The following is a 267,842-nucleotide window of genomic DNA, read 5'->3' on the forward strand; positions in this document are numbered from 1 at the left end:
CCTTTATACATGTCTACAGAACTGCTGTGACAATAAATGGCAGATTAATCGTGGGGTATTATCGTTCAGGCAACAGGTCCCACTACTGTGAGATGAAACCAGACTTGAAATCTGAAACGACTCCCTAGTTTCCAGTTACGGCCCTGGGGTCTGAACATACTTGAACCCATTTAATTGCCCATCTAAAATGTTAAACAGATACAAAATTACAACTACTGTACAAAGTTGAAATGAGTTTACACATTTTTATTGAGCAACATGTCCAATATACATTGCATTAACATAAAATGGAAAAAATAAAAATAAAACTAAGAATTGGGGTTAGGATGGGTTACCTGGACACACCATTTTCAGGGCATATTGCTTAATGACATTTCAAGCGCACCGAGTCTGTGCAAATACAGTGAACACCGGTCAGAGGAGGTCATGGTATGTTAGAAAACTTAGTAAAAGGTTATGTTAACAGCAGTTATATGACCCTTCATGAAGTCTACGGAAACATACTAACTGTACACATCACATCCACTCATAATGTACTTACAATAGTATATGCTACAATTTTATATGGGACTAGCCCACAGCAAACCTTATTGCATGTGCCATGAATTGGTTAGCAATTTATATACCATCGTCATACAGTATATGATGATGGTATTGTATGTACATTAAAGATGATTAAAATGGTAGTATATACGTTATGGCTTACAGTCAGCTACACCATCAATGAAAGCAGACTTTAAAGTTCTTGGTAGCCTGCTCTCACTCAAACCAATTTCAAGCAATGATTGTGCATATTTTACAATAAAACCTACCTGCAGCACTATTCTGTCCATTTCCACTAAATAATACTGTACTAACTACCTTTGAATTTAGGTGCAACTTTGAAGAATTACAACCTGATAAAAGGAGAAAAGGGAAGCAAGAAAGGCTTTTTTTTAAGATGAGATGGTTAATGTCAAAGAATACAGCAGTAATCTTAGGCTTGGTGCATTAAGATGTTCAGTAGGACTTTAGGAAGCTGCTGATCTAAGTGTGGTCTACAATCTATAGCTATGAGTGAATGTGAATTATACATATCATTAACTAACACTGATTGAAAGCCAAAATGTACCATCACAAAGAAAGGAAGAGAGTCTAACCTAAATCTATGCTGGAGCCCATACATTTCCCCCATGTGACAAAATAAATCAAAAACCACAATCCTCTTCAAACTTCTTGTCCTACTTGTTGAGGTAAGCTCAGATGCCAGTTAACCACAGAATAATTACAGTTTAGGCAAAGGTTTCCTATACACTACTTTTTGGTTGCCCATGGTTTAGGATTAACATTGTGAAAAGACATTAGACAAGACATGATAATTAATAGACATCTTGATTATCAAACAAGGGCTAGGTCTTAAAGGGAAGGGTCAGTTATTTTAGAAGCCTGTCCTACAGATTACTTCTCATGTTATTTCTGATAAGGTGGCACCAGCAGTGTGTATACTTTGTTAGCCATGCCAGCACAAACAAATTAAGTTGAAAATCACAACCCAATATAAATGCAAGTCATGCCATGCAAGTGAACTACTTGGAGGGACACTTGATATTAGCAAAATAATAAGGTACTTCTATGCATTTTTTGCAATCACATTAATTACAAATGATAACAGGAGACTGTGGTGCCTATTTTCTAGAAAAAGACTAAGATGAGCCAATGTGCCAATTTGGAACGTTGCAATGGTTTAACAGGACAGGCTTCTAAACATCCTGGGCTTTTGCCTTTAAAACCACAAGCATACCAAAAATATTCATGGAGTGCAAAACCTCCACGAGGAAGTCAAGCCAACAAAAAGGCAGCAGTGATTAAGTGACAGTGTTGAAAATAGGGCTTAAGTTAATTATGGTGGTAGTTTTGATGAAAAGAGATTTAGTGAGGACTTTATGCTAACTGTCTTTTACACTTTCGAGCACAATTTTGTCCACTAAATTGCATAAGAAACCTGGTATAAAGTAGAAACTGTTCAGCAGCAGATAAAAAAGCAAGTTAATTTACAGTAGTGACATATCTTACATCATTATATTTTCAAAATAAATAAAATTAAATATACACTTCCAGGTAGGAAATGGGCAAATTTCGCTGGTAGGGATCACAAAATGGCTCATCTTGCAAAAAACATTAACCTTTCACAATGGTTGGAGCCAACCAATTCCTTTGACTGGCAAAAGAAGGGGTGCAAAAGCCTTTTGCAGAAATCTTCCCTCTGAAGGCATTTCCTTTAACTGAAAAAAGGGGGTACAGGACATTCATAATCATTTTTTTGGCCAAGCAAGAAGTCAATATCAGTTTCATTGATCTTTAATTCATGAAAACACATTTACTTACCCTGGAACTTAGCTATTGAGAATCACTCCTAATCAAATGCCATCTCTTGACTTTTTCTTACACAGCGGGCCACCTTCCTCTTGAATTCACCATTAGGGTCCTCCCTCCACTCTTTCTGTATGAGCAATGTGAGATTCTTTTAACAATATATATTCTAAACCCTACTTCAGCTGCATCACAATATATTCTAAAACCTATTCCAGCTGTATAGACGATTCCATCATCTGCTGCAAGGCTAGTTTAAATGATTATTACCAATATGTTTGTTCTAATCTAGAATATTCAGTGGTTCTCACTCAGGCATTGACACTAAGGCTTGCCCACCTGCCCCCGGCAGGTAAATAAAACCTTCGGGCAGGTGAAGTTTGCTTTCAGGTTGCCTGACCGGGCAAGTGCTCATTTAAGAGAGGACGCAACCGTCTATAAAGACAAAAACAGATATCTGTCTAAACACCTGAACATGGCCAGCACGCTCTTCTTCTGGTCTGCGGAATGTCAAAAAAGAGCACTGTTTTTACTGTTGCTACACTTAAAAATGAAAAAGAAGTGTGAAACCATAGACATATTCAATCATAGCTATGTAGGTATTTGGATTTGTAAGTATTGAGGTACAGTATGAACTCTTTATCGCACAGCCAGAGAAAGTAAAAGAAATAAGTGTTAAATTGAGCGGTAATTAAAAGCTCATCTATAATTTTATAATGGACGATTTACTTTTCGGGGAAGTGGGCCTGACCTTTGGGCAAGTAGAACATGACCTGTACTTGCCCGACCGGCAAGTGCCTCTGAGACCTTAAAGGCCCATTCCCACTGGGCCAGATAACAGATATCTGGAGAAATATCTCCAGATATCTTTTATCTGGCCCAGTGGGAATGGGCCTTTAGTGTGTCAACCCCTGGTTCTTATTGTATAAACATTTTAGGTTTTGAGGTTAGATGTTATGAGCCTTTCTATTTTTTGTCAGTTTCTTTCTTTTTTACTTTGTACAGTTCCTGCACAATACATGTATACGTTTTTAAATTCAATATAAACAATAAAAAATATGAATTCACAGGTACAGTGGATAGTAAAAAAAAAAAAAAGAAAAAACTCACCGCAGCGTCCACATTAGCTGGTGAATCACTGTTGGGATCAGCCAGCATAGAGATGACACTAATCATGATTGTCTCTACAGTGTGGATAGGAAGCCAACGCTCTTCAGGTTTCTCATAGCCAAATTTGTCTTCTCCAGGCTCATGCAGAATCGAGATACACACGTCCCCATTCTTTGCAACTGTGAATACAGATAAAATGTATTTAATATTTCTCATTTCTCTTTTCTTTTTTACTTACTGACTAGTTAAGAATCCAAACAGCTTTATTTTTTATTGGAGGAGTTTCATAGCAAGAAAAGGTATTGGTGTGCAATGTGCATATCGTCACTGTCGGGCAGAAACCTTGTATCTCCAAGTTTCAAGTTTGTACAATTTTTCACCAAGTAAAGCCCTGCTTCATCATACAAGGCTGTTACACAAAAGCAGTGAAAACAGCCGAGCATCCGTGCTTGTAGATCTGCTATTTTCACTAGTTAAGTTCATTTTTAAAACGATAAATACAAAACAAACGGTCTTGGACATACAAGGTTTCCACCCAACAACAACGATATGCTGTATCTGTGCCTATCAAGGCATATTTGATGTACGTATTGGGATATATTACGCAAGATCAAATTCTGATCCTTTCTACATCAGTTATAATCAGGTAGGTCTCATAAACCACCATCACGCACAACTTGAGCCAGTGAGGCAGAAATGTGTTTAGCTGTGTCTAAAATGTCTCCAGTTGTGGCGTGGATGGTCAAATTCAACCTGGACCTCTTAAGATCTGTTTAGTGTGACGCCAATCTCACTATAACACAAAGCAACAAAACAAACAAGATTTGTAGCAAGCATTAGAAACATATAGAAATATAAAGAAAATGTAGTGATGAAAAACAAAAGCAATCCAAACGCCAGTTGTAATGTCTGTGATGCAAGTGATTCCATAAATGTCAAGGTGAAGCATCTAACAAGTTATCAATACATTTAGAAGTGATGCCGGACAGCATGTTAGACGTTTTGTAAGTGTTTACCATTTGGATGCCAGAGTTCCGTGATGAACTTCATCTTGGGAGGTCGTAGAGGATAATCATAAGGAAAAGTGAGGTATGCTTTGAAAAACCCACCTTCACTGCGATAGGGAAAACAATTAAAAAGATGACAAAATGGTGAGAAACTGTCATATGTATGTGTGAGTTTGTATATATATATATATATGAGACATGCAACCCGAACATATCAGTCTCAATGCTCTTCTGTAAATATTTTCTGACTTACAATAGGGTGTCTTGTGGTCCTATGATGACAACTTCCCATTTGTAAATGTCTTCATCATCTATCAGACCCGCGGAAAAGCCCTCTACTGGGTTTTTGTTGAGCTCTGAAACAAAGACACTTGCATCAACTCTTAAACATAATCTACTACCCCAGCTTTACCTGACAATGTGCTTAGGAGTCTGTAGAGATCTTTCAGTTGGAGCTACATTAATATAGTAGCCTAAATCATCTATCTCATCACTGTGCTTCAGCTGTGGTTACCATATGAGCCCTACCCTGGCATCCTCATTCAGGCACAAACATGCAGTGAAAATAGCCAATCTAAAAGGTCAATGTGCTGCGTTGCCAACTTATAGATCAGCTATTTTCAGGGAAGTGATTTGGTGTACAGGGGGGAAAAAAGCAGTGGACCTTCAATAGAGCACTAAGTACATGGGGGCTATGTGGTTAAAACAGGTAAAAATATGGAAAGAGGCAAATGAATAACAAACGTTAGTTTTGAACTCAAACACTACACAATGCCTACTAAGTAAAAGGGCCATAGTTAGCTGGAAATGCTTTTTTGTCATGGGTTTGTGTCCTGGTCAAAACTGTATGAGACTTGAATAAAAGGTTTGCAAATATTTCATGAAAAAAAGTAAGCATAGTTTCTGATAATGTTGCAAAAACCTCTCTAAAGCTTATTATTCTAGAAAACCACAAACATGATTTTTTAAATTAAACAGTTTGATATCTGCATAATTAGGTTTATGTATTGCAATATGTATTTTTAATGCACAGACAAATCAAAGCTGCCCACATATTATAGACCTTATTGAGCTCTGTTTACCAGTTTACTAAAGGACATGGACCTCCAAAATATGTATTTTTCATTATCATTATAATAATTATTATTATTATGTGGTATTTGACAGAAAACTAGACATGCAGAGAAACAACACTTCATATTGTTAACATCAATCACATCCTAGCATCAGAACAATGGAGTTCCATCTCTGTATGGACTCAAACCCATTACAATGCGGGTTCCTCGAGTGAAATCCACTGTGCTAGAGCTGCTTTCAGGAGGGCTTCAACGTGCAGGTGGACCATTTTGTTATTTGGCACCAGTTACACAGTTGGACAATAAAATGTTTAGCTTGAAAGCAAACATTAAGCCACCGCAGTCCAAGTCTCCAACAATAACAGATGGGACTCTGCACTGATTATTCCTTTGTTCCTTTGCTAACTAATGTCGAATCTGCTAAACCCCGGTTATTGAGGTTAACTTGGCATTACTGTTTAATGTTAACCCAACAAGCCTGTTTAATTCTGGCCAAAACAATATGCATGTATGAAAAATGTTACGAAAACAACCTACAGGAGGGGGGGTTTGCGGTGGTAAGACAATAAACAGCTAGCGTTAAGTCCACTGGGGTAAAGCTCTGCGTTGCTACGAGCTAGCATGGTAGCCACTGGCTGGGTGCGCTGGTCAATTTATTCATCTGTTCACCAGTTTATATTACCTGCCAATTGTTTTCGGAGAAGTAATGCTGATTGTTCAGTCATGGTACGTGGACTTTAACAAAAAAAAAAAAAAGTAAACGTTCTGTCGCCAAATACTGCCCAGAAAATGAAGATGGAATGGAAGTGACGTCCTCCTTTGCTAACGTTCAGCTAGCTGGCTCTGCTCTGACTTGGCTTGCTGTTGTTTCCCTCTGTTTTGACACAAGCTTCAGCTGCTGGCCACTGAGAGTGCGCATGCGCGGCTTTGCACGTTGCTGATCCGGTTTGGTGGTCTATTGCTGATCCGGTTTGGTGGTCTACAGCCATAGAGTATATATAAAAGTCTACAGCGGATACGGAAACAGTGTGTGCATAGTGTGTGTGTGTGTGTGTGTGTGTGTGTGTGTGTGTGTGTGTGTGTGTGTGTGTGTGTGTGTGTGTGTGTGTGTGTGTGTGTGTGTGTGCGTGCGTGCGCGCGCGCGCGCGCGGGCAGGTTACCGGATACAGCAACATTTTACTCTCTGATTTTACTGGAACATCAAAGCTGTAAATTCAATTCAAAGGAGCTTTATTGGCATGAGAAAACATATGTTTACATTGCCAATGCAAGTGTTACAAATAAAATAAAAACAGTTGAAAATGGGGAACATAATAGCCTACTAATATCTTTAACTCACCGAGTTATGTGCCGTTAATGGACAGAATAGTAGACAGACTTTTGGCACCTCCGCGTGGTCCAAGTGAACACTGCAGAGCTCTCCCGACCTCCGTTCAGCCAATCACAAGGCGCGCATTCTCAAATTATTCACCCCCTTTTACTACGGACTCCATTATCGCCAACGGTTGAATGCGGGATTGTGGTCGCTGTCACTTTAAAAAATACGCCATATTTGTTCCACCAGTGAGAAGAAGCTACTACCCAGCGATAGCCGTTTGAAGAAACCACAAACAAACCTGTACCTGCAAACAACAGTGATCCTAAGTAGCACCTTTATTCACAGCATCCACTATGAACGTGATAGATCATGTACGAGACATGGCCGCGGCGGGACTGCACTCCAACGTCCGGATCATGAGCAGTTTGTTGCTGACCATGAGCAACAACAACCCGTAAGTATAAACAACAGCGATGTGGGATCCGTTTATTTGCTGGAATCTAAACTCTCTATGCCACGGATGCTGCTGCTTGCCCATCATGTACAGTGGTTTCAAACCTTTTCATGTCAAGACACGTATTAGCCCACCACACGGACCCCCATTTTATTTAAAAGATATGCCAGGGACCCCCCATAAGAGAAGATTTTTACGGTTATCCTCCTCAACCATTTTAATTTCAAGGATCCACATTAGTTTGACATGCAATGGCTTCGGACCCCATTTAAAAGTATTTATATCTCTGAGACCCCTTATATTGTAAAATCAATGTTTATTTAACTCTTGAGAGTGTACAAATACAAATGTACGTTCTCTGAGCTAGCCGCAAATTGCAACTCTAGATCTTTATTGATAATTGGATGAATCTAGGGTTGCAATACCTCCCATAGGCAGCCAATGCATCAAAACGTTGTTTTGCTATCTGATTGTATTAAACGACGTCAAACTCATCAATATTGCGGCTCTATGGAAAGCTTGCATAATCCTCTTTCTATCTGCAAAGTGTTTGTTTCAGAAAAATCCACCGTAGACATGTTATGAGCCAGTTTCTATCAAGAAATTTGGTTAAGGTGATCATTTTTTCTAAGTCCTGGAGTTTGGAAGCGCTTGTGGAAAATCGCTCAACGGTCCTGTGACCACCTGGTTCCAAATGTCACATAATGCAGGAGGCAGCGGGACGTTTCGTTATAGAAGACGAGCGCTTCCGAAGTTCAACACTTAGAATATAAACCATGTCTCCTCGGATTTCTTGACAGAAAATAAATCATAACATGTTTACGGTGGATTTTTCTGAAACAAACACTTTGCAGATAGAAAGAGGATTATGCAAGCTTTCCATAGAGCCGCAATATTGGTGGGTTTGACGTCGTTTAATACAATCATATAGCAAAACAACGTGTTGATGCATTGGATCCCTATGGGAGGTATTGCAACCCTAGATTCATCCAAATATAAATAAATCTAGTGTTGCAATTTGCGGCTAACCCATAGCCATAAGAGTCCATTTGCATGGTTCCTATTATTAACTGTCATTTAGCTGGGGATCCCCTGTAACTTCCTCAAGGACCCCTGGGGTCCTCGGACCCCACTTTGAGAACCAATGACGTAAACAATGTTTAACATTGTGTTTATCACATTTCTGATTTTAGACATAGATACTGATAAAGCACCTGCCAGGCTGCCACTGCAGAGCCATTATTGGTGGAAAACATTTTATTTTTGCTGCTTTGTCGTCATTAATACTGGAGCTATCAAACGTGAGTTGCAGCCCCTATTTTCTGCACCTGGAAAAGATTTAACACATTGGATGAGTAAGCTAAATGTTATTTACACATTACACAACGTTTCCTTTCTCCAAGCAGAGTGTGTTTTTCACTTGCTGGTATTTGATTTGTTTTCCCTTCCAAAAATGTTCATTTGAAAGCAATAGAACTGAGTGATGTTACTGTTAGCCCCCGTGATCAGCCCACTTTGATCAGCTGATTTGAAACGACACAGTTTATTCATACCTGGGCTGGGGGGAAATCCAGGTGTCTAAGCGGCAAGATCAGGGGTCTTCAACTAGGGATGGTCCGATCAGGTTTTTTGGAACCGATCACCGATCACAAAAGTTTGATCACCCGATACCGATCAATCACCGATCCGATCAAGTTATTATTTATATATTATTTATATTTTCTAAATGTTAATGTTTTGACTTTAATTCATTCATTCACTCATGAATTCATTTATATATTTGCCTTATAGTTATTTACCAGCATTACTATGTATTTATTATCATAGTAGTAACTAATTATTCCTTCAGCACTGTGGAAATCAATACCCCAAAATGGCCTCAAGTGGGCATACTGAACGGCCTGTTGATCGGATGCACCGATCGGATCGGATCGGTGAATTTACCTTTTGATCTAAACCACCGATTATCGCCGATCACGCTTTGATCGGCCCGATCCGATCCATTGCCGATTGATCGGTAACATCTCTATCTTCAACGTTTTCAGGCCAAGGACCCCTTAGTTAAGAGAGGGAGATGTAGCAGGGTCCTAGCCTCACAACAGCCAGACTCTCCCAGGGGAGAAAGGAAGCACATTGGTGATGACGTAGCTATGGCCTGCGAGGCTAGCAGGGACCCTCACAACCTGTTCATAGATTCCATATCCATCAGTGTATTTTGGATTCATGTCAATTTGTGTTTTCAGATATTTAACCACTTGAACCGGCAATACTTAATAAACTTCACCTTTTACTCTGTACTTGGTCTGCCCTTTTTCCCCTCTACACCAAACCTCTTTGCCGAAAATAGCTGATCTACTGAGCTTGTAGATCTGCTATTTTTGGCTACAGTTATCAGGATATGGACACTAGGGTTCAAGTGGTTAACATAAAAAGGATTGGAAGATTTAGTAGTAACTCTGAGGACCCCCTAGGTGTCCCGGAACTGGCTAGAAAGATAATAATAATAATAATAATAATGGATTGCATTTTTATAGCGCTTTTCTAAGCAAGTTGCGAACTCAAAGCGCTTACAATGTTCCATTCATTCATACATTGGGAGGTGAAGCGGTGAACAGTCAACGCCAGCGTCCTCACTTCCCACATTCACACACCAATGGTGGCAACTGACAAGCTAACACCATTGGAGGCAACGCGGGGTTCAGTGTCTTGCCCAAGGACACTTCGACATGTAGACAGGAGTAGCCGGGATGTGAACCGCCGACCCACAGACCATTGGCCACCCGCTCTACTTCCTGAGCCACAGCCGCCCCTAAAGATCATTCATCAACTAGGCGTCTGCACTTCTTATTTACGCAATGCTTGATTCCAGTCTGACTTCTAATATCCTTCTCCTTTTTTTTTGTAGAGAACTATTCTCTCCTTCACAGAAGTACCAGCTGTTAGTTTACCATGCTGATGCCATCTTCCATGATAAGGAGTACCGCAACGCTGCCTGTAAGTACAGCATGGCACTGCAGCAGAAGAAGGTTATCAGCAAAACCTCTAAAGTTCGGACATCAACCGGTGGCGGTGCTTCCAACATGCAGACACAGGTATTTCGTTTTTTTCTTTGCGTTCCATATGTAACATTTGAAAATAATCAGTGTTGGGGCTTGGTGATATTAAACACATGAATAATACTGGGAAAATTTGCCTTTGAGAATTCAACTACAGGCCTGATTTGTGGTCTGGCCTTGCCTGGTTAATAAACCAGACCGAACACAACACCACCCCCTGGCGGTAGTGGTGTTGTAGTACGGTCTGGCACCGATCCATTGAGATTCTATTTCCTCAACCAGCTTCAAGGGTTGGCCAATCAGGGTTGTATACTTGGGGCACGTGGTTTGTGTAGGCTTGGGGCATGTGGTTTAGCCCGCCCCCCGGAAATGAAAGCTCTTCCTGAAATCCCAGACTCTCTTCCCAAAACGAAGTGTGTGATAGAGGCTGGCGACGCCAGGCAAAGTCTGGCCAGGTTTATTCCGTTCCACTAAAGCCAAGCCAGGCTGACAAGGAGCGACTTTGTCAATCCAGATTGAATGTGTGTTCACGTCTTCCCCAGTAGACCATGCGGTTCTATTAGGGATGTGCGCGTGTATTCGGTTATCCGTGTACACGGTTTGTAAACCACTATTTGTTTTGAAAATACAATTCGATTATTCTATTAAATATATTTTTAATTATTGAGATATTAACTTTATTAAACATTTAAACTCTGCGCCCATATTACTGTCTTGTCTTAATAAAATTTTACTTTTTAACAAGCAAATTAAGCAATCCCTTGGTTGATTTGCGGAGCATGACTGTCTGTGTCACAGTCTGACTGACTGTTGCGCGCTGCAGTGGTCGCACTGACCTGCAGTGAGTGTGCATGGCTGCACGCAGCCACACACCAGGCAGGCTGTCCGCTGGCAAGTAAATTAATGGCAATTAAGCGACGTGTATCTTAAAGATACTGGATGTGAATCACTCGCCTGCACGCTGCATCTGTGATCCGGTCCATGAATTAATCCATATTTTGAGGTGAGAACAAGCCAAGGAGAATGCTTAATCATACATTGGCTGAGTATGGAATACCATTATGTAGCTAAACTTTGAAGAGAACAGAGCTGTTGCTCAGTTACTATAGCGACTCCAGTCAGACAGACATCAGCTGTTGTAGCGACCAAGCTGAGACTGATGCGCTAATTATTGATCTGACCCAGATTCACGCAATGACGTAATTGATCAATTTGAGCAAGATTTCAATATTATATAACATTTTAAAAGGCTTTTATATACTCTTGATACTTTTTTCAAACGAGGTTTGCCCTAATAGATCGAAGTGCTCAGTTTTGGCTATTTTCTGTGTGAAATTACAATAAAAAAAAAATAACAATTAATTTTCGACTAGTCGAGTATTCGTTTACAAAATTGTCGTGTACACGTCAGTGAAATTAGTCGCTAGGAACATCCCTAGGTTCTATATAATGTTTTAACTTCACAGATAGATTTCCATGGTAGCTAATGTGAAATTGCTTTCCTGAAACAGTCATGGCAAACATATCCAGGTTAACCGTCTGAGTTAATCTAGCGAGATAACTCAGCTTTCATGAAACCAAATCATGGCTGATCCTTATTTAATTAAGACAGGATATCTGGTAAATCCCGGCTTAATCCCCAATCTAGGTTTCGTGAAACAGGCCCCAGATAACTACGGTGTCATCAGCCTGACTTCATGTATCATTGCAAAGCTGTACAACTGCATGATATGTAACAGGATATACACACTTTTTAGAGTCTGATTAATCACTTGTTGTCATATTGTTTTTAAATCTCTGATAGTAATGCCATATCCCTGAAAAATGAATTAATGATTGAATCAGTGTCACTTGAGAGTTGTGACTTGTGAGAGGTGTTAAAGGGCAGTGTTGCGACGCAAGGCTTGAAACCGTAACTTATAATTTGGAGACATGATGTTTTAAAGCAACCATATATCGTTTCAACATTTTCAGAGCTTGCCTTCAGAGATTGAGGTGAAATATAAAATTGCAGAATGCTACACCATCCTGAAGCTGGATAAAGATGCCGTCGCTGTGCTCGACGGGATTCCATCCAGACAGAGAACACCTAAGGTAGGTTGAATTCAGTATTCTGCCAGTCCAACTGGCAGGTAATAATCCATCATTTGGAGGTTTTAAGGGGGTTCCACATGGTATGCAGTTGCCGTCGGGGCTGCCGCTAGGATCAGCAGTGCCCGCACCGCGGTGAGACACAAACACACCCGCTCAGTGAGTAAATGCTGCGCGGTATTTCACAAAGATGAACACAATCCATCTCTCACCGCCCGCCTACGCATGCACAAACGAGCACGCTCGCGGGGATTTCACGGGACCGTGCCCGCTCTCCTCGCCGCCCCAAAACTTCGCTGCGCGGCCAAAAAGGCCGCCCGCCTCTCATTGAAAATGAATTACTAGCGTGTGGAATCCCCTTTATTCTGTTTTAAATGATTTGCCTGGTGAATTGTAAACGTAGCCGTTAATTTCTGGTATTGGCCAGTTTGTTAGAGGTTGAAAAATCCTGCATAATCCAGAATAAACCTAGTGCTATTTCTCACAAATATCGGTTATGTTAGTTCTAAACGCAAATTTAAATGTACTGATTTCTTTTTTGTGTTTCTTTTCACTCTTACGTCAGATCAACATGATGCTTGCCAACCTGTACAGAAAGGCTGGCCAAGAGCGTTCTGCTGTCACCAGCTATAAAGAGGTCCTGAGACAGTGCCCCCTTGCCCTGGATGCCATCATTGGTATTACTCTTATATAAATAAATGCTTGGACATGTCTGCACTTGTCAACACCGCAGCCCTGGCGGGGATACTTTAGGCCTAGAATTATTGAATGCTTTAGCTATTGAAAAATAGCAGATATACAAGCTCACAGCGCGGCACCGAGTGCCGCACTGCGAGCTTGTAGATCTGCTATTTTTGAAAAAGTCGTGAAAATGTGTGCAAATCTTTGAACGTATGTATTTTCAAAGCGAATGTTTGTAACTCAAATTCTGCTTCTGGGTGGTCCCTGGAACTAAATATTTTGAGATGGGGGTCGGTGGCCAAATAAATATAATTTTGGGGGTCCTTCACATGAAAAGGTTTGAGAACCACTGACATAGTAGTCTCTCAAGAACAGACTAACTGAGCTCCAGTTAAGTGAAAAGGACCTTTTCTTTGACGATGGCTAGCCAGATTGCTGACATAGAAACACAGGGTTTTTCAAAAAAAACATAGAAGGATTCAAAAGACACTTATAGAATCGGGTCAAAATTCTAATTTTCACGATTTTTCAAAAATAGCAGATCTACAAGCTCGCAGCGCGGCACTCGGTGCCGCGCTGTGAGCTTGTATATCTGCTGTTTTTCATTAGTTAAAGCATAAAATAATGATACACAATAATGTGTACCCGTTCTGAATGGGTTTAAATGTGTTAAATGTTTTACGCTCCCCTCCACTCTACCCCGCAGGTCTCTTGTCTCTGTCTGTGAAGGGAGCCGAAGTGGCCTCCATGACCATGGATGTAATCCAGAGCATCCCCAACCTGGACTGGCTCTCTGTGTGGATCAAAGCGTATGCATTCATACACGCTGGGGACAACAACAGAGCCATCAATACTATTTGGTGAGCAGTTTAGTAATAACCATAGTGACCGATTGATTATAAAACAGTCGCGTCATATGGTTACTTGTTTGAGCACACTTTTAACGAACAATTGTTCCATCATTTCTTAAAGTGATCCCTGACTAATACGACAAATATGCCTTAATACATTATAATTGTCCTCTATAATTACAATGTAAAATTAAAAACACCTTAAATATTTTATTTCTTCTAGAAATAGCTAATCTTTCACTCAATAGGGGAAATGCCTGTCGCAAGTTGATGATGTCATAAATGTAATTTGTGATCTATCCCTATGGAATTTATGGAATGCATGTGCAAATAAAAACAAACGTAATACTTCCTATGGTTAATATGAGCATCAAATCAATATTTCAAATGTGTTTGTGGTTTATTTTGCACATGCCTGCCATAAATTAGACCACACAAACATTTATGACATCATCAACTTGCGACAGGCATTTCCCCTATTGACTGAAAGATTAGCTATTTCTAGAAGAAATAAAATATTTGAGATGTTTTTAATTGTACATTGTAGTTATAGAGGACAATTATAATGTATTAAGGCATATTTGTCGTATTAGCCAGGGATCCCTTTAAAGGGACTACGCCATGAATTTCTAATTTTTCGAAATGTTCTTGTTTTTTGGTCTTCCCAGTGTCTCTTCCAGCCCTAAATATATATATATATATATATATATATATATATATATATATATATATATGAGGTAAAGTGGTGCAAAAATTGGAATGATACAGAGAAGATTAGCATGGTGCCATGGTATCTTCTCTGTATCGTTCCAATTTTAGCCAAAAGACAGCGCCCTGTTGCCAACAAAGGGCATTTTGGTATTGCATCTGAAATGGCTTGGAATTAGAGACAGACAGACAACATGAAATTTCAATATCTGAGTGGCTGTTTAGGCTAAAACCTGTATAAAACCGTATTATGGACCAATATTTATATAAAATATATATTTTTTAAAAGCATGGTGTGGCCCCTTTTAAGATTTGTGTGGGCACGTGCATGCGTGTCTGTCTGTTAACCCATTTAGAACGGGTACACATTATTGTGTATCATTATTTTATGCTTTAACTATTGAAAAATAGCAGATATACAGTAGATCTGCTATTTTCTTTTTTTATCGTGAAAATTAGAATTTTGACCCGATTCTATAAGTGTCTTTTGAATCCTTCTAAGATTTTTTGAAAAACCCATGTTTCTATGTCAGCAATCTGGCTAGCCTTCGTCAAAGAAAAGATCCTTTTCACTTAAATGGAGCTCAGTTAGTCTGTTCTTGAGAGACTACTACGTCAGTGGTTCTCAAACTCTTTCATGTGAAGGACCCCCAAAATGATATTTATTTCGCCACGGACCCACATCTCAAAATATCTAGTTCCAGGGACCCCCCCCAGAAGCAAAATTTGAGTTACAAACGTTCGCTTTGAAAACACATATTATTCAAAGATTTGCACACATTTTCACGACTTTTTCAAAAATAGCAGATCTACAAGCTCGCAGCGCGGCACTCGGTGCCGCGCTGTGAGCTTGTATATCTGCTATTTTTCACTGGTTAAAGCATTCAATAATTCTAGGCCCTAACGTCTCCTGTCCTCACACAGTTCTCTGGAAAAGAAGTCTCTGTTGCGTGACAACGTCGACCTGCTGGTGAGCCTGGCAGACGTCTACTTCCGGGCAGGTGACACCAAGAACTCCATCCTAAGGTTTGAGCAAGCCCAGATGTTGGACCCATATCTAATTAAAGGTACAGTGCAGCCAAGGAGTACTGTTTGCCTCACTGTCTTTAGCTCCATTCCAGCTAGGGGTGGGCGATATGGTGATAACTATCGTTGAGACGATACAATGTCTCCGCGATATGCCTTTTCAGAGGTATCGTACATATTGTGATACAATTGAGGGAGCCTTGTAAGAAATCTTGTTTAATCGTTAATACAGAGATTCATTGCAGAATTCATTTAAACCTGCATTTTGGTCTAAATCAGTTGTTCTCAAACTTTAAAATGTCAAGGTCTCTACTTAACTCTGACAGTATATAAATGAAACCAAATGTTGTCAGAGTTACATACTTGTAAAGCTCAATTTAGACCTCCCAAAAGGAACCCAGAGTTCAGAGTAGTTTTGTCAAGTAACTTAAAAAATAACCATAAAAACCAATGTGAAAAAGAATCGTGATAAAATCGTGTATCGTGATACAGCTTGGGAAAATATCGTGATATTTTATTTTTCCATATCGCCCACCCCTAATTCCAGCAGTGGAGAGCCAGGTTTCATGGCAGATCTTATAGTTGGTGTTTGCCATGTCATTTGCTGCCAGGTATGGATGTGTATGGCTACCTGATGGCCAGGGAAGGACACCTGGAGGATGTGGAGGTCTTGGGAGGAAGACTGTTTAACATCTCAGACCAGCATGCCGAGCCTTGGGTCATTTCTGGGTGAGTTGGCAGATCTAAAATGTATCGGGATTTAAAAGTTTTGTGACTAAAAGCAGTGATGTGATTTCCTTTTTTTTTTAAGGAAAAAGTAAAACCTTGTTTATCCCAAAGTCAAGACTGTATAAATATTCCAGTTACAGACCTCATCTTTAAACCAGACATTATAGTATCTTGGAGTGATTTACGCTGTTGTTATTGTATCAACCTTTCCTTAGTCTTTCAAAGAATCATAGCTGTATGTTCTTCTAAAGGTTCCCATGGTCATGAAATTCCTGGAAATATTTTGAAATTAGAAAAATATTTTTCCAGTACTGGAAAAGTTTTGGAATTGATCACGGGTCCTGGAAGGTCCTGGAAAAAATAGCTATGCATTGTCTTTGGTTATTGATTTTGTTAATCCCTCTGAAATGACAAATTCAACATTGGCCAAATTGTCAAATATTAGAGTCAGAAATCTACACGCGTTGCGAGGCGTTGTGAGCATGCAGATCTGCTATTTTCACAATAAAACCGTGTTGTACAAATTAAATTCCTCTACTCTTAGTGCTCGTCAGGCAGGGTTCAAATATGATTATTTCGGGGGTTGAGAACCACTGGCATACACTACCTGTCTTTGGGCATTGCGCATAGGAGTAAACGACTCGTTATTGAGCTGAATTATTGTTATATAGTCCTGGAAATCGGGTTAAATATTCTGGAAAAGTTTTGGAAATGAATTGGTAAAGATGTGTGGGAACCCTGCTTCTATATATTTCTGAAAACAATGCTGCATATTATATTATATTTACACTGTACTGGTCATGACATAATTCACTAGGCGAGACTTTATATTAAATGTCTTTTCATGTCTTTTGTTCAGTTGTCATAGCTTTTATAGCAAGCGTTACTCTCGTGCGCTCTACCTGGGCGCCAAGGCCATCCAGCTGAACAGTAACAGTGTTCAGGCCCTCCTCCTGAAGGGGGCAGCGCTGAGAAACATGGGCCGTGTACAGGAGGCCATCATCCATTTCAGAGAAGCTATGCGCCTGGCACCATGCCGCCTGGACTGCTATGAAGGCAAGTAATGCTATTACACTTTAAGTAATTGTTTCCTATCAATTTGTACATTTGATAGTAGTAGCATTTAGAAGCCAAGCACTACTTCAACCCTATTAGCTGTATTGGATACATACAGTGGTGTGATATGGATTTTAGAAGTGGTGCCCCTCTAAATTCATGACGTCACGTGCGCGCACACGTGCGTGTGTGCACGCATTCCTGCTGCGCTGTGCTAGTCGAAATACTGTATTCAACATCACAACATTTTTTATGTAGCCTAATTATATTTCTTATTTATTTACATTGGTTTTTTTTTTAAGATTTGTTTTTTTGGCTTTTTTATGCCTTTATTTGATAGGACAGTAGGCTGACAGGAAATGGGGAGAGAGATGGGGAATGACATGTGGCAAAGGTCGTCCGGATCGGGAATCGAACCGGCGACACCAGCAGGCATCATAGCCTAGTATGTGGTATGCGCCTTGACCACCAGGCCAGCGGGCGCCCCTTATTTACATTGTTAATTAGTTTCAATTAATGTATTTTCCTATAAGTTTTATATAAAATACCTTTACATACATAGTCTTTACTTTACTTACCCACACACACAGTAAAGCCTGCTAACTCCTTTCGGAACTCTCCCTCCGCTATGCATGCAGCTCTGACAAAAGGACCCATTTCAGGGAGAGGTTCCGAAAGGAGCTAAATGTCGTGAACGTGCTGCTGGCCAAGTGTAAATGAGGACGTAGGTGACAACTGCCTACCCGAGTATTGTTATGCAAAGCAGCTAGCCAGGTAGGGGACTGAAGTGTTCGTGCCATAGAGTTATGGTTCGTGCTGACCGCGGCATCACACAACTTGACGACGCGCGTGTGTGCGTGAATGTGGGGCGTGCGTGCGTGCGTGCAGCTTGAGAAGTCTGGGCTTGCCGAGACCATGGCATCTCACCCCTGGATAAATATCAGAAACTCTTTTAACAATAATGGCCTCTACCCCACCTAGGTTTAATTGATTGTTACCTGGCATCCAACGGAATTCGAGAGGCAATGGGGATGGCCAACAACATCTACAAGACTTTGGGAGCCAACGCACAGACCCTGACCATCCTAGCCACAGTGTGCCTAGAAGATCCAGTGACCCAAGAGAAAGCCAAACCCCTGTTGGACAAAGCACTTGCCCAGAGGCCCGACTATACCAAAGCTGTGGTGAAAAAGGCAGAACTGCTAAGTACGTAGGACTGTTTCAGTTCAGTATTTATTACGACCAGGTTTCAGTCAACTGCTGTAACTTTCTTTTTATAGAATAATACACATTTATTTTGATTAACATTTTTTTATTAGTGGGTCATTTTTAGTTTTTATTCATTTACAGCATACATGGGCAACTGGCGGCCCGGGGGCCACATGCGGCCCCCACCTTCACTTATTGTGGCCCGCAGGTTAATATCGGAGTACTGATATATTATTGATTGATTTCAGCTGTTACAATTCCAAACTTGGAAAAATGACCTGCTTTAATTACTTCATTCTATATTAGTAGCTAATGTATTTGTATTTAAGTTCATAAAGTTAAAGGAGCTATAGTCAACTTTTTCTTGAAAAACGGATGCTAAAATAAAAATAATGTTTCGAAAATATTTTATAAAAAAATAAGCTTCATTCAAAAATTACCACAAAAAGTGTAAAATAATGATAAAATAATCATTTTGGCCATTGTCAGACCGACACTTTGTTTACATTCTAGTCTATAGACTAGGATGTAAACAAAGTGTCGGCCCTACAATGAAACAATTGACTATAGCTCCTTTAACATAAGAACACATAAATGCATTTGAAATTTAAAAACAGAAGAGCTTGTAGATCAGCTATTTTTGCTGTGTATATGCATTGTGGCCCTCAGTCTGGAGTGAGTGTGAAAATGTAGTGGCCCTCTCCATCATCAAAGTTGCCCACCCCTGATTTATAGTAACTAGCCCTTACCCGTTCAAAGATATGAGCTCCGAAATGATGTGCAGTGTGTGGGTTATGGGATGTGCACTGTGCACACAGTATATGAGGGATGGAAAGTAACTTTAACTGGTGCTTGCATGCTAATATGTAGGAGCATCAATGTAAGAAATACCCGTTCCATTTAACGGCTACAGAGATACTGTGTACCGATCTGCATGTTTTTTGGACAACATCTGTAACAGGGCCAGAACCCCCCCCCCCCCCCGCCCGCCCGCCCGCCCGCCCGCCCGCCTGCACACACACATGATGTGCAGTGTGTGGGTTATGGGATGTGCACTGTGCACACAGTATATGAGGGATGGAAAGTAACTTTAACTGGTGCTTGCATGCTAATATGTAGGAGCATCAATGTAAGAAATACCCGTTCCATTTAACGGCTACAGAGATACTGTGTACCGATCTGCATGATTTTTGGACAACATCTGTAACAGGGCCAGAACCCCCCCCCCCCCCCCCCCCTGCCCGCCCGCCCGCATGCACACCCCCCCCCCCCCCCCCCACCCCCCCGTGTGTGTGTGTGTGTGGGTTTGTGTGTGATTGTGCATGGCCTGAACAACAGCGCCCCTCCCTTAACATGTGTGGTCACAAAAGGTACTGTAGGCTAAATAGATATAGATACACCATAAAAATGCTAATATACAGCATACGATTTGTGAAAGTGACAAACGGGCTTCACAGTTATGTCAGGTGTGTTCATATGCTGATGGTGATGCGATTTCAGATCAATTGCTCCAGCCACCGAGGAGAAACGCTGAGACAGACAGACACTCACTCACTCACTCACTCACTCACTCACTCAGACATTCGCAAAATTATAGTATAGATGTATTGCCATGCTAAAAGAATGTATTAATGCTTAATGTGTTCTTTGGAAGGTCGGGAACAGAAACACGAAGAAGGGATCGCTCTCCTCCGGAATGCATTGGCCAATCAGAGTGATTGTGTCCTGCACAGAATGCTGGGCGACTTCCTCGTGGCAGTTAATGATTACCAAGAGGCCATGGACCAGTACAGCATAGCACTGAGGTAACAACATGCTGTGCGGTTATATCTTTTTAACATCAGTCTGATCCTCGCCCACGTTTAACCCATTTAGACCGGGAACACAAATCTGTGTCATGTTAGATTTGAACCACTTTAACCATTATTTTATGCTTTAGCTATTGAAAAATAGCGAATATGCAAGCTTGCGAGCTTGTAGATCTGTAGAACATTTGTGCAAGTCTTAAGGCCCATTCCCACTGGGCCACATAACAGATAAAAAAAATCTCTTTCTCCAGATATCTTTCCATTCAAAGTGGATGGTAGATACAGATACAAAAAAAATATCTGCCACAGATAAAAGAAATATCTGTGGCAGATATTGTTTGTCACGGACCATCAAAATTACATGCATTTGGCCGTGGACCCCTGTCTCAAAATATGTTGTTCCAGGGATCCCCCAGAAGCAAATATTTGAGTTACAAATGTTGGCTTTTTTCAAAAATAGCAGATCTACAAGCTCGCAGCGCAACACTCGGTGCCGCGCTGTGAGCTTGTATATCTGCTATTTTTCAATTGTTTGAAAAATAAATACAGGGTTCCCACGGTCATGAAATTCCTGGAAATATTTTGAAATTAGACAAATATTAAAACCTGATTATTTCGGGGCTCACGGCCTGAAAAGGTTGAGAACCACTGGCATACACTACCTGTCTTTGGGCATTGCGCATAGGAGTAAGCGACCTGTTATTGAGCTGAATTATTGTTATATAGTCCTGGAAATTGGGTTAAATATTCTGGAAAGGTTTTGGAAATGAATTGGTAAAAATGTGTGGGAACCCTGAATAAATAATTCTAGGCCTAAATTACACGAATCTTCGTGTTTTGTCTCTGTTAAAAAGCCTGGATCCCAACGACCAGAAGTCTTTGGAAGGCATGCAGAAGATGGAGAAGGAGGAGAGCCCCACGGACGCCACCGTAGAGCTGGACGGAGACGACATGGAGGGCAGTGGCGAGGACGGGGACCTGGAGGGCAGTGACAGCGAAGCGGCGCAGTGGGCAGACCAGGAACAGTGGTTTGGTATGCAGTGACCCTGGCTTACTGGAGAGATGCCTCTGAAGAGATGCTGGGTCACTCGCAGGCACCACACAGTCTTTACTCTCACAACACTGTGTTCTTCTCGGGGCATCCTCTTTCCAGGGCAGTGCGAGATATATGTTATGTTATTATACGAGATGTAAATCGATCACTAAGGAAGTGAGGGCATCCATGAAACATTTAAGGGCATTGTCACACATACTGTATGCAGGGATTGACACTAAGGCTTGCCCACCTGCACCCGGCAGGTAAATAAAACCTTCGGGCAGGTGAAGTTTGCTTTCACGTTGCCCGACCTGGCAAGTGCTTGTTTGAGAGGGGACGCAACCGTCTATAAACACAACACCAGATATCTGTCTAAACACCTGAACATGACCAGCGCGCTCTGTCTTCTGGTCTGTGGAATGTAAAATAAGAGCACTGTTTACCTATAATGTGCTGTTTTTACTGTTGCTATACTTAAAAATATAAAATAACAATTGTGAAACAGACATTCATGTAGAAACATATACTTATTTGGTATTTGGATTGGGTGGTATTGAGCTATGACATTTTTTATCGCACAGCCCCAGAAAGTAAAGAAAAGAAAGAAAGTGTTAAATTGAGCTGTAATAAATCTCTTACCTATCCTTTTATAATGGACAATTTACTTTTCGGGCAAGTGGGTATGACCTTTGGGCAAGTAGAACAAAACATGTACTTCTACTTGCCCGACGGGCAAGTGCCTCTGAGACCTTAGTGTCAACCCCTGCTGTATGCATCGTAGCCAACGCAAGCCGAGGCTTCAGACGCGTCAATTTCTCATGTTGTCTTGCAGGTTGTGGGCAGTGCCGGCGTGAGTGCGTAGTTTGTAGTGAGTGTGTAGTTTGTTTGACTAACATTGGAGGTTGGCTCGCTGAAAGAAAACTACATGCAAAATGCATGTCAACCACAGCACTTTTTTTCCTTTGATGCCCATTCAATATTCATCAATGATGGATGACCTCCAAGCTTCACATGCTTCAACACCACGGCATGCTCCACCCCATAGGGGCTTTTAAGCCGTGACATCATTTTGTAGGCAGAGGAGAATCTGCCCCCAGAGCATTTTCTGTCCCTCGCTATTTCAAAAAACAACGACTAAAAAATAACGACTAAAGTATAATTCTAACACTTTCCTTTCAACAACAAAGAGAAGAAAAATGTGTAAATAGTAAAAATAGTAAAAAGATTCACGGAAACTGGGGGCAGAAATTCTCCTCTGCCTACAAAATGATGTCATACTTAACAGCCCCTATAGAAGTGAATGAGGAAGCCAACGTTCTGATGCGTGTTTTAAGCATGTGTGTGACCATGCCCAGTTTGTTATTGGATGATCACATTGACACGTCCTGGTCTACAACAGGACCTTAGTGATTCTTTGGAGAAAGCATCTTAAAATCCTCTTTTTCCCTTCTTTTTTTTTAGCTCTGTTCGAGAAAAGATATATTTAAAGTAATGGAATTAAGCCTGTGACATTGCCATAACCTTGCTTCTTGTCTTGTTGGCTAGAAGGTAGAGATCTGTGAAATAAGTATGTATGATATCTCTGCTGCTCTTCTTAAGTGTTCCTTTTAGCACTGTTGCATTTGAGTTTTTTTTATATATCACGTCTCATTAAGATTGAGTTATATTTGTTTGCTTTTGTGTATCAGACGGTGGGGGAGTCCTTTGACTTGCATCTTTGAATTTTGAAATCTTTTAACTCTTAAGACAAATGTTAATAGCATTTTGTACATAATGTATAATAAATGGTTAAATACTGTCCCCTTATCACATGTTTTTGAGTGAAGATCATTCACGTGTCATATTTGAAAACACAAAGTGTTATGTATTATCTATCCACTTGAATCCTAGCATCCCTATTCTTGGGGTAGTAGTACATTGTGCTTGTACACATTAAGCTTGTTTTCGGGAAAGAGGTTTGAGGAACAGAACTGTTAACTCTTTCGGAAATCAAGCTAGTTACATTTTATGCACAGAGGAAATATACAAGTTCATTCATGTATAACTGTTTTATTTACCTGAAACCACAATTCATGTGATGCATTGTACAATTGCCGTCTGAAATTACAGTACAACAGTTTGGCGCAAACGCCACAGAAAGGACTGCTTTTCTTTTTTCATGGTATAATGTACACATCACATCGCTGCCATTCCTCGACACTGCAAAACCTGCCTTAAACATGTTGCACATCCAGTGCAAAAGCAGTAAGAGTCTGTTTGGTTATGTTACATAATCCCATAAAAGTATTTCCTTAGGAAAAATGACAGGTGTCTGAACTTGTTTTTTATATCTGTACCATTTCATTAATATATCTACTCCATTTAACAATACTATACATTGTTATTACACAAATCTGGTAAAGTAGATGGCTGACTGAAGAGGACATGCACCATGGAATATTGTATAATTGCTGCACATGAACTCGAACACCTTGGTCTACAAAGTATGTCTTGAGAACTGTCCTCTTTAGGATGAATTATACTCGAAAGGCTCTTCATGCAGGAGGGTGGAAGGATTGAGGACATCAGGATAGGCGAATCGAACGTTACAATTTATGGCCATCAGTCCAAAAAATAAATACTGAGAATTGACGGGACATGTCCTGGTTTGTATTTCTTTCTTGACATGCAGGTCTCAGAAGATGTGATGTTGTTCAAAACACACATGCACAACACTAAAACAAATCCGTACAGATCCTGCAAGGAATTGAGAGATGGGGGGGGGCTTACTTGGCCTTAGCTGCAAAGAAAGGCAAAAGAAAGACAAGGAATAAGAAAATCAGTGTACAGAGATGGGACAGGTTATAGGCCTAGAAATTATTGAATGCTTTAACCAGTGAAAAATAGCAGATATACAAGCTCACAGCGCGGCACCGAGAGCGGCGCTGCAAGCTTGTAGATCTGCTATTTTTGAAAAAGTCGTGAAAATGTGTGCAAATCTTTGAATATATGTATTTTCAAAGCGAACGTTTGTAACTCAAATTTTGCTTCTGGGTGGTCCCTGGAACTAAATATTTTGAGATGGGGGTCCGTGGCCAAATAAATATCATTTTGGGGGTCCTTCACATGAAAAGGTTTGAGAACCACTGACATAGTAGTCTCTCAAGAACAAACTAACTTAGCTCCAGTTATGTTATTAAAAGGACCTTTTCTTTGACGATGGCTGGCCAGGTTGCTGCCATAGAAACATAGGTTAGAATTGTGTCAAAATTCTAATTTTTCAAAAATAGCAGATCTACAAGCTCGCGGCACTCGGTGCCGCGCTGTGAGCTTGTATATCTGCTATTTTTCAATAGTTAAAGCATAAAATACTGATACACAATAATGTGTACCCGTTCTAAATGGGTTAAAAGAGCATCTCAAAAGGCTATACTGAGCATCAAATAATTTAAGATACATATTGCTTTTGATTCATATGAAGCAACGGTTTAAGGCCATGCCGCATGCAAGCAGAAAACGTTTACTTTTTTTAGCAACAAAATAAAGGATGTTCAAATAATGTTATGTGGTTGTTTGTGCGTCTCTGCCAGTTACCAATGCTTGCTGCCAACATGGCCCCCTCTACACTACAATCATACAACTACCTGGAACTACTCTGCCAGGTTGCAAATCACCACATATTCTACACACTGTTTAACTGGCACTTGGTGACATTGAAGACGAAAAGCAAAACCAAATATTTTCCTCTTATGTTACAGTTACTGGTCTTTAAATCAGTGACAACACAGCTGATATAAACGCTCATACTTGTATAAAAAGAATGTTGAAAGTAGGGTTGGGTATCGTCTGCGATACTTTTAATGGTATCGATTCACCGACGTCGATACTATCGAGTATCGGTTCACGTAAAAACGAACGATACCTTGTTTCGATACTTTTGAATGCACCCCTTGCCTGTCGCATCTGTAACAGTTGGGCTACTGAAAGTTTAATGACTGCTTTAGTAGGCTACACTCGTTACTGTGAAAATAGCCGAGAATAGCCTATAATGTTTATTATTAATGATCCAACGTCTATAAAATAGCCCATAGAAGAATTGGTATCGAAAAAGGTATTGTATCGATTACCAGGTATCGAAAAAAGGTATCGTATCGATTAAAAGGTAAACGATAACCATCCCTAGTTGAAAGACCAAGCCAAGATATCCTATTGCTCTCATTATAAGGCTATGAGATCGGATTTTTTGATTAGCAGGAGCAATGACGGGCTGCAAAGCTTGGTGTGTGCAACCATGTAAAGATGAGAAAGCACACTGATGGGCATGCAAGGTGGAGGGTACTCACTCCGTTGGCAAACAGGTGGGAGGCATTGGAAGAAAAAAAACAAGTTTTAAGACTCACTGGCCTGGTATTATTATGAGCGGACATGCAAGGGGATGTCTACCTACCTAAGTCTAAACATTGATCTTATTTCATTTAAAAAGACACACTTGAGTAAACTAAATGTATGGAGGATTTTTGAAAAACAAACCAAAAGAAATCTATACATACAGATCGTCACTGTCGGGCAGAAACCTCGTATCTCCAAGTTTCAAATTTGTATTTTTTTTTTTTTTCGCAAAGTAAAGCCCTGCTTCATCATACAAGGCCGTCGCACAAAAGTAGTGAAAACAGCTGATCTACAAGCACACAGTGTGCATGTAGATCGTCTGTTTTCACTATTTTCAATCATTTTAAAAGTGAAAAATACAAAACAAACGGTTTTGGACATACAAGGTTTCCACCCGACAACGACGAGATACTACTTTGTGTGCTATATACAGATATACAAGACTCTTCCACCAACCAATCTTTTTAGCCTTTCAGAGTAGTACGGTCAGCATTTTGTGGCACGGAAACTATCCCGTCAGGTGGTACATACCGAACGGGGAGTCCCGAGTCACGTCACTGTCCATTGTGTGCTCAGCTGATAAGATTATCAGCTTCTTGGTGCTTTGTTTTTTCTTTAAACATATTCAAGTACAGTATGTGCACATTATATATAAATTATAAAGATACTTTCTAATTAAGACTTAAGATAAAGATAAATTGAGACTAATATCCTAGAAAAAGTGAACCTGTGAGGAAATGAGACAGAATGTGTTCTGTTCAAGTAAACAAGTTTTAACAAAGGACTTGTCTATGTTAACACAAACAAGAAAAAGTTGATTTGAATTAAACGAATGTAACATGTACATCTTTGCCCACTCATCCCTCAAAGAACAAGAAACATGACAAACATTTAACATAAAATTCTCTTTTTTTTTAAATAACAATTTGAAGGCATATGAGGGTTTTAGAGGCCGTGTGTCTACTGTAAAAGCAAATCTGTGCATACCTCAACACTCAATATGACAGTCTTTTATGATAGGTTTGCTACCTCACAACACTCAACATGACAGGATTTATGGTAGGTTTGCCGAGACAAAATGGGTAGATATGGTCATATCAACAGAGGTAGCCGTGCTCTGCCAAAAGCCTAATTTTATACTTTGTCGTACAACAGTGTCGATCTCCGAAAATAATTGATTTAAATAAATGGATTAGGCTTTAAATGCAGAAAGTAATGAATAAAGACTGAGATAAATGGAGTTCTAGAAAAAAGAGGTGCAGAGAGTGGTGCTCATGATAGGGCAAAAATATATCCACGTCTCTCTGGATTTTAATCTGAGATTAAATTTATACTATAGGCTATTATTATTATTATTATTATTGATATGGTCTGCACTAACAAAATTCACGTGCCCCCCACAGCTGCACGGTCAAAATTCTTGTCCCCACGCCCCTTCCCAAAAATTACAAAAATGTTAATGTCTTCATAAAATAGTTTCTCTGTACAGATCAATAGATGGTTCCTACGTACGTTGGCCTCTACGCCCGTTCAAAATGGGGTGGATTCAAAACAGAGAAAGCTCAAATATGAAACTAAGACATACGACAGACCACAAAAGCCATTATAATATGCCCTATGTACACAAAAATAAAAACAAGAATAAAAAAAAAAGAAACAAATGGAATGGAATGGTGAAAATGTCCTCGATATAAAATAACCACGTCGATCACGTCTGCCTGTTTTGTTGACACGGGTGCGAGGAGGAGGTGTGTGAAGATTCCCACAATAGGCTGGCGGTACATTGCTTGTGTCTTGGAGTTAATGGAACTGGGTTTAGACATGTTGGCGCGTGTTTCGGGTGTAACGTGTTAATATCCACTCCATACCGGGTGCACAGGGAGGAGGGTGGTGGTGGTTGGTAGTAGTAGTAGTAGTAGTAATATAATAATAGTAGTACTGGGAGGTCAGTCAGTTCAGTCAGGACCAGAACAGGGCAGTGGCGTTAGTGTCCGTGCTGTAGATCCACACCAGCAGGGGCAGTGTGACGGCCACGAAGGACCAGGAGATGCCCTCCGTGCATGCAGACAGGGAGCAGCCGTGGCCCTTGCCGGCCGCCGCTGGCCTGTCCAGGCTTTTACCGGCTTCCAGGTAGTTGCGGGCGGCGAACTTGAGCACCTCGTCCAGCAGGATGACGGGCAGGGAGATCTTCAGCACCATCACCCACTGGATGGTGTCCAGGGGCGTGATCTGGAAGATGACCTGGAGGGAGGGAGGGGGGCGCCAAAACGACAATATGCAATTTAATAGGATGTACAGGACAGAAAACGAGGCTAGCACATGCTGGTTGCTAACATTGATGATGAATATAATCAGAGAATGCATTTTATTTATATTGTAATTCAGGGGTCTTCGACGTTTTCAGGCCAAGGACCCCTTAGTTGAGAGAGAGATGAAGCAGGGACCCCCACAACCTTTTCATAGATTCCATATAGTTTCATTGTTTGACAGCACAGCACAATCAGTCATTTTATTTTGGATTCATGTCAATGTGTGTTATCAGATATTTAACCACTTGAACATAACATTACATAACTTGACATTTCATTCTGTATTTAGTCTGCTCTTTTCCCCCTCTACACCGAACGTCTTTGCCGAAAATTGCTGATCTACAAGCTCACAACGCCTCGCAGCGTGAGGCGTTGTAAGCGTGTCGATCGGCTATTTTTGGCTAAAGTTCTCAGAATATGGACACTAGGGTTCAAGTGGTTAATATAAAAAAGGATAAAAAAAGGTTTCTATCACACAAAGATTTGGAGGACCCCCTGTAGTAACTCTGAGGACCCCCTAGGGGTCCCGGACTCCCTGTTGAAGACCCTTGTTGTAATTTATTTGATATTTGATCAAATTTGTTCCCCTTCCCCCCTTTTTCCCCCTCTCTCTTTTTTCTTCTCCTTTTGTCTTTTTTCTTTCCAATTGGCACTTGGTGCACAACTGTAGTCACACAGTCTTCCAGAAGGTGGCACCCTAACCCTACACACATCAACACACATCTTCATGTGCGTTCAAATCTGCTGCTGAGCCAATCAAATGAAGCTATGGAAAAATGAACAGGAAATACGTATGCCACCTTCCGGAAACCAGTTATGACAATACCCTCCATGTTATAGTCCCTTTCAATCATAGACTTTCAACCACTACAGTTGATCTGGGAAGGGTGTGTAGACAGACAACCACATCAACTGTCTCTGAAGCACATGGGCTTGCCACTGGCCTTGCTATTTCCAGGGTTCCCACACATCTTTACCAATTAATTTCCAAAGCTTTTCCAGAATATTTAACCCGATTTCCAGGACTATATAACCAGTAAGACTCCCTAATCGGGAGATAAGCGACCGTTGGTCGCTTATCTCCTGTCACACTGCTGACATCAGTATGACATCACACCGTACACAAATGACCCTTATATAAGACCGGCATTATCTACCGACAGATTAGTAACAAGATGTCAAAATCATTGAAGGTTTACCCTACTAACCAACTGTTTACCATAGCAACCATGTTTTTTACCTTAGCAACCAACTGTTTACCCTAGCAACCAACTTTTTACCACAGCAACCATGTTTTTTTTACCCTAGCAACCAACTGTTTACCCTAGCAACCAATTGTTTACCATAGCAACCATGTTTTCTTACCCTAGCAACCAACTGTTTACCCTAGCAACCAACTGTTTACCATAGCAACCATGTTTTTTACAGGGCCTGGGATTGATGACATCAGAAATCTCCATATATGGGCATGAAAGGGATTTTGTTTCTGGAAATATGTCTGTGGGGTGCCACATTTGGAATAAAACACTTACATCACACATCTGGATATCCATACAGCCCATCTAGTTTGCCTGTGTCCATTTATGCCCATATATCTGATGACATTGGGACAATGATCTCCATATATGGGCATAAAACTTATGTTAATTAGTAAAGCCTGGGGATCTCCATATATGGGCATGAGGGGTACCTTTTAGGGTACCTAAAAGTGAAAATCTTACATCAAAGGCCATAACTACCTACCTACCACCATACTGCATTCCTCATTAAACTACCTACCAGTAAGATGCCTAAGGGAGAAAAGCAAAGGGCGAGGTTGCACCATTTCTTGGTCTTCTGGCCAGTGATGTATATCGGACCATTTAACCATATATGGAGACATCTGGTACCCAAAGATATTCACAGATATGGGCTTAATATTGATGACATAAGGGATCTCCATATATGGGCGTAAAAGGGATTTGGTTCCCCTGGCATCACAGGGATCTCCATATATGGGCATAAAATGGATTTGGTTACCCTGGCAACACGGGGATCTCCATATCTCCATATATGGGCATAAAAGGGATTTGGTTCCCCTGGCATCACAGGGATCTCCATATATGGGCATAAAAGGGATTTGGTTCCCCTGACATTACAGTGATGTCAGTGGCTGGTTCTACAGAGGGGATCTCCATTTATGGGCATAAAAGGGAATGTATGTATGATGATGTCAGATATCATAGACGTCATAGGACTTTCACATAACGAATAACTGAGTAAGCATGTAAACCCGTAAAATCTATATTTGGGCATGGCTGATTTATGACCTCATCATGATGACACGAGCAAACACAGCTGAATTGTATAAATGATCAGTGCAGAAACCAACAGAAGTATTTGACCAAGACTCTTCGATTTAAACATCAACAAAGGTGTGACGTTTGTTGATGGTCACGTGTGACGTGTGACGGACGGACGGACGGACGGACGGACGGACGGCCGGTGGAGGTTTTCATTGCGACCGTCAGGGAGCAGTTTACTATGAAAACCTCCACCGGCCGTCCGTCCGTCCGTCCGTCGGTCGGTCGGTCGGTCGGTCACACGTCACACGTCACACCTTTGCCCTGCTCATATCTCCGCAATCACACTGCTAGCTTCGCTGCTGGTGATGTCACTAGCTATGATGTCACTGTGACTGTGCACCATGCCCAAATTTGGAGATCATGTGTGGCAAAATATCAACAAACGAGTGAAAGGCCTTTATCAAGTAACCATAGCAACTAAAAATCAACAAATTGTGCAAAGTGAAATATCTTTATCTGGTAACCATAGAAACCAAAATAATCAACAAATATGAGTATTTGTCCCCTTGTAGTATGTCACTAATTTGAAATATGTGGGAATGGCTGACACAGAACTCCTGCGCTGTGACATAGAAGTGACAGACAGATGATATCTCTCCATATATGGGCATAAAAGGGCATGGCTGATGATATCTCCATATATGGGCAATTGGGCATAAAAGTCGCAATGAGTAGTATCATATATGTCTCTATATATGGAGTTATATGTTGTTTGTGTCCAAATATGGGACTTGTGAGGTCAGACTTAGTGAGATTCGTCGGTTATCTCCATATATGGAGGGATGTGTTGGTTATCTCCATATCTGGAGATTCAACCTTCAACGATTTTGACATCTTGTTACTAATCTGTCGGTAGATAATGCCGGTCTTATATAAGGGTCATTTGTGTACGGTGTGATGTCATACTGCCAGCATGACTCACACCATCCTTCCTAGACGATTTTGACATATTGTTTGTGGAGATAAGCGACCAACGGTCGCTTATCTCCCGATTAGGGAGTCTTACTGGTAGTAAACTGCTCCCTGACGGTCGCAACAATAATTCAGCTCAATAACGAGTCGCTTACTCCTATATGCAATGCCTAAAGACAGGTAGTGTATGCCAGTGGTTCTCAACCTTTTCAGGCCGTGACCCCGAAATAAATCATGTTTGAACTGGGGACCCGGCACCCTGACGAGTACTAAGAGTTGAGGAATTTTGTATAACACGGTTTTATTGTGAAAATAGCAGATCTACATGCTCACAACGCCTCGCAATTGTGAGCATGTAGATCTGCTATTTTCACAATTTCTGCCTCTAATATTTGACAATTTGGCCAATGTTTAATTTGTCATTTCAGATTATTAACAAAATCAAAAACCAAAGACAATGCATAGCTATTTTATCCAGGACCTTCCAGGACCCTTGATCAATTCCAAACCTTTTCCAGTACTGGAAAAATATTTTTCTAATTTCAAAATATTTCCAGGTATTTCATGACCGTGGGAACCCTGTATTTCTTTCTACCGTAACCTGACAGTGAGAGGTTTCACTGGGAGGGCGTTAAAAAAAAGCATGTTTGGAGAACACGCTATCCCTCCCTCTATCACTATTGAATATACGCCCTGACCAGCCTGTAGGACTTGCTGGCCCTGGCTGGCTTCCCACCTGTGAACATGGCCAATTATGTTTGTTGGGGTGCCTAGCCAAGCTATGTTTGGTGGCTTTTTTTAAAAATATATCAAGCATTGACTTTACCCCATGAATGTTATTATTATATATTTTTTTTGTGTTTTCTCCTTTTGATAATGGTGTTACAAAGTATGTATTTACATATGTGTATTATCAATATTGTCAAAGTACCATAACTTACAATCCGAGGCTTAAGCAACATAACTTGGATCATTTGGTGGACATTTACAGTAAGTGCCACAGTGTGACTGTCTGAGTATTGCGACATGGATTGTCACAGCAGGAAACAAGTCTCAACAACACTTGCATTTACAGGCAACACCCATCAATTTGAACACATTTCTGTGTTTTGAGTGAAATAAGCCATTTGGCCGCTAGAGAGCAACAACGAGCCTGGTCAAGACTTTTCTTTTCAGTTGAATATTATTAGAGAAAGATATCTGCAACAAAGCAGAAAGCCATCAAAACTCCAAGTTAGATAAAGTCTTTTTGGTGCACAGCTTAAAATAGCAAGAGAAAGAGGAAGTCGCCAACACTCAAGGAATCTCCTTTTCACATGATTTTATTTTCGTCAGTTGACGCTAGGGCATTCACAAATAGTGATTTTTTAGTATTCGAATTATTCAACCTCAAAGTATTCGAATAGTCGAATAATCGACAGTACTGGCCAAACTGTCAAATATTAAATAAGCAAGAGGCGAACATTGTGAAAATAGCCGATCTACATGCTCACAACATGTAGATCTGCGTTGCGAGGCGTTGTGAGCATGTAGATCTGCTATTTTCACAATATTTATCTGCAGAACCGAGTCACATTAAATGTAATACCTACAATTCCAAGTGCTTGTCAGGGTGGGGGTCCCCAGTTCATATATGTTTATTTTGGGGGTCACGGCCTACAAAGGTTTGAGAACCCCTGGTATAGAGCTGAGCATTAACAAATGCATCCACCAGGGGCATTGACAACTCATTCTTATGACTTCCTATCTAGCCAAGCTTTATAAACTAAATATTTTTTTAAAGAGAAAACAACAAAAATAAGCGAATATTCGACTTCGGTGAACAACGTCGAATAGTGACTTTGATATTCGAATATTCTAATATTTGGTGAATGCCCTAGTTGATGCTGACGAAGACCAACAGGGTCGAAACGCGTACGTTGCTCCTGTCCAGTTGAGGTCAATAAAATCACGTGAAAAGGAGATTCCTTGAGTGCTGGCGACTTCCTCTTTGTCTTCAGTTGGAATATTACCTGCTGAAACCACTAAAGCTGCTATTCTTATTTAGGCCTAGAATTATTGAATGCTTTAACCAGTGAAAAATAGCAGATCTACAAGCTCACAGCGTGGCACTGCGAGCTTGTAGATCTGCTATTTTTGAAAAAGTCGTGAAAATGTGTGCAAATCTTTGAATATATGTATTTTCAAAGCGAACGTTTGTAACTCAAATTTTGCTTCTGGGGGGGTCCCTGGAACTGGATATTTTGAGATGGGGGTCCGTGGCCAAATAAATATCATTTTGGGGGTCCTTCACATGAAAAAGTTTGAGAACCACTGACATAGTAGTCTCTCAAGAACAGACTAACTGAGCTCCAGTTAAGTGAAAAGGACCTTTTCTTTGACGACGGCTGGCCAGATTGCCGACATTAGAAACATAGGTTTTTCAAAAAACCTTAAGAAGGATTCAAAAGACACTTTTTTCGAATTTTCACGATTTTTCAAAAACAGCAGATCTACAAGCTCGCAGCGCGGCACTCGGTGCCGCGCTGTGAGCTTGTATATCTGCTGTTTTTCAATAGTTAAAGCACAAAATAATGATACACAATAATGTGTACCCGTTCTGAATGGGTTATTAACAACAAAACCAATATTTCCCTTTTTGCGCGTATGTGTGTGACTTACAGGCAGAGGCTCCACATAGAGGATGAGGAAGTGGAGAGACATGGAGAGACAGATGGCTCCCAGCAGCCAGACGTTGTCCCAGGGTGGCATGCGCAGTAGGGACTGGTTCTCTGACAGACTGTGGGTGACAAGAGAGGGACCGTGGACACCACATGCAGCATTTTAATTAGTCTGATGCTCAGTTTCTCTGTTATCCATCAAATTATATGATCAACAACGGCGGGTATTCAGTAAGTAATGTTGAGCTACCACAAATAAACTAGTTAAAACAGCCGATCGACAAGCACACAACGCCTCGCATCGCGAGGCGTTGTGTGCTGGTAGATCGACTGTTTTCACTAGTTTAGTACATTTTATAGATGATAAATAAAAAACGAATGGTTTTGGACATACAAGGTTTCCGCCCGACAACGACGATATGCTATAAATATAAGGTGCTGGGAGTGAAAATTATAACGTAGGGGTGCCTCGGATTAAAAAAATATTTATGGGGTGCCCTGAGACAAAAAAATGTTTGGGAACCCCTGCTGTAGGGAACTTGCCTGTTGAGAGCATTGCACATCTCGATGGTGACGAGCACAGACAGGGCCATGGTCATGGGGTACGGCGACTCAAACACAGTGCAGTCCAGGCCCTCAAACTCTGGGTTGTCTGCAGAACACTGGAGGAAGTGGCTCTAAAGAAGGACGGAGAAACAGTTCAAAGCTTGAATTAGTTTAAAGGCACAACATCTCTCTTATGACATGTGCAAGGAATCAGAACTTCAGCTGAACCAATCCCAGCAAGCACGGTCAGGACCTTGGCCAATCAGTGACGTCTCGATTGTGGCCAGATCACAGCCCATATGGGGATGATCTTGACGTCATTTACCAGGACGTCATATGGACTTTTTTGCTTGACAGGATTTATGTTGGTTGAAATCAGGTGATATTCTAGGCCAGATACATATCATAACTAGTTAGATATGTCCCAGAATATAACCTTATATGCTCATATTTCAACTAACATTACAAACAATAACAATAATCCTGTCAAACAAAAAGTCCATAGGGTTGTTCTGGCCCCAATCGAGACGTCACGGATTGGTCCAGGTCCTGACCGTGCTTGCTGGGATAGTTTTGCTGAACCTAAATGTTTAAAGAAAGACTGATTCAAATTCTCCACACAAGGTGCTCCTGGCACTTCCTGACAGGGGAGTCAGTTGAGGGTGAACAGAGCAAAGAGAGCAGCCAAGGTTGAGCTGTCGTCAGCGGGCAGACTCACCAGCTGGTAGAAGGTGACCTTTGGGCCGTCCTCCGACACCGTGAACCACCAGGCCGCCGCTCCCACGGTGGCAGCACCCACATAGCCTTGAGCACAGAGAGGGACGGGTGATTAAAATACAACATTTGGTTAATTTTTAAAGAGAAGACAGTGTCTTATTAACTGTTTCTGTTCTACGTTACACTGATAAGAACTAGATGCGTGCGCAGGTCGGTAACAAAATTAGCCAATGAAACCAGCTCCCCAAAACAACAGGTTTGGGGATTGGACGGAATTGATTACATGATACAGTCACCTGTGCATTTAGTCTCAATGTTTGTAAACAAGAAACCCGTCTATAGCAGTGCTTCTAAAACTGTGGGCCCAAATTATTTTGGTGGGGTCCCCAGATGATTAGCTTAATGTGCAACACCGTTTTCTCATTCTACAGTCAACACACCAACATAAAGTTTCAGTTGAGGGTATATGCACATTTCTAAACATTGCCCAAATTGGAAGGTACAGGGTTCCCACACATTTTTACCAATTAATTTCCAAAACTTTTCCAAAACATTTCCAGAATATTTAACCCAATTTCCTGGACTATAGAACAATAATTCAGCTCAATAACAGGTCGCTTACTCCTATGTGCAATGCCCAAAGACAGGTAGTGTATGCCAGTGGTTCTCAACCTTTTCAGGCCGTGACCCCAGAAATAATCATGTTTTAACTGGGGACCCAGGCACCCTGACGAGCACTAAGAGTTGAGGCATTACATTTTGTACAACACGGTTCTATTGTTGCGAGGCGTTGGGAGCATGTAGATCGGCTATTTTCACAATTTCTGCCTCTAATATTTGACAATTTGGCCCATGTTTAATTTGTCATTTCAGAGGTATTAACAAAATCAATAACCAAAGACAATGCATAGCTATTTTTTACAGGACATTCCAGGACCCTTGATAAATTCCAAAACTTTTCCAGTACTGGAAAAATATTTTTCTAATTTCAAAATATTTCCAGGAATTTCATGACCGTGGGAACCCTGAAGGTATCTAAATAATTACCGGTAATTATATATAAAGCATAAAAAAGTGTTAATAACTTGTTATTGTTATGTGAAGTATTTGGGGCTTTTTGTATTATTATTAGCCTTATTCACGGCCCGCCCACTCAGCAAATTTCTCAGCATCCCCCGGGTGCTGACATCAATTTAGAAGGGGAAACTATAACAGAAATAGCTGGACTTAAAGCCAACAAATCATTATTTCGAACGGTAAAGTAAATTATAATGCTTTGTGCCTTTTGCTATCTTGTGTTCTTGATCATGCTAGCCGTATTTTATACTTTACTATTCGGAAATTGCATTAAATTTGCGATTTCTGTGTCAACTCTATAGGCTATAGTAGGATTTCCCCCTTCAAAATGTGACTTCAGCACCCGGGGGATGCTGAGTGGGCGGGCCGTGAATAAGGCTAATTGGTCCACAGAATGGGAAATACGGGAGGAATACATTGTTCTTGATTTTCTTTGTAACTCACCCCCAATAGCCAAGTATCTGAAGAAGAGCCAGCCAGAGATGAGAGGCTCCTTGGCGTTGCGTGGAGGCTTGTCCATGATGTCCAGGTCAGGAGGATTGAAGCCCAGGGCGGTGGCAGGGAGGCCATCGGTCACCAGGTTGACCCACAGCAGCTGAACTGGGATCAGAGCCTCAGGGAACCCCAGGGCAGCGGTCAGGAAGATACTACAAAGAGAGAGACGCTGGTTTGTTATTGTTCTAAACCAGGGGTTTTCAAAGTGGGTGACGACGGGGCACCCTGGGGTGCCGCGACAGCAGTCCAGGGGTGCCGCGAGATAATTTGATAATATTTGGAATTTATTTAGACACTTGAAAAAGTTATTTTCAGTCAGTTCTAACCAAAATGGCTATTATCTCAACGTTTTCCTCGCAACATAATCACTAAAATATCGTCACTGCCGGGCAGAAACCTTGTATCTCCAAGTTTCAAATGTGTGCGTCTTTTGGTAAAGCAAAGCCCTGCTTCATCATACAAGACTGTCGCACAAAACTAGTGAAAACAGCAGATCTACAAGCACACAACGCCTCGCATCACGAGGCGTTGTGTGCTTGTAGATCTGCTGTTTTCACTAGTTTAGTACATTTTATAGATGATGTATACAAAACGAACGGTTTTGGACATACAAGGTTTCCACCCGAAAACGACGATATGCTATAAATATAAGGTGCTGGGAGTGAAAATTATTATGGGGTGCCTCGGATTAAAAGAAATATTTATGGGGTGCCCTGAGACAAAAAAGTTTGGGAACCCCTGTTCTATAACTACATTGGCTTAGAATGGAGTGGAGCGAGTGGGAATAGTAATACTTTTGGATACAAATGTATTTGTTTAGATAGAAATGGATCCAAACTGGTCTGTGTTATTCAAAATAAGACAGATTCTTAGTGACAGAGCCATACCTATTCTGTGCATTTATTCTAACAGAGAAAATGTTTCATGAGTTGTTATTACGCTTGTATGTCTGCGGATGTTTACAGATCTGCTATATTGTCTAGAGAATTACAAACACAAAGCCAAGAACTGAAAGAGACCCATCAATTAATGTATGTATTTTTGTGTGTGTGTTTTTTTTTAATTACATTTCCAAACTAAAACGAAACCACAAGACTCATCAACATCTCTCCAAATAGACCTTTCTGCTCGTACATACAGCCTATGCCATGATGACTGTATGTGACATACAGTATGTGTGACAGGCAACTCATATTGTTTCTAGGGATGCGACGATATGAACATTTCATATCACGGTTATTGTGACAAAATAAATCGCCATTTACGATATTATCACGATAATCAAAATCCATTATCCTGGGGCGGAACATTTGCCAAGAAATAGCCGATCTACAAGCTTGTGAGCTTGTAGATCTGCTATTGTTTTGGCAAAGACATTTGATAGAGTGAAAAAAGGCTGTATCAAGTACGTATATTATAAGTACCTTTTACCAATTATAGAGGATTTAAGTGGTACCGGATATGCAGCTCGGCAAATAAAAGGTGAATCGATCCCAGTGCATGACGGAGGACGATATCACAATAAATTAAATCTCCACAATACGATTATCGTGAGTGTTTTTTTTTATCGCGATAAACGATAATATCGCGTATCGTCCCATCCCTAATTCACCCTTTGTCAAGTCCCGCCCATTGTCATGCCCCTCTCCACACCTATTGGTTGCTGTGTCTTGGTGGGACATTCAGTGGGACATTCCATCCACTGCCATGTTAATTCAGTTGCTTCATATTGTTATTCTGTGGGCTCAATTCAAATTTCAAACTTTGTTTCAGTCAATTGGAGCTGCTCAGTGGCAGCATAGTGAATCAGCATGTTTTTAAATGTTTTTATTTCTCCAAAAATTATGTTTTAGCTAATTCAACATAAAAAAGGCGGAACCAGGGCGGGACAAGGCAGATAGAGCCTGCTGGTTGGTCAGTCAGGGACCAACCAGGAGGCTAACAAAGGGTGAATTGTTTGCCTCTGTCGACTCACCAGACGACCTCTCCCACGTTGGACGAGATGAGGTATCTAATGAACTGCTTCATGTTGTTGTAGATGGCTCGGCCTTCCTCCACGGCGGCCACGATGGACGAGAAGTTGTCGTCGGCGAGGACCATCTCCGAGGCCGACTTGGCCACGGCGGTGCCGGAGCCCATGGCGATGCCGATCTCTGCCTTCTTCAGGGCGGGGGCGTCGTTCACACCGTCGCCCGTCTGTGATGAAATAAGAGATAGGGCATTAACGAAATGCTCAGTCGACTTCATTACACAAGTCGACTCCCACCAGAGAAAGTCGAAAGTCGAAGTAAAAAAAATAAAAATAAAAACTTTCTATTGTAAAAATAGCAGATCTACATGCTCACAATTTCACAATTTCTGCCTCTATATTTGACAATTTGGCCAATGTTTCCCAGTATGCCCTGATGATGACCAGTTTCTGGTCGAAACATGTCGGCTTTTTAGAATAATGAAATAAAGGTTGTTCCTCCCTTTTTAACTTCTGAGTGCCTGGATCACTTTTTCTTTTTGATGAGTTGATCCCGTCGATCCAAGAGCACCATATTGACTTGTTTTTACTATTCGTATTCTCCGAAGAACACCTGGTTTTCTCTTTCTCTCCTTGGACAATGTTTAATTTGTCATTTTAGAGGTGTTAAAAAGTTCTTCAATTGGCACTTTAGAAATGTGCAGATACCCTCTATACACTTAAACTTTATGTTGGTTTGTTTACAGATGAGTGAGAAAACAATGTTTCACATTAAGTTAATAATCATCTGGGGACCCCCCAAAATAATTTGGGGGGTCGTGTGTGATGTGATGATAAAGTCGACTTCAACTCAACTTTTTACTGAGTCGAGTCGACTTGCAAAATTCACAAGTCGTTAATGCCCTAATAAGAGACGATAACAGTTTATTTCCTTTCCGTGTTTGTCATTTTAGCTTTAAGCGTTGTAAAGCAAATGCAAAGCTGATCACTTTACTGCAATGTTCAAATGTTGTGTGAAAAATCCCTAAGACTGATTAAAGCAGTCAACAGCAAATTACCTCAACATACTCCACAAAGATAACTTAAGTATCATACATTTACCAATACACAGGATCACATAACTATCCATTATAACAGTGGTTCTCAACCTGTGGGTCGGGACCCCCAGGGGGGTCCCCACTTTATTTTGGGGGGTCCCCAGATGGTTAACTTAATGTGCAATGTTGTTTTCTTACTCAACAGTAAACAAAGCAACATAAAGTCTAAGTGTACAGAGGGTATCTGCACATTTCTAAAGTGACGATTTAAGGACTTTTTAATACCTCTAAAATGACTAATTAAACATTGGCCAAATAGTCAAATATTAGAGGCAAAAATTGTGAAAGGCGCTTTGAGCATGTAGATCTGCTATTTTCACAATAGAACCGTGTTATACAAAAATCAAATGTAATGCCTCAACTCTTAGTGCTCGTCAGGGTGGGGAGGTCCCCAGTTCAAATATGATTATTTTGGGGGTCGCGGCCTGAAGAGGTTGAGAACCACTGCCATGGGCGTCACAAGGGGTAGGAAAGTGGGACTGAGTTACCTTGAGTTACAAGGTGGAGGGGCCCTAATAACTTTATCTATTGAAAATTAGCAGATATACAAGCTCACAGCGCACAGTGCCGCGCTGCGAGCTTGAAGATCTGCTATTTTTGAAAAGTTGTGAAAATGTGTGAAAATCTTTGAATATATTATGTATTTTTTAAGCGAACATGTCTAACTCAATGCTTCTGGGGGTCCCTGGAACTAAATATTTTGAGATCGGGGTCCGTGGCCAAATACATATCATCTTGGGGGTCCTTGACAATGACATAGGTTTTTATATATCTGCTAATTTCCAATAGTTAACATTCATGGGGGGCCCGCAGTGAATCCTTGTACCCAGGGCCCAGAATGTGGTGTGACGCCCCTGACAACTGCCATTATGCAACCATCCACAGTTACACACAACACAATTTACCATAGCCGTGATCTCATCCAAGCGCTGCAGGATCTCGATAATCTTGGACTTGTGGGAGGGCTCGACGCGGGCGAAGCAGCGGCCGTTGATGACGGCCTCACGCTGGGCACTGGGCGACAGGTCGTCAAACTCCCGGCCGGTGAAGGCCATACGGTCGGCGTCGTCGTCCTCGTTGAGGATGCCGATGCGGCGGCAGATGGCCACGGCTGTGCCCTTGTTGTCCCCCGTGATCATGATGACGCGGATGCCGGCCTGATGACACAGCTTAATGGAGGCGGCCACCTCCTGCCTCGGGGGATCCAGCATGCCCACGCAGCCCACGAAGGTCAGGTCCGACTGCACGGATGGAAGAATGTAAGAAATGCTTTAATCACAGTGCGACCAAAATTCACACAAGCCACCGAACGTTTGATGGAAAATATTCCGGCTGTTACTGGTACTGAGTGGCCCCTTATGCCATGACAGTCTGGTATATGAACATCTAGTTTGCAAGTACTTTTTTCTTTTGCCCGTCGGCGAATAAAATAGTCCAGCTAATTATATTCCCGACTGTTACTGGTAGAGTAGCTTCTTGTGCCAGACAGTCTGGTATGAACATCTAGTTTGCAAGTACTTTTTTTTAACGTGCAAAATAGTCAAAGTGGCTGCTAAACTTTGGGATTTGGTTAAAAGAACAAGGGCGATGTGCACATCCTTCTAAAACCTTAGAAGGATTCAAAAGACACTTATAGAATCGGGTCAAAATTCTAATTTTCAAAAATAGCACGAGTGCCGCGCTGTGAGCTTGTATATCTGCTATTTTTCAGTAGTTAAAGCATAAAATAATGATACACCATAATGTGTACCCGTTCTCTTTCTTCAGATAATGAATGGTTATATAATGAAATGAAAGTTCACCTCGTATCCAGCGAACTTGGTGGTGTCGGTCAGCACCATGTCCTCCATCTGAGGGGGATTGTCCCGCGTGGCCAGAGCCAGGCAGCGCAGCGTGTCGCGCCCCGTCCCGTACTCCCGGATCACAGACAGGATCTTGTCCTTGATGCCCGCCGTGAGTGGCACTTTGGTGTTGCCTATTCTGACGTGAGTGCACCTGTCGATGACGCCCTCTGGTGCGCCCTGTACGGTAGAAGAGAGAGAGAGGTGTAAAATTAGACCCCAGTAATGATTCTACAGATTATACAATGAACAAGCAAACGAGTAAATATAAAATACACACAAACTTGTATTTAACCCAAAACCATTTTCTTAGATATTAACTCTTTTACTGCTTCGGACGTTCCCGTTCGCCCTAATTTTGAACCAAGCGCGCTGCCAATATGGCTCGTTCTTTTTACCTTGTCTGATGACTGTAAGCTGATGAGGGGTCGCGCCGCCGTGTACAGTAAAAACAACTCCTGTAACGCTGCTCTCAAAAATCCACCACACGTTAGCAATAATGGAGTCCCAAATCACTTCCTGGCTGTTTTCTGTGGATCTGATCTAGAAAATGCATTTCTATGCTCTGAATGGATGGCAAGCAAAGCGGCCCAGTTCACATTAATTCTTTGCATAAGGCTGCCCTCTGCCGCCAGTTTGGCTAAAGTACACATATGTGCGCCCATTGTATAAAGAATTAGTTTGAAAATAATCAATAGATAATTTTCTATAACATCACAAAGGTAAGCTGCTTTTTGCTGGCACCAGCCCCAATAAATAAATAATAAATCTGGCAGTAGAACTGTTAACAGATATACAGCTGCTTTGTGCATAGGTGATTTGCTGCTATTCTTGGAGATAAAGCTGTAGTTTTTCCTGTGCCACGGTTGAGAAAACTCAATTCACAGGAAGGTTTGCTCTACTCATATTTACTTTTTGGTCTCTTCTGGACTGCTTCAAGGTTCCTTGGGTGCAGGATCAGGTAAGTAGACGTAGAAAGGTATAAACCGCACTCACTTCAAGTTCTTAGGAGTCTTTTTTATTAAAGATGCAGCAGCAGGCAGACAGACACGTTTGGGCTCTAGGCCACCTTCAGTAACGCTGATGATGGCCTAGAGCCGAAACGCGTCTGTCTGCCTGTTGAGCTGCTGCTGCTGCATCTTTAATAAAAAAAGACTCCTAAGAACTTAAAGTGAGTGCGGTTTATACCTTTCTACGGTTGAAAAAACAACATTTGATGCAAAATTGTTTATTTGCCATCACTCTACCTTTTTCCCCGGGGTATTAGATAGGCAGTTTTAATTAGTGTGGTGGCCTACAGCAGTGGTTCTCAACCTGTGGGTCGGGACCCCCAGAGGGGTCCCCAAATTATTTTGGGGGGTCCCCAGATGATTAACTTAATGTGCAACATTGTTTATTCTCTCAACAGTAAACAAACCAACATAAAGTTTAAGTGTATAGAGGGTATCTGCACATTTCTAAAGTGACCATTCAAGGACCTTTTAATTCCTCTAAAATGACAAATTAAACATTGGCCAAATTGTCAAATATGGCAGAAATTTTGAAAATAGCCGATCTACATGCTCACAACGCCTCTTAACGCGAGGCGTTGTGAGCATGTAGATCTGCTATTTTCACAATAGAACCGTGTTATACAAAATGTAATGCCGCAACTCTTAGTGCTCGTCAGGGTGGGAGGGGTCCCCAGTTAAAATATGATTATTTTGGGGGTCGCAGCCTGAAAAGGTTGAGAACCACTGGCCTACAGGACAGGTAAACACATATTTTAAATTATTATTAGTGCGGTTTCACCATTCTTACAGGGTTCAGGAGCTGACAGGCTTTCACACTTGAATTTCCTGCTTCTGCAGTACATCTACACTTTCGCCTCATCTCTCTCTCTTGTCACACATGATAATTTATAACATTCTTGTGTGTGGAACGAGAGGGCAATCAAGGCAGAGCAGCAGTAACAGCATCATACATCAGCAGGGTTGCTGATCCTGCTTCAGCGAGAGATGAATCCGTCTGGTGCATCTCTGCGAAGCGGGAGCCAAAAAAAAAAAAAAAAAACGTTGTGCCCGGCTTGGGGAGCTCACAGACAGGTAACAGAAGTACAGAGGCAGTGGCCGTTCGTCTTTGGTAAAGGATTTATACATTTTAGGCAGTAAATGTGCTATGTAGAATTGTAGATGCTCAGTCTTTATGAATTTTCCACCTTCAGCAGCTGATTAAAAAAGCTGATATTAAAATGTGCAACTCCCTCCCCCCAGTTGTTCCTTGGCTGTTGAGTGGTGTGTCAACTATTCCACACTCTCCTCACCTCACACCACTTTCCTCGATGGCTGACCTCTCCTACGTTGTTGCCTTGTTGGATATTCTGGAATGATCATTTACTAAAAGCTCACAATGCACCGCAACGCAACACGTTGTGAGATTTCTGAAATGTTTGTAAAGCTACCAAAAATGTCCACCTATAATGACCGCATGCCCCAAATAGGGACGCCTGGTTGAAAGGGATCGATAATAATTGCAAATACCGATGTAGTCAAAAAAGGCTGATCTCTCTTGACAAACATCTGACCCATAGAGTAGCGTGACTTGCTGGGGTGCAATAGACAGACCTTGACAAACATCTTCCCCATGGAGGAGCGTGACTTGTTGGGGGTGCAGTAGACAGACATGGACTTCCGGTCTCTGGAAAACTCCAGGGTGAACTCCTTCTTCATCAGCTGCTTGATGACCTGGTTAAACCCACATGGATGGTTTAGTAGTAATTCATGACATCACGCATGCATCTAAGAGGCCTTCCTACTTCCTTTACAATGTGATGACGATAAGCAAGCTTTAGTAGTAGTATTACTTGTGGCTCCGCCCCATAACTTGTTATTTCATTGTCCAAATAAAGGCCCTTTTGTATGCTCTCGAGAGTTAAATCAACGCTCTGGATTTTACTGTGTGGGGACTCTCGGATCACACGTAATCTAAAACACCCTCTGAACCTGCTGAGGAAGGTCCACAGGGCTCAGAGGTGAGACGGTACGGTAGGTAGCTGTCACTCACAGAGTTGCAGGCGTTGGCCCTGTCGATCTTGGAGAGGTTCTGCGTGTCTGTGTCGAAGGAGTTCATCTTCTCCACCAGGCAGGTCAGAGCCGTCTCAGTGGCCTCGCCAACCTTCTCATACACACCCTTGGCCTGCGTGCAAGGAGATAACATGGACGATATTAGTTTGCGCCAATTCACCAATAATGCATAGTTAACTGTTCATTTGACAGTGAGATTGTATTTGCACATCATCTATCATGAAGGAGGACAGACCTCATTGAAGTCCAATGAGGAGTCGTTGCAGAGGGCACAGATAGTGGCCATCTCAACCAGACCGTCGTACTGGGAGGACTTCACTGGTTTGCCATCATGGTATCTGAGGGCAAGTAAAGTAAGTAAAGAATGTGAGTACTTTTTCCATCACTGATTCTAACATGGGTATAAAAGCTACACAGTACAATACTAACTCATTTAACTCTTGGAGTGTAAAATGGATCCAAAAGGATCCATTTTCTAACAATAATGTTTTCAAAATAATAATTCTGTTCTCAGAATCTTCAGAATGAGATGAACACAGAGGAGTTTACTGTCACTCACACTTCTCCCTCCGGGGCGTAGGTGGAGCCAGTGATGGTAAACTCAGACAGAGAACAGCCATCTCCTTCAGTCTGGTTGAGGATGAACATCTGAAGGGGGGAGAAGGAAAAGGAGAAAGGAAAATAAACATCACGTCGAGCTACATCAGAGGTTCTCAGAGTAGGGTCGGGGGAAACCCAAGGCCAGGACCTTGAGGGGGGGTTCCAGGGGGGAACCCAGCAAAATGAGTTAAGTGAAAAGAAGCTTTTCTTTGACGATGGCTGGCCAGATGGCAGACATAGAAACATAGGGTTTTTCAAAAAACCTTAGAAGGATTCAAAAGACACTTATAGAATCGGGTCAAAATTCAAATTGTCAGGTTTAAAAAAAAATAGCAGATCTACAAGCTCGCAGCGCGGCACTCGGTGCTGCGCTGTGAGCTTGTATATCTGCTATTTTTCAATAGTTAAAGCATAAAATAATAATTGTACCCCGTTCTGAATGGGTTAATATAACATCAACATCCGTTTAACCACCTTAACCCTAGATATACATCAGCGATTTGAAAGTAGCCGATCTACACACGACTCGACGCGTTGTGAGCTTGTGGATCTGCTATACTTTTTTTATTTGGAATGAATGTGCCATATTTGGAACATTTTCGAAACATTTTAAAGGGGAAGACCACCCATTTTCAATATTGAAATATGTCATTAATATACCTTAGAGGAGTACAACCTGATGACATCACACATTGTACTTTACAATACAAACCCCAAAATCAATCCTCCAGTTCTAGGCAACACAAAAGAGGGGGAACTTTTTTTTATTTCCACACAACTCCTCTAAGGTATATTAATGACATAGTTCAATATTGAAAATGGGTGGTCTTCCCCTTTAACAGCTAAAAGTCTTGTACGGGGGTCCGTGGCAAAAACTTTTATCAAAAAGGGGTCTGCGGCTAAATACATATTAATTTGGGGGTCCTTGACATGAAAACGTTTGAGAATCCTTGAGCTAGCAAACAGAGAAGATCACCAGTTTACAAAAAGAAAACTGTCTACGCTTCAACACCTCAATCATCAGGCAGCGTCTGCATGTATCAGGTTCACTGTAGTCGGCAGCTTTGTTTCTGCACTGACACAGCAGATGGCACCAGACACCACATACATTCCCCACGGACCCCAGCAGTGGGAGCTGTTAAAGACCTGGAGCAGCCTGCAGTGTCTGCGCGCGCGTGTGTGGTGTGCGTACGTTAGGGCATTCACGAATACTGATTTTTAGTATTCGAATTATTAGACCTCAAATTATTCGAATGGTCGAATATTCGACAGGACTGGCCAAACTGTCAAATATTAAGTAAGCAAGAGGCGGACATTGTGAAAATAGCCGATCTACATGCTCACCACGCGTTTCGCGGCGTTGTGTTGTGAGCATGTAGATCTGCTATTTTCACAATATGTATCTGTGGAACTGAGTCACATTAAATGTAATACCTACAATTCCAAGTGCTTGTCAGGGTGGGGGTCCCCCGTTCAAAGTTTAGTTTGGGGGTCACGGCCTAAAAAGGTTTGACAACCCCTGGTATAGAGCATTAAAAAATCAGACCCGTGTGAACTGAGCGGTGGTCGTGGAGGCTGCGCAACAGCAAAACAAATATATGGGTAATAATAATAATAATAATAAAAAAAAAATATATATATGTGTAAAAATAATAAAAAATAATAAAAGAAATATGGGGGGGGGGGAGGGGGGGGGGGGGGTGCTTGCTTGCGTGCGAGAGAGAGAGAGCGATCCATCCATCCATCCATGCATGTCACTCAGGCCGCCACTGCTATTGCAGTTGATGCTCAGGGCAGACTAGACTCAACAGCACCTCTCTGGTCACACAGGGTACTCAGGCTACATACACCAGAGGCTACATACAGACAGACACACAGACAGACAGACACACACGGATACACACACGGCCACGCTATGGAGACGGTGTGACCACCGCTCAAAAATTCATCCACCAGGGGCACAGAAAACTCATTCTTATGACTTCCTATCTAGCCACGCTGTATAAACTATATATTTTCTAAAGAAAGAAAAAAAAAAGAAGAAAAAAAGAGAATATTCGACTTCAGTGAACAACGTCGAATAGTTACTTTGATATTGGAATATTTGGTGAATGCCCTGAATGGTGAATTGTTCATATTCTCCTTCGTAACAACTAGTCCGAAACTCCAACCCCAGTGAAGGACTGACATACACAGTGTCATAACAACTGGTCTACGAGGACATGTGACAGAGCAACGACAGGAGCGATGACAATCAGTCAAGCTCTCTTCCAGCCAGAGGCCACACTTCAAAAGACCACTGCTTGTGCTGTCTGTTGGACTGGGGGGAAAATGGACATTCCATCAGGCTTATTTTTGGCTCAGCTTTTTCCATCATTACATACTTACAGTATGTAATGAGATCATATATATATATATATATATATATATATATATATATATAGTCGTTGTCGGGTGGAAACCTTGTATGTCCAAAACCGTTTGTTTTGTATTCATCATTTTTTTTGAGCGGTGGTCACAACGCTCCTATACGTGGCCGTGTGTGTGGGTCTCCGTCCGTCCGTCCGTGTCTGTCTGTATGTAGCCTAAACTTCGGCGCGTAACTAGTGCCGCACCATTTACGCCACTCGCGCAATATATACATCAAAATGTGCGGCTCGGCCGGGAATGGTGTGCTATTACCTTTCGTTCCGATCCGCCTTACCATGCCGACGTAATCGGCAAAAAACAACGCTTAATTGTCCCCATTGACTTATAATGGGACAATGCAAGAAATCACTTTCAAGTATTTTTCTCTCGTAAACCATAGGAGCTACAGTTTCAAACCTCGGAGAGGAGATTCATAATGATTTTAAGAATGAATCCAAAAATAATTACATCACTCGGCCTCATGGTGGCGCTATAACGGCCCACTTTGCGTTTTGCCCCGTAACTCTTGAACCGTAGATCGGAAAATTAAAAATCTTTTTTCCCTGGATTCCTTGGGTCAAGACGCATCTCCCCATATAGGCCACGCCCATTTGCGCCAGGATAGATTTTCCGCCATCTTGAATTTTCTCCAAAACACACTTTTTGCTCCTTTTCCTACATATTTTCTTCAAATGTCACAAAAATCGGTACACATGATCTATGAGGTGGGTAAACCACCGCTCAGTTCACACGGGTGTGATTTTTTTAATTATTTAAACTAGTGAAAACAGCCAATCTACAAGCACACAACGCCTCACGGCGCGAGGCGTTGTGTGCTTGTAGATCGGCTGTTTTCACTACTTTTGTGCGATGGCCTTGAGTGATGAAGCAGTGCTTTACTTCGCGAAAAAACGTACAAATTTGAAACTTGCGAGATACGAGGTTTCTGCCCGACAGTGACGATAATATATAGATTTGTTTAACATAAGATGTTTGCGATACAATTTGGTCCACAGTCCTCCTAAAGTACCACAAGTGCTCTGTATACTGTACATGGTAACTACAATGGGAACCGTTGTGGAAATCAAAGCCTTAATGACAGTACCGTTAGCGTAATACCACAGGAACACAGTGTTCCAACGTTGGCGGTGCAAGTGCTCGTCAACGAGATAACAGAGCAGTTAATGGCCGTGCTGAATGACGGGTGACTCAGCGCGTGTGTCACCGCACTCCAACAGGTAATCACTCTGCCATCCGTCAACTATTCTATGACCATTTAGGGATGCGCTGTCTGGACTGGACAACAGTGCAAGACCAATTAGAAAGCTGTCTCCTTGTTAAACCCATTTAGAACGGGATTATTGTGTATCATTATTTTATGCTTTAACTATTGAAAAATAGCAGATATACAAGCTCACAGCGCGGCACCGAGTGCCGCGCTGCGAGCTTGTAGATCTGCTATTTTTGAAAAATCGTGAAAATTAGAATTTTGACCCGATTCTATAAGCGTCTTTTGAATCCTTCTAAGGTTTTTTGAAACTTGTAGCCATCGTCAAAGAAAAGGTCCTTTTCACTTAAATGGAGCTCAGTTAGTCTGTTCTTGAGAGACTACTATGTCAGTGGTTCTCAAATCTTTTCATGTGAAGGACCCCCAAAATTATATTTATTTAAAACATTTGACAAGACAAAGGCTGAATCTGAAACACACTATGAGTACCTGAGACGAATAACAGTATAAGTCCATATTTGATTTTCTTTTTAATATATATATTTTTGGATTTACCAGACTGCATGTAAACCACAAACTAGTAATTTTTAATCTGTTAAATTGTTAATGCAATCCCCCCTCATTTTGTTTAATTGTCGGTTTTAATGTTATCTGCTCCCTTTGATTGCTGAATATTGCTTGTACGGACTTAGACTGTTGTTCCACAAACTGCTGGAGATATACTGTTTTTCCACTTTCCACAAGTATTATGTCTTATAATTCCTAATATATATGTTAAGTAAAAAGAATCTAACTCAACAAAATGAGGTACATTAAAACTTTAAGAAATTAAAAACTTCTAGTTTGTGGTTTACAGTCTGGTAAATAAAATAAAATGTCTTTATCCAAAATGTTAAAATACGGACTTAGACTGTTATTCGTCTCAGGTACTCAATATCAACAACTTTCCAACATCCCATCGCGCATTGCGCAGAAGGCGAGCGGCATTTCCGGCCGCCGCAGCCGAGTGTGATCTACAAGCTTACAACGGTTGCGTCTGCGACGCGACGTGAGCTTGTATGTCTGCTGTTAACCGGAAGTTTCCCGCAGATAATGCTACAGTAAAGTCTTGCGGAAACAGGTGGATACAATAAACAAGACAAGGAGACTTCAAAACAGCTTCCCAGTCCAGTCTTAAGCAATTGAAAGAAAGTAGTTACTAGCTGTGCAGTTCAAGAGTTAAGCATATAAAGAATCTCAATGCAGTGTTGCCCGGCGAAGTCCAATAATACACCAGGGATGGGACGATATGAAAATTTCATATCACGATTATTGTGACCAAAGAAATCGCGATTTACGATATTATCGCGATAATCAAAATATCCCCAACATCCATTATCCTGGGGCGGAACATTTGCCCAATCTACAAGCAGATCTACAAGCTCACAACGCGTCGCAACGCGGCGCGTTGTGAGCTTGTAGATCGGCTATTTTTTGGCGAAGAGATTTGGTAGAGAGTGAAAAAAAAAGACTGTATCAAGTACGTATATTATAAGTACGTTTTACAAGTGGTACCGTATATGTAGCTCGGCAAATCAAAGGTGACGATATCACGATAAATGAAATCTCCACGATGCGATTATCGTGAGTGTTTTTTATCACGATGAACGATAATATCGCTCATCGTCCCATCCCTATAATACACAGAACATCTGGATATAGCATTGTCCCGGCACTGACAAACAGTAAACTTGGATTGACATGGATGTGACCATGACTAATGGTATGGTCAGTACAAAACTGCTTCATTAAACATTGTTGGTGTAAGGCAGTGTTGTTTCACTGGAAGTCTGAGAACTGCTGAGGGTCACTTTGAATGACAAAATGCATGTAACACGTCTTAAGTCCCATTCCCACTGGGCACGATAAAGATAAAGATACAAAAAAATATCGTTCTCAATTGAAGTGGATGGCAGCATCCACACCACAACGATAAAGACAACGATAGCCGTAAACGATATCGCTTGGATCACTTTCCGCGCCATCACGTCATGACGTCAGATAATTATCGTCATCGCACCCAGTTGGAATGGGCCTTTACATGAGTCTCGTTTGAGTTACAATTATATACAATGTTTTAATAATTAATAGTATTTATATGAGCTAATACACATTAGGGATGGAACGATATGAAAATTTCACATCACGATTATTGTGTTCAAAGAAATCGCGATTTACGATTTTATCGCGATAATAAAAATCCATTGTCCTGGTGCGGAACATTTGCGACGCGTTGTGAGCTTGTAGATCGGCTATTTTTTGGCAAAGACATTTGATAGAGAGTGACAAAAAGACTATCAAGTACGCATAATATAAGTACCTTTTACAAATTATAGATGGTTTAAGTGGCACCGGATATGCAGCTCGGCAAATAAAAGGTGAATTGATCCCAGTGCATGATGAAGGATGATATCACAATAAATTAAATCTCCACGATACGATTATCAAGAGCAGTGATAAACGATAATATCGCGTATCGTTCCATCCATAATATGGTACATGTTAATTAGTCTCAAATCATCAACTCTCTAACGGCAATTCATTGATTAATATTCCCTTACCTTTTCATATACAGCACAATTAATTGTGTCTAAAAATCTATTCTTCTCCACCCAGGGCCAGAGGGTGGTTGGGCAGATATTAGGGTTTGTTTTTTTGTATTGTATTTTTTTTTTGTGTGTTTTTTTTTATCTACGTATGTCCTGTATTTTAAAATGTAAAATCGCAACAAAACATCATTTTAAAAATGTGTCCTAAACAGATGGCGTAACTGTTTAAACATCCCAACCCTAAAAAGGATCCGAGCAGATTGCTTTTTCCCCTCTAAAATCGGGGGAGGAGGGGAAAATCAATACAATGCAGCAACGGCAATTCAACGTGTATAAATGCTGTAATGTCCCATTAATGTAGGGCTACTATAGCGGCAACGGGGTGTCACATATATACAGAGGGAGGGGGGAAACTACAGGCTGTCTGCTTTGCAGCACGGTGGTGACGCAAGGTCAGTTATGCAACAGCAGCACACTGCAAGTCATCCCAACGGCTGAACGTAGACTTCTGCAGCTCTGGCAGCGCCGCTGTCTCCTTGTTAAACCCGTTCGGAACGGGGTACGCATTATTGTGTATCATTATTTTATGCTTTAACTATTGAAAAATAGCAGATATACAATATCACAGCACTTCTAAGGTTTTTTTGAAAAACCTATGTTTCTGAGTCAGCAATCTGGCTGGCCATCGTCAAAGAAAAGGTGCTTTTCGCTTAAATGGAGCTCAGTTAGTCTGTTCTTGAGAGACTGCTATGTCAGTGGTTCTCAAACCTTTTCATGTGAAGGACCCCCAAAATGATATTTATTTGGCCACGGAACCCCCATCTCAAAATATTTAGTTCCAGGGACCACCCAGAAGCAAAATTTGAGTTACAAACGTTCGCTTTAAGAAATACATTATGTTCAAAGATTTGCACACATTTGCATACACTTTTCAAAAATAGCAGATGTACAAGCTCGCAGCGCGGCACTATATCTGCTATTTTTTAATAGTTAAAGCGTCCAATAATTTTAGGCCTAAGGGTTAAAGAGTTGCCTTTATTCTTCTCCAAACAGTGACATTCTGCTCGCTGTTTACATTTCACATGCTGTATGTGCCATTTGAGCAGATGCACTCACCAAGAGCAGGTGGGGGGAGGGGAGGGGGGGGGGGATCAAGTAAAAGGGCAGTTCTAACAGGAAACGGCAGTGTTGATGGAAAATACGTTGGCCTGTTGAGAGCAACCAAACCGTTAACTTTAACGGATTAAAATGTAAGGTGGCTTAGAAGTACAGGTCATAGGTTTTAACTCCCACAACACCAGATGCATCCATCAACACACCACTATTGCCAGCGGAAATGTCCTCGAACGGACACTGAAAACTCCCCAATTCCCCAAACTGTAAATTAGGGATGGGACGATACGCGATATTATTGTTTATCGTGATAAAATAAACACTCACGTTAATCGTATCGCGGAGATTTCATTTATCGTGAAATCGTCCTCCGTCATGCACTGGGATCAGTTCACCTTTTATTTGCCAAGCTGCATATCCGGTACCTCTTAAACCCTCTATAATTGGTAAAAGGTACTTAAAATATGTCTTTTTTTTTCACTCTATCAAATGTCTTTGCCAAAAAATAGCCGATCTATACAAGCTCACAACGCGTCGCGACGCGAGCTTGTAGATCTGCTATTTTTGGGGCAAATGTTCCGCCCCAAGATAATAGATTTTGAGTATCGCGATACTATCGTAAATCGCGATTAAATCACAATAATCGTGATATGAAATTTTTCATATCGTCCCACCCCTATTGTAAATGTCTCTCCAAACACTGTACTCGTAAACGCCAGATGGGCACTTAAACGAGGACGATAGAGAGCAGAGACCTAAACCAATCAAAAACATGTTGTACAGCGTGCGAGTCTCTCACCCTGCACACGGACATCTGGTTGGTGGTGAGGGTTCCCGTCTTGTCAGAGCAGATGACGGAGGTGCAGCCCAGGGTTTCGACCGAGGGCAAGCTGCGGACGATGGCGTTCTTCTTGGCCATCCGCCGGGTTCCGAGGGCCAGGCAGGTAGTGATGACGGCCGGGAGACCTGCGAGGGGGGTAACGTTTCAGTATAAATGTTCACACAAACACTGTATCACTATCAAGCCATTTTACCTTTGTGTTCACCCATAGCCTGGTTTTCCAAAGGCATGCAAGCAGTCACATGACTGCTTGCAACTGATAAGTTGAATAAATCCTTGAATCCAGCATAAGTGTATTTTGTGACAGTGTCCAAGGTAGGCCATTCACAAATAGTAATATTTAGTATTCGAATTATTCAACCTCAAAGTATTCGAATAGTCGAATATTCGACAGGACTGGCCAAACTGTTAAATATTAAGTAAGCAAGAGGCGAACATTGTGAAAATAGCCGATCTACATGCTCACAACGCCTTGCGTTGCGAGGCGTTGTGAGCATGTAGATCTGCTATTTTCACAACATTTATCTGCGGAACCTGAGTCACATTAAATGTAATACCTACAATTCCAAGTGCTTGTCAGGATGGGGGTCCCCAGTTAAAATTTTCTTTATTTTGGGGGTCACAGCCTAAAAAAGTCTGAGAACCCCTGGTATAGAGCATTAACAAATTCATCCACCAGGGGCATTGACAACTCATTCTTATGACTTCCTATCTAGCCAAGCTTTATAAACTATATATTTTTTAAAGAGAAAACAATAAAAAAATAAAAATAAGCGAATATAAGCAAATATATTATTTGGTGAATGCCCTACTATCAAGCCATTTTACCTTAGTGTTCACCCATAGCCTGGTTTTCCAAAGGCATGCAAGCAGTCACATGATGACTGATAAGTAGAATAAATCCTTGAATCCAGCATAAGTGTATTTTGTGACAGTGTCCAAGGACACATCTTTGAAGGTAGAAGCCAAATTCCAATTCTCACATTTCTGCCTCCTCCGGCCTCCAGCATGACCCGAAAATAGTTTGCATCCCAAATCAGAATTTGCTTCTCAATGGTCCAAATGGACCCTTACAGGTCTGTATTTGAATACTCTCAGGGTCATGGGGGTACTCAAAATGTAAATGTTTAAAGGACAACTTTGTTTTTTTTACAACAAGGGTTCATATTTTAGATTTTAATTAGAGAAAAGAAAAGATGAGTGTTTTCATGTACTGCTTTCTATCATTCTAGGCAGTTTAGTGATTTTGATTTCAGTGGGTGGGGGCATGCGTACAAGTGACTAAATATATATTTTTAGACACACTAAGTCGTGATTTCTTTTCTACTATTTACAGTAACACTTCTAAGTCACATCTGCCCATGGAGGTTTGCAGTGCATCTTGGGAATGGGCTTATTGTGTCTAAAAAAGACGAATGTACGCATGCCCCACCCACTGAAATCAAAATAATTAAAATCGCTAAAATGATAGAAAGCAGCAAATGAAAACATTTTAACACTCATCTTTTCTTTTTACAATCTAAAATATGAACCTTGTTGTTAAAAACCAAAGTTGTCCTTTAAGAAACAAAAGGTTTACCCTCAGGGATGGCGGCCACGGCCAGTGCCACGGCGATCTTGAAGTAGTAGACGGCGCCGCGGATCCAGGAGCCCCCGTGGACGGGGTCGTTGAAGTGTCCGATGTTGATGATCCACACGGCGATGCAGATCAGGGAGATGACCTTGGACAGCTGCTCTCCGAACTCGTCCAGCTTCTGCTGCAGCGGCGTCTTCTCCTGCTCGGTGGCCGCCATCTCGTCGCGGATCTTGCCGATCTCGGTGTTGATGCCGGTGGCCACGGCCACACCCACGGCCTTCCCCGCCGCTATGTTGGTCCCCTGGAGACGACGCGTGACAGGTCAGTTCAACTCAGGAAATGATTCGAGTCTCTCAAATGAAATGTTCCTGTTTTTCAACAATTTTATTGTGATGGCTTGTATTGTTTAATCCCTTTAACCTATTAAGGCCGGGAACGCATTATTACGCATTATTTTATACTTTAACTATTGAAAAATAGCAGATGTACAAGCTCGCAGCGTGGCACTCAGGCGTTAAATAACAATACAAATGTGTTTTCCATAAAAAGGAAAGAAACTGAAGGACGATCAGAGGACGTGTGCCAAAATGCCAGGACTGCTTACCGAGAAGAGCATGTTCTTTTTGTCCTGGTTGACAGCACGGGGGTCAGGCACAGGGTCAGTGTGTTTGATCACAGACACAGACTCGCCTACGAAGATAACAGAAAGCAGGAGGTTAAGGCCAGTTCAATTAATCAACACAGGACAATAGACGTAAGTTGTCAAAAACTCAGGATACAGTGTCAAAACAGTTCCACTTGAGCAATCAGTTTAGCAGCAGCAAGTGCTATTAAAATGATTCTACTATATGGGGCGCCCGCTGGCCTACTGGTCCAGGCGCATACCACGTAGGTCAAAGATCATACATGCCCCTTTCACATGCTCCCGATGTCCTGAATTCTTAAATAATGTGTAAATAAATGTAAATGTGTTTTTAGTACCAGTAAGACTCCCTAAATTGGGAGATAAGCGACTGTCAGGTCGCATACACAATCTTTAGAAGGCAATGGTAGCCAATCAGGAGGGAATATGGGAAATGGGACAGATCCATGTTGATGACATGACTTTAGACTAGAGATACTGTGTACCGCTTTGTGTGATTTTAGGGCAAAATCTGTAGGAGCAGTGTCTAAAAATTTGTGTTTCAAAAATCTGCCAGATGGTGGCGCTAGATGGGACAGATAGATGCATTTTGATGACATGACTGTAGAGATACTGTGTACCGATTTGCGTGATTTTAGGGAAAATCTGTAGGAGCAGTATCCAAACATATGTCTTGTAATGGTGGCGCTAGAAGAGGGCCATGTGAGAAATGAGGGGTGGAGGTTGTGGTTTGGCAGCCAAGGGGTGTGTGCGTGCAAAGTTTGGCATGGATCGGGACAACGGTGGCGGAGATATGAGTAGGGGAAAAGTGTGACGCGACGTGATGTGATGTGACGTGACTGACAGCCGGTGGAGGTTTTGATAGTAACTGCGACCTGACATTTTATAACAGCCATTCTTCTTGGTTACAGTAATAGAATTTAGCTCTCAGATTATAACTCATTTAGGGCCTAGAATTATTGAATGCTTTAACCAGTGAAAAATAGCAGATATACAAGCTCACAGCGCGGCACCGAGTGCCGCGCTGCGAGCTTGTAGATCTGCTATTTTTGGAAAAAGTTGTGAAAATGTGTGCAAATCTTTGAATATATGCATTTTCAAAGCGAACGTTTGTAACTCAAATTTTGCTTCTGGGTGGTCCCTGGAACTAAATATTTTGAGATGGGGGTCCGTGGCCAAATACATATCAGTTTGGGGGTCCTTCACATGAAAAGGTTTGAGAACCACTGACATACAGTAGTGGTCTCTCAAAAACAGACTAACTGAGCTCCAGTTGAAGTGAAAAGGACCTTTTCTTTGACAATGGTTATAGCCAGATTTCTGACATAGAAACATAGGTTTCTCAAAACATCTTAGAAGGATTCAAAAGACACTTATCGGGTCAAAATTCAAATTTTCACGATTTTTCTAAAATAGCAGATCTACAAGCACTCGGTGCCGCGCTGCGAGCTTGTATATCTGCTATTTTTCAATAGTTAAAGCATAGAATAATCATACACAATAATGTGTACGAGGGGGAAGGGTGGCCTGGTATGGGAATGTTGAGCAACCTTCATCCAAGAATGTGTAGAACATGTGACGGGATAGAGGGATAGAGGGACACGGATGAGAGCAAAGCCCATTGTACAACAAACACATTAGCAGCTATAGATAGACAACATTTTCTATCAGTCACGCACCAGAGTTTACAATTACGGTTATCAGATGCACAAGTGGGAAATCGTTGCTGTCTGCTGGAAAACTCATGTCCAAAACCAAAAATAGCAACAGCTCAAAAAACAAGCTTTTAGGTCGTCTGCTTTGGAAAGAATTTGTGTGACACCGTAGTATGACGAAGAAGTAGGGCGATTAAATTACGGGAAGAAGAAAAAACATAAAAAGTTTAAACATGGAGATACGTTTTTTTCTGCCTGACAGCAATGAAATGGTAACTAGGGCTCCACAATTAAAAGCTAAAGTGAAAATGCTTATATTGCTGAATGTGCGTAACGCGGTCTATCTAAAATGTCTATATAAGGCAAGGAATCCTGCCAGCTGTGATGGGTCTCGCAATCAACAGACATCTTACCGGTCAGAATGGATTGGTCTACCCTCAGGGTTGTGGACTTGATGGAGCAGATACGAATATCAGCAGGAACCTTGTCTCCAACTAGAGGGGGAAAATAGCCACAATTAGAGATAGAATGCAGCTACTAGAACAAGTAGGAAATGAATGAAAACACAACTACATCAACGTGCGCGCGCGCGCGCGCGCACGCACGCACGCACGCACGCACGCACGCACGCACGCACGCACGCACGCACGCACGCACGCACGCACGCACGCACGCACGCACGCACACACACACACACACACACACACACACACACACACACACACACACACACACACACACACACACACACACACACACACACACACACACACACACACACACACACACACACACACACACACACACACACACACACACACACACACACACACACACACACACACACACACACACACCTCTGTCTTCACACACACACCTCTGTCTTCCTATTGGCAATAGAAAATAAATAATGGTATGGCATTGGCATAATGACAAATGTAAAATGGCGTTTGAAGCTTTTAAAGTCAATGCCAACACAACAGTTAAAGCCTACAGACAGAAGAGTTGCAGGCCAAGATGAAGCTTGCAACCACAACAGAATTCTCCAAGCTGTGGTTTAAAAAATATTATAAAACTGGACAGTCCGCATCCAGACGATCATTTCCATGGCAACAGCTCTTGTCATGTCATGACAACATACTTCTTTGATGCTCAAACTCCAGCATCTAACGGCACAACAATCTTTGCTTCTATATCTATTTAGCTATATGTAATATATCTTATTTGTCGAGTGGAAACGTGTCCAAAACTAGTGAAAACAGCCGATCTACAAGCGCACAACGCCTCGCACTTCGAGGCGTTGTGTGCTTGTAGATCTGCTGTTTTCACTAGTTTCGTGCGACGGCCTTGTATGATGAAGCAAGGCTTTGCTTTGCGAAAAAAAATGTACAAATTTGAAACTTGGAGATACAAGGTTTCTGCCCGACAACGACGATTATATTCTGCTTTCATATCATATTGGAAACAGTTTATCAAACCAGACAACTATTCCAGAATCTTTAAATTCAGATAGAGTCTGTAACTACGGCCCCTGAAATCGGCGCAAAGGAAGTTGTCATCGTTTGGAATGAGAACGTAACAGTTGCAAGAGCGACAGATGAACAGATAAATCATAACAATGACAGTGAGAGTTGTTCACGATGACAAATGTATAATTGCGTTGTAGATCAGCTATTTCTGCTTTTTTTTATGTATGAACATTTTTCAACATGGTAATAATTGTGACAGGTCTACTTGTGACTCTACAAGTCAAATCTCAATCGATTTTTTTTAAATGGTTTCGTCTTGTTTCAAATCTTGTGTCTGAGCTAGGCTTTAGACCAGGGTTCCCCAATTAGTTTTCCCCAAGGGCTGAATTATGTCTAGGGTACCAAGCCGAGGGCCACAACATTGCAGGGGGCGACGGTGGCATTCCCGCTACTCCAGAGACAGTTCAGATATCGTTGTTGTCGGGTGAAAATCTTATATGTCCAAAAAACGTTTTGCATTCATCAAATGATTTAAACTAGTGAAAACAGCCGATCTACAAGCACACAACGCCTCGCACCGCAAGGCGTTGTGTGCTTGTAGATCTGCTGCTTTCACTACTTTTGTGCGACGGCCTTGTATGATTTGCGAAAGAACGTACACATTTGGAGATACGAGATTTCCACCCGACAACGACGATATACTAGTTTCGTTGCTGCTCTTATACCACCATTATTACTGGGGTTGGTGGGGGCCAGACAGTAGCCCCCCGCGGGCCGCAAATGGCCCGTGGGCCGCCTATTGGGGAACCCTGCTTTAGACGTTCAGGGAGGAAATGACCACTGTACCAGAGAGAGCCAAACAAATGCGTTACCAACGTTATCAGGTGACATTTGCCTAGCTATGCTATGGAGTCAGCTGTTGTCAGACGACATCTGTCATTCACACCATCATAAAAGTCAATATTTGCAGATGAATCATCATGCTAAACTGACGTTTGGCTTTCCAAATATGGCCAGCTTCTAAACACCACGTGGTCCTGTGCAGCTCGAAGGTTAGAGTACGACAATAGCAGCATTAGTGACAACACAATGATGATTGTATATGTATGCAATATGCAGTCTTCGCCCCAGACAAATATATCGTCGTTGTCGGGTGAAAACCTTGTATGTCCAAAACCGTTCGTTTTGCATTTATTATTTAAAAATGATTCAAACTAGTGAAAACAGCCGGTCTACAAGCACACAACGCCTCACACCGCGAGGCGTTGTGTGCTTGTAGATCTGCTGTTTTCACTACTTTTGTGTGACAGCCTTGTATGATGAAGCAGGGCTTTACTTTGCGAAAGAACGTATACATTTGAAACTTGGAGATACGAGGTTTCCACCCGACAACGACGATATGCAGTCTTAGTATTGACCAAGAAGAATGCATGAAGTATATTAGTATGCAACTAGAAGCAGTGCTCTTCCGAGCACATGTCTCCGCCTTTCACGGCAATCGGACGCTGCATGCATGATTTTGTTCCAAAAATGTGTTTTGCAAAAGTCGACCTGCTGGTGGCACTATAACAGGCTGATGTGAAAAGGGTTGCATATTATGTTTCATGACCTAGTGGGAATGTATGCGCAAAGTTTCGCGTAAAGCGCAAGCTGCGTTCATGATTTGAGGCATTTTGTTCAAAACGGACCAATCCTGCCAACTTAGGAAGCCAATGTTAGCCAATCACGATGCAATATGATGTATCGGCCTATCGGGCAGATCCGTCTTGATCACATGACTATAGAGATACTGTGTACTGATAAAAAAAAATGTTTTATCATAATGACCTAAAGGCGGTAGAAATGTTCGCTTCAAGTGTCTTGGGTCGTTCAATTCAAAACAACTTTATCCCATTCAGAACGGGTACACATTATTGTGTACCATTATTTTATGCTTTAACTATTGAAAAATAGCAGATCACAAGCTCACAGCGCTGCGAGCTTGCAGATCTGCTATTTTTGAAAAATCGTGAAAATTAGAATTTTTACCCGATTCTATAAGTGTCTTTTGAATCCTTAGAAGGTTTTTTGAAAAAAACAATGTTTCTATGTCAGCAATCTGGCCAGACATCGTCAAAGAAAAGGTCCTTTTCACTTCACTGGAGCTCAGTTAGTCTGTTCTTGAGAGACTACTATGTCAGTGGTTCTCAAACCTTTTCATGTGAAGGACCCCCAAAATGATATGCATTTGGCCACGGACCCGCATCTCAAAATATTTCGTTCCAGGGACCACCCAGAAGCAAAATTTGAGTTACAAACGTTCGCTTTGAAAATACATAATTATATCCAAAGATTTGCAAAAAAAAAATCACAACTTTTTCAAAAATAGCAGATCTACAAGCTCGCAGCGCGGCACTCGGTGCCGCGCTGTGAGCTTGTATATCTGCTATTTTTCACTGGTTAAAGCATTCAATAATTCTAGGCCTATTTTGAAATCTATCTCCATAATAGTTATTATCAGCTGCCTTTGGAGAATTACCAACTCGTGTCCTCTTCTGCCAAGCCAAGACCGGGTCCAATTTCCCTTCACTCTTTGTTTTGTTTTCTCGAGGTAAAACATGCCGCGGCATGCGGCAGCAGATGTTGTACAGTAGGTCATAGTTTCTTTGCACAATGAGAAATGTCTGACACGGTGGATAATAATAACTGTTTGACCTTTTTCCCCATCACACCGTGTGACATCTAATGAACAAGACAGCCAATAATCGTGCAGTGTGCAAACACCCTAAAGGGTTCCACATCCCCACAGGGACAAACCGTACTAAAAATGTCTACACTCATGGTGCTGTTTGATACTATGTTAGCTAAATGCCAGAGCTTGGTTTACTATGTTTGCTTTAAGCCTGACAGTCAAAAGGAAACGCGGTGTAACCTTATGTAACGTTTGGCTCACAAATCGGTTTGGATACCAGTTTCCAACAAACGGCAGTAGCTATGTCGATGGGGCCCCTACTACAGTCTCTAAGGGAAACGTTTTAAAGGGACGCGGCATTCTCTGAATTCAATAGGCAGTCAATCAGTATCCGAGTAGGGCTGAAAATGCACAGCGGCCTTTCAGGACTGGTAGTAGTTTTTCACTCCCCTTGCTATAGGCAGAGGGAGCGGAGGAAGGCCAGAGAAAGAAGAGGAAGTAGAGGGATTGGAAGCCATAAAAAGGCCAGTCTCAAAGGAAAAAGCCAATTTGAGCACATACTGAATTGCGGTGACCCAAATCCGGCTTCGTAATACTACATAAAGGCAATGGAAACTAGGGAACTGGCTCAGGTCGTCGTGGCACAGTTCCCCTGTGCGTAGCTGACGTATAGACCTACTTTGTTAAAGATGCAAATTGTCTCGAATGGGTATTTTGAGGCTCCCCCCGACCCCCCCCCCCCCCCCCCTCAAGAGTTCACCAGGACCTCTCTCAAGCCTAGTTTATATTTTGTCACGTAACCGCGTACCTACTGCCTCAGTGAAAACAACTTAATTATGCTTTAATTTGTTTGACGACCACGTATACATTTGCCCTTACACAGACAACAAAGCTTGAAGAGGAGTGTTAGAAAATGTATTATTTTAGAGCCAAATAACATGAAGATAATGAATATAGAGTGAGAGAGAACTACTGAAAATAAGTAAATAGATAGAAGTCAGGATTCCCTTTGCAGGGAATGTATGCCCTTCAGAGTAGGGATGGGACAATATGAAATTGTCATATCACGATTATTGTGACAAAAGAAATCGCGATTTACGATATTATCGCGATAATCAAAAGCCGTTATCCTGGGTCGGAACATTTGCCAAAAAATAGCAGATCTACAAGCTCACAAGCTTGTAGATCGGCTATTTTTTGAAGACATTTGTTAGAGGGTGGAAAAAAGACTGTATCAAGTACGTATATTATAAGTATCTGTTACCAATTACAGAGGGTTTAAGTTGTACCGGATATGCAGCTCGGCAAATAAAAGGTGAATTGATCCCAGTGCATGACGATATCGCGATAAATGAAATCTCCACGATACGATTATCGTGAGTGTTTTTATCACGATAAACGATAACATCGCTTATCGTCCCATCCCTACTTCAGAGAAGGGAGTGGAGATAGAATAGCTATGAGACCAACAATGCACACAGCCAAAAATGGTAAAGGTATTTCAATATGTTCCCCCAATGCGCTGATCAGGCTTAAATGTGGACACATGATAGCAGCTGTCTGCCCGTCGTCGTCCCCATAGCGCAGGAAGAGGTAGGGAATAAAGGCCAGCCTCTGTCAGTCAGTCACAGGATAAAGACCCCACAACGCCCCACCCCATTTCAACAGGACAATCACTCAACTCCCTTGGAACTCACACTTCTACGGCCGCGTCAACTTGCTAACCCTCAATTAGCGGCCTGGGGTCTCTCTAAGCTTGCACATAATTCTGACTTAAGGTGTGCAAGTCTCTCTAGCCTTGGCACAGTGGGTGATAACGGCTTGTTGTGACTGTGAGAGACGACCCCAATGTGCAGTTGGCTGCGTGTCAAGCTCATATTGGATGTACTGACGGCCGGTAGCCAGGAATACCAGTCTGTCAATGAGCATTTTCCAATCGTGAGAGATGGTGACACTTTTTCGGAGAAACACCAACAAGTGTCAAGTTCTGCTGCATCTTCCAGCGAAATGCAGAACAATGGGTGTAATAAGAAAGTGTTTCTCAACCATTGTGACTGGGGACCTTTGATGTGGCCCTGAGAAGGGTCAAGTGTGCCCCTTGAAACTGCTTGAAAGCCAGTATTGTATTTATCATTTTAAAAATGATTTAAACTAGTGAAAACAGCCGATCTGCAAGCACACAACGCCTCGCGGTGCGAGGCGTTGTGTGCTTGTAGATCTGCTGTTTTCACTACTGTTGTGCGACAGCCTTGTATGATGAAGCAGGGCTTTACTTTGCGAAGAAACGTACACATTTGAAACTTGGAGATACAAGGTTTCTTCCCGACAGTGACGATATTTACAGTACACCCCTGTATTATGTTTGTGTGCCCATGGATTCTTGGGACATGAAAAGTGTGCCATGCAGAAAAAAGGTTGAGAAACACTGCATGACTGATGATGGGGGAATGCTGTTTTGGTGTAGTACAGGTACACTTTCAATTTCTTTGATTCAAAATATATCCTAAAATAAAAACTACTATTAATGTGCAAAGAATTGAGCATTTGTCGTCTTATAATTTGTATATATTTTTTACTTACAGACTTCAGTCAATCCAAAAAGAATCCACTTTTTGGATTGACTGAATATCTTCTAAATAAATTGTAGTCATTCCTCCTGGGAGTTGGAAACGGTTCAGCGTTGGCTGGAGACCGTGACCAAAACATGATATGTTTCCCAGAGAAGCACCAAACCTAACAGCCACATCCTACATGATTGCATAACACTTCCTGCAGCAAGCGAGACATTAAGAGTGAGAAAAACATTGACAACTTTGTAAGAAAAAAGAAAGGGGAAGACCAAAACTAAACAGTATGATAATGATATTGAACCAACCAACTAAGACACATGGGATAAGTCGGTTTTAACAATGGCACAACAATGGTTGATATGACTCTAGAAAACATCAGTGTTGGGATACTTTTTTGCACAAAGCTAAAGCGAGAGCCTCATATATACTTGATTTATTTGCACTGACTTTGGTCACTTTTTTCTGGCCCTGCACTATTGGGTTGTGTTGGTTGTACTGTGTACTATAATTGCTGTGTTGATATGGCGGTGTGATACTTGTGTTGCATTGACTAGAATTGACTGTTATGTGCACTTTTTTGTTTGGCACTGTCAGTTAAGTTTGCTTTGAGTTTAGCTTTTTTGTGTGTGTGTGTGACGTGTCACTTATGTGCGTTGAATGTTTCGTGGTCACTTTATGTATATATTCTTTTTTTGTGCTTGCTCTTGGACTGTACACTACAGTACTATTTTTCTTTTTCTTACTTCTTTGTAACTTGTAACCTTAAACTGCTGTGCTGCCTCTGGGCAACTGAATTTCCCCCGTAGGATAATAAAGGTATCTATCTATCTATCTATCTATGTGTCTCAGACACTCTGGCGCAGTCATAAGCCTGTGTTAGACTGCAGACATGCTGTAATTGAAGTGTGTGTATATCATCTGTCCCTTAATGTCAACATCCTACTTGGTAGGAGTCCAACAGGGTCCTCAGGCATGACCACCTTCTCACCCCTGTGCCTGTGCACGTCACAGCCTTCACGCTTAAGAACAGAGTAGTGGGAAACCCCCACCATCCAATCACCAATGCAATTGCCATGGACGTTGGAACTAGGGCTGTCACGATTACGACATTTTACGTGACGATTAACTGTCACTCAAATAACTGCGGTTAACGATTTAATTGTGTTTTTGTCGTTGACAATTACATTTCTGTTTGGCTTTTAGGCTTTGAGGTTGCACATGGCAGATATGACACATAACCTAAAATATACAAAGACATTACTCACATATTTGACAACTTTATACTTAGTGGAAATAGCAGATCTACAAGCTCACGACGCGTCGCATCTACCTTTTTAAAGTGTTTGAAACCATATTAACATTTCTCAACATGGAAACGATTATGCAAAATAATTGCGATTACCTCAAATAATTGCGATTAGACGATTATGTAATAATTGTGACAGCCCTAGTTGGAACAGATACCTTGCCTGTTATTTAAAAAATCCCACTCTTGTTCTAAAACTGTTGTCTGGCAAAAGGATTTTGTTGCATGTGAACAAAGAAGTTTTCCCTGTCCTACTTAAGAGAGTCGAGACACGTGCCATGCGCAGTGCAAAAGCAAAGGGGCTCAAAACGGGAGCGAGACAACACATGAGATATGACTCCCAAAGGTGCACTTGAAAAAACGCCGAGTTGAGGCTGCAGTGCAAACCGCAAGGGCTGGCAACTTTGATTGGCAGATGCCACTGCAGATGTATTAGGGACGGCATGCGGCTCCGTTGGCTGGGCTGGTCAGAAGGCCACATGTGCTGAGGCTGGCTGAAAGAGAAACGCTGAGCCTGTGTTCATGATTATAGAGCATCGCAGTGAGGTGTCGGAAGTAAACATTCCATTCATTTTCAACATAGGGTTTTTCATTATCAGCCACAAAGTCGTAGCAATTCAATGTACACTTACCAGTAGGCTGGTGGTTGTAAAATGGTTCTATATGCTCCTGTAGAACCCCCGAGTATGTACCGGTATGCAATCACTCTAGTTTTAGTAGGTGGCTTTGTCCGAGGCTTAAAAACGTTTAAATAAATACTTTATGAAATGTCTATGGAAGAAATGAATGGGGAAAACGCTTCGACACCAGAGTGGGGATGGGGTGGGGCTTCAACTGCGATGCTCTATTAGCCACATTTACAACTGGTGGCTGGGTTCATTTTCCTACCCTGCCGACTCTACCATGTTAACGATTTAAATACGGTGGGACATATTACACACAGCGTTCATACTAGGGCTACAACAGTTAATCGAACTTATCGATAATTTAATAAAATAATCTATTAATATTTGATTCGGGGCATGTCATTGTATGAAAACAGACAATCTACAAGCTCACAAGGCGTGCACATCGTGAGGAGTTTTAGAGGATTGTAGATCGGACATTTCCTGTGATCAAATCTTTAAACAGGGCTCAAATGGTTAATCATTTTTGTTGCCCTTCTTGCAGCCCTCGTTCATGCTTTTACAAATCATCGCCTTTGACCGTGGCTGAGCCAACCTCTGACCTTGGTTATGTCAATAGTATCTTGGACGGGCTTTTCACTTTGACTGCATCTGTTTTGCATCTCAAACAGCACTCTGGGCTTCTGGAACAAGCTTCTGTTGCCATAGTAACAAAACTTGTCCCAGGCCCGCACTGGAAACACACACAGCTCTTCTTGTCAAAAACACTGGGAGCTCGGTGGAGTTAAGTAACAGCTGAAGTGAAAAAGCAAGACTGGACATAAGATTGTCAAGAATCGTGTAATTTAGACTCTTTGTCGTCTAGATTTCTATCTACAATAGCAACATTTTTCAAGAGGTTTGAATACATGCCACATGAAATGCGTAGCATGGCTAACCTTACATACAGGATGTATACATACTAGGGATGGGACGATAAGCGATGTTATCGTTTATCGTGATAAAAAAACACTCTAATGTATCTAATGTATCGTGATATCGTCCTCCGTCATGCACTGACATCAATTCACCTAATTTGACGCGTTGTGAGCTTGTAGATCTGCTATTTTCAGCACACAACCAAGTGTAAAATCAGTCATTACGATGCCATCAAGGCCTGCCAAAATACATTGCAGTTGACTAAATCAACTGTACAGATTTAGTCACCTAAAATCTTATATTTAGTATATTCGACTTTAGTATATTCGACTAGAATTAGACTAAAACTAAAACGTTTCAGGTGACTAAATCATGTCTAAAACTAAATTACATTGTATTCAAAAGACTATGACTAAAACTAAATCAAAACTTGCTGTCAAAAACAACACTGCAGCAGTGTAGTAACACGCAACGCATGCACAGTGTCTGTCTCTGCTCTTACTCCCCCATCAATCATGATGATGTATGAAGTGAGAAGGTGAGAGGGCCGAGAGGCCTGTCTGGGGGAACAGGCTTCCACACCAGTGGCGTCAGTTCAGCAAAAGCTAGGGTATGGCAAAGATGGGAGTCCTCATGGAAAAGAGGCATTACATTTTGTATAACACGGTTCTATTGTGAAAATAGCAGATCTACATGCTCACAACGCCTCGCGCTGCGAGGCGTTGTGAGCATGTAGATCGGCTATTTTCACAATGTCTGAAAGAAAAAACACTAGTTTTGTCAGTTTTTTACACAGGTTTCTACGGTTTCTTGGGCTGGATATGGCAGCCTGGAATGGTTGTTCAAGTGCAGCTAAACTTAGCATGTTAGTAAACGTGCCACATGAATTGCACCTGTGCAGCTGACCTACAGAACCTGGGAATATACCATTTTGTCAAGATGGGGAGAATACAAGTGTGGAGAATATAATTATAATATCTTGTTAAAGTGACCATTTGGTAACATTTAGCATTTGTAGTTATTTTACTGTAATTTAACAACATAATAACCAGCACAGATACACAAAGAGACATTCATGGATATATATTTAAAAGTAACTTTTATGTTCCCCCCTGGACCCAGGGTATGGCAGCTGCATACCCCTGCCATACCCAATTGACGCCCCTGTTACACACTGGCCTAGAATCAGGGCTGAGGCGTGAGGACAGCTCCCAAAATGTACTTATGGTTCTGTCACTCTCTTGTGTCTTTAACGTCGCCACTTTCTCGTCAGTGACCCCTCATTAAAGCCTGCTCAGGGTCAAACCACCAGCATATCTGACCTGTCGCATTCCCATCCATAATACCACTGACAGTCAGAATGGCACAGATTCCCAGTACTCAACGCGATACCCAACTCAAGGCTGGCTAACATGACTACCGTGGAGAGTTGGTACACGGGAGGATTGCCAAGGATCTGTGTGAAACGGACAGTTGCTTGACCCTAGTAATAGAAGCTAGGGACTTTTATGCAAAGCAATAGTGATTAGGGCTGTCACGATTATGACATTTTACATGGCGATTAATTGTCACTCAAATAATTGCGATTATTGATTTAATTGTGTTTTTGTTGCTGACAATTACATTTCTGTTTGGCTTGTAGGCTTTGAAGTTGCACATGGTAGATACGACACATAACCTAAATATACAAAGAAATTACAAGTAGTGCCTTAGAGACCTTAGTGTCAACCCCTGCACATATCTGTAATAACTACCACTTTTTTGCTGACCGAGTACAAGTACGAGTACTTCATTTTGAGTACTCGCCGATACCGAGTACCGATACGAGTACAATTAATAATACAAAATGTCTTTAAATTACGTTTTGTTTTTTTTATCAGATGTTCCTCACTTTCTGGCTGTATAACACATTAAATTGCATTGCTTTCCCAGAACATGGCACAACTGCCACACATTTCACTTTTTTTTTCAGGTTTAGCCCATGGAAATTCCTGTACTGTGCATGATCTTCTAGATCTGCTATGCTCAAACATTTTGTATTTTTACTTTTGATACTTTAAGAGAGAGAGAGAAAGGCGAAGTGGCGGAACACACAGGGTACTCGGGCGCTTTGTGAGCAGTATCAGACGAGTACCGATACCGCAAAATAGGCCGGTATCGGGGCGAGTACCGATACCACAAGTACCGATACTGCATCCCTAGTCATAACCTCCCAGGGGGTTCGTTTATTTTTGGAACACAGTTCTTATATTATGAGTCACAATCTAGAATTCCCCTATGGGAAATCAAATACAAAGAAATAACGCCGTGCCCCAGGGTAATGGGAGTGACGTCAGGACCTCAGTCAGTGCACTATCCCCGACGTGAATCAGTGAAAGTAGACCGGCGCCCGACTCTGGGCCATACCAGTGTGTGGAACAATGCAAGTTGGGAATACACACAGAGCAGACACACCCCACCTGTTGTGCAATACTCCTGTTATCTGATGTTGCCATTGTCAGCTCCACGTGCATCGCCTTTTACTCCGCAACCACAGCTAGGGCTGTCACAATTCTTACATAATCGTCTAATCGCAATTATTTGACATAATCGCGATTATATTTCATAATCGTCATAATCGTTTCCATGTTGAAAAATTTTCATATGTTTTTTTCAAGTTAAAAAATTGTGGAAATAGCAGATCTACAAGCTCACAACGCGTCGCATCGCGACGCGTTGTGAGCTTGTAGATCGGCTATTTCCACTATCAATGTTCTTTTTTAAGTATAAAGTTGTCAAATATGTCAGTAATTTCTTTGTATATTTAGGTTATGTGTCATATCTGCCATGTGCAACTTCAAAGCCTAAAAGCCAAACAGAAATGTAATTGTCAACGACACAATTAAATCGTTAATTAATCGCAATTATTTGAGAGAAAATTAATCGTCTTGTAAAATGTCATGATCATGACAGCCCTAACCACAGCTCTCCAACTTCCTGTTCCATTGCGCACGCTGCCACTTGTATTGGCGACGCGGCACAAGTGAAGCTCGGCCAATCAGTATAGCCGAAGGGTTGGGTTGGCCAATCGGGGACTTATATTGGCTAAGCGGCACAAACCCGATGTGAAGCTTAACCAATTCATGAAGCAGATGGGTCGGCTTGGCCAATCAGGAAGGCCGATGATGCACACACAGAGAGATTCAGTGTGTCCTTCATACAGAGGACACACTGCTGTTCACAGTGCTGTTACATCAATGCCGTGACTTCAGTTTCTCCTCTTGCGTTGCCACTATAGGACAAACCCGTTTTGGAACGTTTCTCTGGCAACCGGCGGAGGATACCAACCATACACCTGACCAGACTCCCATCAAAAAGACCCCCCCCCCCCCCCCCCCCCCTCAGTGACAACACACACTTGCCAGACCACACAGAAATGCCACATGCCATCCAGGGTGTCTGGAATCCCAGCCTGTAAAGGGTAGGGACGCTGGGTAGGGTCTACTCTGTGCATTGGGCTTGGGGGTTGGGGAGGGGGCTTGACACAGGACTACTGCACAAAGCACTTCCCTATAAGGTCTCCAAATAATAGAGGAGGGAGAGATCCTCCCCCCCCCCTATACTGTACCCCTCCCCACACAGGCCCCTCTCTCAGGAGACTCCAGCACCTAACATGCAGCGTGGAACAAAAGATATGTTGAGCTAAATGGCTTACTTTTTAAATGAGAATTACTACAATTGGCTGATTAGCCGGTAGGCCTATTTGTGATACATTTAATCTACCAACCAACAACCACAGGGTTGGCAATATTGGCTGGTGGCCTATCCTGATTACAAGCACTGCAGGCCTCACCCTAAATGTTCATTGTAAAAAGGGCTATGGTCGTTTTAAAAACATAATTAAACCCGGTTTATAACAACAAACTGAATGTCAGTACGTTTTTTTGTTTGGAGAAGGCCCAGGGCCCCGTTAGGGTTTACTGCAACAACAGCAAAAGAAGCATTTGTCTGAGCCAAAGTATTGTGGAAGAGCACGCTGGAGCAGCTCCTTTATCAACGCTATAAAAGACATCAGACAAATGGACAGGGCTGCATGTTGGCTCGGCTAGAAACAGGCCTGATGATGATAGCACAAAGTAGCCCAGAATCCCTATGCTCGGCTGCCTTTTAAGTACGACGGCTTGGTCCAGACAGAATGGAATATAAACATCACCCAGAACCAGCTACAGCAGGTGCACTGCAAGGTTAAAGTGGCGCTGAGAAGTCTGATTTACCGTAGGATTTAACCAAAGTTTTGTTGCCCCATTTCAAAAATAGCTGCTCACAATGTGTCACATAGAGGCTTTGTGAGCTTGTAGATTTATTTCCGCATTTCTTTTTTCTTTTTTGAAAGATAATATTATTGACATGCCCAAAATAGGGCTGCCAGGTGGTTTTTGTTCAAATAAATACTCCACACACCTGTCTGTGTACAAGAGAGCTGATGTTGAGCAGACGGAAGAGGGAAGCAGGCTCAGAGCTAGGGATGGGATTTACGATATTATCGCGACAATCAAAATATCCCCAAGATCCATTATCCTGGGACGGGACATTTCCCCAAAAAGCAGCAGATCTACAAGCTCACAACAAATGTAACCAAATGGACCCTTACAGGTCCATTTGGTTTCATTTGTATAGTGTCAGAGTTAAGTGGAGACCTTGACATTTTAAAGTTTGAGAACTGATGATTTTGACCAAAATTTAATTCTGCAATGAATCTCTGTATTAATGATTAAACAGGATGGATTTTTTACAAGGCTCCCTCAATTGTATCACGATATATACGATACCTCTGAAAAGGCATATCGCGGAGGCATTGTATCGTCTCAGTGATAATTATCACCATATCGCCCACCCCTAGTCCCATCCCTACTCAGACTGACTGCCAGGACCCATGGAGACTAGACTACTTGGGTATTCTCCTCACAGCTAAGCCAGTCAGAGAGGGCTTGTTGTTTCGTGCCCTCTGCCGCCGCACAGTGTGCACGGAGTCAGCTGGCATCTGCCTGCGTCATCAAGGTGGTGGGGGGGGGGGGGGGGGGATCAAACCGGAGCTTTCGGGAAAATATTATTCTTCAAAGAGGTCCCAAATATGAGGGAGCTTTGGAGGATTTGGCGAGTAAGCCGAGGTGATGGGTTTCATCCTCGCTGCAGGAGTAACACATCCTGCTTTGCCGTGTGCTGGCTGCGCGTTTTAAGGCTCAAGCTGCTGACGGGGGAGACCTTTAGTCCTTCACACTGACGGTAAAGTGAACCGTACTTATGTAATAACAGCTGAGTGATGTCAAAGAATTGTCATTTTGTAGGTTTATGTGCCTCTTATTTTATTGTGCATTGTGATTTGATCACAAAGAAAAGCCTTAGAAACTAAGCATCTTTCCCAACTAAACCGATTCAGCCCATCTAATTGTGAAAACCCCGTTCAGAACACAAATGGAACGAGTCTCCTTTTACACTCAGGGGTCTGGGGCAATGTTAGATCTGCCCTTCCTTGTCAAGGTGACATTGGGAGTCCTGCTGAACGCTCTCTCCCACGTCATCCGCTGCAACAATGTTCCCCTGAGCACGAGAGAGAGAGAGAGAGAGAGAGAGAGAGAGAGAGAGAGAGAGAGAGAGAGGGGGCCCCACCACCAGACACCTGTCATCTTCTTCACCACTGGCACTGTCTGCTATAAATAAAGCATTCCATAATCTAAACAGACTACGATTGCTAAAAATAAAAAGACACCACTGTGCACTGAAAAACACTGCATCACCTCTGTGGCTTAGGGTTAAACCGCGTGGTGATAACGACCGGCGGCCTCAAGGACTCCGGCATTCCGCGGCACATCCTATCCCCCGTCCATCTGTCTCTGCGGGCGTACTCGTGCGTGCTGATGACGTGGGGGGAAAATGGTCATCCAATCACGATCAAAGCCAGGGGCATTTCAGCTCCCGAGATACACCGACTGCATCACAGGCCTTATCAGACAGGCACCGTGGGATGCATCACACACAGGAAATCAAAGCATCAGCGTTTCAGCGGCTGATATTCCTGAGATAACGCCGGCTGCATGGTATATCAAGAGTGACTCACTGCACCGGCAGAGAGACCTGGCTGACGATTCGGAGGCTGCGTCTTAGGACGTGTCAGTGTGTGGCACGGGTATAGGAGCAGCTACTGTTAACTTCGAGAGAACATCGCCATGGATGTGCGTGCGGAGTACAACAGCTGGGAGGCGTAGTGGTAGACGGGCACGCTCGTGCACAAAAAGGAACGTGGCAATGAATTCCCCGGCCCATGAAAATGTATGATACCAGGTCATAAGTAGGGATGGGAGTGGGACGATATGAAAATGTCATATCACGATTATTGTGACAAAAGAAATCGCGATTTACGATATTATCACGATAATCAAAATCCATTATCCTGGGGCTGGAACATTTGCCAAAAAAATAGCAGATCTACAAGCTTGTAAATCATCTATTTTTTGGCAAAGACATTTGTGAAAAAAAGTACCACGTACCTTTTACCAGTTATAGAGGGTTTGTGTGGAACCGGATATGCAGCTCGGCAAATAAAAGGTGAATTGATCCCAGTGCATGACGGAGGACGATATCACGATCTATTAAATCTCTACGATACGATTATCGCAAGTGTTTTTTATCGCGATAAACAATAATATCGCTTACCATCCCATCCCTAGTCATAAGCACTTAATCCTACATCAAATACAGAAAACAATCCAATCTACAGGCTCAGAATGTGTTGCATCACGTATGTGCTGTTAGCTCTGTCATTTTTTGGATGGTTTCTTTTGACAATCTGTCCAATAAGGGACACCAGAGCAGACCAGTACTGATGATGACATCAATACTGCAGGCCCCAGGTCCCATGAATCATCATTACTTCTCACTGCTTCGTGACAGGCCTGTGCACACACTCCACACACACACACAGGGGCCTCAATAACACCTGTGCCCGGCTCTTTGAGGCAATGTGTTAAATAGGAACATCACACAAAGCACCGCTATTGTAGGGTGAGTCACCTCTGCAGTAGCCTCGGAAACCCAGGCTTCTTTTGGCGATCGGAAGAAAAAGAAGCCTGGGCGATCGCGTTATGATCACCGTTGGAGGAAGTGTAGAATTTCCCTAACCAATCAGAGTGCAGAGAGCGTCGCACCGAATGTGTTGACGTCATGACGCAGCAGGGTTCTCTGCGCTGAGCAGAGGAGCAGAGGGGGGTAGGGGGAGGAGAACACATGCCATTGGCCAGAGACTCGCGGAGAGACTCGCCGCGCCCGCCCATCTGCCTACACAAACTGGTCCGCGTTAGGTTAGAGTGTCTCTGCAGTGGTACTAAGAGGGGCTTTCAGATAAATGTAACCCATTGCCATACCTGGATTCCCTATCAAAGAACAACACTTTGAAGAGCTTACAATTATAACCACAAGAATGCGGTATGAGGACAAATCATGTCTCATCATGAAAACCAACGATTTCTGATTGCAGCTCCTATAGAGCAGTCCCAAAAACCCAATGATATTATAACATCTAAACTTTCATTTGAGAATACGTAGGCTGCAACATGATCATTTGCGTTGTAACATCTTACAGTGTAATAACAGAAAAATACATCGTTTCCAGAAGGCCAAAGTTGCAAGTTCAAATTCTGGAGTGCAAGAGTCAGCACCATAGCACTTGAAGGAAAGTACATCACATCCACTGCTGTCACTTATCTGTAATGCATCATCATTTACAGATAAGCTCTAGGTAAAGTAATAGAAGACGACGAATGGAAAGGTAGAGATTTTTCTTCTAGAATAAGCTTTATAAAACAAAGACAAATCAGTGTTAAGTGCATTGTGGCGGAAAGGAGTCACAACTTACCGGCAACCTCCACGATGTCTCCAGGCACGATGTCCTTGGCCTTGATCCTCTGGACAGTCTTCCTGTCTTGCCGATACACCTTACCCATCTCGGGCTCATATTCCTTCAGGGCCTCGATGGCGTCCTCTGCATTGCGCTCCTGATTAGGAAACGGAAATCGATGTCAATGCCAACAGAGTCGCTTCGAGAAACTGATCCATGTTAGCGCAAAAGATCAAGTGGTTAGCGGAGGATTCCCCTATGAAAATACATCTCTTCATCTCGACTATGGAGCAGAGAACTAGGAATGGGACGATATGGAAATGTCATATCACGATTGTTGTAACCAAAGAAATCGTGATTTACGATATTATCGCGATAATCAAAATATCCCCAACATCCATTATCCTGGGGCGGAACATTTGCCAAAAAAATAGCAGATCTACAAGCTCACAATGCGTTGCGGCGCGTTGTGAGCTTGTAGATTGGCTATTATTTGGTAAAGAGATTTGGTAGAGTGAGAAAAAAAAATGTATCAAGTACGTATATAGCGGTATGTAGCTTTTACCAATTATAGAGGATTTAAGTGGTACCGGATATGTAGCTCGGCAAATAAAAGGTGAAATGATTCCAGTGCATGACGGAGGACGATATCATAAATTAAATCTCCACGATACGATAATTGCGAGTGTTTTTTTTTTATCACGATAAACGATTATCGAATATCGTCCCATACCTAGTTAGTGCGAAAGATCAAGTGGTGGATCAAGGATTCCCCTATGAAAATACATCTCTCCAATCTCAACTTATGAAGCAGAGAACTCTACATCACATGTGGGGGTGATACATGGGCAAAGACACACACCTGTGTTTAGAAACATAATACACTAGTGTGCAGTCAAGCAGTTGGGATGAGAGCTCTTAGGATGAAAGTCTATTGCCGGGCTGCAGGCCAGATTGATCACTCCCAAGAGCCGATCATAAGGGATAATCTACAGTGAGGCATTCATTGGAAAAATAAACCCTGACGGGGCGAAACAGTCCTGCCACCCCACTTATTACATGGCTACTTAATGAATTAAATCTATAATTTAACATGACTAGACCGGCGCCCTTCGGCTACTCTGGGGCTGGGCCATGCAAGTCCAGAATGATTACAGTTGGGAACACACACAGTCCTGTTATCTCATGCAGGGACGTGCTGGGCCCATGATTCAGCCCGGGAAAAAGAGTTGCAGAGGCCCTCATTGCTCGCTATGGAGAGAGATCTCTCTCTCCATAGCGCTGCTGCTACTCAAACATTTGCCATTTCAGATCATGACAAGTGACAAGCCAGTGGGCCAATGACATGAGTTATATTTTGTCGTTGTCGGGTGGAAACCTTGTACGTTCTACAAGCACAGAACGTCGGGTGGAAACCACCGATCTACAAGCACACAACGCCTCGCACCGCGAGGCGTTGTGTGCTTGTAGATCTGCTGTTTTCACTACTTTTGTGCGACGGCCTTGCATGATGAAGCAGGGCTTTGCTTTGCGAAAAAAAATTATAAATTTGAAACTTGGAGATACGAGGTTTCTGCCCGACAGTGACGATTTACTTTGTTGGCCACCCAGCCCCCAAAATGGAACGAAGGCCGACATTTTTATTTTTTACTACTCCTTCTTCAATAGACATAACATGGGGCATACAAGCCATTATTATAGCCAATATGGTTGAGGTCTCGCTCCAGTGAGCAGCAGCAGCCAATGCGGCATTGATACAGTAAATATCTATTGTAGATAGGAGTGGGCGATATGGAAAAATATAATATCACAATATTTTCCCAAGCTGTATCACGATACACGATTTTATCATGATTCTTTTTTCAGGTTGGTTTTTATGGATATTTTTCAAGTTACTTAACAAAAACTAGACTCTCTGGGTTCCTTTTGGGAGGTCTAAATTGAACTTTACAAGTATGTAACTCTGACAGTATACAAATGAAACCAAATGGACCCTCACGGGTCCATATGGTTTCATTTGGATACTGTCAGAGTTAAGTGGAGACCTTGACATTTTACATTATGAGAACTACTGATTTAGACCAAAATGCAGGTTTAAATTGAATTCTGCAATGAATCTCTGTATTAACGATTAAACAGGATTTTTTTTACAAGGCTCCCTCAATTGTATCACGATATGTACGATACCTCTGAAAAGGCATATCGTGGAGACATTGTATCGTCTCAGCGATAATCATCACCATATCGCCCACCCCTAACTGTAGATCCGTGGTTGCAATTAAATCTCCATCAGGAGAGGGAGACAAAGGATATAAAACGTACGGCTTGCAGCTTTGCGGTGAACTACATCCCTTTAATAAGGGAATTTAGTGCCATAAATGTCATGTTGTCAATGACCCACACTCTGGATGGACCCATTTTCATGTCTTGTATTCCCCACTGTATTCCCCATCACAGAGTCAGCCTGTAGTACTGATGTACTTGGTACCGTAGAGAGTTTCGGGACAATTATCATTTTTAACCACTTGAGCCTTAGTGTCCCTATTCTGGGGCGAACATCTGGTGAAAAAAAGCAGATCTACAAGCTCACAACGCGTCACGTTGTGTCACCGGATAAAATTAGTACAACTTTTTAGTTTTACTGGCATCAAAGGACCCTAGGGGCACTATTTTCAGTTGAAGTTCCGGCTATATCCACTATTTGGAGGTTTATCATTGGGCAAGGGGGTGTTCCCGTGCAAAAGTTGCTATTTTGGGGACACCTGCCTCATCCCTAAAACACCTGCGCTACCCCTAAAGCCCCTTTTCCACTGGCCCAACACCACACCACACCGCCCACTTGTGCCAGGTTTTCCACTACAAGGACCTGGGTAGAGTGGGTACTAAACGTGGTATTAAAAAGGATCCAATCTAGAGTAGGTCTGAGCTAGGCCAAACAGGGCCAAACACTTCATAATGACTGATCACTCACTGACTTTTCATTTAGACCACCAGGATATAGTTGTAATACATGATAATAGATTCTATTGTGTTATAACCACTATTATAATCTATTATAGTGTATTATAATTATCATAGTAATCCATCAATACTTTATAGTGTATTATAATCACAGTTATAATCCATTATAGTGTATTATAATTTAGGATAGTTGTAATACAAATTTATATTGCATTATAATCACAGTTAAAAGGGTCAATTTGTTTCTTACCGATAGGGGTACTTTTGTGTCATAGAAAATGTAGATATTTTTATGTGGTGCAGTGTGGTGTGGTGTGGTGTGGTGTGGTGTGGTGTGGTGCTAAAGCTGCAGTCAAAAAGGGGCTTAACAATATGCATGTGTGGTGGTTTGGGCATTACCAAATTAAAACCAATCACTGTGCCAGATGCCATGGGAAGAGAGAAGACACTCTCTCTTCAGCTGACTATAGGAGAATTTGAATCACAGAGATTTCGTGGATAATTGTAGGTCAGAAGGAGACGCCTCGCAACGCGAGGCATTGTGAGCATGTAGATCGGCTATTTTCACAATGTTCGCCTCTTGCTTACTTAATATTTGACAGTTTGGCCAGTCCTGTTGAATATTCGACTATTCGAATACTTTGAGGTAGAATAATTTGAATACTAAAAATCACTATTCGTGAATACCCTAGTCCATTGCAGGCACTAGATCTTAAATCAATGCAAATAATATTTCACCAAGAGTCTCACCTGCCATACACCAACAATAGCATTGGCTATGAGGATGAGTAGGATTACGAAAGGCTCCACAAAGGCTGTGATAGTTTCTTCTCCTTCCTCGAACCAGGCCAAGACCTGAAATCAATCAAAAGAAAAGTGATGAATATATGCGTTCCCTCACAGCATATTAAGCAGCCCAGACATCGTTTGGGGACATCATTCACAAGCACACAAATGAAATACATGGAAAAACGCAAACACACACATCTGACAAAACACTGTACAAACATCTGCCGTATACCCCACACCCACCCGCATCATTATAAAAATGTGTTGGACAGATTCAGATCATTAGATGCAGTCAGAGGCATAATATCAGAGAGAGATGGTCTGGTTTTATATGCGGGGGTGTCATCCCACACATTTGTCACATAAACTTTACTTGTATTTAGAACTTTGCTCCACTGCGACAGTAACCTTTTTGTGAGGGCAGGCACAATATTTAGTGTATAATCGGGGCTAGGTGCTTATTGTAATTTTAAGTACCAAGTTCAATAATTAATAGGTCCCATTGGGGATGCACGGGAAAAACTCAATTTGCTGGACTTCTGGCATCGATGCTAACCACTTAAGAAAAGAATAATTAACAAATTATCCATAATAAAGCACTAATCAATTTTAAAAGAAAATACATAATTAGTCTGATTAGACTGCAGTGACTGCACAGACTTTGGAGTGGATGTGAATGCAGGTTTCCTAATAAGAGTGATAGAACGTCAGCATTCAACAAGCCTCAGTAAGACACATAAATAATGTCCCATAATGTAATGGCAGCAATTAAACAATCAAACAACACAGCCACAAACTATGTCAACCTAATGCCAAACAACCTTTAAAAGGCTTAACTCAAATACTTGTGTCAATGAACAACAGAAGCATAAGCTTATTTATTTACCCCGCTTTAACTGGACGCTGGCATCCCCGTTTTGGGCTTGTTGTTCTCAAATCTTTCAAAAATAGCAGATATTACAAGCTCGCAACACCACGCTTTGCAATGCTTGTAGATCAGCTATTTTCATTTTCATTTTCGAACATAGGCCTTAAAGGAGTAGTTCACCCCCAAAATGACTTTTTTCTATTGATTACTCACGCCATGGAGACTTGAGTTCAATAATATTTTTTTGTATTTGTCGCATTCCTAAGACAAAAATGTGATAATAGAAAACTTAGCCCCATTGATTCCGGATGGGGACCCAACTGCATTATCAATAGGGGTACATTTATTGTAATCAAAGTCTTAGGAATGCGACACAAATCATTTTTTTTATTGAACTCAAGTCTCCATGGCATGAGCAATCAGTAGAAAAAAAAGTCATTTTGGGGGTGAACTACTCCTTTAAGTGGTTAAGTGGCTGGCCAATCAAAAGTATTCCCTGCCATGCTTCTCCCCTAAAATGTGCTCCTTGCCTCTCTGACATTCATTTGAATAATGTTCTCTCATCCGTGTTGTTCCACGGTGACTGCATTCTCTCAGTGTGGTGGGCAGAGTCATGACCACTGTGAGAACGCATCAAAGTGTCAAAACAGTTTAGATGATGGCCGATGGCCTAGTCGACGCCGATGTGGGTTGTGTGTGCACAGTGCACACTGCGCTGGTCTGCTTGGTGCCAGGGGCGTCACAAGGGGGGGGGGGGGGGGGGGCAGTGGGAGTTACTAGGGTGGAGTGGCCTTAATTATGTTATACTTTAGCTATTGAAAAATAGCAGATATACAAGCTCACAGCGAGCTTGTAAATTTGCTATTTTTGAAAAGTCTGAAAATGTGAGCAAATCTTTGAAAATATGTATTTTTTAAGCGAACATCTGTAACTCAAATTTTGCTTCTGGGGGGGTCCCTGGAACTAAATATTTTGAGATGCGGGTCCATGGCCAAATACCTATCATTTTGGGGGTCCTTGACATTAACAAGTTTGAACACCACTGACAAAAAAAAACCTTAGAAGGATTTGAAATATTCAACGTTTTTTTAAAATAGCAGATCTACAAGCTCGCAGCGCTGCACTGTGAGCTTGTATATCTGCTATTTTTCAATAGTTAAAAAGGCACAAAACCCTTGTACCCAGGGCCCAGAATTTGGTGCGACACCCATGCTTGGTGCCCTCCCACCGAGAATACGCTGAGTCCAAATTTGGTGTGTGTGGAGGGGTGCTCTGTTCCTCCTGCCAGACGGCAGCTAGCGACACCTCTCTATCACCTGACCGGGCCACTACACACAACATACCAGCTCTCCAAGCCAACCGCACACAACCACATACAGTACATATCATCGCTGTCGCGGTGGAAACCTTATATGTCCAAAACCATTTGTATTGTATTTGTTTAAATCATTTTAAAATGAGTGCTTGTAGATCGGCTGTTTTCAATACTTTTGTGCGACGGCCTTGTGTGATGAAGCAGTGCTTTGGTTTGCGAAAAAATGTACAAACTTGAAACTTGGAGTTACGAGGTTTCTGCCCGACAGTGATGATATCTATCAGAGACTGGACAGACACAGTTATCCCAAGCATTGTCCAGTGTCTCTCACCACTTAAACCCTATACACTTTGTCAAATGACGAATAGTGGAAACAGACGATTTACAAGTTCACGACGCATTCCGTTGTTATTTCTTTTTTACATATTGACATTATGAAGTTGTAGTAAATGAGTGTCTAACCATAAGCAAATTTGTCAATCAGAAATGCTAACAAATAGGGAGGGACCCATAATCCCAATCAGAAATGTTTACAAATAGGCCTAAAGGCCCATTCCCACTGGGCCAGATAACAGATAAAAAAAATCTCTTTCTCCAGATATTTTTCCATTCAAGTGGATGGTAGATAGATACAGATAAAAAAAAATCTGTCACAGATATTTGTTTTATCTATGACAGATATTTTTTGTAACTGTATCTACCATCCACTTGAATGGAAAAATATCTGGAGAAAGAGATTTTTTTTATCTGTTATCTGGCCCAGTGGGGATGGGCCTTTAGGAGTAATAATCACACATTTTTCTCACTCAAACCACTCAGATAATGAAAATGGACAGGCGGAGGCAGCCAAGACCCGACTCAAAATAAAACCACCGTCCATCAAACGATTGGATCTATGGCAGGCACCACATAAGAAATTGACTATTACACCTATAACATGATGCAGCTTCAGAATGGGCTTCTTCTACAAGCTACTGATGATTTTATTTCATTGTTGGTTTCACCGTCTAACCTTTTCCCACGCCTTGGGGGGGGGGGGGGGGGGGGGGGGGGGTGAGAAAAGTGTGGCGGGTCAGTCATTACACAGCGGCGGTACAAGACAACTCAAATACCGTGGCACATGGTGATAGCAACTCAATACAGCCAACTGCTGCTGTCACCATTCCACGGACGAGTCGCCAGCCTTCTCAGCTGTTTGGCGGCTCCTAAGCTGTGAGTGTAACAGCAGCCGAGCTGGACAAACTGAAGACGTTCACACTTTCACCGCTATGTGCTATGCAACGCATAAACTCTCCCCTGGCAGTCATCACCTTATGCTCCATAATAATCACCCCCCCAAAAAACATCCAACGCCTTTCATTTTTCGGTGGTGGTGAGGTAAGTTTGAGGTTGTGATGATGGCAGCTTAACATCCCTATTTTGGGCATGTCAGCCTCATTATTAGGGCTGTCACAATTATTACATAATCGTCTAATCGTGATTATCTGACATAATCGCGATTATTTTTCATAATCGTCATAATTGTTTCCATGTTGAAAAATGTTCCATGTTTTAAAAAAATTACAAAAATAGTGGAAACAGCAGATCTACAAGCTCACAATGCATCGCATCACGACGGGCTGTGAGCTTGTAGATCGGCTATTTCCACTATCAATGTTCTTTTTTAAGCATAAAGTTGCCAAATATGTCATTTCTTTGTATATTTAGGATGTGTCATATCTGCCATGTGCAACTTCAAAGCCTAAAAGCCAAACAGAAATGTAATTGTCAACGACAAAAACATCGCAATTATTTGAGTGACAATTAACCGTCATGTAAAATGTCATAATCGTGACAGCCCTACTCATTATACCTTACATTTTCAGACATTTCCAATAAATAGCCTGAATAGCTCATTTTACAAGCAAGGGAGTACGGAAGACATGGACTTGAATTTAGGGCATAAAAGCATTGGCTTATATGCTGATCATCAAATGATCAAAGTCCAGAATGAAATGACATCATCAGTCAATACAATGATCAATGAATAAATGCAATGGAGGGTGAGTGACCACTCCTGCAAACCTATCAAGGAAAAGACTACACAACAAATCTGTTGATAATGTAAGCCATTTACCATGAGAGGGAGTGGGTTGTTGGCTGATTTACCACTGTTTCAGGGTTGAAACAGTGAAACAGTGGTAAATCAGCCAACAACCCACAACCCTCGAATGGTAAATTGCTTTTCTACCACTTCTACCATATAAATGAAAGAAAACACAGTTGTAACTTGCGATCTTGGAAATGTTAACTGCAACACAACAGGGGACGGGGTCCATGAGCCAACTCAAGGTCGTTGACTGATTTACCACTGTTTTAAGCCAATCAGAACCCAGTATCTGAACATGTGACCACAAAAAGTGGTAGAAATACTTACGAATGATATGCATGCAGCCAGCAGAAGAATTCGAACAAGTAGGTCTTCAAACTGCTCAACGACAAGTGACCATAATGATTTCCCTGTGGAAAAAGGAAAGTCAATTAATACAATATATATACAGTGAAGTAGTATTACTGTATTATACCGTAACGTGAAATAAATAGTAAGAAAAGAAAGAAAGTTTACCTTCTTCAGCAGGTAACTCTGTGTGGGGTCAAATCCAAGGACCATATAGGGAGGAAAAGATAAACAGGAAGGGGACAACATTCAGTGGTCTGTAATTACTTTACATAGGTAGGAATCAGGCACGTGCACACATAGACATCAAAGGGGGCTTGAGCCCCTGCCCCTTTATCTGTCTGTAAAAAGTGCTCCTTCCAGACAGTTTTTACAATGGTGAAAGAAACACAAATGCCCTCTTTCCATTCCATACCTGAAGGCAGCATTCAAGAGAATTGCCTTGTCCAAACTCTCCTTAACTTGAATGTTGATAAAATTGCCCTCTGTGTAGAAATCCATGCTGTTACGCCACATCTCCAGTATTGACTTGATTATGCTTAGTTCAGTGTGGTATCGAGCACTGAAAATAGCAGACCTCCAAGCTCACAATGCATAGCAGCGTGGCGCGCTGTGAGCTTGGAGGTCTGCTATTTTCGATGTTTTCTCCAAAGGGCCCTTTTAGAAACGTCAGCCCCTGCCTCTCTAACATTCTCTGCACGTCCCTGGCAGGAATAAACTCAGAAGGAACCCAGATAAATCTGGGAACCAGATTGCCTAAAAAACAAAAGGTAAAACCTTTGTTTTTGCCACCACCTCCTTGTTTTGTGTGGAAACAGGAATTCCCATTTCTTAATCCGTTTCCGCCCAGGTGATTCCTACCAATAAACACTGCTGTACATGTTTAGGGCAGCGGTGCTGACTGGAGGGATGTGTGATGATGGTCTGCTTCTGTACTGTTTGTTTAGCTGACTGAGGAACTATATAGCTCTGAGAAAAGCACAGCTGAACGTCACTTGAGGTCAGTAAGGCATTTTAGCTTTGCCCAGGGCACAGGTCTAGACAGTTCTCTCAGTACACATGGCAGGTTCTGAAGAACTGAAGAACAAACACCTGCATACGCACACACACACTCTCTCGCTCTCTCTCTCCTTTCTTTGCCTTTCATGTTACTCCGTGATGATGCCGTTCCGCTTAGTGACTCATTTCAGGTCGCTTGAGCAGAATACTAATAAGCTCAAGAGTGTGATAGAGGTTTGTGCTGCATTTATAACAAATTATTTACATATGAATAGCTGAAAACTGATGTACTTAGTAGACATCCTCAGAGTTAATGTATACATGTGAGACCCAGAGTGTACAAATAGAAAGTTAGAGACAAATAAACACCGTATTTTACTTATATACTAGCTTGGATGAGGGATACCTCAAAGTGACAACTGAACATTGTCAAATCTCAAATGACATACAAATAAACACCAGTCATTCAATGATGTATAGTTCTTTAGTTCTCAAAGTGAGTTCTCTTGAGGGAGTTCCAGGGGGTCCCCAGCTAAATGAACCAAATGGACCCTTATGGGTCTGTAACTCAGAGAGTACAAATTGTCAATTTGTACACTCTCAGAGTTAAAATTTATGTTGATTTTACAATATAAATCGGGGTCCCAGAGATAGAAATGTCATTAAATGGTGGTCCGTAGCCCAATGCACGTCAAACGTGTCCTTGAATTAAATTTGTATTCCAGGGATCCCTGGCTGGCATATCTTTTCAAATGGGGGTCCGCAGGCTAACAAGTAAGTGTAAACGTGGGGGTCCTTGACTTGAATAAGTTTGAGAACCACTGATGTAGTTAACTCAAAGAGGATAATAATCTGTCAAAGACATTTTCTTTCAAAAAGAAAAAAAAAGAGAAAGGAAATCCACGAGGTCATCTGTGATGACGTCAGCAGCCAGATACCGGCTCGGTGATGATGGTGACATTTAGCCCAGTAGTTACAATGACTAAGGACATGTTGGATTGGAAACGTCTTGTTGAAAGCTAACAATAATAACACACATAAAACAAGACAGTTTTGTCGTTATTACAACATACCGTTTAGGCCCCATTTCTCCCTCTGCCGTTTCACCTGGTCCAGGGCAAGTCCCGTGCTCTCATTGACGCAGAAATGAGTGTAAACTTCTTCCACACTCTTTGTGTGAGCGTTCTCCATGGCTGGACGTCCCTTGCTGTTCTCTGACTCCTACTCACACAGCGTGAATGAACGAACAGTCAGTCCTCCCGGTTGGCGGTTGGCACCGTTTCTCCCTCAAATCCAAACCCTTCAAAAAGAACAAACAGTTGGGGCCAACTAACTGATGGATCTCATCTATTATATCCTTCACATTCGGATAGCTAAAGAGCGTAGAGACCGGTATTCAGTGGAACGTGACCCCTTCCTTTCCTTCCCCCCTTTAATATTTTCTGTTCTCCAGGCAATGTGATCCCAAGAAGTAACAATATTTGTGGGCTGATCAAAATACCTCGGCGAAGATACCGTGGCGGAGTGTCCTCTTTATCTTCCGAAAATGGTGGAAAAAGAGTGTGCAGTCTGTCCTGATGAGGACGGCATTCACCCAGTCCTAAAGCCTCTCCGTGCCTGTGTGTGTCTCCCCGCCGATCGGCCGCCGTGTGGTAAGGTTGAGCCTCGCCGTGGTGGTGCAGCTCTCTCTGCTCTACTGTGCCTGGTGGTGGTAGAGCCGAGCGACGTGCTCGATATTCTGCATTTATCAAAGGGGGCAAGGTCTGCCGTCCCATGGCCCGGACGGACGCGGCTTCGCTGCAATTGGTCAGCCGGCTGGTTGTCCGGGTAACCACTGACGCAACGCGCGATCCTCGCGACCGTCGCCCAGAGGGTTCCTTCCAGATCCATCTGCTGATCACCACTGCTCGGTTTCCGTAATGAGTTATATAATAGTAATACATATAGAATTGATAGGAATAATTGTGTGGTTTATATACGTAGATCCACATTAAGCCCAAGCCTTTATGTATGTTTTTTGAAAATAAAAACAGTTTAATAGCCTACTATTATAGGCCTATTACTCTTTACTGAGTGGGCTACTCAAAGTCACATAGCATGATAGCAGGCTATAGGCTACATTAAAAATAATATGTAAAATGATTTGTCTATCTATTTGTGTTCGTTGTTTAATGTTTCTTTCTTGAAGATCCCCCCTGGCTTTGGTGTTGTGTGGTGAGTGGTGACCTCCCCGATGCAGCACTGTATGGGGGGGTCACGGGGGGTCCGCCCAGATCACAGACGGGCCTATTGTCAATCAATGGCCTGTCATGTTAATTTCTTCCTTTGTTTATATGTGTTTTTATTGTCAATAAAAAGATCCATTTCTTTCTTCTTCTTCTTCTTAATGTTGACCGGTTGCATGACAACCAGCTAGCCAATCACACAGTGACTGTCCCTCCGGGCTATGTGATCTTTACTGTACCATTATGAAAGTGCCTCATTTACTTCTCCTGCTCCTTGCGCTGCATGTGGAGTAATGCCATTGGATGGAAGACGCCCGAGGCGTTCAAAATCACACAGGAGCCAAAAAACCAGGAAGTATAGTCTCACTGAGCTTCAAAATCAATACACAAATAATCAATAAACCAAATGAAGAATATGAGATCAGTTTTGTATTTCTCTCAGTTAATCTTTACAGTATGATTTTTTCCCTCCGTGCTTTTCCAACGATTTTCCCACGACTCACATCAACATCACATGTCATATAAAACAATGTAAATGCGAGAAACGTATTGGGCATTTCCTGATAGCCCATTATCTTTTACGTCTGTTGTTTTTCTGCCTGTATCTTTGACCTCACACACGCCCATCCATCCATCGCTGTAGCTCGGGACTTTACATGGGGGGAGGGGGTCCAGCATGCATTGAGTACAGGACTCTATGAATCGAGTACAAAAGGACCCCAATGTTAACGAGCCATTGTGCTTTCTTGGGTTAATTTAAATCCTATTATGTAGACCTTGTATCTGAACTGTAGGCTATTGTCCTGTGTTTTTTTCCCTATGCGAACTGCTAATAAAGTAGTATTCAATCAATCAATCAAGCATCTGCTGCTGAATGGAGGTCCAGCATCTGCTGCTGAACGGGAGAGGCCTACACATTTCTGTGTGAAATTCAGCCCAGGACCCCTGCAGGCTGTAAATAAATACATTCTTCTTCCACGGCTGAAGATACATTTTCCTCCGTACATTAGCACTGGCTGACAATCAGCTTGAATTTTCATTTCGTTTCACAATGCATTTTTAATGGGCGTGGCTGGAGATTCGGGGACTTGTCAATACTTATTTGCTTGAGGGCATTACTTATTGGGAGTGGGACTGGGAGATACAGGTTTAATATGACTGAGTCCCGACCTACAGCGATGGATGGAAGGTCGCAGATGGGGCTCAGGTGAGGGGAGTCAGGGGACAGATGATGGGGCTGGATTGTATAGGCCAATCAGTCTATATACATGTCAGATGTCAGAATCGATAAAAACGATCAATATTTTGTCTCTTAACTGAGACATGGGGTCCCTGCTGTGCAAGGAAGAAACTGGTGCAGAAGGGACTGCAGACACACCCCTGGGCTTATTATCCATAGCCTATAGCTTATTAACCAAATAGCCTAAGAGAATACGACTCAAATGTTGACATGCACCCCATGATATCCTGGATAACATAAATACATATTTGCTTATTCCAACGGGATAATGCTACTGCCTTTGCATCCATCAATTAACTTAACTGCTCAACTGTACACATACACAGACACTTAAAATGGTGTGAAGTGAGTCAGCAAAGTGTGGTAACTTGAATGTGTTGTTTGAAACTGTATCTCAAGACAGCCACCACTGCCCCCATCCCCCAACATGTCATCTTGAGAGGAATTGACATTGTCATCTGTTGACACATGAGGTCACATGCAGCACAAAGTGAAAACTGTGCTGTCATTAGATCACCACCATTCTGACCAGGTCCACATCACCATGCTGCCTTCTAGAATCTAAACTTGATACATCTGGTATAAGGACCACTAACAGTGGCTGTCAGCAACATATTAGGTTACGGAATGGGAGAGAGGGAGGGCCCTCACCTTTTTCTCAGTCTCCTCTTCTCCCCCTCTCTCTTCTTCAGCCCTCATTTGTATATGAAAGCAATTCGTCATTTGCTTTTAACTGAAGTGGAGTTCACAGGCATCCTTTTTTAAGGCCATTTTAATTTGGTAGTGAGTTTACAATCTATAGCTACAACTGTATTTACATTTTCTAGAAGATTACCATCTGAATCTATAATTTATCATGTCTCCTCTGAGTCTATCTGCAATTGTTAAAGTGTTCCAAAGGCCACGCAGCCTTTTCCACCACCAATTATACAAAACATGCAACTATCTCTATACATTGTTCTAAAATAGATTACAGAGAGAGGCACTTTAACTCATTCAACTCAAGTAACATTCTCCCCCTTCTCCCCCTCACTCTTTTAAAGGTTGCATTGTTTGAAGAGAGCTTTGTTGTCCATTGGAGTGATATTCACAAGCAACAATTTGACTTACTTGTATACTTTACACATACTTGTGTGCTTACATTTTATTCAATATTTTTAAATTATACGTTTGACTTCTAGCAGTGCTTTTTGTGTGACTATTACTGTAATTACATGTAATAGTATCACATGTACTTCTATACTTGAGTATGGAGTATACTCTGTCCACTGACACCTCTGATCACTATAGAGTCAGTGACTACACTTGTTCACAACACACTATTAAGCTTTGTAATGATTTGGGGGAATAGTACAGTTGTACACATATTTAAGGGGCCCTCAAGGATGGTGTACTGGACTGTGGCTAGTGTTGACCAATTGTGGTGGGCCGGTCTGGGCCGAAAATACGAGGGATGAATTTGTGTTCCAGTCCAGTCATGGGGAAGGGAAGGGAGTACTGAGAAGAGAAGGCAGTCCTATTACAGCTATGAGCACATTTGAAGGGAACACCATTAAGCCTGTATAACTGTTCTTTGAGCAAAATGTGTTCCTTCAAGTTTCTCATTCAATTCAACATTAACAAGGTCTTCAGATATAATGTGCATTTTACATTAGATTGAAGGGAGTGTTTTGGGAACATTTAAAAGAATAGAAAGTAAGTAAAAAAGGCAAAGACTTACTGTAATACAGAACCTCTAATACATAAGTGTCATGTACAGACTCTGGTGTACCTTTATTGTGAAGTGATGTCTTAGTGTTTCCTGTTGTACCTTGTTCCTGTTGCCTGTTTTGTCACACCTCACTGTGATTAGTTATGTTCTCCACCTGTGTATTGTTAGTCTTTCAGCCAATCATGTCTAGTCAGTGTCTATTTAAACCTCCCTGTGTTCAGTGTTCCCTTGTCGGGTTATAAACTATGTTGCTGTGTGTTCCTACCTCTGTAAGTCTGTTTATTAGTTGATGTCTTTCCCCTACTTGTCATTAGTTTAGTGTTTCCCAGTATAGTTTAGTGTCCCTGTCTACTTCATTGTGTTTGCCGTATTATTAATAAATCACTATTGATCAACTTCATCTGCCTGCCTGCTGTGTTCTGCTACTGGGTCCTCCACTTCTGTCTCACACCGTGACAATAAGTATCAGTTTTAATTGGCATTTAGTGGCACATGGCATTAATCTGACATAAGACAACAATACCTATTCATTAAGACATGTTATGTGATTTATTTGAAATGCACAGAAAAATAAAAATGAATAAAGGTAATCACCTAACCTTCTGTATCGAAATATGTACAAATATGTAATTACTTATAAAGACAGGGGCCAATCGGCCCGTGTACTTTATCATTTTTACTGAACTCTAGCATAGAAATATATCTGTGTCATAGACTATAGTAATAGGATAGAAAATACAGGTAAGTAAAATAGACAATTGACTTGAAAACTGCACTGCCAGGTCTGAAACAACGGAGGTCTCATGGAATTCCAAAATTGGCACGCTACCCTGCCCAAGGTCATGGTTGTCGTTTCTAAAAATAGCAGAGTGCGGCCCCGTCCCAAGTGCAACACTTTGTATACCGTTATCGTCAGACACTTTGATTGAAGGCGTATTCTTAAAGATGTGTCAAAATGGAGGCCGCTGGACATGTTTGAAGTCAGTGGGCTAGAGAAAGACAAACCTCTTATCCCATGACACCTCCTGGGACATGTGTCCTTTCAGCTCTGGATTCACGAGCCACCTCAAACGGTGTCATCACCGGAAGAGTGCTTCTCGTGAGAGATAAGGAATCCAGAACAGCATCACATACGTTGGAAATTCTGAGAACTTCTGAGAACTACCCACATTGCACTAGCTGTAGTTGTAGTAAGCTACTCTTTCTGTCTGTGTATTAACAGAGGGTGTTTTCTGTCTGTGCCATAACCTTGTACCAGAGGTAGAAATCTTTCATACAAAGATACCTGAAGTGGGAGACAAAGATTGGGTTGTATTGTATGAAGTCCCCATGTGATGGCTGTAATTTAATAGAAAACGAACTCAATAATAATTATTAAGAAGACGATCCTGTAATAATTTCACTAAAAAAACACATCTCACAAAAAAGATTGTGACATATTTGCCGGCAGAATATTTTAATCTTCATCTGCTACATGTTGGGACCACACACAGCTCTCCCTACGTTACGTTGCATTGCAAAGACGTACTGTATCTCACGCCTTTATCAACTATGACTTACGACAGTCCAACAATAGAGTACATCTACATACAGTACATACTTTGCACATGACTACTGTACCTCAAGCCTCAGTGAAAGTGTAGACTAAAACAGTGGCGTCAGTTCAGCAAAAGCTAGGGTATGGCAAAGATGGGAGTCCTCATGGAAAAGAGGCATTACATTTTGTATAACACGGTTCTATTGTGAAAATAGCAGATCTACATGCTCACAACGCCTCACGCTGCGAGGCGTTGGGAGCATGTAGATCGGCTATTTTCACAATGTCTGATTTAAAAAAATATATTTTTCAGTTTTTTACACAGGTTTCGACGGTTTCTTGGGCTGGATATGACAGCCTGGAATGGTTGTTCAAGTGCAGCTAAACTTAGCATGTTAGTAAACGTGCCACAATTAACAATAATGCATTGCACCTGTGCAGTTGATCTGCAGAACCTGGGAATATAACATTTTGTCAAGCTGGGAAGAATACAAGTCTGGAGAATATAATCATAATACCTTGTTAAAGTGACCATTTTGTTAAATGTTGCATTTGTAGTTATTTAACTGTAATTTAACAACATAATAACCAGCGCAGATAGACTTATAGATTTATATTTAAAGGTAACTTTTATTTTCCCCCCACCCAGGGTATGGCAGCTGCATACCCCTGCCATACCCAATTGACGCCCCTGGACTAAACCATTTCTGTTGAGCAACATTTTTTTTTTTTTTTTCAATTGAAAATATGTGACACGTCACATGACACATTCTCACTGAGCATAAAATAGGCGTCACAGTACCAGCCTATCCTCTCCTCCCTCCTGGATGACCTGGCCAATAGAGGCCTGGCTCTGGGCTCTGATAAAGCACTGCCGCTTGCACTCCATCAGCTGCTCGAGGTCACGCCACATCTTCATCTGCTTTATGTTGGGACCGTGGCTCTCCCTCACAGCCTTCTGTTTCTCACGTAACTTCTGCAGTCCAGTAAGATGGATAGAGACAGATATAGAGAGAAAGAGAGAGATCATCAGTAATGAATTATACTAGTAAGACGCCACAGGGCGACATTCGACCTTCCCTTGTCGTGCCAATTCTTGACCATCTGGCCAGTGTATATTGGACCAGTTACCCGTATATGAAGATTCCTGCATGAGTCAACAATGTGATGTCAGAACATGCCCCCATATGGGCATTACCAAATATGGGCATTACCAAATATGGGCATTCCCAGATATGCCCTTGATATTGATGACATCGGGACAGGGATCTCCATATATGGGCCTAAAACGGCCCTTGCAAAGGACGTAACTAATTTGCAAGTGTGATCTGGGAATGCCCATATATGGGCATGTTCTGACATCACATTGTCGACTATATATGGGCATAAAATATATGGGCATAAAAGGGACAACAAGCCAGAGCGTGATGTCAGAGCGGCAAACCCATTCTGTTAAGAGTGGTTCCCCTGAACAGTGCCATCAGAGCATGATGTCAGAGCGATAAACCCATAGAACCATACACAAACCCATAGAACCATAGACTGTAAAAATGTGTACTGACTGACAGACACAGACGGAGACAAGCTGCGACATTTCTCATGGTATACTGCGACCTTCAGTCGCAATGAACATGGGCCAAATTGTCGTCGGAAAATTTTGTTTAGTTTAAAGTTTGCACCCTCTCTAAAATCTATCAAAAAATGTTCAGTATATAAACAAAGATTTCTTTTCATAAGTGTAACATGACAAGTCTTCCACATTCGTATGCATTTGCCTTTTACAAGCCTTCCCATCAGCCCCTTTGCCATCGCCTGTCTGCAATCAGACCATGTTCTTGACAGAATAAGGAAGAAATAACTTCCAAGTACTGCGCCTGTCTATGCAGTTGATCCATAGCAGATGCCAGAGCAGTGCCAGAGAGTAGACAGTAGACACATCCAACTGTACTCACCTTGCCAAGTGACTCCTGCTCTGCAATGTTCTTCATGTACACTTCCCTGTAAAAATAACCGGATAAGCATACTTCAAGTGTAGTCAAAGTGAACTTATCTGAATTACTACGAGTTTGAATCAATGATAGACGATCCATGATTAACTCTGGACTTTCCACTGTGTAATGATTAGATTGCCTGATGTGTAACTGCCTCTATTGCCTGACAGTGGTCTGCATGTTTTCATCAATTCCTTACTGTCGACACGATTTCTATAATCTCTTATTTACAGACAACCGAGCCTGATTTAAACTTGGTTGCGTTGTGCACCGAAAACAGCCAATCTACAAGCTCACAAGTGTCGTAGTGTGACGTGGCGTGAGCTTGAAAATTTGCTATTTTCGTTGAGCGACACCCACGTGCAACTAACTCAGGCATTACTTCTGTTTGCCTTCGCAGAGCAGATAAGTGAGAATGTGTTAGGCTGGACTCACACATATGCGTGAAACATCGTCTGAGAATGGCCACTGGGGGCGCCGTACTAATGCATTGTCAATGCAAGGTTGTTTGGTTTTTTGTCGTTGCCGTGTCTCAAGCTAGCTAGGCTAGCTTGAGACACGGCAACGACAAAACACCAAACAACCTTCCATTGACAATGCATTGGACAATGCAATTTTGCTTCTGGGGGGGTCCCTGGAACAAAATATTTTGAGATGGTGTTACCGTGGCCAAATACATATCATTTTGGGGGTCCTTCACATGAAAAGGTTTGAGCACCACTGACATAGAAACGGGTTTTTCAAAAAAACCTTCAAAGACTTGCAGAGAATTTTCACGATTTTTCAAAAATAGCAGATCTACAAGCTCACAGTGCGGCACCGAGTGCCACACCGTGAGCTTGTATATCTGCTATTTCTCAATAGTAAAAGCACAAAATGTGAGTGAATCCTTGTACCCAGGGCCCAGAATTTGTTGTGACACCCCTGGGCTAATCAACTCCAAAGCAGCTGGCAGGCTGGGCTCGGTGTGCTCACCTGATGGCCTTCTTCCTCTCTTGCGGATCAGAGGACACGTATGCCTTGGTCTCTTCTACGGCCCTCTGCATTTGCATTTCAATGATCTGTTGAGGACAGAGATGGGGGGGCTCAGGTTTAAAGTCAGAGTACAGGTGCTTGGGGGAAGGGAGTGAAATTAACACCAGTCACCGGTCGGCCCAATGCTGGTATATTGCGATTACGACATACATTATCTAGTACAGTGTTTCTCAACCACTGTGCCTGGGGACCTTTGGTGTGCCCCTGAGAAGGGTCAAGTGTGCCCCTTGAAACTGCTTGAAAGCCAGTATTGTATTTATCATTTTAAAAATGATTTAAACTAGTGAAAACAGCCAATCTACAAGCACACAATCTGCTGTTTTCACTACTGTTGTGCGACAGCCTTGTATGATGAAGCAGGGCTTTACTTAGCGAAGAAACCTACAAATTTGAAACTTGGAGATACAAGGTTTCTTCCCGACAGTGACGATATTTACACCCCCGTATTATGGGGAAAATCCCAGTTGGGCGGTGTCCCAGTTGGGCGAACAGACTGTAATTATTGTCCACGACATTGCAAGCGGCGCGAAGGCCAGCGGACCTTGGTCCTGCTCTTCGTGCCCGAGCGCCGCAGGCGCGAGTGCCCGCGGTGAATGCAATCGGTATATTTATGCGCACGATAAACGCATGAATGGTCTGTTCGCCCAACTTGGACACCGCCCAACTGGGACTAGCCTGTATTATGTTGGTGTGCCCATGGATTCTTGGGACATGAAAAGTGTGCCCATGCAGAAAAAAGGTTGAGAAACACTGGTCTAGTACTATGACCTGATGAATATGGACGGTTCTCGAGATATGCGCTGGACACAATTAGGCAGAGATTCTGTGCAATTATAGATATATATATATATATACACACAATACAATTAAACAAATTCTGTGTAACAGGATTACATTTACAGTATACTATGCGGTATACTCCTGTAGCTTTCTCTTTGTAATCAAGAATTTCAAACTTGGCCCTACCACTCCCACTTCTCTGTGAGAGAGAGAGAGGAGGGGGGGTTGCTTGCATATTATTTTGTTATGTAAACACAGGACAAAGACATACAGTAGTAGCTATGGCTATATTCATCAGCTTCAATTTTATAGAGTTCCAGTTCCAATTTTATCTGCTGTGTTTTGGTCTCATAACTGCTCTCTCCTGGTTGGATAAAATTGTTATCCTGACCTGATTAATTTTTTTCTGTTTACTGAAGAGCTTTAGAAATGGGGAGGAACTCTGCTACTACTATGCCTGGAATATAGAGTTATTCAACATTAATTTTAACAAAATATATATCACTTACAGGCCTTCAATAAGAATCTACTATCGATGCTCTATCTCGGTAGAGATAGAGCATAACGACTGTGGTGAAAAGTTTTGTTTCCTGTCCTAGTTTGGTGAAGTTTGGTATTTGCTGTTATTACACGGCTTGGTTTAATGCTTGCTGAATTCAGCGGTGTGTTATTTCTGGATAATGACCGACAGGCTCAATAACAGACCACTGTCCAATCAAAGACTCAGAGCACCTGGCTGCCCTGCTTGAATTTTATGTTGTATCAATCATGACAAGTGAGAAATAGACGATGCAGTAACCGAATATTGACTCTATTTGATCAACACTTCCTTGTTTTCCGAGGAGACTCGGCTTCGCCTCATCCTGTCGGGGGTTATTTTTCAACAATGACCAGCACGCTGTCAATCATCCCTCGCTTAAAGCTTGTTACCTGCTTCATGCAATTGATGTGGTGATATCGGTTTTCCTCCTGAGCGTTCTCATCTCTCAAGGTTTTGACCTCCTACAAAGCAGAAGGTGGTGACAACACATTGGAAATGAATGTCTCTGGGGACACAGAGCTAATTTGTAAAAAAAAAAAAAAAAAAAAAGAAATGCATCTGAATACCCCAAATATATAATTAGAATATAAGGGATAAATGAGTGCACACAGTACTTTATCTAGGGTGACTGTTGTATATTCCCACCTGTTCCAATTTGGATCTGTTGCTCTCCAAACCAGCAGCAATGCTATCATACTGGGCTTTCTTCTCCTCATATTCCTGTGTTAGCTCCTGTTTGACACATTCAATACAACAGGGAGGGATACATGTCATATACAAAGCATAGGGATAAATCATTGCAGTATACTCATTTTGGTTTGACGGTAGCTGTTTTTGACTGTTGCAAAAGTCTTCCAACCCTTTTAAATTATAAGAAAGATAAATTGCCTTGCCAGGCCTTGATGTTCAAAGTTCGGGGTCCAAAACCGAATTAATATTAAATGTGTAAAATCCATGATATTTACATTGGAGTCAATGAGGCATCTGTAAAACTGTCAGAGGTGGCGGGGGAGGGGGGCTTAGCGAAAGGTCTATTACTCTGGTCAAGCTTCTAATACAACAGGTAAAGGTCAAAAAGACAATGGATTAATTCCACATACAGATGAATGGAAATCCCTGAATTCAAGTGAATAGTAAGTGTGCAGTAGATGCCCATTTGTCCATTACAATGGCCAGTGAGTTCAAAGGAAGAAGGTGCGTTCAAGTTGTGCAACGCATGTGCGCACGCACGCACGGCGCTCACACACACACACACACACGCACGCACGCACGCACTCTCTCTCTCTCTCTCTCTCTCTCTCTCTTTCACGGGACTTTCCAGTGGCAAAACTAAATGACACAGACATGGGGAATTGAAATGCTGAGAATCAGAGGATTTCTATCACATGACACTCACCTGACACTGCTGTCGCAAAGGCCTCAGCTCCTTGATAATCGGGGCAACAGCTGACTTCTTTTCCACTATCATAGAGTTCAATTTCTTCACCTGTAAGAGATCAACAGCTCTGATCTGATCTGATCAACTGATCCGATGTGAAAGCCCCCAGAACATCAAACTGTACATGGCTATATTAACAGTGGATAGCGCTGCTCAGTGTCATCTACAGCAGGGGTCTTCAACAGGGGGTCCGGGACCCCTAGGGGGTCCTCAGAGTTACTACAGGGGGTCCTCCAAATCTGTGTGATAGAATCTTGTTTTTTTCTTAACCACTTTTTATATTAACCACTTGAACCCTAGTGTCCATATTCTGAGAACTTTAGCCAAAAATAGCAGATCTACAAGCTCACAACGCCTCGCGCTGCGAGGCGTTGTGAGCTTGTAGATCGGCTATTTTTGGCAACGAGACTTTGGAGGGGGAAAAGAGCAGACTAAGTACAGCGTGAAAGGTCAAGTTTATTAAGTATTGAAGGTTCAAGTGGTTCAATATCTGAAAACCCACATTAACACGAATCCAAAAAACACCGATGATCGTGCTGTCAAACAATGAAACGATATGGAATCTATGAACAGGTTGTGGGGGTCCCTGCTTCATCTTTCTCTTAACTAAGGGGTCCTTGGCCTGAAAACGTTGAAGATCCCTGTTCTACAGATTTATGTTGGTGTTAAGGAAATAGCATCTCCAGTAGTTTGGATCATTGGCAGGTTGCAAGGAGACTGAAAGTCTGCTTTTTAGGCTGGAGCCAGTAATGTTTTTGAATCTATCATCAAGAGTAGTATGCCCTGTTTCCAAGTGTGCACTGCAAGCTGCCAGAAACATAGAACACTCTGTGACTCTAACCTTTGAAATGTCCCGGAACTTGATCTACTACAACGGAAGTGTTTTTGTGTCCCAACACAATGGCACAACGAACAAATAATAGAAATAATAATATGGTTAGCTACATTATCCTGTCACAAAACAGCTATTTCACTATGAACGATGCCATGGAAACATTCAAGTATCTAAAGGGCCATTTATAGTTACGTATGGTTGATTTTGTGTACGTTTTTGGGTGAGACAGTACGTACGGTAGTTATTTTTTTTTTTTTAATTTTTATCCCACGATTTTTGTAACCCATTTTTTTCACCCGGTGCCAATTGCCTAAGCTGTGATCCTGGGCTCTACTCTCCCTCTGCCAACCTGGGGAGGGCCCCGAACTGAGCTCATGCTTCCTTCAATGCATGAGGAGTGAGCAGGCCGCTTCTTATCACCTGACAGGGGGAGCTTCCCCGGTTGGACGTAGCGCGTGGAAGGAACACGTTATTCCAACCAGTTCCATTCCCCTCCATCAGGCGCCCCGGCTGGCCAGGGGGAGGCTTTTATAGAGACCAGGATTACTGCATGTTTTTGTGAGGGTATCTACCCTAGGAGACACGGGGAGAACATGCAAACTCCACACAGAAAGGCCCTTTTGCCAACCCCACCTAGGGTGTGGGCACTGATGACGCGGAGGAGGGAACACGCCCCCAGCACCCACAGTGTCCCCCGGCGGGAATCGAACCCAGGACCTTCTAGCTGTGAGGCGACAGCACTACTGACTGTGCCAAGGCCATCGCGTGTTTGTCGAGGTCGCGGCGACAGAAAATGATACGCTCCGCCAATCATAGTAAACCACACACACCGGACATTAAGATCGAGTCCAGACGGAGCCTTTATACCATAACGTAACCATAACACATTAACATGAACGTGACATGAAGTAATACTGCCCTGTCCCTGTGATTCTTATATGCAAACTGCTATTAAAGTATTCAATCAAAAGAACGAGAGATGTATCTGGGTGACTTACAGTGCGTGCGCCACGGTGCGTGCATGAACGTTTCTTTCTGACAACCACCTAAATATTGTCCGGTTACCGTGTTAGCAGACGCAATTTATATCCGACATCAATTGATTAGACGTTTTCCTGGCCGGGACCCAAACTAGTGAAAACAGCAGATCTACAAGCTCACAACGCGTCTCGACTTGCTGTGAGCTGCTTGTAGATTGGCTATTTTCACTAGGCCTAGCCTACTTCTTATTATTCTTTTTATATGTAATTTCTATGTGTTTGCTTGTTTGAAAAACATATGAATAGGCACATAATCATATAGGCTAGGCCTATAGGATATGCGGTAACCATATAGCCTAAGCTTAGTCTTGAAATAAAAGATATTTTGACAGACAACACTATAGCCTGCATGTAGGCCTACTGACCACTGTTATTGCAATCGGGGTTATATTTCTTGCAAAAGTTTATAAAGACAATGTCCATGGCGCGCCAGAGCGCCACAGCCACACTACACAGGCGTGATGTTTAATTGATAGCATAAATAGAAAGGGACTAAAGGAGATAGGTCCCGTCCTATACTAACACATGTCATACAAGAAAATAAATAGAAAGTTCACAGAATAAATACAAATTTGACTAAGAGTAGCCTAATTGTTTGAGAAATGACCATATAGGGTCTGGGAATTGAAGCAGCTCGGGCGATCAACATTAAACTCCAACCCACCTTTACTCTAGTGTCTTGGTAGGCTGTCAGCCTATATTTTTCTTACTGTTACATTTCATAATGAAATGTTTGGCTATTTATAGGATATGGTTAAACCATGCGTGATCATTTGCATTTGTTGCGTTGCCTAATAAAAACATTATTTCTGTTAAAAGCCGTTGTCATTGATTGTTCTTTAGATTCAGGAAACATCTATGAAGTGTCTTACTAGCTCAGAAATAAATCAAATAGTCTATGAAGTGTTTTGTAGCCTTATTCTATAGGTATTATTAACCGCAATCTACTTGCGTTCTGGAGTCACCGAAATGTCGGGTTGATGCGCTGCCGTCTCCAAATCTCTCCATGACCATGTGTCCAAAATAACAGATGTATAAGCTGTCGACACGCCATGACGCAATGCGTTGATATCTTGTAACTCTGTTTTTTTGTGTGTGGCGCGCCGCGCATTACGCATCACCGTCTATTCAATCATGCCTTGGTCAAGTAAGTTGGTCATTATGAAGCGATTTAAACAAAACAAAAAAAATCTCCTCATTCCTTTGAAAGCAGAGATGACCAATGACTGTATTGTGTCCCTATTAAATCTGTATAGGCTATATTGAAACGTTGGCATTTGAAAATAGCCATCTACCAGCTCTCCATGCAGTGTTGCGCTCCAAATGGAAATTCCCCGACATTGATTCTCAAAGCTCTGAGCTTTGCTTGCCTTTATATAAAACCATAATTGATATGATATAAATTATAACTATCCTCTACAATTACTTGTTATAGAAAACGTTTGTAATCAGGTCTTTATTTGCTGTGCAATGAATTAATCAAACTGAAAGAGTGAATGAATCAATCAATGGCAATGCTTCGCTAATCATTTCTTTGAATAGAATTGACACAAGGAGGAACTGACACTATCACTCTGCTAATTACAGTATATAGGTATTCGAGGTAGGCTATTATTATTAACTGAATGAGTGGTTGGTTCTATTTATTTGTAATGAAATTGAAGGCAAAAACAAGCATTAATTAATGAATTAATCATTTAATCGTGCACCAGCCCAAATCGCGCAATAAAGGAAACCCGGCATGTGGAGTTATTAATCTATAAATAAAGTGTTTGTGCTTCTTCTCAAACAGACTACACAAATAAAATAACTGGAGCATTTATAAGCAGCAGGAATCATTAATTCCAGGGGTGATGTTTCAACCAGACAGTGTTTCAGATGCAATACGCGACATGCAGCAGCAGCAGCAGCAGTCCATAATCAAAGCGATCGGCTGTAAGCCTGTAACATTAATGATCAGTCAATCAAATTGAATATTAAAATGATTCCCACGCAGTCTGTGTAGTTTGGCAGGTCCGGTGCATCACATACTGTAGCAGGCCATGACAACAAATGAGAATTGGCTTGTAAATAACATTTCCTCGTTGCAATGAACAGCCAAATGATTTCTAAATAGGGTCACGTTAAAAACCACAGTAACTAGACCATAGAATGACAAAAGAACAAGCTGACAAAGGGTAAAAATCTATCAAAATCAAACGTTATCTTGTATTTATTCCTTGGCTGGCTTCTGCGTCCAGGAACGCGGAAGAATGGCTGTCTGAGTGAGTGTCAGTTGATTCTGGAGGTGGGGGGAGCTTGACCGCGGGGAATCCTGCGTGGGGACGATTTCATTGGTCGGGATGGAGAGAAGCCAGGATTGCGCTGCAGCGATTGGCCGTTTTGGCAGAGGCGCGAGAGATTTGACTGGTCCGTTTTCTAGCGTAGCGCCGGGAAACGGGGACCGCGATTGGTCCGCCAACCTCGACAGAGAAGTCACAGCAGGCGCCACCGTGCCCCCTTCGTACGTACGGTAGTTATGTCGACATACATAGTTGCTCTATGCGTTATGTACGTGCCGACCCACTCTCCGCTCCAATTCTGCTCCCGTTGGAGCCGCGCGCCACACGGTAAAAACCGAAGCATAGCCAGGCGACCGACGTGATGTTCTGCAGCTGCTGTCTGTCGCAACATTATCGCGGTAAATGCAACTCTGCGAGGGTACAGATTTAACCACCCAGACTGAGTAATAATAACAACACAGTTCACTGCACCCATCTCGCTTTTGGATGAGAGGCGGTGTGAGTGTGTGCGCGCGCGTTTGTGTGTATGTATTCTCATGCCAATGCACAGCCGTTCCTGTGAGGAATGACGTCTTCTTGGTTGCAATGACGTTCCTTTTTTTTTACCGTTTCTTGCTAAAATTATATTTCTTGTTGGGACACATATAGTTTGTTTCAGAACCGCTGTAATTGTCCTCACTACTGCCACGGTTGACAAAAGTTAGTTCAAGCGTACGTACGTTTTTATCGGTTTTGATCCGTCAGGTTGAGTGTTGTCCGTAAGGTTACGGAGACAAACAATTACGTCCGGACCTACGGAGCAACCGGATTAAATGACTCTCCCCCTCCGTTTCTTGTGTATTGCTGCGGTCCTTATGTATTACTATGCATGGTACTTTAGTCTCATACTTTAGTTTCATACATACCGGTAAGCTTGGTATTTTGGGTGATGTGAAATCTATCTTCCATTGTTTAGCCGTGCCAGATTTAACTGGATAATTTTGTTTAGATGAGTTTGTATTCCAAAATAGATGGTTAATGTAGAGTTCTTATAAAGCAATCACTGACACCATGTACGTGTGTACATCTGAGTTGAGCACTTGGTCAGATATTCACTGCTATGAGTGGCTGACAAAGATGAGTATGACCTGATCTAGCATGGGGCTTAACAGTTGAAACTGTCCCTTGAACACCTCATCTGTTGCTTAAAGGAAATATCCACTCTAAAACAAAAGGCTATAACTATGATCTTGGGCCGTATGTAAATATTATATACCTCATTCAAACACTTTTCCAACCTAGCAAGAGACGCTTTCTGTGACGCTTTATAGAATACTGTATGTATGGATGTATTGTACTGTATAGATCCATGCATACAGTATTGTATGTATGAGTATGTATGAATGGGTGTTTGAGCTTCCACAACTGAATAATTTCATGGAAGTGTTGAATGATAGAATCATAGACATTGTAAAGTTTTATATAGAAGGCTTCTTTTCAAAGTCTTTCAATTCAAGTAAGATAAACACAGGTTATCATGGATATTTTCAATGACTACTGTAATACGCAGGTTTTGTTTTTTTAGAGTGGATGTGAATATCAAACTCCTTGGTAGTATAGTCCAGTGTTTTTCAACCACTGTGCCTGGGGACCTTTGGTGTACCCCTGAGAAGGGTCAAGTGTGCCCCTTGAAACTGCTTGAAAGCCAGTATTGTATTTATCATTTTAAAAATGATTTAAACTAGTGAAAACAGACGATCTACAAGCAGTAGATCAGCTGTTGTGCGACAGCCTTGTATGATGAAGCAGGGCTTTACTTTGCGAAGAAACATACACATTTGAAACTTGGAGATACAAGGTTTTCTTCCCGACAGTGACGATATTTACACCCCCGTATTATGTTGGTGTGCCCATGGATTCTTGGGACATACATGAAAAGTTGTGCCCATGCAGAAAAAAGATTAAGAAACACTGGTATAGTCACCATCTCTGACATGTCGTCCAGTGTGCGGCCCTTGATCTCGTCCAGCTCGCTCTTGGTGGCTGACACCCTCTCAAGTCCCTCCTGAGTGTCACTGTACCCTGAAATCCCCTTCTGAGCCTCCAAGGATTGCTACACGCACACGCACGCACGCACGCGCGCACACACGCACACACACACACACACACACACACACACACACACACACACACACACACACACACACACACACACACACACACACACACACACACACACACACACAACAAGAGGGCCCACATGTTGATTTTGTCGACTAAAACTATGACGAAAAATGTTTGTCGATGGCGCTTTTTTCACTGGTGAAAACGAAATAAAAACTAAATAAAAACTAAGCTGTGATGACTAAAACTAAGACTAAATATATTGACAATTTCGTCAACAAAATAAAAACTAGACTAAAACATTAGGGAGGGACTAGTGGAGAAGAGTCATTTCATGTTTGGTTGCTCTCAGGTGTTGCGTGATGAAAATAGCCGATCTACAAGCTCACAAAGTGTCGCACTGCGACGCGTTGTGAGCTTGTAGATCTGCTATTTTGAGCACGCAACCAAGTGTAAAATCAGTCATTACGACGCCATGAAGGCCTGCCAAAATACATTTTAGTTGACTAAATCAACAGTAGATTTAGTCGACTAAAAACGTAATAATATTTAGTCGACTAAAATTAGACTAAAACTAAAACTTTTCAGGTGAATAAATTATGACTAAAACTAAATGACACTTTATTCAAAAGACTATGACTAAAACTAAATCAAAATTCGCTCTCAAAACAACATTGGCCCACATGTAAAACAACTGCAGTCGAAAGATAACACAAATTTTCAGCATGAAGAGGAGATCATGTTCTGCCTGGCGTTTCACGTAATCCATCATCCATCCTCCTCATTGATAAGCATAAACATGAAGTGTCAGTCAGTGGGTGTGTGATCCTAATGATAATGATGCATAATTAATCCATTTAGGCCTAGAATTATTGAATGCTTTAACCAGTGAAAAATAGCAGATATACAAGCTCACAGCACAGCACCGTGTGCCGCGCTGCGAGCTTGTAGATCTGCTATTTTTGAAAAAGTCATGAAAATGTGTGCAAATCTTTGAATATATGTATTTTTTTTTGTAACTCAAATTTTGCTTCTGGGTGGTCCCCGGAACTAAATATTTTGAGATGGGGGTCCATGGCCAAATACATATCATTTTGGGGGTCCCTCACATGAAAAGGTTTGAGAACCACTGACATAGTAGTCTCTCAAGAACAGACTAACTGAGCTCCATTTAAGTGAAAAGGACCTTTTCTTTGACGATGGCTGGCCAGATTGCTGACATAGAAACATAGGGTTTTTCCCAAAACCTTAGAATGATAAAAAAAAAAAAAAAAAATATGGGGACCTTTTATGTCTTTGTTACCATCATTGCACCCTTGTAACTAAATGGGATAATGTATTATACTGTTAACTATACAAACGTAGGGGGGAACCTATACTGTACCTGGGGTGTGTTTGGGTGGGTGGGTTATTTGTTTTGTTTTATTGTACAGGTACTTGTTGTTCCTGTCTTGTCTTTGTTATGTTGTAAATTTGAAAAACTTGTGACATTTGTCTAAATAAAACTAGACCAGGTCACCTGGTTGTGCCAGACCCGCAATGAAAACTAGTATGGCACTGAACTAACACATGAACACACAGGATTTTATAGTCTCAGCAACAAAGCGTAGTGAGCTTGTAGATCGGCTGTTTTCACTAGTATGGCACTGAACTAACACATGAACACACAGGATGTGTGTGTGTGTGCGTGTGCGTGTGCGTGTGCGTGTGCGTGTGCGTGCGTGCGTGCGTGCGTGCGTGTGTGTGTGTGTGCACGCATCTGCCCCTCCCTTCCCTTGTTCGGCTGATTGCCTTGAGTGCCGTCACCTGTGTGCACACTGAGGAAAAGAGGGACCGACCGACCGACAGACAGACAGACCGACCGACCGACAAAGCCTTTTGTAGGCCGACCCTCTGGGTCTGGCAAATATCTTTACAAAAAAAAAAGAATGATTCAAAAAAGACACTTATAGCAGATCTACAAGCTCGCAACACGGCTCTCGGTGCCGCGCTGTGAGCTTGTATATCAGCTATTTTTCAATAGTTAAAGCATTCAGTAATCCTCTGCCTAAATGGGTTAATTACCACAGGGCAACGTTGGCATATTCTTCTAGTAATTACTGTAGAACACACTGTCAGCTGATGACATGTCAACAAACAAGGTAATTATAAAGTTACACAGATTCTTTTGAGGTGTTATAGACAGATTGTTTGACCCAAAAATATGAACAATTTACAATTTAGGCATTTGGCAGTTGCTCTTAATCCAGAGCGACTTGCAATAAGCACATGAACTGTGGTATCTCAACGTGGATCGTGTTCCATTTGATAATAAAGCCAGACTGATATATTGGTTTGTCCGATATCTCAGCCATTGTTTGGCAACTATGCAGCCAATGTGTCCTGGTTTTTAAAAAGGTTCAGAAATAGCAGATCTAGGTTCAGTTTATGGGTGTATTTTATAATGACCTGTTTGCCTATTCATTGTATATTTAAAGTCAAATGTCCTTAATCTTTAGTTTTCATACATTGAAGTTTAATATACAAAGTTTCCTTTAACTAAATCTGTGTTTAATTTATATGTAAGATTATAAGTTAAATGTTCGTTATCAATCTAAAGGTTTTGACAATATGTCGGTCAAACAATGGTAATCGGGGCCGGTTCAGACACAAAACTCGGGCATGGGTCGGGCTCTATTTGATATCGAATGAAAATAAAAGCCTGGGTACAGGGGCTACCCAGGATGGAACGGCTCAGGTTAATACCTGGGAGTATAGACGATTTTGTATCTGATTGAGATACATGTAATTACATAGCCAACCAACTTAGAGTGTCCGCCCTGAAACTGGGAGGTTTGGTTTTGAACCTCGGTCGGGTCATACCAAAGACTCAGAAAAATGTGACCCACAGTGCCTCCCTGCTTGGCACTCAGCATCAAGGGTTGGATTGGGGTAAGTCATGTCCAGGGGGTATACTTGTACATCAGGCTGCCTCACGCTACAGAAACAGGACATAGGCTCCTGCCCCAAAGCGAACTGTAGATTAGGGTGGAAAAGCTGTGACATTTGGGAGAACAAGCATACAGCGTTTTTATTACGTCGCGTGTACAGCCCGCCCTCCCGTACTGTGTGCCGGGGGCTATTAGGGGGAGGGGACGGGGGGGTATAACAGTTTAAGGAAATTAACGAATCGTTCACGATTCATGCTTGTGATTCGGTTCTTATGAACGAATCACTCAGTCATGAACGACACATACTCTACTGTGAGAGATTACTTCTAGGGTTCGCTGTCACTTCAGTCTGATAAACCACCAGCTATAGGATAATACGACCAGGGAGGACGAACTCACTGTGGGGGGGAAAAAAAAGAGTCTCCTATGGTGGGATGCAGACGGTGGAGCAGATGCAGCCATCAAAAATAGCAGCGGGCTCAGCCTGGCCTGCGCCAGACAGGCTATCAGCAAGTCAGGGAGCCGGGAACAGCAGAGAGGTGTGAAGTCGTTTCCAGGAAGCTCTGTACCACTTCACCGCTAAACGCTGTTCGTATGAATGGAGGCAGGGACGTGCTGGCCATCCGGAAAAGCGGCACAACTCCCGAACGGCCGGTCCAGGCCGGCCATTAAATGTCGGCCTTCGTTCCGTTTTGGGGGCTGAGCGGCCAACAAAGTAAATTGTCACTGTCAGGCCAGGTCAGAAACCTCGTATCTCCAAGTTTCAAATTTGTAAATGTTTTCGCAAAGCAAAGCCCTGCTTCATCATACAAGGCTGTTGCACAAAAGTAGTGAAAACAGCTCATCTACAAGCACACAACGCTTGTGTGCTTGTAGATCGGCTGTTTTCACTAGTTTAAATCATTTTTAAAATGGTTTTGGATATACAAGCTTTCCACCCGACAATGACGAAATATAACTCATGTAATTGGCCCACTGGCTTGTCACTTTGTCACACATCTTTGAGTAGCAGCAGCGCTATAGAGAGAGATCTCTCTCTATAGCGCGCAATGAGGGCCTCTACAACTCTTTTTCCCGGGCTGAATCAGGGGCCCAGCACGTCCCTGAATGGAGGGCCAGATGTAATGAATGCACACATGCACAGAAGGACTGTACAGGGGCAATGGGAACGCTTCGAAAAGGTTGAGAATGTCCATTGTCTGGGTATGGATGGACAGTCGGTTGCCTGTAGTTCACGGAAGCTGGCTTAGGGTGCTGGCTGACGTCCTTGGACCAGCTGGGAAAACGCAGGTGACATTCGTGAATGACGAACATGCTTCCCCACCCCTGCCCGACCACTGCTATTAAAGTGTCGTTGAGGAAGGCGCTCAGACCTTCATCTGTGGCCAACAGACTGTCAGAGTGCATGGGATGTAACCGTGCAACCACTACCCAGGCTGTTGCTGTGAATAAGAATGTACTTTTAATAAAGACTGTCTGGTTGGGGGGCGCTCCAGTAGCTAACAGGTCAAAATCCAACCTGTGTTGCGCCTCTGATGGCCTACTGGTCCAAGCGCATGAGGTTTTGTGTAGCCTGCAGCGGGTCAATGGTTCGATTCCCGAGCCCGTCCCGGATTTGCTGTGCGTCACTCCCCATCTCTCCCCCCATTTCCTGTCGACCTACTTACTGTCTGTCAATAAAGGCATAAAAGCCCCCAAAAATATCTTTAAAAAAAAAAAAAAATCGAACCCATGTCATCCCTTCGAGCTCTCTCCCAGCTTGTCTTTCTCTACTATACCATTGTCACTATCAAAAAAGATAGAAAGCAGAATGCACACACACTCACACTAATCTAAAAAAGAAAAATGTGTCTGGCTGAAACATTTTGAAGGTGTTGTGGAATGAATTACCAGTTGCTGTTGGATGGCGTCATGCTTCTGCTTCAGAATCTCTTCTGTCCGTTGGAGAACGCCATATTCCGCCTTTAGCTCAGCCATCTCCTGTCGCTTCTTCTTGTGCACCGTTCCCTTGCTGCGCAATTTCCCCACCAAGCGCTTAAACTGTGGAAGAACAGATAGGTTGAATGTACTGTAACTTTGACCAGAATTAGTTTTTCCTCAACTTTGACCTTGCCAAGTGGCCTAAATAAATAAAAGATCACCCTAGCCTAGGGTGACCAGACGTCCCGGTTTGGCCGGGACTGTCCCGTTTTCAAGCTGCATGTCCCGGTGTCCCGAGAAATATCTCTAAAACACTAATATGTCCCGGTTTTCAACATTCACTACAAAATTGTCCCGGTTTTCAGCAGAAAAAAAACAGCTGTTTTCAGTGGTTGCCTAGACATTTTTCATGTTCTTTTCATGAAAACATGCTCACCTAACCAATCAGAAAACTACATTGCGTGTTTGAATTCAACTTGAGGTTGTTTGTCAATCACTCACTGTCTTATGCAACCCTGCGGTGTATATGTGCGGCGCGTGCACGAAAGTTAGACAATGGGCACGCACGTGCGCGGCGACGTGTGCATTGCTTTGAGGGTCACGGTTTTAGGCAACAGTGGTTCGCGTCCCGGTTTGAGCGGCTGAAAATATGGTCACCCTACCCTAGCCTAAACTCACCTGTCAAGTTTGATCCAGATCATAATACACCTCTCAGACAGACACAGACAATTAAGTGGTTGTGACGTGGTTGGGAAGTACAAGGAATGTTTGCTGACACTGTATCATGCACCGCTGAAATACAAAAAAAGTTGAGCCCAGGGGGTGATGGATCAGAAAACAGGCGCACTGCTTGAAGCAGAGGAGTCCACTGCGGTTCGAAACGGTCACCAGACCCTCTCAGGCAATCCGCCAGTAACATAGTGCAAACATCTTCCTCTGGCAGACTCGCCCATGTCTGTCCCACTGGACACAGCATTCACTCACTCCACACCCTGACTCTTCTCTGCAGGGCACAAGGCTCCTCCGAAAACCAAGAGCGGCTATAAATGTAACGTTACATGCTCACAGGAGAACAGCCCCAGAAATCATATCCCATAGGGCATGAACTGCGTGCGTGCGTGTGTGTGTGTGTGTGTGTGTGTATTTTGGGACATCAAGGGCAGACAAGGTTGAAAGGGGAATTAGCGTGTCAGAATAATTCTGCATAGCAGGGGGCACGGTGGCACAGTGGTTAGCGCTTCGCCACACAGCTAGAAGGTCCTGGGTTCGATTCCCGCCGGGGGACGCTGTGGGCGTGTTCCTCCCTCCGTGTCATCAGCGCCCACACCCTAGGTGGGGTTGGCGATAGGGCCTTTCTGTGTGGAGTTTGCATGTTCTCCCCGTGTCTCCTAGGGTTGATACCCTCACAAAAACATGCAGTAGTCCTGGTTTCTATACTTCCTCCCCCTAGCCAGCCAGGTGCTCCCCAATTCCCCTGGCGCGGCAGGGGGAGAGCGGAAACCAGGACTACAGGTTAGGTAGTTGGCACTGGGTGAGAAAAATGGGTTGCAAAAACTGTGGGATAAAAATGTTAGAAAAAGAAATCTGCATAGCTTTCTCTTGAGGCCTACTGTATGTCTTCAATGGCTACTACAGTAGCTACTGGCTACTACCAGTGGATCAGACACACACACACACACACACTCAGATACATCTATGAATCAGTCAGCAATGAGGCCATACAGCAGCAGCAGTTTTCAAAAAGCTGCAGTGAATGTAAATGGTCTTTCCAGATACTGTTGGAAGGTGTACCCATTATTTAGACTGGATGTGGGGGTTCCTCAATGAAGATCGATTACTTTATTAACAAGTTAGTTAACGGTAAATGTAATACAGTCAAACGTCATGCCAAAAGGATGACACAGATAGACCCAGGGGGCTTGTTTCCATTGTGGTCTGTTGTACTCAGTTCATCAGTAATGGTGGTGGGCGTGATAGTACAGCAGTCAATGTACACTATAGTATTTAACCAGTCGACCAACGATGGGCAAGATCGTGTCATCCCTTACGCATTTAGGCCTAGAATTATTGAATGCTTTAACCAGTGAAAAATAGCAGATATACCGAGTGCCGCTCTGCGGGCTTGTAGATCTGCTATTTTTGAAAAAGTCATGAAAATGTGTGCAAATCTTTGAACATATGTATTTTTAAAGCGAACAGTTGTAACTCAAATTTTGCTTCTGGGTGGTCCCTGGAACTAAATGTTTTGAGATGGGGGTCCGTGGCCAAATACATATCATTTTGGGGGTCCTTCACATGAAAAGGTTTGAGAACCACTGACATAGTAGTCTCTCAACAACAGACTAACTGAGCTCCATTTAAGTGAAAAGGACCTTTTCTTTGACGATGGCTGGCCAGATTGCTGACATAGAAACATAGGGTTTTTCAAAAAACCTTAGAAGGATTCAAAAGACACTTATAGAATCGGGTCAAAATTCAAATTTTCACGATTTTTCAAAAATAGCAGATCTACAAGCTCGCAGCGCAGCACTCGGTGCCGCGCTGTGAGCTTGTAGATCTGCTATTTCTCAATAGTTAAAGCATAAAATAATGCTACACAGTAATGTGTACCCATTCTAAATGGGTTAAAGAGGCCCCACAGTTGGTGGCTGACACGTGATGACATACAACCAGCAGAATGGAAAATACCTCTGATAAGGTGATCGTCTCCACCGTGGCCAAAAGCCCAAAACCAGAACAGAGGAGACAGATAAGTGGCTTGTGAGACAGCCCTCTCCATTTACTACATTAATCTACAGACTCATCTGTCTGCCTTTTGTCAGCAACCAGGCCCCTCTTAAGATTATTTTGTAAAATAATTTCCGATTCAGTTTAAAAAGCGCAGCATAATTGGGGAATAACTGGTGGTTCAGCTAATTAAAGCTAATTAAAGTATTAGAAATGTGTGAGTAGGGCTGTCACAATTATTACATAATCGTCTAATGGCAATTATTTGACATAATCACAATTATTTGACATGATCGCAATTATTTTGTGATAATCGTCATAATCGTGTACATGTTGAAAGACTATGCTCTCTTCCTCATTTCTTGTTTCTATCTGGTCATCACCCACTCTGTCTTTCTACACCCTGTATGTAAAGAAGAACATCCATTACTAAAAAAAAATAGTACATAGTACAGTAGCTGATGGCAACCTTCCAACCTCCTCCCACACACTCACTCTCTCTGACACGCACACGCACACACACGCGCACGCACACGCACACGCACACACACACACACACACACACACACACACACACACACGAGGAGGGAGAGAAAGTCGTTGCTATTTCAGACATCGTGCTACGACTGCCATGCTTCAGTGGCCAGTTTAAGCTCTCACCACGTGCATCTCGGTGCACTGTGAAGCACCTGGTCATAAAACTCCTCAGCCAGCCATCCATCAGCGACCCTGGCTATAATAGACCTGTTTATAGTCTATATAATGGGAAACGTGAAGAGTGGACAACTCTATCCTTAATCTTACTGTGCGTGCATAGGTTCAAGTGTGCACTGACACAAAGCAGCGATGGCACCCTGTAAAGTGCAAAGAAGCCCACTTAAAACGTACGTGTCGTAGTGTACCTGATGATGCTCCCCAAAAAGAAAGATATCATATCACCATATCCGTTTGTGTTCTACAAATAGGTTAGACATTGGCCATCTAAGATATCACTTTCAACCCGGCGTCCCTATTTGGGCGTGTAATCATAGGCAAAGATTTTTAACATAAAGTATATTGTCACTGTCGTGCAGAAACCTTGTATCTCCCAAGTTTCAAATTTGTAATTTTTTTCGCAAAGTAAAGCACTGCTTCATCATACAAGGCCATCGCACAAAAGTAGTGAAAACAGCTGATCTACAAGCACACAAGGCCTCGCGGTGCGAGGCGTTGTGTGCTTGTAGATCAGCTGTTTTCACTAGTTTAAATCACTAGTTGTGTGCTTGTAGATCGGCTGTTGTCACTAGTTTAAATCATTTAAAAAATGATAAATACAAAACAAACGGTTTTGGACATACACGGTTTCCACCCGACAACGACGATATACTATTATTATTGTTGATCTTAATCGTATTATTTATTTATCCAAATTATTTAAGAACGACTTCCCAGAATAAAAAATAAAAAAACGAAAAAAAGACAAATAGCGTTGTAGCAATGTAAGGAATTTACCATTATACACTAAAAGTATCACCATTTTCTTTCATTTTGTGTAATCACTCCTTCGGTGAGAACAAAGTGTCCCCCACAAATAGTGGACGTCTCATATTGGAATGCAGTTCTTCATGCGCAGAAGAGGAATTTACACAGCTGTCTGTTCAGGACGTTTTGCTAAACCGAATCCGAAGATTGATTACACTTAAAAGGTTGGGTATAAAAAGCCAACATTTCAAACAGCTTGTCCGGCTCGGTTCCTTGTTCTGGGTATTCTCTGCTGTGTTTCTTTTTATAGCCGTTGCATGGGAATGGGAGGGAGAGCAGGGAAAAGGGATAAGTTCCATTAGACAGTGTGCCCCTCTGTGTTTACACAGGAGCAGAAATAGCCCTCTCTCGTTCACCGTGAGTTCACAAATCCACTGGTGTTCACTAAAGTCCAGCTAACACAAGGGATGGGACGATAATGAACATTTCATATCACGATTATTGTAACAAAATAAATCGCGATTTATGATGATGATCCAAATCCATTATCCTGGGGCGGTAACCTGACTGAGCCAGATGGTGGCAGTAGTGCGTAGGCTACCGCCCTACTTTACCATCTGAGATCTCTCGGTGGGAGTTGATAACGCTCGTAAAGTCCCGGGCCGGACCAATCAGCGGCAGCTACGGGCGGGCTCTGAGCGGCTCTGAGCCAATAGAGTCTGATTGCAGACCACGTGGATGCAGACAGGCCAATATGAGTGGATGGAGTTGGCACTCCCAGACTGTGATAGAGAGACGGCCACATCCTGCTAAAGAATTTGAAAAAATGCCCCGCCCCTTACATCGGGTCTGCCTGAGCGATCCCAGATTTGCAGCCAGGCATACGCACTGCTACCATCATCGGGCATAGTCAGGCTACTGGGGCGGAACATCTGCCAAAAATCAAACCTCGGTTCGAAGTGGAGCGGTGAATCTGTGTGTGTGTGTGTGTGTGTGTGTGTGTGTGTGTGTGTGTGTGTGTGTGTGTGTGTGTGTGTGTGTGTGTGTGTGTGTTGTGCCTGCACAACAGCGCCCCTCCTTTAACTTGTGTGGCCACTCAAGGTATTGCCAGGCTACAGACATACCCAGCCAGCCAGCCAGCCAGCCAGCCAGCCACATAGCCAGCCAGCCACAGACATACCTGTCTATTGGGAGCGCTTTCACCGCTCCAAAAATAGCCGATCTACAAGCTCACAACGCGTCGGCAAAGACATTTTATGGAGAGTAAAAAAAAGACTGTTTCAAGTATGTATATTATAATTACCTTTTACCAATAATAGAGGATTTAAGTGGTACGGGATATGCAGCTCGGCAAATAAAAGGTGAATTGATCCCAGTGCATGACGGAGGACGATATCAGGATAAATTAAATCTCCACGATTATCGTCCCATCCCTAGCTAGCACATCTCGTGACGAAAAGAACAGACTTTCAGTTATAAGAATCTTTCTGTTTTGGTTCTGTGTGATAAAGCATGATTACACAGTGTTCACAGGGTGCCAATAATAGCACGATGTAGCACTCCAGTCCATACCCCGCAAAACACCTCCTCACCTTCCGACAAATAAGAGTTGGCTGATAATTAGCGGATATATTTAGGTTGCGTCAGACAGACAGACGCAGCAGTGAGTGGTGAGGAGGAACACTTCCAGCTTGAGTACCTCGTCACCGCGGATGATCTCGTCTCCATCCTGACCTCGTGCCTGGCTGCTCCGCTGGGTCAACTCTCTCTCTCCTGCTGCCAGTTCCTCCCTCGCCTCCTGCAGTTCCTCTGCCTTCGCCTCCTTCTTACGAATAATGATGGAGGCCTGAAGGAGTCCAATTACAGACAGCATACAAACCAGTGTTGATTTTGTTGACTAAAACTATGACGACAAATGTTTGTCGACTACATTTATTTCACTGACAAAAACTAAATAAAAACTAAGTTGAGATGACTAAAACTAATGCCTCATTCACACTACAGATATATAGTTGAACGTTTAGCTTGGTAATTCAATGTAATCTCAATGGAAACCAGCTTTAAAGATGCAGGGGATCCTCAGAACAAAGCTTTGAAAGCTTTAAAGCTGGTTTCCATTGAGATTACATTGAATTACCAAGCTAAACGTTCAACTATATATCTGTAGTGTGAATGAGGCATAAGACTAAATATATTGACAATTTCGTCAACAAAATAAAAACTAGACTAAAACGTTAGGGAGGGACTAGTGGAGAAGAGAGTCATTTTATGTTTGGTTGCTCTCAGGTTTTGCGTGCTGAAAATAGCAGATCTACAAGTTCACAACACGTTGCAGCGCGTTGTGAGCTTGTAGATCGGCTATTTTCAGCGCGCAACCAAGTGTAAAAATTACAATGCCATCAAGGCCCGCCAAAATACATTTGAGTTGACTAAATCAACTGTAGATTTAGTCGACTAAAATCGTATGATATTTAGTCGGTTAAAATTAGACTAAAACTAAAACTTTTCAGGTGACTAAATTATGACGAATTGAAATTGAAAACAAAATGACATTTTATTCAAAAGACTATGACTAAAACTAAATCAAAATTTGCTGTCAAAAACAACACTGATACAAACATGGATTAGAGAGTGTGACACGATCATATTCGTAGCTCACAAAATAGGAGAACGAGGGAGAATGTAAATAAGCAACTCATAAGGACTTGGAACGGACATGAAACATGAAAGCGTCATTGCAACATAAACAAAAACAACGTCCTGGTGGGAGCTTGACAAAAATATGAAACATGAGAGAGACATCAGTTACATCCGCCAGGCCCTGTTAGCAGGCTGCCTTCCTATAGCAGAGAAACACACTACAAGAAAAAAAGGCCACACAGTGAAATATTTGACCATAAATAAACCTGTTGACGGAACAATAAACCAGCTCTCAGCAGTGGCGTCACGCTACATCCATCATCTAAACAGAACACCCGAACTGCCTGGTCTTCACATCGGGAGCCAAGATATACAACAGGGTTGAAACGAGTATGAGGGACCGTTAAAGAATCATAGGGAATCAATAAAAGAAGGGAAATAAAGACATCACCTGCTGTCTGAAGAGGGTCAGCTTGTCATCCATGGGGTCATTTCTCATCATCCTCTTTTCAATTAGCTGGTTTATCTGAGTGTTGACTTCTTTGATCTGAGGGAGATATTGCATGAAGAAGACTCAGGGAAAATAATGACACAGGAATGTTGACTGTAAGATAGGGCATTCACCAACTATTCGAATATTTGAATATCAAAGTCACTATTCGACGTTGTTCACCAAAGTCGAATATTCGTTTCTTTTTATTTTTTTATTGTTTTCTCTTTAAAAAATGTATAGTTTATAAAGCTTGGCTAGATAGGAAGTCATAAGAATGAGTTGTCAATGCCCCTGGTGGATGAATTTGTTAATGCTCTATACCAGGGATTCTCAAACCTTTTTAGGCTGTGACCCCCAAAATAAACATATTTGAACTGGGGACCCCCATCCTGACAAGCACTTGGAATTGTAGGTATTACATTTAATGTGACCCGTAGGGGGTCCTCAGAGTTACTACAGGGGGTGCTCCAAGTCTTTGTGTGATAGAAACTTTTTTGCTCCTTTTTTATATTAACCACTTGAACCCTAGTGTCCTTATTCTGAGAACTTTAGCCAAAAATAGCAGATCTACAAGCTCACAATTGTGAGCTTGTAGATCGTCTATTTTTGGCAAAGAGCTTTGGCGTAGAGGGGGAAAAGAGCCGACTAACTAATTACAGAGTGAAAGGTCAAGTTTATTAAGTATGGACAGTTCAAGTGGTTAAATATCTGAAAACACAAATTGACAAGAATCCAAAATACACTGATGATTGTGCTGTCAAACAATGAAACTACTGTATATCATGGAATCTATGGAATCTATGGAAAGGTTGTGTGGGGGTCCCTGCTTCATCTCTCTCTCTCAAATAAGGGGTCTTTGGCCTGAAAACGTTGAAGATCCCTGCTGTAAGACACAACGTCTTCCTTCTGGCTGTCTTCCCCAGCCACCATTTCAAAAGCAAAAAAGCTTAGCTCTGATCCATAAATAGACTTCAACAACAAGGTTTACGCAGAACATTTTGTGTATGTGTGTAGGGCTGTCACGATTATGACATTTTATATGACGGTAAATTGTCACTCAAATAATTGCGATGAACGATTTAATTGTGTTTTTGTCGTTGACAATTTTGCACATGGCAGATATGACACATAACCTAAATACACAAAGAAATTACTGACATATTTGACAACTTTATACTTAAAAAAGAACATTGATAGTGGAAATAGCCGATCTACAAGCTCACACCGCGTTGCGATGCGACACGTTGTGAGCTTGTAGATCTGCTATTTCCACTACTTTTTGAAAGTGTTTGTAACTATATTAACATTTCTCAAATTCTCGATTATGACGATTATGCAAAAAATAATTGCGATTACCTCAAATAATTGAACACAGTACACAGTTTGTGTATCATTATTTTATGCTTTAACTATTGAAAAATAGCAGATATACAAGTGCCGCGCTGTGAGCTTGTAGATCTGCTATTTTTGAAAAATCGTGAAAATTTGAATTCAACCATCGGTATATCCTTGGTTCACCTTGTCGTCCAGTTCGTGGAGCTCAGCTTGCCCCATGGCAGGCTCAGACAGTACTTTCTGCAGGTACTGCACTGTGCGTCTCTTGCTCTCCAGCTCCTTGGGGACTTTGTCCGAAACCATATAGGAGTTGATCTTCATCTCCTCTTCTAGCCTCTTCATTAAGCCTAAAAAAGGGAGACAGGGGCGTTGAAATGAACATGGCCTTTTGATTGGGTTAAACAAAGTCTTATGGGCTTAGAAAACACAATGAGTGGAGCTCACGCACCTGCTCCGGCTGCTCAGTCAAATAAAACAAAAGATCAAGAGTGTATCACTCCAAGTCAGTGGTATTATACAATACACAGCATTGAATTAGCATTGGGATGACTACCAAATAAGCAGAATCTTTATTTGGATGTTAGTGGGCAAAGTGTTTTCTTTCTTTTTTTTAACCTGACAACCCTATTTTGGGCATGTCATCGTAGGCACAAAACATTTCAAATAAACACATTTCAAAAATAGCTGACCTAAAATGTGTCGCTGTGAGACCTAAAACGCGCCTCACAACGTGTCGCATTGTGAACTGCGATAAACTATCTCGCTTGTGAAAGCATCATCTCAGCCTGTTTTTGCAACGGTAATTTTGGAACTTGTAAATGTGTAAATCTCTGCTGTGGACTGAAGAGCACCGCCGTCAGAGGAGACCAAGAACAGAAGACTCCACATCAGATAAGCCTCATTAGAGCACTTCAAAAGATCAGTATAATTACAGGGCCTTAATAGATGTGGATCCAATTAACTGAGAGACGCCCTGATATTCCCTATGAACACTCTTGTGCGGTGTCTCCCGAACAGTGGGTCGGGAGCCGTTTTTTTTGCTCGCTGAGACGCGGACAAACGGCTACAATTCGAAAACTTGTAATAAACTAAGCCCATGGAGCATCGCAGCGGAAGTGGATTCCTGGGGTCACTTAAAGCTATACTGTGTAAGATTCTCAACTAGTGGTCAGTAGCCCTATAGCAAACCGCGGTCGCGTTCGCGTCTACAACGTCTGCCTCCACAACGCCGAGAGCTATCTTTGGAGGGGTCCCTGGTTCCTGTGCGTTCAGGCATTCCGGAGAAACGGACTACTTCACCCTGCCTGGTAGGCGAGATTACCTTTTGAGTAAAGAGACACACGGGCGACTACAAATATGGCGACCCCACTTCAAGATGCGCTGTGATTGGCCGGTAGTGTACCATGTGTGCATGATCGGCGATGTGATTGGGCAACGTATACACAACGTATACAGATGATGCAGATTACGTCAATTTTGCGCGAAATCCGGTCCACGGCCAGGATCATAGAAAACATATAAAGAGAAGGCTTCAGAAGCTGAAAATAACGGAGTGGGTGTTCTAAAACTTTAGCGATTTAACAGTTAGGACAATTTTAAGATTTGTTTTATAAAAAAAGTTACATGGTACAACTTTAATATTCCCCATTCATTTTCGCCATAGACTTTTACAAAAATATTTATAACAATTATGTTAAGCCTCGAACCAAGCCATCCAGGATGGAGGTGAATCATGACCATATAACCTTTTTTTCTATGAAAAGAACATTTTGAAAATCGCTAAATAAAGGGTAGTTATTAAATGTAGTATATCAAATAATGTAATATTAAAATATGTTTTCACATAGGATCAAAGGTTATATGGTCATGATTCACCTCCATCCTGGATGGCTTGGTTCGAGGCTTAACATAATTGTTATAAATATATTTGTAAAAGTCTATGGCGAAAATGAATGGGGAATATTAAGTGACCCCAGGAATCCACTTCCGCTGCGATGCTCTATACCCACCTCCCCTTTTTCCTTTGTAAATATCCCCTATTTCACTTCTTTACCATTGTTTCTTTTTCCCTTAGTTTTATTTTGTATTACTGCTCTTTATTTTCTCCCCTTTTGTCACTGACAATTCCCTATGCAAGGTACTGCGTTCTATCCGTCTGTCTTTCAATGTTATATGAGATACATAAAGTGGTTCCTGTGTAAATAAGCCGAAAAGCTTACTAGGATATCCTTTTAGTTGACTGTGATCCAGTGATTTTACTGTCATGGAACAGAACGTTTTCCTATGCAAACGTCTAATAAATTCTTCAATCAATCAATCAATCAATCAAACAAACACATTTTTATGGGTTGCAAGTAAATATACCTCTTTTGGTTTCCTACATTTAAAAAATATCTTTCAAAAGATGTTATTAAAGTCAAAGAAATCCCATTAAAAATATATATAAAGAACTATAAAAAAAAAAAAGTAGTGAAAATATACAATCAAGCTATTTTCACATGCTGGTGTCCCGGAGGAAGACATCAAATGTATCTTTTTTTGGGTCTCGAGCTACAAAAGGTTTGGGAACCACTGCTCTTTGTGTATCCTTGTGAACCTCTATATCCAGCTGTGGCCTATGATGGGAGAGACGGTGGGAAGCTCACTCTCTGGCTTGGCATCTGCTGCTGCCTGTCGCAGGTCCTTCAACTGCTGCTGAGATCTCTGCAGTCTCTGCTCTGCCTGGAACAGCTGATCACATGCAGACGAGAGACTCATTATTAGCATAGATTATGTTTTTACATGAACCACTTGAACCCTAGCATCCCTATTCTGAGTGGCACGTTAGCCAAAAATAGCAGATCTACAAGCTTGTAGATCAGCTATTTCTGGCAAAGAGGTTTGGTGTAGAGGGAAAAGAAGAGCAGTAGAAGTAGAAGTATTGACAGTTCAAGTGGTTAAATGTCTAAAAATACACATTAATCCAACATACACTGACGACAGTGCCTTCAAACAAGTCTACGCTGGCTAAGAAATCTATGATTTTTTTTATTTGCAACACAATTGTATACAATATATATAGGCTCTAGTGGGGGTCCCTGCTTCATCTCTCTCTCAGCTAAGGGGTCCTTGGCCTGAAAACGTTGAAGACCCCTGAGGTATGTATGTATGTATGTATGTATGTATGTATGTACAGTATGTATGTATGCATGCATGCGTATGTATGTATGTATGTATGTATGTATGTATGCATGCATGCATGCATGTATGCATGCATGCATGTATGTATGTATGTATGTATGCAAGTAAGTATGTAAGTATGTATGTATGTATGTATGTAGACATGCATGTTATTATCAGTCTTATAATATACAAAATGCGGAGAGACAAAAGCATAAAACCATCAAAGCCATTTACTTGATTCTTCTGTTCCTGTTTCTGCTGTGACAGAGACTCTTCCCTCTCCTTCTCCACACGCAGTTGTCCAGCCATCTCCAGCATCCGTTGGTGATTGGACACCGACTCCACCTAGTGGACATACAAGGTTACTGCCTACTGCTTAGGCTCTGCCTGCATCAAAGCATCCACATAAATAACCTAGTGTCTTTGACAGTCTCGAGTTTCACCCGTTCTGGCTGGGCCTAAAAGTTAATACCCACTTATTCTGCACACCATTACTCACTACAGTACTCCTGTAGATGCCTGAGCCTGACGGCTGTAATTATTATGTTATGAAGCCATTAGGATATGCCAGGGATCGTAATCATCAACTCTTTAGGTAGTTATTTGTTTTCCTCTGTATTCTGTTTGTATTGCTGTGTTTTGTTTTTTGTATACAGGGAATACGGTTGGAAATACGCTTTTAGCCAGCATGTTGACATGAGATTATGAACAGCTGATTCATTCCCCTTTCATGTATGGAATGATAATTAACATTGTCTCCTCTAAAGAAATAAAGTAATATTCTTCTTACCCTCTTCTTTAGCCTCTCCACACGTTTGTTTAGCTGGTCCTTCTCCTCCTCCATCGCACTTATGTCCTAAGAGGCAAAGTGGACATTTTAGGGACAGTTTTTGCGGTCATATATTACCACATAATATGGCACATAATATGGGTAATCTAATATGTGTACTTAGACAAAACTTGGAAATCAACAGTGACCAAAATAATTGGTCACTGGTGGCAATTTAAAATAATCAGGTTCCTTGACGTCATTTGTACCGAACACAGGTTCTGTCACATGACTTTAACAGGTATAGAGGGTATGCGCATGCATAAAGTGAATGGCAAATCGAGTGGCAAAGTGAGTGGCAAAGTGAGTTTAACGTTGTTTAATGCAATCAGATAGGACTTTTCTTTTTGGATGTATGGGCTGTCAAGGCCAGAAAGTAGTTTTTTTGCCACTCAGACGGCGTTCCCGCATAACTTCCGGGTTTAATGATGATGTCACGCGCATACCCTCTATTACATTTAAATGATGAGCATATTGATAATGTCTTAAAAGGGGGAACATGTTTTACCCTTCTAATCTCTGCTGTGGAGAAGCCGGAGGTCCTCAGTTGCTCACACTCCTTGTGGTAAGTCTTAAATCCGTCCACCAGCTCTGCATACTAGAAATGAACAGTATTAAACAGAACGGGTACACTATATTGTGTATCATTATTTTATGCTTTAACTATTGAAAAATAGCAGATATACAAGCTCACAGCGCGGCACCGAGTGCCGCGCTGCGAGCTTGTAGATCTGCTATTTTTGAAAAATCGTGAAAATTAGAATTTTGACCCGATTCTATAAGTGTCTTTTGAATCCTTCTAAGGTTTTTTTTAAAAAACCTAATCATTCTATGCCAGCAAACTGGCTGGCCATTGTCAAAGAAAAGGTCCTTTTCACTTAACTGGAGCTCAGTTAGTCTGTTCTTGAGAGACTTCTATGACAGAGACTACTATGTCAGTGGTTCTCAAACCTTTTCATGTGAAGGACCCCCAAAATGATACATATTTGGCCACGGACCCCCATCTCAAAATATTTAGTTCCAGGGACCACCCAGAAGCAAAATTTGAGTTGCAAACGTTCGTTTTGAAAATACATATATACAAAGATTTGCACACATTTTCACAACTTTTTGAAAAATAGCAGATCTACAAGCTCGCAGTGCGGCACTTGGTGCCGCGCTGTGAGCTTGTATATCTGCTATGTTTCAATAGCTAAAGCATTCAATAATTCTAGGCCTAAATGGGTTAAAGTATTTGATCACTGAGGATGAAAGTGCTATTCAAGACTGAGGCAAAGCCATGATGGTGGTGGCTGACGAACCTGGTGATAAGTGTCACTGATTACATCATCCTGCAAGAAGTCTGCAGGCACCTCCAGCTTCATGAGAAAGCGGGCCAGATAAGCCCTCTTCTTCAGCTCTGTGACCCTCTGAAGCAACCAGTGTAAGATATGGTGGATGACAGGTTTATTCCCGGTCACCAGGCCCTGTCTGAAACTGCTCCTGTATGACGTGAGAAGAGAGAATGACAAGGAAATAAGGAGCAATTTACTGTATATTTGACCAAGAGTTTTTAGGGAATGTTTGAGGTCGCAACTAGGGTTGCAAACTACTAGAAATTCAAATGAGGGAAGCCCTGAAAAATATGAAATCTCACTGTATATATGTACATGTTTTCTATATTTTATATTAACCACTTGACCACCATGACAAAAATAGCCATTCTACAAGCTCACCGCGAGACACGCTGTGAGCTTGTAGATCGGCTATTTTTGGCCAAGAGATGTGGAGTTGATCTTGAAGAAAGCGGTCCAAGTCCAGTTTACTAATTCTAGGGTTCACGTGGTTAACAACATTTATTATAACATATGTAAATGAGACGTTTGAACTTGTAATAATTGTGTCATTGATTGATTCCCCAAAACAACAAACAAAACAATCCCATGTCAGTTCAATACGGGACACGTCTTTTAGTTTCCAAATAAGGGACGATTCTGTATTTCAAGGGATGGTTCTCAATCCTAGTCGATACAATCATTAAAAAGGTTATAATTACGCATCAGACAGACTCCCAGGAGGCTTGTATTTCAGCATTCCCAGCAAGGTAACCATTCTCTTGGCGGTCTGCTCAGGCATTTCTTCACGGATGTCAACAGCTTGCTGGAAAGAGACATGGGTTTTACAGTAGTACTCTCCTTATTTACAGTAAGACATGATGACACGCCTGAATCATACAAGGTGACATAAACAGCTACCGTGAATGTCAGTGGTGGAAAAAGTATTCACATTTTTTGGAAAGTATCAATACTGCAATGTAGAAATACTCTGTTAATATTGACTTAAATAAAAGTAGGCTACAAAGTAATTATTTATATTATATCAAAATGTCCTTAAAGTACCAAAAGTAGAAAGTGCTCATATGCAGAATGTCCCATTTCACAAGTTTTCAAATGTATAAAAATCTTTTGAAAATAGCATCGCATCAAAATCTACGAAGTTAACAAGTAACTGAAGTTTTTCAAATAACTGTAGTGGAGTAAATATTTGCACCACGACGTGTAGTAGGACACGATGACATGCCTGAATCATACATGGTGACATAAACAGCCACAGTGAATGTTACGGTAACAGGTCAGGTGGGCACCAAAACCAACAGGGCACTAGAGACATGTGGGCACCTGGACAACTGGGCACTAGGGACATGTAAAAAATAAATGGTGCATTTATATAGCGCTTTTATCCAAGGCGCTTTACATAGATTGTGCATTACATTCACCCACACATTCATACACCGATGGTGGAGGAAACCATGCAAGGCACCAACCTGCTCATCGGGAGCAATTAGGAGTTCAGAGTCATTGCTCAAGGACCCTTCGACATTCACTCAGGCGGAGCCCGGATTCGAACTGGGAACCCTTCGGGCTCTAATAACGACTTCTCCACCCCTGAGCTATGCCGCCCCAGAGTATGTGGGACAACTGGGCACTAGGGACATGTGGGCACCTGAACAACTGGGCACCAGAGACATATGGGCCCACATGTCCCTAGTGCCCAGTTGTCAATGTTACCTGTAGACTGTCATTGTCTCACCTTTGGGTCTATTTCAGCCAGGACATCATTCAGCACCTGCAGCAGTTGAATGGGTTCCAGAGAATCAAATGTGATGAGGTTGAAACTTTTCTTGAAGGGCTCTTTGTTAAGCTGTTCAACGACGAATTTCAGTTGTTCGCTCATCTTGAGAACGTTGAAAAGTGCTTAATATGCTTCATTAACCAGCTAACGTGTTCGTTGATGTGTTTTATTTTATTGTTTTACCTTTAGCTAACTGCTAACTAGCACGTATTTCGTCTATAAGCAGTCCTGTGGAGGTAGAAAGGGTGGACCCACTTGAAATGTACACAACCTGGCTAAAGTATTGGCTAAAATCCACGCAGAAATCAACAAATACAAAACATTGTTGTTTTGTTCGCTGTTGTGAAAAGCGTCTTGGAAACGGAGTTAAGCGTCGCGAGGCTGGCTGGTTGCTAACAGGAAGTAGATTCGAGGTAATCCATCGAGCGAGTTATTTTCGCATGTCAAAAACACAGTGGCGTCAGTTCGGCAAAAGCTAAGGTATGGCAACATGACTGGTGTCTTGACAAGACACCAGTCATGTTGCCATCCCTTAGCAACAGGCACGATGAAAAGTCAATTTTATTATTTCCCCCTGTAGCCAAGTAACTTGCCATACCCAATTGACGCCTCAAAAACAAAAGAGCAGAGCCTCCTTTGAAGAGACGCTGGAACAGATCTACGACTACAAGGCCAGTGTAAAAAATATCTAATGCAAATTAAAAACTGTCCAGGGTGTTCCCAACAGCCTGAGTAGACAATGAAATGACCAAAAGTTTTTTTGAAAGTGGAATATCCCTTTAACCCTTAAGTTCTGTTCAGATTCACTACACCTTCGTTCTGTTCGGGTCATTTTGACCCGGTGGATATTTGGTTTAAAAAAAACAACACTAATATAAATTTTAACTTAACAAATCATCATGATACATTGACTTTGACTCAATACCAAACAATTCATATGATATATTTGGTAAATGTTTGCATTTCTGCTTTGCTATATCACATTAAACATTGAAAGAGCTAGGCGTTTTTACTGATTTAGCTGAAATCCATGTAAAAAAAACTACTTCATTTAATACTGGGCAATATTGCTCATGCTTATAGGAAGGGGGGGAGGGTTCGGAATGGGGCTTCGGAAGGGGGGTGTTAGAAGTGGGGGTGACTGTGTGTCTGTGTTTTGGCATAATACTGTGTATTTCTGTGCCTCCGGGTCAAAATGACCCGAACAGCACTTAAGGTTCAAAAAATATGAGGGGGGTGTAGCATGGGTGTAGTGCAAAACATTTTTTTTACATGTTCATCTCAGAAGAATCTTTAAGGCCAGTGAGTTTCAGGTGGAAACATTTTTAACTTCTACCTTTTTTTTCCCAAATGAAAATGTAAAACGGGTCAAAATGACCCGAACAGCACTTAAGGGTTAAGTAATACTCAAGTAAATCTAGGACTCCAGACTTTTACTTGTAACAGAGTATTTCTACATTGCTGAGTATTGATACATTTATTTAAGTAAAACATCTTAGTACCTTTTCCACCACAGAACAAGGCACCACACACATTGCAACGTGTTCTGTTTGTACTTTTGACAAGCGACACCGTCTTACTACGCAGTGTTCCGTTCACGCGCATCGTTTTGCGCCAAAGCTGCGCAGGCTAAAAAAAAAACAACAACAAAGAAGCTACAACAAGATTGATGGTCACTATAGTATTCTCCGATCAAACGTATCGAGAAGTAATCGCATGCGCTTGGATCCCTTTCTGAGGTTATTAGATCTGCAGATTCTGCACACACACACACACACACACACACACACACACACACACACACACACACACACACACACATCACTAGATGGCGACAACTCCATACCATACGCGTTGCAACAAAAGTGTAACAAAGTAGTAACAACAAAAGTATAGCACACTTCGAACGTAACCAACAAAACCAGTTTGGTGGGTTTATCATGCTAGACGGCTTGAAATCTACAATAACAATGAACTATATAGACCTATAAAGTATCGAGGTTTGGCCAGGATAAATATTGTTTATGGTTTTGGTAATAGAATAGCATTTTGTAATCAAGAAGAACATGTTTGTGCTCTATTATTAATGTTTTGGAAATAACTGTGCTGTGCTGACTCAAATGATCGACAAACTCTAACCAGTCCTCCCAAACACAACAGTCAGGATTCACACTACACCTGCCACTGAATCACAGTCTCTTGTCTGTGTTCACATTGTGGGCACTGGGCTTCGTCCCTTTAAATTCACCTCTTTATTGTTAATAGGACAAGTATGTTATATATGAGTCCTGTCACAAGCAATAAAAACAATGTAGGTACTAGTTGTGTGAAATAGCTCATACAGGATACAACAACAGCTCATTATTGTTGATACATTTGCAGGATAGAAACACTCAATCACGTCCACAGCAGTCCCTCCCCCTTCAGCACCACCAACTATACTCGGTACACCACCACCACCAGACCAGAGGAAAGTATTCAGTGTTGTCTGTTGTGCGAGTCCGTCCCTACAGCAAGACGCACAGGGATCTGCCGTGGCTCCCGAGAGACTATACAACTTTATTCATCGATGTGGCAATTCTGGCAAATAGACTACGGACTGACTGCAGTAGAAAAGGTTTACGTTTCATTTCGACGCTGACGAAAGTGGAATGGATTTCTGAGAGGAGGATTTATGATCGTGACTCGTGAGTAGAGATTGCAAACCAGCCAAAAGGGAACGACATTCCCAACAGAGAGTATATAGGCTACTATACTTCCTATTTTCGATTTGTTATTCTCTATTTATTGTCGCTCTTTTTTTATACTTTTTTAAATTTTTATTGTAGAAATAATGAAGTCCAAAAGTTATGGAGAATTATGTTCAAGTCATGCTTTAGAAATTGACACGCTTCTGCTGGGTTAGTTGATTAGTTAGACACTGTACTGTATGTCACAACAACAACCATGGTTGAACCAGTGGGATTTGTGGAGGCGTGGAAAGCCCAGTTTCCTGAATCTGACCCCCCTTGCATGGAGCTGAACTCACTTGGGGACATCGAGCAGGAACTGGACAAATGCAAGACCTCCATCCGGCACTTGGAGAAGGAAGTGAACCAGGAGCGCTTTCGGATGATCTACCTGCAGACCCTGCTGGCCAAGGAGAGGAAGAGCTACGACGGACAGCGATGGGGGTTCAAGAACAGGGGCGTGCTGCTGCCCGAGATGAACGAAGGAGGGGACAGATCCCACGCCAAGGAGGTGTCAGTGGAGGAGGAGCAGCAGCCAGGCACGGCTGAGATCGAGGGGTGCAAACGCCATCCGGAGAGGGAGATGCTGCAAGGTGTCTCTCCCGCCAAACAGCGAGGAGGCGGATCCTCCTCGCCCATCCGCCAGGAGCCACCTGACTCACCTGACATCCCGACGGGCACGGGCTCGGTGGCCGTGCTGAGATCCAACTTTGAGCGCATCAAGAGGGCCAACTCTCACACGGCCGGGGACGGGAGAGGTCTGTCACTCGTGAGCGGCTCCTCGGACAGACCCTTCTACGTGAACATGGAGTACCACTACGAGAGGGGGCTCGTGAAGGTCAACGACCGGGACGTCTCGGACAAGATCAGCACGCTGGGCTGCCAGGCCATGCAGATGGAGCGCAAGAGGTCCCTGCACTCGCTTCATGGGGACCTGTCCACCGCCACCACGGGGGACATCAGCAAGACCGGCGTCCACAGAGGCCGGTCCACCGAAGGCGGCGGCTGCGGCTACAGCAGGTCCTACGACGAGATAGACGTCAACCCGCATTTCCTCAAAGACAATGGGGCGTGGGGAAGCGTGGGGAAGTCTCATGAGCACCACCAGACCACAGACTGTCAACCCTACACCAGTGTGTACGTCGGGGGACTGATGGCTGACGGGGACGCCAGGGTCATCCAGATCAAGGACCACGCCTTGGAGGAGGACTCTCACCTGACGTGGCCCAGGCGGTCCTACTCGCCCGGCAGCTTCGACGACGTGGGAGGCGGCTACACGCCCGACTGCAGCTCCAACGAGAACCTGACGTCCAGCGAAGAGGACTTCTCCTCGGGTCCGTCCAGCCACGTGTCCCCCAGCCCCACCGCCTACCACCACATGTACAGGGAGAAGAGCCGCTCGCCATCTCAGCATTCGCAGCAGTCCTTCGACAGCAGCAGCCCGCCCACGCCGCTGTCTCAGAAACGCCTGAAGCAGCAGGTGGTGGTGTCCGAGGCCTCCATCATCGGAGTCCGCAAGACGGGCCAGATCTGGCCGGGTGATGGGGACTCCACCACCTCCAGCCGGACCTCCCATGACAACAGTGTCCAAGGAGATATGGGTAGGTCTACAATACACACACACAGTCTATATGAAACATAGTGTAGCTCTCTAAACCAGTGGTTCTAAAAGTGGGGTCCAGGCAGGGCCCCTGAGGGTGTACGAAATGGACACTTAAGCCTCTATCAGAGTCCAGGTGAAGAGCTATCCACCGCAAATCTTAGGTGGAAAGCTTTCCACCTCAAGTCAGAAAATAAGTGAAGGCCATCATAGTCCGTCAAGGTGGCGTCCTATTCACTGTGACTGACTGGTCTAGATCGACCAATCAGTGAACGGGGTGAAGAGTCTTATCTGTCTGATAGTAAAAACAGAGAGATGTGTCGGGACTCGCGGTGGAAAGCTCTTCACCGCGAGGAATGACGCAACGTTGTAGTTTTATGACTCAAAAAGACTACACCGCGGTGGATAGCTCGACTCTGATAGGGGCTTCACAGGTCTCTAACTCAAAAATGGACCCTTTACACTCTCAGAGCTATGGGGGTCCTTGAAATAAAGAATCGCACCTGTGGGAAGTGCTTCACATGGTATCAAAAACAACACGTGCATATCTCCTTGTATGGGCCGTTCTGTCCGTGACATCAGCTGTGTCGGTCTCTGTGTACTTTCTATGACGTCAGTCTCGCGTGACGTCAGTCTCGTGTGACGTTAGTGTCGTGTGACGTCAGTCTCGTGCTCATACAGACAAATACACAAAGCCAGACGTAGGAGCGGTTTGCTCCGCTAAAACGTTTGAGAACCACTGCTCAAACGTCTTTAATTTGTAGGAATCAAGTCATCAATAATGTTCTGATAAGCAGAAATATGAACAGGGTACATTAAACCACACGAAGGGCCGAGGGCCCACTCTAATCATCCACTAAAAGATGCATGCAACGTGCCTTCCCCTCTGACCATGATCCAGACTAAAGGCAGTGATGTGTTAAATGTACCTGCAATCTCTTTAATGAAATTGCTTTTAATGGAATCCCTGTATTTTAGAATCTCACTTAAATCTAGTTTTTTTGGAGGTAGGAGGTAGGATTATGAAGCTTTTCTTTTTTTGAATGCACCAGAAACATCACAGCAACCTAGCTGGTTTTCTAGCTCTTTGAAGGGTACACGATTTGTTTACCCTTTGTAGACCGGCCTGTGCTCTCCTTTTCACTCCTTTCCCCATTGCCCATTGAGTGGTGCAGTAGTAGCTCTTTGTGGAGAATGGCTCTGACTGAGACAGTGGGTTCCCTCCGGGCTTCTGCAGTCACTCTGCCCTGGCTGGCTGTCCACCCAGAGTGTTTTCGTGTCAGCACACATCAGCGTTGTTGTCCTTGGCGCAAGAGTAATTAACTTAAAGGGGTTTGTGTAGCGTGATCAATTTAGGGAGGGCTCTTTGTCAGAGGGGGGTTAGGGCAGAAACGAATCTGTGACAACTCACTGGAAAGAGAATGAAGGGCCCAAATTGTGTCACGTGACCTCCCCATCAAAAATTGTTCAGGCATTTGTGTTTCCTGTTGTTAATGTGCGAACACAATAGAGGAATCACTCATCCACAATGCATATTGACACAGTAACAATGTAACAATGTTAAGTGGGATAAGGAGTACTAACTTATTGCTGCCAAGGGCATCGAGAAAGGCAGGCACGAGGGTTCCTCTTCTGCGAAACCATTTATCAAAGCAAATGATACACAAGGACCCGTGCTATTACTGTTTTTACAAAGCAGCCGAGAACATACATTGGGTGTTTTGTTTCTGTCATATAATTTTCGGCGGACATTGTGTGAGACAAGAGTGTTTAAATAGAAAACAGACTGTACCCTACCCTGCCCGAAAAGTGTTAGCTACTGCTGTGGTTCTCAACCTTTTCAGGCCGCGACCCCCAAAATAATCATATTTTAACTGGGGACCCCCCCACCCTGACGAGCACTAAGAGATGAGGCATTACATTTTGTCTAACACGGTTCTATTGAGAAAATAGCCGATCTACATGCTCGTTGCGAGGCGTTGTGAGATCGGCTATTTTCACAATTATTGCCTCTAATATTTGGCCAATGTTTAATTTGCCATTTTAGAGGTATTAAAAAGTCCTTAAATTGTCACTTTAGAAATGTGTAGATAGCCTCTATGGACTTAAACTTTACGTTGGTTTGTTTACTGTTCAGTGAGAAAACAACATTGCACATTAAGTTAATCATCTGGGGACCTCCCCAAAATAATTTGGGGGCCCCGACCCACAGGTTGAGAACCACTGAGCTACTGTGCTGTGGAAAAGATTAAGGGAACAATCAAAATGGGCTGCTGTTATATGATAAGGTGATAGGAGAGCATGGTGTTGTTTTGACAAAAAGCCTATAATAACCTTGCAGATAGTCAATAATACAACCAGCATGTGTATGCTTTTCCACTGACCGAAATTCTAAAAGAAGAGAAAATAAATCTCTAAGAGCATAGATATTCTATGTCTATAGGCAAAGATCAAAGGTACACATCATCATCACTACTGGTAGAACGGGTCAGGGAAGTACTGTTTATATAGATTCTGCTGGTTGCTTTTGAATGTTACTCGTTTAAATCTCATGGCACTGCTGAGCCTTGAGTGTCACGTTTGTCCAAATTGGGCATGCTGTTGCTTAGGTAATGGGACTGCCACCACCTCGTGTGAACCATGCTTTGAGGATTACCATAAATCTGGATTTGATGTCATAATAACGTTACTTTGCACGTTGCTGGATCACAGCTTTGGCAAGGAGGGGTTTTGAAGTACAAAGAATTGCAATAAAGTGCTCTCTGTTGTGGTTACTGACTTCTAGGGAGCAGTGGGAAAGTTTTAGCTGCTATGTTTATCATAAAACATTACAGCACTCACTGAAATCTATCAAATGTCCCCAGTAAAGTCAGCTTAACATCGTAGTAGCTCTGTACTCTAGTTATATAAGCTTTCTGTGACTTTTACTTCATACAGAATTCATTCTGTAATATAGTCTGTGGTTACAACTAAATCAGGCTTTACATACACGGACCCCTGCACTCCATGTGTATGTTTATGTTTTGTTACATGTTGTTGCTGTTACATAATCGTCTAATCGCAATTATTTGACATAAATAATCGCTATTATTTTTCATAATCGTGATGTTGAAAAATTTTCATATGTGCGACGTGTTGTGAGCTTGTAGAGCGTCTATTTCCACTATCAATGTTCTTTTCTAAGTATAAAGTTGTCAAATATGTCAGTAATGTCTTTGTATATTTAGGAATATGTGTCATATCTACCATGTGCAACTTCAAAGCCTAAAAAAGCCAAACAGAAATGTAATTGTCAACGACAAAAACACAATTAAATCGTCAATCGCGATTATTTGAGAGAAAATGAATCGTCATGTAAAATGTCATAATCGTGACAGCCCTAGTTTTACACGTGTTCGTGGAACATCTCGGTCCAAGTAAGACAGCAGAGAAATGACACAGACAGTGCTCACTGCTGTTCACCCAGTGCTGCCAGGTGCGTGGTATGGTGGCATGCTGCCAGGTTGTGTGGTATGGTGGCACGGTCTGCCTGCGCCCAGGCAGTACAGACTCAGCATTAGCGAGAACCACTGACCTGCATAAACAAAGCTCCTGCTGTGCTGTCACCAACCCACTTTGCAGACTACTCCCCTCTAATCGTTGTGAAATGGCCAAGTCTAAAAATTGACACATCTCAAGGGTATTTCTCTTTTTCCTCTTATGAATAGGAGAATCAGTGCCATCTCTTGGTTTTCTAGTTATCTAGGCCAGTTGTCAAGCCTGACTGTGAATAGTGCTGCTGATTAGCTGTGGTTGGTCTCTAAGGAGGCCAACTCTGTGATGGCTCTATATTGCCATAATTAATTATTGTCATGACATTGACATGCCTGTGTGGCCGGCGTTTAAATTTGCCCGTGATTGAGACGAGTAGCTATAAGGCAAGTGTCTTGAGTGAGCGTTAGGCCGTTTTGTGGTTGATCTGATTTATACTTCATTGTATGATGTAAAGGTTAAGTTTTACAGTGAGTAGTTGATAAGTGCACTGGATACTTGATTGGATGATGAAAAGTCTTCCATTAGTTTTTCCTCTGCAAAAATGTGAACCCTTTTGGGTGCATTCAACCCATTCAGAACGGGTACACATTATTGTGTATCATTATGTTATGCTTTAACTATTGAAAAATAGCAGATGTACAAGCTCACAGCACGGCACCGAGTGCCACGCTGCGAGCTTGTAGATCTGCTATTTTTGAAAAATCGTGAAAAATTTGAATTTTGACCCGATTCTATAAGTGTCTTTTGAATCCTTCTAAGGTTTAAAAAAAATATATATATATATTTTTCTATGTCAGCAATCTGGCCAGCCATCGTCAAAGAGAAGGACCTTTTCGCTTAACTGGAGCTCGGTTAGTCTGTTCTTGAGAGACTACTATGACAGTGGTTCTCAAACCTTTTCATGTGAAGGACCCCCAAAATGATATGTATTTGGCCACGGAGCCCCATCTCAAAATATCTAGTTCCAGGGACCACCCAGAAGCAAAATTTGAGTTTTAAACGTTCACTTTAAAAATACACATATTCAAAGATTTGCACAGATTTTCAAGACTTTTTCAAAAATAGCAGATCTACGAGCTCGCTCTGCGAGCTTGTAGAGCTGCTATTTTTCAATTGCTAAAGCATTCAATAATTCTAGGCCTAAATGAATCTATGGAATCTATGGGCAGCCTGGCATACTTTGTGTAGGTACTGGTAGGCAAGGCACAAGGCAGGTCTGTCTGGGATGGCTTTGACCCATGGCCTTGACGCTAATGGAAGGTGTCTGTTTGAAAAAAGGTGATGAAGACTGTCTGAACGTCTGGCCTCCAGGCTCAGGTGATGATGTGCTGCCTCAGCAGGAGCCAGAGAAGGTACTTGGCCCCACACTCCTGGTTAATTGCAGACTCATGAATATTTTAGGCCCCCTAAAGGAAGTCCAGACAGACCTGTGATTGTACCTGGATATCAACATCTGAGGTTTGGGTGGTAAAGGAAATGAAAGAATTCAGCCTCTCCCTTTCCTAGAATAAATGTATGCCCCTAGCCTAGGCCTACATGAGGAAGTACTGCCCAAGGGTGACTGCACTCCACACACGCACTGTGTGTGTGTGTGTGTGTGTGTGTGTGTGTGTGTGTGTGTGTGTGTGTGTGTGTGTGTGTGTGTGTGTGTGTGTGCTTGTGCGTGTGCGTGTGTGTGTGTGTGTGTGAGAGAGAGAGCGAGCAGGGGAAGTGGGACTGAGTTACTAGGGCCCAAGGTGGAGGGGCCCTAGTATGTTATACTTTAGCTTTTGAAAAGTCATGAAAATGTGTGCAAATTTTGGAATATATGTATTTTTTAAGGGAACATCTGTAACTACATTTTTGTTTCTGGGGGGTCCCTGGAACTAAATGTTTTGAGATGGGGGTCCATGGCCAAATAGATATCATTTTTGAGAAGACTTGAAAGGACTTGAAATATTCAAAGACTTTTTTTTCACGATTTTTTAAAAATAGCTTACAAGCTTGTATATCTGCTATTTTTCAATAGTTAAAGCACAAAATGTGACTTAATCCTTGTACACCCAGGGCCCAGAATTTGGTGTGACACCCCTGCGAGAGAGAGAGAGACAGAGAGACACCTGTCTCCCTATCGGTACGGTATAACAGGGAAAGTGGAGGGCTCAGACAGAGGCCATTGGCACACCAGTCCAGTCATCAGCAGCTGCTGAAGGAGCACATGGGATGAATAGCCTAGTTGTTCTTTCATAATCAGACACTCAGTCAACAATGCCAGCCGTCACAATACAGCTGATATTTGAGGAATTCAAATTATGATCCTTCTCTATAGGCATCTCTTAGGCTAGGCCTAGACTTTCTTAAAGGGGGCCTGTCACCTAAAAGGTTACTGTCACTTTAAGAATCATCTTAAAAAAACAAGTTAATATTTTTATGATGTCATTGTGGGAAAGCGCAATTATAAGCCAATCAATTAATTGTCTGTATAGCCTGACTGTATGACTACTTACTGTTCTGGTAAGGGGCAGATTACACTGTGACTGTGAGCTTCATACTGTTTCAGACCGTTTTCAGAGAAGCTCATGTCACAGTGTAATCTGCCCCTCAACCCCTTTAGGTGACAGTACCCCTTTAAAGGTATGGCTTAAAGGGACATTTTGTTTTCAAAAAAACTTTTGGTAATTTTATCGCTAATCAGGCTTTTATGAACACCCCGGTCAGTTTTTAATTTGCTTGATTCAATATTTAGATATTTGATGTAAATGTTACCAGGCCCTCCTGGCCCAGGGCCTCTCCCCACACACACAACTTTGTAACTTCAAACTTAATTTTAACCATGACAGATTCATTAAAAACACCCATTATCTTTTTTCTGGTGACTCATATTACCCTCCTAATACGTGAGCAGCTTTGTTTTTTCGATAACTTTTTTCATTTATTTGTAAAATAATGTTTTGTATTTAATTTTTTCCATTTTCCCAAATAATTATTTTTAAAAAATGGGTGTTTTTAATGAATAAAACATGGTTAAAATGAAGTTTGAAGTAACAATGGGTGTGTGTGGGGAGAAAAGCCCATAAGGTGTTTCCCTGTTGAAAGTGGAATATCCCTTTAATAGGGGCCTTTATTTAAAATGTTTATGAGGCTTGCTGTCCTTGTCCTCCTCCTCCTCCTCAATAACCCCACCTCCACCCCCACACACAAACCCCCCCATGCACCCACCCCGCTCAATAATCTTCCCTCGTGTTCAGCCTCACCCCCTTGGTCCCTGTAGTGTTTAACTCCCCTCCCATAGTTCCTCTCAAAGGGCTCTCTGTGCTGCTGGCTGGCTGGCCAAGTGTTTATGGAATGTCTCAGCTGCTCTCAGGGTGTGGGGAGGGAAACGGCCCTTTAATGAAATGTAAAGCACTGTATGAGTTCACCTCTCTTAACAACAGCCTGACCCCGCGGAGCTCGCTGTGTCACCAGGCAGCGCAGTTAGCTTTAAGGCAAATGCCTTGAATGCAGGGACGTGCTGGCCTTTGGGAAAAGCGGGACAACTCCCGAACGGCCGGTTCATTCCCAGCCGGTCCAGGCCGGCCATTAGGAAAAAAATGTAAAATAAAATGTCGGCCTTTGTTCCATTTTGGGGGCTGGGCGGCCAACAAAGTAAATCGGGCAGAAACCTTGTATCTCCATGTTTCAAATTTGTACATTTTTTCGCAAAGCAAAGCCCTGCTTCATCATACATTACAAGGCCGTCGCACAAACACTTACACTAGTGAAAACAGCAGATCTACAAGCACACAACGCCTCGCGGTGCGAGGTGTTGTGTGCTTGTAGATCGGCTGTTTTCACTAGTGTAAATCATTTTTAAAATGATAAAAACAAACGGTTTTGGACATACAAGGTTTCCACCCGACAACGACGAAATATACCTCTTGTAATTGGCCCACTGGCTTGTCCCTTGTCATGATCTGAAATGGCAAATCTTTGAGTAGCAGCAGCGCTATAGAGAGAGATCTCTCTCTATAGCGCGCAATGAGGGCCTCTTCAACTCTTTTTCCCGGGTTGAATCAGGGGCCCAGCACGTCCCTGCCTTGAATGTTCTCCACAGCACAATGACTCCCTGATCAGTATGACCCAGAGGGTAATTGAACATCTGTATCAATTAAGGATAGAGTTTAAATCAGCTCATACAGTTAGGGGTGGGACGATATGAACATTTCATATCGCGATTATTGTGACAAAAGAAATCGCGATTTACGATAGTACCGCGATAATCAAAATCCGTTATCGTTGGGGCGGAACATTTGCCAAAAAATAGCAGATCTACAAGCTCACAACGTGTCGCATCGCGACGCGTTGTGAGCTTGTAGATCGGCTATTTTTTGGCAAAGACATTTGATAGAGAGTGAAAAAAGAAGTACATCGCGACGTGTTGTGAGCTTGTAGATCGGCTATTTTTTGGAAAAGACACTTGATAGAGAGTGGAAAAAAAGACTGTATCAAGTACGTATTTAGTACCTTTTACCAATTATAGAGGGTTTAAGTGGTACCGGATATGCAGCTCGGCAAATAAAAGGTGAATTGATCCCAGTGCATGACAGAGGACGATATCACGATAAATGAAATCTCCACATACAATTATCGGGAGTGTTTTTTTTTTATCACGATAAACGATAATATCGCGTATCGTCCCATCTCTACATACAGTACTGCTGTATATTTGATGTCTTTTAACTGGGGCGTAAGAAGGTTGACCGACCTCTGTGACCAAATGTCTTTCCAGTCGCTGATTTAATAGTTAAAAATTAAAATGAAGTTGTTTTGAACCTACAGTGTGTTGCTGGGCAGATAATGGCTCAGCCAATCAAGAGACTAGAGCACACCAGGTGAAACTGGTGAAACGTGCACTAATATTTAATGCTGGCCCAAAATGTGAATGAATTATTTAACATTCGTGGAGTTTCCTCGTACTTGTCTTGTTGCTGTGTATGCATATTAACTACAGTATGATCATCATTCATCTGCTGTAGTCAAACACAAACAGCCTTTGTTTGTTTTTCACTGAGCTACTTAATAAAGATTATGGTTTAATGCCATGCATGCATGTCTAAAATGTAGACATTAGAATGTCTAGACTTGTTCACTGGTCAAGTCGGACGCAGGTGTCGAGATGTGAATTATTCATTGGATTTGAAGGGACAGGACAGTGTTGATTTCGTCAACTAAAACTATGTTTGTCGACTGCGTCTTTTTTTTCCAGTGACGAAAACTAAATAAAAACTAAGCTGTGATGACTAAGACTAAATATATTGGCAATTTCGTCAACAAAATAAAAACTAGACCAAAATGTTAGGGAGGGACTAGACTGCTGAAGAGAGTCATTTTATGTTTGGTTGCTCTCAGTCAGGTGTTGCGAGCTTGTAGATCGGCTATTTTCAGCACACAATCAAGTGTCAAATCAGTAAATTACGATGCCATCAAGGCCTGCCAAAATACATTTTAGTTGACTAAATCTTAGTTGACTAAAATTAGACTAAAAGGAATACTTTTCAGGTGACTAAATTGCTGCATTGCTGTCTTCACTCTTCACTGCCTCTGTCTTCTTCACTGTCTCTGTGTAGGACATGCACGCACATGGACACACGTCTGGGTCTTGTTTTCAGTAGGATCACAGACTGGAGTGATTATTTGGGCTTTCGTTCTCTTTTATGAAGGGCATTACAAGCACTACTCTGACCAAACCCTGAGCTATTTAGGCCCTACTGATTAGTAGGTGTGCCCGGGCCGGGGCGGCCCAGATCAGACCTACAACGGCTCAGTGGCTGGCACTAATTTTAGGCTAGTTCCACGGCAGATCAGAGCCGAGTGCCGGTGGGCCTCGTTTGCCTCTAACAGGCCTCTGTGGTTTCTTAAGTGCCTCCCACTCTTGCAGACACTTCAGACGGGTCGGGATGTGCTGATGTTTGGTTGGCTAATGCCCCGTGACTGTTTGCCAAAACATACAGTCAAGTACACTCTTTAGGACGGGTCGAGCCCTGATAATAGATTGTACATTTCCAAGCCTGGTTCTTCTCAACCTGATGGCCGAAGCTTATGTCAAGAGATGAAAAAATAAACAACCAACGTAGTGGTGACAATGAGGGAGGGCTGCTGTGCTGATAGCTCGGCCCGGCCTGTGATGGATGGGATGGAATCCCCTTCGGTAGTGGTGGGATTCAAAGTGTACTCTTTGTAGGCAAAGGACCCAAATGTCACCATGAAGTCAATGTGAAGTGGACCACAGATAGATCTGTATTATTTTTCCATTCGCCCCCCCTTATGAAGTGTGGAAAACGGTGAGGGCTAGCTTCGCCAGCCAGGGTCACCATCAAGTCTGGTGTCTGAAATTCTGTTCTACCCAGGGGTGTCGCACCAAATTCTGGGCCCTGGGTACAAGGATTCACTGCGGGCCCCCCATGAATGTTCTTCATAGGGGGAGCGGGTTTAACCCATTTAGACTGGGAACGCATTATTTTGGGCTTTAACTATTGAAAAATAGCAGATATGCAGCGTGGCACCGAGAGTGCCACGCTGCAAGCTTGTATTATAACATTTGTGCAAGTCTTTGATTATTTCAAATCCTTCTAAGGTTTTTTGAAAAACCTATGTTTCTATGTCAGTGGTGCTCAAACCTTTTCATGTGAAGGACCCCCAAAATGATACGTATTTGGCCACGGCCCCCATCTCAAAATATTTTGTTTCAGGGACCCCCCCCCAGAAGCAAAATTTGACTCACAAATGTCTGCAAAAATAGCAGATCTACAAGCTCGCAGCACGGCACTCGGTGCCGCGCTGTTAGCTTGTATATCTGCTATTTTTCAATAGCTAAAGTATAAAATAATTAAGGCCCCTCCACCTTGGGCCCTAGTAGTCTCGCGAGGCCAGACTGTTGCCTCCACGATTTGGGAAATGCTCCCGGAAATAGAAACGATGAGTGCGAGATAAAGCGGATGTGACGCAACCGCTCCCTTGGTGCAGTAACAATAACAAGTCCTACTGGAAGCGTTATGTCTCCTTTCAATATTTCTGGGGGCGTCATTTCATCTTTCTCTGGTGTTATTGGTGTTACCTCCATGATGTTTTGAAACGTTTTCTTAAACTATACACTCATAACAAGAATAGGCTGCTCGAATTACTTTGTCTGAGCTATTGTGTTTCTGTTATGTTTCCAATGGGACTACAGTTCAGTGCAGCAGCGGCTACTTCCGATACTCGCCGTTCGGGAGCTGCCGTTCCAGACTCTATATAGCATTCGGAGATTGTGGAATAGTCTAGCTACGCGAGACTAGGGCCCTAGTAACTCAGTCCCACTATCCCCCCCCCCCTTGTGACGCCCCTGGTTCTACCCTCTGCATGGGCTCTTCCCTTTGACCTCGGGTCTCCCCGGTGACCATGCAGTCATGGAAGAGAATCCATTTGCCGGACCGGAGCCATAAAATGTGGTACCAAACCTTTTAACAACATCACACGTTGAAATCCTCTGCTGCTTTTTTTGGAAGGTGCAACTTCTCACCAGATCCATAATATGCCATTAGAGAGGCGTCAGAGGGAGCATCATCGTTCATTTTGCCTCAGTATTGACAGGGGGGGCAAATTACTGATGATGAAAATCCCAATTTTACCCCCTTTCTGTGCTGGATCAATAACATATTTGCCATTGTGCCCTTTATTGTCTTAGCACTTTGTGATCTGAATTATTTCTGTCGGCTAAAAGCAATTGATGCTCCATTTTTAGTACATTTAATCAGGTGTCCAGATGGGCCGAGCGGGATACACACAGGCCGACACAGCGATTGTTGTCCGGGCCAGCAGTGAGTAGTACATCCTTCCCTTTTACTGAAATGTCCTCTAGCAAACACTGCAAAGTGAAAGAAGTTGTGTGCGCCGCCGTGCACGTGTGCATCATGTGAAGATGGCCGTGTCATTAGAATACTATTGACACAGTCAAGCGTACTGTCCTGACTCTGAATAAATAGTTGTCCATAAAAGGTTCAATATAACTTCTATCGTGATCTTTGTGTTCTGCATAACGTCTGCGTCTTGGAAGCGCCACATCGAGTTGCTTGTGTGGAATCTTTCACTTGCTGGCAAACCATCAGTGATGGAAAAAGTACTCATATTTATTACTTAACTCTTTTTGCGCCGATCCCGAACTAGTTCGGCTTTATTTCGGCCTTTTGATCGTCCGGGGTGCGGATCCCGATCTAGTTCGGCTTTTTATATAAAATTATTTAAACACCCAGAGGCCTTACCGAAGCACCGGGCTAAACTTTCGAGCTGGCCGCCGGCTGCGATTTGTTTACATCGGCCCGCGAGAGCGTCGCGCCGCAGATATTTGCCGTCCACTCCAATGCTCCAAAGCTCACAACGCATCGCGATGCGATGCGTTGTGAGCTTGTAGATCGGCTATTTTCAAATAGCCAAGGAATAAAATAGGGCTCAAAGTCGTTTATGTATGTTTTGTATTATTAGAATTTATATCTGCAAAGTAACTAGTAGTAACTAAAGTTTTCGAATAATTGTAGTGGAGTAAAAGTACAATATTTGGTTCCGAGATGTAGGAGAGGAGTAGAAGTAAAAGTATTGGAAATTGGAAACATTAAATATACTTAAAAATGTTAATACATTAGTTAAGTAAATGTACCTAGTTACTTTACACCACTGCAAACTATGTTGGATGCACATCTGCCCATGTCTGTTTACTACAGCAGTGTTTCTCAATCTTTTTTGGCTTGAGTACCCCCTTTCCCTGATTTTTGAATCCAAGTACCCCCTTTACCCGACAACAACATTTTCCATACAAAAACAACATTTTCCATACAAAACAGCAATTAAAACCATAACTAGTGGTATATAATGCTATGATAATCCCCCTTTTCAAGAGTATAACATCCCAAAAAATGGGGAGTGAGAGTTTCAAACAGTCCCTCCTGAAGAGTATTATTTTCAACACTGTGGCCATGACATTTCAATCCAGCTTGTATGTCTAACTTACATTCAAACATCATTCAAACACATCCCAGTTGCCTGATATCATGTGTTTGGGGTTAATAACTGTCAGGCTCACATTAAGGTTCCCCAAGGCCAGGGTCATCATTAAACATAACAGTAAATGTTTTTTAATTCAATAATTCAATTGTTGTTAATTATTTAACTATGTAAAATATTATCATGATTTATACTTATATTTTTACCCCCTGCAGTAACTCCGCGTACCCCTAGGGGTACACGTACCCCCATTTGAGAAACACTGTACTACATACAGCATTCATCTATATCAGTGAGGATTACAGGAGTAGCTTTCTGAATAGTATGTCTTTGTTTTCTCCTGATGAAAGACTCAATGGGCCAGTAGTTCTCAACTCTGAGAACCACTCTTGAGTCTACTCCGTTTTCTTTTCCACTCATCACTTAATTACATTACATTCAGGGGTGTCGCACCAAATTCTGGGCCACGGGTACAAGGATTCCCTGCGATATTTTGTACTTTAACTATTGAAAAATAGCAGATATACAAGTGCCCGCTGCGAGCTTGTAGATCTGCTGTTTTTGAAAAATTGTGAAAATCTTTGAATGTTTTTTTTTGAAAATCCTATGGTTCTATGTCAGTGGTGCTGGTGCGCAAACCTTTTCATGTGAAGGACCCCCAAAATTATATGTATTTGGCCACAGACCCCCATCTCAAAATATTTAGTTCCAGGGACACAACTCTGAGGACTTTACCGTGAGCCTCCCTTAAAACTGTCCCTGACTGAAATGCTAGAATGAAACCCAGCAGGACTATGTTTCCTCAGGGCTGCGCGGCTGAGCCACCAGGCTTTGGGTTCCTATATGAAAACTGTTCTTATGGCCTTCTAAACCTATAGTCTGTTAACCCATTTAGAACGGGTACACATTATTGTGTATCATTATTTTATGCTTTAACTATTGAAAAATAGCAGATCTACAAGCTCACAGCGCGGCACCAAGTGCCGCGCTGCGAGCTTGTAGATCTGCTATTTTAGACCCGATTTTGACCCGATTCTATAAGTGTTTTTTGAATCCTTCTAAGATCTTTTGAAAAACCTATGTTTCTATGTCAGCAATCTGGCCAGCCATCGTCAAAGAAAAGGTCCTTTTCACTTAACTGCAGCTCAGTTAGTCTGTTCTTGAGAGACTACTATGTCAGTGGTTCTCATACTTTTTCATGTGAAGGACCCCCAAACTGATATATATTTGGCCACGGACCCCCATCTCAAAATATCTAGTCCCAGGGACCACCCAGAAGCAAAATTTGAGTTACAAACGTTCGCTTTGAAAATACACACGCTCAAAGATTTGCACGACATTTTCACGACTTTTTTCAAAAATAGCAGATCTACAAGCTCAAGCTATTTTATCACTGGTTAAAGCATTCAATAATTCTAGGCCTTTAATATGTGCCACAGGAAGAGAGTTTTCTTGATGATTCATTATTGTCCTGACATGGGCTCGAGTGCTTAGTTAGAACCAGTTGTTTGGCCAAGTCCTTACACATCCTTGGATTCTATTCTTAGGTGGCTTTTGTGTGCTCGGCATGCGTGGGAAAGCAAAGGAGCTCCACTTAGAGCTTCAAAATAGTGCATCAGAGAATATGACCTCTACGGAACCTCATTTGAATTCAGCAGTCTGAGACGCACAAGCAAATAGTCCATCTAACTAAAGTATCGTTAGGCTGAGCATTTTGCCAGATACTGTAGGCCTTTTGATAAAGGTTTTTGCTAATTTTGTATCGGTTGTATTTGTACATAAACAAGGTATTAATACAAGGCAATAAGACATGGCTCAGTTATCATTCGTCGTTGTCGGGTGGAGACCTTGTATGTCCAAAACCGTTAGTTTTGTATTTATCATTTTTAGAATGATCTAGACTAGTGAAAATAGGCGATCTACAATGCGAGGCGTTGTGTGCTTGTAGATCGGCTATTTTCACTAGTGTTCTGCAACAGTCTTGTATGATGAAGCAGGGCTTAGCTTTATGAAAAGAGCATACAAATTTGAAACTTGGAGATACGAGGTTTCCACCCGACAGAGACGCCGCATTATTTACTGAAAGCATTTTAAATCAAATGTTTTAGCAATTTTGACATGCCAATAATAATATCTGTGAGGGGAAAAACAGAGAATTAAGTTCAGAGATAGCCAAGTGAAATCAAATCTCCCACTGATCCATAGCTCACAGCTGCTATAGCCTAAGCTATGTTATGTAATATCATTAGAATGTATTTGTTACAGCTTTATTGCACAATTGAAACCGTTTAAAGCCGTAGCTTGGGCAATGGGCAGGGAACTGAAAGTATAATACAGGAACAGTGAATGGCCACCATCCACCCATCCATCCATTTCATACATTTATAACTTTTGAAATAAACTTCACAGTTTCGCAATAGAGCATCGCAGCGGAAGTGGTTTCCGGACTCCACTAAAAATCTCCCATTCATTTCCCCCATAGACTTTTACAAAAATATTTATAACAATTATGTTAAGCCTAGAACCAAGCCATCCAGGATGGCAGTGAATCACGACCATAAAACTGTTGATCCTATATAAAAACATATTTAAACATGCAATTGTTTGATATACTACAATTAATAAATACCCTCTGTTTAACGATTTTCAAAGAAACAAAGGTTTCATGTTCATGATTCACTGACATTCCTGGATGGCTTGGTTCTAGGCTTAACATAATTGTTGTAAATATTTTCATGAAAGTCTATGAGGAAATGAACAGGAGATTCTTTAGTAGTGGAACCAGTAAACCACGCCCACTGCGATCCTCTATCTAACATATAATTCACCAAATGTCTGAGTGAGTGTCTGAGTGAGTGTCTGAAACAGCGTTTCTCCTCAGTGGCTGGAGCAATTGATCTGAAATCGCATCACCAATAGCATATGAACACACCTGACATAACTGTGAAGCCCGTTTGTCACTTTCACAAATCGTTTAATTGATATTAATTTATTAGTGAATTAATTTTTCCCATTGACTTATAATGGGAATCGCAAAAACTCACATTCAATATTTTTTTTCTCGCAAACCATAGGGGCTACAGTTACAAAACTCTGACAGGAGATTTATAATGATATCAAGGATTAAATAAAAAATAACTTTGTCAGTTGGCCTCATGGTGGCGCTATAACAGTCCACTTTACGTTTCGGCCTGTAACTCTTGAACCGTAGGTCGGAAAATTAAAATTCTTTTTTCCCTGGATTCCTTGGGTCAATACGCATCTCCCCATATAGGCCCCGCCCATTTGCGTCAGGATAGATTTTCCGCCATTTTGAATTATCTCCAAAACACACTTTTTGCTCCTTTTCCTACATATTTTCTTCAAATGTCACGAAAATGGGTACACATGATCTCTGAACCCATGCAATGAACATAGTCAAGGGATATTTTGATAGTCCATACCGTTCGTTCGTAACGGGCTTCCAAAGTTAGCGGGAGGGGCCCGTTTTGCAAACAATAGCCATAAATCACAAACAAAACGTCGAGTCAACACTGAATTTCTGCCACAGGTTGCGGGTGGCTTACTCAACGAATCCCCAGAAGCATTTCCAATTCCACCCGTAGAGGGCGTCACAAACGCGCAAAACGTAACCGTTTCGTTCCAAAACGCGTTTTTCAGGCGGACCGACCCTCTCAAAAAGAAACACAGACTACTCTGCGGATGGTCTCACGGTCCAAACCGCTGCACACACACACACACACACACACACATAGCCATTAAACGAAACGGGTATTTCTTACATTGATGCTCCTACATATTATCATGCAAGTACCAGTTAAAGTTACTTTCCATCCCTCATATACCGTGTGCACAGTGCACATCCCATAACCCACACACTGCACATCATTTCGGAGCTCATATCTTTGAACGGGTAAGGACTAGTTACTATAAAGTGTCGATCAAGGAAATGTTGTTGTCTCTTTAGCTCTGCAGAGTTATATTATTTTTAATCCAGTGTCTTCCTCGCAACATAATCACTAAAATATCGTCACTGTCGGGCAGAAACCTTGTATCTCCAAGTTTCAAATGTGTACATCTTTTGGTCAAGCAAAGCCCTGCTTCATCATACAAGACTGTCGCACAAAACTAGTGAAAACAGCAGATCTACAAGCACACAACGCCTCGCACCGCGAGGCGTTGTGTGCTTGTAGATCGGCTGTTTTCACTAGTTTAGTACATTTTATAGATGATAAATACAATGATGCATTATTTTTAATCCAGTGTTTGCCAGCTGTGACAATTCTTCCAGTTCAAAATGATCTGCTTTTGACCAGTGTTGTAAAGTAACTAAGTATATTTACTTAAGTACTATACTTAAGTACAATTTTGAGGTATTTGTACTTTACTTGAGTATTTCCAATACTTTTACTTCTACTCCACTACATCTCGGATTGAAATATTGTACTTTTACTCCACTACATTTATTTGAAAGCTTTAGTTACTACTTACTTTTCAGATAAGTTATAATAATATATTTTAAAACATACATTAACCACTTTAGCCATGTTTTATACCTAGACTGTTTGAAAATAGCCGATCTACAAGCTCTGCTATTTTCAAACATTTTGTACTTTTACTTTTGTTGTACATTTTGATGCCAACATTTTCATACTTTTACTCAAGTACATTTTGAATTCCGGACTTTTACTTGTAACTGAGTACTTCTACATTGCAGTATTGATACTTTTACTGAAGTAAAGAATGTGAGTACTTTTTCCACCACTGCTTTTGACTACAGGGCTGCTAAGCGTCTCCATGGCGACAGCTAGCCAAGGTTTGACTTGCAATGTGAGTTTATAAAAGTCACACAAACCATGTTTGCGTTGGTTGCGCAAACATAGCTTGTAAACATTGAGGTAAGAACAGGCCTGTTTTTATGAGTTGTGTTGGCTTATGTAAATTGTCAAAGGCTCTTGTGCCATTCAAGTCTAACTTAAGAACATTTCTGAATGTGAGTGGATTTTATATTTCCTTTTGACCATATACTTCCTACGGGATGTGTTTTTGTTTGGCATTTCTGAGGTAATTATTGGATCGGTGCCAAGCTTTCGGTCAGATGACCTTCATCAGAGCAAAGGCTGTAGGCTCTGTTACAGTAAGCGACTTGCTTTGATCCAAGTGTGCAGAAAGTCCTTCTCTTTATATACTTTTCAGTTTCCTAGCACCGTGGCCCATTCTACAGTCTTGAGTGTGGGGACTGTCTTTAAAAAAAATGTAAGTAAAGGTAGAATTATTCAAATTAGAATCAGATTATCATACCAGTAACTGCATATCAATTGTGTATGAATGTTTGCGTGTGGTTCGGTTGGGGGGATGGGTGCGTGCGTGCGTGCGTGCGTGCGTGTGTGTGTTAGAAGTGGGAGAGGGTGTTATGGAGAGGGAGGTGTTTGCGAAGGGATGACCTTGTGCTGAACGCCTGTTTCCGCTCTGAAGCTGATGAATTGCCGAGCGTTCCGGACAGACCTGCCCGGACACTTCCTCACCAACATTTGGTGGACTTTAGCACCGCACCGCACAGCTAACTGAGACTCTATTGTGCTCAGGGGTCTTCAACAGGGGGTCCGGGACCTCTAGGGGGTCCTCAGAGTTACTACAGGGGGCGGGGGCCGCCAAATCCTTGTGTGATAGGATTACTTTAGAAAATAAAGAAAATAGCAGATCTACAAGCTCTCAACGCCTCGCACTGCGAGGCGTTGAGAGCTTGTAGATCGGCTATTTTCAGCGAAGAGGTTTGGCGTAGAGGTCAATAAGAGCCGACCAAGTACAGAGCGAAAGGTCAAGGTTTCTACATATCGACGATTGAAGTGGCTAAATGTCTGAAGGGAAAAAAAACATTAACACAAATCCAACAGACTGATGACATAGCTGTCAAACAAGTCGATGAAAATCTCCATAACGCTTTTATGCAATATGTAGAGGGGGGTCCCTGGCCCTGCTTCATCTCTCTCTGTTAAGGGGTCCTTGGCCTGAAAACGTTGAAGACCCCTGTGCTAAACACTTACTTCTCACAGTCGAGCATGCTCTCTGCATGTACGTCAAGAAGGCAGATGAGGGTTTGTGTGAAACTATTTTCAAATCCAATGCATTTATGACCAAATACAGTTTTGGATCATCCCTGCTCATTCCTGTATGGAGCATGTACAGCAAGGTTCTTCAACAGGGGGTCCGGGACCTCTAGGGGGTCCTCAGAGTTATTACAGGGGGTCCTCCAAATCTTTGAGTAATAGAAAGTTGTTTTTCCCACTTGAACCCTAGTGTCCATATTCTGATAACTTTAGCCAAAAATAGCAGATCTACAAGCTCACAACCCCTCGCACTGCGAGGCATTGTGAGCTTATATATCGGCTATTTTCGGATAATAAGGGAAAAAGAGCAGACAAAGTACAGAGTGAAAGGTCATGTTTATTAAGTATTGATGGTTCAAGTGGTTAAATATCTGAAAACACAAATTAACATGAATCCAAAATACACTGACGATTGTGCTGTCTAACAATGAAACTATACGGAATCTATGAACAGGTTGTGGGGGTCCCTGCTTCATCTCTCTCTCAACTAAGCGGTCCTTGTCCTGAAAACGTTGAAGACCCCTGATGTACAGTATATTGAAGTGGTGTTTTTGTCCCCCTTTTGTGATGGAATGAGAGGGTTTGTGTGTCCACTGAAACGAGGGGGGTGGGGGTCTCGTTTTTCAGTCTGTATGAGAGGATGTGTTATTCATCCAATTCCATGGCTGATGTACAATCTCACAGGAACACAGAGCTGCCTTTCACATGGACTTCCCCTGTGCAGCAGTTATAGGTCTGTCTTGGACTGCCGTAGTCTCTTCCTCTGGTAGTCACAGCTCTTGTGTGCTTTCTCTCTCCCTCTCTTTCTCTATTTGTTTCTCTCCAGTGCTCTTCTTAGGGCTGTCACGATTATGACATTTTACATGGCGATTAATTGTCACTCAAATAATTGCGATTAATGATTTAATTGTGTGAAAAGTGATGACTCATCACTAAACCATACTAAACCATAGTTTTGTGGGGTCCATTTTTAGCCCAAGGAATGTTTTTCGTGCAAAACAAATGCTTGCTTGGATTCAGAATCATGAAAAAACCCTAGATAGACCCCTCACATGCTACTTAAAGAAAACATTTTGGGGGGTCTTTTTTCCCTGTATGGTAAGTGAATTAAAGCCACCAGATCCCATGGGAAAAGTGCTTGGATCTGTCCATTTTTTAATTCAGCACACAAAAATACCCATACAAGTCTATAACTCTGACAGTTCTCTAACGGGTTCATTTGGTTCCATTTGTACACTGTCAGAGTTAAGGGGAGAACATGAAATTTGAAAGTTTGAGAAACACTGGTCTAGGATTCTCTAACATCGGGATTGGTATCGGATCCAAGGATCTGGCATCGGTCGGGTTCTACTTGTTTTCTCTCTTCACAGGGACCCGTTTCTATCTCCCCTGGCTTCTGGAATCCTCTCCTTCCTGTTTTTCCATGCACCGGTGGTGGAGGAGACGTTTTGTAGTCTCTTCTTAACGTGCCAATCCCCGCAGTAGACAAATAGCCCAGCCTTCTTTTTTTATTGCTGGCTGTTTGAGATTGCTACATGTGTGTATGTGTCACTGACAGGGGTGTCGCACCAAATTCTGGGCCCTGGGTGCAAGGATTCACTGTGGGCCCCCCCTATGAATGTTCTTCATAGGGGGAGGGGGTTTAACCCATTTAGACTGGGAACGTATTATTATGCATTATTTTGTGCTTTCACTATTGAAAAATAGCAGATTTGGTGCCGCGCTGCGAGCTTGTCGATCTGCTATTTTTGAAAAATCATGAAGATCTGTGCAAGTCTTTGCATATTTGAGGTAATTGCTTGCTTAAAAACACATATATTCAAAGATTTGCACACATTTTCACGACTTTTCAAAAATAGCAGATCCACAAGCTCGCAGCGCGGCACTCGGTGCCGCTCTGTGAGCTTGTATATCTGCTATTTTTCAATAGCTAAAGTATAAAGCCTCTATCAGAGTCCAAGGTGAAGAGCTATTCACCGCAAATTTTAGTTGTAAAGCTATCCACCTAAAGTGAGAAAATAAGTCAAGGCCATCAGTCAGTCACGGTGAAGTCCTATCACTGTGACTGACTGGTCTAGATCGACCAATCAGTGAACGGGGTGATGGGTCGATCTGTGTGATAGAAAAAACAGAGAGATGTGTCGGGGTTCGCGGTGGATAGCTCTTCACCGCGAGTAATGACGCAATGTTGTAATTTTATGACTTAAAAATACTACACCGCGGTGGATAGCTTATCACCGCGGTGCCTACTATGATAGGGGCTTAAGACAATTAAGGCCCCTCCATCTTGGGCCCTAGTTACTCAGTCCCACTTTTCCCCCCCTTGTGACGCCCCTGCTCACTTGGCTCCCACGCTCTGAACAGTGACTGTCAAGATAATGACGATGCTCAGAGCCATGTTGATATGCATCTATGTGAAAGATAAAGACAACAACAAGACAGGTTTGAACATGGACATTAGACCTCTCCCCCCTTGTCTACGTTGAAATTCCACAAATACTGTACTGATGATGCCTGCTTTCTGATCTCTACATTACATTACACCTTACATTCAGACATTTTACTGATGCACTGACGCTGAGCCAATTTGCGAGGTTGCCAACATTACAAGGAACTAGTAACTACTAATAGTTTGCAACTATCAATTATCTTCCTAGCGATTATTCAATTGGTTACTTTTTTGACCAAATTATTTATGTGTGTGTGTGTGTGTGTGTGTGTGTGTGTGTGTGTGTGTGTGTGTGTGTGTGTGTGTGTGTGTGTGTGTGTGTGTGTGTGTGTGTGTGTGTGTGTGTGTGTGTGTGTGTGTGTGTGTGTGTGTGTGTGTGCACAGCTTGTAGATTGTCTATTTTTGGCAAAGAGGTGTAGAGGTGAAAAAGAGCAGACAGAGTGAAAGGTCAAGTTTATTGACGGTTCAAGTTCTATCTCTCAACTAAGGGGTCGTTGGCCTGAAAACGTTGAAGACCCTTGCTGTATATAACCCTAACCCTGTCTACTGAGGGAATGTAAAATAGTCAGGCGGTAGCGCACAACACAGTGCTAATTACTCAGGCTTGTCCACTGCAACTCTGTCCCTCTGTGGCTGGCATGGTCTTAGTCCATTTAGACTGGTTGAGGCTTTAGGAATGCCAAAGTAGATAAACAGACACATGGCACTGAGCAATGCTCTGCTGCTGACTAGGGATGGGATGATAAGTGATATTATTGTTTATCATGATAAAAAACACTCACGATAATCATATCGTGGAGATTTAATTTATCGTGATATCGTCCTCCGTCATGCACTGGGATCAATTCACTTTGTATTTGCCGAGCTGCATATCCAGTACCACTTAAACACTCTGTAATTGGTTATAAGGTGAGAGGGAGGGAGGTGTGAAAAAGTAATTCTTTTCACTCTCTATCAAATAGCTGATCTACAAGCTCACAACGCGTCGTGTTGCGAGGCATTGTGAGCTCATATCTCCGCAACCGTTGCCCCGATCCATGCCAAATTTTGCACACACACTCCTTGCCTGCCAAACGACGCGTTGTGAGCTTGTAGATCGCCTATTTTCAAATGGTATAACATAGGGCTAAAGTGGATTCATGTATGTTTTATAATATAATCATTTATATCTGCAAAGTAACTAGTAACTAAAGTTTTCAAATAATTGTAATGGAGTAAAAGTACACAATTTGGACCCGAGATGTAGTGGAGTAGTAGTAAAAGTATTGGAAATCGGAAACACTCAAGTAAAGTACAAATACCTCAAAATTGTACTTAAGTACAGTACTTAAGTAAATGTACTTTGTTACTTTGCAACACTGCCCCCCAGTGAAGTCATTCCATTTACTATGTGAACTCACCTCGCCGTCTGTCTGACTCCGTATGACCTTTGCTCTTTTGTGGGACTGCTTCCCCCCTCAGAGCCATCCTACGGCGGGACGCCCCCTTCCTATGGCTACGACCTGGACCCGTCCGAGGAGCATCACCACCCCAGGCACCACCATGACCCCCTGGCCTTCGGCTCCTCCCCCAGCTCCTCGCCGCGCCTCCGCTCCAAGAGCCGCAGCAGTCGAGACACGCAGTCCTCAGGCTCCCTGGAGTCCACGCTGTCGGTAATGTTACTGGGTCAAATGCCTGATGCTACTGTGTCTGACGTGTCACTGTGTCTGTGTGCAGTTCACAGCCAGGGGGATAGTTGTGCATAGGGGTGCGTGATAATGGTGATAATTATCGTTGAGACGATACAATGTGTCCACGATATGCCTTTTCAGAGGTATCGTATATATTGTGATACAATTGAGGGAGCCTTGTAAATACAGAGATTCATTGCAGAATTCAATTTAAACCTGCATTTTGGTCAAAATTATCAGTTTTCAAACTTTAAAATGTCAAGGTCTCCACTTAACTCTGACAGTATACAAATGAAACCAAATGGACCCGGCACTGGAGGCCTATAAACTCTGTTTTTCAGAGTAAAGAGAACAACTAGTGATACTCTCTCCCCCTGTCCGTTTCCCCTCATTCTCTTCCTCACTGAGGTCCTTCCTTCCCCCAGCTGTTCAAAGCCTGGCTGTGCTGTGCAGCTTCCAGGAGAGAGGCCTATATACAGGGGTGTCACACCAAATTCTGGGCCCCTGGGTACAAGGATTCACTGCGGGGGCCCCATGAATGTTCTTCATAGGGGGAGGGGGTTTAACCCATTTAGACTGGGAACGCGTTATTTTTTGCTTTAACTCTTGAAAAGTAACTCAGCTTGTAGATCTGCAATTTTAGAAAAATCGTGAAAATGTGTGCAAGTCTTTGAATATTTCAAATGTTTCTATGTCAGTGGTGCTCAAACTTTTTCACGTGAAGGACCCCCACAATGATGTATTTGGCCACGGACCCCCATCTCAAAATATTTAGTTCCAGGGACCCCTCAGAAGCAAAATTTGAGTTACAAATGTTCGCTTAAATTATTCGCATATATTCAAAGATGTGCACACATTTTCACGACTATTTTTCAATAGCTAAAGTATAAAATAATTAAGGTCCCTCCACCTTGGGCCCTAGTAACACAGTCCCACTTCCACCCCCCCAACCCCCCCCCCCCCTTGTGACGCCCCTGAAGCCAGCAGACCCTGGCTGTGCTGAGCACCTTCGAGCAGGGAAGGCCTGTAGCTATGCGTGTTGCTAGTGCTGCTGAAAAAGAGCACGCTTGCTCAGCAAACATTCTCTATGTCAACAAAAGTTTCAAAGAAACCTGACTCTCACCCCTCTCTACCCATTCTATTCTATTCTGTTGTCATCATCTGATAATGTTCTTTGTGATCTTCAAAGGCTAAACCATGTGGGTGGAGAGCTTACCATCTACACACTGTAGCTCGTTTACCATGCAAGCAAGGCACTACAACGTCAGCACTTACAGTATGCTTAATTTATACTATGCATTATGAGCTGGTAGAGCTGGTATACTTGGCAGTGGTGGAAAAAGTACTCAAATGTTTTACTTAAGTAAAAGTATCAATACTGCAATGTAGAAATACTCTGTTACGAGTAAAAGTATGGAAATCAAAATGTACTTGAGTAAAAGTACGAAAGTATTGGCATCAAAATATACTTAAAGTACCAAAAGAACAAAATGTTTGAAAATAGCACAAGCTCGCGACGCGTTGTGTGTAGCTTTTAGATCGGCTATCTTCAAACAACCTAGGTATAAAACATGGCTGAAGTGGTTAATGTGTGTTTTAAAATATTATAACTTATATCCGAAAAGTAACTAGTAACTAAAGTTTTCAAATAAATGTAGTGGAGTAAAAGTACAATATTTCAATCCAAGAAGAAGTAAAAGTATCGGAAATTCTAAACACTCAGGTACAAATACCTCAAACTTAAGTACTTAAGTAAATGTAACATTCTCGGGCACACAACACGGTTGTACGATGAAGCCTATAAATCAGGCGTTTGGCTTTGCTTGGCTCTACTCAGTACAGTAGAGTCTACTGTAGGGACGTGCTGGCCATTGGGAAAAAAGTAAAAATAAAATGTCGGCCTTCGTTCCATTTTGGGGGCTGGGCGGCCAACAAAGTAAATCGTCACTGTTGGGCAGAAACCTCGTATATCTCCAAGTTTCAAATTTGTAAATTTGTTCGCAAAGCAAAGCCCTGCTTCATCATACAAGGCCGTCGCACAAAAGTAGTGAAAACAGCCGATCTACAAGCACACAACGCCTCGCTCTTAAAATCATTTTTAAAATGGTTTTGGACATCCAAGGTTTCCACCCGACAATGACGAAATATAACTCATGTAATTGGTCCACTGGCTTGTCACTTGTCATGATCTGAAATGGCAAATCTTTGAGTAGCAGCAGCGCTATAGAGAGAGATCTCTCTCTATAGCGCGCAATGAGGGCCTCTACAACTCTTTTTCCCGGGCTGAATCAGGGGCCCAGCACGTCCCTGGATAAAGCCTATAAATCAGGCTTTGGCTTTGCTTGGCTCTACTCAGTACAATACAGTAGAGTCTACTGTATGCCTCAGGGGATGTTTTACTGACATGCCATAATATGTCAGGATGAATGAGCCCTCTGAATAGTAGGTCCCCATACTGGCCACTGTGGCCAAGAATACTCTTCCCTCCCTTAAGCAACGATGACCTTTGGACCTCTAAGACTCCCATGGACTTTAATCAAATCTGTTGTGTTCTAGAGTAGGCCCAAGAGAGTGGCATTCTTTACAGCCAAGTGGTTCGCAGCAGGGGATCCCATTTGAACCCTGCTGTGGGCGGATCAGAGCAGATCAAACGTGTTTACAATTACAATCCCTGAGATGAGCCTGGCGCAAGTCTGTCTTTTAGTTGGAATGTCCCTTTCTCACATACATTCTCCGTCCTTCTCTGTCTCTTTCTTTCATGGCACTTCATCTTTAAAGGCCCTTCTGACGATATCTACTGCATAGTATTGTGTTCTATCCGTCTGTCATTCAATGTTATATGAGATAGATAAAGGTTTCCTGTGTAAATACGGCACGCCAAAAAGCTTACTAGGATCTTCTTTTAGTTGACCTCATACCAGTGAACTGTACGGTCATGAAACTGTACCTTTTCCTATGCAAACTTCCAATGAAGTCTTCAATCAATCAATCAATCATACCCTCAGGTGGAGCTGGATCAGGAGAAAGGGCTAGAGATGAGGAAGTGGGTCCTGTCTGGAATCCTGGCCAGTGAGGAGCTCTACCTCAGCCAACTGGAGGCCCTGCTGATTGTGAGTGTTTGATAACACAAAGTGCATGTGCGTGCATGCGTGCGTGCCATACACAATACTATCAGTGCTTCTTCTTCCCCACCGGTAGTGCTAATGCACAAGTAATGACAGTATCTTCTCTAAGCGTTAACTGAGAAAGTTAACGTCATTTTACAGCATTTATACAGCACAGTTGATCTGTGTTATGATTTATTAGTGTTATTTAATGTTAATGGCCCATTCCAAATCTATGCTGATGTGTGCTTCTTCCTGATTTCTGCTTTACACACACACGCACACACACACACACACACACACACACACACACACACACACACACACACACACACACACACACACACACACACACACACACACACACACACACACACACACCGCACACACACATACTGCCCTGAAAACTCACCTTTCAGGAGGCCAGAGGCGGAGGTAGTTATCACTTCTCCCATAGACAGGCAAGAAATGAGCAACCCCACTATACCTTAGCCCACCCCCTTGTTTCCCCTATCCTGTACATATAGTGTTTTTATAACTGAAATGATGATTATTATCATTATTTTTTGCTTGCTATTTGTTATGTCCATGAATTGAATACCAAGGACTTCTGATGTAAACAAGACCGTAAAATAAAAGGACTTATTAGGGATGCAATAATTTTTTTTATTGTATTGACTATACTTATACTCCATTTTTGTCTAATAAAATATTCAATCAATTAAAAACACACACACTAGGACATTCACGAATAGTGATTTTTAGTATTCGAATTATTCTACCTCAAAGTATTCGAATAGTCGAATATTCGACTGGACTGGCCAAACTGACAAATATTAAGTAAGCAAGAGGCGAACATTGTGAAAATAGCCGATCTACATGCTCACAACGCCTCGCAACGCGAGGCGTTGTGAGCATGTAGATCTGCTATTTTCACAATATTCTTTTGCGGAACCGAGTCACATTAAATGTACCGTAATACCTACAATTCCAACTGCTTGTCAGGGTCCCCAGTTCAAATATGTTTATTTTGGGGGTCACAGCCTAAAAAGGTTTGAGAACCCCTGGTATAGAGCATTAACAAATTCATCCACCAGGGGTATTGACAACTCATTCTTATGACTTCCTATCTAGCCAAGCTTTTAAACTATAAAAAAAATAAAAATAAGCGAATTTTCGACTTCGGTGAACGTCGAATAGTGACTTTGATATTCAAATATTCGAATATTTACACACACACTTGCTGTTTCCTCTCATCACATCATCTCTCGTTTCTCCCTTGTGCACTTTACACATTTTGATTTCTCAGCCAATGAAGCCTCTGAGGGCAGCAGCTACGACCTCTCAGCCCACGCTGACCGTCCCGCAGATAGAGACCATCTTCTTCAAGGTCCCCGAGCTCCACGAGATCCATAAGGACTTCTACGACGCGCTGCTGCCCAGAGTGCAGGACTGGAGCCATCAGCAATGTGTGGGCGATCTCTTCCAGAAGTTGGTAAGCGCCGGGCTAACACTATAGCTTCCCCGTTCTGCGGGCGAACATTCAGCACAAATAGGAGATTTACATGCTCACAACGTGTTGAAAAGTGACACGTTGTGAGCTTGTAGATCTCCTATTTTATTTTGGTTGTAGAGGGAAATACTAGCTGTAGAATAGGACCCCGGGGGAAACCCAGTCAAGTACCGGTATTTGAGATTTAAGTGGTTCAAATTGTTCACATTCGCGTATTCTTCTTGAAACACTGACAAAGTATACATAAAAGGGTCAATGACCGTAATTCAAGCTTTAATACTCTCCAAACTTTAACCAAAAGAAACTATGATATTTGTCACTTCTATCACTTTCAAAGTCAGTTAATTATAGCTTGTTTTTCATGGATCAGTTCATTTGTACATCCAAGTGCTTTCATATTCTTTGTGATCGAGGAAAGTTTAGTCAAGTTATTCCCTTCTGATAATTATAGCTAAAATATTATTCCTGGTCATTTTCAATAATTGTTATATATTTTATATATTTTTTTTTCCTTTATTTTCTTTGATTATTACATTATCCTTGGAATGTTTCTCCTTTAATGACAGGCCCAAAGGGCGCCAGGTTGAAAGTTGTTAAATACCCAGAGCTCTTGCGTGTCTCCTCGTTGATTTGTTATTATCTTACTCACATTTTGAACAGCATCAAATATGACTTATTCGGGCACCTACAGAAATGGATGTTCACAGATTTCACACGTTTCACATGTACTTTTTGTGCACTCAGGTTCACTAAGCTTGCCTGGACCTTGCCGGGTGTCAAATAACTGCTCATTTTTGATCCAGCTAACTGACATTAATAAAGTCAATCACACACGCAGAAACACACTTAAAGGAGTAGTTCACCCCCAAAATGACTTTTTTTCTATTGATTACTCATACCATGGAGAGTAGAGTTCAATAATATGTTTGGTTTTTTGTCACATTCCTAAGACAAAAATTTGATTCGAGTAAATTTACCCCCATTGATTCCGGATGGTGACCCGTTTCGAAACGGGTCACCATCCGGAACGAATAGGGGTAAATTTATTGTTATCAGGAATGTCTTAGGAATGCGACAAAAAACTAAAAATAGTATTGAACTCTAGTCTCCATGGCGTGACTAATCAATAGAAACATTTTGGGGGTGAACTACTCTTTTAATTAGCTCCCTGATAATGCTGTCCTTTGATCGTTAACAGCGGCGCAGGGTTTGAGGCTAGGCAGGGAGAGTCAGTGTGTGCTATTAATGTACACATGTGAGTAGAGTAGACAGCCTGGAGTCATGTCCTGCACAGATAAAAGCCCTGTTTTACCACATGACAGGGAATAAACGAGAACAAAAACACTATAGGAGACTGCTGACTGTAAGTAAGAGCTGCTGCTGCACTGTTGGACAGTAAAAAGATGAAACGCACGTAAACATGAATCAGAAGAACCCCTCCCCCCCCAGTGGCGTCAGTTCAGAAAAAGATAAGGTATGGCAACATGACTGGTGTCTTGCACGCGCGCAAGACACCAGTCATGTTGCCAATACCTTAGCAACAGGCATGATACATTTATTTTAAGAAGTACATTCTATTTTTTCCCCCGTTTCTACGGTTTCTTGGGCTGGATATGGCAGCCTGGAACGGTTGTTCAAGTGCAGCTAAACTTGGCATGTTAGTAAACGTGCCACAATTAACAATAATGCATTGCACCTGTGCAGCTGACCTGCGGAACCTGGGAATATACCATTTTGTCAAGATGGGGAGAATAAAAGTGTGGAGAATATAATTATAATGCCTCGTTAAAGTGACCGTTAAATTTTGCATTTGTAGTTATTTTACTGTAATTTAACAACATAATAACCAGCACAGATCAGACAAAGAGACATTCATTGGATTTATATTTAAAAGTAACTTTTATTTCCCCCCCTGGACCCACAGTATGGCAGCTGCATTCCCCTGCCATACCCAATTGACGCCCCTGCCCCCCCCCCCCCCACACACACACACACACACACACACACGTATGGGGCACGTTGCAGCCCCATAATCCATCACTGTGTTGTTGCCTCGTGCCAAGTCATGCTTGATACATGGCATAAATACAATAGCTTAATGTATCCACAGGGCAGCGGGCTGCATGGTGTCTTAATAAATCAGTGGCTCTCAAAGTGGGGTTCCAGGGACCCCCAGGGGTCCTTGGGGGAGGAGGTTTCCCCAGCAAAATTAGCAACAGGAACAGTTTAAAACAACACTTAAGCCTATTTTATTTTGGGGTTTTTGGCTATTCAAAAAATAGACAATCCCATAGCGTTGCAATCAATCAGGTAGCCAGTTGTTCGGATTTAAAATGAAGCAAACACAGAACTAAAAGTTCCTATGCTTGGCCGCTATTTGCACTGTTTTGGTACCAAAAGCAACATGTTCAACATAGGATTCCATTCATTTCCCCTGAACTTTTACATTTGATTTTCTTACCTTAATAAACATTGTCATAAATACTTTATGGTTCCTGTTGCTAGTTTAAAGCCTTGTTTCAATCACCATGATATGCGTTTTGTGAAAATATGGTCCAATTTATGTTATAATCGATGTTAAAGCAGGGTATGCTGTAGGAGGGGCTTGTGATCATAGGCTTGTGATGGTTCTTCTTCGTGTGCTTTATTTTCGGCAAGCTCAAGACAATGTCCCATGTATCCCTGCGGTTGCACGTGACCGTTGGCAGCCAATATTATTCCTGGTACCCACATTAAAACAATGATGGCGACACCCATACAAGGGCAAGAAAAGCGTAATTTTCGCACCATAGAAACCAATGGGTTCCCACCGTCCATATTTCTTACAGTCTATGGGACACAGCCTTAGCTTGGAGATCGGCTAATTTTGAAACATGTCGAAGAATGTTGACCATTGTTGGAAAATCTTCTCTTATTGGGGTCCCTGGCACAAAATCCTTTCGGATGAGCGTCTGTGGCCAAACACATATCATTTAGGGTTAGGGTGACCAGATGTTCCCCTTTGCGAGGGACAGTCCCACATTTCCATGACTTTTCAGGCGTCCCCCAAATTAAGACTCTGTCCCACATTGCGACTGGCAGGTGTTGATATATTTGCGCTGATTGTTGGCTTGATGTGAGCACACAGCAAGCTAGACTGGATCACACTGGACAACTGGAATACATTATAGGGCAGAGTATTCCATTGTAATGTAAAGCTCTCTCTTTTCTCTGCAAGATATGTTTTAAACCTGTTAATAAAATAACAAATTAATAGGCAGTATTAGGCATTTATTAGCAACTTAAGTAATAATTTGCTATTAACCTCCTGCCTGCCCGTCCCACAAGTGGTACTTCTGTCCCTCAAATGAACAGTTTGGATCTGGTCACCCTATTTAGGGTCAACCTTGACGTGAAAACGTTTGAGACCCACTGTAATAAATCAATGTGCTTTTATTATTATGAAGTGACATGTTATTCTTAGTTTTTTTTTTTTTACTTTCTCTTACCCTTCCAGGCCAGCCAGCTGGGAGTGTACCGGGCCTTCGTGGATAACTATAAGGTTGCCGTGGAGACCGTCGACAAATGCTGCCAGGCTAACGCACAGTTTGCGGAGATATCTGAGGTATGTAATCAGGGCAGAGCCAGCGGGGGCCTTATGAGTGTGTTTTGATGCTACACAGCTGCCCCCATCACAGAGGTGGTGACAGGGCTGCTATTTGCCCTCCTCATTGTTACTTGCATGTCTTGAGCTGATTAATTAACCCATTTAGGACCTAGAATTATTGAATGCTTTAGCTATTGAAAAATAGCAGATATACAAGCTCACAGCGCGGCACCGAGTGCCGCGCTGCGAGCTTGTACATCTGCTATTTTTTTAAAAGTCGTGAAAATGTGTGCAAATCTTTGAATATATGTGTTTTTAAAGCGAATGTTGTAACTAAAATTTTGCTTCTGGGGGGGGGGGGGGGGGGGGGTCCCTGGAACTAAATATTTTGAGACGGGGGTCCGTGGCCAAATACATATCATTTTGGGGCGTCCTTGACATGAAAAGGTTTGAGCACCACTGACATAGAAATGTAGGTTTTTCAAAATAAAAAGCAAGAAGGATTTACAAGACACTTATAAGAAGGATTTACAAGGCACTTATAGAATCAGGTTAAAATATTCAAAGACGTGCACTGCACACATTTTCACGATCTTTCAAAAATAGCAGATATACAAGCTCACAGCGCGGCACTCGGTGCCGTGCTGCAAGCTTGTATATCTGCTATTTTTCAATAGTGAAAGCATAAGTGTGTTAAAGTGTTCAGGCCTAAATATCTTAAGTTAGTTGCAGTGGCGTTCTTATAATGTTTCTTGCGTGGTAATGGTCGTGATTTTAATTAGGCTTGTGTTGTTTGTTTGCATCCCCGTTTTGTGGACGCCCTGCTGCGACTCGTGCACGGCAGAATCTCAAAGTCAAGAGCACCAAGGACAGCAAGGACCATTCCGCAAAAAGTTCACTGGAAAGTAAGTACTGTAGCCTCTCGTATAGTCGGGGGATATCTTAAAAAGTCCTGGAATAAATTCCTTACCAAAACATTTCTTCACCAATGTGTTTGTAAAGGTGTCTAGTAACACATCCCACAAAGACTGAAATTCTGTTTCCCTAGGAAAATCATTGACAGCTGTTGAAAGTTGTGGTCCCATTAAATTAACTATACAGGATAAAACAACATTAAAGTAGTATGTGAGGGGTCAAACTAGAGGTCTCTCATGATTCTGAATCCATTGCAAGCATTTGTTGTGCGCGAAAAACATTCCTTGGGGTGAAGGCTGCTCCCACAAAACTGTGAAAGCGATGACTCATCACTAAACCATAGTGTTGTGAGGCCTTTTTTTAGGCCAAGGAATGTTTTTTTGTGCAAAATAAATGCTTGCAATGGATTCAGAATCATGAAAAATCCTAGTTTGATCCCTCACATGCTACTTAAAGCATATTTATTTTGGTGTGTTTTATCCTGTATAGTTAATTTAACGGGACCCCAACATTCAGCAGCTGTCAAGGATTCTCCTAGGGAAACTGAATTTCAGTCTTTGTGAGATGTGTTACAAGACACCTTTACAAACACATTGGTGAAGAACTTTTTTGGTAAGGAATTTATTCCAGGATATTACACTATTTCTGAAGATATCCCCTGATTCAATGGAAATCTTGTGTTTTTAATTAATATTCCATGCAATGTTTGGCCCCGCCAAAACCGAAACCAACTTAATTAACTAACTACAATGTTTCCGTCTGGACAGCTCTTCTGTATAAACCCGTGGACAGAGTGACACGTAGCACCCTCGTTCTGCACGTAAGTAAAGACCAGCACACGCCCAACATGGTCTGCATGTGATTACAGCAGTGGTTCTCAAACTTGGGGTCGGGAACCCAAGTGGGGTGGGTCCACAAATTATTTTGGGAGGTCCCAACTCATTAACTTAATGTGCAACATTGTTTTCTCACTCGACAGTAAACAAACCAACATAACGTTTTAAGTGTATAGAGGATTTATGCACATTTCTAAAGTGACAATTGATGGACATTGTAATACCTCTAAAATGCCAAATTAAACATTGGCCTAACTGTCAAATATTAGAGGCAGAAATTGTGAAAATAGCCGATCTACATGCTCACAACGCCTCGCAACGCGAGGCGTTGTGAGCATGTAGATCGGCTATTTTCACAATAGAACCATGTTATACAAAATGTAATGCCTCAACTCTTAGTGCTCGTCAGGGTGGGGGGGTCCCCAGTTAAAATATGATTATTTTGGGGGTCACAGCCTGAAAAGGTTGAGAAGAGAACCACTGGATTACAGCATAGTTATGAGATCCTCAAACAATTGTAAAAAGATCCATGAGAGTAAATCACTGTAGCACTCAAATAATATAATATACAACTCAACATCACTTTCTTCTGCCTTTTCTCCCCCCTTTTCTTTGCACAGGACCTGTTGAAGCACACTCCTCCCAGCCACCCAGACTACACCCTGTTACAAGACGCCTTCCGCATCTCCCAGAACTTCTTGTCCAGTATCAATGAGGAGATCACTCCGCGCAGGCAATCCATGACCGTTAAGAAGGGAGAGGTCGGTACACTACCTGCATACCATGGCTATTGGTTCATTTATGCTTTGTAAGGATAACTGTTGAGTTTTGTTTTATTTAAAGAAGGGGTGCCATGATATTTAAAAATTAAAACATGATGATCAGGCATAATGATTATACCAGGAGGAAGAATCTTTCCAAAAAAGTTAAATTATGTTTTTATGTGGCCACGCCCACCAGTTCATTAGGTATGCCTGGTCACAGATATAAAGAGCTAGATGCCTCGTTCGCCTCAGAGTGTATATAAGAGAGTTACGTCACGCTTTGAACTCGCCGCAGACCGGAAGTGGCGTCGCATGGAGCCTGTTCTCATTCTTATCGAGGCTCTGCTGCTCTCCTGCCCGTCCGCCCCCACTATAGCCGAGGTATTTTCAATCACTGGTAAGTAGACGAAATCACGTCTTTTTCACCCTTTTAACGCATTCACGGGCCTCTCGTGAATGTGTGAATGCGTGAATGCGTTAAAAGGGTGAAAAAGACGTGATTTCGTCTACTTACCAGCAGAGATGGGGACTCGAGTTAAAGACTCGTCACTCGAGTCGAATCGAGTGACACTTTTGGCGACTCGTCACTCGACTCGGACTCGCCCCTCAAAAACTCGTGACTTGACTCGACTCGTGCTCATAAGACTCGTTAAGTTCATGAGTCTTATGAGCGGTGCTTAAAATAAAGATTGTTCACGACGTTAACAATCTTTATTTTAAGCACTATAATGCATGACAAGCACGACAAATATTGCCTTTCCTTCTCCTTTCTTCTTTCTTTCTTCTCTGTTGCGCGGCTGCGCGCCGCTGTGCTGCTGAGTGTTGCGCACGGAGACAGCGGCGACCGCGTTGTTTTTCCCAACGTACTTAAGCGCAACGGTGGGGGCCAGCCCAGGAGCGCTTCGCTGTGTTCACTTGGACCGCCCGCAGCTCAGGGCCGTTGGGAAAACCGCAGTCTGTCTCGCAAAGCGTGGCAGACACAGCCGTCTGCATGGACCTTTCATCCTAAGATTTAAATATTAAAACGGCGAAATAAAACATATATGTTTAGCTCATCATCAGCTATTTTACTTCAGCTAACCTGGCATTTGTTCAATAATTGTATAAAATGATAGGATTATCTGTGAGAACCTGCTTATCTAACGTCGGGTTTCTCTCCAGAGCGCAGCCTCCTCTCGTAATAATATTAATAATGTTCCACTACCACCAGCTGCAGCTATATAGGTCTAATAGCTGAGCTCATTAACCCCTCGTAAGTTAACTTATTGTTTAAAGCAGTAACGTGAGGTTACCATGCCCAGTAGCCCTACTGTTACACTGCTAGAGGATTATTAAATTGTTTTTTGTATCTGTTGCGCTCGCACGTATAGGCTATAGTGCGTCTTTCCATGATATCTAGACGCCGACGCGCCATGACAAGGTGGATTAATAGCTTGCAACTCTGATTTTTTGGGAGCCTTATAGGCTAAACAATATAAGCCATAGTTGATTTTGAGAGGTTTATAGGCTGAACAATAAACCTACAGTAGCCTAGGCCTAGGCTGTTAGTTCAGTAGCAGCAGTAGGCAGGACAGCTGCTGCATGCAGCCTTTCAGAATAAGATTTAAATATTAAAACGGCGAAATAAAACACATATGTTTAGCTCATCATCAGCTATTCTACTTCAGTTAACGTGGCATTTGTTTAATAATTTGATAAGATAATAGGATTTTCCGTGAGACAGTGCTTTTCTAGCGTCGGGTTTTCACTTTTTTCTCCGGTGGGCTCTTCTCTTCATGATGTCAATTCCACCAGCTGCATCTACTAATTAACCCCACGTAATTATTGTTCAAAGCATTAACGTGAAGTTATGCCAAATATGCCCGTAATGTTACAGTTGTGCTGTCAGGATTCTTCACAGCACTGCAGTAACTTAAAAAAAGAAAAATAGCTTTTAAAAAAGCAGGAGGGGAGTGGAAATGAAAGGGAAAAAAAACTTTATGCTAAAGAAGTAAAAGAAAAGCTTTATTTTGGAATAAAGATTATGTTGAACCACGTTTATTTTTTTAAATTTATATCTTAACTAAAACTGCTATTGAAAATGATGCTGTATCAATGACTAAGTAATGTATCAATCCTGACATACTGTCTGTTTATATTAATACAGTAAAGGAGTGATCATGAATACAATCATGCACTTGCCAGTACAATTTAATTAATATAGTATATTAATTATACGCCGGCAACAAACGTTTACGACAGTGATGTAAAATGTATTCCCAGGTCCAATCCCCACTGAGAGTACACGTCGCTATGGTAACCAGTAGCGATACGTTTTACGGCAGTAACTGCAGTAAAGTGTTATGTTGCTTACTGTCCAGCTCTGGCGGCTTCTTCAAATAGAAAAATTGTGATTGCTTCGCAATTCCTATTAAAAACAACATTTGAGTACTTGTCTAGCTCAAGCTGTCTTAGGAAAATGTCAGTACAGATAGCTACAAAGGTCTACAAAAAGGATTTAAGTGTCAAGCAAGCAACTGAAGTGTGGCTGGTTTTGGGATTATTTTATTCATTGGATGATGATCGGACGGCCGGGGACCCTGCTACTATTGGACATAACTGCGTTGCTTCCAAGGAACTTTCACCGAGGAAGGAGAGGCAGGAGGTCTACTTCAGAGCTGTTTTCTGGGGGAAATGGATCCATTATTATTAATCGTGGAACATTTAACAGCCTCCGTAGCGTGATTGTGAGTACATACATGCATGTGTCTTTCCTAATTTAGCCTGCCATGGCTTCTGGCTGCTGCTGTAGCTGTATCTGTGAGTACCGGGTGATCATGATGCGCCATCTAACTTTTTCAGCTGGAGGCTAGATCATTATAAAAAATAATAAAAAAAGATATATATGTATATAAAGACTCGTAACTCGACTCGGACTCGCCACTTAAAGACTTGAGACTCGACTCGACTCGTCCCCCACGTCCCCCAGAGACTCGACACTCGACTCGGACTCCTCCCCCAAAGACTCTTGACTCGACTCGACTCGTGATCATGAGACTCGTGGGCATCTCTGCTTACCAGTGATTGAAAATACCTCGGCTATAGTGGGGGCGGACGGGCTGAAGAGCAGCAGAGGCTAGCTAGGAATGAGAACAGGCTCCATGCGTGCGCAAGTGCGCATGCGTAAGCTTCCCACCATAGAGTAAATAGGCTTTCCACGCTTACTATGGGAGTCGACGTAAGTGACGTAACTCTCTTATATACACTCTGGTTCGCCTCTGCAGTTAATTGGAGCGATGTGCAAAAGTTCTAGTCCGGACTTCCTGGAAAAACTAAGGGAACGCTGTCAGTCAAAGTGACTATTGGCCAATCACAGCATGTCTTTTCCGGGACTTATCCAAGGACCACAATTCAATTCAGAGCCAGTTCCGATGTTGCGCTGCTCAGCTGTTCTCACAGGCTGCATACGTAAAGACCAGCCCCCACCTGCCTCTGATTGGCTTACCGACTTATGTACGCGTGACGCACACGGAAGCAATGAACACGGACGCGATGAAGATTCCCTTAGTTGCTCAATGCATACGCCCCTAGCCGAAGGAGGCGTCTACCTTTCTATGTCTATGTGCCTGGTTGTCAGGTGGGGAGTGACCCAGCTGAGGTTAGCCACACCCACAGTGTTTGGTGTATGGTAAAAGGGGAGGGGATTATTTTATGATGGCATTAAATCAGTGTTTTTCCATCAGGCCCTTTGACTTAGAGGCTTTCTGCTTTCAGGAAGAAACCAAAAATGCACAGGGAAGGCAAATTTGCACATTATAACCACATAGATACATAGAAAACAGAAAACGTACAAAACGATGGCACCACCTCTTTAATTATTAGGTATGTATAGTAGTATACATTAGGTTTATGGCACCACATCTCTCCTGTCATAGCTCTTAGGTCACCTCACCTCACCCGTTTAATGTGTCCAATATAAACATTAGGTTGTACCTTGTACTTGTACTCAACGTTTGATAAGACAGAGTCTCAGTGTAGCTTATAGCTTTAGTTTGGACACGCAACCCTGCTTCAAGTGGTGGTACAGCTTGTACCCTCCTTGGATCACTGATTTCCTCTGCCAAGGACAAATCCTGTAATTTGACAAGATGGCAACAGTGGCCCAAACAGTCCTGGCCTGGTACTGCCAATGCCATACTGGGTGCCCGGGCCGATCCTGCAGTGCTTTTATACTTTTCATCAAGCTTGCTTTTGTGTGTACTGTTGAGTCTCGGGGGAAAAAGAGTGCTTCATTATGCCGACTGCGTTTGGTAGAATTGCAGAGTTTAATTCCAAAATGAGATATGAACGGTTCAAGTTGGAGACAGTAATGTACCGTATATTACAGAATGGTTGATAGCTCAAAATTAAAACAAATTATAGTAGGTAACTACAGTCCATGCACCGTGCACGTAGATTTAAAAGGATTTCAAAGTGCCCTGTGTGTCAAAGTGACGCACACTTTTTTTGCTGAATGAATCCTCTCTTGTATTTTCCAGAGACAGTGAAAAATCAACTTGAGGCAATCATTATTGCCTTCAAAATGATTGTATAGCATTTTGAGTTGGAGCTCTTCAGTAAATGGGCAACTGGCGGCCCGGGGGCCACATGCGGCCCCCACCTTCACTTAATGCGGCCCGCAGCCAAGATGGCGCGGACCGCTTCCGCAGCCGTCAAGTCGGCTCCACTAAAGCTATGTTATCTGTTTTTAATCTGGGCGATAACAGTGGACATCTTTACAAAAACAGCGCTGGGAATAATCATATACAGTTCCCAGGCACTCATTGAGATTAGATCATCAACTCACCTAATACAGAGTCCATCTGATGTTTGGCTTCGCTCGTTCCCGGCTGAGATCGTGAGGACAGCTGATCCACAAACACAGAGGAGAACATCTAGAGGCAAACGCGGGGGAGTGAAGCACTCCCTGAGGGCTCGCGTACACAAGCCTCCCCTGCCTAGTATCCTGCTTGCCAATGTCCAGTCCCTAAACGAAGAGAAGGTGGATGATCTTCGCTTACGTTTCGCAGATGAACGAGACATAAGGAACTGTAACATCCTTCTTCTGAGTGAGACTTGGTTAAATCCATCCATAGAAGACCACGCTATAAAACCGATGGAGAATCTCTCTGTTTTCCGGTCCGACAGAACTTTTGAGGAGTCCAATAAGAAGACCCAAGGCGGGGTGGCCATCATGGTGAACGAGGGCTGGTGTGATAGCCGGAACATCACCGTTCTGCAGCGCTTCTGCTCCCCCGAGGTGGAATTCCTCGCAATAAAATGTAGACCTCACTTTCTGGTCCGCGAGTTTACATCTTTACACCCTCGCAGTGCTATACGAGGCACTGAACAGCTATCAAGCGAGAGATCCGACAGCTGCTTTAGTGGTGGCTGGGGATTTTAACAAAGCGAACTTAAAGAAAGTTATGCCTAACCTGTATCAACACATTGACTGTGCTACCAGAGGAACGAGGACGCTGGATCACTGTTATACTCCGTTTAAAGGCGGATACAGGGCCCAGTCTCTCGCTTCTGTGGGGAATAGTGACCATGCTGCTATTTTCCTCTGGCCATCGTATGTAAAAAAACTCAGAAGGGAACCCCCGGTGACGAGAGAGGTACGACGGTGGACCGACCAATCAGAGGACAGCATGCGACGAGCACTACACGACTCACTGTGGGGTGCGTTCAAGAACTACACTGCTGATATTAACACCGACATCAATGTGCTTACTGAGCATGTGATTGATGTAATCTGTACAGCCACAGAACTGCATGTACCCAAAGTGACAGTTAAGATTTATTCAAACCAAAAACCCTGGATAAATAAAAACACCCGCAATGCCCTAAAACAACGTACGGCTGCATACAAGTTAGGACTGGAGACTGGCAATATGGATGAATACAAGGCAGCATCATATAACGTTAGGAAAGCAGTGAAGGAGGCAAAGAGGGAGTATGGGGAGAAGGTGGAGTCCAAATTCCAACAAGGTGACCTCAGAAGTGTGTGGCAGGGACTGAAAACTATGACTGACTACAAAGCCCCACCCCCCTCCTCGGGTGGTGCAAACAGAGAGTTGGTGGATAACCTTAACACTTTTTTTGCACGCTTTGACACCGGGCATGGCCAGGTGGCCAGCACACCTGGGATGGAGAGGGGCGGAGCTGGAGCGAGCGGAGGAGTTGGACTACCTGTTCTCTCTGAACATGATGTCAGGAGGACATTTAAGGAGGTGAACACCAGGAAGGCTGCAGGACCAGATGAGATTGTAGGGCGGGTTCTCAAGGCCTGCGCGGACCAACTGGCACCGGCGTTCACAGTTATATTCAATCTGTCCCTTGCTCAGGGTATTATCCCCACATGTTTTAAGAGATCCACCATCATCCCCATACCCAAAAAACCAAGACCAGCCGGTCATAACGACTATCGCCCAGTTGCACTCACCTCTGTGGTGATGAAATGTTTTGAGAAGCTGGTCAAGGCCCACATCTGCTCCTCACTACCCAACACCCTGGACCCTCTACAATTTGCGTACCGGCCCAACAGATCCACTGAGGATGCTATTGCTCATTTATTACACACTGTCCTTTCCCACCTGGAGAATAGCAAGGGGAAAGTGTTGAACTATGCAAGACTGTTGTTCATTGACTACAGTTCAGCATTTAATACGATCCTCCCCCACACCCTCGTCACTAAGCTCAGGAGCCTGGGGATGGGAGATGCCCTCTGCAGGTGGATCCTGGACTTCTTGACGGGAAGACCTCAGGTGGTGAAGGTGGGCCGGCACACTTCATTTTCCCTCACCCTCAACACAGGGGCCCCCCAGGGCTGCGTCCTGTCACCGTTACTGTACTCCTTGTACACGCACGACTGTGTAGCCACCGCAGACTCCAACACCATCATCAAGTTTGCCGACGACACCGTTGTGATAGGCCTGGTCCACAACAACGACGAGACGGCCTATCTGGACGAGGTGAGGCGTGTGACACAGAGGTGTCAGAGAGACAATCTCCACCTTAACGTCGGTAAGACCAAGGAGCTGCTGGTGGACTTCGGGAGGAAGCAGGTGCGGAACTACACCCCTCTTATCATCGACGGGACCCCCGTGGAGAGGGTGAAGTCATTTAAATACCTCGGTGTCCAGATTGACGAGGATCTGACATGGTCCACCCACCTGGACACTGTGGTGAAGAAAGCTCAACAAAGACTATACCATCTGAGGCGGCTGAAGAGATTCCGATCCTCTCAAAGCATCCTGAAGAGCTTTTACACATCCACCATTGAAAGTTTACTGACTGGGAACATCACCGCCTGGTACGGTAACACCACCGTACAGGACCGCAGCGCGCTGCGGAGAGTAGTGCGTTCAGCTGAGCGCACTATAGGGGCGGAGCTCTGTGGCCTCGATACCATCTATACAAGGCGGTGCAAGTCTAGAACAGTGAAAATACTACGAGACCCCAGTCACCCCAACCACGGACTATTCTATCTCATCAGCTCAGGGAGGGGGGGGAAGAGGTACCAGTCACTTATGGCAAAAACAGAGAGACTCAAGAGGAGTTTCTTTCCTCAAGCCATAAGATACCTAAATGGCACTGACTAAAGACACTTTGCTTTTGTTTGTTTGTTTTCTAAGGCACTTTTGAACACTTTATTTGTTTTGTGCAATAACCCCGACATTATTACTGTTTTCTATGTCTGTCTTGTTTTGTTTTTGTGGCATATGCTTTGAGGAGTCGTCTATGACATTTCACTATTGTAAAATATGTGACAAATAAACTCTGAACTGAACTGAACAGGTTAATACCAGAATATTGATTGATTTCAGCTGTTACAATTTCAAACATGACCTGCTTTAATTCCGGCAGTCTATATTAGTAGCTTAGTGACTATCCGGTTGTAGTATTAAAATGTATTTCTTTATGTCCAATGTATTTGTATTTAAGTTCATAAATTTAACATGAGTATATAACTAAATGTGTTTGAAATTAAATCAAATTGTTACATTTCAGGATTCCAATTAACTCATTGACTGCCAAGGCCCGAGTTTCCCGAGTTATTACAGTAGTCCCAGGCTGCCACAGCCCGAGTTTCCCGAGTTGGAAGCCATTTTGAAAAAAAATAAAAATAAAATAATATTTTTTTTAATAAAAAAAAATCTAAAAATGCCTCAAATGTATTAGGCATGATCGCAATTGCGAAATTGTATGTTTAGCCCCATAACAAACACATCTTTCAAAATGTCAAAAATGGCTGTTTTGTCTGACTTTGAAGGCTTGTATCTCATGAATGCCTGAACGGATTTCCAAGCGGATTTTTTTGTTTGAAAGCTGTTAAAAAGTACTACACATATGGTGCATGATCTAGGCATGGGCGTGCACGATCCGTGCACTAAAAATTGATCCGTGCACTAGAAATTTAGGAAGGTGGCAGTGTTTGTTTTGTCTGACTTTGAAGGCTTCTATCTCATGAATGCCTGAACGGATTTCCAAGCGGATTTCTTTGTTTGAAAGCTGTTAAAAACTACACATATGGTGCATATATGGTGCATGGGCGTGCACGATCCGTGCACTAAAAATTGATCCGTGCACTAGAAATTTAGGGACGTGGCATCCTGGTACTTGGCGGCCATCTTGAAAAGGGCATTCAATGAGTTAAAAAAATAACAACAAATAATTCAGGATTCCATTCAAAAGAAGATAAAAAAAATAAAAATAGACGATCTACAAGCTCAAAACACATCGCAGCGCGATGCGTTTTGAGCTTGTAGATCTGCTATTTTTGCTTCTTTTGTATGAGATACTAGAATAACAAAGTAGGATGTAGCAATATGCAATGTGGCCCTCTGACTGGAGTGAAGGTGGAAATATAGTGGCCCTCCCCATCATCAAAGTTGCCCACCCCTGAGTTAGGCCTCGAACAGAGTCGGGTCCGCGGTGGAAGGCTATCCACCGCGGTGTAGTGCGGTGTAGTCTTTTTGAGCGTTAACGTTGTAGTTTTATGACTCACAAAGACTACACCGCACTACACCGCGGTGGATAGCCTTCCACCGCTGACCCGACTCTGTTCGAGGCTTTAGACTCTTTCTTTTCGTTGTTCATTCTAACTCAGACAGCAATTGCGGGGTTAATTCTGCACCAGTAGCTTTTCATCAGATACTGACTGGTGACGCTGACAGCCTGGAGCACAGAGGGTGTCTGGGAGACCGTAATAAAAGTGGCGTGTGTGTGTGTGTGTGTGTGTGTGTGTGTGTGTGTGTGTGTGTGAGTCAAGTTGTTGCTGAGTCATCGCAGTCTGTCTGCTTTATTCCTGGAGGAAGTGAAGCGCGGAGGAAGCTCGAGACAAACTAGTTAATTTAGGCCTAGAATTATTGAACGCTTTAACCAGTGAAAAATAACAGATATACAAGCTCACAGCGCGGCACCGAGTGCCGCGCTGCGATCTTGTAGATCTGCTATTTTTGGAAAAAAGTCGTGAAAATGTGCGCAAATCTTTGAATATGTGTATTTTCAAAGCGAACGTTACGTTTGTAACTAGAAATGTTGCTTCTGGGTGGTCCCTGGAACTAAATATTTTGAGATGGGGGGTCCGTGGACAAATACATATCATTTTGGGGGTCCTTGACATGAAAAGGTTTGAGAACCACTGACATAGTAGTCTCTCAAGAACAGACTAACTGAGCTCCAGTTAAGTGAAAAGGACCTTTTCTTTGACGACGGCTAGCCAGATTGCTGATACAGAAACATAGGTTTTTCAAAAAACCTTAGAAGGATTCAAAAGACACTTATAGAATCGGGTCAAAATTCTAATTTTCACGATTTTTCAAAAATAGCAGATCTATCTGCTATTTATCAAGTTAAAGCATAAAATAATGATACACAATACAGTGTACCCGTTCTAAATGGATTAAAACACAGGAGTTAAGGATCTCAGAAAGCGTCGCAGGCCAGGAAAAGCCCACCGCCTACCTCTCCGCGCACTCCCATCCTCCTGTCCCAGAGTCTCGACTCCATTTCCCAGAATTGACCCGAAACACCCCTTATCATGTTAAACCCACCCTTCCATGTGAGACTGTGTTGCACTGAGTTCCACACTTACTCACCTTTCCTGACCCCAGAACTGTGACTCAAGACAAGAGGGTCCAATTGGGAATTTATATTTGAGCCACTTGAACTTCCTCTCTTGTTTCTGGAAAGCGGCCCAGCCGACCACAACGCTTTATTTTTTCAAGTAAATTAAAGACGGATTCTTTGGAACTTCCTATTGTATTGTCTACAGCCTATTGTCTTGCTGCTCCATTGAAACCCAGCAAAGGTTGACACATGGCAATTAGCTCCAAGTTTGTTGTCGCAATGTTTAGTCGTTATGCTAAACTGGCGCTCGTTCGTTGTGGTCATTTGTACTGCGGTTGCCTGTAATTATTGTGCTGATTTAAAATGCATGTTTTATCACTCGTCGTGTTTCATCACCGCACATGGAAATAACGAAAACAAATGGCAGCGGTGACGGAAGAAAACATGAATTTCCGACCGTTCTTCCTGCACATTTTTCCATGTTTTTGTTGAACTTGGGGCTCAAACGGGGCGGTCAGGCCTAATGTGGGCAGTGTCAGTGTAAACAGCCTCGTCGACAGAGGTCAAACATCAGTGTAAACAGGACCACCGCTCTACACAGTGCCACAGGAAGACCAGATGTCATCACATCCCGGCTCTATCATGAGGAGAGGGACGGATTGACTAAGACAAGAGGAAACTCTGAAATTAGGTTCTGTTACCCAAAAAAACACTTGCTGATGCTGGAAGCGCAGCTAGTCATTTACCGTCCAGACCGGCTAAATTTACTGTTACAGAGATAGCATCTGGGGAAGTTTGACTCAGAGCGATAAATCTCTGCTTGTGTGCAATACCTGCCTGGGGGACAAGCAAGCCCCTCAAGTCCAGGAAATGTTGTTATTATTATTATGTCATAAGCACAGTGGCTATTCAGTTTCGGTCACAGTGGAATTGATTTGTAGTTACAAGTACTGGTTTTGTTTACATTTATGAATGAGTCACATACTGTAAGTCCCTTTCAAATACCCTGCTCCAATGACCAGATCTCCATTCATCTTAGGTTATTTATAGCGACATGACATCATCACATCTTGGCTACTTTGGTGGAATTGTACGTTGATCGACCTTTTCTATTTAGTATTGCGAGAATTTGCGACACATTGATACTATTCTACACCAGTACCGGTCTGATCTTTTGAGCTTATAGCTTAATAGTATTTGTTTTATTTGTTTCAAACATAATAATTTTAAAGTGGTGGTATTTTTGCGTGTGTTCTTTTATCTTCCTCGTGTTTTGTATCCCTTGATTGTACATTTGCGCTTTTTAATAGTAAATCCATTAACTTATATACTGTATCTGTAAGCTATTACTCTGTGAGGTAGTGGTTCTCAAAGTGGATTCCAGGGACTCTGTGGGTTCCTTTAGGAGGGTCTAAATTGACCCCTGCAAGTCTGTATCTCTGACAGTGTGCACTGTCAGAGTTAAAGGACAACTTTAGTTTTTACAACAAGAGTTCATATTTTAGATTGTAATTAAATAATATAAAAGATGACTGTTAAAATGATTTAATTTACTTCTTTCTATTGTTTTAGAGATTCTTATTTCAGTGGTTAGGGGCATGCTTACAAGATTCAGATTCAGATTCCTTTATTTACCATTGTTGTGTATCACACATAGGAATTTGCTTTGGCAACATACAAGTGTGCATTCAATACTTTTTTCACAAATAACATGAAACCAACAAACACAAAACTACAGCTCATTTACAATATTGAAATTGAGGTTGCAGAGTTGACATCAAAAGAATTTGTAATAGCAAACACCCCTAATTAAAGGTTGACACTTAACCTATTACATTTTACAAAAACATAAGTATAAAAGCTTTATAAAAACACTTGTACATATGCAAAATACCCCCTGTTGAAGACCCCTGCTCTAGGCCAAACAGACCAACTAAACCAGTGGTTCTCAACCCCCAGGGGGGGTCCCCACATAAACACAAGTGGCTAAATATGTCATTTTACACAGAATAAGCCCATTCCCAAGATACAATGCAACCTTTCATGGTTGGATGTGACTTGAAGTGTTACTGTAAATAGCAATAAAGAAACTGCTGTCTTATTGTGTCTAAAAATACATATTAGCCACTTGTACGCATGCCCCCATGCGTACGCATGCCCCACATTTTAGCATGCTAAACGCGATAAAACAATAGAACAAAGTAAATGAAAACATTTTAACGCTCCCTTTTTCTTTTCTCTAATTACAATCTAAAATATGAACCCTTGTAAAAAACCAAAGTTGTCCTTTAAGGGGGAGAAATTTCAAAGTTTGAGAAACACTGACGTAAATCACTCTGAATCACCTCTGTGTATAAAATGTGCTGTACAAATATAGCTGACCCATTAGCACACTTTGGCTGTCGTCATGGTGGTGAATCAGTGTTTCCTGCTGTCATCATGCAGCACCGTCAGTTGCTGCGGGATCGCTTCATGGTGGAGCTGGTGGAGGGCTCCAGGAAGCTCCGTCACGTCTTCCTGTTCACTGACCTGCTGCTCTGCACCAAGCTGAAGAAACAGGCTGCCGGGTGAGTCCTTATCCACACACAGGGACGGCTGAGCCTGTATTTATCATTTTAAAAATGATTTAAACTAGTGAAAACAGCCAATCTACAAGCACACAACGCTTCGCGGTGCGAGGCGTTGTGTGCTTGTAGATCGGCTGTTTTCACTACTGTTGTGCGATAGTCTTGTATGATGAAGCAGGGCTTTACTTTGCGAAGAAACGTACAAATTTGAAACTTGGAGATACAAGGTTTCTTCCTGACAGTGACGATATTTACATATTTATTTATTTATATATTTTGTATCTGCACATTTTGTTTTATACAAAATGTAATGCCTCAACTCGTCAGTTCAAATATGATTATTTTGCGAAAAAGGTTGAGAACCACTGAACTAAACCACTATTTACTTGTCTTTTCTAGTTAGTTGGTGCTTTTTCTTTACGTTTTGATGTTTATTGATCACATAAAAAGGCCTGCATGCTTATAGCTAGCATTGTCCTAGTACTACATTTCCGTTAGCAGAATATATTTCAGATCATTTTTCACATCGAATCTAAGTCAGAGTGGTTTTCCTCTTCATAAATGAAAACAAAACAAAACAAAACCAACTGGGAAATCACAAAGCCAAAGTCCACCTTCTGTTTGCCTACAGTACACTGTCTGTCTACATGTGGCCAGCTGTGTTTTGTGCTACCCCATGCTGGCGGACAAACAGTGGACAAACAGACAAAACAGACAAAAGATCAATAAAAGTCACAAAGTGACTGATGTACCTTGTTTGGATGTCCGGTGGCTTCCAAACGTGGTGGGCTGGAACACACTGGTGTGCCATGATGAGACAAGTCCAGGCGTGCCTTGGGATTATTTGTCAACCACACATTATTATTGCAGTACCACTGTGAGCTTGTAGATCAGCAGAGTTTCCTATGTGTGTATGTGTGTGTGCGTGCGCGTGTGTGTGAGTGTATGAAATAGGGCTTCAATTTGACATTAGTAAATAGAGATAAACATTTACAGAGTGATCAGAATGATAACACATGTTACAGTGGCTATTTTGCATGGATATACAGGTATGCCTTGGGATGACACCTGCCTTCTCTTTTGAAAACCACTGAAAGAGTCTATAAAGGGTGACATCCTGTCCTTGTGTGAACAGGAAAGGACAGCAGTATGACTGTAAGTGGTACATCCCCCTGTCAGACCTGACGTTCCATACCATCGAGGACTCTGAGAGCTCGCCGATACCTCTGGTCCAGGACGAGGAGATAGAAGCCTTGAAGATCAAGATCTCCCAGATCAAGAATGAGATCCAGAGAGAGAAGGTGAGGACCATGGAGTGTAGAATGACTATAGGTTTGGTCTAGGACAGTGGTTCTCAAACTTTGAAATGTGAAGGTCTCCCCTTAACTTTGACAGTGTACAAATGGAACCAAATGGACCCGTTAGGGTCCATTTGGTTCCATTTGTACACTGTCAAAGTTACAGACTTGCAAGGGTCAATTTAGACTCCCATAAAGGAACCTATGAGAGTCCCTGAAATCCTCTTTGAGAATCACTGGTCTAGGATATTCTAAAGGCACGTGTTTATGTTGTAATGTTTGAAGAATGATAAAACTCCTTGAACAAAAAGGATGCTCTAATGCCAAAGGTATGCTTTGTGTGTCACTTGACAAAAACACATTTCAGTTGCGACATTATGTCAAATCAGCATTGACGCGTGACATGTCTGAAGCATAAATTAGGCTTAAATGTTTGAACAACAAAGCAATAGAGGGTATGCAACGTGACATCATCATCATACCCGGAAATTGTGCGGGAACGCCTACTGACTTCTGGCCTTGACAGCCCATACATCCAAACAGAGCGGCATAGCTCAGGGGTAGAGATACCGTCATTAGAGCACGAAGGTTCCCGAAGGGTTCCCAGTTCGAATCCGGGAGTTAATGTCTAAGAGTCCTTGAGCAAGACTCTGAACCCCTAGTTTCTCCCGGTGAGCAGGTTGGTGCCTTGCATGGTTTCCTCCGCCATCGGTGTATGAATGTGTTGTGTGAATGGGTGAATGTAATGTACAATCTATGTAAAGCCCCTTGGATAAAAGCGCTATATAAAAGCACCATTTAACAGAAAAGTCTGATTGAATTAAACAACATTAAACTCACTTTGCCACTCGATTTGCCATTCACTTTATGCATGTGCATACCCACGCTTCTATAGTGTTTATTAATGTAAGAAAATCAAATGTAAAAGTTTTGGGGAAATGAATGGAATCCTATGTTGCTTTTGGTACCAGAACAGCACAACTAGCGGCAAATCCTAAGAACTTTCAGATCCGTGTTTGCTTCATTTAAAATCCGCGTAACATTCATTTATTGTTTATCTTTGTCATGCCGGTGTATCTGCAGAGAACCACCAAAGGGGCCAAGTTGATCGAGCGCCTGAGGAAGAAGTTGTCTGAACAGGAATGTCTGTTACTACTAATGTCCCCCAACATGGCCTTCAGAGTGGCCAACCGGAACGGCAAGGTGAGCATCTAGGAGTCTAGGACACTGTGGCCCACTAAAGCCTGGTTTATGCTGTCGCAATACAGTGTCCCAATGCCCAAAATAGCAGATCTACAAGCGGGTAGATCTGTTATTTTCGGTGTGTAACACTGTCATACGATGTGGTATACCGTATACCAGTGGTTCTCAACCTGTGGGTCGGCGCCCCCAGGGGGGGGGGGTCCCCAGATGATCAGTTTAATGTGCAACATTGTTTTCTCATTCAACAGTAAACAAACCATGAGGGTATCTGCACATTTCTAAAGTGACAATTTAAGGACTTTTTAACATTGGCCAAATTGTCAAATATTAGAGGCAGAAATTGTGAAAATAGCCGATCTACACCAATCTTTCACAATAGAACCGTGTTATACAAAATGTAATGCCTCAATTCTTAGTGCTCCTCAGGGTGGCTGGGTCCCCAGTTAAATTAAAATTGTTTTGGGGGTCGCAGCCTGAAAAGGTTGAGAACCACTGGTACGACCCAGTGTCAGATGTATTTTCATCAAGCCAAAGTTTGCCTATAGTCTCCAGGGATGGGGTTCACACAAAGAGGTAAGACAACTTGTGCAGCTTCCTGGACATTGTGATAAGATAACACCACGGTGTCGGAAAGTAGGCGCAGAGAGAGAGATGCTTCTTCCTCTTTAGCCGGCCTTCGCTCTTTAACCTCCCAGTGACCTGCAAGTCTCTACTAAAGTAGTTGCACACATACTGTTGTTTTCAATTACAATTCATTGTGGTGTCTGCTTCCCCCTGCAGGTAGAGAGGTGTTACTTATAATACTACACTGGGATACTTACTCTACTGCAGTGTTTCTCAAACTTAGAAATTTCAAGCTCTCCCCTTAACTCTGGGGAACCAAATGAACCCTGACGGGTTCATTTGGTTCCATTTGTACACTGTCAGAGTTACAGACTTGTAAGGGTCCATTTAGACCCCGATAAAGGAACCCACAGAGTCCCTTGAACCCACTTTGGGGCCTTTTCCACCAAAAGAACCTAGGTTCCAGAACCAGTGCCGGGTCAACTTTCTTGGAACCTTCGTTTGTTCTTGCGAACCGGCTTGCGTTTCCACCAGATTAAACCAGAGCCATTGTCCCCCAGTTAAGATGGTGGTTCACTGGAAAAAACCAAAGATTTTGTGGTTCCGGTTCTGAACCAACTTTTACGGTTCAGAACCAACTCCAGTTCTCGGTGGAAAAGCACACCTCTGGTTCATCCCATAGGTGGGAGAAAGAACCAGAACCGGTTCTTTGCCGGTGGAAAAGGCCCCTTTGAGAACGACTGCTCTGCTGACTACATGGCAATAAAACTTTTTTCCCCTTTTTTTAATTTCTTTAAGAGTTTCACGTTCCTGATCTCCTCTGACTATGAGCGTGCCGAGTGGAGGGAGATCATTCGAGAGCAGCAAAAGAAGTGTGAGTTTTCTCAACAACATGTTGCCAATAATATTAGGAAAAAAACGTTGGTAGTTTCAACGGACATCCATTAACTTTGCCACTGTCCTACAGGCTTCAAAAGCTTCTCACTGACCTCCCTGGAGCTGCAGATGCTCACTAACTCATGTGTCAAGCTTCAAACGGTCCACACTATTCCAATGACCATGAGCAAGGAAGGTAAGACAGCTAGAATATTCTACTCGGAAAAGACAGGCTTTACGTAAACATATTGATCTGAGAAATGGAGTGATGAAAATATAGTGCACATGTAACGCAATGGCTTACACCAGGGGTCTTCAATGTTTTCAGGCCAAGGACCCCTTATTCGAGAGAGAGATTAAGCAGGGACCGCCACAACCCATGTAGTTTCATATTTTGACAGCACAATCATGAGTGTATTTTGGATGCTTGTTAATTTGTGTTTTCAGATATATAACTACTTGAACTGCCAATACTTTAAAAAAAAACTTGACCTTTCACTCTGTACTTAGTCCGCTCTTTTCCCCCTCTACACCAGAGCTCTTTGCCAAAAATAGAGAACTTTAGCTGCGAGGCGTTGTGAGCTTGTAGATCGGCTATTTTGGCTAAAGTTCTCAGAATATGAAAGGTTTCTTTTTTTTTTTTTTTACTTTGTTTATTTGATTTTCAAATGAAGCATTTAAGGCAATGAAGTGGTACAATAATAAGAGTAGCAGCTTCTTTTTGTACAAACATCAAATATACAACAGTGGTATATAGTCTAGTAATTCTAGGAAAGAAATCCACTCAGGTTGGAAAAAATTGTGTTATTTAGTTTCTCAACTGATTCTGACAGGAAATTAGGTCTACTAGCCAGGATAAAAAATCTACCATAATCTGCTCACTGCAAATACCCACAATGGCCAAATCAAGTTGGGCTCCCATCGACTTTCTATACAGGAGGAAAATACCCAGAAATAAATCTGCTTTAAGTAGGATGTGAGGGGTCTAACTAGGGGTTTGTCATGATGCTGAATCCATTGCAAGCATTTGTTTTGCACAAAAAACATTCCTTGGGCTAAAAATGGCCCCAGAAAATGATGGTTTAGTGATGAAAAGTGATGAGTCATCACTTTTCATAGGTTTTGTGGGCGTTTTCTGGGACCAATGAATGTTTTTTGTGCAAAACAAATGCTTGCAATGGATTCAGCATCATGACAAACCCCTAGTTAGACCCCTCACATCCTACTTAAAGCAGATTTTTTTCTGGGTATTTTCCTCCTGTATAGAAAGTCGATGGGAACCCAACTTGATTTGGCCACTGTGGGTATTTGCAGTGAGCAGATTATGGTAGATTTTGTATCCTGGCTAGTAGACCTAATTTCCTGTCAGAATCAGTTGAGAAACTAAATAACACAATTTTTTCCAAACTCAGCTTTATTTTTACTGGACTATATAAGGATTGCAATGTTTCACCCAAAACAACAGTAAAAAAATATATACATAAGATTAAGAAAATATGTTGTTACAGACAAGCGAGTACAAACAGGCAAGACAACAACCAAAAAACAAAAACAAAAATTAACATCAGTCGAACAACATATATCCACATCTATGAAATCCATATAATCCGCATAGCAGGACAACACACCCGACACAGCAAACCCATTGAATATGAAAGGTTTCTATCACACAAAGATTTGGAGGACCCCCTGTAGTAACTCTGAAGACCCCCTAGGGGTCCCGGACTCCCTGTTGAAGACCCCTGGCTTACGCTGTTATGTGTTTCCAAATAAAGATGTTTGGGAAGCTTAGCAGGGATGTAAATACCCTAGTTTTCCTGTATTTCTAGTGGCGTGTACACTAGCTGCTTTGTTTTTTGTGTTCCTGTCTGATCACCATCTCTATATAACATAACCTCTTAAACCCTCAGATGATGAGTCTTCTGGTCTCTACGGCTTTCTGAACGTCATCGTTCACTCTGCGTCGGGCCTCAAACAGAGCTTAAGTAAGTGGCTTGTTTTCATTTTTTTTTTACCAGTTGTCATTGCGTTTCATGTTTTAGACCGTATTGACGTCACCAAAGATTCTTGAAGTTGGCTGGATGAGAGGGGTTGGCGGGGTGGTTAGGGGGGGCAGAGTTTCACAGTTGCCTCAGATCCGCCCCCAGCCCCCCCCTCCCGCGTCAGTCCAATCCCATCTAACCGTACTGTACCCTGTGGCCCGGCTGTCATCTAGGAGGGCAGCTGCAAGGGAACAAGAGGGATTAAGCAGTGACGTTGAACCAACCATGTCCAATTTGTCTTTTTGGTGGTTCTCACATCAGTGCCAGCTTATGATCCACTTAACTGTACATGTTACCACAAAAAGAAAATGAGTGTGAATAAGCGGCCCACTCTTGCATCAAAACAAAAATAAATCTGGGTGAGATATAGATAGAGTAGGGAGGATACAGGACATAGTGAGTGAGGATGCTAGACCGGCAGTGTGCGGGGGGTGCGTGTGGTTCGAGAGTAGGGATGGGACGATATGAAAATGTAATATCACGATTATTGTGACCAAAGAAATCACGATTTAAGATATTATCGCGATAATCAAAATACATTATCCTGGGGCAGAACATGTGCCAAACGATAGCCGATCTACAAGCTCACAACGTGACACGTTGTGAGCTTGTAGATCGGCGATTTTTTGAGTGAAAAAAAAAGACTGTATCAAGTACGTATATTATAAGTACCTTTTACCAATTATAGAGGGTTTAAGTGGTACCGGATATACAGCTCGGCAAATAAAAGCTGAATTGATCCCAGTGCATGACGGAGGAAGATATCACAATAAATGTAATCTCCATGATACGTTTATCCTGAGTGTTTTTTATCATGATAAACTATAATATCGCTTATCGTCCCATCCCTATTCGAGAGCACAGTTTTGAAGCATCCTTTCCCAGAGACCATTAGTATGGGGTTACAGCGTTATTGATATGGATTCAGCTGTATTAATTCTAACTACTCGTGACCATTCGTGTTCCCATTAGACCTGTACTGCACTCTGGAGTTGGATTCCTTTGGTTACTTTGTGAACAAGGCGAAGACACGGGTTTACAGAGACTCAACAGAACCCAACTGGAACGAGGTGAGAGTGTAAAACTGGGACGGAATGACCCTCTCTAAACATCTATAACTAGTGGAATTATTTCTCAGTCAGTGGCTGACAGGATTTTTTTCCCCAGAGCAGCTCTGAGGTTTGTATGTTGGTGCGACTGTATTCAGAGGGACATACATGCTTTTTTTTTTTACTTTGTTTATTTGATTTTTGATTGAAGCATTAGAATGAGTAGCAGCTTCTTTTGTACAAACATCAAATATACAGTAATGATAAACGGATTGCATTATCACCCAAAACAACAACAAAAAGTAGGATAAAGAAAAAATTAAAGATTATAACAAATAAGTGAATGAGGGACATTCATGCTTCACAAGCCTTTTGCCTGGATGTTTGGGCATATCATCCCACAACCTTAATCAGAATCGCCCCAAAAAGTTTGTGTGTGTTTCCATCTGTAACTCCACGTTCAGCAGTTGTTCAATTGTCTAAAAAACATAATACAAAAATCAATAACGCATGTACCTTGCCCAACATCAACTTTATCACCTTCAAATGTGTCTCTACTTCTCATAATCCCCAAATGTTTAAAATATTTTCCCAAATTTTGGCCTGTAGGCGGCTTTGTCCTGTGATGCGATTTACATCACAAATGGGCGTCAACAAGCAGCGCACTCCCAGCTTCACACCACGGGGGGAAGGCTAGTTATAGGAAAAGATGTATTCTTCCCAACATGCCTTTTACCATATCTTTCTCCGTACAGGAGTTTGAGATCGAGTTGGAGGGCTCTCAGACTTTGAGGCTGCTGTGTTACGAGAAGTGCTACAGCAAAACCAAGCAGAGCAAAGACGATGGAGAGAACACAGATCGGATCATGGCCAAGGGGCAGATAAAGGTATCATTTACAGACACCACAAGTAAATGGCTTTACTAACATTCTAAGGCAGGGGTCTTCAACGTTTTCAGGCCAAGGACCCCTTAGTTGAGAGAGAGATGAAGCAGGGACCCCCACAACCTTTTCATAGATTCCATATAAAATTTGTTTAATCGTTTGACAGCATAATCATCAGTGTATTTTGGATTCATGTCAATTTGTGTTTTCAGATATTTACCCATTTGAACCGTCAATACATAATTAACTTGACCTTTCATTTTGTACTTAGTGTGCTCTTTTTTCCCCTCTACACCAAACCTCTTCTGCAAGGCGTTGTGAGCATGTAGATGTAAGCAATTTACCCCGAGTGAGAGGACATTATGCTCTGATAATGTCCTGTGTGAGGGGGTGATCGGACGAGGCGAAGCCGAGTCCGATAACACCCTCACACAGGACATTATCAGAGCATAATGTCCGACCCCGAGTGGTAAATAGCTTTTCTACCACTTTTTTCCGTATACATGAAAGAAAACACATAGTTGTAACTTGCAAGGATATTAAGTTACAATCATTATTGCCTATAAAACTTCCGCGACGACAGCAAATAGTTCCACAAACAACATCTTCTACTCACCACCAGATGACGCCAACTCCATGCAGAGAAAGATGTCTAGCATACAGCTAAGCTAACGTCAGTTAGAAGGACCGTTCCGGCCGTAAATAGAGGCTGTTCGCTTCCAGAAAGGCATAGGTTCAGAGAAAAGGGGCTTTAAAGTTGGCGGATTGCATTGGATCCAAATAAATCGGCGACGTCGTACGCACGTTAGTAAACATAGGACCGCTACGACCGTCATATGTTGGTTGGGGCCGTCAGTATCTCCCCCGTCAGTATCTCGCCGTCAGTATCTCCCCTGGTCAAAGACTGCACAAATTGTTTCAAAAAGCAAATCGTTTAACACCTGCTTGCTTTCCCTTTTGTGCCATGTTCTCCTTTGTTTAGGCTTTGTTGATAGTTGTCGTTATAATGGGTGAAAGTGTCTTTCTTTGCCTTCCATAAGTATCCATGTTTGTTTATATTCAAATCTATAACCTCATGACACTTTGGCCTGACTCATGTCTATTGGTATTGGTCATGCTTACGTAACAGATGGTGGCCTTGTAGCACATGCTATTAAATTAGTAGCATAATGTTCTGTCACCACTGCATACCGTCGTTGTCGGGCAGAAACCTCGTATCTCCAAGTTTCAAATGTGTACGTTTTTTTCGCGAAGTAAAGCCCTGCTTCATCAGACAAGGCCGTCCGCACAAAAGTAGTGAAAACAGCAGATCTACAAGCACACAACGCCTTGCGGTGCGAGGCGTTGTGTGCTTGTAGATCGGCTGTTTTCACTAGTTTAGTTAATTTTTTTGAAATGATGAAAACGAACGGTTTTGGACATACAAGGTTTCCACCCGACAACGACGATATGGTAAAGTGGACAAGAACTGCAGCAGTGAAAGCTGGCACAGGTCAGACGTGTTCTGTAGGAAGTGGAAAGAGCTATTCCCACTGGGCATGGTAACTAAAGATAACTAACTATAACTATATCGTTCACCATTGTATTTCTTTATAGTCTGTGTGAACACTGCCATCCACTTGACGATTTTCAAAACTATACTTTTATAGTTGTATACTTGTAGTTATAGTTAAAGTTATAGTTATTGTGCTCAGTGTCAATGGCCCTTGACCGTGGACTCTGGAGGAAGAATGTGGCTGTGTAATGGACATATTATGGCTTTAAATATGGACCGATGGAGATGCAGATAGAACAGTAGAAGAACCAAATAAAAGGCAAACTTATGGCATGCACACCGGCGCTATCTTAAAGTTCTCTAACACCAAATAATAAATGGCTCTGAGGATCCTGGGTACTAGGTCACCTGCGATGCTGAACCAGTCGTCAAAGGGATCAGCTGTGTAAGCGTGAGTGAGTGAGCGAGTCGGTAATGAGGGTAGGAGGGGATTCTCTTAATCCAACAATCCATCTGGGAGGTAGAACTACACCGAACCAGCATGGTCGGTAGTAGGCTGATACTGCTTTGTTCTTTTTACTGTATTGTTATTCTGAGTGGGCCAGGACTTGGAAGGGATCATGGAAATATATTATGAAGAGCCTCACCCTTCTTAGATGCAAGCAGGATAAATGGCTGCCTTATGCTTGGGAATGGGGAGGGACTCTTTTTAGATGGAGATTTCTTTTGTTCTGAAGATTGATACTGTACATGGCTGGCGTGCAGTGGTGGTTTCTTACAACGACTTAAGTGAAACTGGAGGTTTGACAGGCAAGAGTTGAGAGTTTTAAATACTCACTGAGACTTGTCCAAGTGAGTTGAGTTTGGAACAGACGAGCGACAGCAGTGAACTAGTGGAGGAGAGGGGGGACATGGCTCCCAGGAAATCCCCAAGAATAGGCACTCGACTCTGGGACAAGGTCTGCAACACTCTGCTTAGGCCGAAGGTAAATAATGGGATGCCAGGATTACTTTGGTTGTTAGTGAAAAAAAGATGTGATCTGTTATTAGAAGGGCTTGGTATGAAGTCAGAAAGTTAAGATTATATTCTCATTCTCTCTCTGATTCACACAGCACGTTTAAAACGGCATTTAATCAAAACTATTTGAATTTTGTTTATTCTGAGACTAATAGCCTGTACTGGAGTCATGTTTGTTAAGAACACTGTTGCAGTATTATGTAAGAATATTGACTACTAAAGTAAACAGAGGATTATCAGATATGAGATGATGTCTGTTGGTTTCTTGGACAAGACAACATCTGCCATGTTGGATAAGCAGATCTCTTATCCAACCATTCAGGACATTGTGTTTCCACAATGCCTTTACGGATCACAGTAAATAAAACTCTGTATTAGTCAGGTGATTAGGATAGGTCTCTAGCATTGATTCACACAAGGGGGCTTAAGTGAAGGGGATGAAGTCATAACGCAGGTTGTTGGTATGATTAATTCTCAACCAGTTTGAATGTTTGGAGGTGGAGATATAAAGCTGATCAGAGGTGATGAACCAATTAATAAATCTCTGTGATTCATGAAAGACAGGCCTCTAAGTCCAAACAGGACAATATTGAATGTACTCTGCTTTGAATATTAATATGAAAATGCTAGTCTGCAAATGTAACTGAAACTAGAAAGAATGCATTTGGAAATTACAAGTGTGGTTGCTGACAGTTGCTTACGTGACTACATTCTGTAGTAAGCTAACTGTCAAGTGAAGCTCGACCAATTGATTCCCTATTGATTCCCACTCCCATTGATTCCCTATTGACTCCCTATCCCGGACAGAAGCCTGTCTGTCTGTTCATTTCTAATGGCAGCGGAAAAGTTACCCTAGAAATAAATAAAGTTTCCCCAGGACTATAATGTGTTGCCTTTCTGGGCAACCACAATAATTAATTCTCAAATATTCGACTTCGTTTTGGAGAATCGACTTCTCAAATTGATTGAATTGAGTCTGTTTTTAAACTGTTTCTTTAATATTTTCCAGTTGGATCCTCAGACCCTGGAGAACAAAGACTGGCAAAGGACAGTTATCAACATGAACGGGGTAAGTATTATTTACAGTATTTACATATTATATGGTACATGCCTATATTTGCTAGATCCGATTTGTTCTACGCACTGTGCTACTCTTTTAAGTTGTAGCGACATAGTTCATTGCACAAATAAAATATATCCCATCTGCAATAATAGATGGTGCCTTGTGTGTGTGTGTGTGTGTGTGTGTGTGTGTGTGTGTGTGTGTGTGTGTCACAGTTGTATCACATATATAAATCAGCCATAAGACAGAGTTTGTAACCTGACTGTCACTAAATGGATATCCAATCTTAGCCTGCTGTTTACTAACGCTTCTTTTCTGCATTTCAGGTTGAGGTGAAGCTGTCTATGAAGTTCACCAGCAGAGAGTTTAGTCTGAAGAGAATGCCATCGCGGAAACAATCCGGTGTGTTTGGAGTGAAAATCAGCGTGGTGACAAAGTGAGTTGACATCTTGACCTTTGTACGAGCTGCTTGTCGGTGTGTAATGAGCTAACAGTAAGGAAGCATGTGCTTGAAAGAACTGGACACTGCCTACCTTCGCTGCAAAGCTGAGAGGGGAAACTACAGTACTTTGGGAAAGCAAAGGAGACTTCACGTTTCCTTTTTTGATCCCTGTGGGGAAGTTTGTCCTCATTGAACCCATTCTAAGGCTGTGTGTGTGCGCACCAGGGACGTGCTGGCCATTGGAAAAAGCGGGACAACTCCCGAACGGCCGGTTCATTCCCGGCCGGTCCAGGCCGACCATTAGGAAAAAAATATAAATAAAATGTCGGCCTTCGTTCCATTTTGGGGGCTGGGCGGCCAACAAAGTAAATCGTCACTTTCGGGCAGAAACCTCGTATCTCCAAGTTTCACATTTTTTAATTTTTTCGCAAAGCAAAGCCCTGCTTAATCATACAAGGCTGTCGCACAAAAGTAGTGAAAACAGCAGATCTACTGCAGATCGGCTGTTTTCACTAGTTTAAATCATTTTTAAAATGATTTTGGACATAAAAGGTTTCCACCCGACAATGACGAAATATAACTCATGTAATTGGCCCACTGTCTTGTCACTTGTCATGATCTGAAATGGCAAATCTTTGAGTAGCAGCAGCGCTATAGAGAGAGATCTCTCTCTATAGCACGCAATGAGGGCCTCTACAACTCTTTTTCCCGGGCTGAATCAGGGGCTTAGTATGTCCCGGGTGCGCACCAAAGCATTTGTGTCCCAGCTGCAAACACAAGGCTCCAGCTCTGAGACCAGCCTTGGGCGACGACAGTACAGCATGTCGCTAAAAATGCAACCTTTATTGGTAGAAACTGGAGCAAACGCATGTGAACATGGGTAGAAATGGCTAACTCCACTCCAGTAAGGCCCCAGTCAGGTTCAAACCAGGTCCTTCTTGCTGTGAGGCAACAGTGCTGAGCACTGATCCACCATGCCACCCTGAATGCACCGGAAATAGCTTTTGAAAACAGCTTCCCTTTGTTCATTTTGTTTATTTATTTGGTTGTCATGCTGAACTGTAAAATGTTGTTAGCCCCCATATCAGCATGGAGTTAAAGGAGCTATAGTCAACTTTTTCTTGAAAAACGGATGCTAAAATAAAAATTATGTTTCGAAAATATTTTATTAAAAAATAAGCTTCATATATGTGTTTCTATTCAAAAATGACCACAAAAAGCGTAAAATAATGATAAAATAATAATTTTGGCCATTGTCAGACCGGCACTTTGTTTACATTCTACCTAAGATACTGTTCCATTGACATTGCACAAAAGCTGATACTATGCCTTGTGCTATTTCAGGCAAGTTTCTACACAGGTTTCAGAATCAGAAACCTATCTTGTGTTTTAGAGCAAGGGAGGGTTGTTGTTCTTTGTCATTGGAGTTATGACATGCTCACCTCCCTTCATTTTAGACCTACATTTTGTTGAATTCTATCCAGATTTGTAATGCCTAACTTCATTCCCAATAGATTACATATCTTGTAATAAAGCAATACGCCACTAGAGGTCCCAGTTTACCTATTAGTATTAACCTACTACTCTATTCATGTGTGTCTTTTACAGGAGAGAGCGCTCCAAAGTGCCCCTAATTGTTAAACAGTGTGTGGAAGAGATAGAGAGGAGAGGAATGGAGGAGGTGGGAATCTACAGAGTGTCTGGAGTGGCCACGGATATCCAGGCACTGAAGGCTGCATTTGATTCAAGTGTGTTCATCTCAGATGCTTTACTTTATATAAAGTGATTCATGTTTGTGCGAACTACAGTAGTGCAGTAGTTTGTGCAAACTACTGCACTACTTTCTTCATGGAGTAGTACAATAAACCTAGGTTGATGTCACTATATTATTTGCAAATATTTATGTTTTGTTTTGACCCACCTGGAGTGCCAGCTGGATGGGGTTTACAATATTAAGAGAATTCATATAGTGTCAAGTACTGTAACGTTTTAGGTCAGAGAAAAGTAAAGAAAGTTTGCATGGTGAACACTATGAAACAAATAATTGTTGATTTTTTTTCATCATTCCCTCCTCATTCCTGTCAATAGACAATAAGGATGTGTCTGTCATGATGCGAGACATGGACGTGAATGCCATTGCTGGAACATTGAAGCTGTATTTCCGCGAGCTGCCAGAGCCCCTATTCACTGATGACATGTACCCCAACTTTGCTGGAGGCATAGGTCAGTTGCTCTTTTCACACCCATACTTTGTCGTATGATGAATAGCCCAAATAGCTGATCTACAGCTCACTATGCACCACACAATGTGACTTGTTGGGAGCTTCGAATATGTTTTTAAATGTGGAAAATGTGTAGATTTCTTTGAACATTTTCACTGAGAAAATGTTCCACAATGATGGATGCCAGGTTGAAAGTAAATAAAAATAATTTGACATTCAACATTGATAAAAGATATATTAAACAACGCTACATGACATAAAAGTCATAACAGTAGCCCATTTTAGACACATCCCCTAACCTGCAGTATGTGTGCCATGCTCTACCCAGTGAGCTGTGCCAATCAATATTCATACAGTCTGCATAATGGTTTTACAGTTGATTTTCCTTTTTTGTCCCAGCTCTTTCAGACAGTGTGGCCAAGGAGAGCTGTATGCTCCACCTATTACTGTCTCTCCCAGAGCCTAATCTGGTGACTTTCCTCTTCCTGCTCGATCACCTAAAGAGGTAAAATACAACACTTCATATCGTGGACCTCCAAAGTGATGTTATTTGACCACAAATGTCCTTGGCACAAAGACATGTTTTCGAGTAAAAAAAGAAAAAAAAAGAATTAAAAAAATAGCAGATCTACAAGCACACAATGCATCGCAATTGTGAGCTTATAGATAGGCTAGTTTTTTTTAATATCCAACGTATAAAACAGGGTTAAAGTGGTTCATCTGATTGTGATGATACTGTATACAGGGTTCCTAAACTTTTCCAAAACTTTTCCAGAATATTTAACCCAATTTCCAGGACTATATAACAATAATTCAGCTCAATAACAGGTCGCTTATTCCTATGCGCAATGCCCAAAGACAGGTAGTGTATGCCAGTGGTTCTCAACCTTTTCAGGCCGTGACCCCCGAAATAACCATTTTTAACTGGGGACCCGGCACCCTGACAAGCACTAAGAGTTGAGGAATTTTGTATAACACGGTTCTATTGTAAAAATAGCAGATCTACATGCTCACAACGCCTCGCGCTGCGAGGCGTTGTGAGCATGTAGATCGGCTATTTTCACAATTTCTGCCTCTATATATTTGACAATTTGGGCCATGTTTCATTAATTTCAGAGGTATTAACAAAATCAATAACCAAAGACAATGCATAGATATTGTTTCCAGGACCTTCCAGGACCCTTGATAATTTTAGTGATTTTAACTATTTTGATTTGCATGCAAGTGGCTAAATATGCATTTTAGACACAATAAGCCCATTCCCAAGATGCACCGCAATCTTTCATGGGCAGATGTGACTTATGGGGGCTGGTGTAAGAAATTGCGGGCTTATTGTGTCTAAAAATACATATTTAGCCACTTGTACGCATGCCCCCACCCAATAGAACAAACAATAGAAAGCAGCAAATTAAAACATTTTAACACACCTTTTCTTTTCTCTAATTACAATCAAAAATATGAACCATTGTTGTAAAAAAACTAAAGTTGTCCTTTAATAGTTTTCTCCTCTGCCTCTTTCTTGTCAATAGTTTTCAAATCAAGTGTCTTTTGTTGAGAATTTTTAAATGCTCCTGACTCCCCATCCCTATCTTGAAAGAATTCCAGCAATTTGTTAGTCGAGGGTTGAGCATATATATTACCTTTTGCTCAGGAGTTTGTACAAATATTTGAAATTTAATTTGTCAATACCATTTTTTTGTTTATTATTTTGTTAAACAAAACAACACATTTTTATTTATTTATTTATTTCTGCAAAACAAATTATTTGATGGCCTTGTTCCCCTGGTATTTGTGCCCTCAAACAATTGACAAGAAAGGCCAAGTGGCCTTGCCCCTAAAATGATGAAATTCCAGGTTTTCAAGGGAAATAAGCTTGTCTGCAATCAAGCAGAACATGCTGTGTGCCTCTCACGGTGCATTGGCTGCAAAGACTGCCTGAATGTAATTAGGAAGATCAATGCTAGATGGGACTTAGAGAAGATCCACATTACAAGAAGAATTGGGACGATTGCTACCAGTACTAGCTAAATAAAAAGTTCTCCCCAATATTTTCCACTAAGATTATTGTGATTACTGCGATTATTCATTAACTGTTAAATTAAAACGTGAATTTCCTTTGTGCTTTATAGGATTTCTGAAAATGAGATTGTCAACAAGATGTCATTCCACAACCTGGCCACAGTCTTTGGTCCTACTTTGCTCCGTCCCTCAGAAAAAGATAGCAAGATCTCAACCAATTCCACACAGCCAATCTCTATGAATGACAGCTGGTCCTTGGAAGTTATGTCTCAGGTAAGGTGTTTTTGTTCTTTTCTGTCTTTGTATTAAAAATCTCTTCATTCATTTTGGCTTGATTGTATGATGTATATAATGTTAAACTAAAAGACAAACAAACATAGGAAGTCTTAGCTAATTTAAAATGACGTATGTATCCTGTGCATCCGTTGAGCTTTTTTCCTTTATCTCCGCAGGTACAAGTCCTACTGTATTTCCTTCAACTTGAGAGCATTCCAACACCTGACAGCAAACGTCAGAGCCTTCTCTTCTCTACTGAAGTATAGCACGAACATGGAATTGTTAAGAAAGGGTGAACTTCCAGTTCAGAACCAGAATCCATGCTGCTGATTGAATGCTGAAGGCTACTGAGCAGCCGTCATTGTTTGGATTACTGGAGATGCCTCTCAGTTCAGCCACCAGGTGGAGCCAGCCACACAGTGTTAACTGGAAAACAGCTACACCACAACCATAGTGTTGTTGATGTGCATTGGTGTATTCTATTGTTTACCTATCTGCTGTCTCGCAAAACACCAACATATGTACAGTCAATACACATCATTCCTTGTTTTGTTTTATGTATGTAATTTACAACTTTAATTGGAACAATTTATTTTAATAATCTCCCCATTCCAAGCTGTTATTGAGCTCCTTGCTTTGTATTCATGGCTGAATGGATGGGCAGGTGAATGGAAGGGTAGATATTTCTCTGTATATGTTCATTTCCACCCAGAAACGTTTGACGTTTGTTAAAAAAAAATGTACCTGTGCCAATGTTTCCCTGCTGATAACCAATAGGAACATTTTTATTATGTTTACAACACTCTTAATTTTGTACAAAGCTTAATGTATGAGACATGAGACACACACAACATGCAGGCATGTTGACCTGACATTTTTACGTTTTTCTTTCTCCGTTATACAATTTGTATATTGCCCTACTCAGCTCAAAGGCCCTTTATGTTGGTGTGCAACCAAACAGGACGTGCACGTGGCACATGATTGCATTTTGGGAGGGGGTATTTCTGAAGTAAAGATCAAATAATTCCAGGAATTAGCAACCATGAATCCCAGAGAGGCTTTGTCCAGACAGATCTAATCTTTTACACACATGGAATGTAAATCTGTGCGGCGTATTGCTTTGTAGTCGTCCTCTGCATCCTTATGTCACTTTTTTATTTCAGTCAATGTTGTCCTTGGTTTATTTGGACAACAAATATGTTGCATTGCTTACTCCATTTCTTTGGCTTATAGGGTTTTAGTTTACCATGATAGGGTAAATCCAGTCCGCTGTCACATAAACGAATGCTTATTTCACGTTACAAAATGTTCTCTGTTAGCATTGTTTTAGCACAGACTTCCAAAGCATTTGCAAAGTGTCCTGGGATGTTAAGAGTTAACTGTTCATAGGCCTACACTGCTTGTATTTCATTGCCTACTGTTGCTATGAAAATGCTCAAAGCAAATTGAAGATATGTGCTTGCTTAGAGCAGAAAAACAAAACAAAAACCGTCCCAACAAATATTCAGCTACTTTATAGCACTCCCATAGCCCCAAATGCTTGTGATTCATGTAAATTTAAGCAACAATTCCCTGTGATTCCGTAATACAAGAATAGCACTACCAAATGATGTATGATTTATGTAAATAAAAATGTTGATTACATGAATCTTGTGCTGCTTCCTGTCAGTTGTTAAATAAACATGTGGGAATTCTAACCAACTCTTGGGTAATGTTTATCAAACAGTCTCTGTTCTATTGCAGTTTACAAACCAAAATAACCCCAAATCAGAAAATAATTGTTCATTTTATCCACAAGTCATGAGAAGTTGAAATATGTTCTTTGGAGTTGCCCAAAGGTGCAAGCTTGCTGGTCTTTTATACATAAAAGATAATTGGTTCCCAGATTTCTGTCCTATATAGGTTATTCATTCTGGGTGACCCAGCCTATTTACAGATTTATCTAGTTTTATTACACTTGGTGCACTCATGCTTCATTGGTAGGAGACAATTAATACTGTCAATCTGATCAAAGCTCCATCCAGTGGTATCTAATTAGCAGAATTGGGACTTTAAGTAATCCTATTTAATAAAGTTGTCATAACCTAAAATGAAATACGTACTTTCTAGTACGTACTTTCTAGTATGATATAGGAACCTAAAGATGAAAACACAATGAATCAGGGTATCTGCACATTTCCCCAAGTACAAATTCAATACTTCAAGGCTTTTGAATACCTCTAAAAAGACAAATTCAATACTATTACCGCAGCAAAAGAATCAACAAATGTAAGGCCACATTCACAAGTCAGAGACAAAGCAGTGTTTGTCAGTAGCAAAGTAGTGTCAGTAAAAGCTACCACATACACTAGGAATTCATTCATTCATTCAAACCTTTATTTATTCTCGAAAAAACGTTGAGGTTGCCCTCATTTTCAGTGTTATCGAGATACATCAATATTCATAAAAAAAACAGTATGTACAATCAATATTCACAATACAAGTTTAAAAACAGTTGCAGACACTTGTGGGTAGGTCTACTATCAAAAATTTAAAATGACCGTAAGTTATTATGGGAGAACATATCTTGAAATTAAGTTGCAACTCATTCCAAGTGGTTGGAGCATTAAAGCAAAAGGCTGTTTTCCCTAATTCAGTGTTTCTTTTGGTGACCTTTAGTGTGAGCCAGTCACTAGAACGTGTCCTATATGTCACAGGATTCCAATCCAGCAGTGATTTAAGATACAATGGTAAAGTCCCATCAATTACCTTAAAAATAAACAGGTACCAATGTTTGTTTCGCCTGTCGGCCAAAGAAGGCCAACCCACTCGATCATACAGGATGCAGTGATGAGTCCTATAATGTTCACCAGATATAAAACGCAGTGCAGAGTGATAAACTGTATCAAGGGGCTTGAGGACAGAAGGAGCAGCTTTTCCATAGATGACATCTCCATAGTCCAACACAGAAGGAAAAACTGCTTCAATGACCCTTTTCCTATATAATAATAATCAAATGCACATGCAAACCTGGCCAACCAATATTCTTATTCCGGTCTCTTCATCAATTATGTAGGCAAATTATTGACCTTCATTGTAACTTTGACCTTTCAAATCATCTCTCCCAATTCACTTATTATAGTGAAAGGTTATGCTTAAAGGATAACCAAACAAGCCCCAGGGGCTTTGATCCTTTACCTGTAGCTACTATACAGTAAGACCAGCACTTGAGTAAATGTACTTAGTAACTTCACACAACTGGGAGACGGGAGATCAAATGTAGGGTCATGCTTCTCAGTGCCACTATGTAAGCAGTACTTATGCTAATAATAATAATATATCATAGTCTAATGAACAATCAAATTTAGAACCGAGTAGCTAAGCATTACATGAAAAGGAAACTTTATATGCCTATACAAAATGACATTGACCCATGGACTGTCAGATTATAGAACCTTCAAAAGATCCAACCTGCCCTTTGAACCAAAAAAGAAAATAAATGTAAGACTGAACCGTCTTAATTCTCAGTGTTAAAAGTAAAAAAGGAGAATAGAAGTACCCAAGTTGTCCATGTGTGCAGTGGGAGCAATGGTGAGTTCTAAGGAAACAGAGGCGGGTTAAGCAGTGGGTTCTCCAGTCACGATGAGCAGTCCTCTTTCTTCACAGTGTCCACTTTAAACATAAGAGACACACAGAAAAGTGATGTTAGATGAATGAATGCAGGACAACATGTCTCTCACAGAAAAGGCAAAAACCATCTGAACCCATTTAGTCTTCTTTTACATCAATCACTTCATAAAAGAATAAGGGTGCCCGCTGGCCTACTGGTCCGAGATGACAGATGACAGAGGCCTGGATAAGCCTCCTGCCTTCTCTGGCCGACTATTCTGCTGCCAGAGAAAAACAAACATCTATTGTCTTACTGCAAACTAAATAAAATCAGCTAAAATGCACTCTGATGTTCAATCCACAGAAACAAAAATATGAAGAAATCCATCATCTGAAAAGAAAGAATCACCTCTTTCTTCCTGCCCAGCTTAGCGATGGCCAGTGATGTGTCCCTCCTGACACATCACTGGTCCTGGCTATATTCAGCAGGTGGAGGGAACAAACAAACAACATCACATAAGGTGGTGGAGTGTTAGTGTTCAGCTTCCTCACAAAGCAAAATGCATTATTTACAGCACAATAATGAATGAGTTATTGCTAATAAATCTACTTTGTGATTGATTGCACACCCACTCCTGTATGGTGCATTGAGAGAAAAGTGTTGACTGGGATAATCTTACTCGTTGCTGCTGTATTGACGCAAACAAAGTCAGAAACATGTATATCAGACAGTGTTTCTCCAATTTTTTTAATTTCAAGGTCTCCCCTTAACTCTGATAGTGTACAAAAGGAACAAAATGGACCTGTTTGGTCCATTTGGTTTTAGACCCCCCGAAAAGGAACCCACAGAGTCCCTAGAATCCACTTTGATAATAAAGGTATCCGTCTATCTACTTTGAGAACCACTGATGTATACAACTGCATCCTTTCACTTCCAACATGTCACAGTAGTAAACAAACATAGTTTTCTTTATAGCGATTGAGATGGTTCTTATCAAGAGAAAACTGAAGTGAAAAAAGAAAAAGAAAAAAAAGTTTGTATAAAGAAATCTGCTTTAATAGGCCTGCTGTTCCATTCCAAGACAGACAGAATCACCAGAGTTCATAACATACTCCAACGCCTACTAATCTTTAGGATCATTTTACACTTGACTGCCCCTTTCTTCTCTGCAACCCAGTCAGTTAAATCTACAGTGCTAAAAGCCACTCTCACCTGGTCTGCAGTGCGGTTGTAGGCTACAGCTTTTGCTGGGTGGAGGTCAGCTCAGTGAGACGTTTTCTTTTTGTCTCCTCCAGTTGGTCTCCTCTAGCCTGTGGTGTGAACAGAAAACCAGGACATTTACTCATTTTAGTTACCAATGAAAGTCTGAGCCTGATCTACAATTTAGACTGTAAGGTAGTGCAGACAATGAAGTGGTTTTCAAAGTGTTCTCCGGGGACCCCCAGGAATCCTTGAAAGGGCTCCCCAGCTACATTAGTTCATATTAGCATCACAAACAGTTTAAATAGCTTTAACCCTAAATACATTGGCTGTTTGAAAATAACCGATCTGCCGTTTTGAGAAAAGTTTTTTTTTTTTATATAAATACCGTAAATGTATGGGGGTCCTTGGCAGAAATCTTTTCAGATGAGGGTTCGCAGCCAAATGCATACCAATTTGGAGGTCCTTGAAATGAAAAATACAACGTGCTGTTCCACTAAGCTTATACATTGTTATGCATAATTGTAAACATTTATAACCAGTTATTTTATTTGCATTATAGACCTTTAAGTAAAGTGTTACCTCAGTTTCCTTCACAGCAGAGCTCTGGTGGTCTGCACACCATCAACAATACTAAGGGAATATTGGTATAATGAGTCATATAACAGTTTATATAATAGTCCTTACATACCAGGCTCCATCTCTAATGGATTCTTTTGGAGGGGATACAACCTTGCACAAAAGTTGTTGTGGCTGGCATCTCCTTGGACGTCTGCTGGAGTGCTTTGGTTTCTTGTGGTGATTTCTGTAACATGTTAGTTTTATCAATGGATTGCTCTTGGTCTGATCCCTAATACCCTTTGAGCTGTCCGGCATGATGGTAGCACCTGCCAGAAGCTTGGGTCATTGGGTCATTAGCTCCCCCGCCACTACACGGCGGCAATCCATCGGAGGAGTCCCAATTTAGTCGTTGTCAATTCCCAACTGTCCCCAAGTGTCCTTTCAGTCCTTGTTGCTGCACTAACACCTCCACAGCTGGGGATGTATAAACTACTGTGTGCATCCTCCCATATACACTTGCCAGTAGCTTCTGCAGTGCAGCAAAAAGAACGGTCACTTGATCCAGCCAGCTTTCCACCCCAATTTTAAGTTGCTCTGGGTTAAGAGCGTCTGCTAAATACTCAATTGTAAATTGTCTAAACACGGCCAATTGTGTTTAGATTGATGGAGCGCCAGGCCAAGCTGGAGGCATCGCAGTTACTGCTGCGGTGGTGGGAAGAGTGCTTTTATCTCTACCACACCCAGGTGCTCCATAGACAGGCTCAGGTGCAAGACGCTACCAAGAGCCTGGCCCCGCAAGACGCCAAGGCCAGTCACCATCACAGGGTTGAAGGGCGGCTCGAGCGAGCCCGCCAGGCCAACAGAGTGGTGATGACACATACTGCACGCAGGACAGACTCCCCAAAGGGAGAGGATGAAGCCACGTCAGTAGAAACCTGTGAAAATACATTAGATAGACAGACACTTTTTTTGGTTAGTTTTAGTTTTGTGTTTTTTTTTTTTTTTTTTTATAGGTTTTTTCATTTTTTTTGGTACAACAACTATACATATATTTCTAATACAAACCATTATTACTTGGTTAAAAAGTTAAAAATCTAAACCCTATAAAGTGGTGAAATTCAGTGCTATAAAAATGATAATGAGATCTTAAACAATTATTTCTAATACCAAGTAGGCCTAGTCAGCCAACAGGAACAAAAGTCAACAACCACCCTTTAACTTAACCTTAAACAACCTATCAACATCAACATTATAAACAATGCTATCATCAAAATGCACTGAGGCGTCCTCTACACGTTCAAACTTTCAAACTCCCCTCTTGAGAATAATAAAATAATAACTAGAAGACATTTTAAGTGTGTGCGTCATTTAACATTAGCATCAGCATTTTTAAATGTAACATTAGCATTTAACGACACACAAGCAACATCACAAACTGATGACGCCTCCCCTTCAAGTGGTGCATCCTAAAATGACTACAACAACTTGATGTTAAAACTCTAAACCATATAAAGTAACAGACAAAAAGTAAACATGCTTACCTCAGAGTCGTTCCCTTTCTGGAAGCGCGTCCACACGGACCAGGAGTTATCAGGAGAGAGGCTCGACTGACCAACATCAACTGGGGGGACGTCAACCTCCACTCCGGGAACCTCCAGCATTGGTCCCCAACAGACAGACAGATTTTTGTTGAATTTTTTCCCCTTAACTTCACAAAAAATGTTTGTAATATGACCATTACTACTTCATGTAAAACAAAACTATATAAGGTAACGGAAAACAGTAAATGTTCTTACCTCAGCTCAGGTTACACAAATAGCCTAGTGTTTTCTTGCAGCCACAGTACAGCCCATCTATGCCAACAGTCGTTCCCTTTCTGGAAGCAAGTCCACACGCACCAGGAGCGATCAGGAGGGAGGCTCGACTGACCAACTTCAACTGGGGGGGACATCCACCTCCAGTCCAGGGAAACTCCAGCACAGTCCACAACAAACAGACAGATTTTTGTTGATTTTTTCCCCTTATCTTCACAAAAACTATTTCTAATATATGACAATTACTACTTCATGTTAAACTTTAAACCATATAAAGGTAACATAAAAAAGTAAATGTTCTTACCTCAGCTCAGGTTACACAAATAGCCTGTGTTAGTCGTTCCCCTTCCTGGAAGCGCGTCCACACGCAACAGTAGCGATCAGGAGATAGGCTCGACTGACCAACTTTGACTGGGGGGACCTCCACCTCCAGTCCGGGGAACCTCCTGTGTGGTACACGACTGACAAGACAGACAGATGCATTTATGTATGTGGTTTCTTACCCGTTCGCCACACACCGACCTCTGACCCTACATGGACATCAAGGAGGAAACTCCAGCAAGCCTCAACTCCACTAACCCGGTCTCAGCAGCTCCCGCTATCCAGACTCGGCTCCTCGCTGAGTCCTACACTCTTCAAATACTTTGTATTTAAGCTCTGCCTTCACCCACATCCTGAGGGATCTTTCCCACAAACTTTCTGCATATTAAGAAATAGGATCTCCCTGGCGAGCCCAGAGCTGTCACCGGCTGGGTCTGCGTACGCAGCTGGTCAGCCATTTCCACAGCATCGGACCTGGACGGCTGGACTGCAGCGAGGCCTGAGGCTGCATGTGAAGAGGCTCCTTCAGGGGTGTCATTCTCTCCTGGATGTTCTTAACCCACTCCTGTTTGGCCTTCAAGCTGGATGCCTTAAGTACAGTATGGTTGTGAGAGGCGGGGGTCCTTCCTGCCCACAGAGCAAACTTACAGGGGTCCCCTCGAATGTGCTCTGTCACCCCCAACTCTGATGTCAGTACTTTATTCACATACCTGTACTTAGTTCTGCCAGCTGAGTCCCTGACCTCCTTGCTGAAGACCAGCGAGTTCTCGAACAGGAACACGTGGTGGTTGCGAACCTTCCGGATTAGAGTCTTGGGGTTCCACACCTGGAAACTGCCATGAAAAATCAAGTCCCCCTGGACATCCATGTTGTCATCAAAACCGTCCAACATGGCGATGTTCATGGCATCATTCGCCTTCTTAGGCACACTCAGCATCAACTCAAGAGCATCCGCAAGCTCTCCTCCCTCTCCATCCTCACAGCAAGACAGTAAGTCCTTGAGCAGTAGCTGGTACTTGGTGATTCTCTGCACAGGCTTGAGGAGGTAGGAGTCGATGGAACTAGCGAAGCCCAGGCCATGTTTCTGCCGGATGTCATCAAAGAAGGTTCCAGCGTGTTCCACTATGAGTTGACTGGAGTCAACTTTGTTCTTACAGTAGTTCACATACATGTGGAACCCATCAGCCCAGGTAGCAAAGCAGTGTCCCACATCCTCTGGTAGCTCACAGTTGGTCAACTCACTCAGGAAAATATCGCTATGAAAGTCATATATCTCCTGGATGTTACCAAAGATGATGTGTTGCTTGTTGCGGATGCCTGCAGGTACCTCCTCAAGCCCACTGACCGTCTCCCACCGGTACGTCTCCAGACAGTCATGCAGATCTCTCACGTAGGCCTTCTCTGACTGCAACAACTCGGCGATGATGAACTTCATCTTCCGGGCTGCCTTCCCCTTCTTCTCGTTGACCTCCATGTTGCGGTCGCGCAGCTCGACTTTCTGGTCGTCTGTCAGAAGAGGCTGGCAGGCGGCGACTGCGTCCTGTGGCTGGGTGTTCTTCATTGTCAAGTACTTATTCAAAGTGCTGTGAAAGTAGTTGTTAGGCTCTTGGTAGCGTTGGTCTTCACAGATCAGCGCAGTGTTGTTGACGCTGCTCTTGCTCTCCACCGTCACCAAGCGACAGTGATTTCAACAACAACGGCTTCCCGTATTTCAGTCAAACGTCGTTATCCACCACAACAAAATGTAAACCACGTCAACAAAATGGAAACCACAAATGCAAACAACCACGACAGTGTACTGAAACCGAAATACGGTTGAAAATGACCCACAACTGTTGCAAACAAGCCTCAAACACACGTGTGTGTGTGTGTGTGTGTGTGTGTGTGTGTGTGTGTGTGTCAAGAAGAGCAAACGTACTTACCTCAGTTCAGTTGGTCAAGCTGAAGACTAGGGATCCAAAAAGAAGTGTTATCAAATGTTTAAAAATATCAAATTAAAAGTTGAAATGACCGGTGAAACAACAGCAACAGATGGACGACAGGCGTCGATGTAAACAAGCAGTCAGCACTCAGCAGTGGTTCGTTAGTAACGTCTCTGGTGAAGCCGCTAAAAATGCACGTCTGTTCTCAATGAAGTTCAGAAGAGCACTAAACGTTCTAACGTTATCATCCGAAGAACACCTGTTTGAAACAGGAAGGATGCTCGAGCGCTGTCCCTATTGGTCCGCTGCCGAGCGCAGCGGACCAATAGGAACGCTGCGCGACGCTGAGGCATTTTCATTTGTAAACAACTCATCCTCGCGAGAAAGCCTGGTATCGCGAGGTTATACCCAAACGTGCAAGAGCGTACTTATTATTATTGTTATTATTTGTTCACAAAATGTCCTCGTAGATCTATACTATTTTCCAAAAACGTAACAATTATATTGTTGTAGGATTTGCGCCAATCATTTGCTTCGTCCAGAGTAGTGACCACCGGTCAACAGTAGAGGGCGCCAGAAGCTTGAATGGTGAATGCTTTGTAGTAATAAGGTATTTTTCCCCCTCCATCACAACAGGTAGGTCGCGAATAACTTTTGGCGGATAAGTTTGATAATATATTGGAATGGTCCTAGAATACATTGGGCTTTTAGTCAGAAATGCATAAAAATGCATTATGTTGAGATGGTTATGTTTTATTAGGGTTAAGAGTAGCTCTGGTCCATCGCTTTCACCTCCCGCATTGCTCCCGGTGAAGCTCTGACAGACCCGTCGGGAAACGCATGGACTCGAGATTGTCGGCCCCGCCGAGCGCTCAATACTAGTGAAAATAAACAAAACCGTTTCACTACTCACCAAACCAAAGGTCGTTTTGCGCTGTTGAAAGTCTATTCTCCGCGGTGGTGAACCCCTCAGCACCCCACCTACTCTGTAAAATACATTATTTTTGGCATGAAATAAAGTGCATCCAACTCGACCGCCGCTTATTTCCGGGTTGTGAACCATTGTATCTGCGGTGGCCGCTAGGTGGCCTGAGGTGTGTGCGTTTTATTTCATGACAAAAATAATGTATTTTACAGAGTAGGTGGGGTGCTGAGGGGTTCACCACCGCGGAGAATAGACTTTCAACAACGCAAAACGACCTTTGGTTTGGTGAGTAGTGAAACGGTTTTGTTTATTTTCACTAGTATTGAGCGCTCGGCGGGGCCGACAATCTCGAGTCCATGCGTTTCCCGACGGGTCTGTCAGAGCTTCACCGGGAGCAATGCGGGAGGTGAAAGCGATGGACCAGAGCTAGGTTAAGAGAGGATTTGTTTAAGCCAGGTCTTGTTGTGTACTATGGGAAAAGAGCACCTTATGTCCACAGAACAGTCAGTCAGCCTCTGTGACTGGACTCGCAATGGACATAAGGTTGCCTACTGGAAAATAACCATGAATGTAAGCAATCTAACATGACTTTCTGAAGAAACTTTCAGTGAATTAATTGAGTTTTGAAGTCGTTTTTGATGATGCCATGCACATATTACACACATCACCACCATCAAGCCGGGAAGTGTGTAGGACTGCATGGTTTTTATGCACGTTTATTTATCACTGTGCGAGGAAGTTGAATTTATTGTTGTTTGTTCACCTCTCTCTCTCATTTGCAGTGCTGCTGAGTATTTTAGATGATAATACAAGACATCTGTTTTATCAAACAAGATCAACAGCAGTAAGCTGGTCTTCAAAAGGAGGTAGGCTATATGTACTGTATAGTGTAGCCTATAGAAACCCTTTTACTGTTTTCCTTGGAGTAGCCTAATTCTAATTTAAGGATTTCTCCTACACATTTGGAAGCAGGACAAGCAGAACAAAAAATGACATCACATTTCAAATGGCTATATATAGTGGATTCACAACACAGCTAGCATCTATGCAGCCATCATTCACATTCTTATGTAGAGGCGACACAGGCTGATCTGATGCTGACCTCTCTCTTTTGTACACACATACCCTCTCTAATTCTTGCTCTCAGGCAGAAACCTTGTATTCAACGTGCTATGTTTTCATAAATGAATGCCCTACTTCAGTGGTTTTCAATCTGTTTTGGCTGGAGTAATCTGAAGCCATGTACCCCCTTCCCCTGACTACTGCAAAATTGACATCAAAAGTCCAGTTCCGATGCCAATATGTTCAAAATAAAACAGCATAAGGGCAAATAAATGGCAAATAAATACTGCTTTCTATTCAATAACTGTTACTACTAGTAAAGGTATTGATGTTATTTGGTTAGTACAGATGAGCAGGTTCACACAAACGCTGTCAATGTTTTATCATTAACCATAATAGTAAAGTACTAATTCCCATTTTCTAGTTTTTCTGACGTACCCCCTGCGGGGGTCCAACCTATGTTCCCCAGGTTCTATGTTCCCCACCTAACAGCATTAGTTTAGTGAGGTTAGGGTTAGGGGTAGGGTTAGGTGGTAAGAAAGTGGGGAACATAGAACCTGGGGAACATAGGTACGGTCCCGCCCTGCGTACCCCTAGGGGTACACGTACCCCCATTTGAGAAACACTGCCCTACTTCATACAAGTGTTGCACAAAAGTAGTGAAAACAGCCGATCTACAAACTCACAATACGGCGCATTGTGAGCTTGTAGATAGGCTACTTTCTCTCTATTTTATATATATTTTTAAAGGTAATCAACAGACTGATTGCTCACTGCATTGTTCCCTGCCTCCCCCCACAGCCTTCCAGGGATGCACAGCGGCTGATGACAAGACTGCAGCAGTGGAGGGTTTTCTGCACTACCTGTATGGTGCCATGGTCTGTGATGCCATCCGGCAGTATACTAGCAAGGACCAGTTGCAAGATGTCCAGATGCCTATCGAACGCAGCATTATGAACCACATCTTCAAACTGGCCTTTTACCCCAACCAGGATGGGGATATTCTCAGAGGTAAGTCTAGACCAGCAGTGCCATGCTGATTCAGTCTGTCTCAATTAACAGTGATTCAGTTCCCTCTGCAACTCTTCCTGGCAGAAATGTGTAAAGGTAGCCACTTAAACCCACTAGACCAGGGGTAGGCAACCTTAGGCACAACAATGGCACAGGGGAGGGTGATCACTGGCACACTGGCAGAAGTGTGAGAGAGAGGGTTTTTATTTTAAAATCACATGTTTTTTTTTATGTGGTCAATTAAATTAAGTCACATAATTTGCACAAATTACATCCTGCACATAATTCTACATTCACTAAAACCCTGAACTCTCGAGATAGATGGGTTATTGCTTGAGTCTATAATGATCATTATAACAATTTCCTGACACTCAAAATTTGTCTGAATTTTTGATGGCGTGTCATTAAACATGTTGACATGGCACACTGACTATCTAGAAAATACAAACATGGCAAGAGACCTTGTATTCAACGTGCTATGTTTTCATAAATGAATGCCCTACTTCAGTGGTTTTCAATCTGTTTTGGCTGGAGTAATCTGAAGCCATGTACCCCCTTCCCCTGACTACTGCAAAATTGACATCAAAAGTCCAGTTCCGATGCCAATATGTTCAAAATAAAACAGCATAAGGGCAAATAAATGGCAAATAAATACTGCTTTCTATTCAATAACTGTTACTACTAGTAAAGGTATTGATGTTATTTGGTTAGTACAGATGAGCAGGTTCACACAAACGCTGTCAATGTTTTATCATTAACCATAATAGTAAAGTACTAATTCCCATTTTCTAGTTTTTCTGACGTACCCCCTGCGGGGGTCCAACCTATGTTCCCCAGGTTCTATGTTCCCCACCTAACAGCATTAGTTTAGTGAGGTTAGGGTTAGGGGTAGGGTTAGGTGGTAAGAAAGTGGGGAACATAGAACCTGGGGAACATAGGTACGGTCCCGCCCTGCGTACCCCTAGGGGTACACATACCCCCATTTGAGAAACACTGCCCTACTTCATACAAGTGTTGCACAAAAGTAGTGAAAACAGCCGATCTACAAACTCACAATACGGCGCATTGTGAGCTTGTAGATAGGCTACTTTCTCTGTATTTTATATATATTTTTAAAGGTAATCAACAGACTGATTGCTCACTGCATTGTTCCCTGTCTCCCCCCACAGCCTTCCAGGGATGCACAGCGGCTGATGACAAGACTGCAGCAGTGGAGGGTTTTCTGCACTACCTGTATGGTGCCATGGTCTGTGATGCCATCCGGCAGTATACTAGCAAGGACCAGTTGCAAGATGTCCAGATGCCTATCGAACGCAGCATTATGAACCACATCTTCAAACTGGCCTTTTACCCCAACCAGGATGGGGATATTCTCAGAGGTAAGTCTAGACCAGCAGTGCCATGCTGATTCAGTCTGTCTCAATTAACAGTGATTCAGTTCCCTCTGCAACTCTTCCTGGCAGAAATGTGTAAAGGTAGCCACTTAAACCCACTAGACCAGGAGTAGGCAACCTTAGGCACAACAATGGCACAGGGGAGGGTGATCACTGGCACACTGGCAGAAGTGTGAGAGAGAGGGTTTTTATTTTAAAATCACATGTTTTTTTTTATGTGGTCAATTAAATTAAGTCACATAATTTGCACAAATTACATCCTGCACATAATTCTACATTCACTAAAACCCTGAACTCTCGAGATAGATGGGTTATTGCTTGAGTCTATAATGATCATTATAACAATTTCCTGACACTCAAAATTTGTCTGAATTTTTGATGGCGTGTCATTAAACATGTTGACATGGCACACTGACTATCTAGAAAATACAAACATGGCACTTCATTTCAAAAAAGTGACCCCTGACCCCTGCTCTAGACTTCCCTACATGGGCCGCTTCCTTCCATCTACACCAACTTTCTTTGCCTAAAATAGCACATATAAGTTCTCAACTTGTTGCATTGCAGCTCACTGTGAGCTTGTCGATCTGCCATTTTTAGCAATGTTCCCCCCAGAATAGGTGTGTTCAAGTGGTTTAGGCCATGGCTACACAGAGCTGGATATTTCTGAAGCTATTAATTTTTTTGTGCTGTTGGGGCTGCAGCCACATGAAGCTGGATATTTCGGCCGCGAAGCTGGATATTCACTGGATCCGTGTAGACACGGTACCCGGATATCTCTTAAGACTTTACTGTGTGTGCTTGTCCCCCAGTGGGGACTCAGATTATTTTAGACCTAGATATCTTTCTCTTGTGGACCTAGGTATTTTTCTATGTGGATATCTGAAAAACCGGGATATATGAAAAATCCAGGTCTGTAAAGCCATGGCCTAAATAGCAGGAGCTGTGTTCTCTATTTTCACACAATTATCTTCCAATATATTCTTCCAGGCTTTTCCGCGAACATGTCCCTCGGCTTCGGCTCTTGAGAGTTGTGACAGCCAATCACAAAGCTCTTCAGATCCCAGAGAGGTAACAACTTGATGATACAATGTCAGATGCATTCAATGAACATTTTATAAAACAGGCCATTATGTCTGTATTAGCTGCTCCACAAAGTGGCTTTAGATGTTAATGTTTTTAAATGTTTACAGGTGTAGCTAAAAGAGGCTCCATGTCTTCTGCACAGTCTGAGATTAGGACCATCAATGCCTGCCCCAAGACCCCAAGAGCCCAGTGTTACTGCACACGTGTTCCACCATCATGAACTTGCCGAGTCTGGTCTATGATGACTCCGTCCCCGGAGCAGATGACTTTGTACCTGTACTTGTTCAAGAGGTTGAACCTGACCAATGTCCTGCAGTGTCTTCAGAGGGAGGTATGTATGTACTTGAACTTTAAAGAAAACCTTAATGTATACTGTTAATGTGTATAGAAAACAGCCAAAACAGAAGAAATGCTTGGTCTCCCGTGCTTTCAGAGGATTCTTCCAACATAAGGATGTGTGATGTAAGGCTAGCCGCAAGACACTCTTATCCTATTTTTATCCTATATCTGGAATAGGCCTATAGAGTTGCAATACCAACCCTTTGACAGCCCATATATCCAAACAGAAAAGTCAGATTCTGATTGTATTAAACAATGTTTAACTCACCAACATGCAGCTGTGTGGAAAGCTTTAAAGGAGTAGTTCACCTCAAAATGACTTTTTTTCTATTGATTAGTCACGCCATGGAGAGTAGAGTTCAATAATATTTTTTGGTTTTTGTCACATTCCTAAGACAAACATTTGATTCGAGTAAATTTACCCCCATTGATTCCGGATGGGGACCCGTTTTTCGAAACGGGTCCCCATCCGGAACGAATGGGGGTACATTTATTGTTATCACATTTTTGTCTGCGACAAAAAACTAAAAATATTATTGAACTCTAGTCTCCATGGCGTGACTAATCAATAGAAAAAAAGTCATTTTGGGGGTGAACTACTCCTTTAATTATCCTCTTGGTATTTGCCAATTTTTTAGATACGGTGCATTGTTTAAGTGTTAGAGTTTGGAAGCACTCGTTTTCAATAACATGTCCTGCTGCCTCCTGCTGTCCTGCATTATGTGCGAGAAAAAAAAAATCATTTTCAATACAGCTGCTTTTCTATTTGAATGAGTGGCTGTCAAGGGTTAGATATTAAAAATAGGATCTAAGAGTTGCACATTTACACATTTTATGTTACACCTCTTTTAAGTTGAAATGTGAGAAAGATACTTTTTCCACGTTCATTAGAGGTATTGCCATTCTTTATTTTTGCATTAAATGTGTACTGATAATTCGATATATTATCACTGTAATAACTATTGAGTTTATTATATTATATTGTTGCTGTCGGGTGGAAGCATTTTAACTCCAGAATACTTACTTTTTAGGAAAGGAAAGAACCTGTGTTACAATGGATCCGGTGTACTTATTATTTAGTGTAATTTAGTGTAGCGATGTTTTAAACTTGGAGATGTCAGTTAACAAGTATGCATGTCTTTTTTTAATGTCTTCAGACACACATGGAAAACCCCAGTGGTGACAGAGGAGAAGATCATCCATACTGTACGCCCCCAGAGAGCACACAGCCCTACAGATGATATTTCCCACTCCCAGAGACCTTACTAATTTCCTTCACAGGTCTTACCACGTACAGTACACTAATTAACCATTAAAACTGGTAAAGCATCTATGGGTGGAAACCTCGTGTCCAAAACTTTTCAGGATTATAATTCTAAAGTAGCAGATCTAAAAGCTTGCAATCTGCTAATTTTATGGAAAACAAAACATAATATGGAGGTAAGGTTTCTGCCCAACAACGAAATATAGCAACATAGGTTTTTTCTGAAAACCGTTTTATTAGGCTTTTGTGGAATCAACCTCGGGTCTTAATAGAGTACTGATGTCACAGGTTCATCCCCTGGGTCACGGAAGTACATTTTCTATGAGAATAACAGTGGGTCATCTTAGAATCGTCTCATATAAGAATTGTGGTCCCATCGTTATTGTCAGGGAGCTGGCCCCACAAAACACCCACAAAACTGGGAAAAGATGATGACTCATCACTAAACCATCGTTTTGTGGGGCCATTTGTAGCCCAAGGAAGGTTTTTTTTGTGCAAAACAAAGGCTTGCAATGGATTCAGAATCATGACAAACCTCTAGTTAGAACCCTCTAGTTAGAATCCTACTTAAAGCAGATTTTTTTCTGGGTATTTTCCTCCTGTATAGAAAGTCGATAGGAGCCCAACTTGATTTGGCCACTGTGGTGACCCCAAAGGTTGCAAACTCGGACGCCCTAGCTAAATCATGAGCATGTACTGGGCTACATCTGTGCAAAATTGGGCGCTTTTAGACTGATTTACAGGAAATGTACCCGACTATCTCAGGTTCTGTTCCATTTAGTGGTTCTCAAACATTTTAATTTCAAGGACCCCCATAACTCTGAGTGTACCAATGGAACCAATTGTACCTGAGTTACACACCCGTAAGGGCCATATTTGAAACCTCCTAAAGGAACCATGAGTGTCCCTGAACTGAAGCCCATTTCTTTCCAATATGGCTGCTGTGCATAGAGAATATTGTATTGTGCTTAAATAACTGTTGCCTTGCGTGTTGATGGTTTGGAGAGAGACTGTCGTTTAAGCACACTTTCACTCTGCAAAGGTTTTTTCATCAGATTTTCTGTACTACTTTTTTTTATTTATTTATCAACATTATTACATCATTTGGTTATCACATTTTTTTAGTCCATGTCAGACATTTGTGGTGTCATTCTGTTGGGTTTTATATTCAGTCCATTTCTCCCTTTTCTCAAGGAACAGTTCTTCTTGTATCCTGAGTTTGTGTGTAAATCTCTCCATCACATATATTTCCTCCACAATGCACAGCCACTGCTCACAAGTTGGAGGGTCACTTTTATACCACAATCTTGTTGCTTTTTTGCTGGCTACCAGCAGCACTTCTGTACTGCTACTGTTTTGGAAGGAAGTGTATCTGACTGTAGAACTATATCTTTACAGTATTAGCCCATATACATTTATACCAATACACACACATTATGAATGTCATGTCAAGGTATATGGAACTGGAACTTTAACTTTACATTACAGGGGGAAAAAAAGGTAAAAAATAATCAGTATTATCCCCTGGTCTACATGGGGTTAATATAGCCCCTATGGAATCCTCAAGACTGAAATCAGTCCCCAGGACTGAGAACTTTAACCCCTGTACTATACAGCAAGGGGCAACTGTTGACTTCAGTCAAGACAGGTGAATGAATTTAAGGTCCAGAGCTGTTGCATCATTTTGGATATGTCAATCCATGTATTTAACATATTACCTCTATGGAGGGCACACATTCTTAGGAGATACATCAAAGAGAGCATGTTGTAAAACAAACTCTTACCTTTGTCTCCTGCTGTGATTTAAAATAAAACGTTGAACCGTTTCATAAACAAAGAATGTGTCAAGATGATTAGAGTGTAATAATGACAGCATACTTTCTGTACAAAACATGACTATACTGTTGAAATGCATTTAAAACAAAAGAGGAAAGCATTACTTACATTACTGTAAAATAAAGGGTGACTGGTTGTCTAAGACTAGGACCCATCTCGCAGTGGTGTCCGATAAGAACTTAACAAAAATATCTAAACCTTGTAGTGAAGTAAATAGGCTACTAATATTCTACTAAGTACAGGTATTCAAAAGTACAAATTACAAAGTACATTCTCTTTTGTTTTAAGACCAATGCATACCAAAACATTTAAAGAATCAAACTATATAAATAGTACATTTTCAGAAATTGTGAAAATAGCAGTTCAAAAGCTCCCAACTCTTTGTGAATGTGTGTATATTGTTTAAGATTGAAAAGGAGCATAAGTTGTTCATTCAAATATATTTTTGTATGATTGGGTCCCAATAGTCCCTTCCTAAGAGTGCAGGCAAAAAAAAAGAAAGTACTTGAGTACACTACACAAGTAAGCATCCTTGGTTACTGTCCATCAATGCCAGTGTGGCTCAAAACAAACGTACTGAAGTCCCGAGGTAGTTGGAGATTCTGGAGAGGCTGAGTGATGATTGAAGGAAGGCGCTTGGCAGACGACCTTCATCGCTGGCAGGTCAAGGTCTCTTGGTGGCGAATGCGATGCAGGCAGAAGGTGGTCTCTGTGCCTGGAGAAGAAACACAGGTGTTAGTATCAATGTCCAGCCCTGTCTACACTACAATACATACATATCTTGCTAATTTAAAAAAACACATGAATAAAGCATACATAGAGTAAGTTATGTCTCGCCACAACTAAGATAGTTACATATTACGTATTCAAACGAAATAATTATTCATTTTATAACTACAACTCAACATTTAAGCTATTGTATACTTATTACATTATTTATTTTAATTTGATCAAGATGTGCAGATACAATACATAACAGGTTTCCACTCGACAACGACGATATGCACGTTTTGCCTCCGGACCATCCTGTTGGTGGTGGTAAATGTAGGCTACACACATATACCATATCACTGGTCAATCAGTTCACTTCAACAGACAACACAATTTTTGAGCGGTACTAACTGCTCCTATGTCTGGCTTTGTGTGGATGAATGAGTGTCCGTATTGAGTGTCCTGATGAGCACTGCACAGGGCAAGCTTTCGGGAAAAATAGAAATTCTGCATGCTCACAACGCGTCACGTTGGGAACTCGTAGATTGGCTAATTTTGATGAAGAGATTTAATGCAGAGGGGGAAAAAAAGAGATCTGGAACTGTAATAAATGTGTACTTACCAGAAAGTGGTGTTTGGCTGTTGGTGGCCTTTCCCGTTGGCAGGCATTCTCCTTTGCAGGTTTTTAGTTTTGGCCTCCCGTGCTCGCCCAACGTTGTGCTTTGGCAGATGTATTGGAGGAAGCCTTGCATACTCCTGCAAGAAAGTGTGAGATGGGAATAAGCAAACTAAAGTTAAATAGTCACATAAATACAGTACAGAGAGAACAATGTAGTGCAGGGTTCCCCAATAGGCGGCCCGCAGGCCATTTGCGGCCCACGGGGGGCTACTGTCTGGCCCACACCAACCCCAGTAATAATGGTGGTATAAGAGCAGCAACAACACTAGTGTATCGTCTTTGTCGGGTGGAAAGCTTGTATCTCCAAATGTGTACGTTCTTTTGCAAAGCATACCAGGCCATCGCACAAAAGCAGTGAAAACAGCAAATCTACAAGCACACAGATCGGCTGTTTTCACTAGTTTAAATCATTTTTAAAATGACAAATGCAAAACAAACGGTTTTGGACATACAAGATTTTCACCTGACAACGACGATATCTGAACTTTCGCTGGAGTAGCGGGAACGCCACTGTCGCCCCCTGCAATGTTGTGGCCCCCGGCTTGGTACCCTAGACATAATTCGGCCCTTGGGGAAAACGAATTGGGGAACCCTGATGTAGTGCCTCAAAGAAATTCCAGGTAAACAATGAACCTAGCACCTATTTATTGCGACCGTAGGTCGCATTTACTATCAAACCCTGCACAAAGTGTAAGTCCGTCCGTCAGTCCGTCAGTCAGTCTGTCTGTCACACTCTTGCCCTGCTCATATCTCCGCAACCGTTGCCCCGATCCATGCCAAATTTTGCACACACGTTCCTTACCTGCCAAACTACAACCTCCAAGGACCCCCGGAGCTCCAGGGACCCCCAGGTCCCTGGGGGACCCCCAGATGTAAAAAATGACCAAATGTGCTAAACTGACCAAATGACCACCCCAACGGGGCTGTTCACGGGGAATTCCCGGGGACCACCCACTCCTGGTGCTCCAGAACGGATGCAAAAGTGGTGGCGCCCCCAGTGGAGGACCCCCTACACTGCAGCTCACATAAAATGCCGTAACTCCGGCTAGGAGCGACCGGGACAGCCGGGGCCGGTACCTATTCGTCCGCCTTGCCGGTGCGGAGACCCCACCCCTCATTTCTCACATGGCCCTCTTCTAGCGCCACCATGAGGCCGATTCTTGCAAAACACATTTTTGGACACTGCTCCTACAATTTTTGCCCTAGAATCACGCAAATCGGTACACAGTATGTCTACACTCATCCCATCAACATGAATCTCTCCCATATAGCGCCACCTCCAGGCCGATTTTTTAAAACACATTTTTGGACACTGCTCCTACAGATTTTGCCCTAAAATCACGAAAATCACTACACAGTATGTCTACACTCATGTCATCAACATGGATCAGGAAGATTTTGGCAAAACACATTTTTGCCCTATTTGTGGAGATAAGTGACCTACGGTCGCTTATCTCCCGATTAGGGAGTCTTACTGGTACAACATGCTATCGTATCTAATAACATTCTTAAACATTTGTGGTCAACGAAAATGTATGTATTAAAATAACAAACTCATGAGAACCATGAGAACAAGTGACAGAGATGTATGTACATACTTCTTCCACCACTCCATCATGGGTCCTCGCTCCTTCCTTACGACGGTAACCTTCTTCCTGGTGGTGACCTGCACTGGGGAAGGAGAAAAAGAGGAGTCAGTTTGAATCGTCTGTCAAACACGGAAACCAACTCACCTGTGGCTGTTGGGATGCTTCTCCCGGTGAGCCATCCTTCACTGGCACCCTCCAGTATCAGCCTGGGATTCTGGGGGTCATCGACCACGGTGCACGTCCAGTTTTCTTGAGCGTCCTGTGTAAGGAAATGTAGATTTCTAACTTGAGCTAATTTCCTTCAATAAATGAAACTGCAGGGAATTGAAGAATCACAGCAGTCATATTATTATTATACTCATTGATTAATTGATGCTGATTGATATTTTGATTTGTTGTTTGTTTAATAATAAAACTATTTTGTCAAAATTACACCGTAGCCGAAATATATCACAAAGTATTGTGACCAACAAGTTTCAAATAATAAGTTGTGAATGAGAAATAATCTAATAAGTGGAAGATACTGTACCAACAAATATTGTACCTATTTCGCCACTACAATTGCTCTGCAGATTTAAATTATAATTACAAATCATACCCAATTAAGGCCTATATTATACTTTGGATATTCAAAAATAGCTGATCTACAAGCTCACAGCGCCTTGCATTGTGATGCTGTGAGCTTGATTACAGGACTTTTACTTGTACCTCCACATTATGGTATTACTACTTTTACTCCAGTAAAGAATCAGAGTACTTCTTCCACTACTGCACTACAGAAATTATAATCCATGTACTTTAGCTATACATGTACAGGACCCTCTGGGTCATACAGGTGCAAATGTACCCCTATGTGTGGAGTTCAATTAAGATTCAGGGTTTTAATGTGTAGTCTGGCAAGTTCACTGAACTTGGTTTATTTACTGCCATCACCACAACTATATACAACAATAATTACTATAAATAATGACATTAATAAACAATAATACAATGAAAACAATATTAATCACTGGTAATAAGACCATAAAGAATGCATAATACAATACAACAATCAAATGTAATTATATACAGTATATACACTTAGTGTTTCAGTCAATTAATTGCTAATTCCGCCTGCTACTGCGGCTGGTCAGCCATTTCCACAGTGATCCATACAATCTCTGACCTGGTTGGCTGGAGTGTCGGGAGAAGAGCCAGGCCTGGGGCTGTAGATTGGCTATCTGTCCTGTCCTGTTCCTGGGGGGTTTGGACAGTGCTGTCGTGTCGTCCAGGTGAAGAGGTGACTTCATTCTGTCCTGGCTCACCTCCCAGATGTTACTCATCCACTTCTGTTTCTCTTTAACACTGGACGCTTTAAGTAGAGTCTTGTGAAAGGGTGGAGTCCTTCCTGATGCTGCCCACAGAATGAACGTACCGGGGTCCCCTTCATTGTGTTCAGTCACCCATATGTCACCAGTCAGTACTTTATTGCTGTACTGGTATCTGGTTCTGTCAGCGGAGTCTTTGATCTCCTTGCAGAAGATCAGTGACCTCTCAAAGAGGAACAGGTGGCGGTAGTGACTATTCCGCTTGAGAGACGTGCGGACGTTATGGAGGACAGAGTTGGGGTTCCACACCTGAAAACGGCCGTGAAGCATCAAGTCCCCCTGGACATCCACATCATCACAACCCTCCAGCAAGGCGATGGTCATGGCATCATTTGCTTTCTTGAGAAAGCGCAACATCACCTCCAGGCCAGCCTTAATATGTCCTCCCTCTCCCTCATCACAGCAAGACAGCAGGTCCTTTAGGAGGAGCTGGTACTTGGTGAGCCTCTGTACTGGCTTGATGAGGAAGGTGTCAATAGAACTGGCCCGGCCCAGACCATGTTTCTGCTGGATGAGGTCAAAGTAGCTTCCAGCATGTTCCCGAATAAGTTGACTGGAGTGGGGTTTGTTCATGAAGTAACTCACATACATGTTGAACTTGTCAGCCCAGGTCACAAAGCACTGTCCCACATCATCCGGTAGCTGACAGTTGACCAACTCCTCCATGAAAATGTTGCTGTGGAAGGAACAGATATCCTGGATGTTGCCAAAGACCACCTGTTCCTTGTTGAGGATGTCAACAGGTATGTCCTCCAGCACTCCACTGGTCATCTCCCACAAGTATGTATCCACGCACTCCTGCAGGTCTCGGGTGTAGGCTTTCTCAGTTTCTAACAGTTCAGCCATGATGAACTGCATCTTCTTGGCTGACTTGACTGACTTCCTCTTCTTCTCCATCTCCATCTTTTGGTCGTCTGTCAAAGGAGGCACCACCTGAGGCAGCAACTCCTTGTGAAGCACACAACTGACCTCTTCAGCATAGGCGGCAACGACTGATTCCTCTGATTCCTCAGGCTGCTGAAAGTTATCAACCTCCAACTTGAAAGAATCCGGAACGCCAAACTTGAAGTTATCCAACTCCTGCATCTGCTTGTCTAACTGGAAGATTTGATCCATGTTGAATGTCTCAACGTCTCCCGAGTCGAGCTGCTTCCGTGTGTTGACTGTGTTCTCCATCATCACCATCATTAGCAACTAACCAAACTGGCAGCGGGCAGCCGGATTTATACTCGCCAACGTGTTTATTTTTAAAATTTAAGCTCGTGGAGAAAAACAACGTCTGTGATTGGCTACTGCCAAGTCACGATCACGTTCAAGATCACGTTCAAGTCAAGTGAATGTGATCGTGTACGCCCCCATCAAGGCGCTGATAAAGGTTCAAGTTTAAAGTTTAAAACAACAACAACAACAAAGTAAAAAGTCCTGTCAAGGATATATTGTGTATTAAATAAACTAAATTCAGGTTAGCTAGCTAAGGTTAGCACTGTAGACATGCAGCAGTAGGCTAACTGCTTTTGTTTACCACTTTAGCAAAGCGAAAATGGCAGATCTACAACATGTGAGCTTGTCTGCTGTTTTCTCTTTTTACCAGTGGATTAAAGTAACTAAGTACATTTACTTAAAGGAGCAATAGTCACAAAATTGAGCTCTTCTATTTTTTATATTCAATATTTACATTTTATGTAATGAGGAAAGCGCGCCCCTAGTGGCCGAATGCTGCATAGCATCTCCATCTCAGTAGCGTGTTGCCAGGTTGGAGGGAAGAAAAACGCCTGCCTGTTATTTATTGAAATGGAAGTAACGTCTGACGGAGTTGGGAAGCATTGAGCACAGTGAGCAGACACACGACACAGGCCATGCAGAGAGGTATAGTCATTTTGTATTTTGATTAATGTATTGGTTCATGCATTAGATTTAGGTTACCTTGTTAGGTTGTTTCAAGATTTATAATGTAATATTACAGTAGCATTAGCTTTAGCCTTTAGCTAATGTTTTGCCAAGCATTCTCTCTGATACCTTTTTGGCAAACTACTTCTTTGCTTTACAGCTTGTTGGTTACTGTGTGCTAGTGGTGTAAAGTAAATAAGTACATGTACTTATAAGTACAGTTTTGAGGTATTTTCACTTTGCTTGATTTCCAATTTCCAATTATTTTTTGCACTACAATTATTTGAAACCTTTATTTACTAGCTACTTTGCAGGTATTCATTATAAGATTATAAAGCACACTTTGAAGCTCTCGTACTTTTACTCAAGTACATTTTGAAATCCAGACTTTTACTTGTAATGGAGTACTTCTACTTTGCAGTATTGATACTTTTACTTTGAATACTTTTTACACCACTGCTGTGTGTGTATGTCCAAATATATCCTATTTGAAACCTCACAATGGTGAGGTTCCAAACAGAGCTAGCACTATGTATAGCCTATATACATTTAGGCAACGTCAGTTTGAGTCTATATAATGTACTGTATACTATGGAATACTTATCTATGTTGTACCTGTATACTGCATCATTTATCATAATTATACTGTACTTTCCTGTGTTGTTTGTACTATACTCTGCTGTACTGTGATGCACATGCAATACAATCAACTACAGTAATAGTATTCTGTACCAGTAAGGCTCCCTAATCGGGAGATAAGCGACCGTAGGTCACTTATATCCACAAATAGGGCAAAAATGTGTTTTGCCAAAATCTTCCTGATCCATGTTGATGACATGAGTGTAGACATACTGTGTAGTGATTTTAGGGCAAAATCTGTAGGAGCAGTGTCCAAAAATGTGATTTTAAAAATCGGCCTGTAGGTGGCGCTATATGGGACAGATTCATGTTGATGGGATGAGTGTAGACATACTGTGTACCGATTTGCGTGATTTTAGGGCGAAAATTGTAGGAGCAGTGTCCAAAAATGTGTTTTGCAAGAATCGGCCTCATGGTGGCGCTAGAAGAGGGCCATGTGAGAAATGAGGGGTGGGGTCTCCGCGCCGGCAAGGCGGATGAATAGGTACCGGCCCCGGCTGTCCCGGCGCTCCTAGCCGGAGTTACGGCATTTTATGTGAGCTGCAGTGTAGGGGGTCCTCCACTGGGGGCGCCACCACTTTTGCATCCGTTCTGGAGCACCAGGAGTCGGTGGTCCCCGGGAATTCCCCGTGAGCAGCCCCGTTGGGGTGGTCATTTGGTCATGTTTGCGCATTTGGTCATTTTTTACATCTGGGGGTCCCCCAGGGACCTGGGGGTCCCTGGAGCTCCGGGGGTCCTTGGAGGTTGTAGTTTGGCAGCCAAGGAACGTGTGTGCAAAATTTGGCATGGATCGGGGCAACGGTTGCGGAGATATAAGCAGGGAAAAAGTGTGACGTGTGAGGTGTGACAGACAGACTGACAGACAGACGGAGGGACGGAGTTACACTTTGTGGTGGTTTTGATAGTAAAGTGCGACCTACGGTCGCAATTAATATATTCCTATCAACACAATGTCTGTCTGTCTGTCTGTCTGTCTGTCTGTCTGTCTGTCTGTCTGTCTGTCTGTCTGTCTGTCTGTCTGTCTGTCTGTCTGTCTGTCTGTCTGTCTCTCTCTCTCTCTCTCTCTCTTTCTCTCTCTCTCTCTCTCACACACCCACACAAAGACATCAAGCTGATGAAGTTGGAGGTTGGTCAGTCGTGTGCTTCACAAGGAACAGTTGCTGCCCCGGGTGCCCCCTTTGACAGACGACCAAAAGATCAAGCTGCTTGACCACAACCAGAAGGTGGAGGAGAAGAGGAAGTCAGTCAAGATTAAGAAGATGCAGTTCATCATGGCTGAACTGTTACAAACTGAGAAAGCCTACACCCAAGACCTGCAGGAGTGCCTGGATACATACTTGTGGCTGTGGGAGATGACCAGTGGAGTGGAGGACATACCTGTTGGCATCCTCAACAAGGAACACTTTGTCTTTGGAAACATCCAGGATATCTGTTACTTCCACAGCAACATTTTCATGGAGGAGTTGGTCAACTGTCAGCTACCGGATGATGTGGGACAGTGTTTTGTCACCTGGGCTGATAAGTTCAACATGTATGTGAGTTACTTCATGAACAAACCTCACTCCAGTCCAGTCAACTTATTCGGGAACACGCTGGAAGCTACTTTGACCACATCCAGCAGAAACATGGTCTGGGCCGGGCCAGTTCTATTGGCACCTTCCTCATCAAGCCAGTACAGAGGCTCACCAAGTACCAGCTCCTCCTAAAGGACCTACTGTCTTGCTGTGATGAGGGAGAGGGAGGAGATATTAAGGCTGGCCTGGAGGTGATGTTACGCTTCCTCAAGAAAGCAAATGATGCCATGACCATCGCCTTGCTGGAGGGTTGTGATGATGTGGATGTCCAGGGGGACTTGATGCTTCGTGGCTGTTTTCAGGTGTGGAACCCCAACTCTGTCCTCCATAACGTCCGCATGTCTCTCAAGCGGAATAGTCACTACCGCCACCTGTTCCTCTTTGAGAGGTCACTGATCTTCTGCAAGGAGATCAAAGACTCCGCTGACAGAACCAGATTCCAGTACAGCAATAAAGTACTGACTGGTGACTTATGGGTGACTGAACCCAATGAAGGGGACCCCGGTACGTTCATTCTGTGGGCAGGATCACCACCCTTTCACAAGACTCTACTTAAAGCTTCCAGTGTGAAAGAGAAACAGAAGTGGATGAGTAACATCTGGGAGGTGAGCCAGGACAGAATGAAGTCACCTCTTCACCTGGACGACACACCAGCACTGTCCAAACCCCCCAGGAACAGGACAGGACAGATAGCCAATCTACAGCCCCAGTTCTGGCTCTGCTCACAACCAGGTCAGATATTTTATGGATCACTGTGGAAATGGCTGACCAGCCGCAGTAGCAGGCGAAATTAGCAATTAATTGCAATGACTGAAACACTTGTATATACTCACTGTATATTATTAACTCCACCAATAGTGGTACATTTGCACCTGTATGACCCAGAGGGTCCTGTACATGTATAGCAAAAGTACATGTTTATCATTTCTGTAGTGCAGTAGTGGAAGAAGTACTCCTATTATTTACTAGAATAAAAGTAGTAATACCATAATGTGGAGGTACTCCTATACCTATTACAAGTTTTTTTGCACTACAATTATTTGAAACCTTTAGTTACTAGCTACTTTGCAGGTATTCATTATAAGATTATAAAGCACACAAAGAAGAATCATCACAAGCCTATGATCACAAGCTCCTCCTACTACAGTATACTCTGCTTTAGCATCAATTATAACATAAATTGGACCATATTTTCACAAAACTCATATCATGGTGATTGAAACAAGGCTTTAAACTAGCGACAGGAACCATAAAATATTTATGACAATGTTTATTAAGGTAAGAAAATCAAATGTAAAAGTTCGTGGGAAATGAATGGAATCCTAATATGGAGAACCAGAACAGTGCAACTAGCGGCCAATCATGGGAACTTTCAGCTCTGTGTTTGCTTCATTTTAAATCCGGACAACTGGCCCCCTGGTATTAACCTACTACGTCTATTCATTTGTGTCTTCTACAGGAGAGAGCGCTCCAAAGTGCCCCTAATTGTTAAACAGTGTGTGGAAGAGATAGAGAGGAGAGGAATGGAGGAGGTGGGAATCTACAGAGTGTCTGGAGTGGCCACGGACATCCAGGCACTGAAGGCTGCATTTGATTCAAGTGAGTTCATCTCAGATGCTTTACTTTATATAAAGTGATTCATGTAACCAGACTTACAGGACACATAATATTACAATTAATAATTTAGGCATTCAGAGTAGCAGGCACTGTTATCCGGAGTGTTGAAAGTGCAAGGTTGGAGTAGTACAATAAACCAAACAAGGTTGATGTCACTATATTATTTGCAAATATTTATGTTTTGTTTTGACCCACCTGGAGTGCCAGCTGGATGGGGTTTACAATATTAAGAGAATTCATATAGTGTCAAGTACTGCAAAGTTTTAGGTCAGAGAAAAGTAAAGAAAGTTTGCATGGTGAACACTATGAAACAAATCGTTGTTGTCGGGTGGAAACCTTGTATGTCCAAAACCGTTCGTTTTGTATTTATCATTTTAAAAATGATTTAAAGTTTAAACTAGTGAAAACAGCCGATCTACAAGCACTCTTGTGCTTGTAGATCTGCTGTTTTCACTACTGTTGTGCGACAGCCTTATCTGATGAAGCAGGGCTTTGCTTTGCGAAAAACAAAACAAAAAAAAAACTACAAATTTGAAACTTGAAGATACAAGGTTTCTGCCCGACAGTGACAAAATAATTGTTTTTTTCATCATTCCCTCCTCATTCCTGTCCATAGACAATAAGGATGTGTCTGTCATGATGCGAGACATGGACGTGAATGCCATTGCTGGAACATTGAAGCTGCATTTCCGCGAGCTGCCAGAGCCTCTATTCACTGATGACTTGTACCCCAACTTTGCTGGAGGCATAGGTCAGTTGCTCTTTTTTAAATCCAAAGTAGTGTATTTGACCACATACACCCATATATACTTTGTCGTATGATGAATAGCCCAAATGGCTGATCTAGATTCTACAGCTCACTATGCACCACACAATGTGACTTGGTTGGGAGCTTCGAATATGATTTTAAATGTGGAAAATGTGTAGATTTCTTTGAACATTTCCACTGAGAAAATTTTCCAAAATGATGGATGCTAGGTTGAAAGTAGTTAATAATTTGACATTCAACATTGATAAAAGATATACAGTATATATTAAACAACGCTAGATGACATAAAAGTCACATCCCCTAACCTGCAGTATGTGTGCCATGCTCTACCCAGTGAGCTGTGCCAATCAATATTCATACAATAAGTCTGCATAATGGATTTACAGTTGTTTTTCCTTTTTTGTCCCAGCTCTTTCAGACAGTGTGGCCAAGGAGAGCTGTATGCTCCACCTACTACTGTCTCTCCCAGAGCCTAATCTGGTGACTTTCCTCTTCCTGCTCGATCACTTAAAGAGGTAAAATACAACACTTCATATCGTGGACCTCCAAAGTGATGTTATTTGACCACAAATGTCCTTGGCACAAAGACATGTTTTCGAGTAAAAAAAAAAAATAGCAGATCTACAAGCACACAATGCATCGCAATTGTGAGCTTATAGATAGGCTAGTTTTTTTTTATGTCCAACGTATAAAGCAGGGTTAAAGTGGTTCATCTGATCGTGATGATACTGTACAGGGTTCCCACACATCTTTACCAATTAATTTCCAAAACTTTTCCTAAACCTTTCCAGAATATTTAACCCGATTTCCAGGGCTATATAACAATAATTCAGCTCAATAATGAGTCGCTTGCTCCTCTGCGCAATGCCCAAAGACAGGTAGTGTATGCCAGTGGTTCTCAACCTTTTCAGGCCGTGATCCCCGAAATAATCATATTTGAACTGGGGACCCGGCACCCTGACGAGCACTAAGAAATTTATTGTGAAAATAGCCGATCTTGCGAGGCGTTGTGAGCATGTAGATCGGCTATTTTCACAATTTCTGCCTCTATATATTTGACAATTTGGCCCATGTTTAATTTGTCATTTCAGAGGTATTAACAAAATCAATAACCAAAGACAATGCATAGATATTCTTTCCAGGACCTTCCAGGACCCTTGATCAATTCCCAAAACTTTTCCAGTACTGGAAAAATATTTTTCTAATTTCAAGATATTTCCAGGAATTTCATGACCGTGGGAACCCTGTGTATATGAATTAGTTTTCCTGGCAACCCCGTGGAACCCCCTCCAGGACCCTTGAGTGTCCCCGGACCCCACTTTGAGAACCCCGGTGTACACAGTATACACAGACACATGTATGCCTGTCCCTGCTGGGCAGGGATTTCATGGGAGGTCATGACCCCTGTGCCCCCTCAGTTTGGCCTTATGACCCTCAAAAGATTATCTGCCCTGAGGCTACAGTGGTCTTGATGTCCCTCCCTCACTGGCACAGCTGATTTAAAGGATAACTTTGTTTGTTTGTACAACAAGGGGTCATATTTTATTTAGATGGTCATTAGAAAAAAAAAGAAAAAATGAGTGTTAAAATGTTCTTCTTTCTATCATTTTAGTGATTTTAACGATTTTGATTTGCATGCATGCCCCCAGGTTGGGGGCATGCATGCAAGTAGCTAAATATGCATTTTTAGACACAATAATCCCATTCCCAAGATGCACCGCAATCTTCCATGGGCAGATGTGACTTATGGGGGCTGGTGTAAGAAATTGCCGGCTTATTGTGTCTAAAAAGACATATTTAGCCACTTGTACGCATGCCCCCACTGAAATCAAAATACTAAAATCACTAAAACAATAGAAAGCAGTAAATGAAAACATTTTAACACTCACCTTTTCTTTTCTCTAATTACAATCAAAAATATGAACCCTTGTTGTAAAAAAAACTAAAGTTGTCCTTTAATAGTTTTCTCCTCTGCCTCTTTCTTGTCAATAGTTTTCACATCAAGTGTCTTTTGTTGAGAATTTGTAAATGCTCCCGACTCCCCAATCCCTATCTTGAAAGAATTCCAGTAATTTGGGTTAGTCGAGGGTTGAGCATTTATTAAATGCTGCAAAAACTGCCTGAATGTAATTAGGAAGATCAATGCTAGATCGGACTTAGAGAAGATCCACATTACAAGAAGAATTGGGAAGATTGCTAAATCTTTGCTAAAGTACTAGCTAGATAAACAGTTCTCCCCAATATTTTCCACTAAGATTATTGCGATTATTCATTAACTGTTAAATTAAAACGTGAATTTCCTTTGTGCTTTATAGGATTGCTGAAAATGAGATTGTCAACAAGATGTCATTCCACAACCTGGCCACAGTCTTTGGTCCTACTTTGCTCCGTCCCTCAGAAAAAGATAGCAAGATCTCAACCAATTCCACCCAGCCAATCTCTATGAATGACAGCTGGTCCTTGGAAGTTATGTCTCGGGTAAGGTGTTTTTGTTCTTTTCTGTCTTTGTATAAAAAATCTCTTCATTCATTTTGGCTTGATTGTATAATGCAGTGGTCCTCAACCTTTTCAGGCCGTGACCCCCAAAATAATCATATTTTAACTGGGACCCCCCCCCCCCCCCCCCCCCGACGAACACTAAGAGCTGAGGCATTACATTTCATAAAACACGGTTCTATTGTGAAAATAGCAGATCCACATGCTCACAACGCCTCGCGTGAGCATGTAGATAGGCTATTTTCAGAATTTCTGCCTCTAATATTTGAAAATGTTGCCAATGTTTAATTTGTCATTTTAGAGGTATTAAAAAGTCCTTAAATTGTCACTTTATGAATGTTCAGATACCCTCCATACACTTAAACTTTATGTTGGTTTGTTCACTGTTGATTGGGAAAACAATGTTGCACATTAAGTTAATCATCTGGGGACCCCCCCAAAATAATGTGGGGACCACCTTGGGGGTCCCGACCCACAGGTTGAGAACCACTGGTATAATGTATATAATGTTAAACCAAAAGACAAACAAACATAGGAAGTCTCAGCTAATTAATCCTGTTCATCCGTTAAGCTTTTTTCCTTTATCTCCGCAGGTACAAGTCCTACTGTATTTCCTTCAACTTGAGAGCATTCCAACACCTGACAGCAAACGTCAGAGCCTTCTCTTCTCTACTGAAGTATAGCACGAACATGGAATTGTTAAGACAGGGTGAACTTCCAGTTCAGAAGCAGAATCCATGCTGCTGATTGAATGCTGAAGGCTACTGAGCAGCCATCATTGTTTGGATTACTGGAGATGCCTCTCAGTTCAGCCACCAGGTGGAGCCAGCCAACAGCTACACCACAACCATAGTGTTGTTGATGTGCATTGGTGTATTCTATTGTTTACCTATCTGCTGTCTGGCAAAACACCAACATATGTACTTACAGTCAATACACATCATTCCTTGTTTTGTTTCTATGTATGTAATTTACAACTTGTTTTAATTGGAACAATTTATTGTAATAATCTCCCCATTCCAAGCTGTTATTGAGCTCCTTGCTTTGTATTCATGGCTGAATGGAAGGGTAGATATTTCTCTATGTATATGTTCATTTCCACCCAGAAACGTTTGACGTTTGTTAAAAAAAATGTACCTGTGCCAATGTTTCCCTGCTGATAACCAATAGGAACATTTTTATTATGTTTACAACACTCTTAATTTTGTACAAAGCTTAATGTAATGAGACGTGAGACACACAACATGCAGGCATGTTGACCTGACATTTTTCTTTCTCTGTTATACAATTTGTATATTGCCCTGCTCAGCTCACAGGCCCTTTATGTTGGTGTGCAACCAAACAGGACATGCACGTGCGCGTGTGCGTGCGTGTGGCACATGATTGCATTTTGGGAGGGGGTATTTCTGAAGTAAAGATCAAATAATTCCAGGAATTAGCAACCATGAATCCCAGAGAGGCTTTGTCCAGACAGATCTAATCCTTTACACACATGGAATGTAAATCTGTGCGGTGCATTGCTTTGTAGTCGTCCTCTGCATCATTATGTCACTTTTTTATTTCAGTTAATGTTGTCCCTGATTTATTTGGACAACAAATATGTTGCATTGCTTACTCCATTCCTTTGGGGCTTATAGGGTTTTAGTTTACCATGATAGGGCAAAGCCAGTCCGCTGTCACATAAACGAAAGCATCTGGACGTGGTAGGCTGCTTATTTCACGTTACAAAATGTGCTCTGCTAGCATTGTTTTAGCACAGACTTCCAAAGCATTTGCAAAGTGTCCTGGGATGTTAAGAGTTAACTGTTCATAGGCCTACACTGCTTGTAGTATTTCATTGCCTACTGTTGCTATGAAAATGCTCAAAGCAAAGTGAAGATATGTGCTTGCTTGGAGCAGAAAAACAAAAACCGTCCAAACACATTCAGCTACTTTTATAGCACACTCCCATAGCCCCAAATGCTTCTGATTCATGTTAATTTAAGCAACAATTCCCTGTGATTCCGTAATACAAGGATAGCACTACCAAATGATGTATGATTTATGTAAATAAAAATGTTGATTACATGAATCTTGTGCTGCTTCCTCTGTCAGTTGTTAAATAAACATGTGGGAATTTTAACCAACTCTTGGGTAATGTAAGGTAAACTTTATTGTCCACAAGGGAAGTTTTGCTTGGGCTTTCACCCCTGCTGCAGCCACACATAAGACATCAATGACAAGACATAATAGAAATACATACAGGGGGGACACAACATTTCACAGTGCACAAAAAAGGTAGTTGATCTAATCTCACAATCAATGCCGTTTCAGAGCCTCGTTCAACATTTTAGTTGACGCTGGTACAAAGGATTTTTTAAACCTAACATAGTTCCATGTAGGTTCACTATACCTTTACAAATTCTCCATGTAGAACATGGGTAGCATCGCTAACTATTTTTTGAGCCTGTCTTAGTGTGGTCTGCTCATAAATGGACTGCAGAGAGGGGAGCTGTCTTGCTCCTATGATCTTTCCTGCAGTCTGCTCTGAACCAATCTGAGCATTCTGAGCAATTTGGACCTCAGTTGCACTGAGATCGAGATTACCAAACCAAACTGTGATGGCAAATCTGACCAGGCTCTCCAAAACATGTTCTTTGGAGTTGCCCAAAGGTGCAAGCTTGCTGGTCTTTTATACATAAAAGATAATTGGTTCCCAGATTTCTGTCCTATATGGGTTATTCATTCTGGGTGACCCAGCCTATTTACAGATTTATCTAGTTTTATTACACTTGGTGCACTCATGCTTCATTGGTAGGAGACAATTAATACTGTCAATCTGATCAAAGCTCCATCCAGTGGTATCTAATTAGCAGAATTGTGACTTTAAGTAATCCTATTATACAGTTTTGTCATAACCTAAAATTAAATACGTACTTTCTAGTATGATATAGGAACCTAAAGATGAAAACAATGAATCAGGGTATCTGCACATTTCCCAAGTACAAATTCAATACTTTAAGGCTTTTGAATACCTCTAAAAAGACAAATTCAATACCATTACCGCAGCAAAAGAATCAACAAATGTAAGGCCACGTTCATAAGTCAGAGACAAAGCAGTGTTTGTCAGTGGCAAAGTAATGTCAGTAAAAGGCTACCACATACAGTAGGAATAATCAAATGCACATGCAAACCTGGCCAACGAATATTCTTATTCCGGTCTCTTCATCAATTATGTAGGCAAATTATTGACCTTCATTGTAACTTTGACCTTTCAAATCCAAATCCAAAAGGAAATCATCTCTCCCAATTCACTTTAGTACAATCCCAATACTCACAGCAATACTGCACAGGACCATTACCTGTCCAATTTGACCCAAACCGGCCTGTGGTCCTAAATGAGTTTGACACCCAATGTCACTCAGTATCACTTAAAACATTGAATATCAACTATTTAATACTTTTAGGGCGATGCTAGTCGCTCCAATACGTGGCTTTGTGTGTATTTATGCATTACTGAATTTACCTGGGTTATTAATGTCCAAGTGCCTGCATGCTTGTGTTCAACATGTTAAAGGCTAGCTTCACTCAGGCGCCCCACAGGGCTCAAGCCCACTTCAAGTGGTCTGAGTTGAATACAGATTGGACTGAATACTTCATTAGCACAATTATTAGTGTGGCATAGTGGTATGATTTAAGCTTATTGCCAGACAACGCCACCGAGGGAGTTGCGCCCCCGGAAATAGTTAGAATTGACAAATTTAAATACGTTGAATTACAAGGAACACACAAGTTCGTTTTACCAAATGAACCAAGGCAGAAACGCATTTAACAAAGTACAAAAGCAGGCTCTTTATTTAACTTAGGCATATAGTTCGGTATTTCATCATCAATATTTCATCATCACATTTCTTGGTCGTCAATAACAATAAAACTGGAATTCAATACAATAAAATGGGGACAGTGGAATTATTAGTAAATCAACAATAAAACAACTATCGTGCTATCTATGGGCCAGTGCAAGGGCAAGGGGAGGAGGGACAGGGCGACCGACCCAGGGAAGTGGTTCTCACAAACACAGCATAAATCAAATTAACAAAATCAAACACAGCAAACGGGATTACCACAACCCTGGGCGGCCTTCCCTGTCCCAAACGTAAGGCCCCAGCACCATGGCCTGTAATGGAAAGACAGCAATGTTACAATGGTTCACAATAGTTCCAGGGTCCTGCTTGTTTCACTGTATACTGGAACTAGATAATGCCGCAGTGTCCTTTGTCTGACCGGCGGCGAGATAGGAATGGAGGAAGAGTTGTATAAGACCGTGGCTTTTTCTTATGGACTGGTAACCTCACGGGTAACAAAGCAGCAGTTGCCCTGGCCCTGCAACAGGCAACAAGCGGCCCTGTTAGTTTACTAATTATACTACATTAAGTTCACAGAAAAAGGAACTGAGGGATGCACACCTACCACTTTAGTGCGAGCTGCACTCACAGAGTCCCGTCTGCGCAGCGGCCCCCGGGAGGACGTTAATAACTGAAATAATACAAAGCCCAATGTTTAATCTGGTGAACACACCAAACCAACATATACTGCTGAGGGAGGAATGCCAACATACTAATGTGCGTGGCGATAGATCACCTCACCGCACAACAAAGCTCCCGACAGAGCGTTTGTAGCATCAAAGCTAAAAAGACAACAGTCACAGTCAAGTTCACTATGCAATGTACAAAAGGTATTTACTTGAACAGCAAAACCTGAGAACGTACCTTCACTTAGCAAATTAATGTGTAGCTGGAGCCCATCAGGCCAGCATCAGCTGGAGGGCACCTTCAGTGCCCCACCAGCGAGAGGAGACAACCATCTAACTCGCAGCTGAAGACCATGCTGCTTAAATACTGGTTTCAATCAGGCAACTAACCAGGGGGAGGAGGATGGGCAGTGGGAACCAACACCCATACTGCTACATTAGCAATACAGGTATTATGGTGAAAGGTTATGCTTAAAGGATAACCAAACAAGCGCCAGGGGCTTTGATCCTTTACCTGTAGCTACTATACAGTAAGACCAGCACTTGAGTAAATGTACTTAGTAACTTTACACAACTGGGAGACGGGAGATCAAATGTAGGGTCATGCTTCTCAGTGCCACTATGTAAGCAGTACTTATGCTAATAATAATAATATATCATAGTCTAATGAACAATCAAATTCAGAACAGAGTAGCTAAGCATTAAATGAAAAGGAAACCTTATATGCCTATACAAAATGACATTGACCCATGGACTGTCAGATTATAGAACCTTCAAAAGATCCAACCTGCCCTTTGAACCAAAAAAGAAAATAAATGTAAGACTGAACCGTCTTAATTCTCAGTCTTAAAAGTAAAAAGGAGAATAGAAGTACCCAAGTTGTCCATGTGTGCAGTGGGAGCAATGGTGAGTTCTAAGGAAACAGAGGCGGGTTAAGCAGTGGGTTCTCCAGTCACGATGAGCAGTCCTCTTTCTTCACAGTGTCCACTTTAAACATAAGAGACACACAGAAAAGTGATGTTAGATGAATGAATGCAGGACAACATGTCTCTCACAGAAAAGGCAAAAACCATCTGAACCCATTTAGTCTTCTTTTACATCAATCACTTCATAAAAGAATAAGGGTGCCCGCTGGCCTACTGGTCCGAGATGACAGATGACAGAGGCCTGGATAAGCCTCCTGCCTTCTCTGGCCGACTATTCTGCTGCCAGAGAAAAACAAACATCTATTGTCTTACTGCAAACTAAATAAAATCAGCTAAAATGCACTCTGATGTTCAATCCACAGAAACAAAAATATGAAGAAATCCATCATCTGAAAAGAAAGAATCACCTCTTTCTTCCTGCCCAGCTTAGCGATGGCCAGTGATGTGTCCCTCCTGACACATCACTGGTCCTGGCTATATTCAGCAGGTGGAGGGAACAAACAAACAACATCACATTAAGGTGGTGGAGTGTTAGTGTTCAGCTTCCTCACAGAGCAAAATGCATTATTTACAGCACAATAATGAATGAGTTATTGCTAATAAATCTACTTTGTGATTGATTGCACACCCACTCCTGTATGGTGCATTGAGAGAAAAGTGTTGACTGGGATATCTTACTCGTTGCTGCGGTGTTGACGCACACAAAGTCAGAAACATGTATATCAGACAGTGTTTCTCCAATTTTTTAATTTCAAGGTCTCCCCTTAACTCTGACAGTGTACAAAAGGAACAACATGGACCCGTTTGGTCCATTTGGTTTTAGACCCCCCTAAAGGAACCCACAGAGTCCCTAGAATCCACTTTGATAATAAAGGTATCCATCTATCTACTTTGAGAACCACTGATGTATACAACTGCATCCTTTAACTTTCAACATGTCACAGTAGTAAACAAACAGTTTTCTTTATAGCGATTGAGATGGTTCTTATCAAGAGAAAAGAAAAGTTTGTATAAAGAATCTGCTTTAATGGGCCTGCTGTTCCATTCCAAGACAGACAGAATCGCCAGAGTTCATAACATATCCAACGCCTACTAATCTTTAGGATCATTTTACACTTGACTGCCCCTTTCTTCTCTGCAACCCAGTCAGTTAAATCTACAGTGCTAAAAGCCATAGGCGGCTGCCCACTCTCACCTGGTCTGCAGTGCGGTTGTAGGCTACAGCTTTTGCTGGGTGGAGGTCAGCTCAGTGAGACGTTTTCTTTTTGTCTCCTCCAGTTGGTCTCCTCTAGCCTGTGGTGTGAACAGAAAACCAGGACATTTACTCATTTTAGTTACCAATGAAAGTCTGAGCCTGATCTACATTTTGGACTGTAAGGTAGTGCAGACAATAAAGTGGTTTTCAAAGTGTTCTCCGGGGACCCCCAGGAATCCTTGAAAGGGCTCCCCAGCTACATTAGTTGATATTAGCATCACAAACAGTTTAAATAGCTTTAACCCTAAATACATTGGCTGTTTGAAAATAACCGATCTACAAGCTCACACCACAACGTATTGTGAGCATAGATCTGCCGTTTTGAGAAAAGGTTATTTTTTTTAATAAATAAGTAAGTAAATGTATGGGGGTCCTTGGCAGAAATCTTTTCAGATGAGAGTTCGCAGCCAAATGCATACCAATTTGGAGGTCCTTGAAATGAAAAATACAATGTGCTGTTCCACTAAGCTTATACGTTGTTATGCATAATTGTAAACATTTATAACCAGTTATTTAAATGAGTGCATTATAGACCTTTAAGTAAAGTGTTACCTCAGTTTCCTTCACAGCAGAGCCCTGGTGGTCTGCACACCATCAACAATACTAAGGGAATATTGGTATAATGAGTCATATAACAGTTTATATAATAGTCCTTACATACCAGGCTCCATCTCTAATGGATTCTTTTGGAGGGGATACAACCTTGCACAACAGTTGTTGTGGCTGGCATCTCCTTGGACGTCTGCTGGAGTGCTTTGGTTTCTTGTGGTGATTTCTGTAACATGTTAGTTTTATCAATGGATTGCTCTTGGTCTGATCCCTAATACCCTTTGAGCTGTCCGGCATGATGGTAGCACCTGCCAGAAGCTTGGGTCATTGGGTCATTAGCTTCTCCGCCACTACACGGCGGCAATCCATCGGAGAAGTCCCAATTTAGTCGTTGTCAATTCCCAACTGTCCCCAAGTGTCCTTTCAGTCCTTGTTGCTGCACTAACACCTCCACAGCTGGGGATGTATAAACTACTGTGTGCATCCTCCCATATACACTTGCCAGTAGCTTCTGCAGTGCAGCAAAAAGAACGGTCACTTGATCCAGCCAGCTTTCCACCCCAATTTTAAGTTGCTCTGGGTTAAGAGCGTCTGCTAAATGCTCAATTGTAAATTGTCTAAACACGGCCAATTGTGTTTAGATTGATGGTGCGCCAGGCCAAGCTGGAGGCATCGCAGTTACTGCTGCGGTGGTGGGAAGAGTGCTTTTATCTCTACCACACCCAGGTGCTCCATAGACAGACAGACAGGCTCAGGTGCAAGACGCTACCTAAAGCCTGGCCCCGCAAGACGCCAAGGCCAGTCACCATCACAGGGTTGAAGGGTGGCTCGAGCAAGCCCGCCAGGCCAACAGAGTGGTGATGACACATACTGCACGCAGGACAGACTCCCCAAAGGGAGAGGATGAAGCCACGTCAGTAGAAACCTGTGAAAATACATTAGATAGACAGACACTTTTTTTTGGTTAGTTTTAGTTTTGTGTTTTTTTAGTTTTAGTTTTGTACAACAACTAGTATACATATATTTCTAATACCTACAATTATTACTTGGAAGTTAAAAATCTAAACCCTATAAAGTGGTGAAATTCAGTGCTATAAAAATGATAATGAGATCTTAAACAATTATTTCTAATACCAAGTAGGCCTAGTCAGCCAACACAAAACATATTGTTAATATGACCATTACTACTTCATGTAAAACAAAACTATATAAGGTAACAGAAAACAGTAAATGTTCTTACCTCAGCTCAGGTTACACAAATAGCCTAGTGTTTTCTTGCAGCCACAGTACAGCCCATCTATGCCAACAGTCGTTCCCTTTCTGGATGCAAGTCCACACGCACCAGGAGCGATCAGGAGGGAGGCTCGACTGACCAACTTCAACTGGGGGGGACCTCCACCTCAAGTCCAGGGAAACTCCAGCACAGTCCACAACAAACAGACAGATTTTTGTTGATTTTTTCCCCTTATCTTCACAAAAACTATTTCTAATATATATGACAATTACTACTTCATGTTAAACTTTAAAAACCATATAAGGTAACATAAAAAAGTAAATGTTCTTACCTCAGCTAAGGTTACACAAATAGCCTGTGTTAGTCGTTCCCCTTCCTGGAAGCGCGTCCACACGCAACAGTAGCGATCAGGAGATAGGCTCGACTGACCAACTTTGACTGGGGGGACCCGACCTCCAGTCCGGGGAACCTCCTGTGTGGTACACGACTGACAAGACAGACAGATGCATTTATGTATGTGGTTTCTTACCCGTTCGCCACACACCGACCTCTGACCCTACATGGACATCAAGGAGGAAACTCCAGCAAGCCTCAACTCCACTAACCCGGTCTCAGCAGCTCCCGCTATCCAGACTCGGCTCCCCGCCGAGTCCTACACTCTTCAAAGACTTTGTATTTAAGCTCTGCCTTCACCCACATCCTGAGGGATCTTTCCCACAAACTAGCTGCATATTAAGAAATAGGATCTCCCTGGCGAGCCCAGAGCTGTCACCGGCTGGGTCTGCGTACGCAGCTGGTCAGCCATTTCCACTGCATTGGACGTGGACCTGGACGGCTGGACTGCAGCGAGGCCTGAGGCTGCAGGTGAAGAGGCTCCTTCAGGGGTGTCATTCTCTCCTGGATGTTCTTAACCCACTCCTGTTTGGCCTTCAAGCTGGATGCCGTAAGTACAGTATGGTTGTGAGAGGCGGGGGTCCTTCCTGCCCACAGAGCAAACTTACAGGGGTCCCCTCGAATGTGCTCTGTCACCCCCAACTCGGATGTCAGTACTTTATTCACATACCTGTACTTAGTTCTGCCAGCTGAGTCCCTGATCTCCTTGCTGAAGACCAGCGAGTTCTGGAACAGGAACACGTGGTGGTTGCGAACCTTCCGGATTAGAGTCTTGGGGTTCCACACCTGGAAACTGCCATGAACAATCAAGTCCCCCTGGACATCCATGTTGTCATCAAAACCGTCCAACATGGCGATGTTCATGGCATCATTCGCCTTCTTAGGCACACTCAGCATCAACTCAAGAGCATCCGCAAGCTCTCCTCCCTCTCCATCCTCACAGCAAGACAGCAAGTCCTTGAGCAGTAGCTGGTACTTGGTGATTCTCTGCACAGGCTTGATGAGGTAGGAGTCGATGGAACTAGCGAAGCCCAGGCCATGTTTCTGCCGGATGTCATCAAAGAAGGTTCCAGCGTGTTCCAGTAAGAGTTGACTGGAGTCAACTTTGTTCTTACAGTAGTTCACATACATGTGGAACCCATCAGCCCAGGTAGCAAAGCAGTGTCCCACATCCTCTGGTAGCTCACAGTTGGTCAACTCACTCAGGAAAATATTGCTATGAAAGTCATATATCTCCTGGATGTTACCAAAGATGATGTGTTGCTTGTTGCGGATGCCTGCAGGTACCTCCTCCTCAAGCCCACTGGCCATCTCCCACCAGTATGTCTCCAGACCACGCAGATCTCTCACGTAGGCCTTCTCTGACTGCAACAACTCGGCCATGATGAACTTCATCTTCCGGGCTGCCTTGACCTCCATGTTGCAGTTGCGGTTGCGCAGCTCGACTTTCTGGTCGTCTGTCAGAAGAGGCTGGCATGGATGTTGTTCATGGAGCCTTGAGTAGGCGGCGACTGCGTCCTGTGGCTGGGTGTTCTTCATTGTCAAGTACTTCTTCAAAGTGCTTCTTCAAACCACAACAGTGTACTCAAACCAAAATATGGTTGAAAATGACCCACAACTGTTGCAAACAGGCCTCTGTGTAAATTAACGACAAACAAGCCCCTGTGTGTGTGTGTGTGTGTGTGTGTGTGTGTGTGTGTGTGTGTGTGTGTGTGTGTGTGTGTGTCGTTAACAAGAGCAAACTTACTTACCTGAGTTCAGTTGGTCAAGCTGAAGACTAGGGATCCAAAAAGAAGTGTTATCAAATGTTTGAAAATATCAAATTAAAAGTTGAAATGACCGGTGAAACAACAGCAACAGATGGACGACAGGCGTCGATGTAAACAAGCAGTCAGCAGTAGTAGTTCGTCAGTAACGTCTCTGGTGGAGCCGCTAAGATGCACGTCTGTTCTCAATGAAGTCCAGATGAGCACTGACGTTCTAACGTTATCATCCGAAGAACACCTGTTTGAAACAGGAAGGATGCTCGAGCGCTGTCCCTATTGGTCCGCTGCCGAGCGCAGCGGACCAATAGGAACGCTGCGCGACGCTGAGGCATTTTCATTTGTAAACAACTCATCCTCGCGAGAAAGCCTGGTATCGCGAGGTTATATCCAAACGTGCAAGAGCGTACTTATTATTATTGTTATTATTTGTTCACAAAATGTCCTAGTAGATCTATACTATTTTCCAAAAACGTAACAATTATAATTAATAATTAATAATGTATTTTTGTAGGATTCTGCGCCAATCATTTGCTTCTTCCAGAGTAGTGACCACCGGTCAACAGTAGAGGGCGCTAGAAGCTTGAATGGTGAATGCTTTGTATAAGGTATTTTCCCCCCTTCATAACAACAGGTAGGTCGCGAATAACTTTTGGCGGATAAGTTTGATAATATATAGGAATGGTCCTAGAATATTGGGCTTCTAGTCAGAAATGCATAAAAATGCATTATGTTGAGATGGTTATGTTAGTTTTATTAGGGTTAAGAGAGGATTTGTTTAAGCCAGGTCTTGTGTACTATGGGAAAAGAGCACCTTATGTCCACAGAACAGTCAGTCAGCCTCTGTGACTGGACTCGCAATGGACATAAGGTTGCCTACTGGAAAATAACCATGAATGTAAGCAATCTATGACTTTCTGAAGAAACTTTCAGTGAATTAATTGAGTTTGGAAGTCGTTTTTGCGTGCCATGCACATATTACACACAATCACCACCATCAAGAACAGGGACGTGTGTGTTTAGTAGCCTAGTGTTTGTGTCGCATCATGTTTCCATCATGTGTAGGCTACATCACCTGACAACATTTTTAGGTAAAAACACGTAGGACTGCAATGTTTTTTTATGCACGTGTATTTATCACTGCGAGGAAGTTGAATTTATTGTTATTTGTTCACCTCTCTCTCTCATCTGCAGTGCTGCAGAGTATTTTAGATGTATACTAGACATCTGTTGGATCAAACAAGATCAACAGCAGTAAGCTGGTCTTCAAAAGGAGGTAGACTATTATTTACTGTATAGTGTAGCCTATAGAAACCCTTTTACTGTTTTCCTTGGAGTAGCCTAATTCTAATTTAAGGATTTCTCCTACACATTTGGAAGCAGGACAAGCAGAACAAAAAATTACATCACATTTCAAATGGCTATAGTGGATTCACAACACAGCATATATGCAGCCATCATTCACATTCTTATATAGAGGCGACACAGGCTGATCTGATGACCTCTCTCTTTTGTACACACATACCCTCTCTAATTCTTGTTCTCAGGCAGAAACCTTGTATTCAACGTGCTATGTTTTCATAAATGAATGCCCTACTTCAGTGGTTCTCAATCTTTTTTGGCTGGAGTAATCCCTTATACTGATTTCTGAAGCCATGTACCCCCTTCCCCTGACTACTGCAAAATTGACATCAAAAGTCCAGTTCCGATGCCAATATGTTCAAAATAAAACAGCATAATGGCAAATAAATGGCAAATAAATACTGCTTTCTATTAAATAACTGTTACTACTAGTAAAGGTATTGATGTTATTTGGTTTAGAAATGTACAGATGAGCAGGTTCACACAAACTCTGTCAATGTTTTATCATTAACCATAATAGTAAAGTACTAATTCCCATTTTCTAGTTTTTCTGACGTACTCCCTGCGGGGGTCCAACCTATGTTCCCCAGGTTCTATGTTCCCCAGGTTCTATGTTCCCCACCTAACAGCATTAGTTTAGTGAGGTTAGGGTTAGGTGGTAAGAAAGTGGGGAACATAGAACCTGGGGAACATAGAACCTGGGGAACATAGGTACGGTCCCGCCCTGCGTACCCCTAGGGGTACACGTACCCCCATTTGAGAAACACTGCCCTACTTCATCATACAAGTGTTGCACAAAAGTAGTGAAAATAGCCTATCTACAAACTCACAATAAGGCACATTGTGAGCTTGTAGATAGGCTACTTTCTCTGTATTTTATATATATTTTTAAAGGTAATCAACAGACTGATTGCTCACTGCATTGTTCCCTGTCTCCCCCCACAGCCTTCCAGGGATGCACAGCGGCTGATGACAAGACTGCAGCAGTGGAGGGTTTTCTGCACTACCTGTATGGTGCCATGGTCCGTGATGCCATCTGGCAGTATACTAGCAAGGACCAGTTGCAAGATGTCCAGATGCCTATCGAACGCAGCATTATGAACCACATCTTCAAACTGGCCTTTTACCCCAACCAGGATGGGGATATTCTCAGAGGTAAGTCTAGACCAGCAGTGCCATGCTGATTCAGTCTGTCTCAATTAACAGTGATTCAGTTCCCTCTGCAACTCTTCCTGGCAGAAATGTGTAAAGGTAGCCACTTAAACCCACTAGACCAGGGGTAGGCAACATTAGGCACAACAATGGCACAGGGGAGGGTGATCACTGGCACACTGGCAGAAGTGTGAGAGAGAGGGTTTTTATTTTAAAATCACATGTTTTTTTTTATGTGGTCAATTAAATTAAGTCACATAATTTGCACAAATTACATCCTGCACATAATTCTACATTCACTAAAACCCTGAACTCTCGAGATAGATGGGTTATTGCTTGAGTCTATAATGATCATTATAACAATTTCCTGACACTCAAAATGTGTCTGAATTTTTGATGGCGTGTCATTAAACATGTTGACATGGCACACTGACTATCTAGAAAATAAAAACATGGCACTTCATTTCAAAAAGATTGCTGACCCCTGCTCTAGACTTCCCTACATGGGCCGCTTTCTTCCATCTACACCAACTTTCTTTGCCTAAAATAGCACATATAAGTTCTCAACTTGTTGCATTGCAGCTCACTGTGAGCTTGTAGATCTGCCATTTTTAGTAATGTTCCCCCCAGAATAGGTGTGTTCAAGTGGTTTAGGCCATGGCTACACAGAGCTGGATATTTCTGAAGCTAGACATTTTTTGTGCTGTTGGGGCTGCAGCCACATTAAGCTGGATATTTCGGCCGCAAAGCTGGATATTCTCTGGATCTGTGTAGACACGGTACCCGGATATCTCTTAAGACTTAACTGTGTGTGTGCTTGTCCCCCAGTGGAGGTCTGGGGACTCAGATTATTTTAGACCTAGATATCTTTCTCGTGTGGACCTAGATATTTTTCTATCTGGATATCTGAAAAACCGGGATATATGAAAAATCCAGCTCCGTATAGCCATGGCCTAAATAGCAGGAGCTGTGTCCTGCATTATGTGCGAGAAAAAAAAATATTTTCAATACAGCTGCTTTTCTGTTTGAATGAATGGCTGTCAAGGGTTAGATATTAAAAATAGGATCTAAGAGTTGCACATTTACACATTTTATAGCTACACCTCTTTTAAGTTGAAATGTGAGAAAGATATTTTTTCCACGTTCATTAGAGGTATTGCCATTCTTTATTTTTGCATTAAATGTGTACTGATAATTCGATATATTATCACTGTAATAACTATTGAGTTTATTATATTATATTGTTGCTGTCGGGTGGAAGCATTTTAACTCCAGAATACTTACTTTTTAGGAAAGGAAAGAACCTGTGTTACAATCGATCCGGTGTACTTATTATTTAGTGTAGCGATGTTTTAAACTTGGAGATGTCAGTTAACAAGTATGCATGTCTTTTTTTAATGTCTTCAGACACACATGGAAAACCCCAGTGGTGACAGAGGAGAAGATCATCCATACTGTACGCCCCCAGAGAGCACACAGCCCTACAGATGATATGTCCCACTCCCAGAGACCTTACTAATTTCCTTCACAGGTCTTACCACGTACAGTACACTAATTAACCATTAAAACTGGTAAAGCATCTATGGGTGGAAACCTCATGTCCAAAACTTTTCAGGATTATAATTCTAAAGTAGCAGATCTAAAAGCTTGCAATCTGCTAATTTTATGGAAAACAAAACATAATATGGAGGTAAGGTTTCTGCCTAACAACGATACATAGCAACATAGGTTTTTTCTGAAAACCGTTTTATTAGGCTTTTGTAGAATCAACCTCACGTCTTAATAGAGTACTGACGTCACTGGTTCATCTCCTGGGTCACGGAAGTTCATTTTCTATGAGAATAACATTGGGTCATCTTAGAATCGTCTCATATAAGAATTGTGGTCCCATCGTTATTGTCAGGGAGGTGGCCCCACAAAACACCCACCAAACTGTGAAAAGATGATGACTCATCACTAAACCATCGTTTTGTGGGGCCATTTGTAGCCCAAGGAATGTTTTTTTTTTGTGCAAAACAAAGGCTTGCAATGGATTCAGAATCATGACAAACCTCTAGTTAGAACCCTCACATCCTACTTAAAGCAGATTTTTTTCTGGGTATTTTCCTCCTGTATAGAAAGTCGATAGGAGCCCAACTTGATTTGGCCACTGTGGTGACCCCAAAGGTTGCAAACTCGGGCGCCCTAGCTAAATCATGAGCATGTACTACTGGGCTACATCTGTGCAAAATTGGGCACTTTTAGACTGATTTGCAGGAAATGTATATTTTCTCCCCTTAAGGCCCCCGACTATCTCAGGTTCTGTTCCATTTAGTGGTTCTCAAACATTTTAATTTCAAGGACCCCCATAACTCTTGAGTGTACCAATGGAACCAATTGTACCTGAGTTACACACCCGTAAGGGTAAGGGCCATATTTGAAACCTCCTAAAGGAACCATTAGTGTCCCTGAACTGAAGCCCTTTTCTTTCCAATATGGCTGCTGTGCATAGAGAATATTGTATTGTGCTTAAACAGCTGTTGCCTTGCGTGTTGATGGTTTGGAGAGAGACTGTCGTTTAAGCACACTTTCACTCTGCAAAGGTTTTTCCATTAGATTTTCTGTAGTACTTTCTTTCTATTTTTATCAACATTATTACATCATTTGGTTATCACATTTTAGTCCATGTCAGACATTTGTGGTGTCATTCTGTTGGGTTTTATATTCAGTCCATTTCTCCCTTTTCTCAAGGAACAGTTCTTGTATCCTGAGTTTGTGTGTAAATCTCTCCATCACATATATTTCCTCCACAATGCACAGCCACTGCTCACAAGTTGGAGGGTCACTTTTATACCACAATCTTGTTGCTTTTTTGCTGGCTACCAGCAGCACTTTGGAAGGAAGTGTATCTGACTGTAGAACTATATCTTTACAGTATTAGCCCATATACATTTATACCAATACACACACATTATGAATGTCATGTCAATGTATATGGAACTGGAACTTTAACTTTACATTACAGGGTAAAAAAAGGTAAAAAAATAATCAGTATTATCCCCTGGTCTACATGGGGTTACTATAGCCCCTATGGAATCCTCAAGACTGAAATCAGTCCCCAGGACTGAGAACTTTAACCCCTGTACTATACAGCAAGGGGCAACTGTTGACTTCAGTCAAGACACGTGCATGATGAATTTAAGGTCCAGAGCTGTTGCATCATTTTGGATATGTCAATCCATTTATTTAACATATTACCTCTATGGAGGGCACACATTCTTAGGAGATACATCAAAGAGAGCATGTTGTAACAAACTCTTACCTTTGTCTCCTGCTGTGATTTAAAATAAAAAGTTGAACCGTTTCATAAACAAAGAATGTGTCAAGATGATTAGAGTGTAATAATGACAGCATACTTTCTGTACAAAACATGACTATACTGTTGAAATGCATTTAAAACAAAAGAGGAAAGCATTACTTACATTACTGTAAAATAAAGGGTGACTGGTTGTCTAAGACTAAGACCCATCTCGCAGTGGTGTCCGATAAGAACTTAACAAAAATATCTAAACCTTGTAGTGAAGTAAATAGGCTACTAATATTCTACTAAGTACCGGTATTCAAAAGTACAAATTACAAAGTACATTATCTTTTAAGACCAATGCATACCAAAACATTTAAAGAATCAAACTATATAAATAGTACATTTTCAGTCCCTTCCTAGAACTGTAAAAGTAAAACATTTCAGTTTAAATAGTGGAGTGAAAGAAGAGTGCAGGCAAAAAAAAATAATAATACTTGAGTACACAAGTAAGCATCCTTGGTTACTGTTCATCAATGCCAGTGTGGCTCAAAACAAAAGTATCGAAGTCCCGAGGTAGTTGGAGATTCTGGAGAGGCTGAGCGATGATTGAAGGAAGGCGCTTGGCAGACGACCTTCATCGTTGGCAGGGTCAAGGTCTCTTGGTGGCGAATGCGATGCAGGCAGAAGGTGGTCTCTGTGCCTGGAGAAGAAACACAGGTGTTAGTATCAATGTCCAGCCCTGTCTACACTACAATACATACATATCTTGCTAATTAAAAAAAACACATGAATAAAGCATACATAGATTAAGTTATGTCTCGCCACAACTAAGATAGTTACATACTACGTATTCAAACAAAATAATTATTCATTTTATAACTACAACTCAACATTTAAGCTATTGTATACTTATTACATTATTATTTATTTTAATTTGATCAAGATGTGCAGATACAATACATAACAATAATACTTATGGCTATCACATCATGTTTTTTCTGGTGCCTGTATACTTCGGTAAGCTCTCTCCTTAATGAAATAAAAACAGAAAAAAATATCAAGGATATTTAATTTTGAATTGTAGTTATAAAATGAATAACAAATTAGACTATTTGGTGGTTTACACATTGTTGGAATACACCATTTGAGTACAATGTAACTATTAACTATGTTACTTATAGTGAACCCACATATCGTCACTGTCAAGCAGAAACCTCGTATCTCGAAGTTTAAAATGTGTTCATTTTTTCGCAAAGTAAAGCCCTACTTCATCATACAAGGCCGTCGCACAAAAGTAGTGAAAACAGTGAACTGTGAACAACAGTGAACTGTGAACAACGCCTCACACCGTGAGGCTGTGTGCTTGTAGATCTGCTATTTTCACTAGTTTAGTTCATTTTTAAAACGATAAATACAAAACAAAAGGTCTTGGACATACTGTACAAGGTTTCCACTCGACAACGATATGCACATGGAGGTTGGTGGTGGTAAATGTAGGCTACACACATATACCATATCACTGGTCAATCAGTTCACTTCAACAGACAACACCATTTTTGTGCGGTACTAACCGCTCCTATGTCTGGCTTTGTGTGGATGAATGAGTGTCCGTATTGAGTGTCCTGATGAGCACGGGGCAAGCTTTCGGGAAAAATAGAAATTATGCATGCTCACAACGCGTCACGTTGGGAACTTGTAGATTGGCTAATTTTGATGAAGAGATTTAATGCAGAGGGGGGAAAAAAGAGATCTGGACCTGTAATAAATGTGTACTTACCAGAAAGTGGTGTTTGGCTGTTGGTGGCCTTTCCTGTTGGCAGGCATTCTCCTTTGCAGGTTTTTAGTTTTGGCCTCCCGTGCTCGCCCAACGCCGTACTTTGGCAGATGTATTGGAGGAAGCCTTGCATACTCCTGCAAGAAAGTGTGAGATGGGAATAAGCAAACTAAAGTTAAATAGTCACATAAATACAGTACAGAGAGAACAATGTAGTGCCTCAAAGAAATTCCAGGTAAAAACAACGAACCTAGGTTCGTTGTTTTGTCATCTATTTATACAACATGCTATCATATCTAATAAAACATTCTTAAACATTTGTGGTCAACAAAAATGTATATGTATTAAAATAACAAACCCATGAGAACCATGAGAACAAGTGACAAGTGAGATGTATGTACATACTTCCACCACTCCATCATGGGTCCTCGCTCCTTCTTGGTGACGGTAACCTTCTTCTTGGTGGTGACCTGCACTGGGGAAGGCGAAAGAGAGGATCGTCGGTCAAACACGGAAACCAACTCACCTGTGGCTGTTGGGATGCTTCTCCCGGTGAGGCATCCTTCACTGGCAGTCTGGCACCCTCCCCATGTCCCCAGTATCACCCAGGGATTCTGGGGGTCGTCGACCACGGTGCACGTCCAGTTTTCTTGAGTGTCCTGTGTAAGGAAATGTAGATTTCTAACTTGAGCTAATTTCCTTCAATAAATGAAACTGCAGGAAATTGAAGAATCACAGCAGTCACATTATTATTATACTCATTGATTAATTGATGCTGATTGATATTTTGATTTGTTGTTTGTTTAATAATAAAACTATTTTGTCAAAATTACACCGTAGCCGAAATATATCACAAAGTATTAGTATTGTGACCAACAAGTTTCAAATAATAAGTTTGAGTGAATTCAATAAGTGAATGAGAAATAATCTAATAAGTGGAAGATACTGTACCATCAAATATGGTACCTATTACACCACTACAATTACTTGACAGACAGCTTTACTAGTTGCTCTGCAGATTTAAATTATAATTAAAAAACATACCCAATTAAGGCCTATATTATACTTTGGCTATTCAAAAATAGCTGATCTACAAGCTCACAGCGCCTTGCATTGTGATGTTGTGAGCTTGATTACAGGACTTTTACTTGTAATAAGTATAATTGTACCTCCACATTATGGTATTACTACTTTTACTCCAGTAAAGAATCAGAGTACTTCTTCCACTACTGCACTACAGAAATTATAATCCATGTGCTTTAGCTATACATGTACTGTACAGGACCCTCTGGGTCGTACAGGTGCAAATGTACCCCTATGGGTGGAGTTCAATTAAGATTCAGGGTTTTAATGTGTAGTCTGGCAAGTTCACTGAACTTGGTTTATTTACTGCCATCACCACAACTATATACAACAATAATTACTATAAATAATGACATTAATAAACAATAATACAATGAAAACAATATTAATCACTGGTAATAAGACAACAAAGAATGCATAATACAATACAACAATCAAATGTAATTATATACAGTATATACAAGTGTTTCAGTCAATTATTTGCTAATTCCGCCTGCTACTGCGGCTGGTCAGCCATTTCCACAGTGATCCACACAATCTCTGACCTGGTTGGCTGGAGTGTCGGGAGAAGAGCCAGGCCTGAGGCTGTAGATTGGCTATCTGTCCTGTCCTGTTCCTGGGAGGTTTGGACAGTGCTGGTGTGTCGTCCAGGTGAAGAGGTGACTTCATTCTGTCCTGGCTCACCTCCCAGATGTTACTCATCCACTTCTGTTTCTCTTTCACACTGGAGGCTTTAAGTAGAGTCTTGTGAAAGGGTGGAGTCCTTCCTGATCCTGCCCACAGAATGAACGTACCGGGGTCCCCTTCATTGTGCTCAGTCACCCATAAGTCACCAGTCAGTACTTTATTGCTGTACTGGTATCTGGTTCTGTCAGTGGAGTCTTTGATCTCCTTGCAGAAGATCAGTGACCTCTCAAAGAGGAACAGGTGGCGGTAGTGACTATTCCGCTTGAGAGACTTGCGGACGTTATGGAGGACAGAGTTGGGGTTCCACACCTGAAAACGGCCATGAAGCATCAAGTCCCCCTGGACATCCACATCATCACAACCCTCCAGCAAGGCGATGGTCATGGCATCATTTGCTTTCTTGAGAAAGCGCAACATCACCTCCAGGCCAGCCTTAATGTCTCCTCCCTCTCCCTCATCACAGCAACACAGTAGGTCCTTTAGGAGGAGCTGGTACTTGGTGAGCCTCTGTACTGGCTTGATGAGGAAGGTGTCAATAGAACTGGCCCGGCCCAGACCATGTTTCTGCTGGATGAGGTCAAAGTAGCTTCCAGCGTGTTCCCGAATAAGTTCACTGGAGTGAGGTTTGTTCATGAAGTAACTCACATACATGTTGAACTTGTCAGCCCAGGTCACAAAGCACTGTCCCACATCTTCCGGTAGCTGACAGTTGACCAACTCCTCCATGAAAATGTTGCTGTGGAAGTAACAGATATCCTGGATGTTGCCAAAGACAACCTGTTCCTTGTTGAGGATGCCAACAGGTATGTCCTCCAGCACTCCACTGGTCATCTCCCAAAAGTATGTATCCAGGCACTCCTGCAGGTCTCGGGTGTAGGCTTTCTCAGTTTCTAACAGTTCAGCCATGATGCTGTTCCATTCCAAGACAGACAGAATCGCCAGAGTTCATAACATACTCCAACGCCTACTAATCTTTAGGATCATTTTACACTTGACTGCCCCTTTCTTCTCTGCAACCCAGTCAGTTAAATCTACAGTGCTAAAAGCCATAGGCGGCTGCCCACTCTCACCTGGTCTGCAGTGCGGTTGTAGGCTACAGCTTTTGCTGGGTGGAGGTCAGCTCAGTGAGACGTTTTCTTTTTGTCTCCTCCAGTTGGTCTCCTCTAGCCTGTGGTGTGAACAGAAAACCAGGACATTTACTCATTTTAGTTACCAATGAAAGTCTGAGCCTGATCTACATTTTGGACTGTAAGGTAGTGCAGACAATAAAGTGGTTTTCAAAGTGTTCTCCGGGGACCCCCAGGAATCCTTGAAAGGGCTCCCCAGCTACATTAGTTGATATTAGCATCACAAACAGTTTAAATAGCTTTAACCCTAAATACATTGGCTGTTTGAAAATAACCGATCTACAAGCTCACACCACAACGTATTGTGAGCATAGATCTGCCGTTTTGAGAAAAGGTTATTTTTTTTAATAAATAAGTAAGTAAATGTATGGGGGTCCTTGGCAGAAATCTTTTCAGATGAGAGTTCGCAGCCAAATGCATACCAATTTGGAGGTCCTTGAAATGAAAAATACAATGTGCTGTTCCACTAAGCTTATACGTTGTTATGCATAATTGTAAACATTTATAACCAGTTATTTAAATGAGTGCATTATAGACCTTTAAGTAAAGTGTTACCTCAGTTTCCTTCACAGCAGAGCCCTGGTGGTCTGCACACCATCAACAATACTAAGGGAATATTGGTATAATGAGTCATATAACAGTTTATATAATAGTCCTTACATACCAGGCTCCATCTCTAATGGATTCTTTTGGAGGGGATACAACCTTGCACAACAGTTGTTGTGGCTGGCATCTCCTTGGACGTCTGCTGGAGTGCTTTGGTTTCTTGTGGTGATTTCTGTAACATGTTAGTTTTATCAATGGATTGCTCTTGGTCTGATCCCTAATACCCTTTGAGCTGTCCGGCATGATGGTAGCACCTGCCAGAAGCTTGGGTCATTGGGTCATTAGCTTCTCCGCCACTACACGGCGGCAATCCATCGGAGAAGTCCCAATTTAGTCGTTGTCAATTCCCAACTGTCCCCAAGTGTCCTTTCAGTCCTTGTTGCTGCACTAACACCTCCACAGCTGGGGATGTATAAACTACTGTGTGCATCCTCCCATATACACTTGCCAGTAGCTTCTGCAGTGCAGCAAAAAGAACGGTCACTTGATCCAGCCAGCTTTCCACCCCAATTTTAAGTTGCTCTGGGTTAAGAGCGTCTGCTAAATGCTCAATTGTAAATTGTCTAAACACGGCCAATTGTGTTTAGATTGATGGTGCGCCAGGCCAAGCTGGAGGCATCGCAGTTACTGCTGCGGTGGTGGGAAGAGTGCTTTTATCTCTACCACACCCAGGTGCTCCATAGACAGACAGGCTCAGGTGCAAGACGCTACCTAAAGCCTGGCCCCGCAAGACGCCAAGGCCAGTCACCATCACAGGGTTGAAGGGCGGCTCGAGCAAGCCCGCCAGGCCAACAGAGTGGTGATGACACATACTGCACGCAGGACAGACTCCCCAAAGGGAGAGGATGAAGCCACGTCAGTAGAAACCTGTGAAAATACATTAGATAGACAGACACTTTTTTTTGGTTAGTTTTAGTTTTGTGTTTTTTTAGTTTTAGTTTTGTACATCAACAACTAGTATACATATATTTCTAATACCTACAATTATTACTTGGAAGTTAAAAATCTAAACCCTATAAAGTGGTGAAATTCAGTGCTATAAAAATGATAATGAGATCTTAAACAATTATTTCTAATACCAAGTAGGCCTAGTCAGCCAACACAAAACATATTGTTAATATGACCATTACTACTTCATGTAAAACAAAACTATATAAGGTAACAGAAAACAGTAAATGTTCTTACCTCAGCTCAGGTTACACAAATAGCCTAGTGTTTTCTTGCAGCCACAGTACAGCCCATCTATGCCAACAGTCGTTCCCTTTCTGGATGCAAGTCCACACGCACCAGGAGCGATCAGGAGGGAGGCTCGACTGACCAACTTCAACTGGGGGGGACCTCCACCTCAAGTCCAGGGAAACTCCAGCACAGTCCACAACAAACAGACAGATTTTTGTTGATTTTTTCCCCTTATCTTCACAAAAACTATTTCTAATATATATGACAATTACTACTTCATGTTAAACTTTAAAAACCATATAAGGTAACATAAAAAAGTAAATGTTCTTACCTCAGCTAAGGTTACACAAATAGCCTGTGTTAGTCGTTCCCCTTCCTGGAAGCGCGTCCACACGCAACAGTAGCGATCAGGAGATAGGCTCGACTGACCAACTTTGACTGGGGGGACCCGACCTCCAGTCCGGGGAACCTCCTGTGTGGTACACGACTGACAAGACAGACAGATGCATTTATGTATGTGGTTTCTTACCCGTTCGCCACACACCGACCTCTGACCCTACATGGACATCAAGGAGGAAACTCCAGCAAGCCTCAACTCCACTAACCCGGTCTCAGCAGCTCCCGCTATCCAGACTCGGCTCCCCGCCGAGTCCTACACTCTTCAAAGACTTTGTATTTAAGCTCTGCCTTCACCCACATCCTGAGGGATCTTTCCCACAAACTAGCTGCATATTAAGAAATAGGATCTCCCTGGCGAGCCCAGAGCTGTCACCGGCTGGGTCTGCGTACGCAGCTGGTCAGCCATTTCCACAGCATCGGACGTGGACCTGGACGGCTGGACTGCAGCGAGGCCTGAGGCTGCAGAGGCTCCTTCAGGGGTGTCATTCTCTCCTGGATGTTCTTAACCCACTCCTGTTTGGCCTTCAAGCTGGATGCCGTAAGTACAGTATGGTTGTGAGAGGCGGGGGTCCTTCCTGCCCACAGAGCAAACTTACAGGGGTCCCCTCGAATGTGCTCTGTCACCCCCAACTCGGATGTCAGTACTTTATTCACATACCTGTACTTAGTTCTGCCAGCTGAGTCCCTGATCTCCTTGCTGAAGACCAGCGAGTTCTGGAACAGGAACACGTGGTGGTTGCGAACCTTCCGGATTAGAGTCTTGGGGTTCCACACCTGGAAACTGCCATGAACAATCAAGTCCCCCTGGACATCCATGTTGTCATCAAAACCGTCCAACATGGCGATGTTCATGGCATCATTCGCCTTCTTAGGCACACTCAGCATCAACTCAAGAGCATCCGCAAGCTCTCCTCCCTCTCCATCCTCACAGCAAGACAGCAAGTCCTTGAGCAGTAGCTGGTACTTGGTGATTCTCTGCACAGGCTTGATGAGGTAGGAGTCGATGGAACTAGCGAAGCCCAGGCCATGTTTCTGCCGGATGTCATCAAAGAAGGTTCCAGCGTGTTCCAGTAAGAGTTGACTGGAGTCAACTTTGTTCTTACAGTAGTTCACATACATGTGGAACCCATCAGCCCAGGTAGCAAAGCAGTGTCCCACATCCTCTGGTAGCTCACAGTTGGTCAACTCACTCAGGAAAATATTGCTATGAAAGTCATATATCTCCTGGATGTTACCAAAGATGATGTGTTGCTTGTTGCGGATGCCTGCAGGTACCTCCTCCTCAAGCCCACTGGCCATCTCCCACCAGTATGTCTCCAGACCACGCAGATCTCTCACGTAGGCCTTCTCTGACTGCAACAACTCGGCCATGATGAACTTCATCTTCCGGGCTGCCTTCCCCTTCCTCTCGTTGACCTCCATGTTGCAGTTGCGGTTGCGCAGCTCGACTTTCTGGTCGTCTGTCAGAAGAGGCTGGCATGGATGTTGTTCATGGAGCCTTGAGTAGGCGGCGACTGCGTCCTGTGGCTGGGTGTTCTTCATTGTCAAGTACTTCTTCAAAGTGCTTCTTCAAACCACAACAGTGTACTCAAACCAAAATATGGTTGAAAATGACCCACAACTGTTGCAAACAGGCCTCTGTGTAAATTAACGACAAACAAGCCCCTGTGTGTGTGTGTGTGTGTGTGTGTGTGTGTGTGTGTGTGTGTGTCGTTAACAAGAGCAAACTTACTTACCTGAGTTCAGTTGGTCAAGCTGAAGACTAGGGATCCAAAAAGAAGTGTTATCAAATGTTTGAAAATATCAAATTAAAAGTTGAAATGACCGGTGAAACAACAGCAACAGATGGACGACAGGCGTCGATGTAAACAAGCAGTCAGCAGTAGTTCGTCAGTAACGTCTCTGGTGGAGCCGCTAAGATGCACGTCTGTTCTCAATGAAGTCCAGATGAGCACTGACGTTCTAACGTTATCATCCGAAGAACACCTGTTTGAAACAGGAAGGATGCTCGAGCGCTGTCCCTATTGGTCCGCTGCCGAGCGCAGCGGACCAATAGGAACGCTGCGCGACGCTGAGGCATTTTCATTTGTAAACAACTCATCCTCGCGAGAAAGCCTGGTATCGCGAGGTTATATCCAAACGTGCAAGAGCGTACTTATTATTATTGTTATTATTTGTTCACAAAATGTCCTAGTAGATCTATACTATTTTCCAAAAACGTAACAATTATAATTAATAATTAATAATGTATTTTTGTAGGATTCTGCGCCAATCATTTGCTTCTTCCAGAGTAGTGACCACCGGTCAACAGTAGAGGGCGCTAGAAGCTTGAATGGTGAATGCTTTGTATAAGGTATTTTCCCCCCTTCATAACAACAGGTAGGTCGCGAATAACTTTTGGCGGATAAGTTTGATAATATATAGGAATGGTCCTAGAATATTGGGCTTCTAGTCAGAAATGCATAAAAATGCATTATGTTGAGATGGTTATGTTAGTTTTATTAGGGTTAAGAGAGGATTTGTTTAAGCCAGGTCTTGTGTACTATGGGAAAAGAGCACCTTATGTCCACAGAACAGTCAGTCAGCCTCTGTGACTGGACTCGCAATGGACATAAGGTTGCCTACTGGAAAATAACCATGAATGTAAGCAATCTATGACTTTCTGAAGAAACTTTCAGTGAATTAATTGAGTTTGGAAGTCGTTTTTGCGTGCCATGCACATATTACACACAATCACCACCATCAAGAACAGGGACGTGTGTGTTTAGTAGCCTAGTGTTTGTGTCGCATCATGTTTCCATCATGTGTAGGCTACATCACCTGACAACATTTTTAGGTAAAAACACGTAGGACTGCAATGTTTTTTTATGCACGTGTATTTATCACTGTGCGAGGAAGTTCAATTTATTGTTATTTGTTCACCTCTCTCTCTCATCTGCAGTGCTGCAGAGTATTTTAGATGTATACTAGACATCTGTTGGATCAAACAAGATCAACAGCAGTAAGCTGGTCTTCAAAAGGAGGTAGACTATTATTTACTGTATAGTGTAGCCTATAGAAACCCTTTTACTGTTTTCCTTGGAGTAGCCTAATTCTAATTTAAGGATTTCTCCTACACATTTGGAAGCAGGACAAGCAGAACAAAAAATTACATCACATTTCAAATGGCTATAGTGGATTCACAACACAGCATATGCAGCCATCATTCACATTCTTATATAGAGGCGACACAGGCTGATCTGATGACCTCTCTCTTTTGTACACACATACCCTCTCTAATTCTTGTTCTCAGGCAGAAACCTTGTATTCAACGTGCTATGTTTTCATAAATGAATGCCCTACTTCAGTGGTTCTCAATCTTTTTTGGCTGGAGTAATCCCTTATACTGATTTCTGAAGCCATGTACCCCCTTCCCCTGACTACTGCAAAATTGACATCAAAAGTCCAGTTCCGATGCCAATATGTTCAAAATAAAACAGCATAATGGCAAATAAATGGCAAATAAATACTGCTTTCTATTAAATAACTGTTACTACTAGTAAAGGTATTGATGTTATTTGGTTTAGAAATGTACAGATGAGCAGGTTCACACAAACTCTGTCAATGTTTTATCATTAACCATAATAGTAAAGTACTAATTCCCATTTTCTAGTTTTTCTGACGTACTCCCTGCGGGGGTCCAACCTATGTTCCCCAGGTTCTATGTTCCCCAGGTTCTATGTTCCCCACCTAACAGCATTAGTTTAGTGAGGTTAGGGTTAGGTGTTAAGAAAGTGGGGAACATAGAACCTGGGGAACATAGAACCTGGGGAACATAGGTACGGTCCCGCCCTGCGTACCCCTAGGGGTACACGTACCCCCATTTGAGAAACACTGCCCTACTTCATCATACAAGTGTTGCACAAAAGTAGTGAAAATAGCCTATCTACAAACTCACAATAAGGCACATTGTGAGCTTGTAGATAGGCTACTTTCTCTGTATTTTATATATATTTTTAAAGGTAATCAACAGACTGATTGCTCACTGCATTGTTCCCTGTCTCCCCCCACAGCCTTCCAGGGATGCACAGCGGCTGATGACAAGACTGCAGCAGTGGAGGGTTTTCTGCACTACCTGTATGGTGCCATGGTCCGTGATGCCATCTGGCAGTATACTAGCAAGGACCAGTTGCAAGATGTCCAGATGCCTATCGAACGCAGCATTATGAACCACATCTTCAAACTGGCCTTTTACCCCAACCAGGATGGGGATATTCTCAGAGGTAAGTCTAGACCAGCAGTGCCATGCTGATTCAGTCTGTCTCAATTAACAGTGATTCAGTTCCCTCTGCAACTCTTCCTGGCAGAAATGTGTAAAGGTAGCCACTTAAACCCACTAGACCAGGGGTAGGCAACCTTAGGCACAACAATGGCACAGGGGAGGGTGATCACTGGCACACTGGCAGAAGTGTGAGAGAGAGGGTTTTTATTTTAAAATCACATGTTTTTTTTTATGTGGTCAATTAAATTAAGTCACATAATTTGCACAAATTACATCCTGCACATAATTCTACATTCACTAAAACCCTGAACTCTCGAGATAGATGGGTTATTGCTTGAGTCTATAATGATCATTATAACAATTTCCTGACACTCAAAATGTGTGTGAATTTTTGATGGCGTGTCATTAAACATGTTGACATGGCACACTGACTATCTAGAAAATAAAAACATGGCACTTCATTTCAAAAAGATTGCTGACCCCTGCTCTAGACTTCCCTACATGGGCCGCTTTCTTCCATCTACACCAACTTTCTTTGCCTAAAATAGCACATATAAGTTCTCAACTTGTTGCATTGCAGCTCACTGTGAGCTTGTAGATCTGCCATTTTTAGTAATGTTCCCCCCAGAATAGGTGTGTTCAAGTGGTTTAGGCCATGGCTACACAGAGCTGGATATTTCTGAAGCTAGACATTTTTTGTGCTGTTGGGGCTGCAGCCACATTAAGCTGGATATTTCGGCCGCAAAGCTGGATATTCTCTGGATCTGTGTAGACACGGTACCCGGATATCTCTTAAGACTTAACTGTGTGTGTGCTTGTCCCCCAGTGGAGGTCTGGGGACTCAGATTATTTTAGACCTAGATATCTTTCTCGTGTGGACCTAGATATTTTTCTATCTGGATATCTGAAAAACCGGGATATATGAAAAATCCAGCTCCGTATAGCCATGGCCTAAATAGCAGGAGCTGTGTCCTGCATTATGTGTGAGAAAAAAAAATATTTTCAATACAGCTGCTTTTCTGTTTGAATGAATGGCTGTCAAGGGTTAGATATTAAAAATAGGATCTAAGAGTTGCACATTTACACATTTTATAGCTACACCTCTTTTAAGTTGAAATGTGAGAAAGATATTTTTTCCACGTTCATTAGAGGTATTGCCATTCTTTATTTTTGCATTAAATGTGTACTGATAATTCGATATATTATCACTGTAATAACTATTGAGTTTATTATATTATATTGTTGCTGTCGGGTGGAAGCATTTTAACTCCAGAATACTTACTTTTTAGGAAAGGAAAGAACCTGTGTTACAATGGATCCGGTGTACTTATTATTTAGTGTAGCGATGTTTTAAACTTGGAGATGTCAGTTAACAAGTATGCATGTCTTTTTTTAATGTCTTCAGACACACATGGAAAACCCCAGTGGTGACAGAGGAGAAGATCATCCATACTGTACGCCCCCAGAGAGCACACAGCCCTACAGATGATATGTCCCACTCCCAGAGACCTTACTAATTTCCTTCACAGGTCTTACCACGTACAGTACACTAATTAACCATTAAAACTGGTAAAGCATCTATGGGTGGAAACCTCATGTCCAAAACTTTTCAGGATTATAATTCTAAAGTAGCAGATCTAAAAGCTTGCAATCTGCTAATTTTATGGAAAACAAAACATAATATGGAGGTAAGGTTTCTGCCTAACAACGATACATAGCAACATAGGTTTTTTCTGAAAACCGTTTTATTAGGCTTTTGTAGAATCAACCTCACGTCTTAATAGAGTACTGACGTCACTGGTTCATCTCCTGGGTCACGGAAGTTCATTTTCTATGAGAATAACATTGGGTCATCTTAGAATCGTCTCATATAAGAATTGTGGTCCCATCGTTATTGTCAGGGAGGTGGCCCCACAAAACACCCACCAAACTGTGAAAAGATGATGACTCATCACTAAACCATCGTTTTGTGGGGCCATTTGTAGCCCAAGGAATGTTTTTTTTTGTGCAAAACAAAGGCTTGCAATGGATTCAGAATCATGACAAACCTCTAGTTAGAACCCTCACATCCTACTTAAAGCAGATTTTTTTCTGGGTATTTTCCTCCTGTATAGAAAGTCGATAGGAGCCCAACTTGATTTGGCCACTGTGGTGACCCCAAAGGTTGCAAACTCGGGCGCCCTAGCTAAATCATGAGCATGTACTACTGGGCTACATCTGTGCAAAATTGGGCACTTTTAGACTGATTTGCAGGAAATGTATATTTTCTCCCCTTAAGGCCCCCGACTATCTCAGGTTCTGTTCCATTTAGTGGTTCTCAAACATTTTAATTTCAAGGACCCCCATAACTCTTGAGTGTACCAATGGAACCAATTGTACCTGAGTTACACACCCGTAAGGGTAAGGGCCATATTTGAAACCTCCTAAAGGAACCATTAGTGTCCCTGAACTGAAGCCCTTTTCTTTCCAATATGGCTGCTGTGCATAGAGAATATTGTATTGTGCTTAAACAGCTGTTGCCTTGCGTGTTGATGGTTTGGAGAGAGACTGTCGTTTAAGCACACTTTCACTCTGCAAAGGTTTTTCCATTAGATTTTCTGTAGTACTTTCTTTCTATTTTTATCAACATTATTACATCATTTGGTTATCACATTTTAGTCCATGTCAGACATTTGTGGTGTCATTCTGTTGGGTTTTATATTCAGTCCATTTCTCCCTTTTCTCAAGGAACAGTTCTTCTTGTATCCTGAGTTTGTGTGTAAATCTCTCCATCACATATATTTCCTCCACAATGCACAGCCACTGCTCACAAGTTGGAGGGTCACTTTTATACCACAATCTTGTTGCTTTTTTGCTGGCTACCAGCAGCACTTTGGAAGGAAGTGTATCTGACTGTAGAACTATATCTTTACAGTATTAGCCCATATACATTTATACCAATACACACACATTATGAATGTCATGTCAATGTATATGGAACTGGAACTTTAACTTTACATTACAGGGTAAAAAAAGGTAAAAAAATAATCAGTATTATCCCCTGGTCTACATGGGGTTACTATAGCCCCTATGGAATCCTCAAGACTGAAATCAGTCCCCAGGACTGAGAACTTTAACCCCTGTACTATACAGCAAGGGGCAACTGTTGACTTCAGTCAAGACACGTGCATGATGAATTTAAGGTCCAGAGCTGTTGCATCATTTTGGATATGTCAATCCATTTATTTAACATATTACCTCTATGGAGGGCACACATTCTTAGGAGATACATCAAAGAGAGCATGTTGTAACAAACTCTTACCTTTGTCTCCTGCTGTGATTTAAAATAAAAAGTTGAACCGTTTCATAAACAAAGAATGTGTCAAGATGATTAGAGTGTAATAATGACAGCATACTTTCTGTACAAAACATGACTATACTGTTGAAATGCATTTAAAACAAAAGAGGAAAGCATTACTTACATTACTGTAAAATAAAGGGTGACTGGTTGTCTAAGACTAAGACCCATCTCGCAGTGGTGTCCGATAAGAACTTAACAAAAATATCTAAACCTTGTAGTGAAGTAAATAGGCTACTAATATTCTACTAAGTACCGGTATTCAAAAGTACAAATTACAAAGTACATTATCTTTTAAGACCAATGCATACCAAAACATTTAAAGAATCAAACTATATAAATAGTACATTTTCAGTCCCTTCCTAGAACTGTAAAAGTAAAACATTTCAGTTTAAATAGTGGAGTGAAAGAAGAGTGCAGGCAAAAAAAAATAATAATACTTGAGTACACAAGTAAGCATCCTTGGTTACTGTTCATCAATGCCAGTGTGGCTCAAAACAAAAGTATCGAAGTCCCGAGGTAGTTGGAGATTCTGGAGAGGCTGAGCGATGATTGAAGGAAGGCGCTTGGCAGACGACCTTCATCGTTGGCAGGGTCAAGGTCTCTTGGTGGCGAATGCGATGCAGGCAGAAGGTGGTCTCTGTGCCTGGAGAAGAAACACAGGTGTTAGTATCAATGTCCAGCCCTGTCTACACTACAATACATACATATCTTGCTAATTAAAAAAAACACATGAATAAAGCATACATAGAGTAAGTTATGTCTCGCCACAACTAAGATAGTTACATACTACGTATTCAAACAAAATAATTATTCATTTTATAACTACAACTCAACATTTAAGCTATTGTATACTTATTACATTATTATTTATTTTAATTTGATCAAGATGTGCAGATACAATACATAACAATAATACTTATGGCTATCACATCATGTTTTTTCTGGTGCCTGTATACTTCGGTAAGCTCTCTCCTTAATGAAATAAAAACAGAAAAAAATATCAAGGATAATATTTAATTTTGAATTGTAGTTATAAAATGAATAACAAATTAGACTATTTGGTGGTTTACACATTGTTGGAATACACCATTTGAGTACAATGTAACTATTAACTATGTTACTTATAGTGAACCCACATATCGTCACTGTCAAGCAGAAACCTCGTATCTCGAAGTTTAAAATGTGTTCATTTTTTCGCAAAGTAAAGCCCTACTTCATCATACAAGGCCGTCGCACAAAAGTAGTGAAAACAGTGAACTGTGAACAACAGTGAACTGTGAACAACGCCTCACACCGTGAGGCTGTGTGCTTGTAGATCTGCTATTTTCACTAGTTTAGTTCATTTTTAAAACGATAAATACAAAACAAAAGGTCTTGGACATACTGTACAAGGTTTCCACTCGACAACGATATGCACATGGAGGTTGGTGGTGGTAAATGTAGGCTACACACATATACCATATCACTGGTCAATCAGTTCACTTCAACAGACAACACCATTTTTGTGCGGTACTAACCGCTCCTATGTCTGGCTTTGTGTGGATGAATGAGTGTCCGTATTGAGTGTCCTGATGAGCACGGGGCAAGCTTTCGGGAAAAATAGAAATTATGCATGCTCACAACGCGTCACGTTGGGAACTTGTAGATTGGCTAATTTTGATGAAGAGATTTAATGCAGAGGGGGGAAAAAAAGAGATCTGGACCTGTAATAAATGTGTACTTACCAGAAAGTGGTGTTTGGCTGTTGGTGGCCTTTCCTGTTGGCAGGCATTCTCCTTTGCAGGTTTTTAGTTTTGGCCTCCCGTGCTCGCCCAACGCCGTACTTTGGCAGATGTATTGGAGGAAGCCTTGCATACTCCTGCAAGAAAGTGTGAGATGGGAATAAGCAAACTAAAGTTAAATAGTCACATAAATACAGTACAGAGAGAACAATGTAGTGCCTCAAAGAAATTCCAGGTAAAAACAACGAACCTAGGTTTGTTGTTTTGTCATCTATTTATACAACATGCTATCATATCTAATAAAACATTCTTAAACATTTGTGGTCAACAAAAATGTACTATGTATTAAAATAACAAACCCATGAGAACCATGAGAACAAGTGACAAGTGAGATGTATGTACATACTTCCACCACTCCATCATGGGTCCTCGCTCCTTCTTGGTGACGGTAACCTTCTTCTTGGTGGTGACCTGCACTGGGGAAGGCGAAAGAGAGGAGTCAGTTTGAATCGTCGGTCAAACACGGAAACCAACTCACCTGTGGCTGTTGGGATGCTTCTCCCGGTGAGGCATCCTTCACTGGCAGTCTGGCACCCTCCCCATGTCCCCAGTATCACCCAGGGATTCTGGGGGTCGTCGACCACGGTGCACGTCCAGTTTTCTTGAGTGTCCTGTGTAAGGAAATGTAGATTTCTAACTTGAGCTAATTTCCTTCAATAAATGAAACTGCAGGAAATTGAAGAATCACAGCAGTCACATTATTATTATACTCATTGATTAATTGATGCTGATTGATATTTTGATTTGTTGTTTGTTTAATAATAAAACTATTTTGTCAAAATTACACCGTAGCCGAAATATATCACAAAGTATTAGTATTGTGACCAACAAGTTTCAAATAATAAGTTTGAGTGAATTCAATAAGTGAATGAGAAATAATCTAATAAGTGGAAGATACTGTACCATCAAATATGGTACCTATTACACCACTACAATTACTTGACAGACAGCTTTACTAGTTGCTCTGCAGATTTAAATTATAATTAAAAAACATACCCAATTAAGGCCTATATTATACTTTGGCTATTCAAAAATAGCTGATCTACAAGCTCACAGCGCCTTGCATTGTGATGTTGTGAGCTTGATTACAGGACTTTTACTTGTAATAAGTATAATTGTACCTCCACATTATGGTATTACTACTTTTACTCCAGTAAAGAATCAGAGTACTTCTTCCACTACTGCACTACAGAAATTATAATCCATGTGCTTTAGCTATACATGTACTGTACAGGACCCTCTGGGTCGTACAGGTGCAAATGTACCCCTATGGGTGGAGTTCAATTAAGATTCAGGGTTTTAATGTGTAGTCTGGCAAGTTCACTGAACTTGGTTTATTTACTGCCATCACCACAACTATATACAACAATAATTACTATAAATAATGACATTAATAAACAATAATACAATGAAAACAATATTAATCACTGGTAATAAGACAACAAAGAATGCATAATACAATACAACAATCAAATGTAATTATATACAGTATATACAAGTGTTTCAGTCAATTATTTGCTAATTCCGCCTGCTACTGCGGCTGGTCAGCCATTTCCACAGTGATCCATACAATCTCTGACCTGGTTGGCTGGAGTGTCGGGAGAAGAGCCAGGCCTGAGGCTGTAGATTGGCTATCTGTCCTGTCCTGTTCCTGGGAGGTTTGGACAGTGCTGGTGTGTCGTCCAGGTGAAGAGGTGACTTCATTCTGTCCTGGCTCACCTCCCAGATGTTACTCATCCACTTCTGTTTCTCTTTCACACTGGAGGCTTTAAGTAGAGTCTTGTGAAAGGGTGGAGTCCTTCCTGATCCTGCCCACAGAATGAACGTACCGGGGTCCCCTTCATTGTGCTCAGTCACCCATAAGTCACCAGTCAGTACTTTATTGCTGTACTGGTATCTGGTTCTGTCAGTGGAGTCTTTGATCTCCTTGCAGAAGATCAGTGACCTCTCAAAGAGGAACAGGTGGCGGTAGTGACTATTCCGCTTGAGAGACTTGCGGACGTTATGGAGGACAGAGTTGGGGTTCCACACCTGAAAACGGCCATGAAGCATCAAGTCCCCCTGGACATCCACATCATCACAACCCTCCAGCAAGGCGATGGTCATGGCATCATTTGCTTTCTTGAGAAAGCGCAACATCACCTCCAGGCCAGCCTTAATGTCTCCTCCCTCTCCCTCATCACAGCAACACAGTAGGTCCTTTAGGAGGAGCTGGTACTTGGTGAGCCTCTGTACTGGCTTGATGAGGAAGGTGTCAATAGAACTGGCCCGGCCCAGACCATGTTTCTGCTGGATGAGGTCAAAGTAGCTTCCAGCGTGTTCCCGAATAAGTTCACTGGAGTGAGTTTGTTCATGAAGTAACTCACATACATGTTGAACTTGTCAGCCCAGGTCACAAAGCACTGTCCCACGTCTTCCGGTAGCTGACAGTTGACCAACTCCTCCATGAAAATGTTGCTGTGGAAGTAACAGATATCCTGGATGTTGCCAAAGACAACCTGTTCCTTGTTGAGGATGCCAACAGGTATGTCCTCCAGCACTCCACTGGTCATCTCCCAAAAGTATGTATCCAGGCACTCCTGCAGGTCTCGGGTGTAGGCTTTCTCAGTTTCTAACAGTTCAGCCATGATGCTGTTCCATTCCAAGACAGACAGAATCGCCAGAGTTCATAACATACTCCAACGCCTACTAATCTTTAGGATCATTTTACACTTGACTGCCCCTTTCTTCTCTGCAACCCAGTCAGTTAAATCTACAGTGCTAAAAGCCATAGGCGGCTGCCCACTCTCACCTGGTCTGCAGTGCGGTTGTAGGCTACAGCTTTTGCTGGGTGGAGGTCAGCTCAGTGAGACGTTTTCTTTTTGTCTCCTCCAGTTGGTCTCCTCTAGCCTGTGGTGTGAACAGAAAACCAGGACATTTACTCATTTTAGTTACCAATGAAAGTCTGAGCCTGATCTACATTTTGGACTGTAAGGTAGTGCAGACAATAAAGTGGTTTTCAAAGTGTTCTCCGGGGACCCCCAGGAATCCTTGAAAGGGCTCCCCAGCTACATTAGTTGATATTAGCATCACAAACAGTTTAAATAGCTTTAACCCTAAATACATTGGCTGTTTGAAAATAACCGATCTACAAGCTCACACCACAACGTATTGTGAGCATAGATCTGCCGTTTTGAGAAAAGGTTATTTTTTTTAATAAATAAGTAAGTAAATGTATGGGGGTCCTTGGCAGAAATCTTTTCAGATGAGAGTTCGCAGCCAAATGCATACCAATTTGGAGGTCCTTGAAATGAAAAATACAATGTGCTGTTCCACTAAGCTTATACGTTGTTATGCATAATTGTAAACATTTATAACCAGTTATTTAAATGAGTGCATTATAGACCTTTAAGTAAAGTGTTACCTCAGTTTCCTTCACAGCAGAGCCCTGGTGGTCAGCACACCATCAACAATACTAAGGGAATATTGGTATAATGAGTCATATAACAGTTTATATAATAGTCCTTACATACCAGGCTCCATCTCTAATGGATTCTTTTGGAGGGGATACAACCTTGCACAACAGTTGTTGTGGCTGGCATCTCCTTGGACGTCTGCTGGAGTGCTTTGGTTTCTTGTGGTGATTTCTGTAACATGTTAGTTTTATCAATGGATTGCTCTTGGTCTGATCCCTAATACCCTTTGAGCTGTCCGGCATGATGGTAGCACCTGCCAGAAGCTTGGGTCATTGGGTCATTAGCTTCTCCGCCACTGCACGGCGGCAATCCATCGGAGAAGTCCCAATTTAGTCGTTGTCAATTCCCAACTGTCCCCAAGTGTCCTTTCAGTCCTTGTTGCTGCACTAACACCTCCACAGCTGGGGATGTATAAACTACTGTGTGCATCCTCCCATATACACTTGCCAGTAGCTTCTGCAGTGCAGCAAAAAGAACGGTCACTTGATCCAGCCAGCTTTCCACCCCAATTTTAAGTTGCTCTGGGTTAAGAGCGTCTGCTAAATGCTCAATTGTAAATTGTCTAAACACGGCCAATTGTGTTTAGATTGATGGTGCGCCAGGCCAAGCTGGAGGCATCGCAGTTACTGCTGCGGTGGTGGGAAGAGTGCTTTTATCTCTACCACACCCAGGTGCTCCATAGACAGACAGACAGGCTCAGGTGCAAGACGCTACCTAAAGCCTGGCCCCGCAAGACGCCAAGGCCAGTCACCATCACAGGGTTGAAGGGCGGCTCGAGCAAGCCCGCCAGGCCAACAGAGTGGTGATGACACATACTGCACGCAGGACAGACTCCCCAAAGGGAGAGGATGAAGCCACGTCAGTAGAAACCTGTGAAAATACATTAGATAGACAGACACTTTTTTTTGGTTAGTTTTAGTTTTGTGTTTTTTTAGTTTTAGTTTTGTACAACAACAACTAGTATACATATATTTCTAATACCTACAATTATTACTTGGAAGTTAAAAATCTAAACCCTATAAAGTGGTGAAATTCAGTGCTATAAAAATGATAATGAGATCTTAAACAATTATTTCTAATACCAAGTAGGCCTAGTCAGCCAACACAAAACATATTGTTAATATGACCATTACTACTTCATGTAAAACAAAACTATATAAGGTAACAGAAAACAGTAAATGTTCTTACCTCAGCTCAGGTTACACAAATAGCCTAGTGTTTTCTTGCAGCCACAGTACAGCCCATCTATGCCAACAGTCGTTCCCTTTCTGGATGCAAGTCCACACGCATCAGGAGCGATCAGGAGGGAGGCTCGACTGACCAACTTCAACTGGGGGGGACCTCCACCTCAAGTCCAGGGAAACTCCAGCACAGTCCACAACAAACAGACAGATTTTTGTTGATTTTTTCCCCTTATCTTCACAAAAACTATTTCTAATATATATATGACAATTACTACTTCATGTTAAACTTTAAAAACCATATAAGGTAACATAAAAAAGTAAATGTTCTTACCTCAGCTAAGGTTACACAAATAGCCTGTGTTAGTCGTTCCCCTTCCTGGAAGCGCGTCCACACGCAACAGTAGCGATCAGGAGATAGGCTCGACTGACCAACTTTGACTGGGGGGACCCGACCTCCAGTCCGGGGAACCTCCTGTGTGGTACACGACTGACAAGACAGACAGATGCATTTATGTATGTGGTTTCTTACCCGTTCGCCACACACCGACCTCTGACCCTACATGGACATCAAGGAGGAAACTCCAGCAAGCCTCAACTCCACTAACCCGGTCTCAGCAGCTCCCGCTATCCAGACTCGGCTCCCCGCCGAGTCCTACACTCTTCAAAGACTTTGTATTTAAGCTCTGCCTTCACCCATATCCTGAGGGATCTTTCCCACAAACTAGCTGCATATTAAGAAATAGGATCTCCCTGGCGAGCCCAGAGCTGTCACCGGCTGGGTCTGCGTACGCAGCTGGTCAGCCATTTCCACAGCATCGGACGTGGACCTGGACGGCTGGACTGCAGCGAGGCCTGAGGCTGCAGGTGAAGAGGCTCCTTCAGGGGTGTCATTCTCTCCTGGATGTTCTTAACCCACTCCTGTTTGGCCTTCAAGCTGGATGCCGTAAGTACAGTATGGTTGTGAGAGGCGGGGGTCCTTCCTGCCCACAGAGCAAACTTACAGGGGTCCCCTCGAATGTGCTCTGTCACCCCCAACTCGGATGTCAGTACTTTATTCACATACCTGTACTTAGTTCTGCCAGCTGAGTCCCTGATCTCCTTGCTGAAGACCAGCGAGTTCTGGAACAGGAACACGTGGTGGTTGCGAACCTTCCGGATTAGAGTCTTGGGGTTCCACACCTGGAAACTGCCATGAACAATCAAGTCCCCCTGGACATCCATGTTGTCATCAAAACCGTCCAACATGGCGATGTTCATGGCATCATTCGCCTTCTTAGGCACACTCAGCATCAACTCAAGAGCATCCGCAAGCTCTCCTCCCTCTCCATCCTCACAGCAAGACAGCAAGTCCTTGAGCAGTAGCTGGTACTTGGTGATTCTCTGCACAGGCTTGATGAGGTAGGAGTCGATGGAACTAGCGAAGCCCAGGCCATGTTTCTGCCGGATGTCATCAAAGAAGGTTCCAGCGTGTTCCAGTAAGAGTTGACTGGAGTCAACTTTGTTCTTACAGTAGTTCACATACATGTGGAACCCATCAGCCCAGGTAGCAAAGCAGTGTCCCACATCCTCTGGTAGCTCACAGTTGGTCAACTCACTCAGGAAAATATTGCTATGAAAGTCATATATCTCCTGGATGTTACCAAAGATGATGTGTTGCTTGTTGCGGATGCCTGCAGGTACCTCCTCCTCAAGCCCACTGGCCATCTCCCACCAGTATGTCTCCAGACCACGCAGATCTCTCACGTAGGCCTTCTCTGACTGCAACAACTCGGCCATGATGAACTTCATCTTCCGGGCTGCCTTCCCCTTCCTCTCGTTGACCTCCATGTTGCAGTTGCGGTTGCGCAGCTCGACTTTCTGGTCGTCTGTCAGAAGAGGCTGGCATGGATGTTGTTCATGGAGCCTTGAGTAGGCGGCGACTGCGTCCTGTGGCTGGGTGTTCTTCATTGTCAAGTACTTCTTCAAAGTGCTTCTTCAAACCACAACAGTGTACTCAAACCAAAATATGGTTGAAAATGACCCACAACTGTTGCAAACAGGCCTCTGTGTAAATTAACGACAAACAAGCCCCTGTGTGTGTGTGTGTGTGTGTGTGTGTGTGTGTGTGTGTGTGTGTGTGTCGTTAACAAGAGCAAACTTACTTACCTGAGTTCAGTTGGTCAAGCTGAAGACTAGGGATCCAAAAAGAAGTGTTATCAAATGTTTGAAAATATCAAATTAAAAGTTGAAATGACCGGTGAAACAACAGCAACAGATGGACGACAGGCGTCGATGTAAACAAGCAGTCAGCAGTAGTTCGTCAGTAACGTCTCTGGTGGAGCCGCTAAGATGCACGTCTGTTCTCAATGAAGTCCAGATGAGCACTGACGTTCTAACGTTATCATCCGAAGAACACCTGTTTGAAACAGGAAGGATGCTCGAGCGCTGTCCCTATTGGTCCGCTGCCGAGCGCAGCGGACCAATAGGAACGCTGCGCGACGCTGAGGCATTTTCATTTGTAAACAACTCATCCTCGCGAGAAAGCCTGGTATCGCGAGGTTATATCCAAACGTGCAAGAGCGTACTTATTATTATTGTTATTATTTGTTCACAAAATGTCCTAGTAGATCTATACTATTTTCCAAAAACGTAACAATTATAATTAATAATTAATAATGTATTTTTGTAGGATTCTGCGCCAATCATTTGCTTCTTCCAGAGTAGTGACCACCGGTCAACAGTAGAGGGCGCTAGAAGCTTGAATGGTGAATGTTTTGTATAAGGTATTTTCCCCCCTTCATAACAACAGGTAGGTCGCGAATAACTTTTGGCGGATAAGTTTGATAATATATAGGAATGGTCCTAGAATATTGGGCTTCTAGTCAGAAATGCATAAAAATGCATTATGTTGAGATGGTTATGTTAGTTTTATTAGGGTTAAGAGAGGATTTGTTTAAACCAGGTCTTGTGTACTATGGGAAAAGAGCACCTTATGTCCACAGAACAGTCAGTCAGCCTCTGTGACTGGACTCGCAATGGACATAAGGTTGCCTACTGGAAAATAACCATGAATGTAAGCAATCTATGACTTTCTGAAGAAACTTTCAGTGAATTAATTGAGTTTGGAAGTCGTTTTTGCGTGCCATGCACATATTACACACAATTGTGTGTAGTGTTTGTGTCGCATCATGTTTCCATCATGTGTAGGCTACATCACCTGACAACATTTTTAGGTAAAAACACGTAGGACTGCAATGTTTTTTTATGCACGTTTATTTATCACTGTGCGAGGAAGTTGAATTTATTGTTATTTGTTCACCTCTCTCTCTCATCTGCAGTGCTGCAGAGTATTTTAGATGTATACTACATCTGTTGGATCAAACAAGATCAACAGCAGTAAGCTGGTCTTCAAAAGGAGGTAGACTATTATTTACTGTATAGTGTAGCCTATAGAAACCCTTTTACTGTTTTCCTTGGAGTAGCCTAATTCTAATTTAAGGATTTCTCCTACACATTTGGAAGCAGGACAAGCAGAACAAAAAATTACATCACATTTCAAATGGCTATAGTGGATTCACAACACAGCATATATGCAGCCATCATTCACATTCTTATGTAGAGGCGACACAGGCTGATCTGATGACCTCTCTCTTTTGTACACACATACCCTCTCTAATTCTTGTTCTCAGGCAGAAACCTTGTATTCAACGTGCTATGTTTTCATAAATGAATGCCCTACTTCAGTGGTTCTCAATCTTTTTTGGCTGGAGTAATCCCTTATACTGATTTCTGAAGCCATGTACCCCCTTCCCCTGACTACTGCAAAATTGACATCAAAAGTCCAGTTCCGATGCCAATATGTTCAAAATAAAACAGCATAATGGCAAATAAATGGCAAATAAATACTGCTTTCTATTCAATAACTGTTACTACTAGTAAAGGTATTGATGTTATTTGGTTTAGAAATGTACAGATGAGCAGGTTCACACAAACTGTCAATGTTTTATCATTAACCATAATAGTAAAGTACTAATTCCCATTTTCTAGTTTTTCTGACGTACTCCCTGCGGGGGTCCAACCTATGTTCCCCAGGTTCTATGTTCCCCAGGTTCTATGTTCCCCACCTAACAGCATTAGTTTAGTGAGGTTAGGGTTAGGTGGTAAGAAAGTGGGGAACATAGAACCTGGGGAACATAGAACCTGGGGAACATAGGTACGGTCCCGCCCTGCGTACCCCTAGGGGTACACGTACCCCCATTTGAGAAACACTGCCCTACTTCATCATACAAGTGTTGCACAAAAGTAGTGAAAATAGCCTATCTACAAACTCACAATAAGGCACATTGTGAGCTTGTAGATAGGCTACTTTCTCTGTATTTTATATATATCTTTAAAGGTAATCAACAGACTGATTGCTCACTGCATTGTTCCCTGTCTCCCCCCACAGCCTTCCAGGGATGCACAGCGGCTGATGACAAGACTGCAGCAGTGGAGGGTTTTCTGCACTACCTGTATGGTGCCATGGTCCGTGATGCCATCTGGCAGTATACTAGCAAGGACCAGTTGCAAGATGTCCAGATGCCTATCGAACGCAGCATTATGAACCACATCTTCAAACTGGCCTTTTACCCCAACCAGGATGGGGATATTCTCAGAGGTAAGTCTAGACCAGCAGTGCCATGCTGATTCAGTCTGTCTCAATTAACAGTGATTCAGTTCCCTCTGCAACTCTTCCTGGCAGAAATGTGTAAAGGTAGCCACTTAAACCCACTAGACCAGGGGTAGGCAGCCTTAGGCACAACAATGGCACAGGGGAGGGTGATCACTGGCACACTGGCAGAAGTGTGAGAGAGAGGGTTTTTATTTTAAAATCACATGTTTTTTTTATGTGGTCAATTAAATTAAGTCACATAATTTGCACAAATTACATCCTGCACATAATTCTACATTCACTAAAACCCTGAACTCTCGAGATAGATGGGTTATTGCTTGAGTCTATAATGATCATTATAACAATTTCCTGACACTCAAAATGTGTCTGAATTTTTGATGGCGTGTCATTAAACATGTTGACATGGCACACTTTGACTATCTAGAAAATAAAAACATGGCACTTCATTTCAAAAAGATTGCTGACCCCTGCTCTAGACTTCCCTACATGGGCCGCTTTCTTCCATCTACACCAACTTTCTTTGCCTAAAATAGCACATATAAGTTCTCAACTTGTTGCATTGCAGCTCACTGTGAGCTTGTAGATCTGCCATTTTTAGTAATGTTCCCCCCAGAATAGGTGTGTTCAAGTGGTTTAGGCCATGGCTACACAGAGCTGGATATTTCTGAAGCTAGACATTTTTTGTGCTGTTGGGGCTGCAGCCACATGAAGCTGGATATTTCGGCCGCGAAGCTGGATATTTTTTAAACCGGATAAATAAGTGAAGACATTGAAAACTATCCGATTCACTGGATCCGTGTAGACACGGTACCCGGATATCTCTTAAGACTTTACTGTGTGTGCTTGTCCCCCAGTGGAGGTCTGGGGACTCAGATTATTTTAGACCTAGATATCTTTCTCGTGTGGACCTAGATATTTGTTTATGTGGATATCTGGAAAACCGGGATATATGAAAAATCCAGGTCTGTATAGCCATGGCCTAAATAGCAGGAGCTGTGTTGTCTATTTTCACACAATTATCTTCCAATATATTCTTCCAGGCTTTTCCGCGAACATGTCCCTCGGCTTCGGCTCTTGAGAGTTGTGACAGCCAATCACAAAGCTCTTCAGATCCCAGAGGTAACAACTTGATGATCCAATGTCAGATGCATTCAATGAACATTTTATAAAACAGGCCATTATGTCTGTAATAGCTGCCACAAAGTGGCTATAGATGTTAATGTTTTTAAATGTTTACAGGTGTAGCTAAAAGAGGCTCCATGCCTTCTGCACGGTCTGAGATTAGGACCATCAATGCCTGCCCCAAGACCCCAAGAGCCCAGTGTTACTGCACACGTGTTCCACCATCATGAACTTGCCGAGTCTGGTCTATGATGACTCCGTCCAGTGTTACCAGATGGGAAATGTTGAATTATCGTACCGGAGGCTCAGAATTATCGTATTTGAAATGAAACTATCGTACACGGCCAAAAAAGAGAAATCACTCGCGTAAAAACGTAATTTCACCAAAAAATGCGTCTTTAGTGTAAGAAACGACCTCGTTTTAGACTCCTGCGTGACAAAAACGCATCAGATTTGCTGTGTGGAGGCAGGCAACTTCTTGGAGCTTTACACAAATAAAAGCCTGAAACTGGTCTGGAAAGATGCAACCAGTGTTTTTAATGCCTCCAAGTACAGATCTAGGGTCAGATTGACTGATTTCCTGGCTTATTTTGAGAAGCCAAACCAGATCCCAGATCAGCAGCCAGGGAAAATAGTGAATTCACGCTCTTTTTGATGATATTCCGAAATTATCGTACATTTGGGCATTTTTGGAATTATTGATCGTACATCGTACAGAGGGTCAAATTATCGTACAAATACGATAATTATCGTACGTCTGGCAACACTGACTCCGTCCCCGGAGCAGATGACTTTGTACCCGTACTTGTTCAAGAGGTTAAACCTGACCAATGTCCTGCAGTGTCTTCAGAGGGAGGTATGTATGTACTTGAACTTTAAAGAAAACTCTAATGTATACTGTTAATGTGTATAGAAAACAGCCAAAACAGAAGAAATGCTTGGTCTCCCGTGCTTTCAGAGGATTCCTCCAACATAAGGATGTGTGATGTAAGGCTAGCCGCAAGACACTCTTAGATCCTATTTTTATCCTATATCTGGAATAGGCCTATAGAGTTACAATACCAACCCTTGACAGCCCATATATCCAAACAGAAAAGTCAGATTCTGATTGTATTAAACAATGTTTAACTCACCAACATGCAGCTGTGTGGAAAGCTTTAATTATCCTCTTGGTATTTACCAATTCTTTAGATACAGTGATTATTGTTTAGGTGTTAGAGTTTGGAAGCACTCGTTTTCAATAACATGTCCTGCTGCCTCCTGCTGTCCTGCATTATGTGCGAAAAAAAAAAAAAAAGATTTTCAATACAGCTGCTTTTCTGTTTGAATGAATGGCTGTCAAGGGTTAGATATTAAAAATAGGATCTAAGAGTTGCACATTTACACATTTTATGCTACACCTCTTTCAAGTTGAAATGTGAGAAAGATATTTTTTCCACGTTCATTAGAGGTATTGCCATTCTTTATTTTTGCATTAAATGTGTACTGATAATTCGATATATTATCACTGTAATAACTATTGAGTTTATTATATTATATTGTTGCTGTCGGGTGGAAGCCTTTTAACTCCAGAATACTTACTTTTTAGGAAAGGAAAGAACCTGTGTTACAATGGATCCGGTGTACTTATTATTTAGTGTAATTTAGTGTAACAATGTTTTAAACTTGGAGATGTCAGTTAACAAGTATGCATGTCTTTTTTTTTATGTCTTCAGACACACATGGAAAACCCCAGTGGTGACAGAGGAGAAGATCATCCATACTGTACGCCCCCAGAGAGCACACAGCCCTACAGATGATATGTCCCACTCCCAGAGACCTTACTCATTTCCTTCACAGGTCTTACCACGTACAGTACACTAATTAACCATTAAAACTGGTAAAGCATCTATGGGTGGAAACCTCATGTCCAAAACCTTTCAGGATTATAATTCTAAAGTAGCAGATCTAAAAGCTTGCAATCTGCTAATTTTATGGAAAACAAAACATAATATGGAGGTAAGGTTTCTGCCTGACAACGATATATGGCAACATAGGTTTTTTCTGAAAACCGTTTTATTAGGCTTTTGTAGAATCAATCTCAGGTCTTAATAGAGTCCTGACGTCACTGGTTCATCCCCTGGGTCATGGAAGTACATTTTCTATGAGAATAACATTGGGTCATCTTAGAATCGTCTCATATAAGAATTGTGGTCCCATCGTTATTGTCAGGGAGGTGGCCCCACAAAACACCCACAAAACTGTGAAAAGATGATGACTCATCACTAAACCATCGTTTTGTGGGGCCATTTGTAGCCCAAGGAATGTTTTTTTTTGTGCAAAACAAAGGCTTGCAATGGATTCAGAATCATGACAAACCTCTAGTTAGAACCCTCACATCCTACTTAAAGCAGATTTTTTTCTGTATTTTCCTCCTGTATAGGAG

At 42.2% G+C, this 267,842-nt stretch overlaps 5 protein-coding genes and 2 long non-coding RNA genes across 7 annotated transcripts; 4 read left to right on the forward strand and 3 right to left on the reverse strand.

Moving 5' to 3' along the window:
- Positions 1–231: 231 nt before the first annotated feature.
- LOC308295285 (ubiquitin-conjugating enzyme E2 G1-like) lies at positions 232–6,400 on the reverse strand. The gene is made up of 6 exons (XM_080738315.1): positions 6,225–6,400; positions 4,720–4,822; positions 4,476–4,573; positions 3,460–3,638; positions 2,365–2,479; positions 232–2,261 (listed from the first exon to the last, which is right to left on the reverse strand). The coding sequence occupies exons 1-5, from the start codon at positions 6,265–6,267 to the stop codon at positions 2,393–2,395; spliced, it is 510 nt and encodes a 169-aa protein (XP_080594441.1). The 5' UTR covers positions 6,268–6,400; the 3' UTR covers positions 232–2,261; positions 2,365–2,392.
- Positions 6,401–7,098: 698 nt separating this feature from the next.
- On the forward strand, positions 7,099–23,363 carry anapc7 (anaphase promoting complex subunit 7). Its single transcript, XM_080739523.1, has 11 exons — positions 7,099–7,314; positions 10,220–10,406; positions 12,345–12,464; positions 13,027–13,138; positions 13,849–14,002; positions 15,626–15,768; positions 16,339–16,456; positions 17,316–17,512; positions 18,494–18,718; positions 20,376–20,526; positions 21,384–23,363. The coding sequence occupies exons 1-11, from the start codon at positions 7,214–7,216 to the stop codon at positions 21,571–21,573; spliced, it is 1,698 nt and encodes a 565-aa protein (XP_080595649.1). The 5' UTR covers positions 7,099–7,213; the 3' UTR covers positions 21,574–23,363.
- Positions 23,364–26,406: 3,043 nt separating this feature from the next.
- LOC308296130 (sarcoplasmic/endoplasmic reticulum calcium ATPase 2-like) lies at positions 26,407–86,006 on the reverse strand. Its single transcript, XM_080739272.1, has 21 exons — positions 85,489–86,006; positions 83,585–83,602; positions 83,396–83,478; positions 78,758–78,862; positions 75,065–75,203; positions 58,030–58,110; positions 55,923–56,008; positions 55,322–55,619; positions 53,701–53,867; positions 45,523–45,611; positions 45,199–45,301; positions 44,944–45,075; positions 44,505–44,624; positions 41,863–42,081; positions 40,966–41,301; positions 38,970–39,190; positions 36,944–37,146; positions 35,424–35,509; positions 34,703–34,836; positions 34,161–34,278; positions 26,407–28,174 (listed from the first exon to the last, which is right to left on the reverse strand). The coding sequence occupies exons 1-21, from the start codon at positions 85,604–85,606 to the stop codon at positions 27,893–27,895; spliced, it is 3,138 nt and encodes a 1,045-aa protein (XP_080595398.1). The 5' UTR covers positions 85,607–86,006; the 3' UTR covers positions 26,407–27,892.
- Positions 86,007–91,921: 5,915 nt separating this feature from the next.
- ift81 (intraflagellar transport 81 homolog) lies at positions 91,922–124,127 on the reverse strand (the record flags this gene model as incomplete). The annotated part of the gene is made up of 18 exons (XM_080738190.1): positions 123,740–124,127; positions 122,706–122,809; positions 121,972–122,152; positions 121,179–121,268; positions 120,632–120,697; positions 120,076–120,186; positions 119,325–119,409; positions 116,863–117,026; positions 115,303–115,398; positions 113,911–114,057; positions 107,994–108,143; positions 103,034–103,162; positions 96,872–96,961; positions 96,121–96,207; positions 95,865–95,936; positions 94,095–94,180; positions 93,081–93,126; positions 91,922–92,104 (listed from the first exon to the last, which is right to left on the reverse strand). The coding sequence occupies exons 1-18, from the start codon at positions 123,881–123,883 to the stop codon at positions 91,922–91,924; spliced, it is 2,031 nt and encodes a 676-aa protein (XP_080594316.1). The 5' UTR covers positions 123,884–124,127.
- Positions 124,128–126,277: 2,150 nt separating this feature from the next.
- LOC308296261 (breakpoint cluster region protein) lies at positions 126,278–192,319 on the forward strand. The gene is made up of 23 exons (XM_080739466.1): positions 126,278–128,111; positions 150,653–150,843; positions 153,867–153,971; positions 155,275–155,460; positions 158,975–159,082; positions 159,909–159,969; positions 160,747–160,799; positions 161,436–161,576; positions 174,117–174,238; positions 175,374–175,539; positions 176,620–176,739; positions 178,102–178,177; positions 178,271–178,375; positions 180,090–180,164; positions 181,194–181,291; positions 182,026–182,157; positions 185,677–185,736; positions 186,057–186,166; positions 187,781–187,920; positions 188,261–188,395; positions 188,794–188,899; positions 190,524–190,686; positions 190,866–192,319. The coding sequence occupies exons 1-23, from the start codon at positions 126,728–126,730 to the stop codon at positions 190,953–190,955; spliced, it is 3,927 nt and encodes a 1,308-aa protein (XP_080595592.1). The 5' UTR covers positions 126,278–126,727; the 3' UTR covers positions 190,956–192,319.
- A 41,502-nt stretch (positions 192,320–233,821) lies between these two features.
- Positions 233,822–238,181, forward strand: LOC308295804. Its single transcript, XR_013962585.1, has 3 exons — positions 233,822–233,869; positions 235,279–235,488; positions 236,893–238,181. It is a non-coding gene; the product is annotated as an uncharacterized lncRNA (long non-coding RNA).
- Positions 238,182–248,218: 10,037 nt separating this feature from the next.
- On the forward strand, positions 248,219–253,141 carry LOC308295308. Its single transcript, XR_013962572.1, has 3 exons — positions 248,219–248,266; positions 249,676–249,885; positions 251,290–253,141. It is a non-coding gene; the product is annotated as an uncharacterized lncRNA (long non-coding RNA).
- The last annotated feature ends 14,701 nt before the right edge of the window (positions 253,142–267,842 follow it).

Source organism: Nannobrachium achirus (genome assembly GCF_963921795.1).
Source record: "Nannobrachium achirus genome assembly, chromosome: 12".
NCBI classification, from domain to species: Eukaryota; Metazoa; Chordata; class Actinopteri; order Myctophiformes; family Myctophidae; genus Nannobrachium; species Nannobrachium achirus.

Bases quoted from the DNA above. Each gene is read 5' to 3' on its own strand.
- LOC308296261 (XM_080739466.1), top strand. From the start codon at position 126,728: ATGGTTGAACCAGTGGGATTTGTGGAGGCGTGGAAAGCCCAGTTTCCT. The intron at 176,740-178,101 runs GTGAGCATCTAG...AATTTCTTTAAG, and splicing joins TGGCCAACCGGAACGGCAAG to AGTTTCACGTTCCTGATCTC. The intron at 190,687-190,865 runs GTAAGGTGTTTT...TTATCTCCGCAG, and splicing joins CCTTGGAAGTTATGTCTCAG to GTACAAGTCCTACTGTATTT.
- LOC308295285 (XM_080738315.1), bottom strand. From the start codon at position 6,267: ATGACTGAACAATCAGCATTACTTCTCCGAAAACAATTGGCAG. The intron at 4,574-4,719 runs GTAAGTCAGAAA...TCCCTATCGCAG, and splicing joins GGACCACAAGACACCCTATT to TGAAGGTGGGTTTTTCAAAG. The intron at 2,480-3,459 runs GTGAGTTTTTTC...TTGCTCATACAG, and splicing joins CAGCTAATGTGGACGCTGCG to AAAGAGTGGAGGGAGGACCC.
- anapc7 (XM_080739523.1), top strand. From the start codon at position 7,214: ATGAACGTGATAGATCATGTACGAGACATGGCCGCGGCGGGACTGCAC. The intron at 14,003-15,625 runs GTGAGCAGTTTA...GTCCTCACACAG, and splicing joins AGAGCCATCAATACTATTTG to TTCTCTGGAAAAGAAGTCTC. The intron at 20,527-21,383 runs GTAACAACATGC...TCTGTTAAAAAG, and splicing joins CAGTACAGCATAGCACTGAG to CCTGGATCCCAACGACCAGA.
- LOC308296130 (XM_080739272.1), bottom strand. From the start codon at position 85,606: ATGGAGAACGCTCACACAAAGAGTGTGGAAGAAGTTTACACTCATTTC. The intron at 44,625-44,943 runs GTGAGTGACAGC...GGGTTTAACCAG, and splicing joins GGGCCAACGCCTGCAACTCT to GTCATCAAGCAGCTGATGAA. The intron at 37,147-38,969 runs GTGAGTCGACAG...CTCTCTTTGTAG, and splicing joins AACGTGGGAGAGGTCGTCTG to TATCTTCCTGACCGCTGCCC.